At 42.1% G+C, this 243,793-nt stretch overlaps 11 protein-coding genes across 28 annotated transcripts; 8 read left to right on the forward strand and 3 right to left on the reverse strand.

Moving 5' to 3' along the window:
• The first annotated feature begins 1,119 nt into the window (after positions 1-1,119).
• rabx5 (Rab5 GDP/GTP exchange factor) lies at positions 1,120-10,711 on the forward strand. 5 transcript variants are annotated; one of them, XM_082966056.1, is made up of 14 exons: positions 1,120-1,224; positions 2,319-2,500; positions 2,617-2,747; positions 2,936-3,087; positions 3,307-3,376; positions 3,578-3,713; positions 3,876-3,970; positions 4,142-4,398; positions 4,516-6,236; positions 9,377-9,476; positions 9,667-9,860; positions 10,011-10,102; positions 10,254-10,341; positions 10,496-10,711. In XM_082966056.1, the coding sequence occupies exons 2-9, from the start codon at positions 2,343-2,345 to the stop codon at positions 4,933-4,935; spliced, it is 1,419 nt and encodes a 472-aa protein (XP_082822182.1). In that variant the 5' UTR covers positions 1,120-1,224; positions 2,319-2,342; the 3' UTR covers positions 4,936-6,236; positions 9,377-9,476; positions 9,667-9,860; positions 10,011-10,102; positions 10,254-10,341; positions 10,496-10,711.
• Positions 10,712-10,930: 219 nt separating this feature from the next.
• cfap251 (cilia and flagella associated protein 251) lies at positions 10,931-20,752 on the forward strand. Its single transcript, XM_045703123.1, has 21 exons — positions 10,931-11,036; positions 11,469-11,754; positions 11,853-11,993; positions 12,179-12,288; positions 12,381-12,489; positions 15,555-15,635; positions 15,754-15,831; positions 15,924-15,968; positions 16,079-16,281; positions 16,463-16,651; positions 16,747-16,997; positions 17,729-17,880; positions 18,008-18,181; positions 18,319-18,506; positions 18,627-18,741; positions 18,891-19,054; positions 19,131-19,221; positions 19,345-19,488; positions 19,674-19,902; positions 20,094-20,195; positions 20,391-20,752. Exons 2-21 carry the CDS (start codon positions 11,488-11,490, stop codon positions 20,540-20,542), a joined length of 2,985 nt encoding a protein of 994 aa, XP_045559079.1. The 5' UTR covers positions 10,931-11,036; positions 11,469-11,487; the 3' UTR covers positions 20,543-20,752.
• A 221-nt stretch (positions 20,753-20,973) lies between these two features.
• On the forward strand, positions 20,974-28,373 carry bcl7a (BAF chromatin remodeling complex subunit BCL7A). Of its 3 annotated transcripts, none has more exons than XM_045702920.2 (6): positions 20,974-21,184; positions 22,015-22,096; positions 22,324-22,420; positions 22,517-22,696; positions 25,068-25,216; positions 27,496-28,373. In XM_045702920.2, exons 1-5 carry the CDS (start codon positions 21,093-21,095, stop codon positions 25,199-25,201), a joined length of 585 nt encoding a protein of 194 aa, XP_045558876.1. In that variant the 5' UTR covers positions 20,974-21,092; the 3' UTR covers positions 25,202-25,216; positions 27,496-28,373. The 3 variants fall into 3 exon arrangements, with proteins under 3 accessions (XP_045558876.1, NP_001134870.1, XP_045558877.1); NM_001141398.2 differs by having other exon boundaries at positions 21,010-21,184; positions 25,068-25,171; positions 27,496-28,346; XM_045702921.2 differs by lacking the exon at positions 20,974-21,184 and adding an exon at positions 21,226-21,360 and having other exon boundaries at positions 25,068-25,171.
• Positions 28,374-29,216: 843 nt separating this feature from the next.
• Positions 29,217-78,604, forward strand: mlxip (MLX interacting protein). 2 transcript variants are annotated; one of them, XM_082966304.1, is made up of 17 exons: positions 29,217-29,881; positions 56,538-56,644; positions 57,121-57,206; positions 57,688-57,777; positions 58,041-58,082; positions 58,737-58,908; positions 59,068-59,157; positions 67,772-67,866; positions 68,021-68,633; positions 69,030-69,136; positions 69,270-69,342; positions 69,632-69,747; positions 69,919-70,026; positions 70,330-70,457; positions 71,410-71,533; positions 74,544-74,673; positions 75,532-78,604. In XM_082966304.1, the coding sequence occupies exons 1-17, from the start codon at positions 29,568-29,570 to the stop codon at positions 75,651-75,653; spliced, it is 2,517 nt and encodes an 838-aa protein (XP_082822430.1). In that variant the 5' UTR covers positions 29,217-29,567; the 3' UTR covers positions 75,654-78,604. The 2 variants fall into 2 exon arrangements, with proteins under 2 accessions (XP_082822430.1, XP_014016807.3); XM_014161332.3 differs by having other exon boundaries at positions 29,223-29,881; positions 58,668-58,908.
• An 8,267-nt stretch (positions 78,605-86,871) lies between these two features.
• On the forward strand, positions 86,872-114,468 carry LOC106580366 (leucine-rich repeat-containing protein 43). Of its 2 annotated transcripts, XM_014161327.3 has the most exons (13): positions 86,873-87,176; positions 89,136-89,393; positions 89,758-89,868; positions 91,000-91,139; positions 91,948-92,186; positions 96,483-96,646; positions 96,726-96,915; positions 101,279-101,418; positions 101,588-101,662; positions 104,662-104,892; positions 109,530-109,635; positions 109,850-110,619; positions 114,237-114,468. In XM_014161327.3, the coding sequence occupies exons 1-12, from the start codon at positions 87,090-87,092 to the stop codon at positions 110,005-110,007; spliced, it is 1,899 nt and encodes a 632-aa protein (XP_014016802.1). In that variant the 5' UTR covers positions 86,873-87,089; the 3' UTR covers positions 110,008-110,619; positions 114,237-114,468. The 2 variants fall into 2 exon arrangements, with proteins under 2 accessions (XP_014016803.1, XP_014016802.1); XM_014161328.3 differs by lacking the exons at positions 104,662-104,892; positions 109,530-109,635; positions 109,850-110,619; positions 114,237-114,468 and adding an exon at positions 102,178-104,651 and having other exon boundaries at positions 86,872-87,176.
• LOC106580367 (N-acetyllactosaminide beta-1,3-N-acetylglucosaminyltransferase 4) lies at positions 114,328-115,377 on the forward strand. Its single transcript, XM_045703134.2, has one exon. The coding sequence runs from the start codon at positions 114,328-114,330 to the stop codon at positions 115,375-115,377; it is 1,050 nt and encodes a 349-aa protein (XP_045559090.2).
• An 8,577-nt stretch (positions 115,378-123,954) lies between these two features.
• On the reverse strand, positions 123,955-181,445 carry clip1a (CAP-GLY domain containing linker protein 1a). Of its 7 annotated transcripts, none has more exons than XM_014161318.3 (26): positions 181,229-181,445; positions 166,329-166,612; positions 163,167-163,696; positions 161,103-161,227; positions 160,696-160,912; positions 160,339-160,536; positions 159,855-159,946; positions 159,579-159,639; positions 156,693-156,797; positions 154,408-155,316; positions 154,035-154,151; positions 153,645-153,702; positions 152,728-152,881; positions 151,113-151,235; positions 144,986-145,151; positions 144,556-144,771; positions 138,490-141,165; positions 137,730-137,876; positions 137,044-137,150; positions 135,285-135,405; positions 135,095-135,147; positions 130,012-130,129; positions 127,559-127,709; positions 127,425-127,477; positions 125,224-125,351; positions 123,955-124,979 (listed from the first exon to the last, which is right to left on the reverse strand). In XM_014161318.3, the coding sequence occupies exons 2-26, from the start codon at positions 166,417-166,419 to the stop codon at positions 124,748-124,750; spliced, it is 6,948 nt and encodes a 2,315-aa protein (XP_014016793.3). In that variant the 5' UTR covers positions 166,420-166,612; positions 181,229-181,445; the 3' UTR covers positions 123,955-124,747. The 7 variants fall into 7 exon arrangements, with proteins under 7 accessions (XP_014016793.3, XP_014016795.3, XP_045559082.2 ...); XM_014161320.3 differs by having other exon boundaries at positions 137,739-137,876; positions 181,229-181,440; XM_045703126.2 differs by lacking the exon at positions 156,693-156,797 and having other exon boundaries at positions 181,229-181,440.
• Positions 181,446-188,470: 7,025 nt separating this feature from the next.
• LOC106580362 (zinc finger CCHC domain-containing protein 8) lies at positions 188,471-194,630 on the reverse strand. The gene is made up of 14 exons (XM_082966306.1): positions 194,420-194,630; positions 192,406-192,447; positions 192,254-192,328; positions 192,046-192,151; positions 191,877-191,954; positions 191,685-191,788; positions 191,351-191,416; positions 191,193-191,253; positions 190,929-191,062; positions 190,646-190,788; positions 190,414-190,526; positions 190,213-190,299; positions 190,018-190,123; positions 188,471-189,797 (listed from the first exon to the last, which is right to left on the reverse strand). The coding sequence occupies exons 1-14, from the start codon at positions 194,590-194,592 to the stop codon at positions 188,887-188,889; spliced, it is 2,199 nt and encodes a 732-aa protein (XP_082822432.1). The 5' UTR covers positions 194,593-194,630; the 3' UTR covers positions 188,471-188,886.
• A 25-nt stretch (positions 194,631-194,655) lies between these two features.
• Positions 194,656-197,000, forward strand: si:ch211-110p13.9 (uncharacterized). Its single transcript, XM_014161315.2, has 4 exons — positions 194,656-194,886; positions 194,992-195,121; positions 195,208-195,341; positions 195,479-197,000. Exons 1-4 carry the CDS (start codon positions 194,773-194,775, stop codon positions 196,343-196,345), a joined length of 1,245 nt encoding a protein of 414 aa, XP_014016790.2. The 5' UTR covers positions 194,656-194,772; the 3' UTR covers positions 196,346-197,000.
• Positions 197,001-200,760: 3,760 nt separating this feature from the next.
• On the reverse strand, positions 200,761-217,937 carry LOC106580361 (arginine/serine-rich coiled-coil protein 2). 2 transcript variants are annotated; one of them, XM_082966307.1, is made up of 10 exons: positions 217,857-217,937; positions 210,723-210,870; positions 210,440-210,480; positions 206,085-206,254; positions 205,858-205,974; positions 205,568-205,687; positions 202,228-202,307; positions 201,867-202,132; positions 201,559-201,648; positions 200,761-201,463 (listed from the first exon to the last, which is right to left on the reverse strand). In XM_082966307.1, the coding sequence occupies exons 1-10, from the start codon at positions 217,920-217,922 to the stop codon at positions 201,278-201,280; spliced, it is 1,284 nt and encodes a 427-aa protein (XP_082822433.1). In that variant the 5' UTR covers positions 217,923-217,937; the 3' UTR covers positions 200,761-201,277. The 2 variants fall into 2 exon arrangements, with proteins under 2 accessions (XP_082822433.1, XP_014016786.2); XM_014161311.3 differs by lacking the exon at positions 217,857-217,937 and adding an exon at positions 215,804-215,958.
• Positions 217,938-220,621: 2,684 nt separating this feature from the next.
• On the forward strand, positions 220,622-240,987 carry kntc1 (kinetochore associated 1). Of its 3 annotated transcripts, none has more exons than XM_014161309.3 (62): positions 220,622-220,814; positions 221,173-221,317; positions 222,264-222,384; positions 222,483-222,598; positions 222,732-222,810; positions 222,918-222,995; positions 223,096-223,130; positions 223,230-223,340; positions 223,567-223,660; positions 223,819-223,871; positions 223,992-224,104; positions 224,231-224,285; positions 224,444-224,542; positions 224,856-224,899; positions 225,046-225,108; positions 225,206-225,281; positions 225,379-225,504; positions 225,889-226,055; positions 227,601-227,712; positions 227,848-227,991; positions 228,111-228,167; positions 228,308-228,379; positions 228,580-228,699; positions 228,826-228,969; positions 229,141-229,236; positions 229,346-229,449; positions 229,564-229,666; positions 229,747-229,881; positions 229,992-230,111; positions 230,331-230,403; positions 230,566-230,633; positions 230,750-231,051; positions 231,266-231,438; positions 231,640-231,740; positions 231,885-232,026; positions 232,178-232,234; positions 232,324-232,487; positions 233,013-233,117; positions 233,271-233,399; positions 233,511-233,627; positions 233,817-233,926; positions 234,081-234,300; positions 234,412-234,501; positions 234,635-234,800; positions 234,939-234,997; positions 235,178-235,394; positions 235,499-235,572; positions 235,798-236,008; positions 236,209-236,321; positions 236,453-236,508; positions 236,594-236,672; positions 237,527-237,651; positions 237,746-237,881; positions 238,003-238,098; positions 238,250-238,306; positions 238,437-238,491; positions 238,582-238,645; positions 238,838-238,967; positions 239,229-239,318; positions 239,499-239,653; positions 239,796-239,886; positions 240,136-240,987. In XM_014161309.3, exons 2-62 carry the CDS (start codon positions 221,192-221,194, stop codon positions 240,163-240,165), a joined length of 6,618 nt encoding a protein of 2,205 aa, XP_014016784.1. In that variant the 5' UTR covers positions 220,622-220,814; positions 221,173-221,191; the 3' UTR covers positions 240,166-240,987. The 3 variants fall into 3 exon arrangements, with proteins under 3 accessions (XP_014016784.1, XP_082822434.1, XP_082822435.1); XM_082966308.1 differs by having other exon boundaries at positions 233,817-233,920; positions 234,075-234,300; XM_082966309.1 differs by lacking the exon at positions 220,622-220,814 and adding an exon at positions 220,850-220,937 and having other exon boundaries at positions 233,817-233,920; positions 234,075-234,300.
• Positions 240,988-243,793: the final 2,806 nt, after the last annotated feature.

The raw sequence follows: 243,793 nt of genomic DNA on the forward strand, positions 1-243,793 counted from the left end.
ACCCCGACCCCTCGTCTTACCAGAGGTAGTGTCTTTGTTCTGCCGGTGCATGGAAAATCCTGCTAGCTCTATATTGTCCGTATCGTCGTTCAGCCACATCTCGGTGAAACATAAGATGTTACAGTTTTTGATGTCCCATTGGTAGGATAATCTTAATCGTAGACAGCGATGGTGCACACGTGCGCCGGTTTGGGTTCCGTGTTAGCCCTTGGCATCGCAGACGCTCGTTGACACGCACGAGCAGTGTGGGTGCAATAATTGAATAACATGGATTTCTACACGTGTCCGTCGTCCTGCCTCTCCCATCTCCTCATTGGTTTATAGAAGCAGGTACCCACGTGCCATCTCCTCATTGGTTATACCCACATGGGTGATTGAAAGACAAACTGTTTTGCCGGTCGTTGTGGTAATACTATGAAGGTTTAGATGCGATCACCAAATAAGTTCAAAGATGAAAAAGCCTGGAAGGAGGAGAGATGACTAGAAACGATTCGGTTGGCCGTTTTATGTGTGGATTAATTGTCGGAGTAGAGGACCTTGTGCATTTCTGGTAAAATAACAACTCAATGTTTATATCCCAGGACAAATTAGCTAGCAACAGCAAGCTAGCTAAATAGGACAAATTAGCTAGCAAGTGCAAGCTAACTAGCTAAATTGCCATAGATGTTTAATGCTTTTCGACCTGTCCCCAAATTAATGTCATTGGTTCAGAGTTTGTTTTTATATTTTAACCTGAGTGTAGTGATCGCGTTTGGTGTAGGGGAACAAAATACATTTATGCACAATAGCGCATGCCCGCAGCCGGTTTGGGTTCCGTGTAATGATTGTTTGACAAATAGTGCTTCCCACAACGCAGTTGATGGCTGCAGCATGGTGCAGTTGGTGAGAAGCAACTTGAAGGCGATCTCATCCAAAACTGCATGACCTGATCACATAATTTGTGTAAAGTTAATGCAGTAGACATTTAGTCACAAGTCAAACAATGTTTAGACTCATAATTCAACACACTTTGAAAGACGTTGGTCAACTCTTGACAAAAGTGATCCGCTGGAAAGCGCCCAATATCACAGCACTGGCAAACCATGGTTGACCAACATGGCTGACCGTTATCCCATCGTAAGAAGGTTCATGAACATTCTAGTATTCTAATTCTATGGGGTCATCAGACAGGCAGCTGATGCCACGTCATCACGTCACGTCGGCCAACCAAGTGAACCTGCCAAGGTAAGTCGTTTTCTTGCTAGCTATCAAAAGGTGTTAGCTATAGTTACTAAAATCGAAGAACCCAACTATTTGGGTTTTGGTTATGCGTCATTAAAATGTTTGCATGATATATAAGTATTTAATTTGTCTAGCCTTTTGGAGCCTTCTCGAACTAGCTAGTTAACGTTAGCACAACAAATTAGCTACCAGCTGTGAACTCACCATGTCATTTCTTGGTTAGCTAACTAACCTAGTTAGCTTTACTCAGAGTCTGTATTTAATGTATTAGATGACTAGGTTTTGAATTTGGGCTAACTTAAACTTTATAGCTGGAGTAGTGGTAACGTTAGGACAACTGCTGAAGTGCGACACATTCTATTTTACCAGGAATATGACTACTTTAATGAACAATATATTTTTTTTGCAAAGTAAGGAATATGTTTTATTTTACTGTCAGAAAAGACGTCTGAATCAGTTAGTTTGTTTTAACAACGCGTGTATTTACATATTTAAACTGCTAGGTTGAACAAAAACACTCCGCGGGAAGCCAGAAGTTAAATGCAATTAAATTTCAACATACTGTGCCTGTGGACAGGACGGTTGGTCATTTTGACGAAGACAAAATATCTAAGAACCAGTGGTTGTGCTCGATTAAATGGCATCATGTTAGATATTTTATGAATCATTTACTGGTAATATTTATTGTGAAAAAGGTTTATCTAGTTACTTGATCATCGTTATATTACTCGGGGTTAGGATTGGATCTAAATTAACATTACAACAATTTAGGATATTCAACAAACAGAATTACAACCGGACAGTTAACCTGTTGGGGCTCGGGGGCAGTATTGAGACATTTTGAAAAAAATATGTGCCCATTTTTAACTGCCTCCTACACCAACTCAGAAGCTAGGATATGCATATTATTAACACATTCGGATAGAAAACACTCTGAATTGTGGAGGACCACATTTTTAAGGGGGGGATTTGACTCCAACTGCAACTATGCTATGTAACAAATCCATGTATTTCCACTACTGCGTTTGTATTTACTTAATGTATGTTTGTCTAGGAGTTGTTCAAAACAGTTAAACAATTGTTTGCTATGTCACCAGGTGGGAGTAAAAGAGTGCTGAAGTATGGCGGCGGAGCAGCAAAGAGGGATCCGAGTCACTCAAGCAGAGCTTCTCTGCAAGGATGCGTGTGGCTATTATGGCAACCCTGCATGGCAGGGCTTTTGCTCCAAGTGCTGGCGAGAACGAACCCGCAAAGCAGAGGCGGACAGGCAGGAGACTGGGTAATGGTTTTATTGTCGTTCATAAATATTGGCAAAACAAGTCCACCAGAGACCGATCCGGTCTTTTGATCAGGGAAATATTCAAAAGTTTCCTTTTTGTTGTTCCCTGCTGTCAGGCCCCACAATGATGCAGGTTCTCCCCTCACCTTTTCTAAATTTGAGGAGAAGAAGAATATGGAGAAGGGTCGCAAAGTGAATACGATGAGGAGGCTCTTCTGGGGTGGACCGTCCCCTCCTAAACGCCCAGGTGATTCCCTCTGCACTTCCTCTCAGTTCAGTCATTAAAAAATGTTATGTCATTTCCACAACTGTATGAGTATTTTAATGTGAATTTTTTTTGTAGGATTATGCTATAATCTGAAGTGATACGAAACAAAAACATGTTTGGCTAATGCCGTAATAGCTGATCTTATGAGACCCCTTATACTCTTTCAGAGTCTTCAGAGGGCCAGGTGGCTACATTAAAAGCCTATCAGAGCATTGAGCCAGGGGATTTTACCAGCTTCCTGAAGCTGCTGAGGAACCCATCCTCTCAACGTCTGCAGTCCCGTTGCACTGCTTTCCTCAACACCATGGAGGCTTACCACGTAATGTGCTTCCTTCCTCTTTATCTCCACTCTTATCTCTGCAATTACTTTTCTCTTTCAACTTGTTTTTACGGCCCTCTCAACTGCCTTTTCCAATTGTCAAGTTCAGATTCCTTTCCATTGCCTGCTTCTTGTGCTGCTTTTCTTTTATCTTGATATTTGAAGTTCGAATAAAGCCTCTTAATTCATATTCTTGTTATATTTTCTTTCCTGCTGCAGGGCCTGCCAGTGCAGAAGCAATCTGACCTTGTTCAAGACTTTTACCAGAACATCGCTGTGCATTTCAGTAGTGAGTCATTTGTGAGCTGCTGTGTGGGTTCCCATTTTATGTTAATTATTGTGGGCCTATGTTTGTTCACTTAACATATAGACAATAATTTTGTTTGTCCTTGAATATCAGTCTCATTACACAACATATTGCACTGAACACTTCACTCTACCCTATTCCCCAACTTCACATACTTGTTCACTGTGTCTGCTGTATTGGTAGGTCTTTCAGAGGTTCAGGTCTCTCAGATGATGGAGCACATGGAGAAGCTGATCATGACGCGTCTGCACAAGTGGGTGTTCTGCCATGACAGCTGTGACGATGAAGTGAAAGACTTGGCACTCCAGAGGAGGATACGGTCAGACTGCCATGCATAACCTTGTCTAACATTATTACCAAACCCCCTCCCTGTACTATAGGTCTCGGTGATGCTAGATAAACTATCTTAGCAATGTTAATGACTAGTATTGTGATTCAACTTAGTTCACCATTGTTTTTAATTTGAATTGAACTTCGACAGGTCCTTAAACTGGGTCACCCCCCACATGCTGAGGGTGCCTTTCCCTGACGAGAGGGCTGAGGTTGTCAGCGATCCCTTTCTGCCTGCTATAACAGGTGACTTATTTTAAAGGAAGACGGTGTTCCTTTATTTGGATAAAAGATGACAACAGCAACACTGAAATGTCATTATGAAGAAAGCCAAATGACTAAATTAGTTTGACTAAAACATTTCCAGACCTTTTCAAATTCTACCTGTGGACTAACTGTTACACTCACAATCCCCAGCCATAATCGAGATGGATGCCAAGCGAGCGCCACAGGACAAGCTTACATGCGTATGTAAGTGCAGTCAGAATGTCTTCCAGGCTCTCTCCTCTTCCAATAGTGAGCCAGCAAATGCTGACGACTACCTGTCTGGCCTGATTTACGTAGTACTAAAGGCCAACCCACCCCGGCTTCACTCCAACATGCAGTATGTGATCCGCTTCGGCCTCCCTCACAGCCTGATGGCAGGAGAGAGTGGCTACTACTTCACCAATTTGGTGAGCTAATATGTACATGCGTACTGTACACTAGTTGATTGTACATAGTCATGAATGACTTGTGCTGAGATTACTACAGTCTGTTTTTGGTAATGTTATCATTTTGTTTTAATGTAGTGTTGCGCAGTGGCCTTCATTGAGAAGCTGGATGGGCCAGCACTCAACCTTAGCCCAGAGGAGTTTGAGGGGTACATGCAGGGTCGCCGTGCTCCCTCAAAGAGGGGCAGTGAGAGGCAAAAGATGGCCAGGGAGACGCAAGACCAACTAGAGGACCTGAAGGGTCGACAGGAGAAGGTGGACCAAGGAATAAATGCCCTCAAAGAGCAGCTACAGCATTGGGTACAGTCGGTCAAGGCACAGATAGATGAGGTGACATCCCAGTCTGCTCTGGCACAAGAAGAAATTAAAGCCCAGTCAGAGTTTTTGCAAAGCCATTCTGTCTCTACTATAACACAGGCAGATGTCAAAGACCAGTCAGTGCTGTTGCTAGATGGTCAAGAGTCCAACAACAACACTTGTCTAACAGAGGCAGAGTGATAGCCATATTAAGACTCAGGTACAGTGGGCAACCTTTTTACCCTGGTTCTTCATGCTTGTGAGCTTTGTGTGGTAAATATTAGTGAGTTGCAGGTGATCGGCTAAAATACGTATTTATGTAGGACTATAGGAAGTAGCATAATTGATAACAGAGGAGGTACCAAATAAGGGCATACATTTTTGTTTCGGTGGGATCCTCAAAGAAAAACAGACCTCAACATTCCTTGATGCCAACTTTGCACACCAAAAGCACAACCTGATGACAAATGCCGATCTTGAAACCATTGTTAACACAAGCAATTATTTTTGCTATTTGGTTTAACAGGTCACAAAGTGCTGTCATCTGTTTACATTCTTGACTTTGTTTAACGTTTCTACGGTTCTTATTTGTTTGTACATTACTCTCGTATCTACAAGAAATGTGTTCTTATATGCTGTCAGAGAAAAGCTATGTCTTGCACCCTGAAGTTTGTTAAATATCAGGACAGTAGGACAATTATTTTTGTAATTTAGCACTTACTGGGGTAGTGAGCAGACTTACTATTGATTGCTCCTATCATATTTCTTAGATTACTCAATTAAGATAAACCCAAGTGCCTATGCAAAAACTAGTAATGAAGATTGTGAATAAAATGTGAAACCTGTTATTGTAGAACCCTGTAAAGTAGAGGTGGCTCAGTCAAAGTAGAATACTTTATTTGAATGTTTGATTATGGATTACGTCTTACTTTCCAATATTAGACTGTTGAAGGTACAGTTACAATCCCTTGCATATACCTGTTCTTGTTTAAAAGCTGATTCCTTTCCATGTAATCGTTCTACTCATTAATAGCACTAACTTTTGTGAAGAACCTTGTTTACATGTTTTAAATAAAGTTTCTGAAGATCATGAAGAAATATTGTTAGTGAATGTACAGCAGAACCTCTAATTAAAGAAAAAGCATAAGGAAAGTGGACTTTATTTTTGTTCTGTATCCATGGAAACATTTTTGCTTTTACCAAGAAGCTGATTTTCTTGTAAATACGTTTTGATGTTTATTAGGCAATTTAGCTCTGCCCTCTGTCTCGAATTGAAAACAGTATTTATTTTTTTACGATTCTTTGCAACACATAGAAACCGGAAATAGTGACTGCACCTAAGAATTTTTACTTCGCGCTTTCTGGGACTTATTTGCTATTCACCGACTCGTAGTTGTAGTTCTTTCCGGACGAGAGAGGATCATAAAGATGACTAAGGAAAACAATGGAAATTAAAGTATATGGAAGAACAAATTAAAGCTTACTACGACGTTTTGGGAGATGTAAGTTGGTACGTTTACATTGTGGACCAGCTAACGTTAGCGAGCTCAAATTAGGTTATTTTTCTAATATGTTGTATGTCAGTCAATGTTGATTTTATTCAGTCTGTCATAACAGTCAGTGTTGGAAAAAAGTACCCAATTGTCGTACTTGAGTAAAAGTGTGTGTATGTGTATATATTATATATATATATATATATATATATATATACCCTAATGGAAAGTTACTCAAGTAAGTCACCCAGTGAAATACTACTTGGTAAAAGTCAAAGTATTTGGTTTGAAATATACTTAAGTATCAAAAGTAAATGTTATTGCTAAAATATACACTGCTCAAAAAAATAAAGGGAACACTTAAACAACACAATGTAACTCCATGTCAATCACACTTCTGTGAAATCAAACTGTCCACTTAGGAAGCAACACTGATTGACAATAAATTTCACATGCTGTTGTGCAAATGGAATAGACAACAGGTGGAAATTATAGGCAATTAGCAAGACACCCCCCAATAAAGGAGTGGTTCTGCAGGTGGGGACCACAGACCACTTCTCAGTTCCTATGCTTCCTGGCTGATGTTTTGGTCACTTTTGAATGCTGGCGGTGCTTTCACTCTAGTGGTAGCATGAGACAGAGTCTACAACCCACACAAGTGGCTCAGGTAGTGCAGCTCATCCAGGATGGCACATCAATGCGAGCTGTGGCAAGAAGGTTTGCTGTGTCTGTCAGCGTAGTGTCCAGAGCATGGAGGCGCTACCAGGAGACAGGCCAGTACATCAGGAGATGTGGAGGAGGGCAACAACCCAGCAGCAGGACCGCTACCTCCGCCTTTGTGCAAGGAGGAGCAGGAGAAGCACTGCCAGAGCCCTGCAAAATGACCTCCAGCAGGCCACAAATGTGCATGTGTCTGCTCAAACGGTCAGAAACAGACTCCATGAGGGTGGTATGAGGGCCCGACGTCCACAGGTGGGGGTTGTGCTTACAGCCCAACACCGTGCAGGACGTTTGGCATTTGCCAGAGAACACCAAGATTGGCAAATTCGCCACTGGCGCCCTGTGCTCTTCACAGATGAAAGCAGGTTCACACTGAGCACATGTGACAGACGTGACAGAGTCTGGAGACGCCGTGGAGAACGTTCTGCTGCCTGCAACATCCTCCAGCATGACCGGTTTGGCGGTGGGTCAGTCATGGTGTGGGGTGGCATTTCTTTGGGGGGCCGCACAGCCCTCCATGTGCTCGCCAGAGGTAGCCTGACTGCCATTAGGTACCGAGATGAGATCCTCAGACCCCTTGTGAGACCATATGCTGGTGCGGTTGGCCCTGGGTTCCTCCTAATGCAAGACAATGCTAGACCTCGTGGCTGGAGTGTGTCAGCAGTTCCTGCAAGAGGAAGGCATTGATGCTACGGACTGGCCCGCCCGTTCCCCAGACCTGAATCCAATTGAGCACATCTCGGACATCATGTCTTGCTCCATCCACCAACGTCACGTTGCACCACAGACTGTCCAGGAGTTGGTGGATGCTTTAGTCCAGGTCTGGGAGGAGATCCCTCAGGAGACCATCCGCCACCTCATCAGGAGCATGCCCAGGCGTTGTAGGGAGGTCATACAGGCACGTGGAGGCCACACACACTACTGAGCCTCATTTTGACTTGTTTTAAGGACATTACATCAAAGTTGGATCAGCCTGTAGTGTGGTTTTCCACTTTCATTTTGAGTGTGACTCCAAATCCAGACCTCCATGGGTTGATAAATTGGATTTCCATTGATTATTTTTGTGTGATTTTGTTGTCAGCACATTCAACTATGTAAAGAAAAAAGTATTTAATAAGATTATTTATTTCATTCAGATCTAGGATGTGTTGTTTAAGTGTTCCCTTTATTTTTTGAGCAGTATTCTTCAGTGTCAAACGTATAAATAATTTCAAATTCGTTATATTAAGCAAAGCAGGCAGCACCATTTAATTGTTTTTAAAATGTATGGAAAGCCAGGGGCACACTCCAATGCTCAGCCATAATTTACAAAATATATATTTGTGTACGTTTGTGATCAGAGGCCAAAGGGATGACCATGTGTTATCTTGGCAAGTGTGTGAATTGGACCATTTTCCTGTCCTGCTAAGCATTCAAAATGTAACATACTTTTGGGTGTCCGGTGAAATGTATGGAGTAAGAAGTATATCATTTTCTTTAGGAATGTAGTGAAGTAAAAGTTGTCAAAAATATAAATAGTAAAGTACAGATACCCCAAAAAACTACTTAAGTACTTTACACCACTGTCAGCAGTAGTGGGGGAAAGTACTAAGTTGTCATACTTAAGTAAAGATACTTTATTAGAAAATGGCTCAAGTGAAAGTCACCCAGTAAAATACTACTTGAATAAAAGTATCTGGTTTTAAATGTACTTAGGTACAGCGGTGGGAAAATTACTCAATTGTCATACTTGACAAAGTAAAGTAATTACTTATATTAAGCAAACCAGACCACATGATATTCTTGTTTTTTAAATTTACGGTCAGCTAGGAGCACTCTCCAACGTTCGGACATCATTTACATACACAGTATTTGTGCTTAGTGAGTCCGCCAGATCAGAGCCAGTGGGATGATATTGATGTGTGTGAATTGAACCATATTGCTCTCCTGCCTGGGTGTTCAAAATTTAACGAGTACTTTTTGGTGTCAGGGAAAATGTATGGGAGTAAAATATACATATTTTCTTTAGATAGGTAGTGGAGTAAAAGTAAAAGTTGTCAAAAATATAAGTTGTAAAGTACAGTTACCGAAAACATGACTTAAGAAGTACGTCAAAGTATTTTTACTTTGTTACTTTACATCACTGCTTATCTAACGTTACAAACAACGTGCATGCGTGTTGTGGGGCTATAATATTGTTGCTGCTATGTTGTTGTCTTAGGTCTCTCTTTATGTAGTGTTGTGGTGTCTTTTTTGTCGTGATGTGTGTTTTGTCCTATATTTTATTTTTAATCCCAGTCCCTGTCCCCGCAGTAGGCCTTTTGGTAGGCTGTTATTGTAAATAGAAATGTGTTCTTAACTGTCTTGCCTAATTAAGTAAAGGTTAAAAAACATCTATTCTGCAAGAAATATGTTTTCCATTCATTAATCATTTGTGTGTTCTCTTTTAGCAAGGCGTTGGAATGGAAGGTCCTCTCGTTGATGCAGAGGGCTTCCCTCGCGCAGATGTTAATGTGTACCAGATCAGAACAGCAAAGCACAGTATTTCTTGTAAGAGAGCTTGGAGTACTGCTGTTCAATATAAAATGTTTTGACTGACATATTACTTGACAACAGTTAGACAACCAATTTACAGTGATGTAGTACATTGCTTCTAGCATGTGTAAAGGGTTCCCTTGCTCACGTGCTACTGCCTACTGGATTTTCTCTGCTTACTATGACCACCTTGTCAACGTGGCAGGTATACAGAATTATCACAAAGCCATCATGGTGGAAATTGAGATGGCCCTACACAGGCTGCATGCTCGAGAGAAGGCAAAGCGGGACCAGGACCAGGCAGAGTCCCAGGCTGAGTCCATGGAGCAGGAGGTCACCCTGCCCTCTCCCTTCGCTCGTGCGGATGCTGTCTCACAAGGCTCCCCTGCCTGTCAGGCTGTGAGTGTTTACAGTGCCTAGATTGACCTAAAACATATATATACTTTTTTTTTACGACACTGGCATGGGTATTTACTTAGTGTGTTTGTTTGGGGTATTTAAGGGTGGTTTTGTTTTCAGTTGTGAGAAATGTATGTTTCTTCCCCATAGTTAGTGATGGTATCATAGCGTTTGGATCCGTCAACGCAAGGAACTTCCAGAACCTGCAGAATATTGCCTCGGTGGTTCAGCATAGTGAAGGGGTATGTTACAGTCTGATCAAAATAATCTTGTTATAACCACTTTTATTTTATTGTTCATATGCCAAATGGCCTAATCATTATCATATGAAATGCAGTCACTACAGTGATAACTTACCAGGCATGACATGTTGTCTTTCCATTTTCTCCGTAGAAACCATTAAGCGTTACAGTGATTCGAAATGGCCAGAAAACCCAAACGGGCCTTACCCCACTGCAGTGGTCAGGGAGAGGTTTACTGGGTTGAGTTTCCTACCTATTGAGATGGATATTAGACTGATTTCTATTTGTAGTTCACATTTGATAGCATGGATGTTAAAATACATGCCATGCCAAGATGCATATATATCTAAGAGAGATTGACTATTGACTTCTTGTTAATTGTTTTTCCAACAGATGCAACATTGTGCCCATCCAAAAATGATAAGGACAATGTGACCAGCAGGATCATATAGGGACATCTTTGGGTAAACCTTACCACTAGCTCTGCTTTGGTATGCCACTGGGTGGCAATGAGTTAATTACATTTTTGAGCCCATAGATTAGAAGACTGCCATTTTCAACTGATTTAATGTTAATTTCATGTTCTAATAAAAGTATTGTTTAAGGTTATTTTCTGTGTGAGTTTACATTTGCTTTCATTGTGAAAATGGTTTTCTTCAGATGACATTCCCCTTTGCCAAACTCTTCACCTGAAGAAACATGTTACAACAAATTAATTGCCAAAATATGAAAAAGTGTTAATCAGTCTTGGTCTTGCAGGTTTTTCCTTGCAATTACTTTTTGATATTAGACATTTACAATTTGCATGTGAGAAGCCCCAGACATCTGTCTGGCTCGTGTTTGCTCTGGCCACTCCATTCTCTGTACAGCAAGCGTATCCAGGCAACAAGATGCTTTCATACTAGACAGTGCTGTAGGTTCATGCGTTTCTGAAGTGAGTATTTTGCTGTTCAACTACAACTGTCGATGAAATATTTAGCTAAAACAGGGAATTTATAGTTTACATTGTTTATTCGTCTTATTTCTTCGTTGTGAAACAACTTGCTGCACCTCTCTAAAGAAGCAGTCCACTTGCTAATAGCTAGCTAGTTAGTTTATGCTAGCTAGGCAATTTATTATTGAACACTGTCATACCTTGCTAACGTTAGTAGAAGTAGGAACCTAAGTAGGTTTCAAATTAGACTTGCAGAAAATAGCTATTAAACATAGCTAGATTGGGGGCGTAATACATTTAGATATTTTTCATCAACAAACTGACAACTAAGCACATTGTGCTCCAATCGTTTTTTTTTTTGTTGCTAGCTACTGCCCTCATGGTACCCATCCATTTCAAATTGCATTTGTCTATTCTCTGAAAATACACCAGGCCTGTGATGAGTTGAGTCATGTCAGGTATTGGAACCGAGAGCATTGACCCCTTGCCTAGCCCTCCAGAGGAGCAGCAGGCCACAACTGGCCTCGACAAGGATGAAGGGGATCTGCATCAGAGAAAAGAGGAGGATAGTAAAGGGGAGGGTGAAATGAGTGACCGTGGCAGTGGACAGAATGGGGAACCCAAGACAGATGATCAGAATCCAACTGTCTCTCAAGTCTACACAGCCACTAAAATGACACTGTTACCGAAGTCCCCTCATGTAAAAACCCACGCACTGGTAAATGAAATTAGATTTTTATCATACACATTTTTATTCAACTATATATCTAAGAAAAAAAGCACAATATTTGAAAAATGTAATGTGTTTGGTGACAGACACTGGAGTGGGCCTTTGGGATGAACAGGGCTCTTCCTGTCTTCAGCCTTCAGGACCAGGATCAGCTGGTGATCCTGTATGGTGGCACCAATGTAGCCGTCATGTACGACCAAACATCAAATTCACAACACGTCCTTCAGGTAAGGCCCAGCAGTTGCCAAAATGCACTCAGAAAGGTCAGAAGTTGGCAAAAGCCTGTGGTTATAGGGAGTGAGTGCTATGTCTATGCTGTTAGGAATGCCAGTGTTCAATGGCAAAGGTAAAGCCAATAATAACTGTTCAAGGCAAATAGTATTGACATAAACTTGAAGGTCACCTTCCACAGGGTCACAGCAGCCCCATTTCGTGTTTGTGTGTGAGTGAGGACAGGCGCTGGCTGGTGACAGCAGACCGAGGACAGGAAAGTCTGGTGATCATTTGGGACTCCTTTTCAGGGTAGAACAATATTCTAACAGTACATTTATATTTTTGATGTATCTGTTTCAATTTGTTATTCTGAAATAGTGGTTGTTTGGCTTATGTTTCAGGATTCCTGTGCGGACATTATTTGACAGTCACCCTGAGGGCGGTGTTGCAGTTTTGGCACTGTCAAAGGACTCCAAATACCTGGTTACAGTTGGAGCTGGAGATGTTCAGGTAAGCTCAGTGTTGGGGAAGCTACAATGGAAATATAGTTTACCAAACTACCAATTACTTCACACTGGAAGAAGTTAAGCTACACAAAGCTACCCTAAAGAAAAATATAGTTTACTTAACTAAAGTTACTTTTAAAAAGTAGTTCACTAAATGCAAACTACTTTGTGAAAAAGTATGATAGCTAAATCTAAAACCTCTTTAAAATAGCATGCCTGCCAAAGTTAGTATTTATTTTCAGTAATTCCAATTACCTCACTGAAGACATTTCTTAAAAACGTATACTCGGTCATAACAGACTTTATATGGGCAAATACATTTCATAGAATAAAAAGGAAAGTTTTACATCTTCCTAAGTCTGAGGGTTTTAACCTTCCAGACTTGGAATTGTATCAACTCGCCACCCAAGGCTTTTACTTGCAACATATAGTTAAACGTACTGAAGAGGAGCAATGGGTACATATTGAAGATGTGCATGCTCATCCCCAGAATCTTTTTACGTGTCTATTTTCAAAGTATAAAGCTAAGAATATTAACAACTTCATAGTTAAGAACACTATAAAAGTATGGGAGAAAATGAAATGGATTCTACAAAAAACAATATCCCACCCTAAAAACACACCCTTATGGAACAGTCCTTGGATAGCTTTTCAGAGTTAATCGACGAATTGGGCTATATGGAAAACTAAAGTCATGGAAACCGTCAATGACTTGGTAACAGGAAATAAATGTATTTCCATGACAGAATTAAATACATTTTGGACTGACCAATGTAGATAGTATCATATACACACAACTTAAAAGTTACATATCATGAAATGTCGATTTGAAATATTTTGGACATCAGAGCAACCTTCAGGGAATCTTATTTGAGTCAGAAAAGGATGTTCATATGATAGGGAATATATACCAAACCTTTGCAGAGAGCATATCCAACTAACAATCTCTTAGAAAAAAATATAAACTACTGGAACCAAGTTCTAAAAAGAGTTGATGTTGACACAAGATGGAGGGAAAGTTGGAGCATAACTAATGAAATTACAGTTAATGAAAATGTATGCATAATCCACTACAAACTAATGTATAGAATTTATTATATAAGAGACAAAATTCACAAATTCTACAGCACAAGGGCAGAGTCATGTCTCAAGTGTAAAACTAATAATGACTCAATAATCCATGCTTTCTGGGAATGCTATAAAGTCCAGAAGTTGTAGGCGGAGCTAGAAATTGGGCTGTCAGAAGTATTACAATGTAAACTTACTTTTAATCCATCTGTCTGCATATTTCCAGACATGGCATATGGGGGTGTAGTTAGATAGAATAATGTGTAATTCAACTGAGCCAGCTGAGCTGCTCTTTTTTTTAAGGCCCGTGTTAAAGTTGAGGGGAAACATAAATTGTGAAATCTACCAGTGCTTTTTTGAATGTTTGGATGAGTGCGTGTCCCAATTTATAATGTTTAGGTTAGAGGTCGACCGATTCATCGGCATGGCCGATTTAATTAGGGCCGATTTCAAGTTTTCATAACAATCGGTAATCTGCATTTTTGGACGCCGATTATGGCCGATTACATTGCAATCCACGAGGAGACTGCGTAGCAGGCTGACCACCTGTTACGCGAGTGCAGCAAGGAGCCAAGGTAAGTTGCTAGCTAGCATTAAACTTATCTTATAAAAAACAATCAATCTTAACATAATCACTAGTTAACTACACATGGTTGATGATATTACTAGTTTAACTAGCTTGTCCAGAATTACATATAATCAATGTGGTGCCTTTATCATCGAATCACAGCACATCAATGCGGTGCCTTTATAATTTATCATCGAATCACAGCCAACTTCGCCAAACGGGTGATGATTTAACAAAAGTGCATTCGCGAAAAAAGCACAATTGTTGCACCAATGTACCTAACCATAAACATCAATGCCTTTCTTAAAATACACAAGTATATATTTTTTTAAACCTGCATATTTAGTTAAAATAAATGTATGTTAGCAGGCAATATTAACTAGGGAAATTGTGTCACTTCTCTTGCGTTCAGTGCAAGCAGAGTCAGGGTATATGCAGCAGTTTGTGCCGCCTGGCTCGTTGCGAAGTCTGTGAAGACCATTTCTTCCTAACAAAGACCGTAATTAATTTGCCAGAATTTTACATAATTATGACTTAACATTGAAGTTTGTGCAATGTAACAGGAATATTTAGACCTAGGGTTGCCACCCGTTCGATAAAATACAGAACGGTCCCGTATTTCACTGAAAGAATTAACGTTTTGTTTTTCGAAATTATAGTTTCTGGATTTGACCATATTATTGACCTAAGGCTCGTATTTCTGTGTGTTTATTATATTATAATTAAGTCTATGATTTGATATTTGATAGAGCAGTCTGACTGAGCGGTGGTGGGCAGCAGCAGGCTCGTAAGCATTCATTCAAACAGCCCTTTCCTGCGTTTGCCAGCAGCTCTTAGCAATGCTTGAAGCACAGCGCTGTTTATGACTTCAAGCCTATCAACTCCCGAGATTAGGCTGGCAATACTATAGTGCCTATAAGAACATCCAATAGTCAAAGGTATATGAAATACATAGTACAGAGAGAAATAGTCCTATAATAACTACAACCTAAACCTTCTTAACTGGGAATATTGAAGACTCATGTTAAAAGGAACCACCAGCTTTCATATGTTCTCATGTTCTGAGCAAGGAACTTAAACGTTAGCTTTTTTACATGGCACATATTGCACTTTTACTTTCTTCTCCAACACTGTGTTTTTGCATTATTTAAACCAAATTGAACATGTTTCATTATTTATTTGAGACTAAATTGATTTTATTGATGTATTATATTAAGGTAAAATAAGTGTTCATTCAGTATTGTTGTAATTGTCATTATTACAAATATATATATAAAAATGTGCCGAATTAATCGGTATCGGCTGTTTTTGGACCACCAATAATCGGTATCGGCGTTGAAAAATCATAATCGGCCGACCTCTAGTTTAGGTGTATGTTGTTAATTGAACTTAAACACACAAACAGTGGACAGGACTTTCTGATCTGTTCACAGCGAGTTTGTATATGGGACTGGACAAATGAGACAGAGGATCCATTGTGTGTAACTGACCTCAACCAGGAGTATGGTTTTCAGGTAAGCTTTTATGGTCTCACTATATTTAAGATGGTGTATATAATTGAATACATTCATATGATAATATCTGCAGTAATGTATGACTTTACAACATGTTCTGATTTAAATTCCTTTTCAGAATCACATCATTTTTAATCCCAACGACATCACTCAGCTGCTCAGCAACAGTGAGAGCCAAGTCTTATTTTACACCAGGGCAAGTACCACAGTTTTGTTTTGCTCTGGGTTTAACACTGCTACAGTTATCAGCTAGCGTTACAGTATATGATTGTCAGTTATTTATTTCAGGACAAGCAACACCTTGATTATATTGCCCCAGAGCTCTTAGACAAGGTAAGGACGCTACCTGTTTAGTTGTTTATAGAACCTGTAATCATGTCATTGTAATAATCATGTAATAATCTCACCTTTCACTCTCTGGTGGTTTCACCATCTTTTCAAAGACTTTCAACAAGGTTGTGGGCATGCTGAGCCAGTCTGTGTTCCACTGGAGGGGGCTTCAGGCCCTCTCGGCCACCTCCGCAGGCAACTTGGTGCTGTGGGACATGGTTAGGGCCTCCTCTACCTCAAGACCCCTCGTTAGGAGAGCCGTCAAGCTCATCCCCCTCCAGAAGGACGGCATCACCGTGCTCACTCTGACTGACAGGTGAACATGCAACATTCAAGGTTTCAAACAACGCTGAAACAGGAGCTTTATCTTTCTGCTTGGAGTTCTACTCCCTTACCACTATTGAAGTATTGTTATTTGTATTGCAGCCTGGTATGTGTAGCTGTTGTTCTCTAACTGTTGCTCTCCTTGTATATCCCCATGGTCTTTGATTCCTTAGCTTCATTGTGACTGGTGACACTCTGGGCCATGTAAAATTCTATGATGAGAACTTCAAGCTCATCAGCTGGTACAGTGAATTCAACCTGGACCCAATCACATCAATCTCCTTTTCCAAGGAAGTTCCACCCAACAGCAGCCAGGGATATCTGAAGGACTGCACTCTGGAAGCCAAGATGTTTGTTATCCGGTGAGAATCAGTGTGATGCCAGTTTGTGCCCCAGTGTATGTGTAACGTATTTGCTTTGTTCTCCTTCCCCCTCTAAACCCCCCTCTCGTCTGTAGGAACTTTGTCCTGTCTACAGTCAGCTCGACGGTGGTACATGTGAATGCACAGGGTGGTGTGCTGCAGACGTTGCTGCGCGAGCATTGCGAGGCACTGCATGCTGTGGCTTGTCACCCCCAGCAACCAGTTGTTGCCATGGGTAGCCACAGCGGCATCCTGAAGGTGTGGGACTATGAGCGCAAGGTGTCCATCTGCAGCAGGGTCTTTGAGAAGGAGAGGCATATTCAGTGCATCGCCTATGACCCCCAAGGTGACCCAGCAGAGGCTTTTTTTTGTCTGTTTAATTTCCTATACAGTAAAACTATATTCATACGTAGAAAGATCTCACATTTTCTCAAATTCAAATTGTGGTGTATGGATAACTCCCCTTAGAACATATTATCTGTCTGTGTGTGAGTTGGCTCAGCTTTGACCAGGCTATCTTGTGTGTGTGAACAGTGGCGTAAAAATACTTTAAAGTACTAAAGTATTTTTGGGGGGTATCTGTACTTTACTATTTATACTTTTACTCCACTACATTCCTAAAGAAAATAATGTACTTTTTACTCCATACATTTTTCCTGACACCCAAAAGTACTAGTTACATTTCGAAGGCACAACAGAAAATTTTTCCAATTCCAACAATTATCAAGAGAACATCCCTGGTCATCCCTAATGCCTCTTATATGGCGGATTCACTAAACACAAATGCTTCGTTTGTAAATTATTTCTGAGTGTTGGAGTGTGCCCCTGGCTATCCGTAAAATAATAAAACAAGAAAACACATTCAGTCTGGTTTGCTTAATACAAGGAATGTGAAATGATTTATACTTTTACATTTACTTTTGATACTTAAGTATATTTCAAACCAAATACTTTTAGACTTTTACTCAAGTAGTGTTTTACTGGGTGACTTTTACTTGAGTCATTTTCTATTAAGGTATCTTTACTTTTATTCAAGTATGACAATTGGGTACTTTTTCCACCATTGTGTGTGAATAGGATTTTATTTGGCGGTTGGCTTTGCAAGTGGATCTGTCCATGTACTGGATGCTTGCACATTGCTGAGTGAGGCAGAGGAGCGCTTCAACTTCAGCCAAGACTGCATCACTCACATTACTTTCTCTCCAGACTCCCTCTACCTGGCCACAGCGGTGAGCAGACACACTATGTGGTTCTGGCATTGGGATAGGGAAAGTAACAGGTTTGAGCCCTCTACCTTGAAGCCTTATAATCAAACTGAAGTTGTATTTTCCCCTCCTGTTTTGTTGCTACTGTCAGGATGCTGGAAGAGCGGTGATGGTGTTCTGCTTGTACACCGGTAAGAGCATGCAGCGCTGGAAATACCTGGGGAGACACCACTCCCACTATAAGCCCATCAGGGACCTCCTATTTGGGGTGTACCTGGACAGCACCCAACCCAGACTACTCTCCCTGGGCATGGACCGCAGACTGGTGAGTCCCAATCCCTCACACTTATTTTAGGAGGACTCTGGTTTACTTACATGCCATGTTTCTTCACATGCTGAACCACTAGACATGCTGACTCACTTTGGATAAGTTTGCCTTGGTGTGTGGTGGTGATTGCCCAGGTGGAGTATGACCTGCAGAACAGCAAAGTCAAGGATGAGCTGCTGATCCTGAGCTCTGAGCGCATTGAGCAGAGCGCTGTGCCCACCTGTATGGCCTGGTACCCACCCCTCACCACAGAGGACTTCCTGCTCACCGCCTCGGATCTTTACAAAATGAAGCTTTTCAACAGCACCACCAAAATGTGCAGGTCAGCGGCCAAATAACAGAGTCTGTAAAAGCATGATTAGTACTCTTATTTTTGGTCATCTCTGTGTCATTGGGGTGTAGTATGAAGGCCACAAATGAATACTTCTGGTTTCTCTTGCAGAAAGACACTCCTTGGTCCCACATACGGGTCTCCAGTTGAAAAGATGGCAATGCTTCCATTTTCTAAGGACCATGACCCTAGTGCTCATTACATGGCATACATCACAAAAGACAAGGTAAGTGTTGAGTCACTCCCAATCATATCAAACCACCTTCTCCTAAGTCAGATCAAATATGTCTTCATTTAAGGGCCAGACTTGTGTGTATTTGTTGCCTAATGAAGAGACACTGGTTTCAGTGTAACTTGTCATTGTTCTTTTTCAAGGTGGGTGTCCAGATTCTGCCCATTGATGGGAACCCCCACAAGTCCTCTGCTCTGATCTGCCACCCAACAGGGGTGTCTGCTATGGCCTGCTCCTATGACAGTCGATATGTCTTCACTGCTGGGGGGTCTGACTGCACAGTCCTCTCATGGGAGATTAGTTTAAAGTGAGTAGACCCTTCACTGAATAGACCCTTGAGTTGTCCTGTTGAACTGAATCATTATTTCTTGTTGTGTGATTAGTGCATTAGAAGCTGCTGCATCCCTGGGTGGAAAAGAGCTGATCCCCTTCTACAGCCTCCTGGATGGAGGGAGAGACGGGGAACTCTTTAGAGTAGGTTAAAGTGATATATTTATCATGTAACCATCAATATTCATAACTGTATAGAGTGGGGTACATCAGTTGTTATGGCTGTACAATACTTGTTTGTTCTGACACTTTAATTTTTCTCTTTAGGAAATGGAGGACTTTTTCTATTACTGTCAGCTGCGTAACCAAGGCATTGACTCCATGGAGATGCGACAGGTGTCCACCCGAATCCCCCTAGCAGAGGTCCCCTTTGTCATGAGGGCTCTGGGCTTCTTTCCCACTGAGCAAGAGGTACACAGTCCTCAATGAGGACTAATGTGATGACTAGGCTAATTTGGAAACGATTGATCAATCTATGTCTTTGATCATTTTCTGTTTTCTTACCTGTTTTTCAGTGATAATAACATCTTCAGTTCTAAAAATGAGTTAAGTTCAGTATAGAAAGAGTAATGTTTGTTGATCATGACTCTATCCAGCTGGAGGACATGCAGAACGAAGTCAAGTTCAGCAGGTATGCTGAGTCTGGGAGATATGTGACCGACATAGACCTGGAGGAGTTCATTAAGCTCTACGTCAACCACCGGCCAGCGTTTGGCATCTCTAGGAAGGAACTGCTTCACACCTTCCAGGTCCTGGGTGACTCCAATGTGATGGGAGAGCCTGTGGTGAACAAGAACGAGCTGCTGGAACTCCTCCAGGACAGAGGTGTGCTAGTGTAGCTGCCTGTAAATTGGCATCTTCTTAGTCCCCACACATTTCTGGTTGCTGTGTCTATAATTTTATGCAGGGTAGTGTCAGTATCTACAATTTGCAAGCGTTATGTACTTATGTTCCTTTGTTCTGTGTCAGTAATGGGATTTCATTCTAATAACACGTCAACCCTGTTTTTGCCTCAGGGGAACACATGACTGAAAATGAGCTGGCAGAATGTTTCACCACACTGGTAGGACTAAATCCAGAAGGGGGGGGACCTGAGCTGGGAGCTTTTGAATGTGATGGTATGTATCACCATGTTCAGTTTAGAGTAGTATCTAAAAATCTCGTAATGAGACTGAAATTACACGGTTTTGATAGTCTACCATTAAAACTGTGTGTGTGTGTGTGTGTGTGTGTGGTGTGTGTGTGTGTGTGTGTGTGTGTGTGTGTGTGTGTGTGTGTGTGTGTGTGTGTGTGTGTGTGTGTGTGTTGGACAGATGCAGAAGATGTGTTGGAGAGTGAGATCCCAGAGGAGATTTCCATGGAAACATTTGCAAGTGATATCCTGGGATTCCCCATTTATATTAAAGAGATTCTTCACTCCTCCCAAGAGGGAATGTTGTCCCCCTCAGGATCAGAAGTTGCATAGGAATTACATGTACTGCATGTGCGAGTGTGGGGCTCATTCTATAAAAGACTCATGGGAAGATTGTAGTTCATGAAGCACCCACAAACATGATTGACAGCCGTTTCCTTATGGGTGTAGTTTGATATGACCTTTTATTGGATATAAATAGCTAATAAAGATACATTGAAAACATCAGATGTTATGATATATTAAAAATGTAGAAACATTTAATTGCAAATGTATTTAATTTATTCATCCACTATAATTGTTTACCTTATTGTGTCAAGTAAAAAAGTCTAATTCATCAATAGCCTATGCATTAACTAACTTTCTGGGAGACTTTCAAAATAAAGGCCAAAAAACTCGTCTGAAATAGTGCAACTTCTCTCCTGACTGTCAACAAAAACACCCAAAAAGTGTGCGTGCAAGCCATTGAGCAATAAAAGAACGATAGAAGCGCTTTGCGCTGTTCACGGCGCAGGCGCGTTACTTCCTCCTAGAGCTCTCTTCGATGTGTTTGCGTTGTCTAAACTGCCGGCGAGTTTAACCAAATATTTTACCAATAGCAGCTATGTCGGGCAGGTCGGTCCGCGCGGAGACACGGAGTAGGGCGAAAGATGACATCAAGCGGGTTATGGCTGCTGTTGAGAAAGTACGAAATTGGTAAGAGGGAACGCGTTATCTAAGAGAGCAGCAATGCTAGTGGGGGAGGAGAGACCAGGAGAAGAAAGAACGAAATACACACTAAATCAAATTTGGTCGGATGATACCTCGGCTCAGGTGTACTGCACTCTCTCGCCTTGATCTGGGAGGAGGTCGCCGCTTAAAACACTTATAATGTAGGAATATGACATCTATTCATAAAAAAATGTGGGTTGAACCTAGAAGCCATTTCGTTGCTGTTCGAGCATTCTGTAATGCACTAGAAGCCTGGTAGGTTACTGCTTTTTCACCGCTCGAATGGTATCAATATTAATTTCAGAGCCGTAGTTCGACGACAGCGGTATAGTGAGAATAGTTTATGTTCGCGGGGTTTTAAATTTAGCGCTTGGAGAGGTTCGTTCTTTTGTGTCCTCCAAATAGAGGGAGCGCGTGCGGTGGTGGTGGGTACACGAACTGTGCAAAACCCGAATTGCTTTACAATTTTATTTTGTATGACTAATAATAGGCCCCTATAGTTCAATTAAATTGACATTTATATCGTTTACTGTCATGTGGATTTGCTTGCAAGTAGCCTAAAAGTATAATCACCACTAAATTTAGCCGAAATAATTGATTTGAGGCTATTATAGGCAGTCATTGGGTCTAGAAAGAAGTAACAACAAATTCCTAAACCTCAAATGAACTTGCCAAAGTAAATGTATCATGACATTTTCTATTGGGAATTGTAATTTAAATTGATAGTTTACTAAAATATTGGGTTTTGTTGACATTTCAAATTGAATACATCAATTGCAAACAAGTGTTATTAATTCCTTGTGTAACTAATGCAGGGAGAAGAAATGGGTAACTGTCGGCGACACATCCTTGCGAATCTACAAGTGGGTGCCTGTGACCGAACCCAAGTCAAATGATGTAAGTCCTCCACAGGGTGTTTGGGGCACCACATTTGCTTAATAGTTTTTGCAGATCCTTGCAGAATGATCAACATGTGCTTCCTTTCCTCATGTCTTTTCCAATTCCTAATTACAGAAACTTGTCCACAATTATCTATTATATTGAGATAAAGTACATCAATATGTAATTCTTAATAAATCTGTAATAAATAGCACCACTTCAGCATTGTATGTGCTATCTTGCAGAAGAGCAAAAATAAGAAGAAAGCCAACAATGACAAGTATGGGTCGGAGATCACAACACCAGAAAACAGCTCCTCTCCCGGAATGATGGATATGCATGGTAAGCTAAAAAAAAGGGCAAAATACTTTAAAAAATGATGTTCTTTGGTTCAATAATAGTTGTAAATTCATCTTTGTCACTTTCTGTATCTCTCAGATGATAACAGTAACCAGAGCTCCATTGCTGACTGCTCTCCCATGAAGCAGGAGAACAGCAACAGTGCCAGCCCTGCCCAAGAGGCCATGGCAACTTCCCAGAGTGACGGCATCGAGGCCAAGAGTGACCAGAGTCAGTCCCCTGGCAAAGAGCAGCTGAAGAGCACAGACAGCAAGAGTGGTCAGTATATATGCTACCTAGCACAGAAAGGGAGAGCACTGTCTTAGTTTCAACTAAACCATACCATATACATACTGCAACTTGTCCTCATTAGCCCTGCTCTTGTTCTTACCTCAAGGTATTTTCTAAGAGTAGTGCCAACTTGTCAAAAAATATGGTTTAACTTGACAGGCAGACTGCTTTCACCCAGCCCTCATAATCCCAGAATTGCACTGCTGTCTCAAGGTCAAAAGGGTACATGTTATGGCTTGTAGTGATGAGGTTCATAAAGAACATTAGGTGAACAAAATGTTCTTCAGTCTTCATCAATGTCATTGGCAGCATTAGCAACATTTCTAAGAATTAACCCATCACCATACAGAGAATGGCTTTGAAAACATTGAGCAAGTTTTTGTTTAAATATTTCATTTAAAGATTCATATTGACAAACCATAATCAATGATGAGGTTATAGAATATATAATTAAATGCTAAACATGGCAGTATTGTTTTTTTTTTTAAAGAAGAAAAAGAGGGCATCTACGGAGAGGTTTGTTCAAGTCTGAACAACAACAGTTTGTCAAATATACTATATATATACAAAAGTATGTGGACACCCCTTCAAATTAGTGGATTCGGCTATTTCAGTCACACCTGTTTCTGACAGGTGTATAAAATTGAGCACACAGCCATGCAATCTCCATAGATTAATATTGGCAGCAGAATGGCCTTACTGAAGAGCTAAGTGACTTTCAACGTAGCACCGTCATAAGATGCCACCTTTCTAACAAGTCAGTTCGTCAAACTTCTACCCTGATAGAGCTGCCCCAGTCAACTGTGAAGTGGAAACGTTTAGGAGCAACAACGGCACTTAACAATCGTCTGTCCTCGGTTGCAACACTCACTACCGAGTTCCAAACTGCCTCTGGAAGCAACGTCAGCACAATAACTGTTCGTCAGGACCTTAATGAAATGGGTTTCCATGGCCGAGCAGCCACACACAGGCCTAAGATCACCATGCGCAATGCCAAGCATCGGCTGGAGTGGTGTAAAGCTCGCCGCCATTGGACTCTGGAGCAGTGGAAACATATTCTGTGGAGTGATAAATCACGCTTCACCATCTGGCAGTCCAATGGTGGAATCTGGGTTTGGTGGATGCCAGGATAACGCTACCTTCCACAATGCATCGTGCCAACTGTGAAGTTTGGTGGAGGAGGAATAATGGTCTGGGGCTGTTTTTCATGGCTCAAGCTAGGCCCTTTAGTTCCAGAGAAGGGAAATCTTAACGCTACACTATACAATGACATTCTATACGATTCTGTGCTTCCTACTTTGTGGCAACAGTTAGTTTCCTGTTTCAGCATGACAATGCCCCCGTAAACACAGCGAGGTCAATACAGAAATGGTTTGTCAAGATCGGTGTGGAAGAACTTGACTGGCCTGCACAGAGCCCTGACCTCAACCCCATCAAACACCTTTGTGATGAATTGTAACACTGACTACACTAACGTTCTATCGGCTGAATGGAAGCAAGTCCGCAGCAATGTTCCAACATCTAGTTGAAAGCCTTCCCAGAAGAGTGGAGGCTGTTGTAGCAACAAAGGGGAACCAACTCCATAGTAATGTACATGATTTTGGAATGAGACGTTCGACACGCAGGTGTCCGTATACTTTTGGTCATGTCGTGTATTTGGAGAACAGTTTAGCTGTTATGTACTAGACTAGCGAGAAGATTGTTGGCTCCTCTGGTGGGCTTGAACAAAGGATTTCACTAAGGGTTGCTGTAGTTTCTGTAGTAATGAGCTGTTAAAACAGTCTGCCATGCTAATGCCGTTTGAGGACAGAGTTCAAAACTCATCAAACTACAGTACGTCAACTTGTCATTGATGCGGTTTTTACCACGTCGTAAGCTAAACACCCTTGAAAGAGTATTTAACATAATCCAATATCAGCCCTTTGTTCTGTACATGGATGTGACTCCGCATTGTCTTTCTTGCCACAAGATGGTGCTGTAGTGTAGACTTTGAAGTCAGCTACAATAGGGTATTTGTCATCACCCAGAATTGGTCATGTCATTTTGGAGAAAATACAGGTTAATAAATCTTCCTGGGTCATTTCGCAAACAGGCCTTGTCTACCAAGTCCTGCGATAATGCACACCAAGCAAGGTCACTGATTGCCGACTCTGAAGTTGAAACTATTGTGGAAAGTGAATAACACAGCAAATTCACTTGCAGTTGCCCCTTGTTGGAATTGTATGTTCTCTTTTAATCAGAACTGTTACAGAAGTAGTAGGAATAGTATACAAACACTTGTCTTGTTTTCTTATTCTATTTGCTTAAAGCATATTGTCTCCCATGGTTATGCACTGAGACAGACTTTCTGGTATTGCAGGAAATGTTCACCCCTCAGCATTTTCAAACACAAGCACACCTAAGAGAGACCGAAGGTCCACAGGAAGGAATGAACCATCCTCGGACACTCCTCAAGATTCTCAGGTGCTCCCCTCCACCACCATCCAAGACTAGAATGTCTTTGTACAGGTACAGTGCATTCGGAAAGTATTCAGCCCCCTTGACTTTTTCCACATTTTGTTACGTTACAGCCTTATTCTATATATTTTTTAAATGTCCTCAATCTACACATAATACCCCATAATGACAAAGCAAAAACTGATTGACATTTTTTGCTAATTTATTGAAAATGAAAGATAACTTATTTACATATTCAGACCCTTTGCTATGAAACTCTAAATTGAGCTCAGGTGCATCCTGTTTCCATTGGTCATCCTTGATGTTTTTACAACTTAAATGGAGTCCACCTGTGGTAAATTCAATTGACTGGACATGATTTGGAAAGGCACACACCTGTCCATATAAGGTCCCACAGTTGAAAGTGCATATCAGAGCAAAAACCAAGCCATGAGGTCAAAGGAATTGTCCGTAGCGCTCCAAGACAGGATTGTGTCGAGGCACCGATCTGGGGAATGGTACCAAGAAATGTCTGCAGCATTGAAAGTCCACAAGAACACAGTGGCCTCCATCATTCTTAAATGGAAGAAGTTTGGAAGCACCAAGACTCTTCTTAGAGCTGGCCACCCGGCCAAAAACTGCGCAATCGGGGGAGAAGGGCCTTGGTCAGGGAGGTGACCAAGAACCCGATGGTCACTCTGACAGAGCTCCAGAGTTCCTCTGTGGAGATGGGAGAACCTTCCAGAAGAACAACCTTTTCTGCAGCACTCCACCAATTAGGCCTTTAAAGTGGCCAGACGGAAGCCACTTCTCAATAAAAGGCATGTAAATGCCCGCTTGGAGTTTGCCAAAAGGCACCTAAAGGACTCTCGAACCATGAGAAACAAGTTTCTCTGGTCCGATGAAACCAAGATTGAACTCCTTGGCCTGAATGCCAAGCGTCACGTCTGGAGGAAACCTGGCACTATCTCTACAGTGAAGCATGGCGGCATCATGCTGTGGGTTTTTTTTTCAGTGGCAGGGACTGGGAGACTAGTCAGGCTCTAGAGAAAGATGAATGGCGCAAAGTACAAAGAGATCCTTGGTGATAACCTGCTCCAGAGCGCTCAGGATCTCCGACTGGGGGCGAAGGTGCACTTTCCAACAGGACAACGACCCTAAGTACACTGCCAAGACAAGGCAGGAGTGGCTTGGGAACAGTCTCTGAATGCCCTTGAGTGGCCCAGCCAGAGCCCGGACTTGAACCCGATCTAACGTCTCTGGAGAGACCTGAAAACAGCTGTGCAGCAACGCTCCCCATCCAACCTGTCAGAGCTTGAGAGGATCTGCAGAGAAGAATGGGAGAAACTCCCCAAATACAGGTGTGCCAAGCTTGTTGCATCATACCCAAGAAGAGCTGTAATCGCTGCCAAAGGTGCTTCAACAAAGTACTAATTAAAGTGTCTGAATGCTTATTTAAATGTGACATTTTTATTTATATATATATATAGTAAAGGGGGTCCAATCTGAAGCCCTATTACTCTCTATGTAGTGCACTAAGTTGTACAGGGGATTGTAAAGGGGGTCCAATCTGATGCCCTATTCTCTCTATATATACATTTGCAAAAATGTCTAAACCTGTTTTTGCTTTGTCATTATGGGGTATTGTGTGTAGATTGATGGGGGGCAAAAAACAAGTTGATCCATTTTAGAGTAAGGCTGTAATGTAACAGTGTAATAAGTCAAGGGGTCTGAACACTTTCTGAATGCACTGTAACTGCCAAAATAAAGGAAACACTTGAGTAAATGGGGGATACAAAGTATATTAAAAGCAAGTTCTTCCACACAGGTGTGGTTCCTGAGTTAAGTAAGCAATTAACATCCCATCATGCTTAGGGTCATGTGTAAAAACGCCCAGTTGCCTATTATTTTGATTACCATGGCTAGAAGAGATCTGTGACTTTGAGGGGTCTCAAATGAGCTTAGGGGGTTTAAAGGGTGTGTCTGTCTCAGTTACCAGAGCTCAACCCAATTGAACACTTGAGATATTCTGGAGTGGTGCCTGAGACTGCATTTTCCACCACAATTTTCAAACACCAGATGGAATTTCTCGTGGAGGAATGGTGCCACATGCCTCCAATAACGTAGATTCTACAAGTGTCTGGAACATTAAGGCGCATTGAAGCTGTTCTGGCAGGCCGTGGTGGCCCAACACCCTAAGACACTAAGTTGGTGTTTCCTTTATTTTGGCAGTTAACTGTATGTTTTAGTCAATTAGAAATTTGATTGATGCAGTATAATGAAACTAATTTTGACATTAGTATTTTAATGAGAAGCTTAAATGTTTCCTGAAATATTTTTTATTTTTGCAGGAATCTGAAGATGGCACTCCTCCCAATAAGAAGGGGAAGTTGGAAACTCCCTCAGATTTCCTCAAAACCAGCTAACTTATCTTTTACCATCACCAATTCCTTGATCTGTTGCCATGTCCTCATCCCTCCTGTGTCTTAATTTCTTTATTTTTCTGAATTGGTCCAAGTGGAGTCCAGCACCCACCTCTACCCCAAAAAAGACTTGAAAACTTAAACTAAACCAGGATCAGCTGGATGGGGCAGTGTCGACCTAAACTGCAGCTAAATCTTATTTTGCCACACATCCGCTATTTTTGTTCTTCTCAAGTATATGTACATATTTACTTTTTGATCATGCGGGTCAACACACTGTTTGAATCCTTCCGTCTGAATCCTCTTAAGATCTGTTGGTTCTGCTGCTGTTCTGTTTATTACTTTGACAGTAAAACATTTAGTTAATTTAACTAAAGACAACACCTACATATTTAGTGCCACTCAGTCAGTCGCATATCTATTTCCTTTACTCCTCTTATGGAGACTCACTTGTAGCATAGTCCTGCTACCAGATTAGTTGTGTACCTTGAATTACCAGAATAATGAAAAACGTGTTGATTTGTTTAAATCGTATGTATACTTCACTCTGGTATAACAAGTGCCCAGTTTTCGTTAACCTGTAAAGCATTTTTCAGTGCATATGTAGGCTGTTTGGTTATAGATGGCTCTTTGAATACCTCACTGGAGTCCAGCAGTGCTGGCAACACTATGTATAGATTATTAAACTAAGTATAACCTTTATTTGCAAACTGTAAGTAGCCTAAATAGTTGTTTCCTTGTTAGCCTTTGCCCAACTAAAAATGCCTTTTTAAATTCTGGCCTGGCTACAGAAAGTCAAATGTTGACTATTGTCTTTTGGGACCCTTATTTTATTGTACAGTTGGTTTTAGCTAACTAGCCATTTTATTGCACATATTGATTCTATAATGTAAATTTTTTAAAAACCTGTTACACAGCTACAATGCAGAGTGTGGGCAGCATGTTGCCATATCATGTTCCCCAACTGGCAGGCTGAGTTTGCCTCACAGGTAGTTTTATTTGGCCCCAGAAGTTTTCTAAACAAAACAATTTTATACAGTGCATTTGCGAAGTACTCAGACCCCTTGACCGTTTCCATATTTTGTTACAATAAAGCCTTATTCTAAAATGGATTAAGGGAGAAAAAAAATACATTTTGTATTTAATCAGTTTTAGGAAAAGGCTGGAACGTAACAAAATGTGGAAAAGGTCAAGGGGTCTGAATACCTTCCGAGTGCACTTATACGGAATTTTCCTTGCTGGACCCGACTCTAAAAACACCAGGAAATCAGCACCAAGTGATTTTCATTTTGGAAATAGAGACACGTGATCTTATTCAAACGTAAGCAAGGTTTGAAATTATTGTTTTAGTCAAATATCTGTTGCAGTCGTCAAATTATTTGTAATTATGTCCCGATAATTCGCTATAAAAAAAAAGGAATTTAGTTGAAGTACACACACGAAACAAGTATTTAGCCATGTCCATAAAGCAATCGAGATTAAACATGAAAATATGTAATTTACAAACAACGAAAGTCAGATACTCCTAGTCTGGGTACCAGTCTCTGTAACATTCTACTGTTTGTATTCCATGTCTGCCAAACATGACATGGGGTGGAATTAAATCGCTAGTTATTTACGCCTGCTACGTTAGGTTAGCTGAACAGAGATTGGCAACCAGGCTAGTTATTTTGAGCCCGCTGCTCTCGAGTGGAGGGTGTTTCTGTGACTCCATCCAATCACATTTGCAGACATGACGGAGCAGTTGGTCCCACTGGAAATCCCTCGACACTAGCAACACTTTTGTTAGCTGATGCTAGCCTACCAGAAAAAGACGATATACTCCAAAGACTGGCTGCCAACAATTCAACGTGTATATCTCAAAGGGTCAAACAACACGGGAAAATGTATTCGAACGAGCAAAATATCAGGCATAAATAATATTCACTTTTCTTTGTTTTAACTCGCTAACTATGAGAACAGCTAGCAAATAGGTCCAGAAACAGCTAGCTAGCTAAGATATGGCTACCACTAGGGAGCTAAGACAATACCGACGTCCCACAGTGAGTGTCAAGCAGGAGCAGGACGATGACTCGGACACGGAGTCTCATCTGGGGATTAAGAAATCGGATGGACGAGAGTCACAGATAATCCACAGTGGTCATTTCATGGTATCCTCGCCGCACATTGAACACCCACCAAAAAAAGGCTACGACTTTGACACAGTCAACAAACAAACCTGTCGGACGTATCACTTCGGGAAGACCAGCACATCACATCTCTCCATTGACGCGTCCTTAACAAAACTTTTCGAATGCATGACCCTTGCATACAGGTTTGTGTCTTCATTGCTTCTCATCGTAAATAAACTAAAAGTTCAACTTTAGCTAACTAGATATCAAGCTAGCTGCCTGGCCTTTGAAAGGCCAACAATGCAAGCATGTACCACCAATGCATTTAAAGATGGGCTACATTTTGGACTATGACTTGGGTTCAAATTGTGTTTATTAAGTTAAGGGTTTTCAATCCCATGCTACCAAAGTATCCCTACTTAGCTGTTTTGTTTTTCTATTTAAGCAAAACACAAATTGGACGAGTATTTACTTTTCCAGCATCTGTCTCGAGCATCAGAATCCACGCCCAAAGACAAAGCATGAGGTGTAGCTAGTCACGAGTCTACATTTCCAGAACAATTTTCTAAAAAAGTATAGGCTACAGTAGTGCCATAAAACAACACGCGTACAGTCTAATGCTTTAAATGTAATAATTCCAATAACTGCAACTCAGTTGCATGTGGAGTCCAATGCCAGATGAGAATCTAATACATTTTTATTCTTCAAAAGCTTCCTAAACAACAAGTGTCGACTAACAGTGAAATGCCTTAGGGGTCTTTACCAACAATGCAGAGAGAAAATGGAGAAATAATAGAAAAGTAAAACGCGTAATAATACAGCTTGGTCTCATAGACTAGAAGTAACAGTACATGTAAATCCGAGAGGCTCAAATTAGTATATGTTACGTTTTGGTATGGTTACAGATGGTTACTTAAGTTAAAAACGAGTAGGGTGGATGGTTCGCCTAATTATAGTTTGTGAAAAAACAAGCAAGTACAGTGTAGATTCATTGTACCATCTAACTCGTTGTGAAACATATATTTTCCATAAATAAAAAATATTGTATTTTCAGCTGTTTGAAGCTGGTGTTCAAAACCGAAAGTAAAATATGCAAATACAAAACTTAAGCATGGGAAGCGTAGAAGAATGACAGTAAAACAATTAATAATAAGAAACAAGGTTTATAAGTGTTTGTCCTATAGCTAGTTGATACAGTACATTCGGAAAGTATTCAGACCCCCCCCCCCCCCTCCCCCTTCAGACTTTTTCAACATTTGTTACGTTACGGCCTTATTCTAAAATTGATTAAATCGTTTCCCCCCCTCAATCTACACACAATACCCCATAATGGCAAAAACAAGGTTTAGAAATTGTTGGGGGAAAAACCCAGAAATATTACGTAAGTATTCAGACCCTTTACTCAGTACTTTGTTGAAGCACCTTTGGCAGCGATTACAGCATTGAGTCTTCTTGGGTATGATGCTACAAGCTTGTATTTGGGGAGTTTCTCCCATTCTTCTCTGCAGATCCTCTCAAACTCTGTCAGGTTGGATGGGGAGTGTCGCTGCACAGCTATTTTCAGGTCTTTCCAGAGACCAGGCTCTGGCTGGGCCACTCAAGGACCTTCAGAGATTTGTCCCAAAGCCACTCCTGTGTTGTCTTGGCTGTGTGCTTCGGGTCGTTGTCCTATTGGACGGTGAACCTTCGCCCCAGTCTGAGGTCCTGAGCATTCTGGAGCGGGTTTGTATCAAGGATCTCTCTGTACTTTTCTCTGTTCATCTTTCCCTAGATCCTGACTAGTCTCCCAGTCCCTGCCGCTGAAAAACATCCCCACAGCATGATGATGCTGCCACTACCATGCTTCTGCATAGCGATGATGCCAGGTTTCCTCCACATTCAGGCCAAAGAGTTCAATCTTGGTTTCATCAGACCAGAGAATCTTGTTTCTCATGGTCTGAGAGTCGTTTAGGTACCTTTTGGCAAACTCCAAGTGGGCTGTCAAGAGTATTTTACTGAGGAGCGGCTTCCGTCTGGCCACTACTATAAAAGCCTGGTTGGTGGAGTGCTCCAGAGATTGTTGTCCTTGCGGAATGTTCTCCCATCTCCTGTAATCGCTGCCAAAGATGCTTCAACAAAGTGCTGAGTAAAAGGACTGAATACTTATGTAAATGTGATATTAACGTTTTTTTTATTCTTAATACATTTGCAAACATTTCTAAAACTGTTTACATTCTAAGGTATTGTGTGTAGATTGATGAGGGGGAAAAACAATTTAATACATTTTAGAGTAAGGCTGTAACATAACCACATGTGGATAAAGTCAAGGGGTCTGTATACTTACCTTGCTTCAAAGTAGTCTAGCAATAATCAGACCATATCTGTGGAGGCAATTATTTTATATCAACTTTCTTTCATTGTCCAATAGCCGAAGGCACAGTCCTAGTCATATTAGCAACCCATGCTAGTTGCTACCTATTAGATCTCCCCTCTTCCTATATTTCAAAGAGATATTTAGTCTGTCACGTTAATCCGCATGCATGTGTGGTGGGCTTTTGACAAGATGTTTTCCAGCCTATTGCATTATGGAGCAAACGTTTGAGCGTAGCCTACTGCCTTGTGCTTATAATGTGAAGAAATAATAGTTTATCAACATTTTAACCTAAACGTTCTAAACTGTTGCATCACTCATTGCTTTTTAAAGTTCTTTTTACGTAGCCTAGGTCTGCTGGTTGTATGAATTTGGGATCTGTCCTCCCACAACTGTCCCAGAGTCTGTTTGGAATAGGCTTTCTTTCTCGACAAGCTGACCAATAGAATAGGTAAACTTTTCTACTAAAAGGGATAGTAGTTTGACATAAGGTAGTGATTTTGATGTTTGTTTCTCGTCTTGTAGGCTGGGGAAAAGTAAATGTGGACAGTTATTCTAAACATCTTCAAAGTGCGCATCAGAATTTGGTAAGAAGGGCCGCACATCGTTGCATCCTCGACTTGCATGTTCTGTTAATATGAATTACCATAATCTAAATGTGATTTCTGTCATTCTGAGCACCGTGGATGGACGCCCTAATCAGTTTATGCACCCAACGCATATGGGTCCGGTACATTTCTCAAATGTCCGGTAAATTAAAATGCTGCTGGTAGGGATGCATATTTTGGTTAATTTTGCTGCCAACTAACCGGTCAAGAAACAGTAAAAAAAAAATCAGAACAGTAAAATTAGGTGACCAACAGAATGGATGCATTCAATATAGAATATTACAGACATTATAAAGTATACAGTAACTACACACAAACACACACCCACAAACACACACACCCTCAGGCATTGAGGATCTCATCTTCAGAGCGTCCGATGACGTCAGGGTTAGAGGGGGTCCAGATCAGCAAACAGGTTGAACCATGCAGACATGTCCCGCGATGCACCTTTAGGAACTACATACACACACACACACACTATCAGAGATCTGTGAATAATGGTGCGATGCGTATGTTTCCACCCTAGCAATGGGAGCCGTCCCAAGGTGGAAAGGCGGGTGACAACCGTAGGCCAAAATAAGCCCATAGAAACATATTGGGCTTATTTTGGACAGATTTTGGCGCGAGGGAAACCTCTTGCTTTGCCTCTTCCTCTCTGATACCATGCATGCATACAAGGACCGGACATTTTTCATTAAGAGCTTAATGGAAACGTGCAACAATAGCAAGCCTATCCTGTTATAGTTCAAAAGGCTATAGCAGCTAATAAAACAACATTTTCAAACTTTTGCCAAAATGCAATTAGCGGAAAACGCCTTTCTAAACCTAATGCGAATTAGAATCTTAAAAAAGGGGTATTTAATAGCAACAACTGATGGGTTACTGATATGACTAGGATTGTGCCTTTGGCTTCTGGACAACAAAAGAGAGTTGATATGAAAAACAATAGAACGGGAGAAATGCTGGTTAATGGCATGAGGAAGTCTTTATAAAATAATTGCCTTCACGTTTCTACGGATGGATTTTTGCAAGGCTACTTTGAAGCAAGGTAAGACATGCCTCATTATTTGAAGTAAAGTAAAACTTTCAGGTTTCAAACAATTACAGTGGGGGGAAAAAGTATTTAGTCAGCCACCAATTGTGCAAGTTCTCCCACTTAAAAAGATGAGAGGCCTGTAATTTTCATCATAGGTACACGTCAACTACGACAGACAAAATTAGAAAAAAAAATCCAGAAAATCACATTGTAGGATTTTTAATGAATTTATTTGCAAATTATGGTGGAAAATAAGTATTTGGTCACCTACAAACAAGCAAGATTTCTGGATCTCACAGACCTGTAACTTCTTCTTTAAGAGGCTCCTCTGTCCTCCACTTGTTACCTGTATTAATGGCACCTGTTTGAACTTGTTATCAGTATAAAAGACACCTGTCCACAACCTCAAACAGTCACACTCCAAACTCCACTATCGCCAAGACCAAAGAGCTGTCAAAGGACACCAGAAACAAAATTGTAGACCTGCACCAGGCTGGGAAGACTGAATCTGCAATAGGTAAGCAGCTTGGTTTGAAGAAATCAACTGTGGGAGCAATTATTAGGAAATGGAAGACATACAAGACCACTGATAATCTCCCTCGATCTGGGGCTCCACGCAAGATCTCACCCCGTGGGGTCAAAATGATCACAAGAACGGTGAGCAAAAATCCCAGAACCACACGGGGGGACCTAGTGAATGACAAGCAGAGAGCTGGGACCAAAGTAACAAAGCCTACCATCAGTAACACACTACGCCGCCAGGGACTCAAATCCTGCAGTGCCAGACGTGTCCCCCTGCTTAAGCCAGTACATGTCCAGGCCCATCTGAAGTTTGCTAGAGAGCATTTGGATGATCCAGAAGAGGATTGGGAGAATGTCATATGGTCAGATGAAACCAAAATATAACTTTTTGGTAAAATCTCAACTCGTCGTGTTTGGAGGACAAAGAATGCTGAGTTGCATCCAAAGAACACCATACCTACTGTGAAGCATGGGGGTGGAAACATCATGCTTTGGGGCTGTTTTTCTGCAAAGGGACCAGGACGACTGATCAGTGTAAAGGAAAGAATGAATGGGGCCATGTATTGTGAGATTTTGAGTGAAAACCTCCTTCCATCAGCAAGGGCATTGAAGATGAAATGTGGCTGGGTCTTTCAGCATGACAATGATCCCAAACACACCGCCCGGGCAACGAAGAAGTGGCTTCGTAAGAAGCATTTCAAGGTCCTGGAGTGGCCTAGCCAATCTCCAGATCTCAACCCCATAGAAAATCTTTGGAGGGAGTTGAAAGTCCGTGTTGCCCAGCGACAGCCCCAAAACTACACTGCTCTAGAGGAGATCTGCATGGAGGAATGGGCCAAAATACCAGCAACAGTGTGTGAAAACCTTGTGAAGACTTACAGAAAACGTTTGACCTGTGTCATTGCCAACAAAGGGTATATAACAAAGTATTGAGAAACTTTTGTTATTGACCAAATACTTATTTTCCACCATAATTTGCAAATAAATTCATAAAAAATCCTACAATGTGATTTTTCTGGATTTCTTTTCTCATTTTGTCTGTCATTGTTGACGTGTACCTATGATGAAAATTACAGGCCTCTCTCATCTTTTTAAGTGGGAGAACTTGCACAATTGGTGGCTGACTAAATACTTTTTTCCCCCACTGTATACTGCCTCAAGCTCATATTGCAAAGTGGTGGGTGACTTGCTGATAGTCAACGGTAGGCAGGCTATGGCCTATACACCCGAATGGCGAATGGGAGATGCGCTTTAATTACGATTTGAGATTGAGAAATAAAAATAGCTCATTTTTACCATGGCCACAAGTTAACACGTGATTGCATTTAGAATTGTTATGTTGCGCAATGGCTGGGCTTACAAAAGCAGGTTTCACTCCAGTAGCCTAGAGACTTTTTGAGGAGCTACTCTTGTGCTGTCTGACAGGTGGTAGGCTATTCTGCTCCTCAAACTAGTCTCTGTATGCTGTGCCTGTGTGATAAATAAGATGCATGACTAGGGCTGTTGCGGTGACCCCGTATTACCGCCACACCGGCAGTCACTAGTCATGAAGGCAGTGAAATTCCACGTGAACGTTAAGTCATGGTAATTAGGCTTCTCTGAGCTCTGATGCTGCTGATGGTCATTAGTATCCTACCAAACTTGCTAACTGCCTGGTAGCACTATTGTCCCTCTAATCACTCTGACATTTATTCATTTATTTCACCTTTATTTAACCAGGTAGGCAAGTTGAGAACAAGTTGAAAATAAACCACAGAGAAAAGCATCCTCCATTTGCTGTTTAAGTGAATAGATATGTATTTTTTTCCGCTGCCCCTGTTTCAAGACAGATGCTTGCTAATGGTCCATTCTATATCAAAACAAACGTAACATGTATATGTAAAGACAAGATTAAACCAAGAATAGTCTGATGGGTGACAATATTAGCCCAGCATAAGAAACAATGCCTTTTTGGCAACTTTTTCTAATCATAGTCACGCACCTCAAAGTAGCCTAGCCCATAGGCCTATATGTTTTGATAAGGTTTGTATCACAACTGAAGTGGCCAAAATAACTTCTTAAAATTAACCACATTAATCCGCTTTACAAGGGGTGTAGAGCCTAACTGGCATACATAAACAGCGCGTGAGTTTCCAGTTTGGGAAGATAATTTTCACCATAAAAATGCACCTATAATAAAAGCATTACATGCATAATTGCATTTGTGGTCACTTTTTATAAAGGTGTTTTCCCGCTAATGGAACATTCGGCTTATGGCCTACTACCATGTACGCATTGCTGCACTTATAATGTGAAGAAATAGCTTAAAATGTAAACTATTAGGCTAAACATTCTGATCTGTTGTGTCAGCCACATTGCATAAAAAATGTGTTTGATACTAGTGGTTGTATTAATTTGGGATCCATCGCATCCCACAACTGTCCCAAACTGTTTGGAATATTTGTTTCTCGCACAGAATAGAATAGGTCAACTTTTGTACTATGGGGGATTGTAGATTGACATAGGCTAGTGCTTTTGCTGTTTGTTAGGCCTACTCATCTTGTTGGCTGACGAAAAGTAAATGTGGACAGTTCTTCCAATATCTTCAATATACACCTCGGAATTTGGATAAGGATGCGCGCAGTTGCATCCCCAATGTGTCTTCACTTGTAGCCTGTGAGAAAGACCCGATCACCTGATGGAGAGCCGTGTGTGTGCGCACATCACTCAGGGAGACGGGCACAACAGCCACTGGCTGCAAAAGGCATGAATTCTTTTAGGGTACATTACCACCACACAAAGGGGATGCTGCCGTGAAATTCGAGGCATTATCAAGTGCTTGTCAAATTGTGAATGCGTGACTGATGTTATATGAACACCCTGTACAGTATGTACAAAAAACAAAGCAGAACTCATGCCTTTCAAGTGACTTTTTTCAAATCATCATTAGTCGCATCATGCAGCCTTACAATGTAGCCCAACGTTTGTATCACAACTAAAGTTAGATTAATAACTCTAAATTAAGCATATAGAAGTACCTATTTCTTTGTTAACCGCTCAACACAGAATAGCCACATGTGCACACTCCCTCAAATCGTTTGGAGAAAATATCCTTTTCTATTTTAGATGTTCCAAGGGTCAGAATCAGTGGCTTGTGTGGAGCCAGGAGATGATAAATGTGTTTCTGTTAATTAACGGTCAATTACCGTGAGACCGACAGTTATTTGCTTGACAATCACCGGCTGACGAAATGTTGTGACTGCCATAGCCCTATGCATAACGATTAACGAAAATACACACGCACCAATTGAATTACAGACAATTATGCTAATTTACCCTATAGACCGATAAGTATGACTGGTCAAATTAGCGGTTAACATCCCTAGCTACTGGTCAAATGTCTGGCGAAACATTTTCCTAATGGAAACCCTGGTTTGGACTATGATAAATCCTTAGTGATGTGGACACAGAGGAACTTGAAGCTCTCGTCTCGCTCCACTACAGCCCTGTCAATATGAATGGGGACGTGCTCGGCCCTCCGTTTCCTGTAGTCCACGATCAGCTCCTTTGTCTTGCTGACGTTGAGGGAGTGGTAGTTGCCCTAGCACCACACTACCTGGTCTCTGACCTCCTCCCTATAGATTCTCGTCGTCTGTGATCAGGCCTACCACTGTTGTGTCATCTGCAAACTTAATGATGGTGTTGGAGTTGTGCGCTGCCATGCAGTCGTGGGTGAATAGGGAGTACAGGAGGGGACTAATCACGCACCCCTGAGCGGCCCCCGTGTTGATTGTCAGCGTGATGGATATGTTGTTGCCTACCCTCACCACCTGGGGGCGTCCCATCAGGAAAACCAGGATCCAGTTGCAGAGTGAGGTGTTCACTCCCAGCTTAGTGATGAGCTTGGAGGGCACTATGGTGTTGAACGCTGAGCTGTAGTCAATGAACAGCATTCTCATGTAGGTGTTCCTTTTGTCCAGGTGGGAAAGGGCAGTGCAATAGAGATTGTGTCATCTGTGGATCTGTTTGGGCGGTATGCGATGTTAGGCATTTTAAATAATGTGTTGTGAAGTGGTACCAAGGTCAACTGTCTGCTGTTGCAGTAATATGGTCCTGTGCTACAGGACAGGTCTGGGTAACTTTGCAAAGTTTGCTTAGCAGTTTGACAGTTAAACCTAATTTAGCTACAGCAGTTTGGTGATTTATTCAAATCATATGTTTAAACCCTGTCTAATCTGAAATAGGCCTAGTTGAAGAAATGAAAATGTTGTACACAGAAGGTCCCCTAGAACAGAGCAGAGAAACCCTGTGTTAGAGGCTCATCTTGGTGTGCTTGTCTCTCTTAACCTGTTATGGATAGGGGGCAGTATTTTCACGGCCGGATAAAAAACGTACCCGATTTAATCTGGTTATTACTCCTGCCCCGAAACTAGAATATGCATATAATTGTTTGATTTGGATAGAAAACACCCTAAAGTTTCTAAAACTGTTTGAATGGTGTCTGTGAGTATAACAGAACTCATATGGCAGGCCAAAACCTGAGAATATTCCAAACAGGAAGTGCCCTCTCTGACCATTTCTTGGCCTTCTTTAGCCTCTTTATTGAAAACAGAGGATCTCTGCTGTAACGTGACACTTTCTAAGGCTCCTATAGGCTCTCAGAAGGCGCCAGAACGTTGAATGATGACTCTGCAGTCCCTAGCTGAAAAACAGTAGCGCATTTGGATAGTGGTCGATCTGAGAACAATGAGACGGCGTGCGCGTGCACAAGACAACTCCATTTTCAAGTTTGAGTCTTTGAACGAAAACAAGGTTTCCCGGTCGGAATATTATCGCTATTTTACGAGAAAAATCGCATAAAAATTGATTTTAAACAACGTTTGACATGCTTCGAAGTACGGTAATGGAATATTTTGAAATTTTTTGTCACGATATGCGCAGGCGCGTCACCCTTCGTTACCCTTCGGATAGTGTCTTGAACGCACGAACAAAACGCCGCTATTTGGATATAACTATGGATTATTTGGAACCAAAACAACATTGGGTGATGAAGTAGAAGTCCTGGGAGTGCATTCTGACGAAGAACAGCAAAGGTAATCCAATTTTTCTTATAGTAAATCTGAGTTTGGTGAGTGCCAAACTTGGTGGGTGTCAAAATAGCTAGCCTGTGATGGCCGGGCTATCTACTCAGAATATTGCAAAATGTGCTTTCACCGAAAAGCTATTTTAAAATCGGACACCGCGATTGCATAAAGGAGTTCTGTATCTATAATTCTTAAAATAATTTATGTTTTTTGTGAACGTTTATCGTGAATAATTTAGTAAATTCACCGGAAGTGTTCGTTGGGAATGCTAGTTCTGAACGTCACATGCTAATGTAAAAAGCTGGTTTTTGATATAAATATGAACTTGATTGAACAAAACATGCATGTATTGTATAACATAATGTCCTAGGAGTGTCATCTGATGAAGATCATCAAAGGTTAGTGCTGCATTTAGCTGTGGTTTTGGTTTTTGTGACATTATATGCTAGCTTGAAAAATGGGTGTCTGATTATTTCTGGCTGGGTACTCTGCTGACATAATCTAATGTTTTGCTTTCGTTGTAAAGCCTTTTTGAAATCGGACAGTGTGGTTAGATAAAGGAGAGTCTTGTCTTTAAAATGGTGTAAAATAGTCATATGTTTGAAAAATGGAAGTTTTCGGATTTTCGAGGAATTTGTAATTCGCGCCACGCCCTATCATTGGATATTGGAGCGGTGTTCCGCTAGCGGAACATCTAGATGTTAGAAGTTAACCTCTTAGGTGAAAGGCCAGCTGCTCCAAGAGGGTCTCCACATGCATTTGTAAATTGCATGCAGCACGTCAACTTGGGGCAGCCGGGATTTTTAGAGCACCCATAATATCCCCTTCTCCCCATCAGCCTAGAGTAGACTGATGCATTGCTGCTCAAATCAACGGTTGGGATTTTACAGCCTTTGTTTAGCCATGCTTGATGTGTGGAGAAGGACACTTGACACCAGTTGCCCAGGCAATGCAAACAGCCTGAGCACCACTTTTTTGACAGGGGTTTTGCGATAGAAGTAATTGTTGCTCCTCCTTGGCACCCCCTCAACCCCTGTCAACACATGATAGGACACCTGTGTCAGAGGAATCGCATCCCCTTTACAGCTCTCTGCTTGCCAAGGGTTGGCACTATCCATCGCCAATCCCTCAACCTTTGCCCCAGTTTTACTGCAGACTACGCTTAGTGGATCAAATCAAATCACATTTTATCCGTCACATGTTTCGTAAACAACAGGTGTAGACTAAACAGTGAAATGCTTACTTACAGGCCCTACAATGCACAGAGAAGGAAAATGGAGAACTAATAGAAAAGTGAGTCGCATAATAATAAATACGCAATGATTAAGGATAGTTTGGCTATATACACAGGGTACCAAATCAAAGTTAATATGTCACGTGCGCCGAATACAACAGGTGTAGACCTTACAGTGAAATGCTTACTTACAGGCTCTAACCAATAGTGCAAAAAAGGTATTAGGTGAACAATTGGCAATAAAATAAATAAAAACAACAGTAGCGAGGCTATATACAGTAGCGAGGCTACATACAGGCACCGGTTAGACGGGCTGATTTGAGGTAGTATGTAGATATGGTTAAAGTGACTATGCAAATATGATGAACAGAGAGTAGCAGTAGCGTAAAAGAGGGGTTGGTGGGTGGCGGGACACAATGCAGATAGCCCGGTTAGCCAATGTGCGGGAGCACTGGCTGGTCGGCCCAATTGAGGTAGTATGTACATGAATGTATAGTTAAAGTGACTATCCATATATGATAAACAGAGAGTAGCAGCAGCGTAAAAAGAGGGGTTGGGGGGGCACACAATGCAAATAGTCCGGCTAGCCATTTGATTACCTGTTCAGGAGTCTTATTGCTTGGGGTAAAAACTGTTGAGAAGCCTTTTTGTCCTAGACTTGGCACTCCGGTACCGCTTGCCATGCGGTAGTAGAGAGAACAGTCTATGGCTGGGGTTTTTGACAATTTTTAGGGCCTTCCTCTGACACCGCCTGGTGTAGAGGGCCTGGATGGCAGGCAGCTTAGCCCCAGTGATGTACTGGGCCGTGCGCACTACCTTCTGTAGGCTAGGCCCCTTAATTCCAGTGAATGGAAATCTTAACGCAACAGCATAAAATGACATTCTAGACGATTCTGTGCTTCGAGCTTTGTGGCAACAGTTTGGGGAAGGCCCTTTCCTGTTTCAGCATGACTATGCCCCTGTGCACAAAGCGAGGTCAATACATAAATGTCAAGATCGGTGTGGAAGAACTTGACTGGCCTGCACAGAGCCCTGACCTCAACCCCATCGAAGACCTTTGGGATGAATTGGAACATCCGTGCCCAACCTCACTAATGCTCTTGTGGCTGAATGGAATCAAGTCCCTGCAGCAATGTTCCAACATCTAGTGAAAAGCCTTCCCAGAAGTTCAGCAACAGGATAAATAGTTGACCAAATAGATACTAACTATTTAGCAGTTTATGGCTTGGGGGTAGAAGCTGTTTAGGGTCCTGTTGATCCCAGACTTGGTGCATCGGTGCTGTGCTGTAGCAGAGAGAACAGTCTATGGCTGGAGTCTTTGACAGTTTTCTTTTTTGGCCTTCCTCTGACACCGCCTGGTATAGAGGTCCTGGATAGCAGGGAGCTCAGCCCCAGTGATGTACTGGACTGTACACACCACCCTCTGTAGCGCCTTGCGGTCGGATGCCAAGCAGTTGCCATACCATGCGGTGATGCAGCCAGTCAAGATGGTCTCAATTGTGCAGCTGTAGAACTCTGAGGGCCCATGCCAACTCTTTTCAACCTCCTGAGGGGGAAGAAGCGTTGTTGTGCCCTTTTCACAACTGTGTTGGTGTGTGTGGACCATGATCGATCCTTAGTGATATGGACACCGGGGAACTTAAAGCTCTCGACCCCCTCCACTACAGCCCCGACAATGTAAATGGGCGTGTGCCTGTAGTCCACGATCATTTCCTTTGACTGTGGACAACATGTAGTGAACGATAACTGATGATCAGAACCTGAACTAAATGTAGGTGGTAGGGCCATGGTGCAGGTACACAATATGATCTTGGGCAATAAAATCAGCAGCATTTCGTGCACTTCCATTCTCCTAACCTAAGTTAATTCCTCAGACATGTCAGATAAGGTCTGCTATATTTACCTCTTACCCTTTACTACATGCTCCATAACCTGGATTCCTTTAGCACTTTGGCTTTGGCGCTCTCTTAGAGCAACTAAAGTGCACTACATTGTAGATCTAGCTACACCCTCTTTTACAACACAATAGCTTGAAGAAACCACAATAAAATCAAACTCACTCCGCTTTTTCAACATACTGCAATTAAAGACGCACCCAGTCAATGTGGAACTGCTATGTGTGCAAAAGGTTGACAGAATTGTTGTGGTTCCTTAAACTGTGCCAGTCCGCCACATTCAAGTCCTCTCTTAACCTCGGCACTCATTCAAATGGTATGACACAGCGCATATAAATCCCCCACCCACCCGCACCGTTGCTCAGTAGCAGCGTATTGCCTTTCAATTGCGGGTGGGTGGTGGGGGGGATTGGTAGGGCAGTTGAGTGTCTATCGGGAGCAGCCAGTGTCCTCATATAGCCTGTCTTAGATGGAGAGGTTTTACAGCCTGGTGTCCCCAGGGATCCCTCATGCAGTGGCTATGTTTGTGGACACAGGCAACAGGCTTAGGCAGCTACAGTGCATTCGGAAAGTATTCAGACCCCTTGACTTTTTCCACATTTTGTTACGTTACATCCTTATCCTAAAATGGATTAAATGTTTTTTCCCCTCATCAATCTACAAGCAATACCCCATAATGAAAGAAGCAAAAACTGTTTTTATACATTTTTGCAAATGTATAATAATAAAAAAATCCGGAAATATCACATTTATATAAGAATTCAGTACTTTACTCAGTTCTTTGTTGAAGCACCTTTGGCAGCGATAACAGCCTTTCCAAGTGCACTGTGTACCCGGGTGATTCTCATGAAACCAGCATTGTACGATAGCGGTGATGATTTGAGTAAAAAAAATAAATAATAATAATTACATGGTATAACCATTATTTCAAAGCCATTTTTTTTCTTTAAGGGAGTGTGCACATGCTGCTATTGGGTTTAGCAACAAATAAATAGGTACTCCTATATGGTTAATTTAGACTTATTCATTTTTTTTTAAATTTTACCTTTTTAACTAGGCAAGTCAGTTAAGAACAAATTCTTATTTACAATGACGGCCTACCCTGGCCAAACCCAGACGACGCTAGGCCAATTGTGCGCCGCCCTATGGGACTCCCAATCATGGCCAGATGTGATACAGCCTAGATTAATGTAACTTTAGTTGTTCTACAAACATTGGGCTATATGTTTTGATTTTTAATACATTGTAAGGCTGCATGATGCGACTCTAATTTGAAAAAAAGTAGCTTGAAAGGTATGAGCTCTGCTTTGTTTTTTGAACAGGCTGTACATAATCTACCAGTCTCTTATTCACAATTTGACAAACACTTGATAATGCCTCAAATTTCACAGCAGCATCCCCTTTGTGTGGCTGTAATACACCCTAAAAAAAATCCATGCCTTTTTGCGTCCAGTGGCTGTTGTGCCCTTCTCCTTGGGTGCTCTGCGCTCCGGAACACCTCTTACTCACATGGCTCTCCATCACGTGATCGGGTCTTTCTCACAGGCTACAAGAAATGTTGCACAACATGAGCTCATGGGCTCTCATGAAGTCTTTGATTAGATTTTCTATTACATTTGATTAGAGGGACAATAGTGCTACCAGGCAGTTAGCAAGTTTGGTAGGCTACTAATGACCATCAGCAGCATCAGAGCTTGGAGAAGCCTAATTACCGTGACTTAACGGTCACATGGAATTTGTCTGCCTTCATGACTCGTGACCACCGGTGTGGCGGTAATACGGTTACCGCAACAGCCCTATTCACAACCATTGTCCAACATTGTGAATGTATCCTAATTCATTTTATCATGATGTTTAAGTCTCATCGCTTGGATCATTTATTGTTGTTCTTAATTCATTTTAGAGGTCGCCCGATTAATCGGAATGGCCGATTAATTAGGGCCGATTTCAAGTTTTCATAACAATCGGAAATCGGTATTTTTGGACGCCGATTTGTATTTTTTTATTTTGTATTATTTAAAAAAAAAATGTTTTTTATATATGTATATATTTTTTTTAGACCTTTAACTAGGCAAGTCAGTTAAGAACACATTCTTATTTTCAATGACGGCCTAGGAACGGTGGGTTAACTGCCTTGTTCAGGGGCAGAACGACAGATTTTTACCTTGTCAGCACAGGGATTCAATCTTGCAACCTTACGGTTAACTAGTCCAACGCTCTAACCACCTGCTTTACATTGCACTCCACGAGGAGCCTGCCTGTTACGCGAATGCAGTAACAAGCCAAGGTAAGTTGCTAGCTAGCATTAAACTTATAAAAACCAATCAATCAATCATAATCACTAGTTAACCTGTTGGGGGTAGGGGGCAGTATTGACACGGCCGGATAAAAAACGTACCCGATTTAATCTGGTTACTACTCCTGCCCAGTAACTAGAATATGCATATAATTATTGGCTTTGGATAGAAAACACCCTAAAGTTTCTAAAACTGTTTGAATGGTGTCTGTGAGTATAACAGAACTCATATGGCAGGCAAAAACCTGAGAAGATTCCGTACAGGAAGTGGCCTGTCTGACAAGTTGTTGTTCATCTTGGCTCTTTTTATTGAAGACTGAGGATCTTTGCTGTAACGTGACACTTCCTACGGCTCCCATAGGCTCTCAGAGCCCGGGAAAAAGCTGAACGATATTGAGGCAGCCCCAGGCTGAAACACATTTACGCTTTTGGCAAGTGGCCGATCAGAGGACAATGGGCTTAGGCGCGTGCCCGAGTCGACCCCATGCTTTATTTTCTTTCGTCTGTTTACCTAAATGCAGATTCCCGGTCGGAATATTATCGCTTTTTTACGAGAAAAATGGCATAAAAATGGATTTTAAACAGCGGTTGACATGCTTCGAAGTACGGTAATGGAATATTTAGAATTTTTTTGTCACCCTTCTTTACCCTTTCGGATAGTGTCTTGAACGCACGAACAAAACCACGCTATTTGGATATAACAATGGATTTTTGGGACCAAACCAACATTTGTTATTGAAGTAGAAGTCCTGGGAGTGCATTCTGACGAAGAACACCAAAGGTAATAACATTTTTCTTATAGTAAATCTGACTTTGGTGAGTGCTAAACTTGCTGGGTGTCTAAATAGCTAGCCCTGTGATGCCGGGCTATCTACTTAGAATATTGCAAAATGTGCTTTCACCGAAAAGCTATTTTAAAATCGGACATATCGAGTGCATAGAGGAGTTCTGTATCTATAATTCTTAAAATAATTGTTATGCTTTTTGTGAACGTTTATCGTGAGTAATTTAGTAAATTCACCGGAAGTTTGCGGGGGGTATGCTAGTTCTGAACGTCACATGCTAATGTAAAAAGCTGGTTTTTGATATAAATATGAACTTGATTGAACAAAACATGCATGTATTGTATAACATAATGTCCTAGGTGTGTCATCTGATGAAGATCATCAAAGGTTAGTGCTGCATTTAGCTGTCTTCTGGGTTTTTGTGACATTATATGCTAGCTTGAAAAATGGGTGTCTGATTATTTCTGGCTGGGTACTCTGCTGACATAATCTAATGTTTTGCTTTCGTTGTAAAGCCTTTTTGAAATCGGACAGTGTGGTTAGATTAACGAGAGTCTTGTCTTTAAAATGGTGTAAAATAGTCATGTGTTTGAGAAATTGAAGTAATAGCATTTCTAAGGTATTTGAATAACGCGCCACAGGATTCCACTGGCTGTTACGTAGGTGGGACGATTTCGTCCCGCCGGCCCTAGAGAAGTTAACCTGTTGGGTCTAGGGGGCAGCATTTGCACGTCTGGATAAAAAAAATGTACCCGATTTAATCTGGTTACTAATCCTACCCAGTAACTAGAATATGCATATACTTATTATATATGGATAGAAAACACTCTAAAGTTTCCAAAACTGTTTGAATGGTGTCTGTGAGTATAACAGAACTCATTTGGCAGGCAAAACCCTGAGACATTTTCTGACAGGAAGTGGATACCTGATGTGTTGTATTGACTTTTTAAACCTATCCCATTGAAAAACACAGGGGTTTAGGAATATTTTGGCACTTCCTATTGCTTCCACTAGATGTCACCAGCCTTTACAAAGTGTTTTGAGTCTTCTGGAGGGAGATCTGACCGAACAAGAGCCATGGAACGTTGATGTCCCATTAGACACCTGGCGCGCTAGTTCATGTTGGGTACCCTCGTTCCAATACGTTATAAAAGAGTATGCATTCGTCCACCTTGAATATTATTCATGTTCTGGTTAAAAAAGGCCCTAATGATTTATGCTATACAACGTTTGACATGTTTGAACGAACGGAAATATATTTTTTCCCCTCGTTCATGACGAGAAGTCCGGCTGGCTTACATCATGTGCTAACGAGACGGAGATTTTTGGACATAAATGATGAGCTTTTTTGAACAAAACTACATTCGTTATGGACCTGTGATACCTGGAAGTGACATCTGATGAAGAGAATCAAAGGTAATGGATTATTTACATAGTATTTTCGATTTTAGATCTCCCCAACATGACGTCTAGTCTGTATCGCAACGCGTATTTTTCCGGGCGCAGTGCTCAGATTATTGCAAAGTGTGATTTCCCAGTAAGGTTATTTTTAAATCTGGCAAGTTGATTGCGTTCAAAAGATGTAAATCTATAATTCTTTAAATGACAATATAATATTTTACCAATGTTTTCTAATTTTAATTATTTAATTTGTGACGCTGACTTGACTGCCGGTTATTGGAGGGAAACGATTTCCTCAACATCAATGCCATAGTAAAACGCTGTTTTTGGATATAAATATCAACTTGATAGAACTAAAAATGCATGCATTGTCTAACATAATGTCCTAGGAGTGTCATCTGATGGAGATTGTAAAAGGTTAGTGCATCATTTTAGCTGGTTTTATGGTTTTGGTGACCCTGTCTTTGACTTGACAAAACATTACACACAACTCTTGTAAATGTACTGTCCTAACATACTCTAAATTTATGCTTTCGCCGTAAAACCTTTTTGAAATCGTAAAACGTGGTTAGATTAAGGAGATGTTTATCTTTCAAATGGTGTAACATAGTTGTATTTTTGAAAAATTTGAATTTTGACATTTATTTGGATTCAAATTTGCCGCTCTTGAAATGCACCTGCTGTTGATGGAGTGCACCACGGGTGGCACGCTAGCGTCCCACCTAGCCCCAAGAGGTTAACTACACATGGTTGATGATATTACTAGTTTATCTAGCCTGTCCTGCGTTGCATATAATCGCTTAGGTAGACATTGCTCCAACCATAAACATCAATGCCTTTCTTAAAATCAATACACAAGTATATATTTTTAAACCTCCATATTTAGTTAATATTGCCTGCTAACATGAATTTCTTTTAACTAGGGAAAATGTGTCACTTCTCTTGCAAACAGAGTCAGGGTATATGCAGCAGTTTGGGCCGGCTGGCTCGTTGCGAACTGTGAAGACTATTTCTTCCTAACAAAGACAACCGACTTCGCCAAACGGGGGATGATTTAACAAAAGCGCATTGGCGAAAAAAGCACAATCGTTGCACGACTGTACCTAACCATAAACATCAATGCCTTTCTTAAAGTCAATACACAGAAGTATATATTTTTAAACCTGCATATTTAGTAAAATAAATCCAGGTTAGCAGGCAATATTAACCAGGTGAAATTGTGTCATTTTGCGTTCATTGCACGCAGTCAGGGTATATGCAACAGTTTGGGCCGCCAGGCTCGTTGCGAACTAATTTGCCAGAATTCTACGTAATTATGACATAACATTGAAGGTTGTGCAATGTAACAGGAATAACGTTTTTCGAGATGATAGTTTCCGGATTCGACCATATTAATTTTTACATTTTAGTCATTTAGCAGACGCTCTTATCCAGAGCGACTTACATTAGTGAATGCATACTTTTTATACATTTCATTTCATGCATTTCAAAAAAAAAATGTTGTACGTGCCCCCCGTGGGAATCGAACCCACAACCCTGGTATTGCACACACCATGTGGCGTTGCAAACACCATGCTCTACCAACTGAGCCACAGGGAAGACTAAGGCTCGTATTTCTGTGTGTTATAATTAAGTCTATGATTTTATAGAGCAGTCTGACTGAGCGATGGTAGGCAACAGCAGGCTCGTAAGCATTCATTCAAAATAGCACTTTCGTTCGTTTTGCCAGCAGCCCTTCGCAATGCATTGCGCTGTTTATGACTTCAAGCCTGTCAACTCCCAAGATGAGGCTGGTGTAACCGATGTGAAATGGCTAGCTAGTTAGCCGGGTGCGCGCTAATAGCGTTTCAAACGTCACTCGCTCTGAGACTTGGAGTAGTTGTTTCCCCTTGCTCTACATGGGTAACGATGCTTCGAAGGTGGCTGTTGTTGAGGAGAGGGATGGAAGCTATACTGTTACACTGGCAATACTAAAGTGCCTATAAGAACATCCAATAGTCAAAGGTATATGAAATACAAATCATATAGAGAGAAATAGTCCTATAATTCCTATAATAACTACAACCTAAAACATCTCACCTGGGAATATTGAAGACTCATGTTAAAAGGAACCACCAGCTTTCTCATGTTCTGAGCAAGGAACTTAAACGTTAGCTTTTTTACATGGCACATATTGCACTTTTACTTTCTTCTCCAACACTTTGTTTTTGCATTATTTAAACCAAATTGAACATGTTTCTTTATTTATTTGAGGATAAATAGATTTTATTGATGTATTATATTAAGTTAAAATAAGTGTTCATTCAGTATTGTTGTAATTGTCATTATTACAAATAAATAAAAATAAAAAGATCGGCCGATTAATCGGCCCGCCAATAATCGGTATCGGCGGCGAAAAATCATAATCGGTCGACCTCTAATTCATTTTACTTGAAGCTCATACCCCATTCCTCATATTTCAGAACAATTCTTTATTGACCCTTTTACGGTTCATAGGTAAAAGCTAATTGCATACTCGTTATGTTTTTAAAACTTCTTGGTCAAAAAGTAATGCTTATTACCGAAATATTCATTCTCATTTCCGCAACCTGCTTATCATTACTGAAACACTTTAAATAATTGTCAATTCATTGTTTAATTGTTTATCTAATGTAGGTTGCAATAGTACAGGTAAACACTAGGAGTTACATTGTGGTAGTTATCCAGCAAAATGTGTTAAGATAATTTACGTTATATTACTTATCACAAATGTCATGATTCAGATCTTTGTTTTTCGGTAATGAGATCTTCAAAATAACATTTGTTTACGAATAAGTCATTTGTTCATTACTACAGTTGAAGTTGGAAGTTTACATACACTTAGGTTGGAGTCATTAAAACTCGTTTTTCAACCACTCCACAAATTTCTTGTTAACAAACTATAGTTTTGGCAATCGGTAGGACATCTACTTTGTGCATGACACAAGTAATTCTTCCACAAATTGTTTACAGACAAATTATTTCACTTATAATTCACTGTATCACAATTCCAGTGGGTCAGAAGTTAGCATACACTAAGTTGACTGCGCCTTTTAAACAGCTTGGAAAATTCCAGAAAATCATGTCATAGCTTTAGAAGCTTCTGATAAGCTAATTGACATCATTTGAGTCAATTGGAGGGGTACCTGTGGATGTATTTCAAGGCCTACCTTCAAACTCAGTGCCTCTTTGCTTGACATCATGGGAAAATCTAAAGAAATCAGCCAAGACCTCAGAAAAAAAGATTGTAGACCTCCACATGTCTGGTTCATCCTTGGGAGCAATTTCCAAATGCCTGAAGGTACCACGTTCATCTGTACAAACAATAGTAAGCAAGTATAAACACCATTGGACCACGCAGCTGTCATACCACTCAGGAAGGAGATGCGTTCTGTCTCCTAGAGATGAACGTACTCTGGTGCGAAAAGTGCAAATCAATCCCAGAACAGCAGCAAAGGATCCTGTGAAGATGCTGGAGGAAACAGGTACAAAAGTATCTATATCCACAGTAAAACAAGACCTATTTCGACATAACCTGAAAAGCCGCTCAGCAAGGAAGCAGCCCCTGCTCCAAAACCGCCATGAAACCAAAAAGCCAGACTACGGTTTGCAACTGCACATGGGGACAAAGATCGTACTTTTTGGAGAAATGTCTTCTATTTTTGTTTCATCAGACCAGAACTGTTTGGCCATAAAGACCATTGTTATGTTTGGAGGAAAAAGGGGGAGACTTGTAAGTTGAACACTATCCCAACCATGAAGAACGGGGGTGGCGGCATCATGTTGTGGGGGTGCTTTGCTGCAGAAGGGACTGGTGCACTTCAAAAAATAGATGGCATCATGAGGGAGGGAAATTCTGTGGATATATTGAAGCAACATCTCAAGACATCAGTCAGGAAGTTAAAGCTTGGTCGCAAATGGATCTTCCAATTGGACAATGACCCCAAGCATACTTCCAAAGTTGTGGCAAAATGGCTTAAGGACAACAAAGTCATGGTATTGGAGTGGCCATCACAAAGCCCTGACCTCAATCCTATAGAAAATTTGTGAGCAGAACTGAAAAAGTGTGTGCGAGCAAGGAGGCCAACAAACCTGACTCAGTTACACCAGCTCTGTCAGGAGGAATGGGCCAAAATTCACCCAACTTATTGCGGGAAGCTTGTGGAAGGCTACCCGAAACGTTTGACTCAAGTTAAACAATTTAAAGGCAATGCTACCAAATACTAATTGAGTGTATGTAAACTTCTGACCCACTGGGAATGTGATGAAAGAAATAAAAGCTGAAATAAATCATTCTCTCTACTATTATTCTAACATTTCACGTTTTTAAAATTAAGTGGTGATCCTAACTGACCTAAAACAGGGACGTTTTACTAGGATTAAATGTCAGGAATTGTGAAAAACTGAGTTTAAATGTAATTCGCTAAAGTGTATGTGAACTTCCTACTTCAACTGTATATCTAGCTTAGATTTGCTCTGTGGTGTATATGTGTGTGTGTATGTGTATATGTATGTATGTATGTATGTATGTATGTATGTATGTATGTATGTGTATATATATATATATATATATATATATATATATATATATAAACATGGAAAATCATCACTTTTTCTTCTTTTCTCGATATTTTGTGTTGTGATTATGTGAAATTTCAATCAGTTGTGAAAAATGTTATAAAATACATAAACATTAACTAAACTCTTTGGAATCAACATTTATAATGATGTTAGAACTTACTATTTTTGCTCCAAATGAAAATGTGGTAGTCAATGTATTCTCAAGAAATCCAAAGAGCTCCTTTTAAAAATGACAATTACGTGAGAATCACCCGCTCCATCATCTTGGCTTCAGTGGAAAGACATGTCCTTAACCCACTGATTGTTTGTTCACCAGTCAGGGGGCAGAACAAATTAAGTTGTTATTTCTATGCAAAATATATACAGCACCTTCATAAAGTATTCATACCCCTTGACTTATTACACATTTTGTTGTGATACAGCCTGAATTCAAAATGGATTCAATATTTTTTTATTCTCACCCATCTACACACAACAACCCACAATGACAAAGTGAAAACATGTTTTTAAAAATGTTGTCAAATTTATTGAAAATGAAATACAGAAATATATCTCATTTACTTAAGTATTCAAACCCCTGAGTCAATATTTTGTAGAAGCACCTTTTGGCAGCGATTACACCTGAGAGTCTTTCTGGGTTAGTCTCTAAGAGCTTTCCACACCTGGATTGTGCATAATTTCCCCATTATTCTTTTCAAAACTCTTCAAGCTCTGTCAAATTGGTTTGTTGATCATTGGTAGACAACCATTTTCAAGTCTTGCCATATATTTTCAAGTAGATTTAAGTCAAAACTGTAATGCAGCCACTAAGGAACTCCAGTGTAGATTTGGCCTTGTGTTTAAGGTTGTCCTGCTGAAAGGTGAATTCATCTCCCAGTGTCTGGTGGAAAGCAGACTGAACCAGGTTTTCCTCTAGGATTTTGCCTGTGTTTAGCTCCATTACAGGTTTTTTTCTACCTCGAAAAACTCTCCAGTCCTTAACGATTACAAGCATAGCCATAACATGATGCATTCACCACTATGCTTGAAAATATAGAGAGTGGTACTCAATAATGTTGTATTGGATATGCCCCCAGCATAACACTTTGTATTCAGGACAAAAAGTGAATCACTTTGCCAAATTTTTTGCAGTATTACTTTAGTGCCCTGTTGCAAACAGGATACATGTTTTGGAATATTTGTATTCTGTACAGGCTTCATTCTTTTCACTCTGTCAGTTAGGTTAGTATTATGGAGTAACTACAATGTTTGTTGATCCATCCTCGGTTTTCTCCTATCACTCTAACTGTATTAAAGTCACCATTGGCCTCATGGTGAAGTCCTTGAGCGGTTTCCTTCCTCTTCGGAAACTTAGGAAGGACACCTGTATCTTTGTACTGACTGGGTGTATTGATACACCGTCCAAAGTGTAATTAATAACTTCACCATGCTCAAAGAGATATTCAAAGTCTGTTTTTTTTTATTATTTTTTTTAATCTACCAATAGTTGCCCTTTGCGAGGCATTGGAAAACCTCCCTGGTCTATGTGGTTGAATCTGTGTTTGAAATTCACTGCTTGACTGAGGGACCTTATTATCTGTATGTGTTTTTTTTATTTTATTTATCCTTTATTTTACCAGGTAAGTTGACTGAGAACACGTTCTCATTTACAGCAACGACCTGGGGAATACTTACAGGGTAGAGGAGGGGGATGAATGAGCCAATTGTAAACTGGGGATTATTAGGTGACCGTGATGGTTTGAGGGCCAGATTGGGAATTTAGCCAGGACACCGGGGTTAACACCCCTAGACTTACAATAAGTGCCATGGGATCTTTAATGACCTCAGAGTCAGGACACCCGTTTAATGTCCCATCCTAAAGACGGCACCTTACACAGGGCAGTACCCTGGGGCATTGGGATATTTTTTAGACCAGAGGAAAGAGTGCCTCGTACTGGCCCTCCAACACCACTTCCAGCAGCATCTGGTCTCCCATCCAGGGACTGACCAGGACCTGTGTAGGTTACAGACATGAGGTAGTCATTCAAAAATCATGTTAAACACTATTATTGCACACAGAGTGAGTCCATGTAACTTACTAAGCACATTTTTACTCCTGAACTTATTTAGACTTGCCATAACAAAGGGGTTGAATACTTATTGACTCAAGACATTTCAGCTTTTTATTTTTTATTAATTTGTAAAAACATAATTCCACTTTGACATTATGGGGTATTGTGTGTAGGCCAGTGATGACAAATCTCAATTTAATCTATTTTAAATTTGGGAGTTAACACAACAAAATGTGGAAAATGACAAGGGGTGTGAATACTTTCTGAAGGCCCTGTAGTTTGAGTCTATGCCCATTGGGTCATTTGATATAGGTTAGGCTAGCTAAACACTGGCCATTAACAACGTGTCCTTCAAATTGAATGTCCGGTTTCTTGTTTTTCTTGTCCTGTTGATAGTTTGTCTTCCTTGGTTCGCCTCAGCCCTATGAACTGCCCATTACTTACAGTAAACAGATTATATTACTAGGCAGTGTGCTATCGTCTGCTAAAAGTTTTATGTGGACACGGCCATAATAACGTTGTGGTTGCTTGAAGTAGAACAGTATAGACCCTTTTGCAGTACACAATACACTGACGTCACGCATAGATGCGTGCGACTCTTGGAGTAAGAAAGCCATCACCATCTGCGCCTATTCAACACAGCCTAGATTTTAAGTTTCTATTACTTGTAAACAAAAAAACTTGTTGCGGTTCTCATACACTTAGAATATTTACAAAAAATCTTACTTGAACAGTCGCTTAGATTATGTTTGGTCTTTGCAAAAATAACTTTTTTGGATGCAGCAGTTGTTAGCTAGAATGCTAACGCTCATTGATATAGGCTGTAGCAAAACTAGCCAAAGAACCATTTTACTGGTTGAAGTTTAAGTGTTTAAAAAGATAAAGTATAATGCAGTTGATTTGTAATTATGACACAAACATTATATTAAGCAGGACATTCATACGAGCATTAAAATCCAATTATAATCCAGAAGTAGTGTGAAATGCACCCATATGCAACATGTAAATGGAGTATTTTTTTTGCTGGCATTCTATGAGAGCTCACCCTTGTTCTGCCACCAACTTGCACGCGTCCCCTCGTGCGGTAATGTTTGCAAACACCGAAAGGGATCTATTTGATCCCTCATTTGGGGTTAGGTAGTCCCTCTTGGCATATGCTATGATTTATTAAGTTTAAGCATCATGTCATTCTATGGCGCAGATTTCCTTCATTACAGTCAAAGACAACAGATCATATAGGCCTAATGTGAAAATACTGTTAGATCCTTTTGAGATACAAGTTGTTCTTGATATATAGGACATGCTAATACCTCCACTGCTTTGTCATTGCCTCACCTAAGCTCTCTGCCTCTCACTATTGTCACTGTCAACGGTGGCCTACTTAAGCCTTGTTCACACTGCAGGCCTTAATGCTCAAATCAGTTTTGTTTGTCCAAACAGCCAGTGACCAAATCGGATTTGTGTGTTGACTGTAGTCATTTGCTGACATGGCTACGCTAGTTGTCACGGTAATGGCGGGTGTGTGTTCTGTGGCAGCTGATTTGGGGGTGGTGCTCGTGCTTCCTCTCACTCAGAAGTTGTTGTTGTGTAGCAAGCTAAGGTGACAACAATGCCTGCCATGGAAGTTTCCCAGTTGCTTTGAATGTTCGAAATCGTAGTGTAAAAACACTTTTTTAAAGCTTCAAAAGATAAGATGATCCAACTTTCAAAATAAGTTATTTTTGGATAACCACAACAGTCAACTAGTTTAGTTTGCTAGCACACATTCACTAAGTTCATTGTAAACAATTAACAATTGCTATTTAGCTACCACATGTTCTTGCCAATCTGTCAACAGAGTAACTAGCAAGCAACAAGATATGCCAAATAACAGTCTAAAAAACACGAGGGCAAATAAATCAGATTCAACTGTTCAGACACAAGTCGCATGGCCATGAATCTGATTTTGTATCTGATTTCAAATCCCCCTATGAATGTGGTTTGAAATGTGTCTTGAAGTATCCAATTCCATAGATATTTTGGCAGTTCAGACTGCAGGAAAAAGATCAGAATCGGATATGCAAAAAACATTCTAACTGCCAGTGTGAACAACGCTTTAGTCCCTTTATGGATGTAGGTGTTATGTTCAGACCTGGGTTCAAATACATGTGTATTTGATTATTTGTTCTTTAAATAGGCCTACTTTTTTTCTGTGTATTTTTTGTATGTTCAAATCATGTGGACCAACTCTTCAACTACTTCTATTGGAAGTATTTTCAAATAATTTCCTATTAAAATACTTATTCTAAATACATTTTATGAAATAACAAACAGACCTGGTTTCAAATGCATGGGAGTATTTATTTGTATATAAAAATGCACCGTATTTTAAGATTTTCAAATACATGCCAATACTTACCAAGTGTATTTCCTAAAATATGTTATAAAAAATAATCATATACAAAACATGTATATTGAAAGTAATTTAAATACGCTAAATATTGTTTGAATCAAGGTCATCAAAATGATGTGTCTACTGTCAAGGCATCCCTGTAGCCTTCACTTAGCATAGTGTTGAGCTGTCTGAAATCAGGGGTGACTTCCACAATTGTTCTAGGAAAAGGGGAAAAAGGAACGGGGATACCTAGTCAGTTGCACAACTGAATGAATGCTTTCAACCAAAATGTGTCTTCCACATTTAACCCAACCGCTCTGCATGCTGGGGGGGGGGGGGGGGGGGGGGGCTGCCTTAATCGACATCCACGTCATCAGTGCCCGGGGAGCGGTTGTTGTTGGCGGTTAACTGCCTTGGTCAAGGGCAGAACGATACATTTTTCCACCTTGTTGGCTCAGGGATTCGAACCAGCCACCTTTTGGTTACTGGCCCAACGCTCTTAACTGCTAGGTTACCTGCCGACCCCAGGAACCTGATCAGTTTGAGGTTACCTAACTGTTAAAATCACCTCTTCATTTTGCCAATCTGCACCTCTCCCGCTTGAGTAGGTCATTAAGAGGCTTGTGTTATCTTCTGCCTTTTCAGCGGCAAGTTAGTGTCACCAAAATGGAAGAACTTCAAAGGCCTAAAGCTGCTGTGGAGAGACAAGATTCGGCTCAACAACGCTATCTGGAGGGCCTGGTACATGCAATGTAATGCTTCATATTCTATTGTCTCTCACTAAAAACAGCAATCTCACTGTTGTAACATAGTATAAATGCCAGGTTTAACTTGGCTGAAAGAAATATTTGATTTAACGATTGCTCCAGGGTTGGGTCTGCAGAGCCACTGAATGGCACTTGAATCCCCTTATGATTGAGAAGTATAGTCTTTTTTATTTTTATTTTCACCTTTATTTAACCAGGTAGGCAAATTGAGAACAAGTTCTCATTTACAACTGCGACCTGGCCAAGATAGAGCAAAGCAGTTCGACACATATAACAACACAGAGTTACACATGGAGTAAAACAAACATACAGTCAATAATACAGTAGAAAAATAAGTCTATGTACAATGTGAGCAAATGAAAAAATGTGAGTGTACAGTACAGTTATTCACTACTATGTCAGTATAGGTGGTGTGTTATTTTTGCTCAACTGGTAGCTCTTGCATGTGTTCTACTCTACAGATGTGGAGAAGCGAGACAACCCTGTCTGCCATTTTGTCACTCCTCTGGATGGTACCATGGACATAGAGGACCATCGTCCGGCAGAGGTAAGAAAGGGCAGTGGATTGGGGGATATTTTTTTTATTTAACCTTTATTTAACTAGGCAAGTCAGTTAAGAACAAATTCTTATTTACAATGACTGCCTAGGAACAGTGGGTTAACTACCTTGTTCAGGGCAGTATTACATTTTGACATTGTCAGCTCGGGGAATCGATCTAGCAACCTTTCGGTTACTGGCCCAACACTCTAACCACTAGGCTACCTGCCGCCCCGGCAATAACAAAATCACAGAAAATAATATGCAGCACTACCATACCACTGCTCCACCCTATTAACCAAACTCTTCTCTGTGACCACTTTTTTTATCCCGTATGTATCGTTTAGCTCCTTTGCATGTCCCTCTTCATAATCTATCATAAGATTTTTTTTCCTCTCCTCTGTTCCACTCTGTCTCTCTCCTCTCCTTACTGTTTACCACTTAAACCAATCCCCACATTATTTTCTCCCTCTCCCTTTGTCTTCCATAGGCAATAGCCACAGAGGGGAAATATTGGAAAAGAAGAATTGAAATTGTAATTCGAGAGTATCACAAGTGGAGGACATATTTCAAGAAAAGGGTAGGGTAATGGATATTGTTATTGCCAGATTGTGCCTTTAAATAAAAATAATAACATTTATTAAAGTACCAATTAAACAAAGTTGGCTAATGTTCATGACTGAGCAGCATTAGGCCTATATTAGGTTCTTGTCAGTTGCTTTAACTGGATGGTGAGGCAACCAGTTGATGAATGTATTACATTTACTATGCTCTACTCCATGTTATAATTTTATGTCATTATATGAATCTGCCACATAACATTGATTTTCCAATTTGTCACAGTTACAGAAGCACAAGGATGACGATCTCTCAAGCCTTCTCAAGGTATGCCTTCTTGTGTGCTGCCTCAATTCAAATTAGGTAATAAAGTAGCGCGAGTGAAAAACTAAGGGTAACACCCAAATAATCACTACATCTGACATCTGTGAAAATGACAAAGAATAAAATAAAGAATAGGCCATTAATGCACAAAGAATACATATACTACACGTGGGTAGGAAAGCTATAGGCTATGTTGATTTGATTTATGCTATTAGGATCTCTTTTAGCCCACCAAGGGCTAGTCTTCCAAGAGTCCTTAAGAAATGTGAAAACAGAAATTTTGAAAAACAACAAAATCAAAGTAAAAACACAAACACAGATCCACATTCCTATTACTTTGACATGTTACAAGTTACACCCCCCCTACTTCAATTGTGCAAACAAACACTGCTTGGTCTGTATTTGGATTGTTATGAGGCATGTGTTTTATTGAAGAGGCTGAATTTAATCAATTTAAGTATGTAGTCTGCATGTTTCATAACTGTTAAATAGATTAGTTCTATGATTTGATATGGTTTGTACAGTATGTGCACTGCATGTTTTTTGTGTAACTGACTGGCTGGCTTGTTGCATTTTGAACACCCTAAGGGGCCAGAGGAGCAGTTTTTGCTGTTTGGGGAGATCTTTCCAGACACATTCCGTGTGTCCCTTTGTCAGGATGAGGAAATGGCCGTGCGCCGAGTTGCTCGCAAAAGCCGTGAGTCACCTGTCCCCATGGAGATGGACCCACTCTTTGACATGGACGTGCTGATGTCAGAGTTTTCTGACACACTCTTCTCCACGCTGGCCTCCCACCAGCCCATGGCCTGGCCCAATCCGAGAGAGATAGGTGAGGGCCCGCCACCAACATCCCATTCCATACACCAAGCCTGTTTCTATTTACTCAGATCCACCCAAGCCTTCCTTCAACCAGATCTATTGGAAAAATCGATTTGCTTTTCAACAACTTTTTTTTCACACCCCATCCGTGTCCACCTGTTCCCCATAGCTCATGCAGGGAACGCAGACATGATCCAGCCTGGACTCATCCCCCTACAGCCCAACCTGGACTTTATGGACTCCTTTGAGCCATTGCAAGGTAATGACAATGCACTCTACCACAGCGACAAACTCCAAAATAATGTCACTTGCACAGTGCACAAACTTTAACAGGACCTCGGAGCACCATGTTAAGGCCGATCCACAGATCACTCCATCATTTACTGTGTGTTCGCTTGGGTGAAGTCATATTTTTTTGGGGGGGCAACGTGCACCTTTTGGTAAAATGATACCCTCCCCCATCCATGTGTTCCTAGACCCCCGAATAGCTTGACTTTTTAATTTGCAATTCTGCTCATATCACCTGACCAGGAAAGGTCATGATTCATATGGTGTTGTAGATCGACTAGAAATGAAATAGAACATCATCACCAGTGTTAGCTCATTTCTAAGAGAAACACCTGCATATTTGATTAATAGCTACATGTAATGAAAGTTTAGTGTTTTACATTACCTCGTTTTGTGCCGGCTGTAGGCTACTCCGCTAGCAGCTTGCTTGCTAAAAAAAGCAAGCAAGCTAGCCTTTGAGCTTCCCACATCTCCCCCATGTCAAATAATCCGATTTATAATTAAATAATATCTACAGTGAGGGAAAAAAGTATTTGATCCCCTGCTGATTTTGTACGTTTGCCCACTGACAAAGAAATGATCAGTCTATAATTTTAATGGTAGGTTTATTTGAACAGTGAGAGACAGAATAACAACAAAAAAGTCCAGAAAAATCATGTCAAAAATGTTATAAATTGATTTGTATTTTAATGAGGGAAATAAGTATTTGACCCCCTCTCAATCAGAAAGATTTCTGGTTCCCAGGTGTCTTTTATACAGGTAACAAGCTGAGATTAGGAGCACACTCTTAAAGGGAGTGCTCCTAATCTCAGTTTGTTACCTGTATAAAAGACACCTGTCCACAGAAGCAATCAATCAATCAGATTCCAAACCCTCCACCATGGCCAAGACCAAAGAGCTCTCCAAGGATGTCAGGGACAAGATTGTAGACCTACACAATGCAGGAATGGGCTACAAGACCATCGCCAAGCAGCTTGGTGAGAAGGTGACAACAGTTGGTGCGATTATTCGCAAATGGAAGAAACACAAAAGAACTGTCAATCTCCCTCGGCCTGGGGCTCCATACAAGATCTCACCTCGTGGAGTTGCAATGATCATGAGAACGGTGAGGAATCAGCCCAGAAGTACACGGGAGGATCTTGTCAATGATCTCAAGGCACCTGGGACCATAGTCACCAAGAAAACAATTGGTAACACACTACGCCGTGAAGGACTGAAATCCTGCAGCGCCCGCAAGGTCAAGAAAGCACATATACATGCCCGTCTGAAGTTTGCCAATGAACATCTGAATGATTCAGAGGACAACTGGGTGAAAGTGTTGTGATCAGATGAGACCAAAATGGAGCTCTTTGGCATCAACTCAACTCGCCGTGTTTGGAGTAGGAGGAATGCTGCCAATGACCCCAAGAATACCATCCCCACAGTCAAACATGGAGGTGGAAGCATTATGCTTTGGGGGTGTTTTTCTGCTAAGGGGACAGGACAACTTCACCGCATCAAAGGGACGATGGACAGGGCCATGTACCGTCAAATCTTGGGTGAGAACCTCCTTCCCTCAGCCAGGGCATTGAAAATGGGTCGTGGATGGGTATTCCAGCATGACAATGACCCAAAACACACAGCCAAGGCAACAAAGGAGTGGCTCAAGAAGAAGCACATTAAGGTCCTGGAGTGGCCTAGCCAGTCTCCAGACCTTAATCCCATAGAAAATCTGTGGAGGGAGCTGAAGGTTCGAGTTGCCAAACGTCAGCCTCGAAACCTTAATGACTTGGAGAAGATCTGCAAAGAGGAGTGGGACAAAATCCCTCCTGAGATGTGTGCAAACCTGGTGGCCAACTACAAGAAACGTCTGACCTCTGTGATTGCCAACAAGGGTTTTGCCACCAAGTACTAAGTCATGTTTTGCAGAGGGGTCAAATACTTATTCCCCTCATTAAAATGCAAATCAATTTATAACATTTTTGACATGCGTTTTTTAGGATTTTTTTGTTATTCTGTCTCTCACTGTTCAAATAAACCTACCATTAAAATTATAGACTGATCATTTCTTCGTCAGTGGGCAAACGTACAAAATCAGCAGGGGATCAAATACTTTTTTCCCCCACTGTATAGGTCAGATCAAGGAACGGCGGTTATGCTTTCATCACTTTTGTATTCATGGATTTATAGCAACACTATCCACGTTTCCATCCACTGTTTTTATGCGAGTAAATCAAATCAAATTGTATTAGTCACATGCGCCGAATACAACGGCTGTAGACCTTACAGTGAAATGCTTACTTACAAGCCCCTAACCAACAATGCAGTTACTTTTCTTTCATAAAAAAATTGTAAGAATAAGAAGTAAAAGTAACAAGTTATTAAAGAACAGCAGTAAAATAACAATAGCGAGTCTATACACGGGGGTACCGGTACAGTCTCAATGTGCGGGGGCACCGGTTAGTTGAGGTAATATGTACATGTAGGTAGAGTTATTAAAGTGACTATGCATAGATGATAAGAACAGAGAGTAGCAGCAGTGTAAAAGAGGAGACGGGGCAATGCAAATAGTCTGGGTAGCCATTTGATTAGATGTTCAGGAGTCTTATGGCTTGGGGGTAGAAGCTGTTAAGAAGCCTCTTGGACCCAGACTTGGCGCTCCGGTACAGCTTGCTGTGCGGTAGCAGAGAGAACAGTATGAATAGGGTGGCTGGAGTCTTTGAAAATTCTTAGGGCCTTCCTCTGACACCGGCTGGTGTAGAGGTCCTAGATGGCAGGAAGCTTGGTCCCAGTGATGTACTTGGCCGTACGCACTACCCTCTGTAGGCCGAGCAATTGCCATACCAGGCAGTGATGCAACCAGTCAGGATGCTCTCAATGGTGCAGCTGTAGAACCTTTTAAGGATCTGAGGACCCATGCCAAATCTTTTCAGTCTCCAGAGGGGGAATAGGTTTTGGTTGTGCCCTTTTCACGACTGTCTTGGTGTGCTTGAACCTTGTTAGTTTGTTGGTGATGTGGACACCAAGGAACTTGAAGCTCTCAACCTGCTCCACTACAGCCCTGTCAATGAAAATGGGGGCGTACTCGGTCCTCTTTTTCCTGTAGTCTACAATCATCTCCTTTGTCTTGATCACGTTGAGGGAGAGGTTGTTGTCCTGGCACCACACGGCCAGGTCTCTGACCTCCCTATGGGTTGTTTGGTTGTTGTCGGTGATCACGCCTACCACTGTTGTCATCTGCAAACTTAATGATGGTGTTGGAGTTGTGCCTGGCCGTGCAGTCATGAGTGAGTAGGGAGTACAGGAGGGGACTGAGCACGCACCCCTGTGTGGCGGATGTGTTGTTACCTACCTTTACCACCTGAGAGTGGCCCATCAGGAAGTCCAGGATCCAGTTGCACAGGGAGGTGTTTAGTCCCAGGGTCCTGAGCTTAGTGATGAGCTTTGAGGACACTATGGTGTTGAACGCTGAGCTTTAGTCAATGAGTAGCGTTCTCACATCGGTGTTCCTTTTGTCCAGGTGGGAAAGGGCAGTGTGGAGTGCAATAAAGATTGCATCGTCTGTGGATCTGTTTGGGCGGTATGCAAATTGGAGTGGGTCTAGGGTTTCTGGGATAATGAGCCGTGACCAGTCTTTCAAAGTACTACTTGGCTACAGACGTGAGTGCTACGGGTAGGTAGTCATTTAGGCAGGTTACCTTAGTGTTCTTGGGAACACCATATATGTCATACCGTATAAAAAAATAAATCACCACAGCTGTGATGGAAACAGGAAGTTTCGGTACAATTTTATGCGAGAAATAGAGGTGGAAACGTTTTTAAATTATACGTCTAAGCTATTATTTTACTATTATTTTATTAAAAACTGTTATTATCCCATATAAACACATTGAATAACAGATTCACTACATGGAACAATATGTAGTGTTGTTCCCCCCCAACAAAAAATCTAAAGGAAGTGTTTTTTTGGCCCCTTATTTTTAGCACTAAACAGTCTCCATATATACACTACATGACCAAAAGTATGTGGATACCTGCTCGTCGAACATCTCATTACAAAATCATGGACATTAATATGGAGTTGGTCCCCCGTTTGCGATAACAGCCTCCACTCTTCTGGGAAGGCTTTCCACTAGATGTTGGAACATTGCTGTGGGGACTTGCTTCCATACAGCCACAAGAGCATTAGTGAGGTCGGGCACTGATGTTGGGCGATTAGGTCTGGCTCGCAGTCGGCATTCCAATTCATCCCGAAGGTCTTCGGTGGGGTTGAGGTCAGGGCTTTGTGCAGGCCAGTCAAGTTCTTCCACACCGATCTTGACAAACCATTTCTGTATGGACCTCACTTTATTCGCAGGGGCATTGTCATGCTGAAACAGGAAAGGGCCTTCCCCAAACTGTTGCCACAAAGTTGGAAGCACAGTATCGTCTAGAATGTCATTTTATGCTGTAATGTTAAGATGTCCCTTCACTGGAACTAAGGGGCCTAGCCCAAATCATCATAAAACATCCCCAGACCATTATTCCTCCACCACCAAACTTTACAGTTGGCACCATGCATTCGGGCAGGTAGCTTTCTCCTGGCATCCGCCACACCAACATTCATCCGTTGGACTGCCAGATGGTGAAGCGTGATTCATCTCTCCAGTGAAGGCATTTCCACTGCTCCAGAGTCTAATGGCGGCAAGCTTTACAACACTCCAGCTGACGCTTGGCATTGTGCATGGTGATCTTAGGCTTGTTTGCGGCGGTTTGGCATTGAAAACCCATTTCATGAAGGTCCCTGACGAATGGTTCTTGTGCTGATGTTGCTTCCAGAGGCAGGTTGGAACTTGGTAGTGTGTTGCAACTAGAGGTCGACCGATTAATCGGAATGGCCGATTTAATTAGGGCCGATTTCAAGTTTTCATAACAATCGGTAATCAGTATTTTTGGCCACCGAATTTTTTTTGTTTGTTTTTTTTTCACCTTTATTTAACTTGGCAAGTCAGATTAAGAACACATTCTTATTTTCAATGACGGCCTAGGAACGGGAGTTAACTGCCTTGTTCAGGAGGGATTAGGGGGTTCGTTTTTGCAACCTTCTGGTTACTAGTCCAATGCTCTAACCACCTGCCTTACATTGCACTCCACGAGGAGCCTGCATGGCAGGCTGACTACCTGTTACGCGAGGGCAGCAAGAAGCAAGGTAAGTTGCTAGCTAGCATTAAACTTATCTTATAAAAAACTATCAATCTTAACATAATCACTAGTTAACTACACATGGTTGATGATATTACTAGTTTATCTAACGTGTCCTGCGTTGCATATAATCGATGCGGTGCCTGTTAATTTCTCATCGAATCACAGCCTACTTCGACAAACGGGTGATTTAACAAGCGCATTTGCGAAAAAAGCACTGTCGTTACACCAATGTACCTAACCATAAACATCAACGCCTTTCTTTAAAATCAATACACAAGTATATATTTTTAAACCTGCATATTTACTTACTATTGCCTGCTAACATGAAATTGTGTCACTGCTCTTGCGTTCATTGCCTGGCTCGTTGCGAACTAATTTGCCAGAATTTTACGTAATTATGACATACCATTGAAGGTTGTGCAATGTAACAGGAATATTTAGACTTAGGGATCCCACCCGTTAGATAAAATACGGACCGGTTCCGTATTTCACTGAAAGAAAAAAGCATTTTGTTTTCGAGATGATAGTTTCCGTATTCGACCATATTAATGACCTAAGGCTCGTATTTCTGTGTGTTTATTATATTATAATTACGTCTATGATTTGATAGAGCAGTCTGACTGAGCGGTGGTAGGCACCAGTAGGCTCGTAAGCATTCATTCAAACAGCACTTCACTGCGTTTTGCCAGCAGCTTTCGCAATGCATTGCGCGGTTTATGACTTCAAGCCTGTCAACTCCCAAGATTAGGCTGGTGTAACCGATGTGAAATGGCTAGCTAGTTAGCGGGTGCGCGCTAATAGCGTTTCAAACGTCACTCGCTCTGAGACTTGGGAGTGGTTGTTCCCCTTGCTCTGCATGGGTAACGCTGCTTTGAGGGTGGCTGTTGTCGATGTGTTCCTGGTTTGAGCCCAGGTAGGAGCGAGGAGAGGGACGAAAGCTATACTGTTACACTGGCAATACTAAAGTGCCTATAAGAACATCCAATAGTCAAAGGTATATGAAATACAAATTGTATAGAGAGAAATAGTCCTATAATTCCTATAATAACTACAACCAGAAACTTCTTACCTGGGAATATTGAAGACTCATGTTAAAAGGAACCACCAGCTTTCATATGTTCCCATGTTCTGAGCAAGGCACTTAAATGTTAGCTTTCTGACATGGCACATATTGCACTTTTACTTTCTTCTCCAACACTTTGTTTTTGCATTATTTAAACCAAATTGAACATGTTTCATTATTTATTTGAGGCTAAATTGATTTTATTGATGTATTATATTAAGTTAAAATAAGTGTTCATTCAGTATTGTTGTAATTGTCATTATTACAAAAAAAAAAAAAAAAAGCGGTCCTCCAATAATCGGTATCGGCGTTGAAAAATCATAATCGGTCGAACTCTAGTTACAACCGAGGACAGACAATTTGTATGCGCTTCAGCACTCGACGATCCCGTTCTGTGAGCTTGTGTGGCCTACCATTTCGCGGCTGAGCCGTTGTTGCTCCAGGACGTTTCTACTTTACAATAATAGCACTTGCAGTTGACCGGGGCAGCTCTAGCAGGGCAGAAATTTGACGAACTGACTTGTTGGAAAGATGGCATCCTATGACGGTGCAACTTTGAAAGTCACTGAGCTCTTCAGTAAGGCCATTCTGCTGCCAATGTTTGTCTATTGAGATTCCATGGCTGTGTGCTCAATTTTATACACTTGTCAGCATCGGCTGTGGCTGAACTAGTTGAATCCACTAATTTGAAGGGGTGTCCACATACACGGGGGGGGGGGGGGGTGTGTGTGTGTGTGTGTGTGTGTGTGTGTGTGTGTGTGTGTGTGTGTGTGTGTGTGTGTGTGTGTGTGTGTGTGTGGTGTGTGTGTGTGTGTGTGTGTGTGTGTGTGTGTACTTCCATAAAAATAAAAAAATCAGCCTGGTACCGTGGGACCTTCAGACGAGCCTGGGCATCCTAGAGCGAGACAACCGGCATGTAGATTTTCGTGAGAGTCCCATCTGTGCACAGTGTTTAACCCATACTGTCTGGATGCTACAGACAGAAGTTGACAAATCAGCCGTACCTACTTCAGACGAATCCCAAGACTCTTGTGGGGGTCGTAGAGAAAAACGGAGAACACGATAGTGTTCGTGAGCGTCTCATCTTTCCACAGAGGGTTTATAGGCCAAACCGTTCGAACGCTATAGCCGATTTTGTGAGAAGACGGATCTTTGGGATGTCTCACAGCTCTAGCTCTGTCACCTTTCACTGCTGATGCGGAAGTGCGACATAGGCGGATGTGTTGGAATGAGACACATCCCATGTAAAAAAAAAAAAAAAAAAACATATCTCTAGCTTAAACTGACTGATTTTTACAGGGATTTTTTATATTATGCTAATTACATTTCCTCGGGGGTGCGGATATCAACCTTAGGGGGCTTAAGCGCAAATATTGATATAATAACTATCATATCGAAATTAACTTGGAGTCACACGATGATATGGTTTGTGGTCCTATGACTCGGGAAACCGAGCAGTTTATTAGGCTAGAGATGAAATAAGTTATAATGAACTTCACAGGGTGGTGAAAGTGCACAGTGATGAGCTTGATGCTCTTTTCTAATAAATACCGAGCTCCTTATTCTGGTGACATGATGATCGATGCTTGACTGGCGTTTGACAAATACAAATATTCTTGCTCTTATCCATAATAATCTCATCATGTAGACTAGCCTACCTGCTCTAGCTGTTGGCTAGAGCACACCTGCCAAGACCTAAATAGTCACATTTGCTAGTTAATGCAAGTTTTTGTGACAAAACTGTCGATAGAGTTGAAAATGCGATGGAACACATTGAACCTTTTTTAGTTTTATTCAATACATGAAAACTTAAGCAAAAAAAAAGATTTTGTGTGCACTACCTGACACGCTGATTTTTTTGTCTGCATTAAGTCCGTTTGGTGGAAAAACACTACTGGTGGGAAAATGTGCATATTTCCGCCAATTGGTTAGAAACCTAGCTACTGTTGCTTATTTTTTTTCGAGTAGTTTAAATTTATAATGTAGAGTTCATTCTTTTGTGAAACAACATTGTGCCAGAAGAGAAAGAGGACCAAAATAAATGTTTCAACCAAGCAAGTTTGTTGGTAAAATACAGCCTCCCTATCTACACAACAGTACCCGCACCGTGACGGAAGAAATAATACGTTCCCTCTCAAAATTTGAGCAGAGAAAATCTGCGTTGCAAGCGCCATAGGCCACCCATTTTGTGACCAAAAAACATTCACGTACTGCGTTGTGCTCCGAATCGTTGAGTAAAGTCTGCCGAACCTCTTAGTCCCATGCAGTTGACTGTAATACAGCAGGTGGCATATCCTAACACTTATGTTGGTGGAGTGGATGTTATACTAATTCTAACTAACCTAGAGACTTCTCCCAGACTTATTTCACAGCCTCCGTCAGCCCATCTTCCCCTCTGCTTCCCTCACTGCCTCATCCGTCACTCCTCTACCCAGCAGCAGCTCTCAATCCCAGGTAAACCCTAGGCCCAGTCACTGTGAACCTCAGCCCTAACATACCCCCAGAACTAACACACTCCTGCCTTTATTCTTAGATGTTTTCACATAATTTGACTAATTGATAACATTATAAATGTGCTTTCTTTTCTCCTGTCCTTGTGACTTGACAGGGCCAGCTTCTCTCTTCCATGCACCTCTCAGCTGACCTACCGTCCATCAGTCATGACCACAGACTCGTCTCCCCAGCCCCCCTGCCTATCTCCTCCCTCATGGCCAATCAAACCAGTGGGACCGGTGAAGGTTCCTCCTATGTACAGAACTACATGCCTCTGTTCACTGCGCCAGGGCCCCCTAGTGGTCAGGCTGGAGGCTCCTCCCTCATGCAACCCTCAGCCCCTCCCACACTGCCACACACCCAGCCATGCCAAGGTGCTGTCACAGCAACATCAGTAGCCCCCCCACCCGTGGACGATGCCACAAGCCTGGACGGTTCCCCACCCCCATCTGTCATCACACACACTGCCTCCTCCACTGTTACACCCAGTGAGGCTGCCACCACCTTCAGTCAGGGCTCTGAGCTTAGCTCCTTAACCCGGACTCCTCCACCACCACCACCACCCCCCCTCCAGCCCCTGGCACCCTCACCTGCCATCCCCCTCCAACACCCCCAGACTTTCGCCCTGCCCAGACCCATCCAGCCTTCTTGCTCCAGCAAAAAGACATGCCATGTGCAAAGGATAGTTCCTGCCAACCCCATCCCCTCATCTCACCTCATCCTAACAAGTGAGTTAATCACATCCCAAACTATTTCATTGTTGATGGATGAGAATGGTGTATTGATTTGAATATTGCATCTAATATTGAATTAATGCATGCCTAGCATGTTCTACTCCCAAAACACTACCATTTATTGAAGTGGGGGATTACTGCTTCACTAGAGAGCTATCTCATATTGTGATCACACCACAAGGTGGCAATACTGTTTGTCATTTTTATAGTCAGTCACTATTGTAATGAAAAACTGAATGAAACCTAGTCAATATTTGCAAGCAATTGAGCCCAAATGATCCTAGCAAAGATCATCAATGATATCCAAGCTCAATATTAGAGATAAAATAAATGAGAGAAAATTAGCTTTTATTCTGTGATGTTGTAATGTCAAATATTTTGCTGTCTCAGCCCCCTTCCCAGGGCATACCAGTGCAGTGATTGTTACTCCAACTCCCCTGAAAGCAGACGTGGTTCCCTCAACTGGCGTGGTCATCGCCTCCTCAAGCCTATCAAGGGTAAGACCGTGACTGCTCTCACGGGCCTGCCTTACTTTACACTGAACCCAGTTTTATGTAAGTTCATTTTCATTTCATTTGTGTTTTATTTCTTCCCATCTTTCTCTCTCTCTCTCTCTTCTCTCTCTCTCAGGCTCCTGGATTTCATATCCTTCCACAGACTCCGAAGTCTCCCCAGCTCATTATCAATAAAGAGGACTGTACTGGTGAGTGACATACGCCATGCCCTTACTTTTTCTGTTGTATGTACACTAACCTCAGTCAAGTGTCAGAGGGTACGTTCCTACTGTCTAACAAAAGCTATCGATCCATTAACTTTACATATGCATACAGGATGTGGCATGGTAACACATTCATACACATTGTTTTGGAATGTTTACAGCACTTCTGCTTTACATAACATTATTGATTTTGTCTTTGTGAGTTGGTGCTCACTGGTGTAGCAGTCTTTGTTGTGATGGTTTTTGGCAACTCTGGATCATCTGTGTCTCCAAGGGCATGAGGAGCGTGGCTCAGGTCAGGGGTCACCGTGTGGGTCAGAGCAGGTCTCCAGCCCTAAGTCTCCCCTCAGCAGCAGCAGCACAGCCCTCTCTAAGAACGAGTCCAACCAGGTATCATCAGCCCACACACCTGCCTGCTTCTCTCTCTGTCTCTGTGTGCGTTTCTTTGACTGTGTATAAATTCAGCTTTTTCAAGCAGGTCCGGTGAGTGTGCCTGCCGTAGAAGCGTTGTGGACACTGATCATTGTGATGACACTTGTCTCTCCTCCCTATCTGTTCCAGAGCCGTAGGGTGACCCACATCACTGCTGAACAGAAGAGGCGCTTTAACATCAACATTGGCTTCAAAACGCTGAGCAGCCTGGTTCCCACTCTCAAGTCCCAGTCCAATGTAAAGCCGTTATCTTTCTGTCATCCGTTTTCTGAATCATCATACTCATATCTTCCAAATCTAGCTTTTGATGGCTTTTATTTAAAGTTCAGTTCAGAAGCATTGTGTATGCACATCCTGTTCTTTTCAGGTGCAGGGTACAAATAGTAAAGTAATGAAAGAAAGATGGATACCCTCACACTGTTGAATGTTCCAACATGCAACCCAAAGCTTTTATTTAAACTATTAAAAAAAAAAATATATATTTATTTTCTACATGACCTTCCCAATATTGCCACCCATTCTTGTTGTGTTTAATACCAGATCAGTAATGCTGGCACGCTGCAGAAGACCGTTGACTACATTGCGAAGCTGCAGCAGGAGAGGCAGCAGATGCAGGAAGAGACCAAGAGGCTACGGGAGGAGATTGAGGAGATCAATGCCTCCATAAAGTACGTACTGCCCCACTGTTATCTGTTATTACTCTCCTCTGAGGAGACGAGTTCATGAAACAGTTTCATTATTGGTACACAGCCACATGTAGGGTGTCCAATCAAAAACGCATCTTTTGACCAATGGCAAAAATATGTTAATTGTATATATAGTCCTCTAAGAAAGCCAATGGTCCAAACCCCATGTCTCTTATTATAATCCATTCAAAAGTTATTGGAGTGTGTACCCTTGCAGGATGGCCAAAATTAGGGTGAATAAATTAATGGAAGCCAGAGAAAAATAGTGGTAAAAATCTAGAAAATTGCATCGCGTGCATGAATTAAACCTACTGGCTACCTGGCAAGCTACTTTCCCATTGAGCTCATCTTTCTTCTTGAATCCGCAGGACATAAAACAATATAGAGGTAAAATAGATATTGATTTTGAGACGTAGTATTTTCATATTTTAGTATAAGCTTTTCCTATTTATTCTAAATTCCTGTTATTTCTCAAAGATTTCTCACAAAACAAGCGTGTCTCTGTGAAATGTCAACGGAGCACTGAATGTATACCAAGTTTTTTTTATTTTCAAAGTCTTTATATTTAATTTCGTTTTTTGCGACCTGTGGAAACAACTTTGAAGAACGACCACAAAATTTAAAATCCTCACGTTGTTCAGAGAAACCTGCACAGCTTTGTCAAGAGTTCATGGCTTGTTATTGGATGTATTAGGTTGCAAAATCGGATTTTTTGTATATACTGTTAATAATATGTTAAAGACCCCACTGAAGGATTCAGAACATCAATAATACTTTTTGTCTCTGTAAAATGTATTTTATAACATAAGGAAATAAAGTTTCATCACCAAAGTGCATCTGGGCAGAGTGGATGTACACCCTACCATATGTGATGATACCATGTGTCAGATACATTACATAGTAATCTGATCTGTACGTTATTGCTGTGCCACAGTGTGTGTCAGGAGCAGCTGCCTGCTACGGGAGTGCCTATCACACGCCACCGCTTCGACCACATGCGGGAGAAGTTTGATGAGTATGTGAAGAGCCGCACACTTCAGAACTGGAAGTTTTGGATTGTATCCTTTTACCCTTATCCTTGACATTGAACATAACTTTGTCATAATAATATAAGATTCAATCAGGCTACTTTTAATATTATGCTGGTTCATTTTATTTAGACCAGATGGCTAGATAAGATGCACTATATCAGCAAAGAAGAGCCACCGTTTCTGACTGTTGGAAAGCACCCTAACCTCAGGTTTCAGACTTGTGAAAGGTTACGAGTGTAGAGTACAGTGCCTTTGGAAAGTATTCAGACCCCTTTACTTTTCCCACATTTGTTACGTTACAGCCTTATTCTAAAATTGTTTAAATTAATACAAATCCTCATCAATCTACACACAATACCCCATAATGACAAAGATAAAACAGGTTTTTAGACATTTTTGCAAATGTATTAAAATAAGACAGAAATACCTTATTTACATAATTATTCAGACCCTTTGCTATGAGACTTGAAATTTAGCTCAGGTGCATCCTGTTTCTACAACTTGATTGGAGTCCACCTGTGGGAAATTCAATTGATTGGACATGATTTAGAAAGGCACACACCTGTCTATATAAGGTCCCACAGTTGGCAGTGCATGTCAGAGCAAAAATCAAGCCATGAGGTTTAAGGAATTGTTCGTAGAGCTCTGAGACAGGATTGTGTCGAGGCACAGGTCTGGGAAAGGGTACCAAAACATTTCTGCAGCATTGAAGATCCCCAAGAACACAGTGGCCTCCATTCTTAAATGGAAGAAGTTCGGAACCACAAAGACTCTTCCTAGAGCTGAACAATCAGGGGAGAAGGGCCTTGGTCAGGGAGGTGACCAAGAACCCGATGGTCACTCTGACAGAGCTCTAGAGTTCCTCTGTGGAGATGGGAGAAGCTTCCAGAAGGACAACCATCTCTGAAGCCATCCACTAATCAGGCCTTTATGGTAGAGTGTCCAGACGGAAGCCACTCCTCAGTAAAAGGCACATGACAGCCCACTTGGAGTTTGCCAAAATCCACTTAAAGACTCTCAGACCATGAGAAACAAGATTCTCTGATCTGATGAAACAAAGGTTGAACTCTTTGGCCTGAATGCCAAGTGTCACGTCTGGAGGAAACCTGGCGCCATCCCTACAGTAAAGCATGATGGTGGCAGCATCATGCTGTGGGGATGTTTTTCAGCAGCAGGGACTGGGAGACTAGTCAGGATCGAGGGAAAGATGAACGGAGCAAAGTACAAAGATCCTTGATAATAACCTGCTCCACAGCGCTCAGGACCTCCGACTGGGGCGAAGGTTTATCTTCCAACAGGACAACGACAGTAAGCACACAGCCAAGACCACGCAGGAGTGGCTATGGGACAAGTCTCTGAATGTCCTTGCGTGGCCCAGCCAGAGCCCGGACTTCAACCCGACCGAACATGTCTGGAGAGACCTGGAAATAGCTGTGCAGCCATCCAACCTGACAGAGCTTGAGAAGAATGTGAGAAACTCCCCAAATACAGGTGTGCCAAGCTTGTAGCGTCATACCCAAGAGGACTCGAGACTGTAATTGCTGCCAAAGGTGATTCAACAAAGTACTGAGTAAAGGGTCTGAATAATTATGTAAATATGATATTTGATTTGTTTTTAAATATACATTTGCAAAAATGTCTAGACCTGTTTTTGCTTTGTAATTATGGGGTATTGTGTGTAGATTGAGGGTCAAAAACAATTTAATCAATTTTTAGAGATTAAGGCTGTAACGTAACGAAATGTGGAAAATGTCAAGGGGTCTGAATACTTTCCGAATGCTCTGTATGTATTTACGTAGTCAAAAGTTTAGTATTTGATCCCATATTCCTACCACACAATGACTACATCAAGCTTGATAAACTTTTTGGATGCATTTGTACTTTGTTTTGGTTGTGTTTCAGATTATTTTGGCCCATTAGAAACAAATGGTAAATGAGGTGTCATTTTGGAGTCGATGCGGTGCCCTAGACCTCTGCGCCACTCGGGAGGCCCTAGTTTCTGAACACTTGTGATTGCTACCATTATTATGGATTATCCTGAATGAGTTGTGAATAATGATGAGTGACTAAGTTTGAGGCACAAAGATCATACCCCTAAGACATGCTAACCTCTCACCATTACCAATAACAGGGGAGGTTAGCATTTTATATCATACCCCCAAGACATGCTAACCTCTCACCATTACCAATAACAGGGGAGGTTAGCATTTTATATCATACCCCCAAGACATGCTAACCTCTCACCATTACCAATAACAGGGGAGGTTAGCATTTTATATCATACCCCCAAGACATGCTAACCTCTCACCATTACCAATAACAGGGGAGGTTAGCATTTTATATCATACCCCCAAGACATGCTAACCTCTCACCATTACCAATAACAGGGGAGGTTAGCATTTTTGGAGGGGTATGAATTTTATGCCTCTAACTTCTCACTCATCACTATTCATGATTCATTCATGGTTATCATGCTAGCACCCACATTAATGTAGAAGTATTTAGAAACATATTCTATGTTTTATTTACACTGTAAGTGAATCCAAAATGACACAATACATTATTTACCGTTCATTTCTATAAGGGCACAAAATAATCTGAAACCAAAACAAACTGCAAGTGGATCCAACAAGTTTGTAGTCACACGATAGGAATATGGGACCAAATACGACACTTTTGACTACTTTAATACTCATATAAGTCAATTTGTGTAAATACTTTTGGTTCCCTAATATGGGGAGGACTATGTACAAAGTACTGTAATTTCCGATATGAATGAGAATACACTCAAATTAAAGCTGACAGTCTGCACTTTAACCTCATAGTCATTGTATCATTTCAAATACAAAGTGCTGGAGTACAGAACCAAAACAACAACATGTCACTATCCAAATACTTTTGGACTTAACTGAAGGACTGTTGTTCCATGAGCCATCTGAGTATATCTGTCTTGTTTGTCAGTGTGAGAAAGGAATAGGATGCAAATTCAGATCTGTTTTCTCAATAGTGTGTTTGACCCTTGACCCACCATCCTTAGTTCAGCATCATCATTAAGCCCCTGTTTGAGTCATTCAATGGGATGGTCTCCACCACAAGCAAAGGGGAGCTGTGCGAGACCACACTGCAATGGCTGGACTGTCACTGCTCCCTGCCTGTGCTGAGGCCAAGTAAGTAAACCCCACGCAGCACCCCAAATCTCTCTCTCTCTCACACACACACACACACCACACACACACACACACACACACACACACACACACACACACACACACACACACACACACACACACTTTATTTTTAATTAAATGGTAGCTGTGTCAGAGTAGGAGAGTGGCTAATGATTCCATTATGGCATTTCACTATGATTTTTACTTGAATGACTGTCTTTCTGTAGGTGTTAGATTGCATGTGTGACGTTATGCTATACCTATTTCTTTAGAATGTATAAAAATCCATTCCACCCCCATTGCTTTCTAAGGAAAGATTGGCGTCATGGTGTGTCATGATCTGTCAACCTCTTATCACCCACAATCTTTTCCTGTAATTTATTTAGAAGAAAAAACACATTCAGTGTCTTGGCCAACCTTTGTCTCCTGCGCTCAAAGAGGAGCGATCTCATGATATGAGGGAGGGATGTTGACGTCAGAGATTAACTTCGCTGGAGACCGTTCAGTTCACTAGGTTATATTACTACTGTCTGGTTAGCATGCTGCAGGACGTAGGGTCCTGAAGAGTCAGCTCCACAATCTGAAGCCCTACTGAGGCATGCTAGCTCCTTGTCTTCATCTTTGTTTCATTCCTTATATAAATGCATATTGTTATGGTTATTGCACATTTTATAAAACACAGATTAGACAGCTAGCACATGACCGTCTGTGGAGGGGTATGATATTTATGCCTCTAACTTTCTCACATCATTTTATGGAGAGAAATATTTAAAATTCAACCTTGTTTTGTGTAACTTGTTGTCACACAAAATGTCAACTCTGATGAATGTATAGCTGATTGGTCTTTCTGTTGTCCAGTGGTCCTAAGCACTCTCCGGCAGCTCAGCACAAGCACATCTGTCCTTACTGACCCTAACCTGCTGCCTGAGGAAGCCACCCAGGCTGTCACCAACACCCACAGGCACTCTGCAGACTCCTAGCCGCTTCCTCTCCGCTGAGGGTGTGAAGAAGGGTTCAGATAGAAGGCATGGTCATAGTACCCTCTAGTAGAGCCCCCCACTGAGGGCCCCTACCACAAACTCCTCTAACCTCCCCAGATTGAAAAACACCTTGAAACAATAGTATGGAAAAGCACCAGCACTAGTTTGCCTTAAAGGTAATCCAACGAGGTTACTCTGTCTTCCACCCTATCCATTACCATTCAGAACAGGACATGATGTTTAGGGTCTTTTTATACATGACCTTATCCAGCTCACTGACCTATCATTCCTACACATCCACTGGGCTTTGCTGTCGACAACCCAGGCTCGGTGCATTACTTTGGAGGATTGATACACACAACCCATAGAACAACTTTACAGCATCTTTTGAACACAGCAATAATGTGGGTGCTTATATTTATCCTATTTCACACATGTACAAGTGTGTATTATATGCATGTGTGAATTGGAATTGTGTTTTTTGCATATCCCAACTCCCCCTGGGACACCCTCGGAGAGTGGGGTCATGGCCATGTTCAGCCATTGTAAAAGGCGACCCTGGAGCAATTAGGATTACGTGCCTTGCTCAGATTTTTTTCACCTTGTTGGCTCAGGAACTCGATCGAGCGACCTTTCCAGTTACTGGCGACCTGCTGCCCTTGTTGCTCTTTGTTAATGTAACCTTCAACACATCTGATGGGGGAAGTCCCAGCTTTTTTTCAGGCTCACTTCAGCAGGCAAATAACATGGCGCTTCAACCATTTAGCATACCTGCTCATTTTTGTTTTATCTTTTTGTTTTTATTCAGCTCTTAAATTATTTAAGGTGTAAGATGGCCTATGAACTGTCTTAAAAGGGAAATATCTCTTGAAGGAGTGAGATTCAGTTGTTTCTGTTGTTTACTCTGTTGTATGACGATGAGTGTGGATGCACTGAGCTTGCCATCAAAAAGCCTATAAAACAAACCAAAAGCTTAGCATTGATTGGCAGTATGCTTTGAGTACCATGAAGGCCTTCAACAGTAACTATTTGCTACTGGTCTTTCATTCTCATCATTCAGCTCATATGCATCTGGTGGGGTCTCAAACTCTTGCACAGTTTTCTTCTGTCCATGCAGCAAGAGGGAGGGAGGGTGTACCAGTCCTTTGTGGACAGACGTCCTGGGTTTTCTACCCTTTTCTTGGGGGGTTGGACTGTTCAAATCATACCAGAAGTCTCTAATATCCTCAGATAATGTTAAGCCCAGGGCTATCCATGGAAAAGTATTCACCTTTCACTTAAGGAAAATGCAGTTTTACGGAATGGACCCTGAGTGGTCCGATGACCGATGCGAAGCACTTGGGGCACACACTACACACACTGTACATTTAACATCATACGCTGCAGCCTATCTTCCATTCAGTCAATTAAACAAAGAAACGTTGTGTTATAGAAGCATTCAAACATTGAGGTGAATGTTGCTATTTTCTTGTTCCGCTAAGAGAGGCGCTGGTGAGTGTTTATGCTGTACCCTTTAACCAAACAAACACATTTAAGATACTTTAAGCTGAAGACAAGCGTCAGCTATAAGCATACAGGTTACATAGCGTATGTTCTATTTTTGTTTCTCATAATCGAGTCATGCTTATGACGCCGTTATGCTAGCCTCTCAAAGATGCAGGTCTCTCCTAATTCAGATCTTATTTGTCGAAGATGCAGTTCAACTTTTATAGGCCATATTGAAATGTATATAGAAACATACATTTTACGCCCCTCTCCTTTATTAGTCTTGGAAACACCAACCTACGTTGTCACATTGTGGGAGTCATCCCATCTGTCTAGAGAGACTAGTCCTTTATGACAAATGCACTCCAGAACAGTACATGCATGGATACTGTATTACTGTTGCAGTGTGATATTTTGTCTTTCATTTTTTGTTTGTTATATGTCTTAGCACATTTTGTGTTAACTCTCCTCAGGCAGTCTAATGATTTTTCTGTATTTATTACTTGATGCACACCAACAGTTTACTTTGAATGATGTCAAATCTAGCAGCATTGGTTATGTTTATTTCATGAATGTATATTATTTTATGGGGGTTTTATAGTGTGCTTTTTGAGGCCTTAGTACATGTCTTAACTGTGATCACTTAATGTTTGCACCCTTTGCTACTTTCTGAGTGGAGTCCCCTTTACCCGATGACTGGGGACTATATTATTGTTACAGATCAAGATTCTGAGCCCCACATGCCCATTATTGTCCACATCAGACAGCATTAGGGCTAATCACAACTAACATTCATCTGACGTCATTCAGATCAAACGTTTTGTTTCTGTTCCATTCAAAGGGAATTGGAGCTATGCAAATACACAAAGGGCAAGAGCATGAGGATGTCATGATGATTTTAACTTTTTTTTTTTGCAAAGCAGTTACTATGTGTGAAATATTCCTCTGTCAAGAATCATGACATGGTTTAAGTTATAAAACAAGTATTAACAATTTTGTTTAAGGAAGGTTTCATTTCTGAGATGACTTTTTGGAAGTCCTTGTCTGTTTGTTCCCTCTGAGAAGTTAGTGTTGGAAATATTTTCTTTCTTGTAGTAAAGAAAATCGTTTTTTTTCCTACATGGTTTTTAAATTTTTCATGTGTTTTGGGTAACCTCAATATCCTACTTTCTTACGTTCCCGACGGCACATCACAAGTCTAGGAAGTATGTCAAACGTTACAATTTCCGGAAACATTTTTAATGAATGGAACATAGTTACTTAATGTGCATCAGCTACAATACATGGCATTTCCAACAATTGGTAACATAATGATACAGCCAATTCTTTGACAAAAAAACAGTATTTTCAATGTGACCCGGAACCAAATAAGTGTGTTCAATTGATAAGACACTGATCAGTACACTGATGAATAAATAAATGTTGTCATAAATATATTAATTATTAATAAAGCTAGACTTCAATTAGTCATATTGTATATTACTCTGTTCCTTTAATCAACCATTGTGTGTAGAGGGTGAGAAGCCTCTTCACAAACATAAGAGTTTCGTAGTGGTCGTTCACATCAAAAGGGAGTTGGCACACTTCTTGGCAATCTTGGTGGTTGCACATCCAGGATTTCAGGTCTTTGATATGTTGACAGGTCTCATTGAGTCCATTGATCACCCTCTTTTCCATGTTCAGTTTGGCAGCTTCACTCATATAACAAAGAAAGGCAGAAAGATGTTTTCCGGTGAGCTTCTCGTTCATCTTCGGCTCCTGGATCCAGCCCACCTGGTTGGGCCCAGTAAGGGGGGGAAGAATCCCGGGCTGGTTCTAGTGGAATATGAAAGGGAATTCGAAGTCAGTTTCTACTGTTAAAAGGCTCTACAGTGTCAATATAATCATCATTGATTGCATTTATGATGAAGGCAATGATTTACAGTTAATCAGTGCTAATGTTGTTTGCTCTTCTTTATAGAGTTTTAGTTTCTTTAACCTTTAACACTCAGGAAAAGGCTCCTAAACATACCAAGTAGTCCAACTCTTTTTGTCCATGATGCAACATCATGTATGTTGCCATCTGTGTCCATTGGAAGGCTGCTAATTGTGAAGTAAGGCACAGGAACAGGTAAAACACTGAAAGAGAGCGCTCAAGTTAGTCCCCAACACAACCCATATCTGACCTGTAAGTTTATCATCAAAATGCTATTGGTCCTTAAAAGACCATGAATATTTCTACTATAGTCACTTACACCACCCATGTTATCTTCACTATAAGATCAAACAATATTGTGCAATGTTTTGTCTAAGAGACTGCAGATTACATCTTTACTGAGTGTCTCCAATATATAAATTCCTCTCAAGCAAAACACAGTGTTAAAAATAAACTTTCAGTTCTCACCACCACAGAGTCCCATGTCAAATAGCTGCGTAGATCTGGTCAAAGTGGCAAAGGCCTTTGCTTATAAATGTGCAGGTTGAGATAAAGATCATCCAATATGCTTTCTTTCCTCTTTCTTTCGAAAATGCATATTGAAATTGCTTTATTGTCATTTTTTGTTGTGTGAGTAATCACTACTATTGAGAGTAAATGAGATGTGTAATTTGATCAACTTGAGTGACAGATGTTGGGGCTTGCCTGACTATTCACCAGATGTTGGGGCTTGTCTGACTATTCACCAGCTGTTGGGGCTTGCCTGACTATTCACCAGATGTTGGGGCTTGCCTGACTATTCACCAGATGTTGGGGCTTGCCTGACTATTCACCAGATGTTGGGGCTTGCCTGACTATTCACCAGATGTTGGGGCTTGCCTGACTATTCACCAGATGTTGGGGCTTGTCTGACTATTCACCAGATGTTGGGGCTTGCCTGACTATTCACCAGATGTTGGGGCTTGCCTGACTATTCACCAGATGTTGGGGCTTGTCTGACTATTCACCAGATGTTGGGGCTTGCCTGACTATTCACCAGATGTTGGGGCTGGCCTGATTCAAAATGTAGTCGTAGGAATACCATATTTGGCACAGGGTTTCTGAAAACTCAAATCTCACACACAGATTTTTTCTCACACACAGAATATGACCCTGTGGAGAAATATCAGTGATGGTGAATAATTTCATAAGGGCAAAGGTTGAGTGATCATTTATGGAATATATATACAGTGCCTTCGGAGAGCATTCAGACCCCTTGACTTTTTCAACATTTTGTTGCATTACAACCTTATTCTAAAATGGATTAAAAAAAATAAAGAATCCTCAGCAATCTACAGACAATACCCCATAATGACAAAGCAAAAACAGGTTTTTAGAAATGTTTGCATATTTATTAAAAATAAAAAACATAAATACTTTATTTACATAAGTGTTCAGATCCTTTGCTATGAGACGCACTCTCTCAGGTGCCTCCTGTTTCCATTGATCATCCTTGAGATGTTTCTACAAATTGATTTGAGACCACCTGTGGTAAATTCAATTAATTGGATATGATTTGGAAAGGCGCACGCCTGTCTACTGGTAGTAAGGTCCCACAGTTGACAGTGCATGTCAGAGCAACAACCAAGTAATTGTCCATAGAGCTCCGAGACAGGATTGTGTTGAGGCACAGATCTGGGGAAGGGTACCACAAAATGTCTGCAGCATTGAAGGTCCCCAAGAGCACAGTGGCCTCCATCATTCTGCAGCATTGAAGGTCCCCAAGAACACAGTGGCCTCCATCATTCTTAAATGGAATATGTTTGGAACCACCGAGACTCTTTCAAGAGCTGGCCGCCCGGCCAAACTGAGCAATCGGGGGAGAAGTTCTCATCTATGTTTGTTCCCTCTGAGATAAGTAAGTGTTGTAAATATTTTCTTTCTTGCTCTATGAAGTAAAGAAAATACTTTTTTTCCTACATGGTTTGTGTTTTTGTTGTGTACAGTGTTTTGGGTAACCTCAAAATCCTACTTTCTTAAATTCCCGACGGCACATGTCACAAGTCTAGGAAGTATGTCAATGGAAGGACTATATCCTTAAAAGTACTGTGAATAAACCTAATTCACATCCCAGAATGCAAATTGAGGAAATGCAAATAAATATATATATTAATAAATTAATACATTCCCATTAAATAGACTGGGAGGTATGGAAAGAGATATTCACATTGTTGCTGGTACTTGAGTATACAAACTATTGTGCAATTATCCTGGCATATACAGGACTATTTTGCAATATTTCACTAATGTGGTTCCAGTTTTCACGACCAGTAGAACTGATATGTTCAGAATTCAAACTATGCATTTTCGTCTAAGATGTCCTGGACAATATGAAGTCATACTACTTTTTCAACATTATTGCATAACCCTAAACAACCCTTACCTTCACATTCATATCTGGATCACATTGTGCTAATACGTTTTTGAACTTGTTCTAGCCTATTTAAATGTTTTATTTAACTAGGCAAGTCAGTTAAGAACAAATTCTTATTTACAATGATGGCCTACCCTAGTCAACCTGTATCTGGCTTATGTTGATCATATTTCATTTTTCTAAAATGTGAAAACCTATGGCTATCTATAATGTGTTTTTCCTTTAATTAATTCCATCCTTCAGATACAAAATTATTAAATTGGGAACACGTATGGCCTTTTCTTTGAATAAAAGAAAACGTATTTATTTTGCACACAAAATCATACAAGAGCAGCATGACAGTCAAATGGTTTGTGAACAAATGGGACTATGGGTTTTAAAATGAGTTTTAATCAAAAACTTTCGGGAAAACCTTATGCAGCCGCTGCTCCCCTGTGCACTTAACAGGACCTTTTATGTATGGAGCGCAGGTAGGTCAACTGAACAGCATAATTTACTATAGGTTCATAAACAAATAAATAAATATGCTATGTAAACAAGTGAAAAAGTAATACACATATTAATTAATAAATAGATTGAAATGAATAAATATATCAAGTTTATCATTTATCCTCCAAAGAACAAGACTAGTCTAAGGACGCTTGTTGTGTTTTGCTAGTATGTATCCCTTCAGCCACTTGTAGACGTTATCAAGGATTTTGTAACCCATTAATTTCCTCATGTATGAACTGTCCCCTGGCTTCTCCAGATCTAGTTTCACACAGTTTTGATTATCCATGGCTGCTATGAACTGGCTCCTGATGACTTCAGTCTGAGATATGAATCTCTCTGAGTCGCCAGTCAAATCATCTCGCTGAATCATTTGTTTCAGTTGTTGAAGGTATCCATCGATGGCACAGGAGGATCTAACGGCAGAGACACTCGTCACAGGCAGAATTATGTCTGTAATGGTCAAATTTAGTTGTGGGTCTTCTCCCTTGAAATTGTTGTTAACCTAATGAGAAGATACATTTAGGATTAAAGCACCATTTTACAGTCTTTCTTTTTCAGAGCTTATGTTTTCTTTCTTGTCTAATCATTTTACCAAATATTATGTATAGGCCTAAGCTCTTTTTCCATTATTTCACTTTTACACAATATAATAACCATGTCCATTGTTCATATTTCTTGAACTGCATTGTTGGTTAAGGGCTTGTAAGTAAGCATTTCCCAGTAAGGTCTACCTACACATGTTGTATTCAGCGCATGTGACAAATAACATTTGATGTCCACTACTTACATATTCTTTAAGCAGGTATTGTGTTTGAGATGCAAGCCAGTTCAGAGTTTGAATTTGGCCCATTGACCTTGAGGCAGTGCTGACGATCAACAATGTTGCAATGAAAGATATTGGTAGTCCTAAACAGAACTCACATAGAGAGATAGCAGTTCAACAATGAGGTAAATCAAATAACTATGAAAATCCTAATGCATTCCTTTTTTGGAATAGATTTGACTGACTACTACAAACGGGTGAACATTTGATGTCACTCTGCATGGCTTGTCCATTTTAATGAAATAAAAATGTATCTGAATCCACTTCCACATATCCTACCAAATCAGGATTTTAGAGATATTTTGTAAAGTCTATGAATTGCCCATGAATACTCTCTTAGATTTGTTTGTTTTTATTCTTTGTTAAAATAAAAAAAATAAACATTTTGTTTGCGGCAACTATATTATGTAGGTGACTGTGGTGTTAAGTGTCTTACCTCGAGTGAGATCCATGGCACAAGTTTCTGAAGATGTGTTAATGAGTGCTTGTCTAGTGATGTCTGACAGTTTTTGAATTAATGAGCCTAATTTCTATTTCAAACATGGAAATGTACCTACATGGAATTTTTTTGTTTCTGACTCCAATCCCATAATCTACTAAACAATCTTGTAGTAATTTTTCCTACCGCAGCCTAGTGTTTACCAGCAGACTTTGGTTTGCAAGTGGAAGGTGTCACTAGGTTACTACTTTCCTCCATAATCATTGCAAATGTGATGTTGATGAATCAGGTGATCAAACCAATGAGCATGGTTGAATAGTAATAACTTTGCATGTATTAGAAATAATGCATTGCATCCATGTCCACTAGAATATGAGAAATAGAAGGCAATTTAGAATAAAACCGCTCACAGAAAAAGTGCAATATGAGATGTGATCTTGCACATTCTGTAAAAAAAATCCTTCAAGGTTTAATTTCCCCATTAGTCACAAGTCCAGGTGATAACATTAACATGGAACACTTAGTGCCTTCAGAAAGTATTCACACCCCTTGACCTTTTCCACATTTTGTTGTGTTACAGTCTGAATTTAAAATAGATCAAATTAAAATGTTGTGTGACTGATCTACACACAATACCCCATAATGTCAAAGTGGAATGATGTTTTTAGAAATGTTTACAAGTGAAAAGCTGAAATGTATTGAGTCAACAAAACGGTTGAAAACATATTATGGCAAGCCTAAATAAATTCAGGAGTCAAAATGTGCTTGATTTTTAAATGACTACTCCATCTCTGTACCCCACACATACAATTATCTATAAGGTCCCTCAGGCGAGCAGTGAATTTCAACCACAACGACAAGGGTTTTCCAATGGGTCACAAAGGGCACCTATTGGTAGATTTTTTTTTTAACATAAGCAGACCATGCTCCCTTTAAGCATGGTGAAGTTAGTAATTACACTTTGGATGGTGTATCAATACACCCAGTCAGTACAGAGATACAGCTTCTCAGGGATTTCCCCATGAGGCCAATGGTGATTTTAAAACAGTTACAGAGTTTAATGGCTGTGATTGGAGATAACTGAGGATGGATCAACAACATTGTAGTTACTCCACCATACTAACATATATGACAGAGTGAAAAGAGAAAGCCTGTATACAATAAAAAATATTCAAAAACAGGCATCCTGTTTGCAATAAGGCATTAAAGTAATACAACGTTATGTCTGGGGCAAATACAACACATCACTGAGTATCACTCTTCATATTTTTAAGCATGGTGGTGGCTGCATCATGTTATGGGTATGCTTGTCAGAGGCAAGGACTAGGGAGTTTTTCAGGATAAAAATAAATGGAATATAGTTAAGCACAGGCGAAATCCTAGAGAAACTTTGTTCAGTTTGTTTTCCAACAGACACTGGGAGCCAAATTCAGCTTTCAGCAGGACAATAACCTAAAACACAAGGCCAAATATACACCGGAGTTGCTTACCATTGAATATTCCTGAGTGGCCCAGTTACAGTTTTGACTTAAATCAGCTTGAAAATCTATGGCAAGACTTGAAAATGGCTGTCTAGCAATAAATAACAACCAACGATATACTTGAAGAATTTTTTTGAAGAATAAATGGCAAATATTATACAATCCAGGCATACAAAGCTCTTAGATTTACCCTGAAAGACTCACAGCTGTAATCACTGCCTAAGGTGATTCAAAAAAATGTATTGACTCTGGGTTACTTGTCTAATCAATTAGTGTTTTATTTTCCCTTACATTTTTTTTAAATGTTAGAATTTTTCTTCCACTTTGACATTACGGAGTATTTTGTGTAGATCTTTGACAAGAAAATTACAATTAAATACATTTTTGTAACACAACAAAATGTGGACAAATTCAAGGGGTGTGAATACTTTTTGAAGACAATGTATATATCTTTAGACCATCTGTGTATGTGCCAAAGGAACTTCATTTAATAGTTCAGTGTACAGTGGCAAGAAAAAGTATGTGAACCCTTTGGAATTACCTGGATTTCTGCATAAATTGGTAATACAATTTTATCTGATCTTCATCTAAGTCACAACAATAGGCAAACACAGTGTGCTTAAACTAATAACACACAAATTATTGTATTTGTCTTGTCTATATTGAATACATCATTTAAATATTCACAATGTAGTTTAGAAAAAGTATGTGAACCCCTAGGCTAATGACTTCTCCAAAAGCTGATTGGAGTCAGGAGTCAGCTAACCTGGAGTCCAATCAATAAGACGAGATTGGAGATGTTGGTTAGAGCTGCCCTGCCCTATAAAAAAACACTCACAATATTTGAGTTTGCTATTCACAAGAAGCATTGCCTGATGTGAGCCATGACTCAAACAAAAGAGATCTCAGAAGACCTAAGATTAAGAATTGTCAATTTGCATGAAGCTGGAAAGGGTTACAAAAGTATCTCTAAAAGACTTGATGTTCATCAGTCCACAGTAAGACAAATTGTCTATAAATGGAGAAAGTTCAGCACTGTTGCTACTCTCCCTAGGAGTGGCCGTCCTGCAAAGATGACTGCAAGAGCACAGCGCAGAATGCTAAATGAGGTGAATAAGAATCCTAGAGTGTCAGCTAAAGACTTACAGAGATCTCTGGAACATGCTAACATCTCTGTTGACGAGTCTACGATACGTAAAACACTAAACAATAACGGTGTTAACGGGAGGACACCACGGAAGAAGCCACTGCTGTCCAAAAAAAACATTGCATGTCTGAAGTTTGCAAAAGTGCACCTGGATGTTCCACAGCGCTTCTGGCAAAATATTCTGTGGACAAATGAAACTAAAGTTGAGCTGTTTTGTAGGAACACACAACACTATGTGCGGAGAAAAAAAGGCACAGCACACCAACATCAAAACCTCACCCCAACTGTAAAGTATGGTGGAGGCAGCATCATGGTTTGGGGCTGCTTTGCTGCCTCATGGCCTGGACAGCTTGCTATCATCAACGGAAAAATGAATTCCCAAGTTTATCAAGACCTTTTGCAGGAGAATGTAAGGCTATCTGTCCGCCAATTGAAGCTCAACAGAAGGTGGGTGATGCAACAGGACAACGACCCAAAACACAGAAGTAAATCAACAACAAAATGGCTTCAACAGAAGAAAATATGCCTTCTGGAGTCCTGACCTCAACCCGATTTCAGATGCTGTGGCATGACCTTGAGCAGTTAACACCAGACATCCCAATAATATTGCTGAACTGAAACAGTTTTGTAAAGAGGAATGGTCCATAATTCCTCCTGACCGTTTTGCAAGTCTGATCCACAACTACAGAAAATGTTTGGTTGAGGTTATTGCTGCCAAAGGTGGATCAACCAGTTATTAAATCCAAGGGTTCACATACTTTTTACACCCTGCACTGTGAATGTTTACACGGTGTGTTCAATAAACACATGAAAATGTATAATTGTTTGTGTGTTATTAGTTTAAGCAGACTGTGGTGATCTATTGTTGTGACTTAGATGAAAATAAAACTCAATTTTATGACCAATTTATGCAGTAATCCAGGTAATTCCAAAGGGTTCACATACTGTTTCTTGCCACTGTACCTTCCCACAACAGGAAAGTGGTGTAATGTAGATCTCTGGTATGTGTTCTGTCAACTGTTGCCAGGCAACCTTTCAGAAGGCTCCACAGCCAAATGCAGCCAATTGATTGTAAACAAGCAACAGGGCCTTGAAAAAACAAGAAAAACAAAGCCATAATTCTACCAAAAACCCAAAAGTAAATTAGTTTGATGCAGTGGCTCTCACACCATTTTATGGGATTGATTTTCCCTTTAATGGGTCTGTTATTTTTTCTTTATCTACAACCCTAATCCTTTAGTATGGGCTCTCGGACACTTTCTTTGGCTGTGGAGGAGCAGCTTCGTAGCCTCTGCCTGAAGGACTTTCCATGTGGGCATGGCTGTTGGGTGAGTCCACAAGCCATTTATGTATGAAGCTTTTTTGGCCACACATCAGATCAGGTTGGTGCAAAAGAGGGCAGACAAACTTGTGTGATTTCACTCAAAGATCCCAAAGTCTCAATGGAATGGAATGGATGGGGCCAGAGCTATATATATATATATATATATATATATACACAGTGAGGGGAAAAAAGTATTTGATCCCCTGCTGATTTTGTACATTTGCCCACTGACAAAGAAATGATCAGTCTATAATTTTAATGGTAGGTTTATTTGAACAGTGAAAGACAGAATAACAACAAAAAAATCCAGAAAAACGCATGTCAAAAATGTTATAAAATGATTTGCATTTTAATGAGGGAAATAAGTATTTGACCCCTCTGCAAAACATGATTTAGTACTTGGTGGCAAAATCCTTGTTGGCAATCACAGAGGTCAGACGTTTCTTGTAGTTGGCCACCAGGTTTGCACACATCTCAGGAGGGATTTTGTCCCACTCCTCTTTGCAGATCTTCTCCAAGTTATTAAGGTTTTGAGGCTGATGTTTGGCAACTCGAACCTTCAGCTCCCTCCACAGATTTTCTATGGGATTAAGGTCTGGAGACTGGCTAGGCCACTCCAGGACCTTAATGTGCTTCTTCTTGAGCCACTCCTTTGTTGCCTCGGCCGTGTGTTTTGGGTCATTGTCATGCTGGAATACCCATCCACGACCCATTTTCAGTGCCCTGGCTGAGGGAAGGAGGTTCTCACCCAAGATATGACGGTACATGGCCCCGTCCATCGCCCCTTTGATGCGGAGAAGTTGTCCTGTCCCCTTAGCAGAAAAACACCCCCAAAGCATTTTTTCCACCTCCATGTTTGACGGTGGGGATGGTATTCTTGGGGTCATAGGCAGCATTCCTCCTCCTCCAAACACAGTCAGTTGAGTTGATGCTAAAGAGCTCCATTTTGGTCTCATCTGACCACAACACTTTCACCCAGTTGTCCTCTGAATCATTCAGATGTTCATTGGCAAACTTCAGACGGGCATGTATATGTGCTTTCTTGAGAAGGGGGACCTTGCGAGCGCTGCAGGATTTCAAATCCTTCACGAAGTAGTGTGTTACCAATTGTTTTCTTGGTGACTATGGTCCCAGCTGCCTTAAGATCATTGACAAGATCCTCCCGTGTAGTTCTGGGCTGATTCCTCACCGTTCTCATGATCATTGCAACTCCATGAGGTGAGATCTTGCATGGAGCCCCAGGCCGAGGGAGATTGACAGTTCTTTTGTGTTTCTTCCATTTGCGAATAATCGCACCAACTGTTGTCACCTTCTCACCAAGCTGCTTGGTGATGGTCTTGTAGCCCATTCCAGCCTTGTGTAGGTCTACAATCTTGTCCCTGACATCCTTGGAGAGCTCTTTGGTCTTAGCCATGGTGGAGAGTTTGGAATCTGATTGATTGATTGCTTCTGTGGACAGGTGTTTTTTATACAGGTAACAAGCTGAGATTAGGAGCACTCCCTTTAAGAGTGTGCTCCTAATCTCAGCTCGTTACCTGTATAAAAGACACCTGGGAACCAGAAATCTTTCTGATTGAGAGGGGGTCAAATACTTATTTCCCTCATTAAAATGCAAATCAATTTATAACATTTTTTACATGCGTTTGTCTGGATTTTTTTGTTGTTATTCTGTCTCTCACTGTTCAAATAAACCTACCATTAAAATTATAGACTGATAATTTCTTTGTCAGTGGGCAAATGTACAAAATCAGCAGGGGATCAAATACTTTTTTCCCTCACTGTATATATAGTACATGGCTCTTGATGGTGCCATCCAGCGAGCAAGGTCACCTCTTGGTGGTGGTTTCCAACTCTTTTCATGTACAAAGTAGTGGATATGAATGAGGTGGTACAAAATACCATTGATTAACAGAAATGGAATGCTTTTTACCTCAACGGCATGTTCCTGTGCTGTTGTGTTTAGAGCAAATCCAGAGGGAGTATCTTTGAGGAACAGAGTTGGGGCTACAGCGAGCAGGACGAGGGGAGAGAAGGTGCAGCCAAGGAGGAGGAGGAGGCCCTTATGGAGCACTTGACCAGTCCACTGTCCCCATGGCGACATGAGGGGTCATGGAGCCCCCAAGCCCCAACCCTGAGAGAGCTGTCCGTGCGAAAACCTGAACTTCTCCATGGCAACTTCATATTCAGCCACTTCAACACCCTACGTATTGTAGACAAGGGTGTGAGTATCTTAGCTGTCTGATAGCCAATGCTCACAAGCCTTGATTCATATGTTGAGCAATCTTTTGTCTCCAGTTTATATTACCAGCCTTTATATACCTGTCCTACTGAAATAAACAATTCATCCAACATTTTATTTTGTACAGTAATCGGCAATTATAGTAAGACGTGCCATCACTTTGAGCAGGACAGGCACAATACGAAAACAATGTGTGATGAATGCATTATTTGATAAGTCCCAGCAGTGTCGTCTCGCATTTTCAGGAAAAGACCAGCTATATAGAGGAAGACCGTCCCCCATATGTTCCTATCTATTTGAATGTGAATTCATACTGTCAGTGAATGGGTCTTTGTGTGTTCATCAGGTCTCCATAGTTGATGATGGCTTGCTCAGGTTCTCCAATCTAAGAGAGTTAGTGCTGAGTGCCAACAAAATTTCTGAACTACAAGCAGAGTACCTGCCCTGCACTTTACAAGTGAGTCACACAACACAGGGAGAGGAGGGGCTGTGACACATCAACCCATGTCTCATTGAATCCCACCACAGGGACACTCAGAGCGCCATTCATGTGCACTGAACTATAGTAGGAGGAGTGATTCTGTGGAGTTAGGGTTGAGCCGGGGTGTGGACATGAATCTAGGATGGGTTAGGGTTAGGGTTGAGCCGGGGTGTGGACATGAATCTAGGGTGGGTTAGGGTTGAACCGGGATGTGGACATGAAGCTAGGATGGGTTAGGGTTGAGCCGGGGTGTGGACATGAAGCTAGGATGGGTTAGGGTTAGGGTTGAGCCGGGGTGTGGACATGAAGGTAGGATGGGTTAGGGTTAGGGTTGAGCCGGGGTGTGGACATGAAGCTAGGGTGGGTTAGGGTTAGGGTTGAGCCGGGGTGTAGACATGAAGCTAGGGTGGGTTAGGGTTAGGGTTGAGCCGGGGTGTGGACATGAAGCTAGGATGGGTTAGGGTTGAGCCGGGGTGTGGACATGAATCTAGGGTGGGTTAGGGTTAGGGTTGAGCCGGGGTGTGGACATGAAGCTAGGATGGGTTAGGGTTAGGGTTGAGCCGGGGTGTGGACATGAATCTAGGGTGGGTTAGGGTTGAACCGGGATGTGGACATGAACCTAGGATGGGTTAGGGTTGAGCCGGGGTGTGGACATGAAGCTAGGGTGGGTTAGGGTTGAACCGGGATGTGGACATGAAGCTAGGGTGGGTTAGGGTTAGGGTTGAGCCGGGGTGTGGACATGAAGCTAGGATGGGTTAGGGTTAGGGTTGAGCCGGGGTGTGGACATGAAGCTAGGGTGGGTTAGGGTTAGGGTTGAGCCGGGGTGTGGACATGAAGCTAGGGTGGGTTAGGGTTAGGGTTGAGCCGGGGTGTGGACATGAAGCTAGGGTGGGTTAGGGTTGAGCCGGGATGTGGACATGAAGCTAGGATGGGTTAGGGTTGAGCCGGGGTGTGGACATGAATTTAGGGTAAGGAGTAGGGTCGGGGTTAGGGTTATAACTTTTAATATCATTGGGATGTTTTATGAACACTGATGCATATAGTGATCGTCTTTGATATCACTGCACAGTCCTTCAATTCAATGCATTTTATGCGTTCGTTTGAAAGGTTTTGGAGCTCTACGCCAACCAGGTTTCCAGCCTTAAAGGTCTCAGCAGCCAGCCTCTACCCTGCCTTCAGCATCTGGGTCTGGGCTGCAACAGGCTGGGTTCCCCCGCAGACATCCAGTACCTCACTGGAACTCTATGGTAAGTGCTCACACACAGGGCAAGTGACAAGCAGTACAATTTCAATACTCATCTGCACTTGCTCACAATCACCAGCAGATGACAACAGACTCTAGCATTAATAGGAAGGGACGTTACATGTCTTAGCGGTCATGTGAATAATAATAACTTTACATTTACATTTAAGTCATTTAGCAGACGCTCTTATCCAGAGCGACTTTAATTGTATAGCGCTTTTCAATTCAAGTAACAAAGTTATGCACATCATAAAATAATAAAATAAAAGTTCTAACAAAAGTAACCTTTGCGGGTGAAACGGAAGATCTTAGGAAAGGGGGATACCTAGTCAGTTGTACAACTGAATGCATTCAACTGAAATGTGTCTTCCACATTTAACCCAACCCCTCTGAATCAGAGAGGGGCGGGGGGCTGCCTTAATCGACATCCATGTCATCGGCGCCCAGGGAACAGTGTGTTAACAGCCTTGATCAGAACGACTGATTTTTACCTTTTGGTTACTGGCCCAACGCTCTACCCGAAACCTACCTGTCGCCCATCGATTAGGGCCACAACATATTATAGTTACTAAAATACTATTTTCATAAAAAATATTAACTAGCTATCATGTATATTTATTTAGTTGCTATACCATCTATTCCCAATATGAGAAACATACTTTTTTTTTACCATTGCTGTTCAGGTTGTTTGTGTGGTCAATCAAACATTGTTATGAGTGATGAAAAGGCAGATCCCATACATACAGAGGTAGTTCCACAGCTTCCTCTCACCAGTTGTCAGCTCAGCCCTTGCATTCTGACTCCCTCTTCAGGCCGCGGCTGGTATCTCTGGACCTGAGCTGGTCTGGCTTCCAAGGACAGCGGGCCCTTGTGGATGCCCTGGCCACCCTGCCTAGCCTGAGGACCTTGGTGCTGGAGGGCAACCCCCTTACCCTCACCCCTTCCTACCCAGGCTTCATCCTCGACAGCCTCCCGCGGCTGCTCTACCTGGATGCCACACGGGTCACACCGGATGATCACCATCGCTTTGAAGGCCTGGCCAAGATGAGAGGTTAAGCTATCAATCACCACACTATCACCACTGTCTTACATTATATAGTGTGACGACTACGTCTGCGCTGATCGGTTGAGGGATGAGCGTTGTGTAGGAGCGTTGTGTAGGAGTGTAGGACCTGACGTAACAATGCGCTAATCACAAGAATTATTTTTTTAGTTTTTTATTTCACCTTTATTTAACCAGGTAGTCCAGTTGAGAACAAGTTCTCATTTACAACTGCGACCTGGCAGTTGTAATGATAGTTGATCTGATTGTACATCGGATTCGCCAGGTATGAATCAGCACCCCTTACCTGTTCAATGATGTGGACACATAGTGTATTTTCATATTGAAGGAGCCTGCCTTACAGTGATTATTGACAGAACATTCTACTCACTAAACCAGTTATTATCTTCCTTTTTATCTCAGGCATTTCCCAGCAGTGTTCTCATCACTCTGTTAGGCCTGTGCATTTCATCATCAATGAGAGCCAAGTACCCTAGCTAAAAAATCAATTAGATTCAGCCGATCACATACAGTGCCTTCAGAAAGTATTCATACCGCTTTACTTATTTGACATTTTGTTGGGTTACAGACTGAATTCAAAAGACATTACAGCCTGAGATTAAATAGATTTTTTCTCACCCATCTTCACACAATACGGCATAATGACAAAGTGAAAACAGGGTTTTAGACATTTTTGAAAATGAAATTCAGAGTATACATAAGTATTCACATCCCCGAATCAAGACATGTTAGTCAGTACATGTTAGTCTTTTTGGGTAAGTCCAGAAGAGATTTGAACAACTGGATTGTACAATATTCGCACATTATTCTTAAGAAAATTATTCAAGCTCTGTCAATTTGGTTGTTGATCATTGCTTGACAGCCATTTTCAAGTCTTGCCATAGATTTTCAAGCCGATATAAGTCAAAACTGCAACTAGGCCACTCAGGAACATTCAATATCGTCTTGGTAAGCAGCTCCAGTGTTTATTTGACCTTGTGTTTTAGGTTATTGTCTTGCTGGAAGGTGAATTTGTCTTGCTGGAAGGTGAATTTCTCTCCCAGTGTCTGTTGGAAAGCAGACTGAACCAGGTTTTCCTCTAGGATTTTGCCTGTGCTTAGCTCTATTCCGTTTTTTTTTTCATCCAAAAAAACTCCTTAGTCCTTGCCGATGACAAGCATACCCATAACATGATGCAGCCACCACTATGCTTGAAAATATGAAGAGTGGTACCCAGTGATCTGTTGGATTTGCCCTAGGACATAAAGTTAATTTCTTTTGCAGTTTTACTTTTGTGCCTTATTGCAAACGTGTTTTGGAATATTTGTATTCTGTACAGGCTTCCTTCTTTTCACTCTGTCATTTAGGTTAGTATTGTGGAGTAAATACAATGTTGTTGATCCATCCTCAGTTTTCTCCTAGCACAGCCATTAAAGTCTGTAACTGTTTTAAAGCCACCATTGGCCTCATAGTGAAATCTGAGTGGTTTCCTTCCTCTTCGGCAACTGAGTTAGGAAGGACGCCTGTATCTTTGTAGTGACTGGGTGTATTGATACACCACCGAAAGTGTAATTAATAACTTCACCATGCTCAAAGGGATATTCAATGGATGAAATTCAATAGATGCCCTTCTTTGTAAGGCATAGGAAAACCTCCCTGTTTTTGCGGTTGAATCTGTGTTTGAAATTCACTGCTTGACTGAGGGACCTTACAGATAATTGTATGTATGGAGTAGTCAATCAAAAATCATGTTTAACACTATTATTGCACACATAGTGAGTCCGTGCAACTTATTATGTGACTTAGTCACATGTTTACCCTTAAACGTATTTAGACTTGCCATAACAAAGGGGTTGAATACTTATTGACTCAAGACATTTCAGCTTTACATTTTTTATTAATTTGTAAAAATGTGTAAAAACGTCATTCCACTTTGACATTATGGGGTATTGTGTGTAAGCTAGTGACACAATTTAAATGTAATCAATTTTAAATTCAAGCTGTTAACACAACAAAATGTGGAAAAAGTCAAGGGGTGTGAATACTATCTGAAGGCACTATATACAGTTGAAGTCGGAAGTTTACATACACCTTAACCAAATACATTTAAACTCAGTTTTTCACAATTCCTGACATTCAATCCTAGCAAACATTCCCTGTCTTAGGTCAGTTAGGATCACCACTTTATTTTAAGAATGTGAAATGTCAGAATAATAGTAGAGAGAATGATTTATTTCAGCTTTTATTTCTTTCATCATATTCCCAGTGGGTCAGAAGTTTACATACACTCAATTAGTATTTGGTAGCATTGCCTTTAAATTGTTTAACTTAGGTCAAATGTTTCGGGTAGCCTTCCACAAGCTTCCCACAATAAGTTGGGTGAATTTTGGCCCATTCCTCCTGACAGAGCTGGTGTAATCGAGTCAGGTTTGTAGGCCTCCTTGCTCGCTTTTTCAGTTCTGCCCACACATTTTCTATGGGATTGAGGTCAGGGCTTTGTGATGGCAACTCCAATACCTTGACTTTGTTGTCCTTAAGCCATTTTGCCACAACTTTGGAAGTATGCTTGGAGTCATTGTCCATTTGGAAGACCCACTTGCGACCAAGCTTTAACTTCCTGACTGATGTCTTGAGATGTTGCTTCAATATATCCACATAGTTTTCCTCATGATGCCATCTATTTTGTGAAGCGCACCAGTCCCTCCTGCAGCAAAGCACCGCCACAACATGATGCTTCCACCCCAGTGCTTCACGGTTGGGATGGTGTTCTTCGGCTTGCAAGCCTCCTCCTTTTTCCTCCAAACATAACGATGGTCATTATGGCCAAACAGTTCTATTTTTGTTTCATCAGACCAGAGGACATTTCTCCAAAAAGTATGATCTTTGTCCCCATGTGCAGTTGCAAACCGTAGTCTGGCTTTTTATGGCAGTGTTGGAGCAGTGGCTTCTTCCTTGCTGGGCGGCCTTTCAGGTTATGTCGATATAGGACTCGTTTTACTGTGGATATAGATACTTTTGTACCGGTTTCTTCACAAGGTCCTTTGCTGTTGTTCTGGGATTGATTAAAACTTTTCGCACCAAAGTACATTCATCTCTAGGAGATAAAACACGTCTCCTTCCTGAGCGGTATGACGGCTGTGTGGTCCCATGGTGTTTATACTTGCATACTATTGTTCGTACAGATGAACGTGGTACCTTCAGGCGTTTGGAAATTGCTCTAGGATGCTCTAGGAAATTGCTCTAGGATGAACTAGACTTGTCTACAATTTTTTTGAGGTCTTGGCTGATTTCTTTTGATTTTCCATGATGTCAAGCAAAGAGGCACTGAGTTGAAATAAGTTAAATAATATGTCTGTAAACAATTGTTGGAAAAATTACTTGTGTCATGCACACAGTAGATGTCCTAACTGAATTGCCAAAACTATAGTTTGTTTAACAAGAAATTTGTGGAGTGGTTGAAAAACGAGATTTAATGACTCCAACCTAAGTGCATGTAAACTTCCGACTTCAACTGTTGATAATGGAATTTATATCTTTAAGGTAATGACTAAAGGATTCCACCCTGAAATGTATAACTGTGTAAAGAATTAGAATTATAAGACTGTAATTCTCTAATGTGTGTGCATAGGACAAGTTAAGACTTTACTATTTAGCAATGTAAGTGAGACATTCAAGGAAAAGAGAAACTGTTAACAGACAACTTGTGACAGACAACTTGTGACCACTGTGAAACTGATAACACGAAGGAGGTCTCCCCACCCAGGGAGGGGAGAAACCGTTAGGCTTGCAGTAGATTATGTGACATGTGGCAGGATATGATAAGCAATGTATGTGTTGGAGAAGACTTGTAAACAGCATTGACAGTGTTAGAGAAGAGGAGGGGCATTTATAAGGGGTATGGTCTGACCGAATGTGAGGTATAAAAGGATATGTGCATTGTATCATTTTTTTTAGAGCTCTCTGAATAAAGAACTAACCTTTTGCAGACTCCTGGGACTTTGTCAAATTCTTCTATTAACCAGGGCCTTAAAACCTCTGGGGAATTGGTCAAAGCTTATAGTGAGTTGAGTTAATATCATTGGAACTAGAAATTATCGTGACAACTGTATCTCTGTATTATGCGTGTGGGAATACTTTGGAACAGATTTACAAAAATGAAATCACTTGGAGCTGATTTGCTGGTGTTTTTACAGTCTTTTATGTCCAACAAGTCAAATAATAAAACTTGGGGGGCCAAATAAAATCACCTTGGGAAAATGTATCAGCCTGCTTTTGAAGAGTAAGATGGTTATGTTCCATCCACAGACCAGATAGTGGACCAGGCCATGGCAACAGTGACAGTGCGAAGGATCAGGGGTGTCCCGGACCCACTGCTGACTGTGGATGAGAGTGTCCCTGAGTTCCCTGTGGTCAGCTACAGCTACTTTGTCAACTATGAGTTCCTCAGCCAATCACCCCCTGGCAACAAGGCATGATATCCCATTTTTCTGTTTAGTCATTCAACTTAATTGATTGTCATATTACAATCTAGTTATTGATTGGTCACAGCAGGCTGGCAGTGACACTGCATCCACATCTGATCCAATGGCACCCATAGCGGAGAAGATGGATGGGGGCATCGTTGGTATCTATCAGACACCAAAAGAGAACTGTGAGGAGGAAACAACCAACACTCCAAAACCAGACACCACAGCCAGGACAATGGAGAGTTTGGAAACGAACCATTGTTCCATTGATGGTAAGCAACTTTCAGTGCTTTCAGAAAGTATTCATACTCCTTGACTTATTCCGCATTTTGTTGTGTTACAGCCTGAATTCATAATGAATTAAACTGATTTTTTTTCTCTCACCCATCTACACACAACAACCCATAATGACAAAGTGAAAACATATTTTTTGAAATCTTTGCAAATTTATTGAAAATGAAATACAGAAATAATTCATTTACATATGTATTCAAACCCTTTTGCTATGACACTCCAAATTGAGCTCAGGTGCATCCAATTTCCTTTGATCATCCTTGAGATGTCACTTCAACTTGATTGGAGTCCACCTGTAGCTAATTCAATTATTTGGACATGATTTATAAAGAAACACACCTGTCTATATAAGGTCCCACAGTTGACAGTGCATGTCAGAGCCAAACTATACCATGAAGTCCAAGGAACTGTCCAAAGAGTGCCGAGATAGACTTGTGGTCATATATCTGGGGAAGGGTATAAAACAATTTCTAGAGTGTTGAAAGTTTCCAAGAACACAGTGGTCTCCATCATTAAGAAATTGAAAAAATATGGAACTACCCAGACTCTGCCTAGAGCTGGCCTTCTGAGCAAATGGGCAAGAAGAACCTTGGTCAGGGAGGTGACCAAGAACCCAATGACCATTCTGACAAAACTACAGAGTTCCTTGGCTGAGATAGGAGAACCTGCCTGAAGGAAATGTCTCTACGGCACTTCACCAATCTGGGCTTTATGGGAGAGTGGCTAGATGGAAGCCACTCCTGAGAAAAAGGCACATGACCGCACGCCTGGAGTTTGCGAGATCTCAGATCTTAAGGCAAATGATTCTGTGGTCTGATGAGACAAAAATGGAACCTTTTGGCCTGAATGCAAAGCGCTATGTCTGGAGAAAACCAGGCACAGCACATCACCCGACGAACACCATCCCTACAGTGAAGCATGGTGGTGGCAGTATCATGATATGGGGATGCTTTTCAGCGGCAGGGACTGGTAAGGATAGAAGAAACAATGAATGGAGCCAAATACAGGCAAATTCTTGATGAGAACCTGCTTCAGAGTGCAAACCAATTTAGACTGGGGCAAAGATTTACGTTCCAACAGGACAATGAGCCCAAGCATACAGCCAAAGCAATGCTGTAATTGCTTTGAGAATGTGAATAAGAATGTGAAAGTCCTTGAGTGGCCCAGCCAAAACCCAGACGTGAATCCCATTGTAAATCTGTGAAAAGACTTGATGATTGTTGCGCCCTATTTAACGTCACAGAGCTTGAGAAAATCTCAAAATCCAGATGTGCAAAGCTGATCCAAATGTACAGTGGGGGGAAAAAGTATTTGATCCCCTGCTGATTTTGTACGTTTGCCCACTTACAAAGAAATGATCAGTCTATAATTTTAATGGTAGGTTTATTTGAACAGTGAGAGACAGAATGACAACAAAAAAATCCAGAAAATGCATGTCAAAAATGTTATAAAATGATTTGTATTTTAATGAGGGAAATAAGTATTTGACCCCTCTGCAAAACATGACTTAGTACTTGGTGGCAAAACCCTTGTTGGCAATCACAGGGATAAGACATTTCTTGTAGTTTGCCACCAGGTTTGCACACATCTCAGGATGGATTTTGTCCCACTCCTCTTTGCAGATCTTCTCCAAGTCATTAAGGTTTCGAGGCTGACGTTTGGCAACTCGAACCTTCAGCTCCCTCCACAGATTTTCTATGGGATTAAGGTCTGGAGACTGGCTAGGCCACTCCAGGACCTTAATGTGCTTCTTCTTGAGCCACTCCTTTGTTGCCTTGGCCGTGTGTTTTGGGTCATTGTCATGCTGGAATACCCCTCCACGACCCATTTTCAATGCCCTGGCTGAGGGAAGGATGTTCTCACCCAAGATTTGACGGTACATGGCCCCGTCCATCGTCCCTTTGATGCGGTGAAGTTGTCCTGTCCCCTTAGCCGAAAAACACCCCCAAAGCATAATGTTTCCACCTCCATGTTTGACGGTGGAGGTGTTCTTGGGGTCATAGGCAGCATTCCTCCTCCTCCAAACACGGCGAGTTGAGTTGATGCCAAAGAGCTCCATTTTGGTCTCATCTGACCACAACACTTTCACCAGTTGTCCTCTGAATCATTCAGATGTTCATTGGCAAACTTCAGACGGGCATGTATATGTATTCTTGAGCAGGGGGACCTTGCAGGCGCTGCAGGATTTCAGTCATTCACGGCGTAGTGTGTTACCAATTGTTTTCTTGGTGACTATGGTCCCAGCTGCCTTGAGATCATTGACAAGATCCTCCCGTGTAGTTCTGGGCTGATTCCTCACCGTTCTCATGATCATTGCAACCCCACGAGGTGAGATCTTGTATGGAGCCCCAGGCCGAGGAATATTGACAGTTCTTTTGTGTTTCTTCCATTTGCGAATAATCGCACCAAATGTTGTCACCTTCTCACCAAGCTGCTTGGTGATGGTCTTGTAGCCCATTCCAGCCTTGTGTAGGTCTACAATCTTGTCCCTGACATCCTTGGAGAGCTCTTTGGTCTTGGCCATGGTGGAGAGTTTGGAATCTGATTGATTAATTGCTTCTGTGGACAGGTGTCTTTTTTACAGGTAACAAGCTGCGGTTAGGAGCACTCCCTTTAAGAGTGTGCTCCTAATCTCAGCTCGTTACCTGTATAAAAGACACCTGGGAGCCAGAAATCTTTCTGATTGAGAGGGGGTCAAATACTTATTTCCCTCATTAAAATGCAAATCAATTTATAACATTTTTGACATGTGTTTTTCTGGATATTTTTGTTGTTATTCTGTCTCTCACTGTTCAAATTAACCTACCATTAAAATTATAGACTGATCATTTCTCTATCAGTGGGAAAACGTACAAAATCAGCAGGGGATCAAATACTTTTTTCCCCCACTGTAACAGTTTAGCTTCCGTCCCTCTCCTCGCCCCTACCTGGGCTCGAACCAGGGACCCTCTACACACATTGACAACAGTCACCCTCGAAGCATCGTTACAGATCACACCACAAAAGCCGCGGCCCTTGCAGAGCAAGGGGAACAACTACTTCAAGGTCTCAGAGCGAGTGACGTCACCGATTTGAAACGCTATTAGTGCACACCCCGCTAACTAGCTAGCCATTTCACATCGGTTACACTCACCCCCCTTTTGACTTCCTCCTTTTCCGCAGCAACCAGTGATCCGGGTCAACAGCATCAATGTAACAGTTTAGCTTCCATCCCTCTCCTCGCCCCTACCTTGGCTCGAACCAGGGACCCTCTGCACACATTGACAACAGTCACCCTCGAAGCATCGTTACCCATCGCGCCGCAAAAGCCGCGGCCCTTGCAGAGCAAGGGGAACAACTACTTCAATGTCTCAGAGCGAGTGACGTCACCGATTGAAACGCTATTAGTGCGCACCCCGCTAACTAGCTAGCCATTTCACATCGGTTACACATACCCAAGATGACTCAAAACTGTAATCGCCGCCAAAGGTGCTTCTACAATGGTGTATGTATATGAAATATTTCTGTATTTCATTTTCAATAAATATGCAAAAGATTCTAAACATGTTTTCACTGTGTCATTATGGGGTATTGTGTGTGTGTGTGTATATGGGTGAGAGAAAAATAAAATGGATTAAATATATTTACATTTACATTTTTAGTCATTTAGCAGAGCGACTTACAGTAGTGAATGTATACATTTCATTAAAAAAAATTCCTTCCGTATATGTAGGCTGTAACACAACAAAATGTGTCAAAGGGTATGAGTACTTTAACTACCACACAGAAGGCTTCCTGAGCACTAGGCTTCCTGTATTTCAGGTTCTCATCATAAATTAAGGTAGTCTGATCATGATGATAAAACTTTTGCCAAGTATCAGAGAACACTATGCAGAGTTGTTAAGGGATATTGTTTCAGAAATGTTAACTGAATCTTGTTTTCTTACCTTCAGAGGAGTTGTATTTCCTCCAATTTTAATACAAGCTTTACAGAAAGCCCTGTGATGTGAAGATAGACTTCCAGTCATTGCGATAATGCTAGTTTGCATGGCTTGCTCAACTACCTTCAAACTGCACGCACAGACACAAAACTACTATCCATGAGTTCATCTGACTCTGGGTAAGTAGAAAATTATTACCAAAATCTCACACTATCCCTAGATTAATATTTGAGGGACGCAGGACCGTGCTTAGGATGCCTTTTAATTCGATTCCACTAGGTGATTCTTGAAACCTCCATCGCCTGATTGAGCTTTCACTGATCTCATCCTCTGTCATCTATAAAATCATTCTGTGTCTTTAGTTAGTAACAACTATTTCTCTCTCTCTCTCTCTCTCTCTCTCACTGCCCCCATTTTGCAGTGATAATGAACAGCACACATAAGCTGGCATGGGCAGAGTCCATGGACTATGACCACACAAGTGTGCATAGTGTTGGTGACCTGGGGTCCTTCAAGTCCTTTGTCCTTCGTGGGCTCTGGTTGACTGTGGAGGAGGAGAAGGTACAGAACAAAATAGACGCTCTGCACCATGCAAACAAAGACAGTTCACATACTCCCACACCCACATACTGAGTACTCTAGATGCATAGATTTATGTTTAGGTTGATGCATGGATGTCTTGTGAGGATTGAGTTATTGTTATCTGACTATTATTTGGCTTTTTTTTTAGGTCCTCTCATGGCCTGCCCCTTCAGGAGAACAGCCAATAACCAAATCTACAACAGAAAAGAAAGGGGGGAAAGAGGTGATGTTACACAATTTGTAATCTCTCATGGAAGTGACAAACCTTCACCAGAATTTTACTTCTGGGTAAACGAGCTTATACAATTTAACAGTCCTTATAGTCTGGTGATGGAAAAGCTCTCAACAATGTCATTTTTTCAGAGAGGTTAATAGTTTCACTTAACAGCTGATAAACCTTTTCCTTGTTAGTGGCACAGTATCACATGCCATAACCTGTTTTTCAGCATAGTCATGTAGAAGGTCATTGCTTCCTCATATACTTTATGTGGCTTTTGCATGTTTGTGGTTAACACAATGGGGGAGGGAAATTCACTTCCATGACACTCAAACTGGTCAAGTTACAGTACATCACATTTTTGAAATGGTTACAATCACTTACAAGCCATGGTAGTGTGAAAAAAACTTTCAGATACACTATTAAAAAAGCATAACCATTAATCTGACGAGATTACGTCCAGTAAGTCCATTTTGTTTGTTTTTTTTAATTAATTTTTTATTTCACCTTTATTTCACCAGGTAGACTAGTTGAGAACAAGTTGTCATTTACAACTGCGACCTGGCCAAGATAAAGCAAAGCAGTGCGACACGAACAACAACACAGAGTTACACATGGAATAAACAAACATACAGTCAATAACACAATAGAAAAAAGTTTATATACAGTGTGTGCAAATGAGGTAAGATAAGGGAGGTAAGGCAATAAATAGGCCATAGTGGCGAAATAATTACAATTTAGATATTAAACATTGGAGTGATAGATGTGCAGAAGATGAATGTGCAAGTAGAAATACTGGGGAGCAAAGGAGCAAAAAAATAAATAACTATGTGGATGAGGTAGTTGGATGGGCTATTTACAGATGGGCTATGTACAGGTGCAGTGATCTGTGAGCTGCTCTGACAACTGGTGCTTAAAGTTAGTGAGGGAGATATGGGTCTCCAGCTTCAGTGATTTTTGCAATTCGTTCCAGTCACTGGCAGCAGTGACCAGTGAAATATACCTGCTGGAGCGCGTGCTACGGGTGGGTGTTGCTATGGTGACCAGTGAGCTGAGATAAGGCGGGGCTTTACCTAGCAAAGACTTATAGATGACCTGTAGCCAGTGGGTTTGGCGACGAGTATGAAGCGAGGGCCAGCCAACGAGAGCATACAGGTCGCAGTGGTGGGAAGTATATGGGGCTTTGGTGACAAAACGGATGGCACTGTGATAGACTGCATCCAATTTGCTGAGTAGAGTGTTGGAGGCTATTTTGTAAATGCCATCGCCGAAATCAAGGATCGGCAAGATAGTCAGTTTTACGAGGGTATGTTTGCCAGCGTGAGTGAAGGATGGTTTGTTGCTAAATAGGAAGCTGATTCTATGTTTAATTTTGGATTGGAGATGCTTAATGTGAGTCTGGAAGGAGAGTTTACAGTCTAACCAGACACCTAGGTATTTGTAGTTATCCACATATTCTAAGTTGGAGCCGTCCAGAGTAGTGATGCTGGATGGGCGGGCAGGTGCGGGCAGCGATCGGTTGAAGAGCATGCATTTAGTTTTACTTGCATTTAAGAGCAGTTGGAGGCCACGGAAGGAGTGTTGTATGGCATTGAAGCTCGTCTGGAGGTTTGTTAACACAGTGTCCAAAGAAGGGCCAGAAGTATACAGAATGGTGTCGTCTGCGTAGAGGGGGATCAGAGAATCACCAGCAGCAAGAGCAACATCATTGATGTATACAGAGAAGAGAGTCGGCCCGAGAATTGAACCCTGTGGCACCCCCATAGAGACTGCCAGAGGTCCGGACAACAGGCCCTCCGATTTGACACACTGAACTCTATCAGAGAAGTAGTTGGTAAACCAGGCGAGGCAATCATTTGAGAAACCAAGGCTGTCGAGTCTGCCGATAAGAATGTGGTGATTGACAGAGTCGAAAGCCTTGGCAAGGTCGATGAAGACGGCTGCACAGTAATGTCTCTTATCAATGGCGGTTATGATGTCGTTTAGGACCTTGAGCGTGGCTGAGGTGCACCCATGACCAGCTCGGAAACCAGATTGCATAGCGGAGAAGTTCTGTGGGATTCGAAATGGTCGGTGATCTGTTTGTTAACTTGGCTTCGAAGACCTTAGAAAGGCAGGGTAGGATAGATATAGGTCTATAGCAGTTTGGGTCTAGAGTGTCTCCCCCCTTTGAAGAGGGGGATGACAGCGGCAGCTTTCCAATCTTTGGGGATCTCAGACGATACGAAAGAGAGGTTGAACAGCCTAGTAATAAGGGTTGCAACAATTTCGGCTGATCATTTTAGAAAGAGAGGGTCCAGATTGTCTAGCCCTGCTGATTTGTAGGAGTCCAGATTTTGCAGCTCTTTCAGAACATCAGCTATCTGGATTTGGGTTAAGAAGAAATGGGGAGGCTTGGGCAAGTTGCTGTGGGGGGTGCAGGGCTGTTGACCAGGGTAGGGGTAGCCAGGTGGAAAGCATGGCCAGCTGTAGAAAAATGCTTATTGAAATTCTCAATTATTGTGGATTTATCGGTGGTGACAGTGTTTCCTAGCCTCAATGCAGTGGGCAGCTGGGAGGACGTGCTCTTATTCTCCATGGACTTTACAGTGTCCCAGAACTTTTTGGAGTTTGTGCTGCAGGATGCAAATTTCTGTTTGATAAAGCTAGCCTTTGCTTTCCTAACTGCCTGTGTATATTGGTTCCTAACTTCCCTGAAAATGTGCATATTGTGGGAGCTATTTGATGCTAATGCCGTACGCCACAGGATGTTTTTGTGCTGGTCAAGGGCAGTCAGGTCTGGAGTGAACCATGGGCTATATCTGTAACGGGCTATATCTGTTGTTACAAATATCTATATTTGTAACAACGTAAGCTACCATTTCAGTCATCAGACGATTTTCTCTGCCTTTTTACAGTATGTAGTAATCCAACACATGATATGTCTAATGGAAACCTTTTATGAACGCATTTATGGTGACAGATTCGACTAGCACAAAATAAGTATTGTTTTGTCTATTGGACAGTGTGCGCGACCACCAAGCAACACTTGTTCCAACCAAAAATCAAAAGACAAGAAGAAGAAGAAAGACTCAATAATGGACCTGGTCCAGGACACTCCCATCAGAAGAACCCTGGGCTCGATCCATGTGCCACTACAGGACCTGGTGTCTGGTGATCAGAGAGTTGATGCCCTGTGCAACCTTGGGGTGCTGCTCACAGAGCAAAGCACCAGGGCCATGCCACCCCGAGATAAGGTACTCTGTAGCTTGTGACTCTCCTCTTTCTCTGCAAGCAAAGTACAACTATCAAAGTGAAAATATGTGCCAAAGTTGACACCAGAGCCCCCTTGCTCTACATGATCTATATTAAAGTATTGGGGCAATTCCACAGTACTGGAATTATGCTGAGACTTATTTTTCACTTTAAACAAAAACCATAGAACAGTGACTACTTTGAAGAATTTACACAGTAAATAAATGAAACATGTAGGTCTACTGGAAAAACTATGCAGATGCAAAGTATGGTAACAGAATTATGATAAAATCTACTTCAGTTTTATTCTGTTACCAAACATTGTATCTGCAGAGTTCTTCCTGTAAATGTACACTGCTCAAAAAAATAAAGGGAACACTTAAACAACACAATGTAACTCCAAGTCAATCACACTTCTGTGAAATCAAACTGTCCACTTAGGAAGCAACACTGATTGACAATAAATGTCACATGCTGTTGTGCAAATGGAATAGACAACAGGTGGAAATTATAGGCAATTAGCAAGACACCCCCAATAAAGGAGTGGTTCTGCAGGTGGGGACCACAGACAACTTCTCAGTTCCTATGCTTCCTGGCTGATGTTTTGGTCACTTTTGAATGCTGGCGGTGCTTTCACTCTAGTGGTAGCATGAGACGGAGTCTACAACCCACACAAGTGGATCAGGTAGTGCAGCTCATCCAGGATGGCACATCAATGCGAGCTGTGGCAAGAAGGTTTGCTGTGTCTGTCAGCGTAGTGTCCAGAGCATGGAGGCGCTACCAGGAGACAGGCCAGTACATCAGGAGACGTGGAGGAGGCCGTAGGAGGGCAACAACCCAGCAGCAGGACCGCTACCTCCGCCTTTGTGCAAGGAGGAGCAGGAGAAGCACTGCCAGAGCCCTGCAAAATGACCTCCAGCAGGCCACAAATGTGCATGTGTCTGCTCAAACGGTCAGAAACAGACTCCATGAGGGTGGTATGAGGGCCCGACGTCCACAGGTGGGGGTTGTGCTTACAGCCCAACACCGTGCAGGACGTTTGGCATTTGCCAGAGAACACCAAGATTGGCAAATTCGCCACTGGCGCCCTATGCTCTTCACAGATGAAAGCAGGTTCACACTGAGCACATGTGACAGACGTGACAGAGTCTGGAGACGCCGTGGAGAACGTTCTGCTGCCTGCAACATCCTCCAGCATGACCGGTTTGGCGGTGGGTCAGTCATGGTGTGGGCTGACATTTCTTTGGGGGGCCGAACAGCACTCCATGTGCTCGCCAGAGGTAGCCTGACTGCCATTAGGTACCGAGATGAGATCCTCAGACCCCTTGTGAGACCATATGCTGGTGCGGTTGGCCCTGGGTTCCTCCTAATGCAAGACAATGCTAGACCTCATGTGGCTGGAGTGTGTCAGCAGTTCCTGCAAGAGGAAGGCATTGATGCTACGGACTGGCCCGCCCGTTCCCCAGACCTGAATCCAATTGAGCACATCTCGGACATCATGTCTTGCTCCATCCACCAACGCCACGTTGCACCACAGACTGTCCAGGAGTTGGCGGATGCTTTAGTCCAGATCTGGGAGGAGATCCCTCAGGAGACCATCCGCCACCTCATCAGGAGCATGCCCAGGCGTTGTAGGGAGGTCATACAGGCACGTGGAGGCCACACACACTACTGAGCCTCATTTTGACTTGTTTTAAGGACATTACATCAAAGTTGGATCAGCCTGTAGTGTGGTTTTCCACTTTAATTTTGAGTGTGACTCCAAATCCAGACCTCCATGGGTTGATAAATTGGATTTCCATTGATTATTTTTGTGTTATTTTGTTGTCAGCACATTCAACTATGTAAAGAAAAAAGTATTTAATAAGATTATTTCTTTCATTCAGATCTAGGATGTGTTGTTTAAGTGTTCCCTTAATTTTTTTGAGCAGTATATTTTTGTGACATTTTCTGTGGAAATTATTAAAAGTAAACCTTGTACACAGAATTCTATGGTTTGTTAAACTTTGAAATCAATGGTTTTGATTTGGTATACATTTTAAAGTGAAAAATCTGAGTCTGTATTAAAAAGAAACAAACCATGGAATGAACCATGAAATTGCCCATTGTCATTTGTAAATGATCCATAAGAGACCTTGACAGAAATAAACAATTGTGGTCAAGGCAAATAAAGAGTCATGAATCTCTTCTAGTCAATAGAGATAGGCCTATACAGTGCATTCGGAAAGTATTCAGACCCCTTCACCTTTTCCACATTTTGTTACGTTACAGCCATATTCTAAAATGGATTACATCTTTTTTCCCCCCTACACTCAATACCCCATAATGACAAAGTGTAACAGTGTAGGTTCCGTCCCTCTCTTCGCCCCAACCTGGGCTCAAACCAGGGACCCTTGCACACATCAACAACTGACACCCACGAAGCATCGTTACCCATCGCGCCACAAAAGCCACGGCTTCTGCAACGCAAGGGGAACAACCACTTCAGGTCTCAGAGCGAGTGACGTCACCGATTGAAACGCTATTAGCGCGCACCACCGCTAACTAACTAGCCATTTCACATCGGTTACACTCACCCCCCTTTTGACCTCCTCCTTTTCCGCAGCAACCAATGATCCGGGTCAACAGCATCAATGTAACAGTGTAGGTCCCGTCCCTCTCTTCGCCCCAACCTGGGCTCGAACCAGGGACCCTTGCACACATCAACAACTGACACCCACGAATCATCGTTACCCATCGCGCCACAAAAGCCGCGGCTTCTGCAACGCGAGGGGAACAACCAATTCAGGTCTCAGAGCGAGTGACGTCACCGATTGAAACGCTATTAGCGCGCACCACCGCTAACTAACTAGCCATTTCACATCGGTTACAAAAGCAAAAACAGGTATTTAGAAATTTGTGCAAATGTATGAAGAACAGAAATACCTTTATTTACATAAGTATTCAGACCCTTTGCTATGAGACACAAAATTGAGCTCAGGTGCATCCTGTTTCCATTGATCATCCTTGAGATGTTTCTACAACTTGATTGGAGTCCACCTGTGGTAAATTCAATTGATTGGACATGATTTGGAAAGGCACACACCTGTCTATATAAGGTCCCACAGTTCACAGTGCATGTCAGAGCCGAAACCATGAAGTCCAAGGAACTGTTCAAAGAGCGCCGAGATAGACTTGTGGTTATATATCTGGGGAAGGGTATAAAACAATTTCTAGAGTGTTGAAAGTTTCCAAGAACACAGTGGTCTCCTTCATTAGAAAATTGAAAAGATATGGAACTACCCAGACTCTGCATAGAGCTGGCCTTCCGACCAAACTGAGCACAGTTTGGTCGCAACTGTGGGTTGACATACACTGTCAACCCACAGTTGGCAGTGCATGTCAGAGCAAAACCCATGCAATGAGGTCGAAGGAATTGTCTGTAGAGTTCTGAGACAGGATTGTGTCGAGGCACAGATCTAGGGAAGGGTACCAAAAAAATGTCTGCAGCATTGAAGGTCACCAAGATCACAGTGGCCTCCATCATTCTTAAATGGAAGAGGTTTGGAACCAACAAGACTCCTAGAGCTGGCCGCCCGGCCAAACTGAGCAATCGGGGGAGAGGGGCCTTGGTCAGGGAGGTGACCAAGAACCGATGCTCACTCTTACAGAACTCCAGAGTTCCTCTGTGGAGATGGGAGAACCTTCCAGAAGGACAACCATCTCTGCAGCACTCCACCAATCAGGCCTTTATGGTAGAATGGCCAGACGGAAGCCACTCCTCAGTAAAAGGCACACGATAGCCCGCTTGGAGTTTGCCAAAAGGCACCTAAAGGACTCGTAGACCATGAGAAACACGATTCTCTGGTCTGATGAAGCCAAGATTGAACTCTTTGGCCTGAATGTCAAGCATCACGTCTGGAGGAAACCAGGCACCGCTCATCACCTAGCCAAAACCATCCCTACGGTGAAGCATGGTGGTGGTAGCATCATGCTGTGGGGATGTTTTTCAGCGGCAGGGACCGGGAGACTAGTCAGGATTGAGGGAAAGATGAATGGAATAAAGTACATAGAGATCCATGATGAAAACCTGCTCCGGAGTGCAGGTTCACCTTCCAAAAGGACTACAACCCTAAACACACAGCCAAGACAACGCAGGAGTGGCTTTGGGACAAATCTCTGAATGTCCTTGAGTGGCCCAGCCAGAGCCCGGTCTTGAACCCGATTGAACATCTCTGGAGAGACCTGAAAATAGCTGTGCAGCAACGCTCCCCATCCAACCTGACAGAGCTTGAGAGGATCTGCAAATAAGAATGGGAAAAACTCCCCAAATATAGGCGCCAAGCTTGTAGCATCATACCCAAGAAGACTCAAAGCTGTAATCGCTGCCAAAGGTGCTTCAACAAAGTACTGAGTAAAGGGTCTGAATACTTATGTAAATGTCATATTTCAGTACATTTTTTATACATTTGCAAACATTTCTAAACACCTGTTTTTGCTTTGTCATTATGGGGTATTTTGTGTAGATTGATGAAGAAAAAAAACTCTTAAATCCATTTTAGAATAAGGATGTAGCGTAACAAAATGTGGAAAAGTCAAGAGGTCTGAATACTTTCCGAATGCACTGTACATGTATGACATGCTTTGTAATTTTCTGCAGGACCCAAGTAAGAAAGCCAAACATGACAAGAAGAAGGAGGACAAGAAAACTAAATCAAGTGCTGACAGTGCAGGGGGGCAGAAGAATGTTGCTCCACCCTCTAAAAGTGAGAAAAAATACATAGCAACTGTGTAGGCGTTGATCAGTTCTTAGGACAGTTTTACCTGGATGAAAAATAGAATACCTTAGCCTTGCTAGTTTCTAGAGAATAATATATTTGTGCAAGGGACACAATGTACGGGGGAAAAAATTACAATTCCACGTAAAATGGTACTAAATAAATTGTTCATAAGATTAAATATTTCCCTTCATACTTATAGGTAACGGAAAAGGATGGAAGGAAAGCGAGGCAGATTTCTGCATGGACGACAACTCTGCTCCCAGTCCAAACCAGTTCGAGTCAATGACTGTGGAGTTCACTGTGCATCTGGATAAATGGCATTCAGCCTCAGAAGCTCATCACCTGGTTCACCCATGATGAGCCATCAGCCCAGCTATTTTTATGAAGAAAAACAAAAAGTTGTCATGACAAATTTGGGGATTAAAACCAATTACGAACTCAAATTGGTCAAATGTATGATAATACAATGCACCCTTTTTGTACCTCATGTTCGTAGTAGCTATATCAAAATATTGGGAAATTCCATTTTCAAAAGTGCATGGATCTCATAGCAGGAACTGGACATAGTCTACAAAAGTCACAAGGAATGAAGAATATCCAAATGACAAAGCGCAAGGCACGCCCTTCAAGGTTATAGGATCAATTGGTGACAATACATGTAATGCAACTTCCCTTCAGGGCAGTGAGGTAACTTGAATTTAGTAGTCAATTCGCAACGATTTTTCAAGACAAATAGCATAACTTCTTAAAAACGCGGGTATAGTAGTATTTGTAAAGAATTATAACTGGATCAAGCAAATTATAAACGAAGTATTTCAGCAACAGGTGCGCACATTGATTGTGCATCCTTCCCGCTAAGGATTGTATGGTGGTAAATATGGAACAGCACTTCAGTTCCCCCCTGAAACTCACGTCCTAAGTAGGCTACAACTATTTTGATGGTCTCTTCGTCTTTGTTTTTAATATCAAGTAAGTGAATTAGTGTTTTATTGAAACTCTTTTTTTAATGGCTAAAAATAAAAATGTTTGAATAGGCGCATAAAAGATGAAAAAAATAAACCAAATATCTTGGGCTTGATAGGATCAATTATCAATTGTTAATCAATCACGCATTATATTGTATTTCCTTGTTTTATAATAAGTAAATACAGTCTAGTATAAAATAACTAGTGTAACTAGTATATCATTGACAAATAGTTTTGTGGTGTAGCCTAAACTATTATCAACTATTATCATAAGGTTCTTTAGGCTACACCTGAGTGCTGGAACATTATTGAGGTTTTTCAGTTTCTGTTTATAAAACACACAAGACATCTTGCTCTTAAAAGAAAATCTGAATTAAACAAAACTTAAATTGTAACTAAATCAAGTGAGTGTTGGACCCTGTTTCCTTTTTATAGGCCTATGGGAATCACAGGAGGTTGGTGGCACCTTAATTGGGGAGGACGGGCTCGTGGTAATGGCTGGAGCGGAATTGGTGGAATGGTTTCCAATACCATTCCATTTGCTCCATTCCAGCTATTATTATGAGCAGTCCTCTCCACTGATGGGAATTGCTTGTTGGCTTCGTTCAAGCACCCTGTTATTGCTTTACGAAATAAGCAACACAATCTCACATTCAATTAGTACAAATATGTACAAAAAGTATTTCAGCCGATTTTCTGCATTTCTGTGTGAAAATACACACATTTGTTGTGCGACTTAATTCGTAGGAAAAGACACACTTTTGTGTTACTTCATTTATAGGAAAATACTGTTTTGGGGGGCAAACATCTAAGCAATCTTTTTAAAGTTATTAGAGCGATGCATTTTGGGAAATGTTCTTTTACGCTGCCTTTTTATGTGTCCCACATAAAACAAACGTGTTAACAACCCAATATTGTTAATCAACCATGTTTTATTAATGCCAATGCTGTTTTCTATGCTTGTTTTTGCTTAATACTTGGGTATAATGGTGCTAAGCCGCGCAAAAACGCACAAAATCTGCTGAAATACTTTTTGTAGATATTTGCACGAATTGAGTGTGAGATTGTGTTGCAATAAGATAGAATAGGGCCGACATATGCAGCTTTTAACAAATGCAGTCTCTGCTAAAGCGGGAACATTGCCTTTAAATTTCAATTACGATGTAAAGCTGAACTTCTATGATGCGGATTGAATAGAGCCCCTAATTTACCTGTCTAGACACCCACTTGTTAAGCATAGCCTAGGTCCAATGTTGCATTCATAACCAAGTGGGAAACTCTTCTATCATCTAACTTTACCCACAATCTGACCTCTGACATCACCCACTAAGAAAATGACCTTGATAACAGCATTTTTGTCAGTTAAATTAAAAAACAAAACATTATTTATAAAAAACAATTTAAGAATATGGCTTTTGAACACTATGATTTGTTTACAAGCATAATAGCTGTAATTGTAGTTTATGGTTGACACAGCTTGTGGTCAATTAGCATCCAACTGGTATTTCCGACATCACAACTGGTAATTACCACCTTGCAGCACTACATATTCAAATCAAATCAAATTTATTTTTATATAGCCCTTCGTACATCAGCTGATATCTCAAAGTGCTGTACAGAAACCCAGCCTAAAACCCCAAACAGCAAGCAAAGCATGTGAAAGAAGCACGGTGGCTAGGAAAAACTCCCTAGAAAGGCCAAAAACCTAGGAAGAAACCTAGAGAGGAACCAGGCTATGAGGGGTGGCCAGTCCTCTTCTGGCTGTGCAGGGTGGATATTATAACAGAACATGGTCAAGATGTTAAAATGTTAAAATGTTCATAAATGACCAGCATGGTCAAATAATAATAATCATAGTAGTTGTCGAGGGTGCAACAAGCACGTCCGGTGAACAGGTCAGGGTTCCATAGCCGCAGGCAGAACAGTTGAAACTGGAGCAGCAGCACGGCCAGGTGGACTGGGGACAGCAAGGAGTCATCATACCAGGTAGTCCTGAGGCATGGTCCTAGGGCTCAGGTCCTCCGAGAGAAAGACAGAAAGAGAGAAAGAGAGAATTAGAGAGAGCATATTTAAATTCACACAGGACACCGGATAAGACAAGAGAAATGCTCCAGATGTAACAGTCTGACCCTAGCCCCCCGACACATAAACTACTGCAGCATAAATACTGGAGGCTGAGACAGGAGGGATCAGAAGACACTGTGGCCCCATCCGATGATACCCCCGGACAGGGCCAAACAGGCAGGATATAACCCCACCCACTTTGCCAAAGCACAGCCCCCACACCACTAGAGGGATGTCTCCAACCACCAACTTACCGTCCTAAGACAAGGCCGAGTATAGCCCACAACGATCTCCGCCATGGCACAACCCAAGGGGGGGCGCCAACCCAGACAGGAAGACCATGTCAGTGACTCAACCCACTCAAGTGACGCACCCCTCCCATGGACGGCATGGAAGAACACCAGTAAGCCAGTGACTCAGCCCCTGTAAAAGGGTTAGAAGCAGAGAATCCCAGTGGAAAGAGGGGAACCGGCAAGGCAGAGACAGCAAGGGCGGTTCGTTGCTCCAGCCTTTCCGTTCACCTTCACACTCCTGGGCCAGACTATACTTAATCATAGGACCTACTGAAGAGATAAGTCTTCAGTAAAGACTTAAAGGTTGAGACTGAGTCTGCGTCTCTCACATTGGTAGGCAGACCATTCCATAAAAATGGAGCTCTATAGGAGAAAGCCCTACCTCCAGCCATTTGCTTCGAAATTCTAGGGACAATTAGGAGGCCTGCGTCTTGTGACCGTAGCGTACGTGTAGGTATGTACGGCAGGACCAAATCGCAAAGATAGGTAGGAGCAAGCCCATGTAATGCTTTGTAGGTTAGCAGTAAAACCTTGAAATCGGCCCTTGCCTTAACAGGAAGCCAGTGTAGGGAGGCTAGCACTGGAGTAATATGATCAAATTTTTTGGTTCTAGTCAGGATTCTAGCAGCCGTATTTAGCACTAACTGAAGTTTATTTAGTGCTTTATCCGGGTAGCCGGAAAGTAGAGCATTGCAGTAGTCCAGCCTAGAAGTAACAAAAGCATGGATTAATTTTTCTGCGTCATTCCACAAACATGGTGTATTATTCTGTGGTGGAGAAAGCCCCAGAGGTAGACTGGGTGCCAGTCTGTTTGTGCCATCATGCCACTCCTTGTCATGGCAAACAGCTGACATGATAGCACAAACATACTGTATCTGGGACCAGGCTACCGCAGAGGCACAATTATGTGTGGCCTGCATACTTTTGGTATGACAATATAAGTTTGCCGTTTGTAGTCTATTGTAGGCCTACTACATATACCGGTAGATACAGTACATACTGAATGACGGCACAAACAGTAATTCTGTTACCAAACTTTGCATCTGCACTGTTCTTCAAGAAAAGGTGTTTTTGTAAAGTTTTCAGTGGAAATTGTTAAAAGTAGTCCTTGTGCATAGAGCTGTATGGTTTGCTTAACTTTGCAATCATTTGTTTGTCATACATTTTAAAATGTCACTCTATTACAGTGGAATTGCCCATATGCTACCAGTGCCAATTCGGTCTCCTTGTTGCTAAAACGTATTGTGCTTGCAATTCTTTTCAGAACCATGAGGATCCTCTTCAGAAACCTACGCCTCAGTAGATGGTCCATTGTCATTGGGACTGCGTTGGTGTCATTGATTGGTGTTATCTTTATGACGATTGACGTCAATGTCTCACTACCATATAGGGGAGAGCTCAGAGTGGGGCGTAAGGACCACACAGATTGGCATTGGAACACCTTTGCCTCCACCACACCACCGCTGGCACAGCCCACTGTGGATGTTTTCAAGTGCTCCCTCAATGACAGCATGCAGAATATTCCGTCCTCTGTCCCACCTCCCCACCGTAACTTCCTCATGTACAAACACTGCAGGACATTCCCCCGCCTGCTGTCTCCAACACCCTGTGAGAATGACCTTTTTCTCCTGCTGGCCATAAAGTCCACAGCCATCCAGGTGGATCGCAGGATTGCGCTCCGGAGCACTTGGGGGAAGAGGGGATATGTTCAGGGTAAAAGGGTGAAACTGTTGTTCTTAGTAGGTAAATCGTTAGACAGAATACAGGGATTCCTGCTGCAGCAGCTACTGGAGTGGGAGAGCAGGCAGTTTGGGGACATCCTGCAGTGGGATTTTGAGGACAGTTTTTTCAACCTGACCCTGAAGGAGGTCCACTTCCTGAACTGGTTCACCTTGGAGTGCCAGTGGGCCCACTATGTGTTCAAAGGGGACGATGACGTTTTTGTTCACACCAGCAATCTGGTTGAATATGTTAAAGGCCACAAGCCCTCTGAGCAACTGTTCGCTGGTGACATAATTTCAAGAGCCTATCCAATCCGGCTCAACCAATGGAAGTACTTCATACCAGAGGAGATGTACCCCAACAAGCCATATCCTCCATACGCTGGTGGTGGGGGCTACCTGATGTCACGTCAGACTGTGCTGAGCCTGGGAGTGGCAGTGTCCAGCACTGACCTCTTCCCCATTGATGATGTCTTTGTGGGCATGTGCCTGCAGAAGATTAATGTCACGCTGACACACCACTCTGGCTTCAGGACCTTTGGGTTCCATCAGGTGGTGTCACACTTCAACCCCTGCATTTACAGGGAGATTATGCTGGTGCACAAACTGAATCCCACTGAGATGTGGACCATGTGGTCTCTACTGCAGGACACAAAGCTGAAGTGCTTTAGATTAAGGATATGAGGCATCAGGTGTTGTGTGTATCTTTCTGTACTTGTCTGTCTCTCTACTGTAAAATAGGCATTCCTTTCATAGAGAAATTATCCTTATAAATGGTCAAAAATAGCTTCCTTTCCTTCCTCCATATTAATATTTGAAGTATTCTGACATATTGGCTTTACTGTGTATTCAGTTCAGCAAAGATGGTGTACGATCCCTACGGAGATTTGACACTTATGACAAGGACGTTTCTAGAATGTTTCTTGGGTTCTAGAAAGGTCGAACAGAAGCTTTAAAAACAGGTCTAGTGGTTTACAGAGGTACTGATGGTTAACAAACTTAACAGGTCTCGTGTGCTGTGGGGGGAGGGGGAGCTGTGGTGTAGAATTATTAGACACAATAAATTGTTTGAGGGAGCAGTGATTAAAACTTGTCTTCTATAGCTGAAATCTGTGGATTGTAAATGTATATTTAAATGTGACGTCATAATGCTTTCTGAAACATGTGGTCATTTCCAGGGTTTTGTCAGTTTCTATTCAGATGAACTTTATTGCATAGCAGAGCCAGTACTTTCTTATGAGGAAGTAGTTTGTGTAAAGAAAATATAAGAGAACAAAATTTAAATAAATACTGTATTATGAAATGTGTTTGAAGGGTAATTTCATGTGAGCTCCTGCAAATGTTTTGAGACACAAACTTTTAAAATGTGTCCATAAATTTCATTTATTTTTGTACAGATATTCAACGTTTAAAAAGTTAGGTACAAAAATGCATGAGCATTATACCATCTCTTTACAATATTGTATCCTCTTAAATTATAATTGAATTATGCAATGTTCTTGTAAAGGCCATTTAAAAAAGATCCAAGGATTTTAAGAGAGGAGATAAAGTGTATGCAGTCCTTTAGGTTTGTTTAGCGGTTTCAACCTGGACCACGATCCCACTATCCCATTCGGCCGAGGTCAGGTGTTTTTTACTGAAAGTCAACCAGCGTTGGGTTTCACTGTTCCAACTGTTCCAGGCAGCAGGAGCCAGCCATGTCCCTCTGCATACCTTTCCACCACACAATTATCACACAGACAGATTGACAAGGCAACCTTTTTCAAAGTGTGTCCAATCGTAAAGAAGATAACTACAGCCTCTCAACTTTGTAATCTGAAGAGGCATGTAAATTTGTGCAGCTCACCACTTCCTTGTGGGTGGCACCTGTTTTTCAGCAGTCATGCAAAATGTGATAGAATCTTTGTAAAAAAATATTTATTTCACCTTTATTTAACCAGGTAGGCTAGTTGAGAACAAGTTCTCATTTACAACTGCGACCTGGCCAAGATAAAGCGTAGCAAATCGACACATACAATAACACAGAGTTACACATGGAATAAACAAAACATACAGTAAATAATACAGTAGAACAAAAGAAAACAAAAAGTCTATATACAGTGAGTGCAAATGAGATAAGTTAAGACAATAAATAGGCCATGGTGGCGAAGTAATTACAATATAGCAATTAAACACTGGAATGGTAGATGTGCAGAAGATGAATGTGCAAGTAGAGATACTGGGGTGCAAAGGAGCAAGATAAATAAATAAATACAGTATGGGGATGAGGTAGGTAGATAGATGGGCTGTTTACAGATGGGCTATGTACAGGTGCAGTGATCTGTGAGCTGCTCTGACAGCTGGTGCTTAAAGCTAGTGAGGGAGATATGAGTCTCCAGCTTCAGAGATTTTTGCAGTTTGTTCCAGTCATTGGCAGCAGAGAACTGGAAGGAAAGATGACCAAAGGAGGAATTGGCTTTTGGGGTGACCAGTGAGATATACCTGCAGGAGCACGTGCTACGGGTGGGTGCTGCTATGGTGACCAGTGAGCTGAGATAAGGCGGGGCTTTACCTAGCAGAGACTTGTAGATAACCTGTAGCCAATGGGTTTGGCGGCAAGTATGAAGCGAAGGCCAACCAAAGAGAGCGTACAGGTCGCAATGGTGGGTAGTGTATGGGGCTTTGGTGACAAAACGGATGGCACTTTGATAGACTGCATCCAGTTTGTTGAGTAGAGTGTTGGAGGCTATTTTGTAAATGACATCGCCGAAGTCAAGGATCGGCAAGATAGTCAGTTTTACGAGGGTATGTTTGGCAGCGTGAGTGAAGGATGGTTTGTTGCTAAATAGGAAGCTGATTCTATGTTTAATTTTGGATTGGAGATGCTTAATGTGAGTCTGGAAGGAGAGTTTACAGTCTAACCAGACACCTAGGTATTTGTAGTTATCCACATATTCTAAGTTGGAGCCGTCCAGAGTAGTGATGCTGGATGGGCGGGCAGGTGCAGGCAGCGATCGGTTGAAGAGCATGCATTTAGTTTTACTTGCATTTAAGAGCAGTTGGAGGCCACAGAAGGAGTGTTGTATGGCATTGAAGCCCGTCTGGAGGTTTGTTAACACAGTGTCCAAAGAAGGGCCAGAAGTATACAGAATGGTGTCGTCTGCGTAGAGGTGGATCAGAGAATCACCAGCAGCAAGAGCAACATCATTGATGTATACAGAGAAAAGAGTTGGCCCGAGAATTGAACCCTGTGGCACCCCCATAGAGACTGCCAGAGGTCCGGGCAACAGGCCCTCCGATTTGACACACTGAACTCTATCAGAGAAGTAGTTGGTAAACCAGGCGAGGCAATCATTTGAGAAACCAAGGCTGTCGAGTCTGCCGATAAGAATGTGGTGATTGACAGAGTCGAAAGCCTTGGCAAGGTCGATGAAGACGGCTGCACAGTAATGTCTCTTATCAATGGCGGTTATGATGTCGTTTAGGACCTTGAGCGTGGCTGAGGTGCACCCATGACCAGCTCGGAAACCAGATTGCATAGCGGAGAAGTTCTGTGGGATTCGAAATGGTCGGTGATCTGTTTGTTAACTTGGCTTCGAAGACCTTAGAAAGGCAGGGTAGGATAGATATAGGTCTGTAGCAGTTTGGGTCTAGAGTGTCTCCCCCCTTTGAAGAGGGGGATGACTGCGGCAGCTTTCCAATCTTTGGGGATCTCAGACGATACGAAAGAGAGGTTGAACAGGCTAGTAATAGGGGTTGCAACAATTTCGGCAGATCATTTTAGAGAGGGTCCAGATCGTCTAGCCGGGCTGATTTGTATGGGTCCAGATTTTGCAGCTCTTTCAGGACATCAGTTATCTGGATTTGGGTGAAGGAGAAATGGTGGGGGCTTTTGCGGGTTGCTGTGGAGGGTGCCGGGCAGTTGACCGGGGTAGGGGTGGCTACCCCGGTGGAAAGCATGGCCAGCCGTAGAGAAATGCTTATTGAAATTCTCAATTATTGTGGATTTATTGGTGGAAACAGTGTTTCCTAGCCTCAGAGCAGTGGGCAGCTGGGAGGAGGTGCTCTTATCCTCCATGGACTTTACAGTGTCCCAGAACTTTTTTGAGTTAGTACTACAGGATGCACATTTCTGTTTGAAAAAGCTAGCCTTAGCTTTTATAACTGCCTGTGTATATTTGTTCCTAACTTCCCTGAAAAGTTGCATATCACGGGGGCTTTCGATGCTAATGCAGAACGCCACAGGATGTTTTTGTGCTGATCAAGGGCAGACTGGTCTGGAGTGAACTAAGGACTATATCTATTCCTGGTTCTAAATTTTTTTAGTGGGGCATGCTTATTTAAGATGGTGAGGAAGGCACTTTTAAAGAATAGCCAGGCATCATCTACTGACGGGATAAGGTCAATGTCATTCCAGGATACACCGGCCAGGTCAATTAGAAAGGCCTGCTTGCAGAAGTGTTTTAGGGAGTGTTTGACAGTGATGAGGGGTGGTCGTTTGGTCGCAGACCCATTACGGATGCAGGCAATGAGGCAGTGATCGCTGAGATCTTGATTGAAAACAGCAGAGGTGTATTTAGAGGGTGAGTTAGTTAGGATGACATCTATGAGGGTGCCCGTGTTTACGGATTTGGGGTTGTACCTGGTAGGTTCATTGATAATTTGTGTGAGATTGAGGGCATCAAGCTTAGATTGTAGGATGGCCAGGGTGTTAAGCATGTCAATGTACTGAATGTAGTTGAAAAGGTGGCTGTTCTCTGTTTGTATACTGAACAAAAATCTAAACGCAACATGTTACAATTTAAACGATTTTACTGCGATACAGTTCATGTAAGGAAATAAGTAAATTTAAATCAATTCATTAGGCCCTAATCTATGGATTTCACTTGACTGGGAATACAGGTATGAATCTGTTGGTCACATATACCTTTAAAAAAAAAGGTAGGGGCAAGGATCAGAAAACCAGTCAGAATCTGGTTTGACCACCATTTGCCTCATGCAGCGCGACACATCTCCTTTGCATAGAGTTGATCAGGCTTTTGATTGTGGCCTGTGGAATGTTGTCCCACTCCTCTTCAATGGCTGTCCGAAGTTGCTGTTATTGGCGGGAACTGGAACACTCTGTTGTACACATCGAGCCAGAGCATCCCAAACACGCTCAATGGGTGACATGTCTGGTGAGTATGCAGGCCATGGAAGAACTGGGCCATTTTTCAGCTACCAGGAATTGTGTACAGATCCTTGCGACATGGGGCCGTGCATTATCATGCTCGCCCACACGACGCCATACATGTGGTCTGCGGTTGTGAGGCCGGTTGGATGAACTGCCAAATTCTCTAAAACAATGTTGGAGGTGGAATCTTTATTCTTGAACTTATTTAGGCTTGCCATAAGAAAAAGTTTGAATACTTATTGACTAAAGACATGTTGGATTTTCATTTTTTATTAATTTGTAAACATTTCTGAAAACATAATTCCACTTTGACATTATGGGGTATTGTGTGTAGATCAGTGACACAAAATCTAAATGTTATCAATTTTAAATTCAGGCTGTAACACAAGTGGAAAACAGGTATTTCCGATGTCACAATTGGTAATTACCACCATTCCACTTGGTTATGAATGCAGAATGACATTCTCCACAAACATGGTGTATTATTCTGTGGTGGAGAAAGCCCCAGAGGTAGATTGGGCACCAGTCTGTTTGTGCCATCATGCCACTCCTTGTCATGGCAAACACCTGACATGATAGCACAAACATATCTGGCACTAGGCTACCCCAGAGGCACAATTATGTGTGAACTGCTTACTTTTGGTATGACAAAATAAGTTTGCCGCTTGAAGCCTATTGTAGGCCTATTTCATATACGAGCAATTTCACAGTAAAATGGTAACACTGACTCAAATCAAATGCTATTTACCACATGCGCCGAATACAACGGGTGTAGACTTTACTGTGAAACGCTTGTTAAAGAGCCCTTCCCAACAATGCAGAGTGAAAAAAATAAGATTTAAAAAAAATTGGAACACAAGAGGAAGAAAATACACAAGTAGGAAGCTACAGAATATACAGGGAGTACCAGATCAATGTGCAGGCGTATGAGTTATTTGGGGTAGATACAGTGCCTTCAGATAGTCTTTACACTCCTTGACTTTTTACACACTTTGTTGTGTTACAGTCTGAATTTAAAATTGATTAAAATGGTCACTGGCCTACACACAGAGTGTGATTTACCCCATAATGTCAAACTGGATTTATGTTTTTCAACATTTTTACAAGGTAATTACAAATGAAAAGCTGAAATGTCTTGAGTCAATAAGTATTGACCCCTTTTGTTATGGCAAGGCTAAATAAGTTCAGGAGTAAAAATGTGCTTAAGTCATAGTTACTGTGACAGTGACATGTTTTTGACCCACCTAGCTATCTTAAGATGAATGCACTAATTGTAAGTCGCTCTGGACAAGAGAATCTGCTAAATGACTCATATTTAAAAAATGAAATAATGTTGCATGGACTCACTCTGTGTGCAATTTAGTGTTTAACATGATTTTTGAATGACTACTTCATCTCTGTACTCCGCACATACACTTATCTGTAAGGTCCCTCTGTCGAGCAGTGAATTTCAAACACAGATACAACCACAAAGACCAGGGAGGTTTTCCAATGTCTCGCAAAGAAGGGCACATATTGATAGATGGGTAAAACATTTAAAAAGTAGACATTGAATATCCCTTTGAGCATGGTGAAGTTATTAATTACACCTTGGATGGTGTATCAATACACCCCGTCACTACAAAGATACAGGCGCCCTTCCTAAGTCCGTTGCTCGAGAGGAAGTAAACCGCTCAGGGATTTCACCATGCGGTCAATGGTGACTTTAAAACAGTTACATAGTGATAGGAGAAAACTGAGGATGGATCAACAACATTGTAGTCACTCCACAATACTGACCTAATTTACAGAATGAAAAGAAGCAAGCCTGTACAGCAACAACGCACAAGGAAGTAATACTGCAAATAATGTGGCAAAGCAATGAACTTTCTGTCCTGAATACAAAGTGTTGTGTTTGGGGCAAATCCAATCCAACACATTACTGAGTACCACTCTCCATATTTTCAAGCATAGTAGTACAGTAGCTGGATCATGTTAAGAGTATGCTTGTAATTGTTTAGGACTGGTGAGTTTTTCATGAAAATAAAGAAATTGAATGGAGCTAAGCACAGGCAAAATCCTAGAGAAAGACCTGGTTCAGTATGCTTTCCACCAAACACTGGGAGAAGATTTCACCTTTAACCTAAAACACAAGACCAAATCTACACTGGAGTTGCTTACCAAGAAAACAGTGAATGTTCCTGAGTGGCCAGTTTTGCAGTTATACCTTAAATATACTTGAAAATCTATGGCAAGACCTGAAAATGATTGTCTAGCAATGATCAACAACCAATTTGACAGTGCTTGAAGAATTTTGAAAAGAATAATGGGCAAATGTTGAACAATCCAGGTGTGGAAACCTCTTAGAGACTGACAGCTGTAATCAATGCCAAAGGTGCTTCTACAAAGTATTGACTCAGGGATGTGAATACTTACAGTACCAGTCAAAGGTTTGGACACACCTACTCATTCAAGGGTTTTTCTTTATTTTTTACGAGCAACGTACATTAGACCGGTGGAAATCTGTCCTTTGGTCCGATGATTCAAAATGAGATTTTTGGTGTCTTTGTGGGATACATTGTAGGTGAACGGATGATCTCCGCATGTGTGGATCCCACCGTGATGCATGGAGGAGGTGGTGTGGGGGTGCTTTGCTGGTGACAATGTCTGTGATTTATTTAGAATTCAAGGCACACTTAACCAGCATGGCTACCATAGCATTCTGCAGTGATACTTGGGCTTAGTGGGACTATCATTTGTTTTTCAACAGGACAATGACCCAACATACCTCCAGGCTGTGTAAGAGCTATTTGACCAAGGAGAGTGATGGAGTGCTGCATCAGATGACCTAGCCTCCACAATCACCCGACCTCAACCCAATTGAGATGGTTTGGGATGAGTTGGACTGCAGAGTGAAGGAAAAGCAGCCAACAAGTGCCCAGCATATGTGGGAACTCCTTCAAGACTGTTGGAAAAGCATTCCAGGTGAAGGTGGTTGAGAGAATGCCAAGCGTGTGCAAAGCTGTCATCAAGGCAAGGGTGGTTACTTTGAAGAATCTCAAATATAACATATATTTTGATTTAACACTTTTTTGGTTACTACAAGATTCCATGTGTTATTTCATAGTTTTGATGTCTTCACTATTATTCTACAATGTAGAAAATAGTGAAAATAAAGAAAAACCCTTGAATGAGTAGGTGTGTTTAAACCTTTGACTGGTACTGTATATAGTGTGTATATATATATAGTCTTGTGAGTGAGGCAGTCAGTGCAAGATAGGGTAAATGCGGACAGTCACGGTAAACATTTAATTAACAGACTCCATTTTTGGTTTAAGATGCATATTGAACAAAAATCAATGATTGCAAAGTTACACAAACCATACTTTTAACAATTTCAACAAACTTTACAAAAACATCTACTTGAAGAACAATACAGATCCAAAGTTTGGTAACAGAATCAGTGGCGGTTCTAGACCATTTCAACTGGGGGGGGGGGGGGCAAGCTGGGGCCAGTTGTACTGTTAGAGGGGCCAGTTACATTAATAACAGATGTAAAAAAAGAATAACAAAAATGTATGTAAAAATTATTTCATACTCCACATTTAGGGGGGCCACAAGGGGGTCCAAAATTGTTTTCACAGGGGCACTGGCCCCCCCTTCTGTTACCAAACGTTTTGGTAAAATTCTCAGTGGAAATTGTTAAAAGTACATTAGTCCTTGTGCATAGAGTTGTATGGTTTGTGCTGAGCCTGGGAGTGGCAGTGTCCAGCACTGACCTCTTCCCCATTGATGATGTCTTTGTGGGCATGTGCCTGCAGAAGATTAATGTCACGCTGACACACCACTCTGGCTTCAGGACCTTTGGGTTCCATCAGGTGGTGTCACACTTCAACCCCTGCATTTACAGGGAGATTATGCTGGTGCACAAACTGAATCCCACCAAGATGTGGACCATGTGGTCTCTACTGCAGGACACAAAGCTGAAGTGCTTTAGATTAAGGATATGAGGCATCAGGTGTTGTGTGTATCTTTCTGTACTTGTCTGTCTCGCTACTGTAAAATAAGCATTCCTTTCATAGAGAAATTATCTTTATAAATGGTCAAAAGTAAGGTCCTTTCACATGAGCTCCTGCAAAAAACTTTTTTAATTCATCCATAAATTTCATTTATTTTTGTACAGATATTCAACATTCAAAAAGTTAGGTACAGAAATTCATAAGCATTATACCATCTGTTTACAATATTTTATTCTCTTAAATGATAATTTAATTAAGCAATGTTCTTGTAAAGGCCACTTAAAAAAGATCCAAGGATTTTAAACAGAAATAAAGTGTATGCAGTCCTTTAGGTTTGTTTAGCGGTTTCAACCTTGACCACGATCCCACTCGGCCGAGGTCAGGTGTTTTTTACTGAAAGTCAACCAGCGTTGGGTTTCACTGTTCCAACAGTTCCAGGCAGCAGGAGCCAGCCATGTCCCTCTGCATACCTTTCCACCACACAATTATCACACAAGGTAACCTTTTTCAAAGTCCAAAAGTATGCTCAAGCTTAAATAAATAAACTATAGCCTCTCATCTTATGCACACTGAAGAGGACAGCAACAAACCGTGGATTTGTTTTCAACACAAGTTCTTTACAATTCCCAATTAAAACCTTTTATCACAATACATATGCATTCCTGCCCCTTTTACCAGTCAATGATGTGAACATAGTGTGAGTGGGGATAATTACGTTTATTGTTTTGAAAAAACATTCTCCCATAAGAGCGCTTAGGGGCTTGAGCAAGAGACTTTCTCCACACAAACAAACAAACAAACAAACAAACATGTGGACAAACCCATACAGCAGAGTACTCCATGTGAATTTGATTTATGTGCAAAAGTTGAGATTGTGCCAAAGATGGTTCTCGAAGGCTTTAGATTAGAAGGTCTGGTCGTCGTTACAGGAGTCAGTCCAGTGGCCAAAGGCCTCACAGATGTCACAATAAGCTCTCTCCTCATCCTTACTGCCGTGGTAGGTGGTGTGGAGTGGGGAGTCCGGCATCTGCATCTGAGTGGGACATTCTTCTGTATCATGGAGGTCGAAGCAGTCACATATGTCACAGAAGAGCCTGGGTGGGACCTTCTTTTTGGAGGGGCCTTTGTTAAAACCGCTGAGAAGATGGTGGGAGACATACAGGGTCAGGGTGTGAGCATGTACATCAAACTAGACAAATGGAAAAGTACTTTACGGGGGAGGGGACAAACTAAGACTGATGAAATGTTAAGATCGAAATAATGCTTCATGCTCTGAACTAGCTTCATGAAATTAACAAAAAATTAAAAAGCATGAGGTTAGTGTGGGCTTTAACTTGTCTGACTCAGGGTTACAGTTTAAGAGCATCGGAGAAGGCTGACCCGTCATAGTTGTCAAGCTCGCTTGCATTATTCCCATTCAGGGCAGCCTCTGCCATCTTCTCCAGCTTGCCCTTAAGTTCCTCATTCTTCTTCTGCAGGTCCACGATAACCGAGTTCAGGAACTCAATCTGTACCAGACAAGACGGGATATCACGGACATTGCCACAGTTCAGTAAAAAATAAATGTGACATGTAACTTAGAATTATTGGACACATGAACAACAGGTCATCCAACTGTATCCACATCTCATTGAGTGCCAATATCACACAAGCAGTTAGTAAATTCACCCCTTCCCCCAACCCACCATGCTATAGGAACAGTGAACCACAACCTTCACCAATGTGCTTGGTCAGTTCCTATGTTGTGAAAACAAACCCCACATCCTGGCTTGAGCATGGGAAAGGGTAATGAGGGCGACACTGAACAGTACAACTCTGGATCATCCACCATGAGAAATTGTGGCATCAAGGCATGTCAATTTGCTGGAAATCATACTCTGATAAATGTCCTTTATGAATAGGATAAGAGGTCATTTTTTGAATCCCTGAAAGCTATTGTAAATAAATCCTTTGAAGTTCTTGCAGAGGTTTTAGTCGAGCAATTTTACATCCAACTAAGATGTTTGGTGCAGTATCTTTCAAGTGAAAACACTTGCATAAAAACGAGTAGTCTCTCGTTGAATGACAACAAACAATTGAAGAATGTTGACCAATCACCAACGAAGGGGCATATACGTTGGCTTGCCTCAAGTTAATAAGAGCAAAACAAACAAAAACTTCACAAAAACAGGTCATAATATACACTGGAGTGTACAAAACACCTGCTCTTTCCACGACACACACTGACCAGGTGAATCCAGGTGAAAGCTATGATCCCTTATTAATGTCATGTGTTAAATCCACTTCAAATCAGTGTAGATGGAGGGGAGGAGACAGGTTAAAGAAGGATTTATAAGCTTTGAGACAATTAAAACATGGATTATGTATGTCATTCAGAGAGTGAATGGGAAAGACAAAATATTTAAGTGCCTTTGAACAGGGTATGGTAGTAGATGCCAGGTACACCGATTTGAGTGTGTCAAGAACTGCAAAACTGCTGGGTTTCTCACGCTCAACAGTTTCCTTTGTGTATTAAGAATGGTCCACTACCCAAAGGACATCCAGCCAACTTGACAACTGTGGGAAGCATTCGAGTCAACATGGGCTAGTATCCCTGTGGAACACTTGACACCTCGAGTGCATGCCCCGACGAATTGAGGCTTGAAACTGTTTCGAATGGGAAGTATGCGGACGCCTTTAGGAGACGACCAGAAATGTAAATCAACAGGAACATTCAGGAATTATTTTTCAGAACATAGAACAGCACAGACAGAACAGGAACCGAGGGGAAATCTACAGACAAATACACATGCATGAGTGGAGCTGATGAAAAACAGTAACAAACCGCTGCCTGATTTCCGGGTAGCATGGCCAACATCAGTGACAGAGGAGGAAGGAGGTAAATGAGGAAGTGGAGATGGAGGAGACAAAACAGATCAAAATTAGGACCCACCTAATGGCAGACATTAGATTCAAGTCATCACTGACAGATGGAAAAATACTAAAACAAGCTAAGAGAAAATAGTGGGTAGGCAAGCATTACAGCTTCACTGTACAACCTCTGACAAACCCATTCAAAGCCTGTGACAGTAAGTTAAGGGATAAAGACAGATCTACATGGTGAGCAACTTCAGTGCTCATGATCATTTTTGGTTAAAGCTGTTTGAGGCATCTCAGCACACCTGTGATAAAACAGCTTCTTAAATCAATTGTCAAAGGTTCTCCAGTGAGTTGAAATAAATTCTGTACACTGCCAGTCATGGACTTTGCAGACATTGACATGAGTTTCAGCAGAGCTCTCATTGCCATTTCATGAGCAAAATTGCATTCATTTAGAGGGAATTTCCATACCACTGATAGTATGAAAGTTGCCATTGTCGTAGTATGCTAAGCAACCACAGCATGTCATATGGCAATAGCATGGAAATATATCTTAAATTAATGCACAAGTACGACTTAGGTTAGGTACTTCTTACACAATCTTGTCAAACACACAATGCAACACTGTACATATACATAAATAACCCACTGAATGACATCCCCAAGCGGTCTCTTATTCACCCATTTTTACTACATTGGTCAAATATAAAAGTCATGTATACCTGGCTTTCTGCAGTCTCCTTGTTCTCCCTTAGTTGATCCAAAGCTGCGTCACCTGAAGGGAAAACATGCATATAAAGCATTCAGTGAAGTTCAATCTGTAGACACGAGTTAAGCTTCAACTACCCAGTCATACCTGAGGAGCTGGTAACAGTATCCTGTCCTCCTGAAAGGCTCTTCTCCAGGCTCTGAACGTGCTCCTGCAGCCGCGCCTTGTCCTTCTCCAGTAACTGGACAGTAAACTTCAGTGTCTTCGCTGTGGCGCTCTCCCCACGCAGCACTGATAACTGCTCAGAGGTAAAAAAAATAAACATATGTCATATACATTAGACAGTGAATATACAGTTGAAGTTGGAAGTTTACATACACTTAGGTTGGAGTCATTAAAACTCGTTCTTCAACCACTCCACAAATGTTAACAAACTATAGTTTTGGCAAGTCGGTTAGGACATCTACTTTGTGCATGACAAGTCATTTTTCCAACAATTGTTTACAAACATATTATTTCACTTATAATTCACTGTATCACAATTCCAGTGGGTCAGAAGTTTACATACACTAAGTTGACTGTGCCTATAAACAGCTTGGAAAATTGCAGATAATGATGTCATGGCTTTAGAAGCTTCTGATAGGCTAATTGACATCATACGAGTAAATTGGAGGTGTACCTGTGGATGTATTTCAAGGCCTACCTTCAAACTCAGTGCCTCTTTGCTTGACATCATGAGAAAATATAAAGAAATCAGCCAAGACCTCAGAAAAAAAATTATAGACCTCCACAAGTCTGGTTCATCCTTGGGAGCAATTTCCAAACGCCTGAAGGTACCACGTTCGTCTGTACAAACAATAGTACGCAAGTATAAATACCATTGGACCACGCAGCCGTCATACCGCTTAGGAAGGAGATGCGTTCTGTCTCCTAGAGATGAAAGTACTATGGTGCGAAAAGTGCGAATCAATCTCAGAACAACAGCAAAGGACCTTGTGAAGATGCTGGAGGAAACCGGTACAAAAGTATCTATAGCCACAGTAAAACGAGTCCTATATCGACATAACCTGAAAGGCCGCTCAGCAAGGAAGAAGCCACTACTCCAAAACCACCATAAAAAAAGCCAGACTATGGTTTGCAACTGCACATGGGGAAAAATTGTACTTTTTGGAGAAATGTCCTCTGGTCTGATGAAACAAAAATATAACTGTTTGGCCATAATGACCCTCATTATGCTTGGAGGAAAAAGGGGGAGACTTGCAAATCGAAGAACACCATCTCAACTGTAAAGCACAGGGCTGGCAGCATCATGTTGTGGAGGTGCTTTGCTGCAGGAGGGACTGGTGCACTTCACAAAATAGATGGCATCGTGAGATAAGATAATTATGTGGATATATTGAAGCAAGACATCTCAAGACATCAGTCAGGAAGTTAAAGCTTGGTCGCAAATGGACAATGACCCCAAGCATACTTCCAAAGTTGTGGCAAACTGGCTTAAGTACAACAAAGTCAAGGTATTGGAGTGGCCATCACAAAGCCCTGCCCTCTTCCTATAGAATTTTTTGGGGCAGAACTGAAAAAGCGTGTGCGAGCAAGGAGGCCTACAAACCTGACTCAGTTACACCAGCTCTGTCAGGAGGAATGGGCCAAAATTCACCCAACTTATTGTGGGAAGCTTGTGGAAGGCTACCCGTAACATTCAACCCAAGTTAAACAATGTATAGGCAATGCTACCAAATACTAAGTGAGTGTATGTAAACTTTTGACCCACTGGGAATGTGATGAAAGAAATAAAAGCTGAAATAAATCATTCTATTATTCTGACATTTCACATTCTTAAAATAAAGTGGTGATCCTAACTGACCTAAAACAGGGAATTTTTACTAGGATTAAATGTCAGGAATTGGGAAAAACTGAGTTTAAATGTATTTGGCTAAGGTGTATGTAAACTTCTGACTTCAACTGTATATACACACTGAAGAAAAATATAAACGCAAAAACGTAAAAAAATATTTTGTTTTGGCCCAAACCTATTCTCTAAAACGATGTTGGAAGAAGATTATGGCAGAGAAATGAACATTCAATTCTCTGGCAACAGCTCCGGTGGACATTCCTGTAGTCAGCAAGCCAATTGATCGCTCCCTCAAAACTTGAGACATCTGTGGCATTGTGTGACAAAACGGCACATCAAAAGTGCACCCCAGCACAAGGTGCACCTGTGTAATGATCATGCCGTTTAATCAGCTTCTTGATATGCCACACCTATCAGGTGGATGGATGGATTATCTTGGCAAAAGAGAAATGCTCACTAACAGGGATGTAAACAAATTAGTGCACAGAATTTGAGAGAACTAAGCTTTGCGTGTGTATGGAACATTTTGAGGATCTTCAATTTCAAACATGGGACCAACACTATACATGTTGCGTTTACATTTTTGTTCAGTGTAGTATAAAAATTCTGAAAAACAATGTACTGAAAATGAACTGAAGTTATAATAAGACTAGTCCAATGCTTTTTGGCTTAGAATTAGTGCCAGGGAGCCTGCCATGAGGCTAGGGAATTAAAATGTCTAGAAATAGGGAAGCGCACCAATTCTTACCTCACTCATCAGGGTCTCCAGCTCCTGATCCTTCTCAGAGATCAAGGCGCTGCTTTTATGGATGGACTTCTGGAGGGAGGCTTTCTCCTCATCTAACTGTTTCTTCATTGTGGTCTCTCTGTCAAGGACAAAACAGAATTATGATATAGTCATAAGAGTTTAACCACTCCAAAAGGGAATAGTGAAGCACTGACCATGCATAATCTGACTGAACTCTAATGTCTACTGGAGTACCACCAGCAGCCGACTGGTTTCTTAAGTTCGGTTAAAAGGTGCACTATGAAGAAATCCCTCTGCCATTTCCTGGTTGTAAAAATTCTAATAGTTTGCCTAACTTCAGTTTATGTGACAAAACAAGCTAGTTGTAGAGAATCATTGAACCATCTAAATAGCTGTGAAATATATTTTCCATAACAAATAATATTGTATTTTCAGCTGTTTGAAGCTCATGTACAAAACTCCAAATAAAAGACGAAAAAACAAAACTTAATGGGAAGCATAGTAATAGTGCACATAGAACAGCTTTACCGCTTCTTAGACTTGCTTTCAAAGAGAATGACAGATCTATAACTCACATTTCTATGTGAATTTGGTCAGGTCACCCGAAATGTTGCTGCTTTAAACTCCATCTTTATATATACTCATAGAACGGTGCTTGTGAAACTAATTCAGAAGCATGGAATAAAAAGGTGACCGTACGTACATCCCAACCAGAAGCCATGGATTACAGGCAACATCCGCACCGAGCTAAAGGCTAGAGCTGCCGCTTTCAAGGAGCGGGACACTAATCCGGACGCTTATAAGAAATCCCACTATGCCCTCAGAAGAACCATCAAACAGGCAAAGCATCAATACAGGACTAAGATTGAATCCTACTAAACCGGCTCTAACGCTTGTCGGATGTGGCAGGGCTTGCAAACTTTTATGGACTATAAAGGGAAACCCAGCCACGAGCTGCCCAGTGACGCGAGCCTATCAGACAGGCTAAATGCCTTTTATGCTCGCTTCGAGGCAAACAAAAGTGAAGCATGCATGAGAGCGTCAGCTGTTCCAGACGACTGTGTGAACACGCTCTCCATAGCCGATGTGAGCAAGACCTTTAAACAGGTCAACATCCAACAGACCTATTACCAGGACGTGTACTCAGAGCATTCGCGGACCAACTGGCAAGTGTCTTCACTGACATTTTCAACCTCTCCCAGACCGAGTCTGTAATACCTACAAGCAGACCACCATAGTCTCTGTGCCCAAGAAAACGAAGGAAACCTGCCTAAATGACTACCGCCCATAGCACTCACGTCGGTAGCCATGAAGTGCTTTGAAAGGCTCGTCATGCCTCACATCAACACCATGATCCCGGAAACCCTAGACCCACTCCAATTCGCATACCACCCAAACAGATCCACAGATGGAGCAATCGCACTCCACACTGCCCTTTCCCACCTGGACAAAAGGAGCACCTATATGAAAATGCTGTTCATTGACTACAGCTCAGCGTTCAATACCATAGTGCCCTCAAAGCTCATCACTAAGCTAAGGACTAAACACCTCCCTCTGCAACTGGATCCTGGACTTCCTGACGGGCTGCCCCCAGGTAGTAAGGGTAGGCAACAATACATTTGCCACGCTGATCCTCAACACTGGGGCCCCTCAGGGGTGCATGCTTAGTCCCCTCCTGTACTCTCTGTTCACCCATGACTGCGTTTCCAAGCACGACTCCAACACCCTCATTAAGTTTACTGACAAAACAACAGTGGTAGGCCTGATCAGACAACAATGAGACACTCAATAGGAGGTCAGAGACCTGGTAGTGTGGTGCCAGGACAACAACCTCTCCCTCAACGTGATCAAGACAAAGAACATGATCGTGGATTACAGTAAAAGGAAGGCCGAACACGCCCCCATTAACATCAACGGGCCTGTAGTGGAGCGGGTCGAGAGCTTCAAGTTCCTTGGTATCCACATCAACAAACTATCATGGTCCAAACACTCCAAGAAAGTCGTGAAGAGGGCACAACAATGCCTTTTCCCCCTCAGGAGACTGAAAAGATTTGTCATGGGTCCCCAGATCTTCAAAAAGGTTCTACAGCTGCACCATTGAGAGCATGCTGACCAGTTGCATCCACGCCTGGAATGGCAACTGCTCGGCAAACCGACTGTAAGGCGCTGCAGCCCAGTACATCACTGAGGCCAAGCTTCCTGCCATGCAGGACCTATATACTAGGCGTGTCAGAGGAAGGCCCAAAACATTGTCTAAGACTCAAGTCATAGACTGTTCCCTCTGCTAACGCACAGCAAGTGGTACCGGAGCGCTCGAGGCTGTAATCGCTGACAAAGATGCTTGAACAAAGTACTGCGTAAAATGTCTGAATACTTATGTAAATGTGACATTTATTTTAAGAAATTATCTAACATATCTAAAATCCTGTTTTTGTTGTGTCATTATGGGGTATTGTATGTAGATTGATGAGGGGAAAAAAACGAATTCATCCATTTTAAAATAAGGCTTTAACGTACCAAAATGTAGAAAAAGTCAAGGGGTCTGAATACTTTCCAAATCCACTGTATATCTGGGGAAGGGTAAAAAAACATTTCTAGAGTGTTGAAAGTTTCCAAGAGCACAGTGGTCTCCATCATTGGGAAATTGGAACAACATGGAATTACCCAGACTCTGCCTAGAGCTGGTTGTCTAACCAAACTGAGCAACCGGGCAAGAATGACCTTGCTCAGGGAGGTGACCAAGAACCCAATGACCACCAGAACTACAGAGATCCTTGGCTGAGATGGGAGAACCTGCCAGAAGGACAACAGTCTACAGCACTTCACCAATCTGGGCTTTATGGGAGAGTGGCCAGACAGAAGCCACTCCTGAGAGAAAGGCACACGACAGAGCGCCTGGAGTTTGTAAAAAGGCACATGAACGATTCAGAGCATAAGGGAAAAGATTCTGTGGTCTGATGAGACAAAACTAACTCTTTGGCCTGAATGGAAATCGCTATGTCTGGAGAAAACCAGGCACAGTTCGTCACCCGTCGAACACCATCCCTACCGTGAAGCATGGTGGTAGCAGTATCATGCTATGTGGATACTTTTCAGTGGCAGGGACTGGGAGACCGGTAAGGATAGAGGGAACAATGAATGGAGACAAATACAGGCAAATCGTTGATGAGAACCTGCTTCAGAGTGAAAATGACCATAGACTGGGGGCAAAGATTTACATTCCAACAGGACAATGACCCCACGCCTACAGCCAAAGCAATGCTGGAATGGCTTTAGAACAAGAATGTGAAAGTCCTTGAGTGGCCTAGCCAAAGCCCAGACATGAATCCCATTGAAAATATGTGGATATAGTTGAATATCGCTCTTCCCTACCACTCCCCATCTTATTTAACAGAGCTTGAGAAAAATCACCAAATCCAGATGCGCAAAGCTGATACAGACACGCAAGACGATGCAAAGCTGTAATCGCCAGCAAAGTTGCTTCTACAAAGTATTGATTTAGGGGTGTGAATACTTATGTCAATTATATACTTAATTTTTAATACACTTGTGAGGAAAAAAAATCTATTTAATCCATTTTGAATTCAGGCTGGAACAACAAAATGTGGAATAAGTCAAGGGGTATAAATAATTTGAAAGCACTGTAAATATACTGAGATGACAAACAGCAAGTGAATTCGAGGGATTACTCATATTACAGCAACCTCTCTATGGTAACAGAGAGTCAAAACATGTTAGAATCACCTTTGGGAGAGATTACAGCTGTGAGTGTTTCTGGGAAAGTCTCGAATGGCTTTCCACACCTGGATTGTGCAACATTTGCCCATTATTCTTCTCAAAATTCTTCAAGATTTGTCAAATTGGTTGTTGATCATTGCTAGACAACCATTTTCAGATCTTGCCATAGATTTTCACGCAGATTTAAGTTAACTTGCCCACGCAGGAACATTCACTGTCTTCTTGGTAAGCAACTCCAGTGTATATTTGGTCTTGTGTTTTAAGTTATTGTCGTGCTGAAAGGTGAATTAATCTCCCAGTGTCTGGTGGAAAGCAGACAACCAGGTTTTCCTCTAAGATCGCTGTGCTTCTTTTTTATCCTGAACATTTTCAGTCCTTAGCAATTACATGCAGCCATCACTATGCTTGAAAATATGGAGAGTGGTACTCAGTAATGTGTTGCATTAGATTTGCCTCGAACATAAAACGTATTCAGCACAAAAAGTTAATGGCTTTGACACATTTTTTGTAGTATTACTTTAGCGCCTTTTTATTGTGTACAGGCGTCCTTCTTTTTACTCTGTCATTTATGTTCACAATGTTGTTGAGCCATCGTCAGTTACCTCCCATCACAGCCATTAAAAACTCTTAACGGTTTTAAAGTCCCCGATGGCCTCATGGTGAAATCCCTGAGCGGTTTCCTTTCTCTCCGGCAACTGAGTTAGGAAGGACGCCTGTATCTTTGTAGTGATTGGATGATGATTCGATACACCCAAAGTGTAATTAATAACTTAAACATGCTCAAAGGGATATTCAATATCTGCTTTAAATTTGTTTTACCCATATGTGCCCTTCTTTGCGAGGCATTCGAATACCTCCCTGGTCTTTGTGGTTGAATCTTTTGTTTGAAATTCACTGCTCGACCTTACAGATAATTGTATGTGTGGTACAGCGACGAAGTAGATGTTCCAAAATCATGTTAAACACTATTATTGCACACAAGAGTGAGTCCATGCAACTTAAGCAATTTTTTTGTCCTTAACATATTTAGGCACGCCATAACAAAGTGGTTGAATACTTATTGACCCAAGACATTTCAGCTTTTCATTTTTAATTAATGTGTAAAAAAAAAAGGCAAAAGAGGCTGTTAGCAGACAGAGTACGTAGACAGAGCACAAACATGACATGCCACGTTGATGAATGGAGAAGTGATGCAAACATCCATGCTTAATTGCAGAACTGTTGGGAGTGTCTATTTTCGACTAGAAACGGCAAACAACTTTCGGACAATTGATTTGGATGGAAATGAAAACAGCATTATAGACACGACTAGCTAAATACAGCATGTTTCTACACAGTTTCTCACCTCTGCTTCATTTCTTGCAACTGTTTATTGAGCTTGGACTGCTGAGCTTCCAGCTAAGAAAAAATAACATACATTACAGGATGAATTGCTTGGTTGGAAAGTTGTAGTAATTCAATGTAAATGTTACATTCTTAAAATCTAGAGGCAGTTTGAGGGAGGAGGTAACACATCAGTAGTCCAGTGCTGGTACCTTCTGCTGGCCACTGGTCTCCTTCTTGCTGCTGCCAAGCTCCCTGGTCAGCTTGTTGTTCTCCTCCTGTAAGGCCACCAGGGACTGGGACTTCACAGAGGCAGCTTGCTTCAGCTCATCACTAAACACACACATTATTATAATTCAGTAATAATTCTTATCTCAGATATTTGGGTCTTGAGGTTGGGTATGAAGACAATGTCTGACACTTCAATGTCTGAATATTTAAAGTCTGAAGACTGTTGAGAGCAATGAGCTATAACTCATACCCAGTGTGTACGTGTGTGTAATGTATTTTCATCCAGAATAAGAATGTCAGAGCGAGGACAATTAAAAGCATGGAGTAAAGAAAGCAAGTTTGCATTTCTTTTACGTAAACCTATAAGAAAAATAAATAAATCAAGACAGGTTCAATAATTATCCTAGCGATCAACTGCATTTAACTGCTCCCTGCATCAAGGGTTAGTTACCGCGATAGTACCCCCTCTGCCCCAACCCCGCTGTCGGATGTTGGCACTCAGCCAGGACCTGCCAGATGGATACACAGCTGACTATCAAGGCCCATCTGACTAATCACATTGAGAAAATACTCAACAGGGATATTCCATTGATGACAAATGGAAGGTAGGGCTAGTAAGAAAATGATCTGGGCTGCTGTGATGGTCTTCACACATACAGTGCATTCCGAAAGTATTCAGACCCCTTCACTTTTTCCACATTTTATTAAGTTACAGCCTTTTCCTAAATGTATATATATTTTTGCCCTCATCAAATCTACACACAATACCCCATAATGACTAAGCGAAAACAGGTTTTGTGAAATACCTTATTTACATAAGTATTCAGACCCTTTGCGATAAGACTCGAAATTGAGCTCAGGTGCATCCTGTTTCCATTGATCATCCTTGAGATGTTTCTACAACTTCATTGGAGTCCACCTGTGGTAAATTCATTTGAACAGGGCAGCACGGCTGGCCCTTAAATGTACAAGGAGAGCTAACATTAACAATATGAATGTAAATCTCTCATGGCTCAAAGTGAAGGAGATTGACTTCATCATTACTTGTTTTTGTTAGAAGTGTTAACATGCTGAATGCACCGAGGTGTCTGTTTAAACTACTAGCACACAGCTTGGACACCCATGCATACTCCACAATACATGCCATCAAGGGTCTCTTCACAATCCCAAAGTCAAGAACAGACTATGGGAGGCACATTGCACTACATAGAGCCATGGCTACACGGGGGACTGATGCATGCAGTAGAATCAGATAAAAAGAGACACACACAAGCAGACACATATAAGACACACACGTGCACATTGTATTGTAAATATGTGGTGGTGGAGTGGTGGTTCCTGAGGGAACACATTGAATGTGTTGGGTAAGGTGTTATGAAATGTAATGTCATGTAGTATTTTAAACTGTATGTATGTAACTGTCATATGTTGTTGGACCCCAGGAAGAGTAGCTGCTGCATGGGGATCCATAATAAACACAAAAACATAACCCGTTGGCCTAAATGCAAAGCGTTATGTCTGGAGAAAACCAGGCACAGCTCATCACCCATCCCTACCATGACGCATGGTGGTGGCAGCATCAAAATGTTTTCACTGTCATTATGGGGTATTGTGTGTAAATCAATGTAATATTTTTAATTCAGGCTGTAACACAACAAAATGCGTAATGTGGAAAGTCAAGGGGTATGAATACTTTCTGAAGGCAAGCACACACACACACACCACACACAGTATACTCACATCTCCTGGCACAGGCCACTTATTTTCTGGTTCTCTGAGCTGAGCTGCTCTTTAGAAAGGTTGAGCTCCTCTTTGTACTTGGAATTTTGTTGCTTCAAGGAATCCAGCTAAGCAATAACAAAAAAACATAGATCACTTCTAATGTACTGTATATAATACAGATTGTTTGAATCCTCTGAAAGTTGAAGTTGAGCGCATTTTTCTCACTATAACTTTCAGTCCCTAGTGGACTTTACTTGTGCCGGTATGAGTATTGAGAGTACATAAAGGATTGATGCAATTTCTTATTTTATGTTGGGCAATGAAATCAACAACAAAAAAAGTACAAGTTGAAATGATCAAATTTAAAAATGTGGGGCTGAAAAATCCTGTTTAACGTGGAATTGGCTATGTGATCGTGGTAAGTGTGAGCATGCCAGCATCTGTGGCAAAAATTCTGTTTACATGTATCACTGTATTATGCTATGAATACTAACTTATAAAAGTGCTTTGCAACCATTACACCCCGAAACCAAACTTCTGTTAAGTTTACAAGGAGCCCCTTCCACAGTCCTTAGTGAGAGCCCTATATGAGACAGTGACAAAGCCATCATTCCTCACCCATACAATTTCAACAATCTCCATACCTTAATGAAAATCCATGATGCTCAACCACTATAGTAGACCCCATCTGAGGCATTACATACTCCATATACCTGATTGGTCATCTCCTGCTTGGCACTCCTGAACTCCTCCAGCAGAGACTGGGCCTTACTATTCTCCTGCTGCAGAAGGCCCTTCTCTTGTGTCAGCAACTCCACGACCTCAGCAGTCTTCCCTGAGGACTCCGCTGCCTAGGTAGTGAGGGAGAGGGGGGCATGTCAACCAGACATATATAATGAAATACCTGTAATTTACTTGGATAGGGGTTGGATGAGGTGAACCCCTATGTCCTGAGATATCATCATTTGATGGAGCCTTATTTTACACAAACCCAAATCAACTCTAATCAGAGGATCATTAAAGGATCACTCCATTTTCTCATATTATGCCGAATTAATTTGCATGCTTTGCATGTCAGTCATCCAAATCATTCCAAACCAGATTTTGAAGCTCTAGTGGGTTACAATGATTGTTTCTCCAATGCAATTAGTGTAATCATCAGAAATCATTGCAATGCCCACATCTACTACTACTTACTATTTTCAAACCAAATTCTAAGGGAGCGGAGATGTAACCATCTACCCCAACCAAGGAACTTCTCAAATCACGTTCTAAGCCCAAAGGAATTTACATTTCATAAATAAACTTTCCGCAATGGACTAGAAGCAAGAGAGCAGTTAGTAAAGGAGATTAAACAAAAATGAAGGTAAATAGAAGACCGGAGTAGCATGCAGTGAGGTTGAAACATGACCACAGCCATCTCAAAGTGAGGGTTAGTTACGGGGTTTGTTAGTAATGGAGTACCTCAAGCTGCTTGGAAAAAGCATTTTTTAGTTGAGCCTCAAGCTGGGTGACCTGCTGGGTGGCTTTGTCCCTCTCCTTGAGCAAGGCATCCTTCTGGACCTTCAGGTCTTCCAGGTTGGTGGCCATTTCTTCTCTGACCTTGGTAGACACAGATGCCTCCTCCACAGAGGCTTTGTGCTGTCCCTCCATCACTGCCTTCTCAGCACGTAGGGCCTGGGCATCTGCTTCAAGCTGTGTCTGGGAAACTTGCAGCATCTCTACCTCCCCCATGAGCCTTGAGTGTTCCCCATCCCTACTCTCTTGGCTGCTGTGGAGGGAGGAAAGGTCTTTCTCCAGGCGGGACTGTATAGCTAGGAGGTCTACCTTCTCCTTAGCCAGGGAGGAGACCTCGTTGACAAGCTTCTCCAGCTTGGCAGACAGGCACACTTGGTCTCCGGCCAAGTCACCCTTTTCCTGGTCCCTCTCCTTCAGCTGTGCCTTTAAGTTCTCAACCTCCCCAGCCAAGGCTTTTCTCTCCACTCCAATAACCTTAAGGTTGGCAGACAACTCATCCATGGCCTTCTCTCTGGTGACAGATTGTTGAGTGAGGTCCTGCACTTTGACTTGCATCTGGGCATTCTCCTCAAGCAGACCCTGTCTCTCACCTAACAATCCAGTGTGGGTTGTCTTAAGTTGCCCTAAATCACTATGCAAACTATTTCTCTCAGAGGCCATTGTGTCTCTTTCAACACAAACAGAGGCAACCTCTGCCTTCAGGCTGGATTCAGACCGCAGGAGAGTAATCTTCTCCTGTGTCAGAGTGAACAACTGTGTCTGTAAGTCCTCTCTCTCTCTGGAGAGGTCATCCTTTGCAGAGGACAGTTTACTTCGGTCACTGGCTTCAGTCTGCTGCTGCGATTCAAGAAGCATTTTTGCCTTTGAAAGTGATTCTGTTTGACCTTTGAACTCCTGGACCTGCAGAAGCAGATCCTCTTTGTCCTTCTGCAGGCTCTTGTTAAGCTCCATCTGCTGGGAAAGCAGGAGATCCCGCTTTTTTGTTAGGGTATCGTTCTGCTGAATGAGTTCCAAACGCATCTGCTCAGAGTTGCCTTTTAGTTCATGATGCTCCTCTGCAAGTTCAGTTTTGCTTTTTTCAAGGGCCTCCCTCTCTGAGCAAAGCTTCTGAAGCTGTGCCTGTAGATCAACCTTTTCTTTTTTCAAGGAAGCTCCCTCAGCCTCCAACTTTTCTATCTTCTGTTTTAATTCCTCCAGCAAGGACGTGAGGTTGGAATTGGCTTGCTTCAGGTCATCATTGGCCTTAGAGGAGCTGTCCAGCTGGTCCTTCATACTGCGGATCTCACCTGCTAGCTTGTCACGCTCTTTTGTTAGAGTACACTTTTCAGAGATCTCCTTTGTGTGCTTTTCTTCCAGATCCTCCTTTTCATGTACCAAACGGTCACTCTCCATGTTCTGCTTTTCCAGTGTTAATTCTATAGCCATCTTCTCTTTGCGTATGGAGTGTAGCGCCTTCTCAGTCTCTGCATTCTGGAGACAAAGTGCTTCCTTCTCCTCACCAAAAGATGACAACAGCTCTTTGACTTTCTCCTTAGAGGTTGCCACTTCCTCTGTAGAGAGTCTGAGCTTCTCCTTTAACTCTTCTCTCTCCTTGATAAGTTCATCTTTCTCAGAACACACCTTTCGCTGGGTAGCAAGCAGGTCCTCTTTCTCCTGCAGGAGGTGAAGCCTCTCAGAGTCGGTAACCTCACTGCTGGTCTTGGACTGGTCCAGCATTTTGGCCAGGCTCATTTTTGAAGCATGTAGCTCGACCTTGTCATGGACAGACTTCTCAAGATCCTTCTTAGTGATATTCAGCTGATTTTGAAGCTCTGCATTCAAGGCTTGGAGGGCCTCTTTGTCAAAAATGGCAGCATTAATTTGAGTAAACATCTCCACTTTATCTTTGCCCAAGGTCTCCGTCTGTGCCTGCAGCTGAGTGTTTTTCAGATAGAAGTCTTCTTTTTCCAAGCTTAAAGACTGACACCTTGCCTGCAACTCCACATTCTTTGCATCAAGGGATTTCTTAGCATTTCTGGCTGCATCCCTCTCCAACAAAAGGCTATCCTTCTCAGAGGTCAGCTTCTCCCTGCTTTGCTTGAGCTCCTCCTGGAGCTCGTTCCTCTCCTCACAGGTCTTCTCATAGACCTCTGCTAGCTGCTTCCTCTTAGTTTCCTGCTGCAGGATCTCCTGTTGGTACTTCAAAAGGACCTCATTCTTCTCTGCATTCGTCTTTTGAAGCTCCTCAATTTGGGACTGACGCTCCGCTTCAGATTGACTTAGGGATTTGTTATTGGCCTGTGCCTCCTCAACAGCAACTCTGAGCTTCTCCACCTCTCTGGATAGTGAGGCATTCTCTCCATCTAGCTTCCGGTTGGTGGTCCAAAGTTCCTCCTGCTCTTTTGTGAGCTTGTCCCTCAGTGTCAGAAGTTCTTCAGTCTTACCTGAGAGCTCCTGGTGACTAGCCTCCGAGGCCGAGAGCTTGGCCTCGAGTTCGGAGAGTTGATTTTTGAGACTTCCTTTCTGAGCTTTGAGATGTGAGCTTTCCTTAGACATGTGCGCCAGCACTGAGATTTGCTTCTTCAGGTCTGTGGACAATCGCTCAATATGCTGCCCGGAGGAGTCGAGCTCATCAGAAAGAAACTGAGGGGAAAAAGTTGAAAGAAAAAAAATGGGCATATAAAGGGAAAAGTAACAAAATAAGTCAAGCATTTTATTACAAAAGTTATAAAATGCAATGGGAAAAGTTAAGCTGGTGCAAGCATAAAAGACAGTTGGGAGAAAAAGAAACTTAAAGCTGACATGAAAACTTGAGAAAACAGAGGTACACCAATGGAGTGCTTATGATTGCATGTGTATGTAGGTGTGTGTGCCCTTTCAAAGTGGCCTCTAATGATTCAGGTTTTCAAATCAGTGTGCACCAGGTGAGGAGTGTGTGCGTAATTGAGTACTTTCCATTGAGAATTTTTTTTTTTTTACAAGTAGATAACCCTATCATAATTGTATTATAATGGTTGTGCCACGAAAGCCCCTTTTCATCCCTTTGATATTAAGTAGAAATTGTGCACCAATATTGTATTTTAAAAGCCGTTACGTGAACAGAACTCGTTAAATATGGTCAAACTAGTGCAAAAGCAAGTGAGCTGGTTCTACACTTTGACAATTTTCTGTTGTTTTGTGGTGTAAAACTGAGTGTGTTGAGCTTAACACGTCAACCCTGTTACCCATAGACAGGCAAAAAAAATAATATATATATATATATATATATATATATATATATCTTTAAAAAAAAAAACATATATATATATAATATATATATATATATATATGTCAGAAGTTCACATAAACGAGTTTTAATGACTCCAACCTAAGTGTATCAACCACTCCACAAATTTCTTGTTAACAAACTATAGTTTTGGCAAGTCTGTTAGGACATCTACTTTGTGCATGACAAGTCATTTTTCCAACAATTGTTTACAGACAGGTTATTTCACTGTATCACAATTCCAGTGGGTCAGAAGTTTACATACACTAAGTTGACTGTGCCTTTAAACAGCTTGGAAAATTCCAGAAAATTATGTCATGGCTTTAGAAGCTTCTGATAGGCTAATTGACATCATTTGAGTCAATTGGAGGTGTACCTGTGGATGTATTTCAAGGCCTACCTTCAAACTCAGTGACTCTTTGCTTGACATCATGGGAAAATCAAAATAAAATCAGCCAAGATCTCAGGAAAAAATTGTATACCTCCACAAGTTTAGTTCATCCTTGGAAGCAATTTCCAAATGCCTGAAGGTACCATGTTCATCTGTACAAACAATAGTACGCAAGTATAAACACCATGGGACCTCGCAGCCGTCATACCGCTCAGGAAGGAGATGCATTCTGTCTCCTAGAGATGAACGTACTTTGGTGCGAAAAGTGCGAATCAATCTCAGAACAACAGCAAAGGACCTTGTGAAGATGCTGGAGGAAACCGGTACAAAAGTATCTATATCCACAGTAAAACGAGTCCTATATCGACATAACCTGAAAGGCCACTCAGCAAGGAAGAAGCCACTACTCCAAAACCACCATAAAAAAGCCAGACTATGGTTTGCAACTGCACATTTGGAGAAATGTCCTCTGGTCGCATGAAACAAAAATCGAACTGTTTGGCCATAATGAACCAACCTTATGTTTGGAGGAAAAAGGGGTAGGCTTGCAAGCCGAAGAACACCATCCCAACTGTGAAGGACAGGGGTGGCAGCATCATGTTGTGGGGGTGCTTTGCTGCAGGAGGGACTGGAGCACATCACAAAATAGATGGTATCATGAGGAAAGAAAATTATGTGGATATATTGAAGCAAGACATCAGTCAGGAAGTTAAAGCTTGGTCACAAATGGGTCTTCCAAATGGACAATGACCCCAAGCATACTTCCAAAGTTGTGGCAAAATGGCTTAAGGACAACAAAGTCAAGGTATTAGAGTGGCCATCACAAAGCCCTGACCTCAATCCCATAGAAAAGTTGTGGGCAGAACTGAAAAAAACATGTGTGAGCAAGGAGGCTTACAAAACCTGACTCATTTACACCAGCTCTGTCATGAGGAACGGGCCAAAATTCACCCAACTTATTGTGGGAAGCTTGTGGAAGGCTACCCGAAACGTTTGACCCAAGTTAAACAATGTAAAAGGCAATGCTACCAAATACTAATTGAGTGTATGTAAACTTCTGACCCACTGGGAATGTGATGAAAGAAATAAATCATTCTCTCTACTACTATTCTGACATTTCACATTCTTAAAATAAAGTGGTGATCCTAACTGACCTAAAACAGAGACAGGACATTTAGGATTAAATGTCAGGAATTTGGAAAACTGAGTTTAAATGTAGTTGGCTAAGGTGTATGTAAACTTCCAACTTCAACTGTACATTGTGAAGCTTGCATTCAATTGCTCCTCCTTGTTGCACACAAGAAGATACCATTCCCCCTGTCACAAGGGGTTTATGGCTGATTTAAGATTAAATCGTCAACCACGTTACAGTCAACCCTGTTATTTTACTTGGCACTTAAAAATACACGTATTATAGTAAATGGGAAAACATGTTTTATTGAGTTGAAGATGTGTTTGTTCTTCATGACAGAATGTTAAAATTAGGTGAAATAAAAAGCTTTTTTTCAACAAGTTACGCTACCAAAAAGGGATTGAAATTGTGGAACAACCCATAAATGGTGAGCACAGACTGAAGCCCTACACTTTACATACCGGCTACTCATCGTGAAACGACACTAATTAAACCACAAACAATTATGTGGTTACTACATCCAGTTAATCAAGATTATTGAAGCATGAATTAAAATGTCAACATCAGTTTTTTGTATGTCTCTGCTTTCAAAGTAGGCCCTAAAACCACACCACAACATAGCCACACAGTCAATGCTGAAATGAAGATGGTGCATATATGACAACACATATTATATATTACATGGTGCAATGGGCTTGAATAAACAGTTATTATCAAAAAGCAATAATATGAGCAGATAAAATGCTAAAATGAATCTTAGGCTTAGTGTTTTTTTTTATGATTCAATTTCTTTTAATGAAATCAAAGAATGAGGTCACTGTGATAGAACAATTACGGCATAACAGTCAACCTTTCATGAAAGTAATACAGACTTCAGCTATTTCTTACCTTCCTTCCTCCTTCATACAGTATGATTACTACCCTGACATTAGAAGTGAGGTGGTCTAATTAGCATCAAGTGAATATCAAACCTGACCATAGACCACTTCAGGCAACACTTTATTTGACTTGAAAACAACATAGTCAAATGGTAATGACCAGGTCATTTCTGTACTGTAAAATAAGGTGCTACTGACATCTCTTACAGAACGTGGATAGGACTATACTGGAAAAATGTTCTCACTTAATACTTCAGTCAACCTAAAGAAACCTAACGCGAAGCAGCAATATGTTTTGTACAAAAAGGCAGCACCTCCTGAGAACATCAAACATGGTGATCCTGATAATGATATGGTGGGTGCTCACCTGAGCCTTCTCTTTGTAAGGCTGCAGCTCAGCCACCAGCCTCTCCAGCTCCTGGGCCTTCTCCCTGGAGACACTCAGCTCCTGCTTGGTCTGGTCAGCCTGACCCTGCAGCTCCTGGAGCTGCTTGGCATGGTGCTCTGAGGCCTCAGACAGGGCCTTCTGCTGGGAGGTCTGAAGATCCTTGGCCTGGGCCTCACCCTGCTGCAAACTCTTCTCCTACACACAACATAAAATGAAGGAGACAGTAACTAACATTAATCATTTGCTGTTTGGTAGGGGGACAGTGGTAGATTATTTCAGTGTTTTGGTTAGAGACAGTAAAATGTCTATTACTGAAAAATGTAGGCCGTTTTACAGCAAACCTCTGCTCTTTACATCTACTTTATCCCAATCATCAACATCTCAAAGCCATCTCTGGGTTTTCACTCACCAGTTGTGTGATTTTCCCCTGCAGGTTGCTTAGCTGGCCCTGATGCTCGTCTCTGGCCCCCTTCAGCTCCTGCTCCTTCTGGGCAACTTCCTGCTGTTGTTGCTCCTCAGAACAGGCAGCCCGCTCCTTCTCCTCTGCGAGTTGGGTCTGTAACTCTTCCAGCCTCCTGGTAAATGGGACGGAGGGGGAGATGAATCTCTGACCAAATGAGACCGGTGGCATTCAAACAAACTGTAACTTCATTGTAGAGGACAGATTCAAACAGTTTTTGACTGAAAGTGAAGAACTGATAAACCAGGGCGATGGACAGGTTTTGTGCATTGTTGACATACTCTCATTAAATATTGACACTGGAGGAAACCTGATTGTGGACTTCTCAGATGACAGTAAGCCATTAAACTATTTGAATATGTTTGAGAACACCTTTGTTTGTGACATTTCATTTCATTGTGTACCTTTCTTTTCTTTTTTTCTACTTTGTTTATATTGTAGGAACACAAAGAAAGTAGAAATAAAGTAAAAAAGAACAAAAAAGACCTGGCAGTTATAGTGCACGTCATACCTTCAACATATTAGTTACATTGACATCTTTGAATTAGACCTTTCCCAAGTATGAAACCCATTTTTCCCAGTATTCCTGACCTCTCTCCTCTTGAGCTCTTAAAGCAAAGGTCATACGCTCCATGTGGTGTATTTCTTTTATCCATTGTGTCACTGTAGGAGGGTCTTTTTGTAGCCATTTACTAGTGACAGCCTTTTTACTGGCTGCCAGTAGGACCTTCAAGAGGTACTTTTCTCTATTGTGTAAGTTATCAGGTATTTCACCCAAGAACAAAGAAATTAATGTTTGTTCTATGTCAAATCCCATTATTTTTCCAATGTTAGATCTTATTTCTCCCCAGTAGGTTTCGATTGCGGGGCAAGTCCAAAAGATATGAGAGTGATCCACCCTCGATAGGCCGCATTCTCTCCAACAAGGATGTAGGGAGCCAGTCTGTTTTGATTTCAGTTTAGGTGTTATGAAGAAACGTACAACATTCTTCCAACAGAATTCTCTCCATGACCTTGAGTTGGTGGCGCTTTGTTGAGTCTCTAATATGTTCAACCATGTTTCATCAGTTCTTTACATGTTAAGTTCCTCCTCCCATTTCTTTTTAATATAGTTTGTAGAATGTTTCTTTGAGGATTGAATACCCAAGTAGAGATTTGAGTTCGTTTTTTTGTTACTTCCCAAATTGTATGCGTTAGTGAATACTTGGATTAATTTGAGGTGCTCGAGGGTCAGTCACTTTTATCTCCCTTAAGAAATAGTGTCGAACTTGTAAGTATCTGTAAAAATCTTGTTTATCCAAGCCATGTTTTTACTTAGGTCCTGGAAGTTATCTAGGTCCCCATTCCTTATAATTGTACTGAATGATGTGATGCCTTTCTGCGTCCATTGTTTAAATCTGCTGTCCAGAGTTGCAGGGATGAAGCTGGAGTCGTATGCGGGCCAACTCAGCAGTTTGATCTCTCTGTCGAAATTATGTTGCTGAACTAGTCTAAACCATGTCTTCAGAGAGAAATGAATCCACTGATTTTGTCTATTGTATATTTCTATGACCATGTCCTTATTTCCCAAAACTGACTGTATGGGTATCTCTGTCAAAGTAGTCTCAATGTCTTTCCATTTGGATTCGTATTCTGAATTGCACCAACACACCAGAGGTCTCAATTGGGCTGACACATAATAATATTTTAGGTTTGGTAAGGCCATACCCCCACAGTTGTTTGGTAATTGTAATGTTGTATATCTAATTCTTGGTCTCTTACTGTTCCAGATAAACCTTGATATCCGTTTATCCCATTCTCTAAACTGTTTAGGCAGGATTTCTATGTGCAGTGATTGGAACAAATACAGTAACCTCGGCAGGATGTTCATTTTGATGGTTTCAATTCTACTACTAAGATCTAAGGGAAGTGAATTCCACCTGTCTAGGTCATCATTTATTTTCTTGTTGATGTGATCGTAATTCATGCTATAAAGTTTGGGTGTATGTTTTGGTAGATATACTCCAAGATATTTAATGGATGAAGAAGTCCAGTGGAAGTTATACCTACTCTTCAGCTCTTCCTGTGGGGTATAATTATATACTAGGGCTTGGGTCTTGTGTACGTTAAGCACATGCCCTGAATATGTTCCAAATGTTTGTAAAACATCCATCAATCTAGGTACACTTGAGCCTGGGTCTTTAATGAATAACAGAACGACATCAGCATACATGCATATCTTATGTTCACTGCCTCTTATTGTTATTCCCTCTAAGGTTGGGTCCTGTCTTATTGTTATTCCCTCTAAGGTTGGGTCCTGTCTTATTGTTATTCCCTCTAAGGTTGGGTCCTGTCTTATTGTTATTCCCTCTAAGGTTGGGTCTTGTCTTATTGTTATTCCCTCTAAGGTTGGGTCCTGTCTTATTGTTATTCCCTCTAAGGTTGGGTCCTGTCTTATTGTTATTCCCTCTAAGGTTGGGTCCTGTCTTATTGCCTGTGCTAATGGTTTGAGGTATGGGGAGAAGAGCGTGGGTGAAAGATTACAGCCTTGTCTTGCCCCTCGCTCTAATTTTATCGTTCGTGACAAATGTCCATTTATCTTTATTCTAGCGGTCGGACATGAATACAGTGTTTTGATGCCCTGTATCACTTCTTTGTTGAAACCAAATCTTTCCATAACTTGGAATAGGTAATCCCATCCCACTGAATCAAATGCTTTTTCTGCATCTAGACTGATTAATATTGCACTTGTCTTATTCTGAGTAATGTGGTCCATGACATGTAGTGTTCTCCTTATGTTGTCCTGTGTTTGCCTATTTTGTATGAAACCAGTTTGATCTCTGTCAATCTATTCTGGGATTATGTTCTCCATTCTTTTGGCTATTATTTACATTTACATTTAAGTAATTTAGCAGACGCTCTTATCCAGAGCGACGTACAAAATGGTGCATTCACCTTATGATATCCAGTGGAACAACCACTTTACAATAGTACATCTAAATCTTTTAAGGGGGGGGGGGGGGGGGGGGGGGGTTAGAAGGATTACTTTATCCTATCCTAGGTATTCCTTAAAGAGGTGGGGTTTCAGGTGTCTCCGGAAGGTGGTGATTGACTCCGCTGTCCTGGCGTCGTGAGGGAGCTTGTTCCACCATTGGGGTGCCAGAGCAGCGAACAGTTTTGATTATTGATGCATATAGTTTATAATCCGTGTTAAGAATTGCGATAGGTCTATATGAACTGCATTCCTTCTTATCTTTACCCTCTTTTGGGATTACAGATATGATGGCCTCTCTCCATGACGGTGGGAGACCCCCCTCCCGCAGAGTCCAGTTAAAACAGGCCTTAGGTAGAGGTGTTAGTTCTCTGAAGGTATTGAACCCTTCTGAAGGGAAGCCATCAGTGCCTGGGGACTTGTTTACTTTTTGTTGAGATATTGCTTTATTAATTTCTTCGGTGGATATTTCTAAAGTTAGTCTATAATTTTGCTCTGTCCCAATTGAGGGGAGATCAAGTGAGTTAAAAAAATGCTCTATTGTCTGTGCATCTGCCTTCTCTGATTGCTTGTACAGATTTGTGTAATATGATTCAAATGCATTCTGTATTTCACTTAATTTGCATGTGATCTTTGTTTTGGGGCCTTTTATTTTGAAAATGGTATTCTGTGCTTGTTGTTTCCTGAGTCTCCATGCTAGTAATTTGGTTGCCTTTGAGCCTGCTTCATAATATTGTTGTTTCAGGAACCTGAGCTTTTTCTCTACTTCTTCTATATAAAGCTGGTCAATTTCCTGTTTTACCTTTTGAATCTCTCGTAATATAAGAGGATCTTTGTATTGACTATGAGATCGTTCTGTGTTTCTTAGTGTTTCCTGTCATTTCAGCAGTTTCTGTGCTTTAATCTTTTTCTTGAGAGATGTGGCTATGATTTTTCCTCTAATAACCGCCTTAGCTGCATCCCACAATGTAGCAGGAGATACTTCCCCCTTATCGTTATTCTCCAGATAGATGTTCAATGCTGTCTTTATTGATTCCTTGAATGCTGGATCATTCAGCATGCTTGTATTAAGTCTCCATAGAGTATTTCTTGGTTTGCTATCAAGATGTAGAGTAAGGTAAACTCCATTATGATCTGATAAGTCGCTCTGCCTGATCCTACAATCCTTAAGCCTGTGTCTATCTGCACTGTACATGAAAAAAATTGTCTAACCTGGAGTATTCAGTGTGGCGGGCTGAGTAAAAAGTATATTCCTTATCGGTCTCGTGGGTGTCATGCCATACGTCGAGCACTCCTAGATCCTGCAATATCCTATTGATCTGTGCTGGCCAATTTTGAGTTTAAAATCGTGTTAAAATCCCCTCCACAGATAAGAGTGCCAGAGGTTTCTGTGGCAATTAAATCAATCACCATCCCGTAGAAGACCATGTCCCTCCCTGGGGGTGCGTATACATTAAATAATGTAACTTCCTTGTTATCCAGTTTACATTTAACAAGTATAAATCTACCCTCCTTGTCTTTTATTTCTGACAAACTCAAAATTAACTGAATTTGGGATCAAGATTGCAACTCCCCTTCTACCCATTTTGTAAGAAAACAAAGTATTCCTATATCCCATTTTCTTGAGTTTCTCGTGTTCAGGTGTGGATAAGTGAGTTTCCTGACAGAATAGTATGTCAACTCTCTCCCGTTTCATCTTTGCTATTACCTTACTTCCACCCTCTCTGAGTTGGGCATCTCCGGCGCGGCCCACGCTTGGATTGCGTCCTACCTGACAGGTCACTTCTACCAGGTGGCGTGGCGAGAATCTGTCTCCGCACCATGCGCTCTCACCACTGGTGTCCCCCAGGGCTCTGTTCTAGGCCCTCTCCTATTCTCGCTATACACCAAGTCACTTGGCTCTGTCATATCCTCACATGGTCTCTCCTATCATTGCTATGCAGAAGACACACAATTAATCTTCTCCTTTCCCCCTTCTGATAACCAGGCGGCGAATCGCATCTCTGCATGTCTGTCAGACATATCAGTGTGGATGACGGATCACCACCTCAAGCTGAACCTCGGCAAGACGGAGCTGCTCTTCCTCCCGGGGAAGGACTGCCCGTTCCATGATCTCGCCATCACGGTTGACAACTCCCTTGTGTCCTCCTCCCAGAGTGCTAAGAACCTTGGCGTGATCCTGGACAACACCCTGTCGTTCTCCACTAACATCAAGGCGGTGACCCGATCCTGTAGGTTCATGCTCTACAACATTCGCAGAGTACGACCCTGCCTCACACAGGAAGCGGCGCAGGTCCTAATCCAGGCACTTGTCATCTCCCGTCTGGATTACTGCAACTCGCTGTTGGCTGGGCTCCCTGCCTGTGCCATTAAACCCCTACAACTCATCCAGAACGCCGCAGCCCGTCTGGTGTTCAACCTTCCCAAGTTCTCTCACGTCACCCCGCTCCTCCGCTCTCTCCACTGGCTTCCAGTTGAAGCTCGCATCCGCTACAAGACCATGGTGATTGCCTACGGAGCTGTGAAGGGAACGGCACCTCCATACCTTCAGGCTCTGATCAGGCCCTACACCCAAACAAGGGCACTGCGTTCATCCACCTCTGGCCTGCTGGCCCCCCTACCTCTGAGGAAGCACAGTTCCCGCTCAGCCCAGTCAAAACTGTTCGCTGCTCTGGCACCCCAATGGTGGAACAAGCTCCCTCACGACGCCAGGACAGCGGAGTCAATCACCACCTTCCGGAGACACCTGAAACCCCACCTCTTTAAGGAATACCTAGGATAGGATAAAGTAATCCTTCTAACCCCCCCCCCCCCTTAAAAGATTTAGATGCACTATTGTAAAGTGGTTGTTCCACTGGATATCATAAGGTGAATGCACCAATTTGTAAGTCGCTCTGGATAAGAGCGTCTGCTAAATGACTTAAATGTAAATGTTGATGGCACTCCCCAGTCCGTTTACATTGAGACTTATGACCTTAAATTCCCGATGATGCATCGATATAAATTAAAACGAAACTGTGCACCATATCTGCCTGCTTATCTTGAGCCTAAAAATGAACGGAAAAATCAAGAACGATAATAAAGTAAACCAAAGTGGGAAAATACTTAGGTATTTGGACTCCCATGTCAGAGGACTGTCTCTTGCCTCTGGGGTTTGAGGGGATGAGCTTGTCCGCAGGAGGGGCCCCTCGCTCAGATATGAAAATGCGTGACGTAGTCAAACTAGACCTGTTGGAAGCGAAAATAATAAGGGCGCCTATTTCGTCGCTTATACACATCGGTTAATTACAAGTGAAAACTACATCGGTCATGCGTACATATGATGAATCCTCCCCTTGATATGTCCTTCTGTCACCCCGTTGTCAATGTGTCATTAATACTTAGTTAATATACATGTTATTATCGTGACGCTACTTAGTGTGTTTATAAAGAACATTTACTTTTGGCTATTCACCCTTGTTCAGCATTGGGGGAAAATAGGGGAGATATTGTACCTATTGCAATGTCAACCATAACAACCCAACGTCTTAACAGCTCGCTGTAACTATTCATTCTGTTAAATCCGATTCAGTGTCTTCCATCTTCCCGTTGGAAATGCCTGAGTCTCTCTCGGATGTGAACGTCCTCTCGCCGAGGTGGTTTCCCTCTTTCTCCATGGCTCTGCTTGTCGATAACGATCCATGGGAGAGCCTGCTCGAGTCGCCTTTCTCCTGGCGGTATACTCCACTGGGATGCCTCTCGACTTCAGATCCTCAGCCGCCTCGTCTACATGCTCGTATGTAACCGGGCCATTTTCCAGAAATACCCGCATTTTTGCCAGGAATGGTGTTTGGAAGCGTATACCCTTCTCTTTAAGTGCTTTCTTAATGGGGGTGTATTCTTTCCTTCTTTTCAGTATCTCTCCCGCGTAGTCATGATCAAAGAACACTCGTTTTCCTTGGAAGCTAACAGGCTTTTTCCAGGCTGCATATAAGACTTTCTCTTTGACTGAGAATTTTAGGAACCGTACTACTATGGATCTTGGTGGGGCGCCGCTGGGGGGTTTTGGGGCCAGAGCTCGGTGTGCTCTCTCAATTCCCAGGTCAGTGTTGTCTTTAAGTATGTCTTTGAATGGACCCTCCACAAATTTGGGCATAGTCTTTTTCTGCGCCCTCTACTACGTTATACAGTCTAATGTTGTTTCGACGTGAGAAACCTTCAAGTTCTGTCACTTTTGCCTGTAGTCCTTGTTGGTTTTTCAGTGACTGTTCAAGTATTTCCTTGACTGCGGAGTTCCATGTGTCCGTTTCCCCAATGCGCTGTTCTGCATCTCCCATTCTTGTAGATATGCTGTGAAGTTCTAATTTGTTTTCTTCAAGTTAATGTCCTTCTTGAACTCATTTAGTTATTTTCTTACATCTTCTCGAAGTTCCTCTCGTAAGCCTGTGAGCGCCTCGCGCAATTCCTCCTTTATCACCTCACGAAATGAGGGTTCTTTTGCTGCTGCCATCTTATTTGCGCTAGCATTAGCCATCTTGGGTTCATCGACGATTATATCTTCTGCTGTCTTGTTACGGGCTGTTGTTGTAGCTCCGCGACCTTTTCCTATTTTCCCCTTTTGCTTAAGTTATTACAATGCTCAGAGTAAATACTTGAATTTAGAGGGGGAAATACCCAACCAATGTGCAGTACGAAAAACTAGGCAGCCATTTGCTAAGTTGCGTCACCGGAAGCCGTGTACCTTTCTTTCTGAGTGATGTCTTGATTCATTTTGGTAAGCTGTGCTGAACTGTCGCCTGATGACTTCATGTCTGAGATGTCACTTTGGAGCTTGGCCTTTTCATTTGCGAGCTGATCAAGCCTCTCCTCTCCAGCCTTTAGCCTCCTCTCCAGCTCTGAGTGAGAGGAAAACATAATTCAGTCATGTAACAAGCCTCAATCCACATACACACATACTGTACACAGCCAATTTGTTACACTATATAAACATCATGACTAACTCAGACTCTCTATAGTGATTATTTTAGTAAAACATTGGTGATATTTTGTGGTGTTGGTCAGGGATAACTTTCTCAAAATAGGTTATGGTTGCCCTTTTGATTTAGACATTGACTCAGTAATCACAACCTGGTTTATCTAGCAGAAACTCAAGACTACAAAAATAAGCAGGTTTGGAAACCCCTGGTGTAGGTTGCAAAGTTACATTACTGAATGTACGTAGGGAGAATGGTCATATTGAGCTGTGTGTACTGAAGGGTAGTGCTGGCCAGAGTTCTGACCTGCAAGTTGGCTTCTAAGAGCCTCTGATTCGGTGGAGTGGAATGTGCAGTGCTTTTTTTTTTGCTAAGCTTCTGAAGCAACTCTGACAGAGAATGAGGGAATTTAGACTGACAGTATAGCTTGCATCATTCAAGGTCTTAGCACTAGGCAAGACAATTACATGCACTAATCTACTGTCTACTGCTTGTCCATGTGGACCAATATAATGAATTATTTGCACAAAACCACATCGTTGCTAGTCATTAGATTAGCTTTCTCGGAAAATATGTCTTGCAGATAAAAACCCACGTAACCCAAGTAATCAGAAAACAAAGACTAACGTTGTTACAGGTCAAACATCCTGTAACGTTGATACACGAAAAAAGTAAATATATTTACCTTGCATAGTTTGTGTTGACTTAGCCTGATTGTCTGTGCTTTCTGACAGTTTTTGTTTCTGAGGAAATAAAACTTTGATGAATACATTTGTGCATGCTTTAGTCAAGAATTTTCCATGACAAACCTCAAAATGATTGACAACTAATAATGTTCTACACAAGTTATTTAACCAACATTTGTATTTAAGGATTATATCTTTGATGGTATCGTAAGTTTGTAATAGAAGGTAGATACTTTTAATCATTCCCACGAAAACAAAAAGCTAGAATTTCAATGCTATGCTCTTCCTTACCTGAGCTTACCTTGAGCCCTACAGCCTCATCAGTCATGCAAGGCCACCCATTCCCAACCCCTGGCGCCACAACACCAGTCATAAGCCCTAGTACTCACCAGGTTTCCCAGCTCTTGCTCCAAGGATACCTTGTCCTGCAGCACAGAGGTCAGGCTCTGCTGCAAGGAGAGGAGCTCCTGCTGCTTACCCTCCAGCTCAGAGTTCAACTCACTGACCTACAGCCACAGGCCAGGGGGTGACACCATGGACATGGAGAACATTTTGAAGGGGGGAAAAATTATGAGTGACAAAATGAATGATAAGCTAATAATGAATAAAATGAAACCAAAGTAAATTGCTTTGAAGGTAGGGATAAATCATTACAACATGAAATACCACAGGTGTGTTTCACACTTATTTTTCTGGAAAACTCACAAATTAGAAACTGAATATGGTCATGACAATGGTAGTATGGCGTGGGTATGGACCTACCCTGTTGCCCTGTGAGCGAGCTTGGCTCTGGGCCTCCTCCAGCTGGGTCCTCAGGTTCTGGAGAGCTTGGTTACCTTGGCCTGCCTGGGACTGCAGGGCCTCCATAGCTGCCATCTGCTCCTGGACCTCCTTGGCCCTGTCCTGGGTCTGCTGGACAAGCTTAGCTTCATGCTCCTCCAGCTCGTTTACCTTCAGCTCAGCAGTGTGCAGTTTGCCCAGCACGTCCTCCATCTCCACCAGGTGCTGCTCCTCAGCACTCTCCACACTGGACCGCAGGCTCTCCTCCAGGCACTCCTTCTCCTCCAACACGACCAGCAGCTGTTTGTTGAGCTCCCCCGTCTCCCGTGCCCGGGCTGCAGCCTCTGCCTCACACCTGGCTCCCACCTCCTCCAGTGCCTGCTTGTGCTCCACCTTCAGCCTCTCCAGGGCACTCTTGGTCTCCACCAGCTCTGTCGTCTGGGAACCGGCCCCTTTGCTGAAGGACACCTTCAGCTCCTCCATGGCCTGCTGGTGTGAGGCGATGGCAGATTCCAGTTTGGAGCGCCACAGCTCTATGATGTCTGCATTCTCCTTCTCGTTCTGGCTGAGGCGCAGCTTCAACTGCTCGTTGTCTGTGGAGATCTTAGTGGATGAGACTTGGAACTGAGACACTGCCTCACTGTGGGCCTTCTCCGCCGCTGCCAGTGTCTCCTTCAGCCTAGCCAGCTCAACCCGTTGCTGGTCTTCCTGAGAGGCCAGCTGAGCCCTCAGAGAGCTCACCTCTTCCAGGAGAGGGGAGGTGGTGGAGTCGGAGCCCTCCGAGCTTTGCTGGACCTCCAGACGCAGCCGCAGGTCAGCCACCTCCCTGGTCCTCAGCACCAAGTCCCTCTCCAGTTCCATGATGCGGGACTTCTCTGACACCGTGGCCACCTATGGGACGGCACAACTCTGGCTCAAACAAAACCATGTTCTTCAACCTATGGAAACATTGTGATTGTGTGTACTGGCAGGACAATAGGGTAGTTGTTGAAGCCCCCCGTCATCAGACAGGTTTACACGGGTCAATATTTTTCTAAGAAAGTCCTTTACAAACAGATGTCCTTCATAGTTGCAGTAGTAGTGCAATGAAAGTAACAGTGCAGACCCAAATTAGCATAAAATGCCTACAGTTGAAGTACTACACCGCCCTCTAGTGGATATAAGCTGGAACCATAGTCATCACACATAATTATTGTGTATTGAACTACTGTCCCCAAATGCTGCAGCTTCTACTGGTTTTCATCCTTACGTTTATATCAGGGGTCAATTTAGGCCAGAGAAACTTGATAGTTAAGACTCTATCCACCAACTAATGACGTCAAATGATTAATTAAGAACCATGGGAAAAACTAAACCAGCAGAGACTATGGCCCTTGAGGATGGCAGTTTAATACACCATCATTGGCTGTGAAACCCCTGACAGACGCATAAAAGCATTGTTAAGGGGTGGGACAATTGGGCAGATGGGCAGGACAATTGGGGCTGGTAGGATGGGGGGGGGGGGGGGACAAAGGACAACGGATGGTTGGGTATAGGGGTGCTGTCTGGCTACCATGTTGCACCACAAAAGCTGTGGAGACTGTAGGCAGAGGAAAACATGGAGAAAGAGGCAGGAGAATAACAACCCCACGATGGAGAACCCTAATGATCCTATATGTAGGGTGGCCCTGACATGGCCGAAGAGTAAGTCTAGGTTTTACCCAGAAAACGGCAAATCTAAAAAGAACAGGATTGTTGTTTAGGAAAACTATAAGTACAGCATTTCCTTGGGGGGGGGGGGGGGGGGGGGTTGCATTTCAACCCAATAAGCAAGATGTAAAGCCTGAGTATTTCAAGTGTTTTGAGTGACAGCAGCCATGTGCTTAAGATTCCTGTTCTGGTGAGACACAGGAATGGTTCATGTTTGACAAAATGGGAAGAGAATGAAAGCATGCGAAAGGTGCTGCAATTTGATCTCTGACTTACAGCTGAGGCCAAAAGATAATATTCTTAATTGCTACTTGCTAGCAAGTAAAAAGATTAGTCAACTACACCATTCAACGTTTGCATAGAGACATTCAAATGCAGTTAAATACCGACTCCCCATCCACAAGCCTTTATGGCAGAAATGGTCAGAAAAACAGCATATGGAAGCCAGTGCAACAGGTATTTGGAGATCCTCTGTAACCCATTGTACCCCCTCCCAATAGTTGCACCATTACCCCTGGTACCCTCCACACTCCACCCCTCTTTCCAAACGCACCACTGTGCAGAGCAAGATCCATTACCCTAGTGTCTTCTAACTCTCTCTGGAGTTTCTCAGCTTTGGTCTTTTCAAAGAGCAGGCTCTGTTCAAGCTCCTTAATGTGGGCATGCTCCAGTTTGGTCTGCGTCTGTTAGTAAAGAAGGGGAGAGGAAGAGAACAAAACCAGTGCCACCATCACATGCCAGCCCAACGCAGACAGAGGAAGAGGGAGGAAGGAAAAGGGTACCCCATGCAGATCCCATGCCTAGCACAGGTGAGCATTGGGGATGTTGCTGGAGGTGGTGATAAGAGGATAGATATGATAGAAGCAGCAGAAGATGTGCTATGCTTATGGATGTGCAGTTATTGGTTGTGATTAGAGGAATCCATGCAGAATGACCTGGTGAACAACCAAAGGGAAAGACTAGGAAAGAATGCATAGAAGTATGTGTGAACAACTGAGTGAGCCAGCAAATGAGCGCAAATCGAAATAGACGTGACTGCACATAAAAAGAGAAAGCACTGTTGGCATGTTTTTGCACCCCCCCACCATCTATGATTTTGAGGTCCTTTATGCACATTCATGTGAACAGGAAAGGGAGATGAAACGTAACTATTTACATGTAACAGCAACACTGCGCTCTCTCTTTTGTGATCACGCCCATTTGTTTAGTGAATATAAGATCACTGATCAGCAGATAAAACAATATCAGAAACCATGTACATACATAAACTACTTAGAACAGACAAATCAGTAAAAAAAACTAAATAAACTGTAGAATGGGGCAAAACGTATAAAAAAAAATACTAGTTCACCCCCACGGACCGATTCATTAAGTTTACCATTAAAATGCAACTAATTGAATTGCTACCAAGTGCAGAACATTTACTTCTGATTTCAACAGATGGCAATGGGAAGGTTGGAGCTCAAGACCGTGACTATGCTGTGAGATGGTGGAGGGGAGCATCTCCAGTGGTTGGTCAAGACCGTGACTAGGCTGTGAGATGGTGGAGGGGAGCATCTCCAGTGGTTGGTCAAGACCGTGACTAGGCTGTGAGATGGTGGAGGGGAGCATCTCCAGTGGTTGGTCAAGACCGTGACTAGGCTGTGAGATGGTGGAGGGGAGCATCTCCAGTGGTTGGTCAAGACCGTGACTAGGCTGTGAGATGGTGGAGGGGAGCATCTCCAGTGGTTGGTCAAGACCGTGACTAGGCTGTGAGATGGTGGAGGGGAGCATCTCCAGTGGTTGGTCAAGACCGTGACTAGGCTGTGAGATGGTGGAGGGGAGCATCTCCAGTGGTTCCATGCTTAGCACTGGGCCAACATGAACAAGAGGAGAAGAAAAAGAAGCAGTAACATCACTGACTGAAGCAGTTACAGGACAACATTAGTACACCATCAATTGCTTGAAATCAACAGAAAGCATTTGCTGTGTTGATTTGGTTTGTTGTTTTTTTTAAAGCTGCATGCATGTGAATAATACATTTTTTGCAGTAAGTAGTACACAGACCGTTAGTATGCAATCAAAGGAAGATAAAAAAAAGGGGTATTACTTCTAACCCTGTAGCACTCATTTTTAAAGATAACATTTGATGTGGGACGCCATCAGGGTAATTTGGATGGTCCCCTGATTGGAGTTGCACTGTGGGATAGATAATGACACAAATCCTTTGATCAGACGTGTACATATTAAACAGCCCCGGGTCCACTTGCTTCCCAGTCTCTGCTCCGTAAACAAAGATATGGTTAGCCAAGGGAGAGGCAGAAAAAGTAAGTTGTTTTCCAAGAAATAGCCCACATTTCCACATTCCCATCAAATAGCACTAGAGCGATGGTGAAGAACAGTGTGCAAACCTTACAGTCTGACGTGCCACTGACATTTCTTAGCAAGAGGGAAGCAGGAAAGAAATAAAACACCAACTAATTCCTAAAATGATCCTTGGCTCGTGTGTATATTTCAAGCAAACAGTGTTCTAAAAACCCGTTGGGAACATTCAAGCTGTGTTAATATCCACATGCTACATAGTCATGAAATGAGGAAGACCTCCAGGTTTGTGAAGATCAGTCTAAGCAAGGCACTGCGCATATTTGGAAGAATGACAATACATGGATAATAGTTTAGTTATTTGTAGATCAGCGAGTCTGCACAGTGCCGTGCTCAGGCTGATCCTCTACAAAAGCATGACTTCATAGACACTAAAAGAACATCAGAGCCAGACTCAGTCAGGTCTGCTTCTGACAGCTCTGCTCCATGGAGGACCTTACTGTCACACGAAAGAGAGAATGAGATTTCAGTCTTGAGTCTCATTTTACTGGGCATATGAGATGGCATCGATCATGCCATGCAACAAACCTAATAGGACTGTGGGCACTGGGCAGGACAGATCTCTGGTGTAGACAGACTGCAGTGAATATTCATGCTCAGTCCTTGGTATACTAGATTAAGGACATGTCACTGACAAGGACACCAATCACTCACTTGCCAACTTAAAATCACAAGCCAGTGGCCAAACTGTTGATGAAATGTATACAGACTTGCCAAATAGGGACCTTCAATATGATGTATTCATTCATTATGTTAGAATCTAATGTATACCCTACCACTTTAATCTCAGGGATCGGGAGCAGGGATGTTGCGGAGTGACTTTTAATTCCAGAAATGGACTCTAGTCTGCACTCTCATCAGAACAGGATGCTTTTAACTCAACATGTCTCAGTTTGACAAGACAAGGAGTTTCAACGGCAGTCCTGATGAGTTGCAGTGTTGGTGGATTTCTGATACACCTCAGCATCAAATGGATTCATTCCAGTCACTTAGGGGGCGATTTTAACTTGATAGGGACGTGTAAATCAAAGACGCTCCATAGTGTTACAAAGGACAGCTGTATACATATTTTTGAGTTTGTGTAGAAGAGTGTGTGTGTTTACCTCCAGGTCTCCTTTGGTAATGCAAGCTTCCTCCACACGGAACTGGAGGTCCTCCACTTTCCTATCACACAGAGCACACTTCAGATTATAGTTCAGGAACATTTAACATAAGAGGTCTGAAAAAGGAATCATGGATCAAGGGTTTGAAACAGGGTTTCAATCTGACCTACATAATTCATGTCCTTTTCCCCCATTTTCCTCCTGTGATACTGTACTGATAACCTTATAACACACCATCAGAACATAGTTAGACCCCACACCCCTCTGAAGCCTCACCTCTTCTCCTCCTCCAGCTGATTGAGCAGCTCAACCTTCTCCTTGTCAGCAGCCTCCACCAGGGTGCGTAACTGGTCCATCTTGGCCTCCATCTTCACAACACATGAACATGCATTCATTAAAACAGATCATGAATATAAGTTGAGAGACACTCATGAAAAAACAACATTATGGAAGGCCGCTATGCATCCGGCAGGTGGCTGTAAAAACAAGTGTTTTCTCATTGACAGCAGATGGCAGTGCAGAGGTTTTTGTGACATGAGTGTGTGAGGTACAGCATTAAGGTGTTTTCATGGGTCCTCCTCACATTACCCAAGGTTTGTCATGGTCATGTATGACATATCACACTTTTGCAGATGAGAGTACAAGTTCCAAAACTGGAACGTCCTGGAACTTATCTGTGGGGAAATGTGTGTGTAAATAATCCTGAGGGCGAATGTTTGTGTGTGTGTAAACCATGAGGAGGAACTCAGTGTGTATTGACCTGCTCCTGGTCCTCTCTCAGCAGGGTCAGTTCCTGCTCCACCTCGCCCACATGGGTGGTTGCCTTGGCCACCTCTGCCCTCTCCATGTCACGCTCCGCCATCAGCTGCTCGATGTGCTGCTGCTTCTCCTTCAGCACCTCCTGAACTGCTGTGGTGCCAGAGATCTTTCTCGAGTACCGTGATGACGTTTCAGTCAGCTGTGGTGGGGGGTAGGTAGAAGAGTGTTTAGACTGGTTAATGGGGGGATGTGAGTCCTACTCAGGACAGCAAAAGACAAGACCAATTAAAGAACAGACATCTTGTTGCTCTGCAGTTGTGTATGTGGATGGACTTATGAGTGTGTGTGCGCGCCTCACCAGGCCTGTGCGGCTGGGCTTGGCGCTGACGGAGGAGGCCACAGAGCTCATGGAGCTGATGGAGGAGGCGCTGGGGCTGCGCTTCAGGCCCGAGGGCGTGGCCACCAACTTCCGCGCCGTGGTCTTTGCCTTGGCCGGCGTGGTGGAGGGGAAGCCAATGCGCGTGACCTTGTGGACTGGGGCAAACAGGCCATACTTGGGTTGGCATTGAAAGTATCTGAGGAAATACAAATGAAGGGGATAAGAAAAAAACAGATGTCACTATGCCCCCCCCCCCAAAAAAAATGTCTTATATACACGAATAACACCCATAAGACTTGGCGGTACTTAACTCTCTTTTGAACAAACTGGTTGCCAGAGCAGCATGTTTCTCAAGCCTGTGTGATAATCCTCTCTGGTCTGATTACCTGGTTCCTGCCACTGCCCCATCGTTCTTTCCCAGGGGCTCATCCAGTTCCACACCACACCACTCTCCCTTGGCAAAGTCTGTTTCACCAAGAAAACGAACCACACCAGCTTTTGTGCCACCAACCTGCAGAGAATGTGCAAAGAGAGTTCAAAAAAATATATATATTTTTTTATTATAGAGCGCTTTTCATTACTGAAAGAATCTCAAAGCACCTAGAGGGTAACTAACTTGGCATGAGATAAAACCACCAAGGCAACAGTACATAACAATAATAATCATCATAATAATCAATACATGCGACCTGTCAACATCACAGGGCTGATAAATGCATCGTCATTGTTTCCTTTTACAATGCTCTAAAGCAGTGATCACTTTCTAAGTCAAAATGCAAGCCAAGATCTACCGCTCAGATTTGTTTAAACATGGCAAAAAAAAACGTAAGCCTATGCAACATTAACCTATTAAAAACAGTTCTGTAACAATGAGGTTTGTAGTAGGCTATATGCCCTATACATTATCACTGCATAATGGATATGCTTGAATTACCCTGCCAATGTTGTTCTTCTCAGACCATTTAGAAATGATATGGTAATAGATCATTTGTTGTATTACTTGTGAGGCACAGCTAAGTGAGCATAATAATTAGCGTTATTATTTTTGGGGGACTGATGGCCTGTCTGAGGGGAGGGAAGGAGCAGCAGTGAGGCTGCCTCTCAACCGACTCACCGTCCCACTGCTCTCTCTCCATTTGCTGAGAAAAGGGGACAGTCTTCCAGCTGATGGTGAAACAAGTCATACTGCATTATTTCTGCCTCATGCACAAATTCATATTGTGTCTACTATGACCAGAGACAGTTAAATATTCATCGATATTAAAAAATCCACAAGCCACTAATAATAACCCAAGCTTATCGGAACACTTTGCTATACTCATTCATTGCAGCTGCAGTGCTGGTTGTAGCGTGAGTGGAAGTAGGGGGATCACACATTTTATGGCTTAGAAAAGCTTTGAACGTGTTGACAGTGTTGAATAACAATTTAAACATGAACTTACTAATTACAAACAGCAGCTCTTTGCTGTATTCGTTGAATCTCTAGTCATGGGTTTAGAAGTTTTGAAATGTCACAGTATCAACTTTGCTGTGTGTTCGAGGCTTCTTTTTACAGTCTATGGCTTGAGGGAATTGTGCAAACACGGTGATCTGAGCTACCTGATAGGCCAGTGGTAGGCCTATAGGTGCACTTGATTTGCTCTCTGGCCCTGCCGGGTAGGTGGAGTTCTCTACGTTTACACAAATAAAATGGTTAAAACTGGGAACACTTTGCCATCCTGGCACTAGGGATGCTGAATCAAGTGCACCTAGCAACAACAGCGCAAAACAAATAAAAAAATAGCAACGAAACGCTTTTCCTCCGTTTTTTTACAGAAACGTTTGGTGATCAACTAGTAATGCCTTGGAGATCGACCAGTCTATCGCGATCGACCGGTTTTTGACCACTGCTCTAAAGGGAGAAGTGAGGAATACTGTGGTGAGAAAAGCACCCTCCCTTCCTCTGAGCGTGGGTGACACTTCCTCTTAACACAATGTGTTACACAGCCCGAGGCAGACGGAGAAAGAGAAAGAGGGGCCTTGGACAACACACTCAGGACGGAAGGTGCTCATACGAGGACAGAGCTTGGCTGTGAACAGAAACTGAGCTCACTGAGGAGTGTTAGAACGGATGTTCTCATTGGTCAGTGAGAAGTTTGGAAGGAGGTGGGAGGAGGTTGTGTTCCGCAGACACATTCCTGAGAGATTACCATGGTGAGAGGGAGGAGGGGTCAGTCGTGTGACTCTGAGACCAGCCTGTATTTACAGCATTTGTGGCCACACAAGGGGCAAGAGGAGGGGGTGGGGATGGGGCGGGGGCTTAGCCCTCTCTAACCTGGAACAGGGGTAGGAGGCCAGGAGGAACATGAGACAAACATGCATAAATGGATGAGCAGGCAGGCGCTTCAGGATTAAAGCTACCTGATCCAAAATAACAGCTGCATTCAAAGTGTAAATGAACTAAGCCTTACCAAAACGCGGTCTCCATTCTTCAGCTCCCTCTCCCCTTTCTTGACCGAGCTGGTGTCTGAGAGGTTGGAGATGGACTCGCTGTTTGTGCGTGCCAGGTTGGAGGCTGGAGTGGCTGACGTGGCAGGCGTTGCAGTTGAGGCTTTTTTGACAGAGGGGGTGTGAGAGGCCAGGCTGGCGGTGGAAGGGGTCGGCGACCCAGCCCGGGACGGAGGTGCTGTCTGAGTCCCGTTGGCCTCGCCCTCTGTGTAGGACAGCTTGGAGGGGCGGGTGAATATCCCTTTCAGGGCCTCGCACTGGAAATAGCGCACCCCTGCCACCGAGCCATCGTTCTTCCCAATGGGCTCATCCAAAACTATGCCGGCCCACTGTCCTGGTGCAAACTGAGCCTCCCCCAGGAACTGCACCACGCCAGGTTTGTTCCCATTCACCCACACTCGCTCCCCAACCTGGAAGTTCTCCCCGCCATCTTGTGTCCCAGCTGCACCGCCACCTGGAGTGGACTTGTCGGCTGCAGCTACTTTGGATCCGGCTGCATGGAAACAGGTGGAAATCATCCAATTACTGCCAGTGTGCCAACTCCACTAAAGTTGGTCCATGGTTAGCTGAGCTAACAGGGCTAACATGAATGAGTTAGCTCACAGAACATGACACCTTTACCCTGCTATTCAATAGTTCCAAACTCTTATCCCAGAGTGAAATATGTTACGTACAGTGCCTACAGAAAGTTCACACCCCTTGACTTTTTCCACATTTTGTTATTACAGCCTGAATTTAAAATGTATTCATTTGAGATCGTGTCACTGGCCTTCACACAATACCCCATAATGTCAAAGTGGAATTATGTTAGACATTTTTACAAATTAAGTAAAAATAAAAAGCTGAAAAGTCAAGTCAATAAGTATTCAACCCCTTTGTTATGGCAAGCCTAAATAGGTTCAGGAGTAAAACATTGCTTACAAGTCACATAAGTTACATGGACTCACTCTGTGTGCAATAATAGTGTTTAACATGATTTTTTTGACTACCTCATCTCTGTACCCCACACATACAGATAATTGTAAGGTCCCTCAGTCGAGCAGTGAATTTCAAGCACAGATTCAACCACAAAGACCAGGGGAGGTTTTCCAATACCTCGCAAAGGGCACCTATTGGAAGATGGTTAAAAATAAATAAAGCAGACACTGAATATTCCTTTGAGCATGGTGAAGTTATTAATTACACTTTGGACGGTGTATCAATACACCCAGTCACTACAAAGATACAGGCGTCCTTCCTAACTCAGTTGCCAGAGAGGAAGGAAACCGCTCAGGGATTTAACCACGAGGCCAATGGTGACTAAAACAGTTAGATTTTAATTTGCTGTGATAGGAGAAAACGGAGGATGGTTCAACAACATTGTAGTTACTCCACAACACTAACCTAAATGACAGTGAAAAGGAAGCCTGTACAGATGAAAAATATTCCAAAGCATGCATCTTGTTTACAATAAGGCATTAAAGCAAAACTGCTAAATATTAGGCCAAGAAATTAACTTTATGTCCTGAATACAAAGCGTTATGTTTGGTGCAAATCCAACAACATCACTGAGTACCACTCTTCATATTTTCAAGCAGGGTGGTGGCTGCATCATGTTATGGGTTATGCTGTTCATCTGCAAAGACTAGGGAGTGTTATTGGATAAAAAGAAACAGAACAGAGCTAAGCATAGGCAAAATCCTTCTGGAAAAACTGGTTCAGTCGGTTTTCCAACAGACACTGGGAGACAAATTCACCTATCAGCAGGACAATAACCTAAAACACAAGGCCAAATATACACTGGAGTTGCTTACCAAGACGACATTGAATGTTCCTGAGTGGCCTAGTTACAGTTTTGACTTAAAGATGCTACACACAGGATTTCTTAGAATATTTGCATTGTTATTTCAGAAAATGTCCATAATATGTCTGGCGCAAATAGTGGAATAATGGTGTTTCACAGTATTACTTACCCGTCAGTGTTGTAATTGGCTGTGAAATTCGCCTATTGATTTCTCCCGCCGGAGTGGGATCTGTTGGCAAACTGGGAAAGCTGTTCTGACTTTGTGGACGTGTTATCTAGTGGAAATTGTCTTTTCCTGGTTAAAATTCTACACTGTTTATGTGAGAAAACATGCACTAATAGTGTAGGGAATCATTGTACCATCAAAATCGTTGTGAAATATATTTTTCATTACAAAGAATATATTTTTTACAGCTTTTTGAAGCTGGTGGACTTTCAGTTTTGGTCCACCAGCTTCAAACCGCTGTAAAAATGAAAAACTATATATTTTTGGGAGGGCTTGAAAATCTATGGCCAGACTTGAAAATGGCTGTTTAGCAATGATCAACAACCAACTTGACAAAGCTTGAAGAAAAAAAAAAAAAAAAAAGCTAAATGTTGTACAAGCCAAGTGTGCAACACTCTTAGAGACGCTCTTAGAGTAATTGCTCCCAAGGTGATTCTAACATGTATTGACTTGTGTGAATACTTACGTAAATTATGTACAAAAAACATGGGTGAGAAAAACCCAGGCTGTAACACAACAAAATGTGGAATAAGTCAAGGGGTATGAATACTTTCTGAAGGCACTCTACCGTCAACATTTGATCAGGCCCAATAATTAAGGTTGCCTGATTTTCTACATATAAATAAACTGGCTCATATGTTAACAGCCGAGCAATGCACAAAGAAATAGTTGATTGGATGACATTTACATGAGGCCAAACTTCACAGTCGCATTTTCACATGACCTGACTGTCAATGCTTTGAAACAAAACACCAGCACAGGGATCACATTTTCCACAGCAGGCCTGCTGTGTCTAAAGCCTCTAGTGGACTCAATTCACCAAATTACTCCAACTTAAAAATATAGTTAATCCACTATATTGGAGAGATTTTGGGGGTAAATACTATAGCCTACGGATCCAAAATGGCCAGTGACCGATCAGCATGTCTACATCAAATCTAGTCAAGCCGCATCAGCAGATCCAGACTGATGAAGCAGTAAAGCCCATTTTATTGCAACCTTAAGCTGATTGATGACATCAAAGTTAGAGGTTAGGTGCTGTAGCTACCACAGCCCTAATGAGAAGCAGCAAGGACCTGAGAACTGCTGGTGCTAAGGGGGACGAGGACCTCTTACCAGCGGAGGGGGTGATCTTGGTGGCTGGCGCCCCCGTTGACCTACCCATCTTGCTGGGCGCTTTGAGCCCGCTGGGCTTGGTTGTGCTCATGTTTCCTCTCTGTGAAATCTACAGGGCCTTTCTGTCCGTCAGTGGGTGCCGGCTGACCCCAAATCATTGACGTAGTTGTGCTCAGACTCTGAGATGACAATGCTCTCCGAGTCGCAGCACCAAAATAAATCAAACAAAAATAAAAAGGTAGAAAAAGGGGTGAGGGAGAAAAAGATGCCCTCAAAAAAGGACCCTGTTAAGAGAGATGAAGACAAATTAGTGCAACAAACAGATTTGTATAGTATGCATTTAAGTTAGCCTAGTTTTTTCATATTATTTACTTTGCATAGAAGACTACTAATGATAATATCCTGAAGGGAACAGGATTTTCACAGAATAATCATATTTCAGTCTTCACTTAAATGGTAAGCCAGGAGGGAGGGTTGTTTCACTGGTCCAATTTTGACTTTGTGGATATGACTTTTCAAACACTGGCGTCTTATATTGATTTGTTCACTTGGTATAATTGGTTCCAACTCAACATCATGGGTGACACTGACAAGGCTTATTGTTTACAACGGATTAATGGTGAGCATAGATGGGCTGAATAGCCTGCCCTTGACATTCAAATGATCTTGTGTTCTTATGACAACAAGCAGTGCTCCCCTGACTGACTCATCACAGTGAGTCCTATACTAAAAATACTCTGTCACAAGCCAGGCCACATTCAAGTGTCTGTCTGTGTGCGCGCATGTATTTGTCACCGCCATACAGAAACAAACTCTCTCTTTCCCTTTCTCTCCCTCACACATGCAAAGTCGATCAGTCTTCTATCTCAACGAACCTAGTACCATTCAGAAACACAGGCAGGAAAAAAAAGGAAGAACGAAAGACCTGCGCATAAATACATTTCAACCCCAGACATGAAGACTCGAAGGCCAGGCTCAGAGTACACTCATTTTGTTTTGCTCAATAACATGTCATTCTACCCTCACTGCTTTAATAAGCAGTTCTAAATGGGCCCATTACATGGATTTAATAACACTCCAATGACATGTTTCTAAATTCGGGGCGGCAGGTAGCCTAGTGGTTAGAGTGTTGGACTAGTAACCGAAAGGTTGCTAGATCGAATCCCTGAGCTGACAAGGTAAAAATCTGTTGTTCTGCCCCTGAACAAGGCAGTTCCTAGACCATCATTGTACATAAGAATTAGTTCTTAACTGACTTGCCTAGTTAAAGGTTAAAAAGAAATAAAAATACCTCACATTCTCACCACCAGTGCTCTGCTGTATTAGTGTGTGTTTGCCAGGGTTTACCAATCATTCAGGCCTAGCCTATAGCTCTGTCCTCATCAAACACAAGTCTAGAGTCTTGGGCCTTCCCTCTTCACCATAAACCGTAGAGCCAGCTCGTGTGAAGCTACAAACTCTAGGTAGAGAGGGAGGGATTAGTAAACAAACAGAAAAGGATTAAAGTGTTTAGCAGCCCTCCTACAGGACAGACTACTAGATTAGCTAAAGAGGTTACAAGGGTCTACCTGTTATTACCAGACTGCCAAAATGGTGGTCTTGGCATAATCCGGCAACATTTGTGTTGTCCTTCAAAAGACTTCTCAATAAGGCTACCTGTTAATGGTAATGTTTGAGAAATAGCATTAATAATGTAGTAACTAAGGATGCCTTAGGCCAAGGAGTGGCAACATATGTGTTCTACTGTTAGCTAGCAATGTAGGTCGACTGAATTTTATTGACAGTCTTTGCTCTGACTTGCAGCATGTTAGGGACTCCCAAGTGTTGAAATAATGCATGTGGTTGAGAGAGCCCAGAGCAGCAAATGCACAGCAAGGCTTTCACATCAAGTTACCACCTTACCTCGAAGTCAACCAAACTCTACTGTTGCTATGGCAACACAAACTACGCAATACTGTATAGAGGAATGTTCTGAAAGTTGAACAGCTTCAGTTTTACATCTGGCCTACTGTTTAGGCAGGGGTGAAGTAACATCTGTAATGGAATAGGCTAGTTCAACTTCATACGTCCAGTACGCTGCCAGCAAAAAAAAGTTGTATTACATTCCAGCTATTGACAGAGAGGTCTCCCTGCTCTGAGTGAGAGCACCTATCAAGATGCCCTGGATTACAGAAAACTGATAACTAAAGAAATTGTAAATGGATCTTGCTGCTAAGTCACAGACACATACAGTGGGGGAAAAAAGTATTTGATCCCCTGCTGATTTTGTATGTTTGCCCACTGATAAAGAAATGATCAGTCTATAATTTTAATGGTAGGTTTATTTGAACAGTGAGAGACAGAATAACAATAAAAATATCCAGAAAAACGCATGTCAAAAATGTTATAAATTGATTTGCATTTTAATGAGGGAAATAAGTATTTGACCCCCTCTCAATCAGAAAGATTTCTGGCTCCCAGGTGTCTTTTATACAGGTAACGAGCTGAGATTAGGAGCACACTCTTAAAGGGAGTGCTCCTAATCTCAGCTTGTTACCTGTATAAAAGACACCTGTCCACAGAAGCAATCAATCAATCAGATTCCAAACTCTCCACCATCGCTAAGACCAAAGAGCTCTCCAAGGATGTCAGGGACAAGATTGTAGACCTACACAAGGCAGGAATGGGCTACAAAACCATCGCCAAGCAGCTTGGTGAGAAGGTGACAACATTTGGTGCGATTATTCGCAAATGGAAGAAACACAAAAGAACTGTCAATATCCCTCAGCCTGGGGCTCCATGCAAGATCTTACCTCGTGGGGTTGCAATGATCATGAGAACGGTGAGGAATCAGCCCAGAACTACACGGGAGGATCTTGTCAATGATCTCAAGGCAGCTGGGACCATAGTCACCAAGAAAACAATTGGTAACACACTACGCCGTGAAGTACTGAAATCCTGCAGCGCCCGCAAGGTCCCCCTGCTCAAGAAAGCGCATATACATGCCCGTCTGAAGTTTGCCAATGAACATCTGAATGATTCAGAGGACAACTGGGTGAAAGTGTTGTGGTCAGATGAGACCAAAATGGAGCTCTTTGGCATCAACTCAACTCGCTGTGATTGGAGGAGGAGGAATGCTGCCTATGACCCCAAGAACACCATCTCCACCGCCAAACATGGAGGTGGAAACATTATGCTTTGGGGGTGTTTCTCTGCTAAGGGGACAGGACAACTTCACCGCATCAAAGGGACGATGGACGGGGCCATGTACCGTCAAATCTTGGGTGAGAACATCCTTCCCTCAGCCAGGGCATTGAAAATGGGTCGTGGATGGGTATTCCAGCATGACAATGACCCAAAACACACGGCCAAGGCAACAAAGGAGTGGCTCAAGAAGAAGCACATTAAGGTCCTGGAGTGGCCTAGCCAGGCTCCAGACCTTAATCCCATAGAAAATCTGAGAAGGGAGCTGAAGGTTCGAGTTGCCAAACGTTAGCCTCGAAACCTTAATGACTTGGAGAAGATCTGCAAAGGGGAGTGGGACAAAATCCCTCCTGAGATATGTGCAAACCTGGTGGCCAACTACAATAAATGTCTGACCTGTGATTGCCAACAAGGGTTTTGCCACCAAGTACTAAGTCATGTTTTGCAGAGGGGTCAAATACTTATTTCCCTCATTAAAATGCAAATCATTTTATAACATTTTTGACATGTGTTTTTCTGGATTTTTTTGTTGTTATTCTGTCTCTCACTGTTCAAATAAACCTACCATTAAAATTATAGACTGATCATTTCTTTGTAAGTGGGCAAACGTACAAAATCAGCAGGGGATCAAATACTCCCCCCCCCCCCCACTGTACCTTCCATTCCTCTGAAGCCCTAAGCGCTGGGTTAAATAAAACAAACTAGATCTCTCTAACGCACATCTACCTGAACGCAAAAAGATATTTCTCAACAGCACAGAATAAAGGGTGGGTCAGCAGCATTGACCCAATTTACATGCCGCACTCCAGTTTTCCACCTCTGTGGCCAGGACCACGACCAAAGGCCCTCGAAGAAAAAGCACAGAAATGATTGATATCTTCATGGCAGTGAATCAGAGGATACAGAGTATCCATTGACATGCCTGTTCTATTTGCGATAAATTCACTCTTCTCACTAACGTTGTACTCTATAAAAAATTGAAGATAGCCGCTTACAACAAATGTCCAGAACTATATTTCCAAAGCTGACTTAAACAAACCCCCCCCCCAAAAAAAAATTGGACTATGCCTCCTCCATTGCTTCACAAACTTCATCTGTTGATTCCATGGCATCGTTTAGAGAAAGGCTAAAGTCATCTTGGGGAAGAGAGTGGGCTTTCCCCAATAGACCAGCAATTTCTAGACTTGAAACCAGAGCCTTACATCTATAATTATAAACTATGGACGGCTTTCAGCTTTCAGTTTAGCACTGGTGTAGTCAGCTGACAATGATCATCCAATTATGCAGAAGGAGATGTCTCCCACTGGTAAAGCTGATCCTTTGCTCCGGACTCTCACTTTAATCTCTATTCAGGAAGACAGCCAAACACCAATGTTCTGTCAATGCAGGTTTTGGGCAATTCACTTATCCTTACAAACCCAGATGCCCATCAATGTCATGCACTGCACTACAGCTGTAGGCTAGCCTACTTCTGTTAACACTACAGTGATGAATGTGCAAAATGACATGGTATTTTGGAAAAGTAACCATACCAACATCTTAAACTAATGTTACTAGTCAGGGTATTTTCCTAAAAATAATAACAGGTCAACAAACGGTTAAATTGTTTCCAAACAGTAGAATGACGTGACCAACAGAAAACACTATTAGAGATCTGTATATAAGGATGAGATTCTTATGTTTCCGCCCTAACAACAGGAGTCGGCCCAAGGCGGGAAGGCAGGCGACAAGACTAGGCCTAAAATAAACCCATAGGGCTTATTTTGGACAGATTTCAGCAAGAGTGAAACCACTCACTTTTGTCTCTTCCTCTCTTATACTATGCATGCATATAAGGACCGGACATTTCTCATTAAGAGCTTAATGGAAACGTGTAGCAATAGCAAGCCTTTCATCTTACAGTTCAAAACGCTATAGCCTATTATTAAACACTCCTGTAATGAAGCAGATAATAAAACAATTTTCAAACATTTGCCAAAATGCAATTTGTGGAAAACACAGTTCTAAACCTAATGCGAGCAGTTGTGATAGAGATGAAAATTTCCGTTCGAAATGTAGAAAGAGGGGGAATCTAATAGCAACAACTATGATGGATTGCTAATATGACTAGGATTGTGCCTTTGGCTTCTGGACAACAAAAGAGAGTTGATATGAAAAACACTAGAACGGGGGAGAAATGCTGGTTAACAGCAATGAGGAAGTCTTTAGAAAATAAATTGCCTCCACATTTCTACGGATGGATTTTTGCAAGGTTACTTTGAAGCAAGGTAAGACATGCCTCATTATTTAAAGTAAAGTAAAACTTTCAGGTTTCAAACAATTATACTGCCTCAAGCTCACATTGCAAAGTGGTGGGTGACTTGCTGATAGTCAACGGTAGGCAGGCTATGGCCTATACACCCGAATGGCGAATGGGAGATACGCTTTAATTTTAACGAAGCACGCACTGTAAAAGGAAATATAACCTTGCTGCTCGGATGGGTTACATGAAATCGGTGGAGTCTGCCTAGTTATAATTAATTTATTGTGTTACCATTTTCTTTTTTTCTTTTGCAAATTTATCTTACTTTTAAGCTCTGCATTGTTGGGAAAGGACTTGTAAATAAGCATCACAGTAAAGTCTACCTACACCTGTTGTATTCAGCACATGTGAAAAATACAATTTTAATTTGACTGGTCGAGGATGTGTTCTGTAAAACAGATTTAGTTCTGAAACCGATTTGAGGGCCCAAAAACATGGAGATAATCGACTTCCATATACGATTACTTGTCGCTGCAGCTTATCCACAGCATATCTGGCTTAGCTAAGCCATGCAGAGTAGGGAAGCATCGCTCAGACAGCCTGTACAGCTCTCTGAACGCAGGGAAAAGGCCTTTCATTCTTCACTGTGCAATATACTTTTGCTGACATCAGTAGTGCTAAAAGCCTCACTAAATGACATCTCTAATTTGCTTATTTGCAATGTATTGTATCCAACACTTCCCTCTCAGACTTCCCCATTCCTTTCATTAAGGGCAAATAAAGTATTTCACTCTCAGCTAGTTGGAAGCACTTGGAAAATATTAGAGAGTCGATTTGTCTAAGGGCATAAACGTTGAAAAATGTGTTTAACCACTTTGTACTACAGACTTTGGTTGTAGAAGGTTAAAGAATTAGGCTATTTGAAGGTGAAAATAATAAAGTTCGAGAGGGCATTTTAAATCCAAGGACAAGATCAAACTAGAAAAAAAAGAACAATTCCCGAATTGGTTTGTTTTCTAGCTTGAATGGTTCAAGAGTTACTATTACTGTTGGTGGGTTAGTCTATGATGCTAATTTATGCAAATGTCAATCGTTTTACATTTATAGACTTTTGAAAATGATCGTTTTAATGTTTGCAGCTGAGATGGTAAAAGATCAGTAGCATTTAAAATGGTCTACCACTGTTTTTATGGTTGGCATTATGCCAATTTACGCAAATTCAAATTGAGTATATTTTAAAGGTTTCAGATCATTTGAAGTAAGGATAGCTTGAATGTTTTGAAGTTGGTCTTGTAGCTTAATTGGCTGAGGAGCAGGACCATTTTCAATAGCTACCACAGTATTCCTATGGTTCCCATTAAAACCCATGTTATTTATGCACATTTAAAATTGTTATAGTTCAAAAAGTATAAATACTATCAACAAGCTGTATGCAAGACATCGAAGTTGAGTCATTCTGCACATTTCAACATTGGGTTGGAGTTGATAGCTTAAACGGTTTAAGAAGTAGCATCTAGAACTTTTAAAATGTTACCGTTCAAGTCTATGGCCACTGAAATGCATTGAATTTTATGCAAATATGGTTGTAGAACAAAAAGTTAATAGTATAAAAAAAAAAATTCTCAAGCAACCTGCGGACAGCCAGTCTACAAGTTTTAAATTTGTTATCGTGTTGATAGCTTAAGCGGTTTAAGCGCTAGAGTGAGGGGAATAATGACTATGTAAGAGTGCTAAAGTAGTCTTGCTTTCAGCAAGCACACTAAATATATAGTAGCAGTCAAAAGTTTGGACACACCTACTCATTCATGTTTTATTTTTTAACATTATAGAAAAATAGTGGAGACAAAAAAACTATGAAATAACACATATGGAATAAATTAGTAACCAAAAAAGTGTTACATCTAAATATATTTTAGATTCTTCAAAGGAGCCACCCTTTGCTGTGAGGAAAGCTTTGCACACTCACCCAGTTTCATGAGGTAGTCACCCGGAATGCATTTCAATTAACAGGTGTGCCATGTTAAAAGTTGATTTGTTGAATCTCTTTCCTTCTTAATGCGTTTGAGCAAATCAGTTGTTGTGACAAGGTAGGGGAAGTATACAGAAGATAGCCCTATTTGGTAAAAGACCAAGTCCATATTATAGCAAGAACAGCTCAAATAAGCAAAGAGAAACGACAGCCCGTCATTACTTTAAGACATGAAGGTCAGTCAATCCGGAAAATTTCAAGAACTTTGAAAGTTTCTTCAAGTGCAGTCGCAAAAACCCTCAAGCTTTGTGAGGAAACTGGCTCTCATGAGGACCGCCACAGGAAAAGAAGACCCAGAGTTGCCTCTGTTGCAAAGGGTAAATTCAATTGAGTTAACAGCCTCAGAAATTGCAGCCCAAATAAATGCTTCAGAGTTCAACAGACACATCTCAACATCAACTGTTCAGAGGAGACTGCGTGAAATCAGGCCTTCGTGGTCGATTTGCTGCAAAGAAACCAATACTAAAGGACACCAATAATAAGAAGAGACTTGCTTGGGCCAAGAAATATGCCCAATGGACATTAGACCGGTGGAAATCTGTCCTTTGGTCTGATGAGTCCAAATTTGAGATTTTTGGTTCCAACCGCCATGTCTTTGTGAGACGTGAGTAGGTGAACGGATGATGTCTGTATGTGTGATTCCCACCGTGAAGCATGGGAGGTGGTGTGATGGTGCTTTGCTGGAGACACGGTCTGTGATTTATTTAGAATTCAATGCAGACACATGGCTACCACAGCATTCTGCAGCGATACACCATCCCATCTGGTTTGTGCTTAGTAGGACTATCATTTGTTTTTCAACAGGACAATGACCCAACACACCTCCAAGCTGTGTAAGGGCTATTTGACCAAGAAGGAGAGTGATGGAGTGCTGCATCAGATGACCTGGCCTCCACAATCACCCGACCTCAACCCAATTGAGATGGTTTGGAATGAATTGGACCGCAGTGTGAATGAAAAGCAGTCAAAAAGTGCTCAGCATATGTGGGAACTCCTTCAAGACTGTTGGAAAAGCATTCCAGGTGAAGCTGGTTGAGAAAATGCCAAGAGTGTGCATTTTCAAGGATCTAAAATATAACATACATTTTGATTTGTTTAACACTTTTTTGGTTACTACATGATTCCATGTGTTATTTCATAGTTGACATCGTCACTATTATTCTACAATGTAGAAAATAGTAAAAATAAAGCAAAACCCTTGAATGAGTAGGCGTGTCCAAACTTTTGACTGGTACTGTATGTGTCAGGAAGTCTCACATTTCTCTGCATTGGATGCACAACAATAGCAATGCAATGGGCTCTCACATTCAGCCTTTTACTAGGCAAGCCGTTATGCACGTCAGCATCTCAATGGAAATGACAGTGTTGCTAGTGTACTGATGCATATTCCTGACCAATTTCTCACCCAAGAAAACACCAAGCATATCATTAGGCCTATACTGGAATATCAGGGCAAATAGCCTAATATGTTCAATGCAACTATAAATTGATACAATACTCTTACCATGTTATTACTACTTTTATCCGTGGCGTGCTGTAATGTAAAGTGCAACCCTAATTAGTGATGCACCGATATAACATTTTAGGCTGATACCGATATCCAATATTTTCCTTGCCTTTTAAGCCTTCTAGTATAGTTAACACACACACAGCAGTCTAAGCCACTGCATCTCAGTGCAAGAGGAGTCACTACAGTCCCTGGTTCAAATCCAGGATGTATCACATCCGGCCGTGATTGGGAGTCCCATAGGGCGGCACACAATTGGCCCAGCGTCGTCCGGGTTTGTCCGGGGTAGGTCGTCATTGTAAATAAAATAAACATTCTTAACTGACTTGCCTAGTTAAAGGTTACACACACACACACACACACCAAAATGTTATTTTGTTGGCATTTACGTATGTCCCCATTACCAGTAAAACATAATCACAACGATTCATCGATACTTATGCTATGATGCTGGTAAAGTTGTCTCGCGCACCTACAGTGCTGGTCATAAAAAAAGCTAGCTTGCTCATGGATGCAAACAATGTTCTTCCCCAAAAACATAGCAAAACGAGATCTGTTTCAGTAGCTATATAGTTAGCTAGCTAACTATGTAGCTAGGTGTCATCATCTAAAATAACCCTAATTTATAAGACAGTTCTTATTTGAATAATGGTGGTTGGACCCATCTATGTGAAGCTAGCCACAAATAAGGATTAAATAAAAGTATGTCATTGACAGTGATGCAAATTAATACAAATAGTAGAATTATGCCATAATTGAATAGATCATGCTAAAAGAGGTTGGAATGTTATAAAATCAACAAAAGACAACTTGTTAATTTGACAAATCTGTTGAAATCACACTGGATGTATTATACTTTAAATTTGCGTTGGGGGCATACTTATTTCACTGTACAGCATTGCCTATTGATTGTGGATCAATGACATGGGGTATCAGTCTACTCAGTGACACACAGAACATTAGCGTCGTAGCTCTTATTGCGGGACTCTGAAACAACTGTGAATTGAGCCACATTTATTGTAAATCTATGTGTATTGAACACTATTTCAGAGGAAAAACAATATGTTTGAGTCTGATCACTGAGGACGTTGTGAAAAAATATATTGGGTATTAAGTAGACTGATACTCCATTTCATTGAACCCCAATCCTTTGGTAAAGCTGTACAGTGCAATATGAATGTCAATACACACAATAGGCTGACTGGGGAGGTGATTTCACACAGTCACAGTCCAGCAATAAGAGCTACAAAGCTAATATTTGCGTAAACTCTTCACAATTGTGTTCTGTGGGTGTCACCAAGTAGACTGATACCCCATTTCATTGCTTCACATTCCAACCTTAACATTATCTAGTCTAAATATGGCATGATTCCACCAATTGTAACCTTCTGCATCACTTTCAAAGAGGTACTTATATTTTGAAGGCAAACCGCAAATTCTACTATTGTGCCTAATCCTTATTGTGGCTAGCTTCACAACACATAACCCGGTCTGCAGTCTGCAGTCTGGTCGAGTGTCACTAGCCAGATAAAGTTAGCTGACTGCTTATAACATTAGCTTGGGCAACAGGGTTAAGTAGCTAGCTAGCTATTTATTTTCATGAACAGAAGTTCAATTTCAATAGGCAAACAAGTGGCTACCTTGCTAATACTTACTCACAAGGATTCCTAAATCATTGCTAAGTAAAATGAAAATGACTGCAGTTTCTACTGGTCATTGCTTTCAGGCTGGTTGTATTGGTGCTAGCTAGGTACCAAGCTAAATCTAGCTACCCCAGAAGTTGTGGTCAAACAAATAATGCTTTATTACCAACGCAGAATTGTAAACATCGTTCGTGGCCAGTGTTCGCAGACTTTTTTTTACAGCTTTGACAGTGCTACTGATAGTTGTGCGACGCTTGGCTTGCTAGTGCAAATTCAGAACACACAACATTCTATAATAACTGTTATTTGACATGTCAAATTAAGAGCTTATTTAACATGTCAAATTGTGTTATTTGACAAGTCTTTTTTGACACGCCAAGACCCAAACGGCGTTCCGTAGTATGCTGTGAAGCTAAAAACAGTGACGCAATTACTGTGCAACTACGGTATGGCAACATGTGTACCGGTGCTCGACCAATCAGCAAACGCCAACATCACCCACAACAGCGAACGGTTGATTGTCAAGGGCAATGAATTCCATTATCTTGACGTTAATGGATTTCGCCTTTGAGTTGTCTCGCTGAAATTCTTACTCTTTCAAATGACTACTTGACTTGTTGACTGCTTGATCCACACAGCAGACATTGTGGGCTAGGTTAGGAATGCTGTGTTGCACGTGTAGCGCAAAGTTTTACATGGCGTCATTACGTCATCTACCTACGTTATATACTGTAGGTATGCACATCAGCTTTGACATCGGTTTTGTACATCGCCGTTAAACTAGACATCGGGCCTGAAGACTGATCACGCTGTCCACAGCCGATGTGAGTAAGACCTTTAAACAGGTCAACATTCACAAGGTCGCAGGGCCAGACAGATTACCAGGACACGTACTGTGAGCATGCGCTGACCAACTGGCAAGTGTCCTCACTGACATTTTCAATCTCTCCCTGTCCGAGTCTGTAATACTAACATGTTTCAGGCAAACCACCATAGTGCCTGTGGCCAAAAACACTAAGGTAACCTGCCAAAATGACTACCGACCCGTAGCACTCACGTCTGTAGCCATGAAGTGCTTTGAAAGGCTGGTCATGGCTCACATCAACACCATTACCCCAGAAACCCTAGACCCACTCCAATTTGCATACACCCCCAACAGATCCACATCTGGGTCCTCAGATTCTCAAAAGATTCTACAGCTGCACCATCGAGAGCATCCTGACTGGTTGCATCACTGCCTGGTATGGCAACAGATCGGCCTCCGACCGCAAGGCATTACAGAGGGTAGTGCGAACGGCCAAGTACATCACTGGGACCAAGCTTCCTGCCATCCAGGACCTCTATACCAGGCGGTGTCAGAGGAAGGCCCTAAAAATTGTCAAAGACTCCAGCCACCCTAGTCATAGACTGTTCTCTCTGCTACCGCACGGGAAGTGGTACCGGAGCGCCAAGTCTAGGTCCAAGAGGCTTCTAAACAGCTTCTACCCCCAAGCCATAAGACTCCTGAACACCTAATCAAATGGCTACCCAGCCTATTTGCATTGCCCCCCCCCCCTTTACACCGCTGCTACTCTCTGTTGTTATCATCTATGCAAAGTCACTTTAATAACTCTACCTTCATGCACATATTACCTCAACTGTACCGATACCCCCCTGTATATAGTCTCGCTATTGTTATTTTACTGCTGCTCTTTAATTACTTGTTACTTTTATTTCTTATTCGTATTTTTTTAAACTGCATTGTTGGTTATGGGCTCGTAAGTAAGGTCTACACCTGTTGTAGTCGGTGCATGTGACTAATAAAACTTGATACCGATCTTGGCATTCTTAGCAAATATCGACCAATTCCGATATATTCACCGATATATTGTGCGTCCCTAACCCTAATACTTAAACATGAAGCTGTGGGAAATCAAGGTGCAGAAAAAAATGCTTTGAGTGGTTAACAATGGCATGCTGCAAAAGAGATTCAGGGACATGCTGGGACACTCAGACCTCTCAGCATGGGACTCAAGGCTCTTGGTCTAAAAGACATCTCCTAAATATCACTTCACTAGTGCGCCAGCCAGTGGGCAGGTTTAGCCTATAGAAAAGCCTTGGCACCACATCTCTTTTAGAGCCTGCCCTGGCAAGTGGCTTTAATCACAATCAATGACAGGAGCTGAGCTGTGTGCCCTCTGCACTCTCACTGGTTGTCTTGGCAATTTGCCTAATCATAAGGTCTACTATGCCCCTGTTTGGCAGCACTCAAGTCTCCCTCATCGCTTACAAGTATTTGTACACTACATCTGCAGAAAGTGTGATCACATCACACATTCAAAACAAACACTCCCGCTGCCCCCTCACATATTAAGTGCACTAAAGGCATGCTCCAGTTCTTCTCTTTGGAGGAAACATCTGCTGGGGTCATTATATAGCCCCCCTAACACTGGTAGCAGGCAGTGCAACAAAAAGCCAAGGTCTTTCCACCCCCAATACCTCCCCACTCATAGCCTCTGATTGTCCAACACAAGCAGCCTTGTTCAGCACTCGTCTCCTAGAGCTTGAGTTGAGTTATGCTTAACGCCCCCCAAAACGTCAAAGTTTAGTTTTAATAGCTTGGTTGACAAAGATTTGTGAAATAATCATTACAGTTTAGTTTTACCTCCAACACTGAATTTACTTGAAGAACTTAGCAAGGAGAAAATAGCCTAAACTTTAAGACATTAAAACACAAGCACTGTTGTCTAGCCTACTTGTTCTAACAAATACTTGTATTTTTGATAGGGAAAGCAGGTATAGAAGAGACAACTGACCTTCAGAGAATGGACAATTTGCTAACTGAAACTTCATACACATCAACAGCCACACAGCTCAGTTTAGGATAGCCTCAATTCAGATTCATCATCAAAAGACTAACTATAGGCTAACTGTTTGTAGTGTCTGGAAGCTTGTGTAGTGGTTAGTTGTGTTTGATTATATGGGTTTGCTGTAAATCAGTGAAGATGGTTGTCGAACACCAGACACAATGTCCTTGATATCGTTCAATAATAATTTGTCATTTTCCCACTTTTTCTGTTACATATATGTTACTCTAGCAATTAAAATGAGCCATCAGAGCAGGGCCTGGCACAGGTAGGTTAAATCATCCTTGGTGCCCCTGCTTCCTTTACAAGGAGAGGCAAAACTTCTTGTTAGTGTTGTTTGATCTGTGCATAAAAAGGGTGCAGACACCTAAGCCCGAAGTTCTGTTTTGCTGAAATGTATCACTTATATGATGCCAAAAACTATGCCGATTGTTCATGATCAAATGTTAACCCAACTGGTTTATTGTTTAAATCACTACTGAATAATTTATATTGAGCATGAGCAGTGTCAAACGCACACTAACCAACTCAAGGTCACAGTTTACGCTAAATCACAGAATAGATTACCTTGACCTGAGTTTAGGTACAAACTATAAAGTGATTTCAGTCACTACCATGTTAGGATATTTTGCACGAGACAACCACTTATGAAAGGTATCTAGCAGAGCCAATTACTAAATATAATTTTCTTGAAGTTAGCGAGCAAGCTGACAGACATAGGGTTTGTTGAGTTCTTCGTGGGACAGGCAAAGGTGCACATATTTATGATTGACCAGTCGTAAGGTTCCCTGGGAAATTCCTACTGACGCATTACATTCCACTGATGTTTACAGTGTGGTCGATGAGGTGGCACATCTGGATATCGTGACAGTAGCTGCGAATTGAGCTACTGTATAAAACTAACTTAAAGAAAACTCGATTGGGTTAACAAACTCATGTCTAGTTCAAACAATCCAAATGTGTTAAAATACTAACTGGTCGATGTGGCGGACTTAGCTAGGCAGTAGCCATATGGTTCATACTCTTTGAGCTTTCCTAAACCACAGAAACAGCACACTGACAAGGTCTTGTTGCGCGTATAGGAAAGCTAGCTAACGTCGAGGGAATTCCACAGGTCCGAACGTCGACTCGTACCACAATGTCGCCCCTGAATGACATGTCTTGAAAACTAGCGGTTAGGATCTCTTGTGATCTTTTATTTAAAATAGAATCTCCAAGTCAAACCATGTTAAAAATGTGAGATCAGTATCTAGCCTGAAGGCCCAGACAGGTAGTGGCTGGCTAATCGCGGTATATACTAGCAGCTAGCTAGCGTAACGTGAGCTAAATTGGCGCTTAGTAACTGTTTCTCCGTGGGTTGTGGGCTCCCTGCCTTGCCTGAGGGCCCGCAGTGCTACCTATAAAGCAAACGTGAGATAGCCGGGTTCAAGCCTTTTCAACCAATCCTTACCTGTAGCACTCTCGTATGAATTGTTCTTTGACGAACAGCTAGAAACAATCCCAAACAGGCGCAACCCTCTTTCGAGTAGTCTCCCCAACCGAAGCCTTGTGTTCCGACGGACTCGCGTTCACGAGGTGCTGATTGAGCGAAGCAATGACCTAAAATGGTCTCGCCCCTATAGACTAGAGGGGGGAAAAAAATAACTAAACTAGTCTAAAACCCAAATTAAAAAATAAACTACCACAATTATATTATTAACACAAAGGTCATAAAATGCATTTGCAAAAAAAAAATCTACCAAACGTGAATTATGTCTGTCAAAGTTGTATTCAGGATAAAGATAATTGTATTACTTTCAATTAGAAACTATTTGCTTAGATTTGTATCTTTCATTATGCAATTTCTGTAAAAGATTAAGAATAAAGATTGCTTCAATACAGGCAAAGGGTGCCACCCGAGTACGCTTGTTCCTTTCCCTGTTAACTAAACAGATTTTGAAACCGTGTGTTGGCTTTGTGGAACTTGCTTATTTTCACCATTCAAATTTTGGTCAATTCAAATACGGTACTGACATGATTTGAATGGTGAGATTAGGAGTTGGGTGGCAAATTGGAAACCATCCAAACACACTATACAGATCAATCATTATATTAAAGGGAGGTTAAAGGAGGCTGTATTCTAAAACAATACGTATTCGAGCAGGGCAGTTAATTAAAGTCACGAAACAGGACAGACAACGCTTCAGACCAACCGTCCATTTCCATCCAGCAGCAGCATGACACCACCCGAAACATCAGCCCTCCAAATGGTGTATAATCTTGAACAAATATTTAGATTTAATAACAAAAGCACGATACATTAATTTACCGAAGCCTTCCCACATACTGTGTACTTTTTAAATCGGACTTCCAATGGCAAAACAACTACGGTGACAAACGGTCCAATTTGGAATAAAGAAAACAAACCATTGCAGTGTAATACGTTGGTCCATCTCCTGTGACACTTCTATCCTTCTTAGTCTTGTAGGAAGCTGCTATAGACCACCAAGTGCGAACAGTCAGTATCTGGATAACGTGTGAAATGCTTGATAAAGTATGTGATAAAGAGTAAGGTATATTTTCTGGGTGATTTAAATATTGACTGGCTTTCATCAAGCTGCCCACTCAAGAAAAAGCTTCAAACTGTAACCAATGCCGGCAATCTGGTTCAGGTTTTATCAGTCAACCTACCAGGGTAGTTACAAACAACACAGGAATGAAATCATCATGTATTGATCACATCTTTACTAATGCTGCAGAAATTTGCTTTAAAACCGTATCCAAATCAATCGGATGTAGTGATCACAATAAAGTAGCCATATCTAGGAAATCTAAAGTTACAAAGGCTGGGCCTAATAGTGTATAAGAGGTCATCCAATAAGTTTTGTAGTGATTCCTATGATGTTGATGTAAAGAATATGTTGGTCTGCGTTCTGTAATGAGCAACCACACCCTGCACTTCACACATTTTTGAAATTGCTTATTCCGTTTACTAATAAGCACGCATCCATTAAGAAAATGACAGTGAAAACTGTTAAATCCCTGTGGCTTGATGAGAAATTTAAAAATTGTATGCTTGAGAGAGATGAGGCAAAGAAATTGCAAATACAGTGCATTGGGAAAGTATTCAGACCTCTTGACTTTCTCCACATTGTTACGTTACAGCCTTATTCTAAAATTGATTCAATAGTTTTTTCCCCCTCATCAATAATCACCCAATACCTATAATGACAAAGCAAAAACAGGTTTAGAAATATTTACAAATTAAATTAAAAAAAACTGAAATATCACATTTACGTAAGTATTCAGACCCTTCATTCATTACTTTGTTGAAGCAACTTTGGCAGCGATTACAGCCTTGTGTCTCTTGAGTATGACGCAGCAAGCTTGGCACATCTGCATTTGGGGAGTTTCTCCCATTCTTCTCTGCAGATCCTCTCAAACTCTGTCAGGTTGGATGGGGAGCGTCACTGCTCAGCTATTTTCAGGTCTCTCCAGAGATGTTAGATATGGTTGAAGTCCGGGCTCTGGCTGGGACACTCAAGGACATTCAGAGACTTGTCCCGAAGCCACTCCTGCGTTATCTTGGCTGTGTGTTTAGGGTCGTTGTCCTGTTGGAAGGTGAACCTTCGTCCTAATCTGAGGTCCTGAACGCTCTGGAGCAGGTTTTCATCAAGGATCCCTCTGTACTTTGCTCCGTTCATCTTTCCCTCGATCATGACTAGTCTCCCAGTCCCTGCCGCTGAAAAACATCCCCACAGCATGATGCTGCCACCACCATGCTTCACTGTAGGGGTGGTGCCAGGTTTCATCCAGACGTGACACTTGACATTCAGGCCAAGGAGTTCAATCTTGGTTTCATCAGACCAGATCATCTTGTTTCTCATGGTCCTGAAATCTTTTAGGTGCCTTTTGGCAAACTCCAAGCGGGCTGTCATGTGCCTTTTACTGAGGAGTGGCTTTCCGTCTGGCCACTCCACCATAAAGGCCTGATTGGTGGAGTGCTATAGAGATGGTTGTCCTTCTGGAAGGTTTGCCCATCTCCACAGAGGAACTCTGGAGCTCTGTCAGTGTGATCATTGGGTTCTTGGTCACCTCCCTGACCAAGGCCCTTCACCCTTGAATGCTCAGTTTGGCCGGGAGGCCAGCTCTAGGAAGAGTCTTGGTGGTTCCAAACTTCTTCCATTTCAGAATGATGGAGGCCACTGTGCTCTTGGGGACCTTGAATGCTACAGAAATGTTTTAGTACCCTTCCCCAGATCTGTGCCTCGACACAAACCGGCTTGGTTTTTGCTCTGACATGCACTGTCAACTGTGGGACCTTATATAGACAGGTGTGGTCCTTTCCAAATCATGTCCAATCAATTGAATTTACCACAGGTGGACTCCAATCAAGTTATAGAAACATCTCAATGATGATCAATGGAAACATGATGCACCTGAGCTCAATTTCAAGTTTCATAGCAAAGGGTCTGAATACTTATGTAAATAAAGGTAGCGTTTCTTTATTTTGATTACATTTGCAAAAATGTCTAAAATGTCCTTGTTTTCACTTTGTCATTATGGGGTATTGTGTGTAGATTGAGGAAAATGTTTTATCTAATCCATTTTAGAATAAAGCTGTAATGTAACGAAATGTGGGAAAAGTCAAGGAGTCTGAATACTTTCCGAATGCACTGTATGTCTGGCTGCACAACCGATTGGCAAACATCCTGCAACTTGAGAAATCATGTGACTAAACAATAAAAATAAACCATACTATCAAACAAAGATAAAAAGAACGATAGTAAAAAGCATTGGATCACCTTAAATTACATTTTGGGCAAAAAGGCAAACTCGGCTCCATCATTCATTGAATCGGATGGCTCATTCATCACAAAACCCACTGATATTGCCAATTACTTTAATGATTTTTTCTTTGGCAAGATTAGCAAACTTAGGCATGACATGTCAGCATCAAAACACACACTACATATCCAAGTATAACTGATCAACTTATGAAAGATAAGCATTGTAATTTAAAATTCTGTAAAGTGGAGTGTAAAAGAGGTTAATTTTTTTTTCTATCAACAATGACAAGCCACCAGGGTCTGATAACTTGGATGGAAAATTACTGAAGATAATAGGGGACGATATTGCCACTCCTATTTGCCATACCTTCAATCTAAACCTACTAGAAAGTGTGTAACCTCAGGCCTGGAGAGAAGCAAAAGTAATTCCCCTACCCAAGAATACTAAAGCCCCCTTTACTGGCTCAAATAGTCAACCAATCAGCCTGTTACCAACCCTTAGTAAACTTTAGGAAAAAATGGTGTTTGATCAGACAGAATACTATTTTACAGTAAACAACTTGACAGACTCCTCACGTTTATAGGGAAGGACATTCAATTAACACAAATGACTGACGATTGGCTGAGAGAAATTGATAAGATTGTGGGAGCTGTTTTGTTAGACTTCAGTGCGGCTTTTGACATTATCATAGTCTGCTGATGGAAAAACTTTTGGATAAAGAGTTACAGTGGCTTGCGAAAGTATTCACCCCCTTGGCATTTTTCCATTTTTTTTTGCCTTACAACCTGGAAATATATATATTTTTTTTGGGGGGGGGGGGGTTGTAACATTTGATTTACATAACACTTTGAAGATGCAAAATATTTTTTATTGTGAAAGTCTCTTGGGGTGTGTCTCTATTAGCTTGGCACATCTAGGCACTGGGATTTTTGCCCATTCTTCAAGGCAAAACTGCTCCAGCTCCTTCAAGTTGGATGGGTTCCGCTGGTGTACAGCAATCTTTAAGTCATACCACAGATTCTCAATTGGAATGAGGTCTGGGCTTTGACTAGGCCATTCCAAGACATTTAAATGTTTCCGCTTAAACCACTTGAGTGTTGCTTTAGCAGTATGCTTAGGGTCATTGTCCTGCTGGAAGGTGAACCTCCGTCCCAGTCTCAAATCTCTGGAAGACAAACAGATTTCCCTCAATAATTTCACTGTATTTAGCACCATCCATCATTCCTTAAATTCTGACCAGTTTCCCAGTCCCTGCAAATGAAAAACATCCCCACAGCATGATGCTGCCACCACCACGCTTCACTGTGGGGATGGTGGTCTCGGGGTGCTGAGAGGTGTTGGGTTTGCACCAGACATAGCATTTTCCTTGATGGGCAAAAAGCTCAATTTTAGTCTCATCTGACCAGAGTACCTTCTTCCATATATTAGGGGAGTCTCCCACATGCCTTTTGGTAGAACACCTAACATGTTTGCTTATTTTTTTTCTTTAAGCAATGGCTTTTTTTCTAGCCACTCTTCCATAAAGCCCAGCTCGGTGGAGTGTACGGCTTAAAGTGGTCCTATGGACAGACACTCCAATCTCCGCTGTGGAGCTTTGCAGCTCCTTCAGGGTTATCTTTGGTCTCTTTGTTGCCTCCGATTAATGCCCTCTTTGCCTGGTCCATGAGTTTTGGTGGGCAGGCCCTCTCTTGGCAGGTTTGTGGTGCCATATTCTTGAATTTTTTTAAATAATGGATTTAAATGGTGCTGCATGGGATGTTCAAACTTTCTGACATTTTTTTATAACCCAACCCTGATCTGTACTTCTCCACAACTTTGTCCCTGACCTGTTTGTAGAGCTCCTTGGTCTTCATGGTTCCACTTGCTTAATGGTGTTGCAGACTCTAGGGACTTTCAGAACAGGTGTATATGTACTGAGATCATGTGACAGATCATGCGACACTTAGATTGCACACAAGTGGACTTTATTTAACTAATTATGTGACTTCTGAAGGTAATTGGTTGCACCAGATCTTTTTTAGGCGCTTCATAGCAAAGGGGGTGCATATGCACGCACCACTTTTCTGTTTTTTATTTTTGAGATTTTTTTTTAAACAAGTAATTTTTTTACATTTCACTTCACCAATTTGGACTATTTTGTGTATGTCCATTATATGAAATCCAAATAAAAATCAATTTACATCACAGGTTGTAATGCAACAAAATAGGAAAAACACCAAGGGAGATGAAGCCTTTTGCAAGGCACTGTACCTGTCTAACAGAACACAGAGGGGGTTCTTTAATTGAAGCCTCTCCATCATAATCCAGGTAGAATCAGGAATTCCCCAGGGCACCTGTCTAGGCCCCTTACTTTTCCCCCCAATCTTTACTAATGACATTCCACAGGCTTTGCTTCTACATCTGCATCTACTGATGTAAAATGGGCTTTATAAATACATTTGATTTACTGATGTATGCGGATGACTCAACACTATACACGTCAGCTACTTTAGCGAGTGAAATCACTGCAACACTGCAGTTAGTTTCAGAATGGGTGGCAAGGAATAAGTAAGTCCTAAATATAACAAAAATCATTGTATTTGCAACAAATCATTCACTAAACCATAAACCGCAACTAAATCTTGTAATAAATAATGTGGAAATTGAGCAAGTTGAGGTGACTAAACTGCTTGGAGTAACCCTGGATTGTAAACTATCTGTTTAAACTACTAGCACACAGCAGACACCCATGCACACCCCACAAGACATGCCACCGAGGGTCTCTTCACAATCCCAAAGTCAAGAACAGACTATGGGAGGCCCACAGTACTACATAGAGCCATGGCTACATGGAACTCTATTCCACATCAGGTAGCTGATGCAAGCAGTAGAATCAGATTAAAAAATATATATATATATATATATATATATATATATATATATATATAAAAATACACATTATGGAACCGTGGGGACTGTGAAGAACAAACACACAAGCACACATGGATTTGGTATTGTAGATATGTGATAGACTAGTGGCCTGAGGGCACACACTTAATGGATTGTGAAAAGTGTTGTGTCATGCAATATTTTAAATTGTATATAACTGCCTTAATGTTGCTGGACCCCAGGAAGAATGGGGATCCTTAATAAATACAACTATTCAAATGTAATGTAGTGGTCAAATGAAGTATTGCTGCCATCTAGTGCAATTTTGTAGTAGCAATTAGAGCAGAGATGTCTTTGATGCTGACAACAATGGTTGTTACTTAAAAAAAAAAAAGAACATCTAGAGATTCTGGGTTCGAGTCCAGACTCTGTCGCAGCCGGCCGCGACCGGGAGACCCATGGGGCGGAGCACAATTGGCCCAGTGTCGTCCGCATTAAGCGAGGGTTTGGCCGGCAGGGATGTCCTTGTCCCATCCCGCACTAGCGACTCCTGTGGCGGGGCGGGCGCAGTGCACGCTGACACGGTCGCCAGGTGTACAGTGTTTCCTCCGACACATTGGTGCGGCTGGCTTCCGGGTTGAGTGGGCATTGTGTCAAGAAGCAGTGCGGCTCGGCTGGGTTGTGCTTCGGAGGACGCACGACTCTCAGCCTTCGCCTCTCCCGAGTCCTTACGGGAGTTGCAGCGATGAGACAAGACTGTAACTAGCAATTGGACACCATGAAATTGTGGAGAAAAACAAATAGATTTAAAAAAAATAATAATTATAATAAACATGAGATTATGCACAGCCATATTGCTGTAGTGAGATTCTGAATGCAGAGACCCATTTCCTGTGTCAAGATAGAATTGTAAAAATCCAGTTAAAAAAATCCCCTCAACAATTCAAATCAACGAGTTTCAAATTAACTTTAAAAGAACATCAAAATAAATGTCCTTATTTGATAAGAGTAGCCAATGAGAGGCTACTTGAACCATGAGAAAAGGAGGCGCACCTAGACTGCAATGAGACAATGTAATTGTAAAATGATCAATTGATGGTAAAAACAGAAAGAGGAAAAACATTTTATAAAATCTTTACACCTAAAAAGAGCAATATGGATGTTGTCATTGCTACAAAAATGATTCTGTGAATGTCAAAACAGACACTACCTAAACTAGCAATGGGGTTTCCTGAAAGAAAAACCTTGCATCTTTAGACCCCAGCTAACTCATACACAGAAAAGACATTCAGTTTAGTACAAAAAATAAAATATTAAAAAGGATGTTTGAATGAGGTCACCAAACTGTTCTGCTCCAATTTCTGTGGCACACTTATAGAAAGGAAAGTGTATGAAATCTACAGACTTGTCCAAAAAAAAAAAGTGTTTATGCAAAATAATCCCTGGATTTTAATTCAAGCCAGTCTTTTCTCACTTTTTGATTTTCGCCATATTTCGGGGGGAACCTTTCAGCAAATCTCGGATTCGAAGGTATGTCCCGGTGGCCTCAGCAACTTCTGTGAATTCTGGCGTGTCCTCAAAGGGAATAATGCCCTGTGCAAACTTACTCCGGTGAGGCACAGCCATTACATTCCCCAAAGAGCCAGACAGATCTCCCTCCATAGCATCTTGACCTGAGGGATCCGACTGACGGCTCACTTGTTGCACTGGCGTTTGCAGCAATCTGGCCTTCTGTGCAAGCACATTGCCTCTATCTGTAGCAGCTTCAGGGCTCTGAGGGCTCTCTTCTTCGTCTGGTGATTGCAGTAAGCTGCTCTTGTCTTCAACCACCTTGCCTTTATCTTCAGCATCTTCCTCATAATCCTGACATTTGCTAGAAGATGTCTCAACACTGATCTGCTCATCACTGTTGTGGCTGGCAGCCTCTATAGATCCCTCCTTTCCCTCACAATCTTCAGCCTCACCATCCTCCATTTCAGTTTCAGCGTCAACATGGGCGGGTGTGGAGATGCTGGGCGAGCTGGGGAGGGGTGTTCCAACAGCTGGTGTCTCAGAGTCACTGTTGGTGGCGGTGTCAGCATTTTCCAATGCTGCCCAGATCAGCCTCTGCTGCTCCTCAAGCTCTTCCAGTGTCAGCTCTTCCTCCTCCCCGCCTGCAGACTTCTCAATCCCTCCCACAGTGCGTCCCCGCAGGGCCCTTGAGCCATTAGTGGGCGTGGGGGGAGGTGTTCCCTTAGGAAGAGGAGGTGGAGTGGGAGTAGCTGGCGGAGTACCATGAGGTAAGGGAGGGGGTGAACCAAAGGATGGTGAGCCAGGGGGCAGCGGGGGCTGGAACTGGAAGCTGTCTGAGCTCCGGTGGCGGCGGGGTATAGTATCCTGGTCTGGAAACAGACACTGACAAGTGTTATGGACTGCCAGAGCACGGCCATTGCACACATACAACATAAGTGACGCAAAAGCATTTTCCTGTTTTTGCAGACAGGACGACCAGTCATAATGACAGTGAAAAGTTATGTAAAGCAGAATATATTCATCTGCTGGTCGCTATAGCGTTAATGTTTTCACTTTGTGTTCAGACACCTGGAATTAAAACACCTCTACCTGAATCAAAGTCCATATCTGAACTCCTGGCATCAGATCTCCTTTTCTTTGTCTGCCGGGGAGTTGAGTTGGATTCATGTTGTCTTTTATTGCAGTTGGCACCAGGCTATTGGCAAAATATATTAGTTTATAGTGTGCACACATACAGTGGCAAACAATTGATTCAAAAGTGAAATAGGATAATTTTTAACTTACCATTGGAAAATTGTTGGACAGATAAGCAGCAAAATTCTGCTTCATGTGGTTATGCTGCATTGGAATAGAGCCATATAGCCTGTAGTCCTAAAAATCATTGGGGAAAAAATGTCGGTGCATAGGTTTACAAGTGGTGGCAAAGACCTCTGTGCTTGTACCTTAATGATGGCCAGATATCAAACTGCTTTCAAGGAGACTTACATCCTTCACACTAGGGGGTGAAGATATATTGAAGCCTGGGAAATCTACAAGCTTGGAAACATCATAGGAGATTTTTTGTCCATTGTCCTCCGTTGGTTCTTCATCACTTGAAACTATAAAGTGAACACAGTAGCGCAATATGAATGAGAATCATGAAAGAGCAGTGCATCAACCAAAACTGAAAGGCCAGTGTTTGGTAAAGTGGCTATGGTCTCTCTGGGTGAAATCTTACCCTTCCCATCATATAGCATGAGACCGGAGTTCTCCATCTCTGCCTCCTTAAGCCAGCCAGGTGGGTAGCCTAGCTGCCTCATGCGGTAGATGTGAGGTGGTAGTGTGTCCATATCAACTCCCAGTGCAGACAGCAGCTTCTCACTGTAAGAAAACACAAACCCCAATGGGTAAGAGATATGGGATATCAAAAACCCAAGCTCTACAACTTTTAACCATGCAACAACAACTGATAACAAATTGATATCTTATTATGTCAAGGCCTTATTTTCAATCTGCCTTGCCTTATGAATCCAGGTTTGTATTTGGCAAATCGCTCCTCCACTTCCTCAGCATGGTAACGCTGATTGCTCAGGTTTCCCTGGTTACCGTGACAAAACTCCTTCCGCTTTTTGTTGATTCTGGCCATGTCCTTTGGCTAAAGGAGCAAACATGAACAGAGCTGATCACGTCAAACCTGATTTTAAGCTCTTCTGTCTGACCATAGTAAGTGAGCAACTTTCCTGTTACATGATGCACATTAAAGTCAAAAGTTATTCAAGACTTACCTGAGGACAGTCTCGAAGTTGATGACCATCCAACCCACAGTTGAAACAACAAGGCTTAGCTCTGCAGAGTGGGCACAAACGGCACAGTAAGATATTATCATTCACAGAAATGTCTTGCATAATTTTTTTATTTTTGATCATAAGAATGTGTGCTATACCTTTTCTCTTTCATCTGTACTTCTTGTCCATCTAAGGCAATGACCTGGCTGAAGATCTGCTGATATCTTTGCAACAATTCAGAAACTCAATAAATGATGCAACTGTAGTTTCAAAGTGGGTAATTTTTTTTTTTCTCATATACCGACTCCCACATACATTCATACACACACAACGAAAGACAAAGAAGATAATGGTTCAAGGTTCAAAGAGTGGCAACTGAGATTCCTCTCCAGTTGATTTTCTCCAACAATCAAAGCTTGACTACACTGAAATGTGTCATTGTTGAAGATGGGAGTGAAGGACAGAGGGAAGAGAAAGCAGTGTTGAGGATACTTTGGAACCTCCCATCCTTCTGTCTGCTGGGGGTTATCATTTAGCAAGGGCTGTCCAAGTTTGTCCAGACAGAAACTGGTGAAATACAGGACACTTCCCACCATCTGTGAAAAGAGAGAGATAGATATTATATACAGACAAACAAAGCATGGTCTGGACCCTTAGATTGTCCCCATTCCCAAAAAAACTCACACTGAAGGCCTCCTTAATCTTTTTGATTCCACAGGAGGTCTTGGTCTTCTGATCTTCTTCCATAATGAAACTTGAAGACTGCATGGGGAAGAAAACAGAGATGTAAAATATTTAAATTGTAATTAACTGTTCCTTCTTTGAAGCTTGAGGAGGAAATTCGGAAATGCACCTGAGGGTTGACATTTCCGTATGGATTTCCTTTTTCAACTACTCCCTGCTGCTGATGTTTCTGAACAATACTACAGATGCTGTCTTCAATTTCTTGACGGCATTGCCTGGGAAAAGAATATTAACAGTTCACATGTTAATACCCAAAGATCATATAATCAAGAACATTTCTCCAATTATGGTTCTAAGAAACCCCCAAAAATACCTACTTTGAGATGTTATTGTTTGCAAAAAGGATGTGGAGGAGAGGACCATCAATCTTGATGTTTTCAACATTAATGCCACTGGAAGAAAAACATTTTAATATGGACATTACTGTGGAAATGTATCTAGTCCAGTGAGTTGTGTATCAATAACTTACCTTGGCCTTGTCAACACTTTCAATTTTCTCTTCAACTCATGGTGTGGACAACAAGTTAAGGAAAGAAGAGGTACTTCTTATCAAAACAACATAGCTAGACATCAAACAAGTCAGTCTGCTAAAGTTTGTTTGGAAAAGGTTCAGTCCTAACCAAGCTATTTATAATTGGATGAATGGAAAGTGACTCTAGTTCTAGCTATGTACATAAAATCTGCAGTGCTTATTTGAAGAGTGTGACCAAATCTAACATTTATCAGCGACCATTCACGCCACCAGACTTGGGAGTTACTACGGCTTGGCAGATGGCAGGACAGAAAACATTACTTTTTGCATGGGTTCTAGCTAGTATAGTATTTAACTGCAATGACCAAAAGTATGCAAGGTAGTGATCTTAAATGCTCTCAAGGGGCACGTCCAACCAATGACATACAATACATTTTCTCTTTTGCTAGCTAGATCGCTAGCTAATATTAGGCCAGACCTGATGGTGGTTGTGACTTGGAGTACAGCTACTACCAGAAGTGACTTTTCGTAGCAATAGAGTACCAAAGTATGAGTCATAATACCCATAAAACCTAGCGGTCAAACAAGGAAATGGTTCCAATCGTTTTCTACCAGTGTGTTTCGTTTAGGCTTACCCTGGCGTGACATTTTGATAACTGTGTAAATCTCTCTAGGACAAGGTGACTTTTATCAATATATTCACCTGTATTTACCACACAAAAATTAAATGCTAATCAGTAACTACAAATTCCATGATGATTTGGAGACTGCCGAATCAAGGCAAAGGTAAGAATCTCTGGATTAACTATTAACTAATAAATTGGCAATTCTGTGAACTGTCTTGTGCAAGCTTTAAATTGACACGATCTTTTAGCAAAGGTGTCAGCTAAAGATCACATGCAGGGATTTGTAGTCTTGCATAATGTGATGCTAATTAGTATTTCCTTATCTGAGAGTAAATAGAGACGAATATTGCCAAGTCACCTTAACCATATAAATGCGTATTGGACATCAAAACGTCATGCCAGGGTTAGCCTACACAAAACACAGACCTTCAGTGTTTCTAAATCCCTGATGGGAAAAATGAATGGAAAAAAAGATTGGAACCATTTCCGTTTTACCGCTAGGTTTTATGGGTATTATGACACCTCCACTGTGGGGCTCTATTTAGGAGAGCACTTTAGCCAGTCCTCCTGATGGTGCTTTCAAGACAAATGGGAAAAACGCAGTCAAATCATGTCGTCAGTTGAAGCTCTAGAACAGGATTTGTTTTTTGCCCTAACACTATACAGCTTTCAAGCTGCAATATGTAACTTTGTGGGCACCCCGACCAAATTCACATAGAAATGTGTTATAGCTCTGTCATTCATATTGAACGCAAGTCTAAGAAGCGGTAGATCTGCCTATGCGAACTACTTCTATGCTTCCCGGTCTTAAGTTTCGTTTTTGCGTCTTGCTTTTGTACACAAGCTTCAAACAGCTGAAAATACAATATTTTGGATAATGGTTTATATTTCATAGCGCTTTAAATGGTACAATGATTCTCTACACTGTACTTACTTGTTCAGTCAAACTGAAATTACAAATATTAGAATTTGTGCTACCAGGAAATGGTGGAGCGATTTCTGTATAGTACATCTTTAAAATAATCAATGCTCAGCTGTGTAGTACTAGGGCAAAAACCAAAATGTACACTCAGGGGGGGACCCCAAGACCGAGTTTGGGAAACGCTGCTATAGAAAGAAGCCCAAGTTCCCGACTTTACATTCTGAGTTGGATGACGTTCAACACGATTTCACAGTTGGCACTCGTTTTTTCCCCCCCTAGTTCCCAGTTGTCTTGAACACGGCATTAGCTTTTTCCTAACCTGCCACGTTAATTATCCTAGCCTGTTGGGTACATTCTAACCTGCTACGAAAGTCACTACTGGTCGTAGATGTACTCATTTTAATTTAGAACACCGTGCCTAGCTAGCGAACACCTGCTAGCTTCTCACACACACACAAGGATATTCTCTTCTATCAAACTCCGTATTGTTTCCTCACACTCCCCCAATCTTCCCTTGAGCTCAGAGCCTTCTTCTCCATCCTCCTCTTCCTCCATGAACCGAATGTGAGTTGCAGTAGGCATACTCTCTCCCAATTGTTCAAAGAGTTCACTGTCACCAAAATCTACTTCGGCCATCTTCGCTCTGTCGCTTAACGTACTCCCGCAAGAGCGTTGATTGGTTGTTTTATGTCACATGTTCAGGATGTTTCCTTTCACCAGCATTTCTCTTGTCGTCATCAACATTAAAGCATGAGAAGACCTGCATAATATTACAATAATGTTGTTCAATTGCTGTAACTAACTTTCTGGTATATAATGTCAACATACACAACTATCCAGTTACCGCGTTGGGATGGTGGCAAGCTGAAAGTTCGCTTCATATACTTGTCAAATAGAAGCTCTTTCAAAGTGACGAGCTGTCCTATCGAGGTGAGTTACATAGCTGCATAGCTAACGTTAGCGAGCGAAGAGCCTGAATCAGCTATCTCTCAGTACATTTTAAAATTGGGACTTCTTCTTTTTGCTCTTCTTTAGGGACCAATGGTTCCTCTCTTTTTAGGTGCTGATCTTTTCTCAAACACTGATATCCGCACAGAGAACCATCCCAGATATCATGCAAAGTTTGCAAAGAAAGGATTGGCAACTAAACTACATTTCTCCTCAGGTAAGTTTTTATCTCCAGATACAGATCATCATAAAGCAAGTTGCATGGTTTATGGATATCATATCTTGTTTGTTTGCAATTCACAGCTTTTAGATTCCATGGACTGAGGGTACCCACTGCCAACAATTGCATGTGGTTCTACAGCATCCAAGGTGTTTTTCGAGTGGCCTTTGAAATGTATAGTAAACAAGAACAGCTCTCTGTGTTGGAGAACTTTCAGGTAACATTTCAGACTCCTAGTTATATAACAAATCCACCCATAGAGGCTACAACCTACAATTTCAATGTCACCTGATGAGTACTTGAAGTAGGCCAACAATGTAATGTACTGATACTTAATGGTCACTCATACTGTAGGAGGTATGGAAGTCCCGCCTAAATGACTTCCCACTAAAGATGAGCTACAACCTGAGTGTCCAGCTGGATCCTCCACCACCCCAGATCGTTGTGGAGATGTATGACCAAGACCTAAAGCTCAAACTGATGTCCCGGAATCCCCAAGGTTACCCATCTCAATCTGTGGAAATCCCAGAGGCAGACACAGGCCCTTCAGGTGACACTTCAGCAGACCACGATTACTGCTTTCTGCCAAATGAGGGTATGCCAGCACAGCCAGTCCATCTATGTCCCTGCATCTTAAGTCAAAAACTGCAGGGCTTGGAGGAAAAGCTGAGCTCTGAGAAACAGCTGGGGACCGACCAGCAGGAGACCATACTGCTTCTGTTGGAGAGCATTGAGCGCTGTGTGAGCAGGCCCCTAGAGGAGAGGGATGTGGCGGACATTGTACTAGCTCTGCTAGAGGCTCGGAAGTGGGGCTCTGTGTACTCCAGCCACCTGCTTCACTCCATAGGCTGCTGGCTTGGCCAGCAGTTCCATGGAGCCAACAGTAGTATCAGCCATCAGGTAGAGGGCTTCAAGGTGCGGCACATAGAGCGAATCACAGATCTGCCACCTGCAGAGGAACTGGCCTCAGAGCTTTTTCCAGAGGCCATGCGAACACTGCTGCTCCACTGGATGGGTCTGAGTGATGACTCAACCCTGTGGAAGAGACAGAGCGAGTACCCTATCCTGCTCCTAATCCTGGAGTTTGCCAACCACAACCTCATCACTGGTGTTGCACATGTGCTTTACTCAAGTCTTAAGGTGAATTTAGATCTAGCCAACTCAAAAGAGTTAAGTACCGAAGAAAGTAAAACTACTGTTGTAAAAAAACTACTCAAGTAAAAAGTAGTATATTTAAAAAGTACTTAGAGTAAAAGTAAATGAGTACTTTTTTTAAATAAAAACATTGAACTAATTAATAATTTGCAAAAAAAATTCTACCCGAATGTTGTTACCATAGAGATCATGTTGAATTTCTATTATTAGTACTCTAGTTCCTAATTTGTTACACAAGATCTTTTCCATGCAATTACTTTAAAAGAGGAATTGAATGTAAAATATCATTAGAAATGAGGAGTTGTTTTTGGTGTAACATTATAGGCCTACTATGCTATGCTATGGTATGTATTATAGTCGGTTCTGTTATGTAAAATGCAAATTATCAATGTGATCTTGCAAGACATTGATTCAGCTTTGATCTAACTTTACTAAGTGAGCACCATTGTGAGAAGTGATCTTCTATTTGTAGTATCAGTAGTAATAATAATAATAATAATAATAATGTGAGTATGACCATTAGGCATAGGTAATAGATCTTGATGAGATGTCATTTTAAGCAATTGGAGCACCCTTCATGGTGCTGAAAGGACAGTGCCAGGATCGGACTGTTGGGGCAAAAATGGTTTTGTTAGTCTAATGATATGTAAATGCTTAAGTTGAATAGTACTTTACACTGGTAATTTTCCCTGCAATTGCTTCAATAAACTCTTATTGCTGATTCCTGGAACAAGTTTTATTCAAGCAATTTACCCAGACAAAAAAAGTCCATTATTTATGGGATTTTCACAAAATGTAGTCCATAGAATTGTCCTGCGGAGGAAGAATTGTTGACATATACAGTGCATTCAGAAAGTATTCAGACCCCTTGACTTTTTCCACATTTTGTTCCATTATGCCTATGTATTTTACAGGAAGTGAGCTAAAATCATCAATGTCATGACAAGTATACTGCTCAAAAAAATAAAGGGAACACTTAAACAACACATCCTAGATCTGAATGAAAGAAATAATCTTATTAAATACTTTTTTCTTTACATAGTTGAATGTGCTGACAACAAAATCACACAAAAATAATCAATGGAAATCCAATTTATCAACCCATGGAGGTCTGGATTTGGAGTCACACTCAAAATTAAAGTGGAAAACCACACTACAGGCTGATCCAACTTTGATGTAATGTCCTTAAAACAAGTCAAAATGAGGCTCAGTAGTGTGTGTGGCCTCCACGTGCCTGTATGACCTCCCTACAACGCCTGGGCATGCTCCTGATGAGGTGGCGGATGGTCTCCTGAGGGATCTCCCCCCAGACCTGGACTAAAGCATCCGCCAACTCCTGGACAGTCTGTGGTGCAACGTGGCGTTGGTGGATGGAGCGAGACATGATGTCCCAGATGTGCTCAATTGGATTCAGGTCTGGGGAACGGGCGGGCCAGTCCATAGCATCAATGCCTTCCTCTTGCAGGAACTGCTGACACACTCCAGCCACATGAGGTCTAGCATTGTCTTGCATTAGGAGGAACCCAGGGCCAACCGCACCAGCATATGGTCTCACAAGGGGTCTGAGGATCTCATCTCGGTACCTAATGGCAGTCAGGCTACCTCTGGCGAGCACATGGAGGGCTGTGCGGCCCCCCAAAGAAATGCCACCCCACACCATGACTGACCCACCGCCAAACCGGTCATGCTGGAGGATGTTGCAGGCAGCAGAACGTTCTCCACGGCGTCTCCAGACTCTGTCACGTCTGTCACATGTGCTCAGTGTGAACCTGCTTTCATCTGTGAAGAGCATAGGGCGCCAGTGGCGAATTTGCCAATCTTGGTGTTCTCTGGCAAATGCCAAACGTCCTGCACGGTGTTGGGCTGTAAGCACAACCCCCACCTGTGGACGTCGGGCCCTCATACCACCCTCATGGAGTCTGTTTCTGACCGTTTGAGCAGACACATGCACATTTGTGGCCTGCTGGAGGTCATTTTGCAGGGCTCTGGCAGTGCTTCTCCTGCTCCTCCTTGCACAAAGGCGGAGGTAGCGGTCCTGCTGCTGGGTTGTTGCCCTCCTACGGCCTCCTCCACGTCTCCTGATGTACTGGCCTGTCTCCTGGTAGCGCCTCCATGCTCTGGACACTACGCTGACAGACACAGCAAACCTTCTTGCCACAGCTCGCATTGATGTGCCATCCTGGATGAGCTGCACTACCTGAGCCACTTGTGTGAGTTGTAGACTCCGTCTCATGCTACCACTAGAGTGAAAGCACCGCCAGCATTCAAAAGTGACCAAAACATCAGCCAGGAAGCATAGGAACTGAGAAGTGGTCTGTGGTCCCCACCTGCAGAACCACTCCTTTATTGGGGGTGTCTTGCCTATAATGTCCACCTGTTGTCTATTCCATTTGCACAACAGCATGTGAAATTTATTGTCAATCAGTGTTGCTTCCTAAGTGGACAGTTTGATTTCACAGAAGTGTGATTGACTTGGAGTTACATTGTGTTGTTTAAGTGTTCCCTTTATTTTTTTGAGCAGTGTATAATGAAAGAGCTGCTCACCTTCCCACAATCCCCTGCTCATTGGTCCTCGTGCTCCCGTTGAAAAGGAATGACGACGGAACTTTGTCTTGCGAATTCGGAAGTGGTGGAAACCCTATGTAAGTAACTCAAATCTGGCTTATTGTGAGGTCAATAAGTCTGAAAAATAGCTTCATCATGGGCATGAAACAGTTTTTATTAAAATAAATTATGGCTCATTTGATGAAGACCACACTAACAGCCTATGGGCACACTTGATATTGCCGCCTAGCGGAGAATGAGAGATATGGAGCAGCATTAGGTACACATTGATATACAGCCTAACAAGCAACTAATTCTAAAACAGAGAAATATAGACATTTCATAAATTACAAATTACATGACCCTCCCCTGGACTAGACTACAAAAATACTAAACCCTCCCCCTGACTGAAATGTTTAAATATGGCCCTCCCCATTTTCCTCTAGGGCTCATTCTGTAGATTTCGAACCATCCCTTATTCCACATTTTGTTGTGTTACAGCCTGAATTCAAAATAGAGTAAATAGATTTTTGGTGGGGGCAGCATCATGCTATGGGGATGCTTTTTAGCGACTTGGACTGGGAGACTGGTAAGGATAGAGAGAACAATGAATGGAGCCAAATCCTTGATGAGACCCGATTCAGATTGCAAATAACCTTAGCCTGGGGCAAAGATTTACATTCCAACAGGACAATGACCCCAAGCATACAGCCAAAGTAACACTGGAATGGCTTCAGAACAAGACTGTGAAAATCCTTGAGTGTCCCAGCCAAAGCCCAGACTTGAATCCCATTTAAAATCGGTGGAAATACTTGAAGATGGCTGTTCACTACCACTCCCCATCTAATTTAAGAGCTTTAAAAAATCTGTAAGAAAGAATGGGAGAAAATCCCCAAATCCAGATGTGCAAAGCTGATAGACATAACCAAGATGACTCAAAGCTGTAATTGCTGCCAAGGTGCTTCTACAAAGTATTGACTTGGGTGTGAATACTTATGTAAATGAGTTATTTCTGTATGTAATTTTTTATAGATTTGTAAACATGTATTCACTTTTTCATTATGGGGTATTCTGTATAGATGGGTGAGATTTAAAAAAAATAAACCATTCTTAATTCAGGCTGTAACAACAATGTGTAATAAGTCAAGGGTATGAATACTTTCTGAAGGCACTGTTTATACAACAGTACAATACACTAGAATGCAGTTAAATCAACTAGCCATGAATATTTGGCAAAACCATGCATAACTGTACATGCCTGACATAGTTTTCATAATGAAAACAAGTCTAAGTGGGGTCTGATTCTGACAGTTAAGTAATTGATAATATTCCATTCCAGATTAAATGATTCCACATGTCAACCTCTTCCATTGAGTAACACAGGAAAACAAGATCATGTAGGCTATGAAAAGACCAGTCAGTTCCAACTCAGTAGTCTGTAATACACTGTTGTAGTGGATTCTGTAGTGTTGTCGTTGCATTGTTGCGCCTTCTACACCACGCTGTCTGTGTGGGTGGACCATTTCAGTTTGTCAGTGATGTGTATGCTGAGGAACTTGAAGCTTTCCACCTCCTATCGATGTGGATAGGGGGGGGGGGGGGGGTGCTCCCTCTGCTGTTTCCTGAAGTCCACAATCATCTCCTTTGTTTTGTTGACATTGAGTGAGAGGTTTTTCCTGGCACCACACTCCCAGAGCCCTCAGCCTACAGAGAGGTGTCTCATTGTTGGTAATCAAGCCTACTACTGTTGTGTCGTCTGCAAACTTGATGATTGAGTTGGAGGCGTGCTTGTCCATGCAGTCATGGGTACTAAGTCAATGCTGTACGCATCCTCTCTCAGCAAAAAGCCATTCGGAAATACGTGTTTGCTACACCCACAATTGTTTTTTGTAGCTGTGTATAAAGCATTCATGGCCAAAACAAACACCAAGGACCACTTCTCAACACAAAGGGACTTTTATTTCAAGGACATTTGTAACACACTTGTTCACTCCTTCCATGAAACCATCGGCTGCCTGTTAGACATCTTAGTAGTATGATCCACTCTTACATTTCCATTCAGTAGAAAGGAAACGGAAAGATGATATAATGGCTACTTTGAGATTATGATCTGAAGCCATTTGTAAAGACTCTTGGTAAATATATGTAAACAGAATTATTTCACTTGATCTACCATTAAAAATGTATACAATTTGAGTAAAAAACAATATGCAATCACATTTCTAACAGAAGTGTAAATCTAGCCAGCATCACTCAAACTATTGCATCATTCTGAAAAGATGTACAGATTTCTTAACACTCAGTATCTATTTACATGGGAATGTTCCAAGATGTGAGATCGTTTCTAAATAATTTACAGATCCAATGCAACAACATCCATGCAAGCTTGAGTGCTAGCTATGAGGAGAGACCTATGAGGAAGAAAGCAAGAGCAAGCCAGTGCATGGTTTGAAATTAGATCGCGTCCATGCCCCGTGAGAATGAAGAGCCGAAGCCTAGTCCCATGCCTCTCTGAGTGTGGGTCTGGGACCTAGCCATCTCATACTGAACGTCAAGGTTATGGAACATCTCCTCCTGCTGCTGCAGGGTCTTCAGGCCTTCGTCGTTGAGTGGCTTTGAGGCCTCACCTTCCTCTTCCCCCTGACAGGACAGACATCAAAGTGTTAGAAATACAAGGCTCTGCACAACATGGTACACACTCAAATGAGAAAAAAAAAGGACTCAGTTATACATACTTTGATGCCCATCAGTTTACGAAATTTAACATTTTGGTCCTTATTTCCAAAGTTCAGCTTCTCCCACAACTCAGCTGTCTGGGACTTGTCCTTCAAAACCAAACAATTTGAATGTATTAGTAATTTGCAACAATCGAGCCACCATGAGTGGAGTTGCATTTTTTCCCTTAACGTTTTCTTTTCATTAAGTCACTAGTTGTACATTCCGGACATAACAAAGCACAGTCCCCATCAGATAATAAACAGCGTAGACTTAATGCACTACATTTTCTGTATTGCGTACAAGGAATTCAAAAATAAAATCTTACCCCTTCCTTCTTTCCCTGCCAGAGCTTCTTCCTTTTCTTCTCCTGCTCGGCAAACTTCAGGGGGTTGACAGCCGAGGGATTGTAATAGCTGGGCACAGCAATGCCAGTCTCTGCTAAGGTTTTGGCTTGTAGGGCTGCCATCTGCGCTGCCATGGCGATCTGGGGCGTGACCTGTGTCCCAGAGGCCAGGAGAGCTGCCACGTTGAGGACAGGGTGGGTAGCAGCTGCAGCAGCAACTACTGTGTCAGACAGCAGGGGGGCTGGCACTAAAAACAATACAACATTTTAAAAAATTAAGAGGTTAGTGATCAGTTTAACTCACTTTGAATTAGGTGCAATTGATAGCCGAGAAGTGTCTCACCTGCAGGTACCTCCTGATGCTGCTGTTTCTCCAACATCTCCTTTTCTTTCTGCTCTTGCAGTTTCTTTGCCCTTTCCAACCTGGAGATATAGAGAAAAGACAGTGAAGGGCGTTCATATTTGTCAGCTAGGCTTCGGGAGCAGAATGATAGATTGTCCACTACCAAATAGAGATACTCAAGAAACAAATCATGAGCCCAACAGTTCCTTTAAGGGTGTTTTCACATATAGTCATTAAAATAATCGATCCCAGTCCATACAAAAACGGTGTGGAAGAACTTGACTGACCTGCACAGAGCCCTGACCATAACCCCAGTAAACACCTTTGGGATGAATTGGAACGCTGACTGCTAACCAGGCCTAATCGCCCAACATCAATGCCCGACCTCACTAATGCTTGTGGCTGAATGGAAGAAAGTCCCCGCAGCAATGTTCCAACATTGCTTTGTTTAGAAAGGAACCAAGATCTTTTTCCAACATTCACTCAATATACTCAAGCCATTCAAATCAGAATGTGTTGTCGGACAGCTAAGATATACCCACTTACATTTTGGAAGCTAATAGACTGCATTTAGTTAAAATATGAGACAATTGTAATTAGAAGATACTATTAACCCTGTCTAGAGTCTAAGCCGGGGGAGGGGGGGAATTGTTTTAAGACAATCATACCAAGGAACATTAAGCTATTTGATTTAAGATTTTAAGACCCCTTAAAAAGGTAACGGAAAATTAAAAAAATATTGGATGAAACATTGTATTTGGCATTACTGCTATTAGCCAATAAACGCATTGAATAACAGATTCACTACATGGAACAGTCAAAAAAGAATATCAACAGGAAGTTTGTTCTGAAGTGTCTGTCCTATATCTGAGATAAAGATCAGGAAACTTTTAATTACAATTGTTTTTTTTTTTTTTACATGTATTTATCCCCTATTTTAGGGACTACACTATCTCCACATACAGTGCCTTCAGAAAGTATTCAGACCCCTTGACATTTTGTTACATTACAGCCATACTCTAAAATAGATTTTTTAAACTGTTCCTCAGCAATCTACACACAATAGCCCATAATGACAAACGTAAACGGGTTTAGAAATTTTTGCAAATGTATAAGAGATATCTTATTTACATAAGTATTAAGACCCTTTGCTATGACACTCAAAATTGAGCTCAGGTCCATCCCGTTTCAATTGATCATCCTTGAGATGTTTCTACAACTTGATTGGAGTCCACCTGTGGTAAATTCAATTGATTGGACATGATTTGGAAAAGCAAACACCTGTCTAATTAAGGTCCCACAGTTGACAGTGCATGTCAGAGCAAAAACCATGCCATGAGGTCGAAGGAATTGTCTGTGAAGCTCCGAGACAGGATTGTGTCCAGGCACAGATCTGGGGAAGAATAGCAAAAAATGTCTGCAGCATTGAAGGTCCTCAAGAACAGTGGCCTCCATCATTCTGGGTCAGGGAGGTGACCAAGATCCCGATGGTTACTCTGACAGAGTTCCCTAGTTCCTCTCTGGAGATGGTTGTCCCTCTGGAAGGTTCTCCCATCTCTGCAGCACTCAACCAATCAGGCCTTTATGGTAGAGTGGCCAGAAGGAAGCCACTCCTCAGTAAAAGGCACATGAGAGCCCGCTTGGAGTTTGCCAAAAGGCACCTAAAGGACTTCCAGACCATGAGAACCCAGATTCTCTGGTCTGATGAAACCAAGATTGAACTTTTTGTTCAATCTCACGTCTGGAGGAAACCTGGCACCATCCCTATGGTGAAGCATGGTGGTGGCAGAATCATGCCGTGGGAATGTTTTTCAGCGGCAAGGACTGGGATACTAGTCAGGAACGAGGTAAAGATGAACGGAGCAAAGTACAGAGAGATCCTTGACGAAAACCTGCTCCAGAGCTCTCAGGACCTCAGACTGGGGCGAAGGTTCACCTTCCAAAAGGACAAAACAGGAGTGGCTTCAGGGACAAGTCTCTGAATGTCCCAGCCAGAGCCCGGACTTAAACCTGATTGAAAATCGCTGGAGAGACCCATCCAACCGGACAGAGCTTGAGAGGATCTGCAGAGAAGAATAGGAGAAAACGCCAAATACAGGTGTGCCAAGTTTGTAGTGTCATACCAAAAACGACTTGAGGCTGTAATTTCCTGCCAAAGGTGCCCGAACAAAGTACTGAGTAAAGGGTCTGAATACCTATGTAAACTGGTACCGGGGACCATCAAACGAGTCTTTTGAGTGTCCTAGAGCTAAACGGAGAACACCAGTGTTTTCTTGAGTCTTGGCTGTCAGAGGGGTCATATTAGCAGAGGGGTCATATTAGTGTGTAGCCCAAACAGTTTGGATGCTACAGACAGATATTGGCAGAGGAGGCTGTACCGACTTCAGACAAGTCTTATGAGGGTTGTGGGCATCCTAGAGCAAAATGAATGCCATTGTGTTCGTGAGAGTCTCATCTTTCAATAGAGTGGTCATAACCGTTCGGACGCTACATACGTTTTTGTGAGACGACCGATTTGAAATGTCTTATGGTCTGACAAACACCGCTCTAGCTCTGCCACCTTTCACCGCAGATGCGGAAGGGCGATATCAGCGGTTGATTGAGACACAGACCATGCAAAAAAACCATCTCTCTAGCTTACTATTACGTTAATTTCATTTCCACGGGGCCGCGGAAGTTGTAGGCTAAGGTTTAACATGCAAATATTATTGGTAAGAGAATAAATAGCAAGAGAATAACTGCAGACTAAATAATGATGTTACCTAAAATCTTACTACTGCCCCTGTTAAGAGCTAGAATAGATTTGTACCCTATGTTACGATTCTCACCAAATAGGTTGTCTTCTCACACTATTAAAACCCCACAATCAATAAACAGCTCTCTTAGCCTATAGATCACATATTGCAAACAAATAAACTGAACAAAAAAATTCTAGACATTTTGGAATTTCTGTGCATTCTTGACAATCGCTAATCAATATCCAAAAACAGGACACTTTCCTGTGAAGCTGCACATCACCAGCTCTTTTCTAGCACCAATGTGAGGGTTTATGGCAGGGGAAACGGTGTTGCAGTAGTCTAGTGTGGTGCCGGAATACTGACAAGCGAACCTAGGGAGCTTTGTGTTCACAATGGAACCGGGCCACGGAATTCAAGCAAACCGAACTCAGACCAACTCTCGAGATGGTCTCTGTTCAGTTTGAATCGGGGGGGGCTCTTTTGAGAGGTACGAGTTCCTTTGGGGTGATCACACTGCACAAAATATTAAGCAAAACCACACTGATTTGACAAAAATTGTCAGAAGGGACCAAGTGTGAAAACACCCTAAGATGCTGCAGTACCTTCTGGCCAGGGCCTCTTGTGCGTCCATGGCAGTGTTTCTGCCCCGGAAAGCCTGGGGGCTCACAGACCTGCTACGACTCTTCTCTTTTCTGTGCACTTTCTCCTTCTTCTTCCGCTCCCTAGAGACATTATAGCATTTCAAGATCCACAGAAAGATATGCATTCAGTCACCCAGAACACAATTTAAGAGACATGGTTACTAACTGACAAAGAGTGGCAAATTTGAGGCACACAGGAGTGGTTACTAAAGACACAGAAAATGGTAGGGAGAGAAGCAAGCGAAACGCACCTGCTTTTGCTCCTGCGGCGGTGTTTGGTCTTTGAGCCCGACCGGGACCTGGCCCTCTTCTTCTTCTCCCGAGGGGAACGCGATCTCAGTTTGTCTCGACTTCTGCTGCGATGACGCCTAAAAATACATGTTTTATTTTTATAAAAGAAAACATGCAACTCACTCTACCCAGTTTACTGTGACCAATCTCAATACATCATGTAGCATCTCACTCAGCCTAGACCCACCTGTCGCATGAGTGTGACCTGGAGTGGCTCCGTCCCTTCTTGTCTTTGCGCCGGTGTCGCTCCTCCCCGTTCTCTGCAGAAAGTCTCTCCCTGCCCCTCTCAGTCTGCTCCGGCTGATCATCCTGCTTGCTGTGAGATTTTGGTGGGTTCTCAGAGTCCCTCCTTTGTGCCTGTTTTAAGAAGAAGGTGTCTCTTTCAGGAAAATAGTGCAACAAAGAGTTAGTACAACTGTTTGATACAGAAGATACCAAAGCATGTTGAGAGCTCATGCTCACTTCAGACATACATCCCCCTCATATTTAGAAAGACTGATCACCAGAAACCAAACATTTCTTTACAACATGACCGACCATGACCGGATATGTCAGAAGGGTAAATAGCTTGACGGAGCTACACTGTCAGTCCACTTTAACTGCTTGTTTAAATGTTGTTTTTTCCACAAGGCAAGTCAGCTGAGAACAAATTCTTATTTACAATGGCGGCCTACCCCAGCCAAACCCAGACGACGCTGGGCCAATTGGGAGTCCCATAGGGTGGGGCACAATCATGGCCGGTTGTAATAAAGCCTGAAATCGAACCAGGGTCTGTAGTGACACCTCAAGCACTGAGATGCAGTGCCTTAAACGCTGGAGATAAATTTGATAATGAAATGCCCAATGTACCAAGACGCATACGTGCGACAAGTTGAAGTAGGTTTTGTCAAATCTACCACCTACTCAAGTGCACCAAGTACAGCCACTTATACTTAGTTTTGTTTCAATCATATTATGGAAGGCACATGAATTAAACACCTTATATAGTACCCAAAACTCAATGTAGATTATCGTGGATCATCACCTCTGAGACAGCTTTAATACATACGTTTTAGTTCAGCACTTTATTCCCTCCCCAATCTACAAGTGCATGCAGCCAGGAAGATTAATGGTGGGCTCAGAATGAATTTGGATTAATAAGGTTACAGCCAGCAGACTTCTTTGACTTGAGCTTGAATTGAACCCAGTAATAGGCAATTGAACCCAGGAAAAGGCTAATGTTAATTTCCTTTATTTGCAATTATTTTCTAGGAGGCAAGTATAAGTTTGAATGGCTGATAGTTACCTGTCCGAGTAGTAGGCATATAATTTTGCTATGTCAGCAGCGTCTTCAGTTCAGTGTCTCTTCGTGCTTTAGCACGCTGAGTATGATTTATTGTAGAAATGTTATCATGTGATCTACACACAGGATTTATTTAAAAAAATAATCTCATATACAGTACCAGTCCAAAATTTGGACACACCTACTCATTCAAGGGTTTTTCTTTATTTTTACTATTGTCTACATTGTAGAATAACAGTGACGACATCAAAACTATGAAATAACACAGAGTCATGTAGTAACCAACAAAAGTAACCAAAAGTGTTAAACAATTCAAAATATATTTTTGAGATTCTTCAAAGTAGCCACCCTTTTCTTTGATGACAGCTTTGCACACTCTTGGCATTCTCTCAACCAGCTTCATGAGATAGTCACCTGGAATGCATTTCAATTAACAGGTGTGCCTTGTTAAAAGTTAATTTGTGGAATTTCTTTCCTTCTTAATGCATTTGAGCCAATCAGTTGTGTTGTGAAAAGGTAGGAGGGTATTCAGAAGATAGCCCTATTTGGTAAAAGACCAAGTCCATATTATGGCAAGAACAGCTCAAACAAGCAAAGAGAAACGACAGTCCATCATTACTTTAAGACACGGTCAATCAATTTGGAAAATTTAAAACTTTTAAAGTTTCTTCAAGTGCAGTCGCAAAAAACATCAAGCGCTATGATGAAACTGGCTTATGAGGACCACCACAGGATTTTTATTTTAAAATGTAACCTTTACTTAACTAGGCAAGCCAGTTAAACTTTAGGGATAACCCCCCCTTTTTTAAATTTTTGCCTAAAATGACATACCCAAATCTAACTTCCTCTAGCTCAGGCCCTGAAGCAAGGATTTGCATATTCTTGGTACCATTTGAAAGGAAACACTTTGAAGTTTGTGGAAATGTGAATTGAATGTAGGAGAATAACATAATAGATCTGGTAGAAGAAAATACAACGATCTTTGAAATGCAACAGAAAGGTCCCAGTTTTAGCCATCACTCTGGTTGTAATTCCGATGGTGTCCACAAGATGGCAGCAGTGTATGTGCAAAGTTTCAGACGGATAACTTGAAGTATGAGCGAACTACATGACATTTAGTGTGAAGTCACCCAGGTACATTTGGGCAAATCGTGAAGGAGACATTTGCATTCATATTACATTTTTCTGCAAGAATATTGTCAAATCTGTATACTTGGACTGATTCAGCTTTTCCAGTATTAGTAGCCATATTATAAGTTCAACATCTGCAAAACAACCAGTTTTCATAACTTCATAACTCTGAATATTCTTATAATTTTTGTACAAAAGGAAAAGGCATGCTGTCGCACAAGGTTAGCAGTTACATTTTACGACAGATACAGGGTTTCCGGATACTCCCGTGAAGCCCAGCTCATTGGCCATCTAGCTAGCTTTGTTTGACCCCGATTGATGCTTATTTGACAAAGTTATAGTCGATCAAATGAAGACCGCCCGCGTCATCGGCGTGCCATTTAGACATCGCTCTCTGATCAAATTTGGTGTCCTATAGAATTTTCTACACCCCTAATGATAGTGAAATCTGGTTACGTTCTAGGATCTCTGAGGAATACATACGAACGTGATTTGACTGGTTGAACCAACATTTAGGGTCAGATTTTCACATTCCTTTCTTTGATAATTGAACGAGTGGAAATACAAAATCGATCGTGCATGCTAGATGGACCTTTTTAGGATATGAAATTATTTTGTCTAACAAAACAACACTTCATGATAAATCAGAACAAGATTTCAGAATGTAAGTACACATTTCACCTTGAGGTGAATTTATCAAACTTATCGCGGTGAAAAAAAGTGTTTTGTTGTTAGGAGCTCTCCCCAAACAATAGCATGGCATTTTTTCGCAGTAATAGCTACTGTAAATTGGACATTGCAGTTATATTAACAAGAATTTAAGCTTTCAGCCGATATTAGACACTTGTATGTACCGACATTTGTTGTTTCGCTGCATGATTTACAACTGTCCCGTTGACGGGACGCCTATCCCTAAGAAGTTTTAAGAACAAATTCTTATTTACAATGACGGCCTACCGGGGAACAGTGGGGTAAATTGCCTTGTTCAGGGACAGAACGACAGATTTTTACCGTGTCAGCTCAGGGATTCGATCCTGTAAACTTCCGGTTCCTGACCCAACGCTCTAACCACTAGGCTACCTGCCGCCCCAAAGGAAAGGAAGACCCAGAGTTACCTCTGCTGCAGAGTATAAGTTAGAGTTAAGTTAACGGCACCTCAGAATTCAGCCCAAATAAATGCTTTACAGAGTTAAAGTAACAAACACATCTCAACATCAACTGTTCAGAGACTGCGTGAATCAGGCCTTCATGATCAAATTGCTGCAAAGAAACCACTACTAAAGGACACCAATAATAAGAGAAGACTTGCTTGGGCCAGGAAAAACAAACAATGGACATTAGATTGGTGGAAATCTGTCCTTTGGTCTGATGAGTCCAAATTTGAAATTTTTGGTTCCAACCTCCGTGTCTTTGTGAGAAGCAGAGTAGGTGAATGGATGATCTCCGCATGTGTGAATGAGGGTTGGAGTGCTGCATCAGATGACCTGACCTCCACAATCACCCGACCTCTACCCAATTGAGATGGTGTGGGATGAGTTGGACCACAGAGTGAAGGAAAAGCAGCCAACAAGTGATCAGCATATTTGGGAACTCCTTCAAGACTATTGGAAAAGCATTCCAGGTGAAGCTGGTTGAGAAAATGCAAAGTGTGTGCAAAGCTGTCATCAAGGCAAAAGGTGGCTACTTTTAAGAATCTCAAATATATTTTGATTTGTTTAACACTTTTTTGGTTACTACATGATTCCATGTGAAATGTCAGTTTTGATGTCTTCACTATTATTCTACAATGTAGAAAATAATAAAAATAAAAAACCTTGAATGAGTACGTGTCCAAACTTTTGACTGGTACTGTATATATTCTTCACCATCTACTATGGCTACACTCAAGTGACCAAGGATAAATTAATGAGACATCAAAATATTTTTTTTTTTTTTTAAAACATGTCAGTTTTTCCATTTAAGTAATTCCATTAAGTCTCTTACTAAGCTTTGATTCAGGTTTCATTGCCTACAGTGTTGTTTGGTACTTACCATGGTCAACAAAAACAAAAAAGACACTATTGACATTCAAGATGGTGACAGTACTGCAGCCTACTTTTAGTTCACTAAAATTAACTAAGATTAGTTACCTCTTTGCTCCTGCTACGACTTCGTCTGTGCTTTTTGTCACCTGTAAAAGTAAAAACGATGAGAACAGTGACAATTCTACTGCACTATTAAATTAGGACTGACTCCGATGAGTCACCTGTAGTGCTTGACTATTTTGGACTGTTCAGCTGCTCTAAGCTTATGTCAAATCCAAATAACATGACCAGTTTCTGGGATGTGACCTACCAAGTGAACATAACAAAAATGTATTACCAAAACTACAAACATCATTCTGCGTTATCAAATTTAGTGCATTTAACTCACTTGATTTGCGTTTTCGGTCCCTGGAGTGTGACCTCGATCGTGAAGGATGGTGATTGGAGCTTCTGGATGATTCCATAGTGTGTTTTCTTCTGTCCGTGTAAAGAGAGCCCATCAAGGGTAGCAGGTTGGTCGAGTCGGCATCACTTGCCTAAATTAAAGTAAACACACTGATCAACCTTACGGTTTATTTGTTCTTTAAGCAGCACTCCGGGAAGACAATGTTTCAGCACAAAACAGCATCCCAACCAGGACCAGTGGTGTAAAGTACTTGAGTAAAAACACTTTCAAGTAGTGATGCACCGATATGACATTTGGCCGATACCGATATCCAATATTTTCCTTGCCAAAAAAAACGATACCAGTAACCAATATTCAAAATTTTCACAGCCTTATAAGAATTCTAGTACAGTTAAACAGTTAACACACACACACAGTGATCTAAGGCACTGCATCTCAGTGCAAGAGGCGTCACTACAGTCCCTGGTTCAAATCCAGGCTGTATCACACCTGGCCGTGATTGGGAGTCCCATAGGGTGGCACACAATTGGCCCAGCGTCGTCCGGGTTTGGCTGGGGTAGGTCGTCATTGTAAATAAGAATTTGTTCTTAACTGACTTGCCTAGTTAAAGGTTACACACACACACACACACACACACACCACACTGACTAAAAAGTTATTTTGTTGGCATTTACGTAAGTCCCTATTACCAGTAAAACATCATCAAAACAGATTTCTTTCACTTGCTGTGCTGTTTCGTTGTTCATTTCATTCTCAACCAGGATTTCTACGGAACACCGTTTGGGTCTTTGCGTGTCAAAAAAGATACACACCAAATAACACGACATAATCTGTTTCAGTAGCTATATAGTTACCTAGCTAACTATATAGCTAGGTGTCATCTTCTAAAGTAACCCTAATTTGTAAGACAGTTCTTATTTGATTAATGGTGGTTGGACCCATCTATGTGAAGCTAGCCACAATAAGGATTAGGCACAATAGTGGAATTTGCGTTAGCCTTCAAAATAAAAGTATCGCATAATTCTACTATTTGTATTCATTTGCATCACTGTCAATGACATACTTTTATTTTGAAGGCTAACTGCAAATTCCACTATTGTGCCTAATCCTTATTGTGGCTAGCTTCACAACACATAACCCGGTCCGGTCGAGCCTCAGTAGCCAGATAAAGCTAGCTGGCTGCTTATAACGTTAGCTTGGCCAGCTAGGTAGCTGGCTAGCTATTTATTTCATGAACTGAAGATCAATTTCAATAGGCGAACAACAATACTTACAACCTTGCTAAGAATAATGAAAATGACTGCAGTTTCTATGGTCATTGTTTTCAGGCTGGTTGTATTGGTGATGGCTAGGTACCAAGCTAAAGCTAGCTACCCCAGAAGTTGCGGTCAAACAAATGATGCTTTATTACCAACGCGGTATTGTAAACACATCGTTCGTGGCTGGTGCTTGCTGACTTTTTTGTAAGGCTTTGACAGCGCTACTGTATTTTTTTTATACACGCAAAGACCCAAATGGCGTTCCCTAGTATGCATGTCGTGAAGCTAATAGCAGTGACGCTATTACTGTGTAACTCCGGTAGGGCAACATCTGAAAAATAGCGCACTTGGCAGTGTGTCCCGGTGGTCGACCAGTCGGCGAAAGCCAACATCACCCACGACAGAGAACGGTTGATTGTCAAGGGCAATGAATTCCATTATCTTGGCTTTAATGGACTTTGCCTTTGAGTTGTCTCGCTGAAATTTTCTTACTCTTCCAAATGACTGCTCGATCCACACAGCAGACATTGTGTAGGCTAGGTCAGGAATGCTGTGTTGCACCTGTAGCGCAAAAAATGACGTTATTACGTCATGTACATACGTTATATAGGTATGCACGGTAGCTTGACATCGGTTTTTAACATCGGCGTTAAACTTAACATTGGCCGATACCAATGTTGGCATTTTTAGCTAATATCAGCCGATTCCGATATGTTCACTGATATCATGCATCCCTACTTTAAAGTACTACTTAAGTTGTTTTTTTGGGGGGTAGCTGTACTTTACTATTTATATTTGACAACTTTTACTAAACTACATTCCTAAAGAAAATTATTTACTTTTTACTCATTTTTTTATTCATTTTCCCTGACACAAAAGTACTTGTTACATTTTGAATGCTTAACAGGACAGAAAATGGTCCAATTCGCACACTTATGAAGAAAACATCCCTGGTCATCCCTACTGCCTCTGATCTGGCAGACTCACTAAACACAAATGCTTTGCTTGTAAATAATGTCCGAGTGTTGGAGTGTGACCCTGGCTGTACGTTAAAAAAAAAATTGTGCCGTCTTGTTTGCTTAATAAAGAATTTTTAATTATATGTACTTTTACTTTTGATAATTAAATATATTTGAGCAACTACATTTACTATTGATACTTAATTATATTTAAAAATCAAATACTTTTAGTCAAGTGGTATTTTACTGGGTGACCTTCACTTGAGTAATTTTCTATTAAGGCATCTTTACTTTTACTCAGGTATGAGAATAGAGTACTTTTTTCACCACTGACCGGCACCACTACGTTCTAGGGAAGATGAACTTTGACTCAACTGGCTGTGTTATCCCACTGAGCTAAAGACATTAATTCGGAGGTCCAACACTAGTTTTCAGGTCTCAGGCAAGGTTACTCATCGGGCCCTTACACTGACTTTGATTTGCTTCAGATTGCCCAACATAAAATGCTGGTAGTAGCTATATCGCTAACGTAAGCTAATTGTCTCCAAAGTTACCAACCCTCCTCCTGGACAGCTACTGGGTATGCAGGCATTTGCACTAAGTCAACCTAACCAACACCTATTAAAGTACCTGATGGGCATCTGGTTAGATAAAAATGGAGGCTGCAAATGGCAAATCAACATAATTGCTAACATTAGCTAGCTAAGTTATTTAAGGGTGTTTTCACATAGTCAGTCCTCTTTAAAATAATCGATCTTAGTCCTCTTCAAAGTGAACTCTGAGGTAAAAGAAAGGGCTAAAGAACTCCGTTCTCTTTGTATTCACACTGCCCTTGAATTTGAGTGAGGACTCAGCTCTTTTGCCAGTTCACATATTTTGTGGTCCGAGTCATCTTTGCATTCACATTGCTATTAGAAAGGAACCAAGATGTTTTTCCAATATTTACTCAATGTAGTGGGTTTTTACAAAGTGCAGGACAAGCCTTTCCATCAGAATGTGTGGGAGGAGGAGGAATAATGGCCATGGGCTGTTTTCCATGGTTCGGGCTAGGCCCCTTAGTTCCAGGGAAGGGAAATTAATGCTACAGCATACAATGACATTACAGACGATTCTGTGCTTCTAACTTTGTGGCAACAGTTTGGTGAAGGTCCTTTCCTGTTTCAGCATGACAATGCCCCCGTGCACAAATCGAGGTCCATACAAAAATGGTGTAGAAGAACTTGACTGACCTGCACAGAGCCCTGATCATAACATCAGTGAACACCTTTGGGATGAATTGGAACGCCGACTGCGAGCCAGGCCTAATCGCCCAACATCAATGCCCAACCTCACTAATGCCCGTAGCTGAATGGAAGCAAGTCCCCGCAGCCCATTTCAAAAATGTTATGGAGGATCAATATGATGTTGTCTGTGATTGTTTCTGTTGAATTGTGTCCTTGTTTTGAATGTTTGAAATGTTATTGTCTGTATGACAAACTGTACATGTTTCTGTTGAATTGTGTCCTTGTTTTGAATGTTTGAAATGTTCTTGTCTGTATGACTAAAACTGTACATGTCAACATGTTTATACAGGGCACAGCCGTAAAAGAGATCCAGGTCTCAGTCTGTTTCCCTGTTAAAATAAAGATTAAAATAATTATTATAATTATTATTCCAACATATAGTGGAAAGCCTTCCCATTAGAGTGGAGGCTGTTATAGAAGCAAAAGTTGGGACCAACTCCATATTAATGCCCATGATTTTGGAATTAGCTTTTCGACAAGCAGGTGTTCACATACTTTTGGTAATGTACCTACTTACATTTTGGAAGCTAATAGATTGCATTTAGTTAAATGGTGAGACATAATTGTAATCAGAAGATGCTAATAAAATGAAATATTATTAGTAACAATAAATAGCAGAAGAATAACTGCAGATTAAATCATGCTGTAATTTTAAATTGAACACCCAATGTAGACTACTGCCCTTTAAGAGCTAGAATAGATTTTGTACCCTGTTGTGATTCTTAAAACACGTTGTCTCCTATTCAAACCCCACAATCAAAAACATTTTACCAAGCTCTCAGCCTTTAGATCACAAAATTGCAAACAAATAATCTGAACTAAAAACTCGACACATTTTGGAATTGCTATGCACTCTAACATTTTTGGGGAATTGCTGACAATCCCTAAAAAAATATTCAAAACATCACACGCATTTTCCGCGAACCTGCACATCATAATTGTCTCTCTTTTTTAGCACCAATGTGAGGGGCTATGGCAGGGGAAACGGTGTTCCAGTAATCTAGTGTGTTGTGCGGGAATAACGACAAGCGAACCTAGGGCGTTGAGTGTTTACATTGCCCTAAAAAAGGGAACCGAACCGAACTCAGACCACATCTCGAGATGGTTTCAGATCGTTTTGGGGACTCGAGGGGTTCATTTGGAACGTTCTCACTGCACAAACAATTAAAATAACCGCACTGAGTTCACAAACATTGGCTGAAAGGGACCTAGTGTAAAAACACCCACACTAACGTTTGCTACCTAACGACGTTAGCTAGTTTGCAAACGACTGCGCAACTCAAGGTACATAGTTAACTAGCGAACGTTAAGTTACATAGCTAGTTAGGTAACTAGTTAACACTAACATAATCCGATAAAGTAGAATGTCCATGTATTTCCAAAATCAACGACAAAGCTACCAACTACTACTGCAACTAGCTACTGACGTTAACTCGCTAGGTTGTCGACATGGCTGCCACGGCAAAGACGCCATCTTGATTAAACAAAACATCTTTAAAACAGAAACAACTAGCATAAATGATTATATGAAATCGATGGTAATGTATTTGGTGAACACTTACCGCCATGAGTCACTTAAAGAACCCCCGTAAAAAAATAAATGTGAGTTGTTCTTTCTGTGCTGTCGTTGAGCTTCGTTCGGTATTCCAGCAAATTCCTCCCACTTCCAGGCCGTTCTGTTACAACAGAGAGCGGAAGTGGCGGAGTAAGAGGTTTTACTGCGACCAAAATTTGTCCACGACAATAAGCCCATGAAGTGAGGAATTTTTGTATGTTGGTCAATAAGAGTGTCGAATTTGGTCAACAAACAATAATTGCTAATTTGCTGGATGAATCTTATTTTATAGAATATAAGTTTCGTAATGGTTCGTTTGTTACGAATGCACTGATATAAGTGGACGCACTTGGAAAAACGACTTTATATTGGAGTTAATCAGGTCAACACCAGCAAGGCATGGGGCCCTGACAGTATTCCAAGGCGCAATCTCAGCACATGTGCAAATCACCTGGCAGGCATATTCATGGTAATTTTCAACCTCTCCTTGTCCCCGTCTGTAATCCCCACATATTTTATGATGACCACAATCATTCCTGCTCTCCACACGGCCCTCACCCACCTAGATAAAAGGAATACCTACGTGAGAATGCTGTTCATCACCATTATCCCCTCCAAGCTCGTCACCAAGCTTAAGGCTCTGGATCTGAACACCTCCCTCTGCAACTGGATCCTGGATTTCCTGACGATCTGACTCCAGGTGGTGATGGTAGGCAACATCCTGAGAGGGAAGAGTCACTGTCGCACGTTCTTCACGACTGTGCGTGTGTGTTTGGACCATCTTTAGTGATTTGGTAACCGAGGAACTTGAAGCTGTCTATCTGCTCAACTGCTGCCCCGTTGATGTGGATGGGGCATGCTCGACCCCCCCCCCCCCCCCCCGCTGACCCTTAACATACGGTCCCCACAGGGGTGTGTTCTTAGTTCCCTCCTGTACTCCCTGTTCACCCACGACTGTGGCCACACATGACTCCACCACCATTATCAAGTTCGCTAACGACACGATGGTGGTAGGCTTGATCACCGGCGATGATGAGTCAGCCTACAGGGAGGAGGTCAGTGACCTGGCAGTGTGGTGCCAGAGCAACAACCTCTCCCTCAACGTCAGCAAGACCAAGGACCTTATCGTGGACTACAGGAAAGAGGGGGGGGGGGTCGAGCATGCCCCATCCACATCAACGGGGCAGCAGTTGAGCAGATAGACAGCTTCAAGTTCCTCGGTGACCAAATCACTAGAGATGGTCCAAACACACACGCACAGTCGTGAAGAACGTGCGACAGTGACTCTTCCCTCTCAGGAGGTTGACAAAGTTTGGCATGGGCTCTCAAATCCTGAAAAGGTTCTATAGCTGTACCATTGATAGCATGTTGACTGGCTGCATTACTGCTTGCTATGGCAATAGCACCACCCTCGATCACATGGGGCTACAAAGGGTTTTGCGGATAGCCCAGTACATCACTGGGGCCGAGCACCCTGCCATCCACGACCTCTATATCAGGCGGTGTGAAAAGAAGGCGGTGTGAAAAATCGTCAAAGACCCCAACTACCCAAGCCATAGACTATTTTCTCTGCTGCCACACAGCAAGAGAAAATCAAGTCTGAAACGAACAGGATCTTGAACAGCTTCTATCCCCAAGCAATACGACTGATAAATATCTAACAAAATAGATACATGGACTGTTTACCTTGTATCTTTATTGATCTTTTATTTCAATATTTGCACTGTCTCTATGCTCTGTCACTCCAACACACACACAAACACCCACACCATTGTTTGTTCACTCACACATAATATGCACATACAGTGCATTCGGAAAGTAATAAGACCCTTTGACTTTTTCCACATTTTGTTACATTACAGCCTTATTCTAAAATGGATTAAATAAAAACAATTCCTCATCAATCTACACACAATACCCCATAATGACAAAATGAAAAGAGGTTTTTAAAAATTGTACCAAATGCATAAAAGATCCCAACAGAAATACCTTATTTACTTAAGTATTAAGACCCTTTGCTATTGTAACAGTTTAGCTTCCGTCCCACTCCTCGCCCCTACCTGGGCTCGAACCAGGAACCCTCTGCACACATCAACAACTGCCTCCCACGAAGTATCGTTACCCATCGCTCCACAAAAGCCGCGGCAGTTGCAGAGCAAGGGGAACAACTACTTTAAGGTCTCAGAGCGAGTGACGTCACCGGTTGAAACGCTATTAGCGTGCACCCCGCAAACCATTTCACACCGGTTACACTATGAGACTCGAAATTGAGCACAGGTGCATCCTGTTTCCATTGATCATCCTTGAGATGTTTCTACAACTTGATTGGAGTCCACTTGTGGTAAATTCAATTGATTGGACATGATTTGGAAAGGCACACACCTGTCTATATAAGGTCCCACAGTTGACAGTGGATGTCAGAGCAAAAACCAAGCCATGAGGTCGAAGGAATTGTCCGTAGAGCTCCGAGACAGGATTGTGTCGAGTCACAGATCTGGGGAAGGGTACCAAAAAATGTCTGCAGCATTGAATGTCCCCAATAACACAGTGGCCTCCATCATTCCTTAATGGAAGAAGTTTGGAACCACCAAGACTCTTCCTAGAGCTGGTCACCCGGCCAAACTGAGCAATCGGTTGAGAAGGGCCTTGGACAGGGAGGTGACTAAGAACTCAACGGTCACTCAGAGTTCCTCTGTGGAGATGGGAGAAACTTCCAGAAGGACAACCATCTCTGCAGCACTCCACCAATCAGGCCTTTATGGTAGAATGGCCAGACGGAAGCGACTCCTCAGTAAAAGGCACATGACAGCCCGCTTGGAGTTTGCCAAAAGGCACCTAAAGGACTCTCATACCATGAGAAAACAGATTCTCTGGTCTGATGAAACCAAGATTGAACTCTTTGGCCTGAATTCCAAGGGTCACGTCTGGAGGAAACCTGGCACCATCTCTACGGTGAAGCATGGTGGTGGCAGCATTATGCTGTTGGGATGTTTTTCAGCGGCAGGGACTGGGACACTAATCAGGATCGAGGGAAAGATGAACGGAGCAAAGTACAGAAAGATCTGCTCCAGAGTACTCAGGACCTCATACTGTGGCGAAGGTTCACCTTCCAACAGGACAACAACCCTAAGCGCACAAGCCAAGACAACGCAGGAGTGGTTTTGGGGCAAGTCTCTGAATGTCTTTGAGTAGCCCAGCCCGATCCAACATCTCTAGAGAGACAAGTCTCTGAAAATAGCTGTTCAGTGACGCATCCCTTTCATCCTGACAAAAGTTGAGAGGATCTGCAGACAAAAATGGGGGAAACTCTCCAAATACAGGTGTGCCAAGCTTGTAGTGTCATACCCAAGAAGACTCAAGGCTGTAACCGCTGTCAAAGGTGCTTCAACAAAGTATAGAGTAAAGGGTCGGAATACTTATGTAAATGTGATATTTCTGTTTTTTTGTAATACATTCAAGGGGTCTGAATACTTTCCGAATGCACTTTACATTTATACTGACTCTATACACCTGCACACCCACTCACATGCAAGCTGCTGCTACACTGTTTATCTTATATCCTGTTGCTTAGTCCCCTTATCCCTATACATATCTACCTCCATCACTACAGTATCCTTGCACATGTAAATATGGTATTGGAACCGACTTTTTAAATATTTTCTGTATATAGTAGACTTACTTACTTTATTGTGTATTTAATATTTCCTATTTTTATTTATCGTGTTTTATTCTAATAATACATTGTTATTATTCCGTTGTTGGGTTTTGAGTTTGCAAGAAAGGCATTTCACTCTACTTGTGCATGTGACATTAAAACGTAACTTTTGTTGTGCTTGTTGTCGTATAGATACAGTAGATAGAGGACTCATCGCTATAGACATAGTAGGTATTCGAACGTCACGACCCTGCAGGCCTGTGGGGAAACAAAACAACCTGTGGTAACCCCATTGGCTCACAGCAAAAACGTGTCATTTTTGAAAAATGTTCTTGTCTGCTTGTTTTAGTCAATTATAAAACTACATTTAAGAAATGTCTAAAGATTACTTTTCAACATTGCCTGCTCCCTATCGTTCGCACAATTTAGAAAAACTACATTTTAGGGCTTCCCTCGTGCCCTTTTTCATGACAACGCTAACAGCCACTGAGTGAGTGAGTGCTAGGTATCCACCGACCAGAACATTAAGGTTGTTCATAAATTGCCTCCAGTGTCAGAGATCGCTCTGTGTCTTTCCTGAATTCATAGCGCACACTGTCACTGGACGCTCTGGCCGAGGAGTAGGGTTAATCCGAGTTTTCTGACCTCAAAGGAACTCAAGCTAACTGGCTAAAATTGTCTAGCTTGCTGGAGCGCAGAATAACTGATGACTTTACGAACTCGCAACACCTGTTGAATATGACCGGCGTAAGTAAAGTCGGGCAATTTTCTAAAATAAAATTGTTGCCAGATGCACAATTACAGTCACCAATGCTCTATTTAACATGAAAACAGCCTAACCAGCTCTACTAGGGAAAGTAAATTGGTCAGAGTGAGGTGTGTCTGGTCGTAGCTAGCCAACTTTAGCCAGTTAGCTTGTGTGCTTGACAGTGATTGTGAGGTCGGAACGATCGGATCAACCATACTTCTCTGCCATTGTCCAGTGTGAGTTTGGAACACCCCGAATTTACGAACGGACAATCTGACACTGCTCTGAATTTACGAACGCACAGAGCGCACTCTGGCACTCCAGTGTGAATTTAGGAATGCACCCCTAATAGACAGTATTTGGTTACAAGCGAGAAACCGGATGACCAATCACTGTTTGCTCACGCCTACTAAAGATAGCTATTTGAATCAGCTTCCTCTTGGTTTGAGAACGACTTCCATTACACGAACTCAATCTGGGGAGCGCAAATAAATATACAAAGAACACTATATCAGTTCACTATTATTTTATAATAACCTTTTATCATTTTGATTGAATGCTTCAAATGAACTTTATCAGTTTGAGTTCAAGTATGCTCCTGTAACTACACAGGAAGTAAGTAGAGTTGTGCTTCTCTCTTTCGGGTCTTTGTTTTAAACCGCCAAATTCTGAACCCGCATAGTGGGGTGGTGTTGTGCTCAGTTTACCAGTAAACCTTTGTCAGGGTACCTGTAACCAGTGAGTTTGTTACCTCGATATAGTCCAAATTATTTTATAACCTGTATGTAGTACTTTTTGTATATACATTTTTTTTGACCTAGCTAATGTTAGCTACGGTACTCAGTAGTCAACTGACGTGACAGCAAAGAGTGGTGACAGCTCTGCAGTACTAGTATACCAGGTATATGCTAAGTAACTAACTAGCTAGCTTCCTAGCTATAACTGACCTGTTAGTGTCCCGATTTTCATCTAGGTAGGTGGACGGAAAAACAATGTGGAACGACGTTGAGCTTCTAACTAATGAGGATACCAACACAGGTCGCCTTTGCAATGTTCGAGAGGAGAACAGTGGTTTGTACCAAGTGGATACTTTGGTCAAAATTGCCTCTCCTGAAAAGGTAAGACCAAAAGTAGACGATTAAACTCAGCTCCACGATTTACGTTGGAATTGAGCGGCAACTACTTTAGAGTAGCGGGCTGGAGCTCAGACGTCACATACAAAATATCGCGCACGGTAGTTTCTAAGGTCCTGAAATCAATAGTTTTTGATAACTTAATTTTATATGCTGTCAAAGGTCCAGTCCACCTCCACCCACAGTAGTCGTCGCTCAAGTCCATCGTATGTAGGGAGTTGAGTTTAATCGTCTAGACAAAAAGTTAAAGACTCTCTAACCACATGATTGATTACCTATACAGTTATGAACACCTTCTAGCTAGGTACCTTCTACGTGAAAACAGTATACAGTGCCGGTGTTGTGCCGAAAATCTCCCCCTTCTAATTTCGTTAATTTTGTGGCTAGAGTCAAATACTTTCAGTGGCACACAAACATTTCAGAACAACTATGACTCAATTATTATCCTTACACTTTCAAAAATACTAGTCGAATAAGACATGGTAGAGATGACGAATTCTGGCAAAGAGATTTATTTATAGACTAATACAAAAAAATTGTAGCAGATTTGGGTACTGGCGACATGGGCAGCCGCCTCGGGCGGCATCTTGCCGGAGGTGGCTCGGGGCGCCCCCGGGTGCGGGCGGGCGCTGTAGGGGGGATTCGCCCAGGGCGCCGTACAAGCTAGAACCGCCACATACACTTGAAACAAATAGCCAAACCGAAAACTTAAGGCAAATGCTTTCTGCTACTAAGATCAGTGAAATGTAGGCTAAACTGACAACTGAGTGAAGAGCAGAAATCTCAACTAGCGTTGAAGTCGCAGCAATGAAGAACGCGAAGGGGGGTTCTGTCAGGGGGGAGATTTTCGACACAACACCGGTATTAATTCAATTCATGATCGGCTCTTGACTCTTCAGTGCAAGTTGTTCACATTATTGTTTTCCTGCAGGTGTTGTCAGATCCTCAGCTTTACTCATCCAGCAGTTCAAACTGCAGCATTGTTGTTGCTGATTCAACTGTTATCCTGTTTGACCTCAGCTATCAGACTATCTTGCTGCATCTTGACTTTGGTTAGTATCTCTTTTGTGTTCTGTGTGTAGATGTCTAATCGAGTTATGTGTTGTATTATGGTGAATGATGATGTTAATTAAAAGCATGTTTATTTCAGACTCTGATGTGGATACTGTGGATGATTGTCTGGACGGACAGTTTCTGGTGGTTTGTGAGAGAAACGGAAACCTCCATCTTATCTATGTGCCTCAAAAGAGCACTCTTCTCACCAGAGTAAGAGATGGGTCTGATCTCATATCCCCCATGATATTTCAGCGATTAAATGTGTCAGTGTCATAAGTGTGCCAAAAGTGATTGCATGCTGAGTCTGCAATCCTTTTTTAATTTTTTGTAAAAACTCTTTTAGGCTATGCTGAAGAATGTCCCCTCTGGAAATGAGAAAACATATCGACATCTTATCCTACAGGAGGATAAGACATCTTTAGGTGAGTTGGTCATAGTTTGTCATTACTTTGGAATAAAATGATACAGTATTTCTAAATGTCTAAATGGTGTGTTGAGGTGAAAGGTTAAACCTTATCTTTGTTGCCAGGGATGTACCACCTGTTCCTTCTTACTCAAGATGGATTTTTTCACATCACAAACCTTGCTCTGGAGAAGATTCAAATAGGTATTTCATTTTAATTAGGTTTTCAGATAGTTTTATTTTACTTGAGACCTGTTATATTTAACTTTCAATTATTTTAAACCATATTTTCTCATCTCTGTAGCTATTGAGAAAATGGACATTGGGGCTTTGAAAGAGGTATTTGACTTTAACTATGTTGGAGATGGTAAAATAATGATTTAAAACGATATGAAGTCAGAATAATCAACCCCTAACCATCACATTGTTTCTCTCCAGCTCCAGTCTTTAATTAAGACAGACTTCTGTTCCACCAAGGAGATCCATGGAGGGGGATGTAACACAGCAGTGATGTGCAACCTTGGCAATGAAATCCACCTCATGATTGGGGTATGGTTGTGCGCAAGTAACTGCACTGCTTTGTTACAAAGGATTTGTATGTAAAATGCAAAGATAAATCCTTGAAAGCATAATGAGGGAACTGCTGCCGATAATAGGAAGTTAGACTTTTATTCATCAAGTAGGCTATTCATACAGTATTTAATCAATTGTAACATTTGAACTGTATAGCTTCTCGCATAACTGATGTGGTTATGCATTTTATTTTTTTGCGTAGGCGGACGGCGAAGCTGTTCTAACCCACTGGAGATTGGATCATAGTCAGGGCACGATGTCTCTCTGTCAGTCCCTGGACTCCAGCCTAATACCAGGTAGCTTTAATAACATTTAACTGTCTGGCTTTGGTTAAAGCTACACTACTCTTCTCCCTGAATTGCTTATGTATGTTATCAATAGTTAGGCTATAGCATTATTTTGAGTTGTTGTGTATTAATGTTGCAGTCAAATTTCGCCCTTATCTGTATTGTAGGGGTTAGAAAGATTCTGGTGGTGGACAATCTCATGTATGTTCTTAGCGCAGAGGTGAGTCCAGCTGTATGAATCGCCATCAATCAGTTTATAATTGTATTCTTTAGCTGTTTTGGTCATTAGAAAATGCTAAAGTTGGACATTAATCTTTCTCTACCTTTCAATTGGTCTTAGAACATTTTGAGTCTTTGGGACCTGCATTTTCTGGTGATGGTGTGCTGCTGGCCTGACCTCTCCATCCATGACTTCCTACTTATCACAGAGTGTGACTCTGCTTCAATAGCCACGTATGTGTTCACTTCAATGCTATACTATTGTTAGACCTATACTATTTCTATTAACATAATGTAATGTTTCATTTTTAAATGCTTGTGCTGTGATGATTTTGAAAACAAAACCTCTCCTCTTCATAGGCAAGAAAGTGCCAGCACAAAAATCATTACATTGACCATGCAAGACAAAAGCCAGGTAGCTCCAGTCTGTCTCTGTGGTTTCTAGACAGCTACTTGTTGTACATACATTAATGCTCCTCTAGTTGAAATAGTTGTAAGAATCATCTGAGCTCCTCTCTGACTGTGTGTGTTTGTTTGTTTGTTGACGGCAACGCCCTGTTTTGTTATCCTTAGATGAGGAGCCTGCAGGTGCGCTCTCTTCCCTCCATGACTGTCCTCTATTCTCTGGAGGTCTCCTCTACAGCCTGCCTGGTCCAGACAAGAATAAGCACGGTAAACCATAAAAAACATTGTAATCCACTCTGATTGCATTAGATATCAGGTTCAGAAAATACACCAAATTCAAAATTTGCCTGATTGTAGAGCATTGGAATGGAATTTCAGTGTACTTCCTGAATTTAAATGGAATTGACTTTCCCAACCCTGTCAGATATCACACCGTATTACAATACCCACGTAGCGAAGGATAATGGAACAATAAGTCATTGTTATTTTATTTTAGATTATGAAAGGATGCTGAAGCTCTGACAGACTATTATCCAACCTCAGACATATTCTACATTGTTTTTATCCTTCTGAATTTCAGGACACTATATATTTACTAGAGGGGATTTACGAGAATTCACAAAAGTAGGTGTTTCTTTGGTTGTTTAAGGACACTAGAGTTTCCCTGAGTAAATACTCAGGTGGTGGAGTTTCACAAATAACGTTGAATAATAGTGAATTGACATGTGTAAATGCAAATGTATTTTTTATTTTTTTCCCCTGACAACTAGCTCTGAGGAGCATATATCCTCTGTTGTCATGAGATGCTTCACAGAGGCTTTGCCTGAGAACAGGTACAGTAGTGTCATTACACACACTGCATATTTCCATGTTCTTGCACTAGTTACGTACAAGATGTCAATATCAGTAAACGCACTTTATTGTTCCCAGACTCAGCAGACTTCTCTACAAACACAAATTTGAGGAGGCAGAAAAGTTTGCCATAGCATTTGAGCTTGATGTTGAGGTTGGTGTAATTTTTCTGGGGTTGAACATTTATTCTAACTAAAATGAATAATAAATGTACCTGACTGACCAGCCACCCTGTCTCCCTGCCCACCCAGCTTGTCTATAAGGTGAAGCTGGATTTTGTGCTGGAGCAGCTGGCGTCAGCCTCTGTGGGTGGCTATGGGCAGGACGTATGGTCTGACCTGGTGGAGGAGGCCAAGACCAACCTGATGAAGATCATGGTGAGTGTTATGGGGGGGGGGGGGGGTATATATATATATATATATATATATATATAACAAAGCAAGCAGTCAGCCAGCTAACTTCCCTTAATATTCAGGAATATAAACATTGAATCTATAAACAAATAGACTTCAAAATGGGGATGGTATAATTCTCAAACTCTGACTGGTGTGGAGAGAAGGGTATACATTTCAACCACAAGCTGGCAAACCTACAGTAGATAGGGCCACAGTGCAATGATGTGCTCTTTAACAGTGTGCAGGCGTTCTTGTTCTATACCAGTGCCCTTAAACAAGCCATCTACATTTTCAAATGTAAAAATTCCCTGAAAGGTTGATCAAATAAGTACACTGTGCTCATTGACAAGTGTGTTTGTGTGTCAGGATGAGCAGTATGTGGTGGAGTACTGCCTCAAGGCTCCGTGGCCGACCTTTGACACTGCAGAGAAGATGCTGAACCATGCCGCCACCCGCTGCCCTTCCTCACAGATCCAGGAGGCTCTGGCCAGACTCGCCACCTTCTGCTGTCTCCACAGCCTGGACAAGTTCAAGTATGTTCAATTTGACTGTAATTCTATGCCTTGCTTGCTAAAGGGTATTGAGTATGTAGAGTATATGTATTGTAACTGTGTAAATTAGTGCCATGCCTGTACTTACATTCGGAAAGTATTCAGACACCTTGACTTTCAACATTTTGTTACATTACACCCTTATTCTAAAATTATGAGGAAAAAACAATTTAACCCAATCTGCACAAAATACCCCACAATGACAAAGTGAAAACAAGCTTTTATACGTTTTGCAATTGTGTTAAAAAATAAACTGATACCTTATTTACATAAGTATTCAGAACCTTTGCTATGAGACTTGAAATTGAGCTCTGATGCATCCTGTTTCCATTGATCATCCTTGAGATGTTTCTACAACTTGATTGGAGTGCACCTGTAGTAAATTCAATTGATTGGACATGATTTGGAAAGGCACACACCTGTCTATATAAGGTCCCACAGTTGACCGTGCATGTCAGAGCAAAAACCAAGCCATTAGGTTGAAGGAATTGTCTTTAGAGCTCTGAGACCGGATTGTGTCGAGCCACAGATCTGGGGAAGGGTACCAAAACATTTCTGCAGCATTGAAGGTCCCCAAGAACACAGTGGCCTCCATCATTCTTAAATGGAAGAGGTTTGGAACCAACAAGACTCTTCCTAGAGCTGGTCGCCCGGCCAAACTGCGCAATCGGTTGAGAATGGCCTTGGTCAGGGAGGTGACCAAGAACCCGATGGTCACTCTGACAGAGCTCCAGAGTTCCTCTGTGGAGATGGGAGAACCTTCCAGAAGGACAACCATCTTTGCAGCACTCCACCAATCAGGTCTTTATGGTAGAGTGGCTAGATGGAAATTGCTCTGCAGTAAAAGGCACATGACAGCCTGCTTGGAGTTTGCTTAAAGCACTCAGACCATGAGAAACAAGATTCTCTGGTCTGATGAAGAGGAGTCTAGTCAGGATCGAGGGAAAGATGAACGAAGCAAAGTACAGAGAGATCCTTGATGAAAACCTGTTCCAGAGTGCTCAGGACCTCCGACTGGGGCGAAGGTTAATCTTCCAGCAGTAATGTCCTCGAGTGGCCCAGCCAGAGCCCGGACTTGAACCCGATCGAACGTCTCTGGAGAGACCTGAAAATATCTGTGCAGCGACGCTCCCCATCAAACCTGATGGAGCTTTAGAGGCTCTACAGAGAAGAATAGGATAAACTCCCCAAATGCAGGTGTGCCAAGCTTGTAGCGTCATACCCAAGAAGACTCGAGGCTGTAATCGCTGCCAAAGGTGCATCAACAAAGTACTGAGTAAAGAGTCTGAGTACTTAGTTATGTTAATGTGATGTTTTGAATACGTTTTGCTAAATTTTCTGAACCCGTTTTTGCTTTGTCATTATGGGGTGTTGTGTGTAGATTACGTTTAAAAAAAAAGAAGAAAAAAAAAGCTTTATTCCATTTTAGGATAGGGCTGTAACGTAAAATATTTTGGAAAAAGTCAAGGGGTCTGAATACTTTCCGAATACACTGTTTAATTGCTTCTCCTGGTTGTTTCCCTCCAGTGGGATCTCCTGGATTGAGTTTCTGAACATCACAGACTACGTTGGGGACATGCTGTCCCACTTGAGAGAGGGAGACCTGAAGGGGGCCCAGCACCTTTGGCTTAGACACGAGGTAACAGAAATTATCACACAATCAACTGTTGCACTATAAGACATCTAATGGAGTTTCATATTTTTGTCTTGTAATATGTGGCTTTTACTGGAGGATAATTGATCTTTGTCTGCTGTTTCTGTGATTGTCCTGTAGGGAGAGATTGCAGTGCAGTTTGATGAGAGAGGTCTTGATGCTCTGCTCAGCTCCATTCCAGAAGACCTTCCATCCCAGGACCTCTGTCTCTGGCTTAGGAGTGTCATTGTTCCCTTTGTAAGGAGAGTGGTACCTAGAGGACAGGTACAGTGGGCACTCACCATATTCTGTCAGGGCAGAAAACAGATCATGATGACAAATATGTTTTGAACAGTTTGTATTTCCAGTTTCTTTGTTGACAAGGCTTTTGAATGTGTTCCTAGAAAATCCTTGCAAGGTGGTTGGAACAGAGGGCCAGGATTCTGGAGTTAACAGAAAAGGTAAAGCCAACACTTTTTCATTGCTAGACTTGAGGACTAATTCTGAGTGCCCTAGTCAATGACTTGACTGATGTAGGTGATCACACACTTTAAATATTTCCACATTTCTTCTGCCCCTTCACCTTATTCTGTTCTTGTAGGGAGACTGGCCCCAGAATGGCCTGAACTTGGCAGAACTTGGGTTGCCCTCATTATGGATGTGGATACCTTCTGTAAGCTGAATTTTCTGCCCAGCTTCATTTTACCAGCTCTTTCCTTTGGTTACTTTCACTGTCATCCCCCTCACTTCCTATTCCCCTCTGCACTCTCAATTCATGCTCACTTTCAAACACTGGATGTCAAGATTTATATGCTTAGTCATTGATTAGCAGGAAGTAACCTATCCTCCTGTAATTGTGATTGGTGGTCTCAGGAGGATGACTATGGTTCAGAGGAAGTGGAGCACCTCAAGTCCCTGGTCTCTAACCTCCGCCAGCTGCTGGGCCTCTACAACAAGTACAATTGCAGGCTCTCCCTGTCAGTCTTTGAGAAGGTCTGTGTGAAAGCCATCTGGGGATTGTCTGGTTTGGATTCTCATCTTGTCATTTTAAATGTTGTTGGAATTCTGTATGTTATTGTACATGGTATCTCTCTTTATCTGCCCTGTGGGTATGTTTAGGCAAGTGTCCGCAGCGTAGCATTCCTCATGCTGGATAAGGTGCCTGCCCCAGAGCTGATCCCTGCCACGGTGGAGGGCAGTGTCAGGCCCTACAGCCTGGAGCACCAGCTGCCCCTGGATGAGCTGCTGCTTCAGTACATCAAGGTGTCTACCTATCTACCAGGAGACACACTTTACTATGCATTCTACTGGGCTGCAAATGAACTTAGCTGCTCATATTGTAAATGGTTGTCACTCTGGATTGTTGATTGTCAGACATAATCTGATTTGAGTCATTGTGTGTGATTTTTGGCTTATTTTTCTCTATACCACTAGGATCTGCTGGAGCGCTGCAGCTCCCAGACCACTACGTTGTTCACAGAGTGGGAGGCCAAAGCTGTGGCTGTGCTAGGCTGCATCACGGACACTGACGTGAGTTTATACACTATAACTAACCTCTTCCTGCCCTTAAAGGCTTGGCCACCAAATGGGATTGTAGATTTATGTACACGTTTTGATTGACATACTGTGCCGTGTACAGCTGGAGGTAGACGCTGTGCTGGAGATCATGCAGAAGGCCGTGGTGCCCTGGACTGAGGTAGTGGAGAGGCTGGTCCAGCAGCACCTGGAGATGGTGGGACCCAAGTAAGACTTACTGATCTAATCCTCCTCTGGTAACAGAGAGCCCTGACTGTCACTTGTCACAGTTGTAGGCTTGTGGACTGCTTGGGTTCTGATCTTCCATATCCCATCCCACAGGCAGGAGCTTCTGAAGGAAAGCTACCGTTTGATGGAGATGAGGAAGCTGCTCAGAGGCTACGGGATCCGCAACTTTAACCTCTCCAACAACACTCAAATCATGGTAGGACTTTCAGGGTGTGTACAGTATGTAGATGTGTATCTTTATGTAATTTCTGATCCATGTTGATTCTCCCCTTGTAGACACTGGTGAGGTACATCCTCAAGCAGGACCTCCCCACCTCCCTGGAGGACTCTCTGAAGCTGGCTGGGGCCTACAAACTCCCCACCTCCCAGATACACATCTTATACCTCATCCAGCTGATTAGCCAGAGCAAGGTACAGTATGTGAGCCCAGCCTATAGCTCCTACCATGGTGGCTGTTGCTTTCTGATGGGGAATCTCTTTTGTTCTGTGTGTAATGTCTTTGTGTTGCTTCGTAATTGCAGAGCGAGCCGTGTGTGACACTGCTGAAAAAGCTTGCCCCTGAGGAGGCAGAGTGTGTGATCGAGAGGCTGGCTAACTGGGCACGACTGGAGCTGCAGGACAAAGACCATGTGTCTGAGGAGGTGAGCCTCTTTCAGGAGCAGTAGGGTTGTATTTGCATTCAGCAGATTTAAGGCTATTCCAGTTCTATCATGGTACGTTTATATTTGCATTGACATCTGCTTTTAATAGGTTTGATATCATTTAAAAATACAGTGTTTAGTAGTGAGGTTCCGTACATGCCTTTTCTCAATAGGAGTACACTCTTCACTTGGGTTCTTATTGTGGCCAATTTCTAACAGCACAAGAAGCACCAGATGGTCATAGCACAAGTGATGGTGGAGGCACTGACGTTCTTACAGAGGATCCAGAAAGGTTGTGGCATCTTTTAAACTATATCAATGTAGTACTTGAAAAGACTGATTGCTAAACCTCCTAATGTTGAAGTAATCTCTTGAAAAAAGTTGAAATTCAATGTCTGAGGTCTTGATAAACGGTGAATGTTTTACGCATTAATGTTAATTCTCTCCCGTTTAGGGGATGCCTTTAAAAGTGTGGATTGCGAGAACAATCTGATGATGTTTAAGGCGATTGCTCACCTACAGGTAAGGTTCAATCATGGAATGATTTTGCAATATGTGAGATGGAGGCCTCACCTGACTCACTGTTTCTGGTCTTTGACCTCCTGTGCTGAAAGGATCCTAATCTACTACATTTACAGGAGGACTTTGATATCTTCCTCACCCCTAACAACTATGAGGACCCCAAGGTGCGAAAGCAGTTCCAGGAGTATCACATCACAGCCTATGAGAACACCCGTGCTCGAGGTCCCTCCAAGAGCAAGGTCACAGCCACCCCCATGGTGGCCAACGACCCTGATGGCAAGACCAAGAACATCTCCACTGAGGCTGGCCTCCGCCGCTTGGCACGGCAGCTCCAGCGCACGGAGCAGGAGCTGTGGGCTGACTTGGCCCTGCGTGCCCTGGGGGTCGGCAAGGTCGACAAGGCCCTCAAGATCCTCAGGTCAGGGGGAAGGGGAACCAAGTTTGGGGGGGTAGTAAAGGAAAGCAATGCCCATGTTTCTCACTTTTTTTATGAAGGCTTGTCATAATCTGAATATCTCATCCACAACTTTGAAGTGTTTGAGGCTAGTGTGGGCCTTAGCACTAAATGAACTCTGGGTATCTCCCTAACTTTGTCTCTCACTCCTTTGAAACCCATGACCCTGTCCCCATAGTGAGCTGTATAAGCACCATGGTACCACCAGCACAGGGAAGGTGCTTTTCAGTGCTGCCCAGAAGCTGTGCCAGATGCTGGAGGCAGACGTGCCCATGATCCTCCCTGAAGGCGTGGACCTCCCAGCAGTCATCCACAAGCTGGTCTGCCAGGCCGTCACTGTCTGCCACTCAGGTACTGTACAGCACTAACACCCTGAGCCTGGAGGCTAACCCAAGGCTTTATGGGAACTCCCACATTTCATTTTAGGAGCTTATCCTCCAATGGTTTAAGTGTAAGTAGTTCACATAAAGTGACACTGTATGACTTTAGCACCCTGGTAAGTGATACTTCTGACTTGAGTATGTGCTCCCTATTGTTTCTCTTTTCTCTCAGACCTGCTCCTGGACTGTGTGGAACTTTGTAAGAGCACACGGGCTGCCATGGATGTCTACCACCAGTGTCAGCTGTCAGACAACTATGGCTTCATAGCAAAGGTGAGTGCCAGTACTACACTTCACTTTGCCCCATCAGACTACCAGAGTCTTCAAGGACAACCCAATAGATTATAATATTAGACATTCACTTAGTCTTTGTTCATGTTAGGTCATCAGGCTTTAATGTCACTGCCATGTGTTCAGGATTTGTCCCTGGCGGCTGAAAGGGACCCGTACTCCCAGTGGAGCTTCCAGGATGTCTTTAAAGAGGACTGCATCATCCTGGACCCAGTGTCTGTCCTGCCAGTCCAGTATGAGATCACCAACTGTCTGCTGCCCTTCTCAGGTACGTAAAGGCCTGCAGCCTAGGTGTCTGGTATCTTTTTAACATTGTATCACGTGTGATGTTATACTACGTTATAATGCCCAAGCATTAAGTTATTTACTTGAATTGCATTTAACTCATATTTAACTCATATTGTTAATTCATATTGCAGATAGAAAGCTTTACCCACTGGACTGCTCCTGTCTTTCTCACTGCTCTTTCCAACAAGGTAGCTACTGCAGTTTCCTCCAATTAATAGATGGATATAAATGCAGTTTTTATGCAGCCTTACCCTCATTGGTCCTTGTCCACGTGCAGATGCCAACTTCCTGAACCCGCTACTGGTGCCCCTGGCCTCCATGCATCAGATGCTGCAGGAGTGTAGTCAATTGGAGCTGGCCTTCAGACTGCTGGTCAACTCCTTTGGCAGCTGTCTGCAGCACGTCACCTCCAACATCATGAACGTCAAGCTCGGCATTCAGGTATGATGACTACAGTACCAATGTCAAGATTATGTTTTTCAGGTGTTTTATTGTATATCAGAGGTGCATACAAATGTACATTTGTTGAGTGAGCAATTTTTTGTTGTTGCATAAATGACGAACATACAAAAAAATTACACCTGAAGTATAACAGTAGGATATCGGTGCAAGAGTCTTACCACATTTGAACAAAATAGGGGGGGGGGGGAAACAGTAGGAAAAGTAAAGGGAAAAAACCCAGTGTGGTGCCCCTGTATGCCTCCCCACCTGGTGTTTTCCAGGTGTTTTGTACAGATAGTTTCATGTGTTAGTGAAGTAGACTTAGGAAAGTGACATCAGTCAGGGGTGTAGTGTCTCACCTGGAACCATGAGCAAGCAGTCCCTTAATCAGTCTTTGCATTTCTGTTGATGTTGCTACATATCTGTCTAGATTTACACTTGTCTCACTGTAGCTGTGTCTGTTCTCTGGACCACTACTCTATATTGTGAAGGGAAGTATTTACATTTTACGTGTTCCCTTTTCAGCTCTATGGCCCGCAGGCCCTGCAAAAATATAAGGATTGCTTGAGTGATTTGAGAACAACTACTCTGTCCTCTATCAATGCTGTTGCAGTTGCCCTCCTGCACAAGGTGATGTGAGACTATTGTCCTGGATTTCAGGGGAGGATGTCTGACATTCTTCACTTCAATAAAATGACATTGTATTCTGGCCATGCTGTATGTGTAATTTACAATAGACCTAACATGATTACTATAACAACTGGTGTTTTTGCTCTGCAAAAGGTGTTTAACTGGAGAGTGGTGGATTGTGACCTGGCTATTGGACTCTGCACTCTCCTGTCCAAAACCGAGGTGTTTAAGATACTGTGGAAGGTGATCGACAACACTTGGCAAAACTATGATAAGATCTTGGTAAGATCACTATACTTATATACTGTCATTATCTGTTCCATCTTGAATTGTTTGTCATTGTCACATACAACATGAATCAAAACAAAGTCGGTATATCTCCATGATTTTCAGGCTGTGGCTATGGTGGGGGCCCATCTCTGTAACTTGTACAGCGAGCAGGAGGAGCGGAAGAAGTTTCTCTCCGTCATCACCGACGCAGAGTGGGGAATCGAACTGGGCAAATTAGGGGTGTGTTGATCTTCAATGTTTTTTTTCCCTATCTAACATTTGCAGTCTTTCAGATATTGCTGATTTTCTGAAGAAATCCCGATGTTAAACTTTGCGTTAATACCTGCTAATTAGGTGCATTCTTAACGTAATCTACCCTCCCTGCCTTGCGAAAGACTCGGTTTAAAAGCCATGTCTCTCTCTCCCCAGATATCCATCCAGTCTGTGTTTCGTCAGTGTCCAGAGATGAAGAATAACCTCATCCCTACCCTGGTGAAGAACAAGAACACCACCCCTGAGATTATCCTCCAGTACTGCAGGTGAGCTGTTTTATAGAAAGTCAACATGCTACTTCAATCTTTAGTTTTTGGGTCTGATACTACTGCATGATTTGTAGTTGCCTATTGCTGTCTTGTGATGTTACGCTGTAATTAATGAGTGTTTGTATGTCCTGTGTGTTCCTCCTACCTGCAGCACCTTTGGTCTGAATAGAGACGAAGTGATAAACCAGTACATCACCAACCTCCTGCTGCTGCAGGAGGAGGAGGAGGGTGCGGCAGGAGATCCTGGGGCGGGCCAGGGGGAGGAGCAGCCGCTAGGGCATGCAGACGCCCTGGAGAGAGCTCTGCAGATCATCCCTATGCTGCACAGCACCAGAAACCTCACCATCAGCCTCAGTGCTGCCATACTCAAGGTCTGAGCATGTGCAACTTACAGCCTACGTTTAAGGGTTGGTGGTAGGACGTAATGATGTGTAGAGGAAATGCAGTGTTTAACTAACTCTTGTGTTCCCTTTCCTCCTCAGCTAAGCCCATATAACTATGAGAGGATTGAGGGGGTGCTCAGGATCATACAGACAGCTGATGAGCAGATCACCAGCATCTCAATCAGTCAGGTGTGGTGTCTTGATTTCTACTGTGTCTTTGTGCTACATACCTCTGCTAAATAAGTGTAATCCTCAATGTCAGATTTTCTTTGGCATTGCGATCAAGTCTCATCCACACGCAATACATTTCCCTCATCTCCAGGCAATAGGTCTGCTCCAGCACCTGAAGTCCTACAAGCGCATCTCTCCCCCTACAGACCTGGAGAGCAGCCACCTTCTGGAGAACTGCCTGGACCCCTCAGCCCTGGCCAACATCAGACTGCCCTTCCACCTGCTCATGCAGACCACCAGCTACTGGAAGATCATCTGTGAGTACCATACTCAGTTTAAGCTTACAATGTTCATGTGGTCAATAAGACTTCATAAATACATGATTGAGTGGACCCTTAAGAATTTGCATACTCTAGCTCCTATAAGGATTTGAGGGATTCTCTTTCTGTGTTTAGCTCCAGAGCTCAGTGAGGAGACCTTTCCTACTCTGCTTCTGATAAGCAAGCTGATGAAGGTACAGTACTCTGCTCCACTGGTGGCTGTGGTTATTCTGTACATTACTGTTTGTTTTTAGATATGAGTGGTAAGCCTACCAGAATTTGAACTAATATTAGTGGTTTATTATTATTAGTTTCTATTGACTTTAATTTGGTCACCTGTGAATTTGAACCTACTTCTTCCTGCCTTCTGTCAGGTGAGTGTTGACAAGCTGTACATGTCAGCAGTGAACCATGTGTTTGAGAGGAGTATGAAGCCCTTACTCCTCGAGCAACATAAGAGGAGGCAAAAACACACCTCCAGCAAGGAGACCTTCAAGGTGGCTAAGACCATCATGGGGTACATCCACTGCATCCAGAACCCAGAGTGGGCCGCTGCCACAGCCCATAAAATCGCTCAGGAGCTGCCTCCAGGTCAGACCGTTAGCCAGTCACACTGCCATGCCACTGTTCATGGAGGAGACGGCCTCTGCATCAATGTTCATCCTATTCACTTTTTTTGTGTGTCTCTGCTGTAGGCACTGAGAAGACTCAGTCATTAAAGTTCTGCCTAGCTCTTGGTGATGCATGGCTGAAAGACCCCAAACTTGAGGTTAGACAACATGTTTTGTGTTTACATTGAAGACCACAGAGCATCAACACAATGTTCATTCATGTTTAACTATTATAGATGTAGTTATATCTGTTATGTCTGCATCAGCTGCTTGAATTCAGGATACCCAGTCTTGTTTTCCCTTTCATGTTTTTTTCTTCTTATATCTAGTCCATTCTTGTAGGATAAAAATTGTCTCTCCCCTCCGTCTTGTCCCCTGAGCAGGAGGCAGCGCGGACCAGGGTGGAGACCTTCCTGTCCAAGCTGAAGCTGCAGTTCCAGCGCTCGGCCACAGAGAACGTCCTGATGTCCAACCAGCTGAACAGCCCAGAGCACCTAAAGCTGACGGGGCAGCCCGCCCGCCTCATCGTCATCCTTTACGAACACAGCAGTGTAGAGCAACGGTTCAGGGGCTCCGCTGGCCAAACCCACCCTGGTGAGCCCTCCACCATGACCAGACCAACCACATGCAGGCCCACTCTTATTGCCATATGGCTCCATGTACCAGTCTGGAGGGCTAAGTGGAGCTACAGAATCACTCTATTGATGATATGTACTATAGTCCTTTTAGAGCAAAATGGATCCAGACTATTTTCAGATTAAACATTTTTTAAGTTTCTTTTTTTGTATGACTAGACATTCACGCTGTATGCAAAGAAATAGCAGCCATCAATAGTGTGGATTTTCTGAAGATCCGAAGCATGCTGCTGGAGAAATGGATCTGCAAAACTGGCCCAGCTGCAGCCAAGGTAAGTTCAACCTTACACTCTGATCTGCCACAGGTAGACTGGATGGGCTCATCACTAGGGGGGAAATAGTCATTTTGCAAGACATTTTGGAGTATGTGATACATCCTAACCGAAGGCTCTTTATTTTGAAGGACATCAACAACCAGGATTGTGTCAATGACATTCAGGAGGATTCAGATCTTATGAGGTAGGTCCCTGCATTCATCACTTGACTATCATAGCCTTACATTTCACTATAGACCATTAACAAGAGATATGTCCCCCTCTCTCAGGGTGGTGTACCTACTGCAGATCTATTCCATGGATGTGGGAGTCGGTCTGTTGAGCCCTATCCTCTCAGCAGAAACATGGGTGAGTTGGTAGATGGGATGGGTCAGGATTGATCGATAAGTTCCTATATTAATCATTGCATGTTCCACATTTAGTTTGGAATTGGTGGGCTGGTTGGAAACAGTTGGGGGCTTTACAGAATTGGCTAACACTTAACGCCATGTCATAACAGCGGACATAACTTGTCATAACTGTCATGACCCATATATTTACACCTGTTGTGACATATATTGCGTTATTTTATGGCTGGTTATGACACTTACATAAGTGTCAACCCACCTTTATTCAAATAAGTTTTTTTCCCTGCCAAGAATTTTCCTTTCGTTGAAAGTTAGTTTCTTAAATCCTTTTGTTGTAATGAATTCTTTAGTCATGTTTTTTTTTTTTTCATCATATTTTAAATCATTTGTAGAAAATACACTTTGACACTGTCAAGAGGCATTATGGCCATCATAATCATATAAGCCAGATAGGCCTATCACGTACATGCCCTTATATCAGTCAAAAAGAGGGTGTCTTGTCCTGCTCCTGCATTCATCTCAGTCATCAGCAACAGAGCATTGGGGTAGATCCATGTCTGACATCAATGTGTGTGCAATTACAATGACAATTTAACAAAAAGATATATAGATCATAAACACGCTGACACAGGCTATGATGTAATGGAATGTTTTGCCTTGTGTGGTTTTGAGACTTGTAGTTGTCATTACCAACCATAAAATAACTCAATATGTTACAACAGGCCTATATACGTCATGACAGTGTTATGACCATATTATAACAGGTTATGACTTATGATGCTCGGTGTCACGTAAAGTGTTACCTAGAATTGTGTATGTCAAAGTGTTGAATTCCCATTGTTGATATTTTCCTAGCCCCTCAGCAGTTCTGGGCCACGTCTTACTTTCTGCCACCGGAGTCGGGCCCTGCTTTGTCTCATCCACATCGCTGACCCCACCACCCTGGAAACACAGCTACACATCCCCAAGACACAAGTCCAGTAAGCGCTCCTCACTGTGATAAAGGACAGTAGCCATGACTGATTCAGTCTGTACCTGACTGCTGCTGTTCTGTTGCTGTTTTTCCTCCTGCAGGTATTACCTGAAGTGCTACATCTACCTGTCTCAGCTGGAGGACCTAAACATCCCTTACACAGTGGAGTCATTCCTCAACAGTCCCAAAGAGGGCATGGTCAAGGGACTGTGGAAGAATCACAGTCATGAGCCACAGGTAGGCCGACTCGATCAATGTACTGGATGCTTTAGATTTCAGTCGGTTTCATTCAATGTGATGCAACCAAGACGAGGTAGTCAGGTTTGTATTGAGCTGAAGTCGCCTCCTGTCTCTGCAGGCTGTGCGTCTGGTGGCAGACCTTAGCCTGGAGTACCAGGTGTTTGACCCTCAGCTGTGGAATGGGTTACTGCAGAAACTACTGGGCTTCAACATGGTGAGAAGAGGCAGTCTACACACAGTTTCAAGGACAATACTACTGCTAGAAATAATAGATTCTGCAGTCTGTCATGTCAATGAAGTTATATGGCATTAAGACGGGATATGTTGTGGTGGCACCAAATTTGGTGTTCCCATCTGCTCTTCAGATAAGCGACTTGCAAAGGGTATTGGAGGCACTGGGAGCTGTCCCCTCTCTGTGGCAGGTAATTACAACCCGGTTCAACGTGTCTCAAGGAGCCCATTATGTACATTTTAGGGAGAGAACATTCAGTCACCACCTACTCTTTTGGCTTGGACAGTTGTTGATAAAGCTGTGTTATTTTTTTTATCCAGGTCTCCAGTTTTTCCAGGACCTGGAGAAGTATGATCCTGGCCCCATTCGTATCAGGTAAATTAATCTATTAGACCACAACTCAAAAACATGAGGGTGAGGTGGAGAAAGTCAGCAAAATCACTGGTTATGTTCTCTGTCACACAGCGTCTCTTCCTCTGAGCCCCCAACAGCAGGCAACCCTCTACAGGACCTTTGTTCTCCTCCTTAAGTACGTTCTGTTGCTTTATAGAATAGGTTGATAACAATTTCTAGAACTGTCACATAGGGATCAAGAATGGTGTCATGGTATTACCATGGTAACATTACTACACAATAATTCCTCAAATCTTTGACAAAGTGCTGATTCATCCTTTATTCTCCATGTCCCACTCATCCCAGCATTTTCCCTGGTCTCTGGCAGGTGCCCGTTCCTGTTGAATCTGGACCTGATAGGCATCGCCAATCGCTTTGCCCAGTTCAGTCTGCCAGGCTTTGCCCTAGGTGCCCTCCTGCTCATCCCCTGTGCCAAGAGGAAGGGACAGCAGATTCAGGTGATGCAGCTGGGCCTGGGGGTTCCGTTAGGATAGTGGTGGTAATGGCACACCACCAGCCCCCTAACATATCTGCCCTTTACCAAATTGTTCTCTGCATCTTTAAATGGAATTACATTCAATTGTTTTGGTTTAACAATAGCCACAAACTGTCCAAGAGTCTGAGTAAAACTATTAAAGGTATTGGGAGTGTCTATGCATGAGTCTCTTCCCCTTGTTTGATGTGCTTACTGTGTAGTGTATATGATTGCTCCCTCCCAGGGCCTCCTGTCAGCATGTAACCCCATCACCATCCTGGAGCAATTGGATGAGCATATGAACACTGGGGAGTTGGCAGGGGTTCCCTCACAGGTGAGCTGCAATCACTTTCTCTTATTGCCTTCATTGGTCAACCACTCTTGGCTCTACTGTATTTGTGATTCCATCTGTTCTCCATAATCTTTTACATATTGGGTTATTTTGTTTTGTTGTTTTGAGAAAAGTTGTATGGAATTCAGAATGTGTCATTAACTAATTTCTTCTCCACCCCAGATTAGGGACACAGTCTTGACGTTCATTTGTCAAAACGGGCAGTACCAGAAGCTGTGGAAGACCAAGCACTTTAATCTTCTCAAGCAACACATTGTGTCAAGTGGTGACTCCAACCAGGTGAAGAACCTGGTAGATTATTTGATCTCCCACAGCTGGTAAGTCCTCAAAGCAGTAATTTTACTAGCATCATTTTATGTATAATAGAACATCACACTCCAGGCAGGTATGAGCAGAGAAATGTTTGTTTGTAATATACGTAATTACTTTAATCCTTACCCTTTGACCTCTGGTGTTAAGTGAGGAGGATGCCAACTCCCTGGCCCATGAGTATCTGAAACGCAGGGAGCGTAAAGGGAAACTAATACCAGACATATCCAGTGCCCTGAAGGTAACTATAGTCGGCAATCCTATATAACATAAATTGTTACTAATGTGACACGAAATAAATATATGCTATTTAGCAGACACTTTTATCCAAAGCAACTGTGTCATGCGCGCATATATTGTTTTTGTGTGGGTGGCCCCAGTGGGAATCAAACCTAAGATCCTGGCATTGTAAGTGCCATGCTCTACCAACTGAGCCACACAGGACCACTAATATGTCATTTCACTTCTATTTTGGGGGTTTGTTTTGCAGGAGTTTCTCAGCATCGATAAAGATAAGTAAATGGTGTGGATATGAACAGGATGAAGAACACATATGGGACATAAAATATATTTACAGTATGTTTATTCAAATGTGTCTGTCTTTGGGCTAGAAATGCAATGTTTGCACTTACTGTCTCCTTTCTCAATCTTTTCACATGTAATATTCACTGTCTATCTATTTTATAAATAACTACACACTAAACATTGTTTCAGGGTGAAATGCTTCATTTTCAAGACAAGGGAAATGTTATAGTGGAATAACTAATGACATTTTTATTTCAACATACAGTATTATCAAGCAATATAAAACATTGTCTACAGTTATTTTAGTTAAAGCAGCAATTAACATTTACATTTTAGTCATTTAGCAGACGCTCATATCCAGAGACTTGCTTTTTACCTTCAATTTCCTGTCCTACACCATACCAGTCTCTGTCTTGCCTACATGTGTGTGAACATTGATTTTCTACATTCTGTAGTAAAAAATATAGGAAGTGAAGGCCCAGTGCAGTCAAAATGAGTTTTTCCTGTGTTTTGTATCACATTATACAACACTTAATGAAACTAACACAAAGTGTGAAACAATTTGATCAGCCATCACCAGGCTATAAATGAGTTATTAGATCAATAAAAGTTCAAAACCTCTGTCAATAACGGCTAGTTTTCTGTTTTTTCTCTCCCCACTCATGCCACTCATAACTCGTAGACAGTCCTAGCAAAATTCTTGCTAGTGATATTGCTTTCTTGCTGAGAAGTTATTTTTGTTACTTGACATGTCTGTTTTTGAACATTACAAACCATCTACTTGGTACTATCCAAATAAAGTGTTACCAAAATAATATTTTCAGGCTCTGATTTATGTTATGATGTACCTGTCACATAGGAATTATACAGCATTGCGCTGTGAACCACAGTACGAAATGTATTTTACCATCTCAAATGGAAAACAAAAAATACCAACGGCATGTTCAGAAGTAAATGGTCCACGGGTATGATCATCATTTAAAGTAAATTCTATTACATTTACATAAGTAATTTAGCAGTCACTATCGACACGTTAATATCTGATATACAGTTTGAAGTCGGAAGTTTACATACACCTTAGCCAAATACATTTAAACTTTGTTTTTCACAATTCCTAACATCTAATCCTAGTAAAAATTCCCTGTCTTAGGTCAGTTAGGATCACCACTTTATTTTAAGAATGTGAAATATCAGAATAATAGTAGAGTGATTTATTTCAGCTTTTATTTCTTTCATCACTTTCCCAGTGGGTCAGAAGTTTACATACACTCAATTAGTATTTGGTAGCATTGCCTTTTACATTGTTTAACTTGGGTCAAATGTTTCGGGTAGCTTTCCATAAGCTTCCAACAATAAGTTGGGTGAATTTTGGCCCATTCCTCCTTACTCAGTTACACCAGCTCTGTCAGGTTTGTAGGCCTTCTTGCTCGCACATGCCTTTTCAGTTCTGCCCACACATTTTCTATGGGATTGAGGTCAGTGCTTTGTGATGGCCACTCCAATACCTTGACTTTGTAGTCCTTAACCCAGTTTGCCACAACTTTGGAAGTATGCTTGGGGTCATTGTCCATTTGGAAGACCTATTTGCGACCAAGCTTTAACTTCCTGACTGATGTCTTGAGATGTTGCTTCAATATATCCACATCATTTTCCTTCCTCGTGATGCCATGTATTTTGTAAAGTTCACCTGTCCCTCCTGCAGCAAAGCACCCCCACAACATGATGCTGCCACCCCTGTGCTTTACGGTTGGGATGGTGTTCTTCAGCTTGCAAGCCTCCCCCCTTTTTCCTCCAAACATAACGATGGTCATTATGGCCAAACAGTTCTGTTTTTGTTTCATCAGACCAGAGGACATTTCTCCAAAAAGTATGATCTTTCTCCCCATGTGCAGTCTGGCTTTTTTTATGGCGGTTTTGGAGCAGTGGCTTCTTCCTTGCTGTGCGGACTTTCAGGTTCTGTCGATATAGGACTCGTTTTACTGTGGATATATATACTTTTGTACCTGTTTCCTCCAGCATCTTCACAAGGTCCTTTGCTGTTCTGGGATTGATTTGCGTCTCCTTCCTGAGAGGTTTGAAGGCTGCGTGGTCCCATGGTGTTTATACTTGCGTACTATTGTTTGTACAGATGAACGTGGTACCTTTAGGTGTTTGGAAATTGCTCCCAAGGATGAACCAGACTTATGGAGGTCTACAATTATTTATTTTTTTAGATTTTGGCTGATATCTTGGCAGATTTTTCTTTTGATTTTCCCATGATGTCAAGCAAAGAGGCACCGAGTTTGAAGGTAGGCCTTGAAATACATCCACAGGTACACCTCCAATTGACTCAGGCTAATTGACATCACATATCAGAAGCTTCTAAAGCCATGACATCATTATCTGCAATTTTCCAAGCTGTTTAATGGCTCAGTCAACTTACTGTTTACTGTATGTAAACTTCTGACCCACTGGAATTGTGATGCAGTAAAATAATCTGTCTAAACAATTGTTGGAAAGATTACTTGTCATGAACAAAGTAGATGTCCTAACCGACTTGACAAAACTACAGTTTGTTAACAAGAAATTTGTGGAGTGGTTGAAAAACGAGTTTTAAAGACTCCAACCTAAGTGTATGTAAACTTCCGACTTCAACTGTACATTTTAAGTGTTTTGGCTTTTTAAGATGTCTGTCTGGTGATGGCAGGAGCTTTGTTCCTCTCTGGCAGTATTTCCTTTGGCTTGTGAAGTGTCTCTGTGAAAAGATGTCTGATCACCAAACACTTGCAGACACTTTCGTACCTCACTGAGGCATTGAGAGCCTTGAGATTTATTGACCACCGCGTTGCTCATGCCTACTCTGTTCTGTCTCAGACTGAACCTTAAGACCTTTTTATAGATCCTCTTGAAGGATGGGCTTAAGAAGTAGTAGACTACAGGATCCAGCATGCTATTGTGCTATTGAAGTAGGTCAGACTGATGGTGATATCGAATGCCGTTTCGTGTTCTTCATCCAGATCAGTAGCCGTGTGATGTAGCTTGGGAGGATGCAGACAACGAATATGGCTGTACTGACGCCTAGGCACAGATGCACTCGGCGCATCCTTGCCGCCTTGTCCAGACGTTTCGCTCGCAGCTGGATTGCGAGCCGCTTGGTGCAGAAGACCATGATCCCAAGAGATACCAGGAACCTCAAAGAACACAGCATTGTGCAGTTTATTCTTGTTGGTGAAACTTTCACACTTTGTAGAGTTTCCAGCTTTGAACTGGTAAGAGTTGATCAGGAAGTGTGAGCTCAGGGAGATGCTGAGAACCCACAGGCCAACTGCACCACTCACTACCTTAGAGAGGCTCATGGAGTTGAATGGGTGGTGGGGATGGACCACGCATGGACCTGTCCAGTGCTACAGCCATCAGGAAGAAAACAACACTTTCTCCACGATTCATAGCCAACATGAAGAGGGACATACGACAGGATATCTCCAAGCTTCTAGTCCATCCCTGAGATGTAGTAGATGGTAGGGCTATGTTCAGCAGGAAGACAGTGATGCTCTTCCAGGGTTTCAGGTGGAAGCAGAATATTCAGAGAGCCAGGTCGTTACCAAGGACACCCAGAACAAATTCCAGCAACAGCAGTGGGGCCA

Source organism: Salmo salar, chromosome 20 (genome assembly GCF_965601325.2).
Source record: "Salmo salar chromosome 20, fSalSal1, whole genome shotgun sequence".
NCBI classification, from domain to species: Eukaryota; Metazoa; Chordata; class Actinopteri; order Salmoniformes; family Salmonidae; genus Salmo; species Salmo salar.

Bases quoted from the DNA above. Each gene is read 5' to 3' on its own strand.
- rabx5 (XM_082966055.1), top strand. From the start codon at position 2,343: ATGGCGGCGGAGCAGCAAAGAGGGATCCGAGTCACTCAAGCAGAGCTT. The intron at 2,748-2,935 runs GTGATTCCCTCT...ATACTCTTTCAG, and splicing joins GTCCCCTCCTAAACGCCCAG to AGTCTTCAGAGGGCCAGGTG. The intron at 3,088-3,306 runs GTAATGTGCTTC...TTCCTGCTGCAG, and splicing joins ACACCATGGAGGCTTACCAC to GGCCTGCCAGTGCAGAAGCA.
- cfap251 (XM_045703123.1), top strand. From the start codon at position 11,488: ATGTCAGGTATTGGAACCGAGAGCATTGACCCCTTGCCTAGCCCTCCA. The intron at 12,289-12,380 runs GTAGAACAATAT...CTTATGTTTCAG, and splicing joins ATTTGGGACTCCTTTTCAGG to GATTCCTGTGCGGACATTAT. The intron at 19,903-20,093 runs GTGTGCTAGTGT...TTTTTGCCTCAG, and splicing joins GGAACTCCTCCAGGACAGAG to GGGAACACATGACTGAAAAT.
- bcl7a (NM_001141398.2), top strand. From the start codon at position 21,093: ATGTCGGGCAGGTCGGTCCGCGCGGAGACACGGAGTAGGGCGAAAGAT. The intron at 21,185-22,014 runs GTAAGAGGGAAC...TAACTAATGCAG, and splicing joins GTTGAGAAAGTACGAAATTG to GGAGAAGAAATGGGTAACTG. The intron at 25,172-27,495 runs GTGCTCCCCTCC...TTATTTTTGCAG, and splicing joins ACACTCCTCAAGATTCTCAG to GAATCTGAAGATGGCACTCC.
- mlxip (XM_014161332.3), top strand. From the start codon at position 29,568: ATGGCTACCACTAGGGAGCTAAGACAATACCGACGTCCCACAGTGAGT. The intron at 58,909-59,067 runs GTGAGGGCCCGC...TGTTCCCCATAG, and splicing joins GCCCAATCCGAGAGAGATAG to CTCATGCAGGGAACGCAGAC. The intron at 70,027-70,329 runs GTAAAGCCGTTA...GTTTAATACCAG, and splicing joins CTCTCAAGTCCCAGTCCAAT to ATCAGTAATGCTGGCACGCT.
- LOC106580366 (XM_014161327.3), top strand. From the start codon at position 87,090: ATGGGCTCTCGGACACTTTCTTTGGCTGTGGAGGAGCAGCTTCGTAGC. The intron at 87,177-89,135 runs GTGAGTCCACAA...TGTTGTGTTTAG, and splicing joins CATGTGGGCATGGCTGTTGG to AGCAAATCCAGAGGGAGTAT. The intron at 92,187-96,482 runs GTTAAGCTATCA...TTCCATCCACAG, and splicing joins AGGCCTGGCCAAGATGAGAG to ACCAGATAGTGGACCAGGCC.
- LOC106580367 (XM_045703134.2), top strand. From the start codon at position 114,328: ATGACGATTGACGTCAATGTCTCACTACCATATAGGGGAGAGCTCAGA.
- clip1a (XM_014161318.3), bottom strand. From the start codon at position 166,419: ATGAGCACAACCAAGCCCAGCGGGCTCAAAGCGCCCAGCAAGATGGGT. The intron at 159,640-159,854 runs GTGAGGCTTCAG...TCTGTGTGATAG, and splicing joins CAGCTGGAGGAGGAGAAGAG to GAAAGTGGAGGACCTCCAGT. The intron at 144,772-144,985 runs GTGAGTGAAAAC...TGTTGTGTGTAG, and splicing joins AGGGGAAAATCACACAACTG to GAGAAGAGTTTGCAGCAGGG.
- LOC106580362 (XM_082966306.1), bottom strand. From the start codon at position 194,592: ATGGCCGAAGTAGATTTTGGTGACAGTGAACTCTTTGAACAATTGGGA. The intron at 192,448-194,419 runs TATCCTTGTGTG...TTGTTGTCCACA, and splicing joins CGGAGTTTGATAGAAGAGAA to CCATGAGTTGAAGAGAAAAT. The intron at 190,789-190,928 runs GCAAGGCAGATT...GTTTTCTTACAG, and splicing joins TACAAACCTGGATTCATAAG to TGAGAAGCTGCTGTCTGCAC.
- si:ch211-110p13.9 (XM_014161315.2), top strand. From the start codon at position 194,773: ATGTCAACATACACAACTATCCAGTTACCGCGTTGGGATGGTGGCAAG. The intron at 195,122-195,207 runs GTAAGTTTTTAT...TGCAATTCACAG, and splicing joins TAAACTACATTTCTCCTCAG to CTTTTAGATTCCATGGACTG. The intron at 195,342-195,478 runs GTAACATTTCAG...CTCATACTGTAG, and splicing joins CTGTGTTGGAGAACTTTCAG to GAGGTATGGAAGTCCCGCCT.
- LOC106580361 (XM_082966307.1), bottom strand. From the start codon at position 217,922: ATGGGTAACGATACTTCGTGGGAGGCAGTTGTTGATGTGTGCAGAGGG. The intron at 210,871-217,856 runs GTAGGGGCGAGG...ACTTTAATTTAG, and splicing joins GGTTCCTGGTTCGAGCCCAG to GCAAGTGATGCCGACTCGAC. The intron at 201,464-201,558 runs GTATGTATAACT...CTGTCCTGTCAG, and splicing joins GTAAACTGATGGGCATCAAA to GGGGAAGAGGAAGGTGAGGC.
- kntc1 (XM_014161309.3), top strand. From the start codon at position 221,192: ATGTGGAACGACGTTGAGCTTCTAACTAATGAGGATACCAACACAGGT. The intron at 227,992-228,110 runs GTACAGTGGGCA...ATGTGTTCCTAG, and splicing joins GAGTGGTACCTAGAGGACAG to AAAATCCTTGCAAGGTGGTT. The intron at 228,168-228,307 runs GTAAAGCCAACA...CTGTTCTTGTAG, and splicing joins TTCTGGAGTTAACAGAAAAG to GGAGACTGGCCCCAGAATGG.